At 44.9% G+C, this 288,358-nt stretch overlaps 4 protein-coding genes across 21 annotated transcripts in view; 2 read left to right on the forward strand and 2 right to left on the reverse strand.

Moving 5' to 3' along the window:
* Positions 1–29,265, forward strand: part of adgrl4 (adhesion G protein-coupled receptor L4) — a 196,090-nt gene extending 166,825 nt beyond the window's left edge. For 11 of the 13 annotated variants that reach the window (XM_052012530.1, XM_052012532.1, XM_052012528.1 and 8 more), the window contains exons 13-15: positions 15,106–15,197; positions 19,001–19,169; positions 27,899–29,265. In XM_052012530.1, the coding sequence (XP_051868490.1) occupies positions 15,106–15,197; positions 19,001–19,169; positions 27,899–27,961 (324 nt within the window). In that variant the 3' untranslated portion in view covers positions 27,962–29,265. The remainder of the gene's footprint in view (positions 1–15,105; positions 15,198–19,000; positions 19,170–27,898) is intronic. The other 2 variants (XM_052012527.1, XM_052012519.1) reach the window with 2 other exon arrangements.
* A 78,515-nt stretch (positions 29,266–107,780) lies between these two features.
* LOC127568588 (vitellogenin-like) lies at positions 107,781–204,282 on the forward strand. 2 transcript variants are annotated; one of them, XM_052012516.1, is made up of 35 exons: positions 107,781–107,886; positions 108,745–108,765; positions 108,857–109,008; positions 113,965–114,216; positions 116,508–116,669; positions 118,188–118,336; positions 127,252–127,402; positions 130,452–130,609; positions 132,662–132,827; positions 134,074–134,199; positions 136,511–136,729; positions 142,001–142,218; positions 147,070–147,167; positions 149,238–149,362; positions 149,461–149,562; positions 154,073–154,192; positions 155,500–155,689; positions 160,081–160,171; positions 160,289–160,474; positions 161,305–161,449; positions 161,530–161,749; positions 165,146–165,342; positions 167,898–168,971; positions 169,074–169,127; positions 172,351–172,461; positions 175,051–175,263; positions 179,170–179,312; positions 179,407–179,545; positions 186,002–186,131; positions 192,206–192,383; positions 192,470–192,564; positions 193,533–193,627; positions 194,850–195,009; positions 197,762–197,923; positions 203,986–204,282. In XM_052012516.1, the coding sequence occupies exons 1-35, from the start codon at positions 107,847–107,849 to the stop codon at positions 204,105–204,107; spliced, it is 5,964 nt and encodes a 1,987-aa protein (XP_051868476.1). In that variant the 5' UTR covers positions 107,781–107,846; the 3' UTR covers positions 204,108–204,282. The 2 variants fall into 2 exon arrangements, with proteins under 2 accessions (XP_051868476.1, XP_051868477.1); XM_052012517.1 differs by lacking the exon at positions 167,898–168,971 and having other exon boundaries at positions 107,782–107,886.
* Positions 204,283–209,613: 5,331 nt separating this feature from the next.
* On the reverse strand, positions 209,614–233,446 carry LOC127568590 (interferon-induced protein 44-like). 5 transcript variants are annotated; one of them, XM_052012535.1, is made up of 8 exons: positions 233,333–233,446; positions 227,626–228,122; positions 227,494–227,533; positions 222,363–222,561; positions 216,399–216,545; positions 215,175–215,331; positions 211,796–211,896; positions 209,614–210,101 (listed from the first exon to the last, which is right to left on the reverse strand). In XM_052012535.1, the coding sequence occupies exons 2-8, from the start codon at positions 228,119–228,121 to the stop codon at positions 209,922–209,924; spliced, it is 1,320 nt and encodes a 439-aa protein (XP_051868495.1). In that variant the 5' UTR covers position 228,122; positions 233,333–233,446; the 3' UTR covers positions 209,614–209,921. The 5 variants fall into 5 exon arrangements, with proteins under 5 accessions (XP_051868495.1, XP_051868494.1, XP_051868497.1 ...); XM_052012534.1 differs by having other exon boundaries at positions 233,264–233,440; XM_052012537.1 differs by having other exon boundaries at positions 222,363–222,546; positions 233,104–233,440.
* Positions 233,447–253,435: 19,989 nt separating this feature from the next.
* On the reverse strand, positions 253,436–281,859 carry LOC127568591 (prostaglandin F2-alpha receptor-like). Its single transcript, XM_052012538.1, has 4 exons — positions 281,787–281,859; positions 277,330–277,421; positions 275,758–276,615; positions 253,436–255,007 (listed from the first exon to the last, which is right to left on the reverse strand). The coding sequence occupies exons 3-4, from the start codon at positions 276,544–276,546 to the stop codon at positions 254,711–254,713; spliced, it is 1,086 nt and encodes a 361-aa protein (XP_051868498.1). The 5' UTR covers positions 276,547–276,615; positions 277,330–277,421; positions 281,787–281,859; the 3' UTR covers positions 253,436–254,710.
* Positions 281,860–288,358: the final 6,499 nt, after the last annotated feature.

Here is a 288,358-nt window from a genome sequence, read left to right on the forward strand (position 1 = left end):
TCATATTTCCTCAAGACATTTCAACCCATCAAATCTACACTGGATCACAGAGAAATAATTCTCTTCTTATTTCCTAGCAACCTATTCTCTCTCACATGCCCACTGATTCTATTACTACTCAGCAACACTGGGTGAATTTACAATGACCAGTTAACCTACCAGCGTATCTTTGGGACTTGGGAGGAAACCAAAACATCCGGGGGAAATTCACATCGTCATAGGGAGAACGTGCAAACCCCGCACAGACAGCTCTAGCTGTGAGGCAGCTGTGCTAACAGCTGCACCAGTGTGCCACTCTTCAAGAGAGAAATTCATCTTGGGCTGCTGCTAAATATGGACAAGAGAATTACCCATCAACTGGACTCACCACTTAATCAATCCCATTGAGGTCAATGGATGGACTGCAGTCAGACTCAAACCTTGCACTGCATCTATGGTGGGACTTATATTTTATGGCTCTGCTAGTCCAATCATCTTATCTCAGGTGCAGTCCATGACTCGTGACTCAGCCTCAGACGGTGGATCCTGTCACACAGCCCCTGAACCACCCTGATGGCCTTTTGACAGCTTGCCATCTGCAAAAGCCTTTGAACAGTTTTAAATGTCTTTGATCAGATGGATATAACTAATTATTTGAAGAAAGATTACTGAAAGTACTTCTAAGTACTTAATTACAAAGCAAAGAACCATAGAAATTAATTAATGAAAATTACGGTTACATAAAATACCTTTAGAGTTCAGAGTTAGCAATGGGCAAGCATGGTAGTGCAGCAGTTAGCGTAACGCTATTACAGTGCCAACGACCCAGGTTCAATTCTGGCTGCTGTCTGTAAGGAGTTTGTACGTTCTCCCTGTGTCTGTGTGGGTTTCCTCCGGGTGCTCTGGTTTCCTCCCACATTCCAAAGACGTAAGGGTTAGGAAGTTGTGGGCATGCTATGTTGGCGCTGGAAGCGTGGCGACACTTGTGGGCTGCCCCCAGAACACTCTATGCAAAAGATGCATTTCACTGTGTGTTTCGATGTACATGTGACTAAAAAAAATCTTATCTTATCTTAATACCTCTTAAATCAATCCTTTAAAATGGAGGGTTATGTGGGAGGGAAGGGTTAGGTAGATCTTAGAACAGGATAAAATGTCGGCACAACATCATGGGCCAAAGGGCCTGTACTGAGCTGTAATGTTCTATGTTCTATGAATGGGGTCCCACTAGATATGCCAACCATCCCTGCCATCAGGCTGAGGGACTGGATCTGAAGTGACGAGTCAAGTGACGAAATGGGAACACACAGGGATCTGACCTCCAGCTCGCCCCTGACTTCCACGGTACAATCTGCCAGCACCAATGGTCGGAACAAAAGAACGTTTGAATTAGAAGACCCTTGGAGCCTGCTCCACCATTCATCAAGATGAAACATGATCTATCAGTTCTCCTACACAATCCCCACACCCCTTCATTTCCTTCATGCAAGCTGATGCATGCAGTGCAGAGAAGCTGGACGTTCACCATAGAAATGCCCGCAGAAAATCAGAAAGCCCTGGCCCAATGAGTGCTTAGGAATTCATCCACTGAAATCTGGAGGCAAACAGCAATGAGCTACTATACTCATGAGTTACAGTTACCAGCTCGAGATGAATTTCAAAGTGTATGACCAGAAGCTGATACGATGAGGGGTTTAGAGTTAGCAATCAAATACAAACATTTCCCCTGAGATCAAAGACCCAAGACGGAACTACAACTGAGAACATTGACCCTTTGTAAGTTGAATCATTGGCGCTGTCTCCTCATCTCACTCTCTCTGATTTATGGACCTGTATGTGAAGAATCAATTGTGGATGATCAGGAGGTTTAATAAGAAAGTAGAAATCAAAAACAACACAAGTGATAGTAGGGTGACAATGTGTTCCTTTATTTGGCCGATAAGTAATCAGTTTATTATTGTCAAATATACCGAGAGACAGTGAAAAGCTTTTGTATATGTACCCTCCCGACAGATCATTCCATACATAAGTACATTGAGGTTGTACAGAAGGAAAAGCAATAACAGAATGCAGAATATAGAGTTACAGTTACAGGGAAAGTGCAGTGCAGGCAGACAAATAAGGTACAAGGGCCACGACGAGGTAGACTGGGAGATCAAGAGGTCATATTTATCGTACAAGAGGTCTGTTCAAGAGTCTGATAACAGCGGGATAGAAGCTGTCCTTGAGCCTGGTGGCACATGTTCTCAAGCTTTTGTATCTTTTGCCCGATGGAAGGGGCAGAAAAGAGAATGACCAGGGTGGGAGGGGTCCTTGATTACGTCGGCTGCTTTCTGGTGGTGGTGGGAGGTGTAGAGGGAGTCAGTGGAGGAGACACTGGTTTTTGTGACAGACTGGGCTGCGTTCACAACTCTCTGCAATTTCTTGCGATCTTGGGCAGAACAGTTGCCGTACCAAGCAGTAAGGCAGCCGGATAGGATGCTTTCTATGGTGCATCTGTAAAAATTGGTGAGAGTCATTGGGGACATGCCAAATTTCCCTAGTCTTCTGAGGAAGTAGAGGCACTGGTGAGCTTTCTTGGCCATAGTGTCTACGTGGTTGGACCAGGACAAGCTATTGGTGATAATTACATCTATGAACTTGAAGCTCTCAGTCATCTCCACCTCAGCACCATTGACACAGACAAGGGCATGTACCCTGCCCCGCTTCCCGAAGTCAATGACCAGCTCTTTTGTTTTGCTGATATTGAGGGAGAGGTTGTGGTCTTGGCACCATGCCACTAGGCTTTCTATCTCCTTCCTGTAGTCCATCTCGTCACTGTTGAGATCCAGCCCAATAATGGTATCATCTGCAAACTTGTAGATGGAGTTAGAGCAGAATCTGGCCACGCAAGCATGAGTGTATAGGCAGTAGAGCAGTGGGCTGAGGACGCAGCCTTGAGGGGCACCAGTGTTGAGAATAATCGTGGCAGAGGTGTTGCTGCCTATCCTCACTGATTGCAGTCTGTTGGTCAGGAAGTCAAGGCTAAAAGAGATTATGGGTGGAAACTAGACTGCATGTGCTCTGTTCGGCAAAGCCAGCCACCCTTAAAGGGTCCCAGCCACACACAGAAAGGGACAAGCAAACCTTTCAATACTTTCATTACTCATAAGAACTTAACATAAGAAATATGAGCAGGATAAGAAAGGATATCTTTATTAGTCACATGTACATCGAAACACACAGTGAAATACATCTTTTGCGTAGAATGTTCTGGGGGCAGCTCGCAATTGTCACCATACTTCCAGTGCCAACATAGCATGCCCACAACTTCCTAACACGTACATCTTTGGAATGTGGGAGGAAACCAGAGCACCCGGAGGAAACCCACATAGACATGGGGAGAACATACAATATCCTTACTGGCAGCGGCAGGAATTGAACCCAGATCACTGACACTGTAATGGCGTCACACTAACCATGATCTTTTTGCCCTCTAGCCTGCTCTACCATTCAGAAAGACTATGGCTGATCTACCTTAAACACCATTTTTCTGCCCTATCTTTATCCCTTAATTCCTTTAATATGCAGAAATCCATGGATCTGTGTTTTGAATGGCTGAACCCTCAAGGATAGAGAATTCCAAAGACTCACCACCCTCTGAAGAAATTTCTCCTCATTTTAGTCCTTACTTTGAGACATTGGCCCCTAGTTTTGACTCCTTGGCCAGTGAAACATCCTCCCCACACTGAGCCCTTTCAGGATTTTGCACATTTCAATTATGTCATCTCTCCCTCCCACTTCAGAAAAATGCAGTGAATGTCTTTCAGGCCAGGCTGAACCCTTTCTTTTTTGCCTCCTTACCAAGGCGCCCTGCTCTACTTGGACAGGTACATGGATAGGAAAGGTTCAGAGCGATATGGGCCAAACGCAGGCAAATGGGACTACCTTAGATGGGCAATTTAGTCGGCATGGACAAGTTGGGCCGAGTGGGCTTTTCCTATGCTGTAATACTCTGACTCCACTACCAATATTTTAAATATGCAAACCATGACCTCAAGCTGTCTTATGCAGCCTGTTATAATGAAGTGGAAGCCAACCAGCGCTGAATGAGGAGGCATGAGTCAACATTCAGATAATCTACATTGGTCGTGAGGCAAATAACTCAGGGGAACTTCCCTCTCTTCTCTAAAATACAATGAATCAAGAGGATTAGGTCCCTCGGACCTTTCCTGTGATTCAATACAATCAAAACTAGCATTGTGGCGCCTTTTACTTCCAAACTGTGAGGATAGAAAGGGTCATGGTTTAATGTCTTATCCAAGACATTAAACTGCACTAATGATTCAGTTTTCTCAGCAGTGTATTGGTTCTGTGATTATCTTGGTATTGGTATTGGTTTATTATTGTCACTTGTACCGAGGTACAGTGAAAAACTTGTCTTGCATACCATTCGTACAGATCAATTCATTACACAGTGCATTGAGGTAGTACAGGGTAAAAACAATAACAGAATACAGAGTAAAGTGTCACAGCTACAGGGAAGTGCATTGCAGGTGGACAATAAGGTGTGAGGTCACAACAAGGTAGATTGTGAGGTTAAGAATCCATCTTGTCGTATAAGGGAACTGTTCAATAGTCTTATCACCGTGGGGCAGAAGCTGTCCTTAAGCCTGGTGGTATGTTCCCTCAGGCTCCTGCCTGATGGGAGAGGAGAGAATAGAGAATGACCCCAGTGGGTGGGGTCTTTGATTATGCTGGCTGCTTCACCAAGGCAGTGAGAAGTATAGACAGAGTCCATGGAGGGGAGGATGGTTTCTGTGATGTGCTGGGCTGTGTCCACAACTCTCTGCAGTTTCTTGCAGCCCCAAGCAGAGCAGTTGCCATACCAAGCCGTGATGCATCCAGATAGGATGCTTTCTATGGTGCTTCGATAAAAGTTGGTGAGTGTCAAAGGGCACATGCCAAATTTCTTTAGCCTCCTGAGGAAGTAGAGGCACTGGTGAGCTTTCTTGGCCATGACATCTACGTGGTTGGACCAGGACAGGCTACTGGTGATGGTCACTCCAAGGAACTTGAAGCTCTGAATCCTCTCGACCTCAGCATCATTGATGTAGACAGGTGCATGTACACCGCCCCCCTTTCCTGAAGTCAATGACAAGCTCTTTTGTTTTGCTGACATTGAGGGAAAGGTTGTCGTCATGACATCATGTCACTAAGCTCTCTATCCCCTTCTATCTGATTCTGTGTTTATCTTCTTGCTACAATGCCAGTTGAACCACTGAGATAAAGTCTCCTCAAAGATCGAAGAAGGTTCAGCCTAGAATTTGCACTCATTTCTTTGGAGGTGAAATTCGTCCCCTGGACTTGGACCCTGAAAACTGATCAGTTCAGTGTTGGGGCAGCTGAAGTTCTTCAGGACCTGATAAGCCAAATTTCTTCAGGACCCATTTGCCTCCTGTAGCTTGCCAGTTCCCCACGGAAGAGGTCTCAACAAGCTCCCAACTGGCTGTCTGCAAGTCCGCCATTCACATAACGTGACACTGCTTGCATAGATCCAGCAGCCAGTCTGGTGAATTCCAACCCCTCCTCCTTCCTCTCCCACCCATTGTACCTTGCCCCATTAATCATCTTCAACTATTTATCTTAAGGAGAAAAAGTATATATATATATATATATATATATAAACTTTTGCTTATTAAAACTTTGCAAGGTTTGGTTTCATAGTCACTGCTCTTGTTTACTGAAAATTTATGGAAAATCTAATCCCCTGAGCAAAATTATAATTGAATCATGACTGGGCTGGATGAACCATCATTCTGGACAAAACATTTGCTGTTGAATGATCATCTCAATGCCTGCCTAGATAAATTGTGAAACAGTGAGAAACAACTCGCGCAGAATGAGTTTATGGCAAGCCATAGAACAGTATATTGCATTCCACCAAGATTATTACAGACTTACCATTGATATTAAAATTACTACTTAAAAAAAATCAGCTTCCCTTGCAAGCCAATTGAACTGTTTCAATTTAAATATGCATGACAAGTTTGAACCTTCCTTGATTTCATGTAAAGTCTTTGAGGAGACTTCATCTCCATGGTTTATCTGTTAAATTACCATCATTCAGAAGAATGCACCACAGAGGAGACCATGTGACCCATCAAATTTGTGCCATATTTTTGATAATGGTATCCATCTGCCTCTATATCCTTGCAGTTTTTCCATAGAACTGCAATATTTGCCCCCTTCAATTATTTTTTGCAATTCTCTGGGTGGAAAGACCTTGGGGTATCAGGAGGTGAATCACTTGTAGACATAGAAACAGAAAAACACAACAGGGAGACAGACCCTGTGGCCCACCCATGTAAATCATCAAACATCCATTTTTATTTACACTGGTCCTACCCAAACCCGATTTTACTCTCCCCACATTCCCATCCACTCTCTGCAGATTATATCACTCAGCTACACACTTGGGACAATTTATAGTGGCCAATTAGCCTACCGACCCACCATCTTTAGGATGTGGGAGGAAACCAGAGAACCCTTGAAAGTCCAAATGGCCACAGGGAGAAACAGCCATAGTATTTATGTGGTGGGTCCAGGTGAGTTTTTAGTCAATAGCAACCCCGAGGATATTGAAGGTGGGGGACTCGGTGATGGAAATGCTTGGGAAATAGGTTAGAACATAGAACAGTACAGCCCAGGAATAGACCCTTCGGCCTACGATATTATGCTGAACTAATTAAACTAGAAATTAACACCTAACTAAACTGGTCCCTTCTTCCTACATGGTGTCCATATCCCTCCATTCTCTGCACGTTTCTGTGCCTAAGAGTCTCTTAAATGCCTCTTTCATATTTACCTCAACTACCACCCCTGGCAGCGCATTCCAGGCACCCACCACTCTCTGTGTAAAAAAACTTGCCCCGTACATCTCCTTCAAACTTACCCCCTTTTCACCTTAAATGCATACCCTGTAATATTAGACATTTCGACCCTGGGAAAAAGATACCAACTGTCTGCTCTGTCTGTGCTTCTCATAATCTTATAAACTTCTGTCAGGTCTCCCTTCAGCCTCCTCCGCTCCAGAGAAAACAGCCCAAGTTTGTCCAACCTCCCCTCATAGCGCATGCCCTCTAATCCAGGGACCATCCTTGTAAAACTCTTCTGCACCCTCTCCAAAGCCTCCACATCCTTCCTGTAATGGGCAACCAGAATTGAATGCAATTGAATTGAGGCCTAACCAGCTGCAACGTAACGTCCCGACTCTTGGACTCAGTGCCTCGACAAATAAAGGCAAGCATGCTGTACACTACGTTAGGTTAGGGGAGAAAAATCCAAATCTTGTGGTTCAAGCAGATCCCGAGAGATCTTGTCGAGGTAGATGTGAAGAAGACGTTTCCATTTGTGGGTCACTATTTAAAAAAATTAGAGAGTTACCCAAACGAGACAGAGGTGAGGTGATTTGCTCTCTCTCTCAGAGGGGTGATAGTCTTTGGAACTCTTTCCTTTAAAGAGAAGTGGAAGCAGAGCCTTTGATTTTTATGTTGGAGCTGGATGGATAATTGATGAGCTGGATAAATAATTGATAAGCCAGGAGGTGAAAGATTACCGGGGTTGAATGGGAATGCAGGGCTGAGGTTAAATTCAGATCAGCTACGATCTTGTTTAATGTCAGAGCAGGCATGAGGGGATAAATGGTCCACCCCCTACTCCGAACCCATTTTAGGTATGTGAAGGCACAGTCAACAGTGTTGGGCCAAGAAATGAATTGGAGCTGGGCAGAGATTTTGGAAGGTTTTAAATCCAAAGAAGGTTGAACGGCCAAGGAGAGAATGAGGCCACGGAGAGATTATAAACCACTTCACCAAAAGAAAGAAAAACTTCACTCACAAGTGCGTCACTCACTGAATGAGAACTGTGGATGGATCCAGGTAAATGATGCCAGTGGAGATAATCCAACCAGGAGCAACCTGTGGTTTAGTTTGACAGCAAGAAAGTGGGAGAGAGGGGCAAGTTTTAATGGTTTGATATCACAGTTTTAACGGCACTTAAAAAGGAACTGGAGTATTTTTAGCATAATCTCGCTGTGATAATTAGCTCTCTTCGACAAAGATAAGTGACATCTTCCCATGGTACACCCAGCAAAAAAAAGCCTTGGCACTTGTGGCTCTGTCATGCGGAGCCACAATTAGTGCAAGCTCCTGACATGTTTCAGCTGCAGCCATCCATATTAATGTAGGAGAACTTATGCCTCTCGCTTTTCTGGGTTGATGTTGCAGACAGTGCTGCTTTTCCAGCTCATAAATATTATAGCCGCAGCTAAATTAATCCCCCAACAGATGGGAGAATGGCGTTCTCAAAGTTTGTTCATTCACGTCTTAGCAGAGGAAGGATCAGCGTTTAGTACGTGATTCACGAAAGGATGGCCCATAACGTTCTGGGAATAGCACAAAGAAGCCTTGTGATTGTGCCTGAGCATCGGAAATATGTTCAGCCCAATGCAATAATCAAACAAGACTAAAGATCGGGTATTCTTCCAAAGGGTGAAGTGAACTGCAAGGACTTCATGGTGTACCAGCAGTGCAGAACAGACAGTGGAGACAGAAGAGACTGCAGATGCTAGAATCTGGAGCAAAAAATAAACTGATGGAGGAACTCAGTGGGACAGGCAGCATCTGTGGAGGGAAATAGACAGTCGATGTTTCGGGTCAAGATCCTTCATTTGGACTGAGAGTGTAGAGGAGAGATAGTCAGTAATAAAGAGGTGAGGGGGAGGGGTGAGGCAAGAGCTGACAAGTCATAGATGGATCGAGGTGAGGAGGGGGTAATAGGGAAATAGAGGAGAGTGGAAATAGTGACCGAGGCTGGGAGGTGACAGGTGGAGGCGACAAAGGGCTGAAGATGATGGAATCTGATAGGAGAGGAAGGTGGGGCACGGAATCCAGTGAGGGAGGTGGGGAGGGCAGATGGGAACAGTGGGGGGAGGGGACCCAGTGGGAGGGGTGTGTGGGCAATGGGCAGATGAAGTTGGTGGAAGCGGGGATGGGGGGAAAGAACCAGGGTGATTGGGGGATGGGGGGAAAGAACCAGGGTGATTGGGGGCTGGGGGCTGGGGGCTGGGTGTGTGTAGAAGGACCTGGGTGGACCAGGAGAAAGGGATGGGGGAGCAGGTTGCCTGAAACTAAAGAACTCAATGTCCATGCCGTCGAGTTGTAGACTACCCAGGTGGAATACAAGGTGTTGTTCCTCTGGTCTGTGTTTGGCCTCACCCTGGCAGTGGAGGAGGCTGAGGACAGATAGGTCGGTGTGGGAATGGGGAGGGAATTAAAATGGCTGGCAACCAGGAGCTCTGGATGGCCATGGTGGATGGAACACTGTCACCTAGTCTGTGCTTGGCCTCACCGATACATAAAGAAGGTTGTCCTGAGTTACATAGCCATTAATCCCAAACTCTCTTCATCACCAGGACAGCTGACTCCACCTGTGTCCATGCTCTGCCTCTACTCATCTGCTGCCCAAACCCTCACTCTTGCTTCCTCTAGACTCCACCGTTGCAAAGAACATCACGGTCAGCATGGATAAGATGGGACAAAGGGCCTGTTTCTGTGCTGCACGATTCTATGACTCCAGTTTTACACGGGATGGGAAATCATGGAGACATCCACAAATCTCCTGCTGCCCAGTCCTTGGATCACACTGAGTCCCCTTCATTGCCTCCCTCCCGGGTTCATGTGATCAGTAATGCTGATGCCTGGACACATTCACAAGATTTCTTTTTGCTATTCCCAGAGCTGTATGGGCCACCCTTCCCTGTTCAAACACAAACCAACAAACTTTGAGAACACATTTGTTGGGGGATTAAAGTTTTCTCAGTCTACAGTCCTCCAGTTGTGGCTCTGTGTTCCTCTTCAGATGTCTCCAACCCATCATTGGTCTTCAACCTTCCAAGTCACATGCTCTGGAATCTAATATGCTCTACTTCACTCTCTCGACCCTTGGAAAAGACCACCCCTCTTCCCTTCTAGTCCAGATGAAGGGTCTCAACCTGCAACATCAACTGTCCATTTCCCTCCATAGATGCTGCCTGACCTGTTGAGTTCCTCTAGCACTTTTTGTGCGTTGTCCCAGTCCTAATATCTTTTAAATGTGGATCGGTGTCAGTCCTGTACTGGTGATGCTGCTTTGTTTCATTTCACTACATTCATAAAAGTTCATGAATTCAGGTTTACATGGGATGATTTCTTGATGTCCCAATGTACTTTGTCATGGCCCTTGCACCTTATTGTCTACCTGCACTGCACTTTCTCTGTAACTATAACACTATATTCTGCATTCCATTTTTTCTTTTTACTATCTCAATGCACTTATGGATGGAATGATCTCTCTGGATGGCACACAAACAAAAGCTTTTCACTGTATCTCGGTACATGTGACAATAATAAACCACTTCACTTCCAATTTGCACAGTTTGTCATTGTTTCTGCCTGAGCTCAAGAACAACCAACCCCACTCCCATTCCAGCCCCAGCCACCGAGTGCTTAAGATGAGGGACGGTTGGCCAAGAGCGACTTTGGAATTGAGAATCTTCAAAGCATCACTTTGCATCGGACTGGAGTTACCCTGTACCTGTTGCAAATCCACAGCAGCATGGGCTGCTGGAGGTAGACAATAACTGCCAGCCTCACCCACAACCTGGGAATTAATTTATGGATAAGGCAAAAATCAAATCCTGTTGAATATAATGTTTCAGTGCAGTTTGCCAAACCACATAGAAAGGGGAATAAAATGCCGATAAAATGGAGAAATGAGACAGAAAATAAGGTGGAAAAAAATCAGTCAATTAAAGTCAAATTCAATCTGTTTTCTTTACCTTTTCAGAGAGGGCATTCCTGATCACATCAGCTCCCTGACCCTTTCTATTGTGTTTGATTCTTTTGCCAATTAAATTGGTAAATTGGTTTATTATTGTCACATGTACCGAGGTACAGTGAAAAACTTTGTTTTGCATGCAATCGATGCAGATCATTTCATCACATCAGTGCATTGAGGGAGTACAAGGGAAAACAACAGAATGCAGAATAAAGTGTTACAGTTACAGAGAAAATGCAGTGCAGGCAGACAGACAATCAAATGCAAGGCCATAACAAGGTAGATTTCGAGGTCAAGAATCCATCTTATTGTACTAGGGGATGGGTCAATAGTCTTATAACAGCGGTATAGGAGTTGTCCTTGGGCCTGGTGGTACGTGCTTTCAGGCTTTTGTATCTTCTGACCGATTGGAGAGGGGGGAGAAGAGAGAATGTCCGGGGTGGGTGGGGTCTTTGATTATGTTGGCTGCTTTACCGAGGCAGCGAGAAGTGTAGACAGAGTCCATGGAGGGGAAGCTGGTTTCCGTGATGTGCTGAGCTGTGTCCACAACTCTCTGCAGTTTCTTGCGGTCACAGCAGAGCAGTTGCCGTACCAAGCCGTGATGCATCCGAATAGGATCTGGCATCCAATTACCTTTGCCTTCTGGCTCCTGACCCTCCTGTCCCTGGAAGTTGTTTCTCCCTTTTCACGTTGCCATGGCTCCTTATTGTTTAAAGCATTTCTATCAAACCTTCCTATCATCTTAGCAGAAATGGAGTAAACTTGAAGTGCTCTGTAATCCCTGTGGAAAGTCTACAGGGGTTCAAGGTGGTGGGTCACCTCTAATACCCAAGGCCAATTGGGAATATGCAATAAATGCTGGTCTTTCCAATGATGCCCAGATCCCTCCCAAAAAATGAATATATTACAAAAACAGATCAAATATTTCAGGTCAAGGATGTTTCTCTTCCAGGAACCCATGTCTCCTCATGACTGCTACTTGACCCTCTGAGTCCTCCTAATTTTCTCTTTATTTTTGGATTCCCAGCTTCTGCTGTGTTCTGCCCCCACTTTCCTCAACCTCCTCTGGTCCAAGGGGCGAAATCCCTTCGTTCTGTGTCCGCGTCCTGCATGCTTTTTACTGGAGATAAAGATGGTCAGAATCTGTTCCCCAGGGTAGAAATGTCAAGTGGTAGAGGACATGCATTTAAGGTGAAAAGAGGAATGTTTAAGGGAGACGTGCAGGGCAAGTCTTTTTATATACACAGAGAGAGGTAGGTGCCTAGAATGTGTTGCCAGAGGTAGTGGGGGAAGCAGATACCATAGCAGCATTTCAGATTCTGTTAGATAGACACATGAAAATGCAGGGGATGGAGGGATATGGATCATGAGCAGACAGAAGGGATTTAGTTTAATTAGGCATTGTGTTTGGCACAGACTTTGTGGGCCGAAGGGCCTGTTCCTGTGCTTCATGGTATAATTGGTGCATGGAATGGTCCACCATGGTGGGATATTAAGACCAGCATTACCTGCAATGTGAAGTGTTAAATATTTCAGATGGCCTGGAATCTGAATTTGTATTTAGAGTTAAAAGGCACTAAAGATGCATCAGCTCCTTGCAGTGTTAGTGATTATTCCTCTGTCACCCATTTTGTGCTATTTCAAATCATTAGATTTGTGCTTTAAAGATCCTTCAATGATTACAAGCAAGAAATGGCTGCCTTATCCCTGAAAGATCTTTAATCACTATTAAAAGTACTTTGCATTCTATGAAGAGCTATTATCACTATTACACTCGTGATTTTTTAATTACGCCGAGCAGGAGATTTATCCTGTACACCTCTGTTAAAATAATTGCCCATGAATGTGTTGAACATTTGCACAGTGCAGTCTGAGGGCCCAGGTGGTCACAAACAATTGTCCATCATTGGACTCTGCTGCAATTTATTCAGATAACTAATGAACATCTGATATTATTCCCTGTATCCTTTATAATAGATTCTGAATTCAAGGAGGATATCTGCGTGATAGGAGACAAATTACTCTGAATAATGGTTTTTATAAGGAGGATTGTGGAACTTTTTATTTGATTAGAGTCTTGTAGCTACTGCTCTGTTGGACAATTGACCCATTGGGCTTAGGCTATCTCTTCAGTTGAAGCTTGCCTGGTTGCTTCTACATTCTGCAACATTCATTGTTTTCTTTAAGTGATGTTGCTGCCTCAGTATTTGTCTGCACAAAAGCAGTCTTCTGAAATGTACCCATAACATATTCAGCTAAAAGCCAGTTACATAAGATTGCAGAAAATGTATAGCACAGAAAATGGGAGAATAGCAAAATCTCAGGAATGAGCTCATGTTGGCAAATTGGTCGGCATGGACGAGTTGGACCGAAGGGCCTGTTTCCGCCCTATGACCTGGAGATGCCGGAAATAGAGCCCTTTTTTTTATTTTTATTTACAGCGTGGTAACAGGCCCTTCCGGCCCAACAAGTCTGCGCCGCCCATTTTACCTACCCGTACGTCTTTGCAATCCCTTAGAATCATACAACACAGAAACAGGCCCTTCAGCCCACAACATCTATGCTGACCTTTGTGTTCATCTACACCAACCCCATTTGCCGGCACTAGTTTCATATGCTGCTATGCCTTGCCTATTTAAGCACCTGTCTAAATGAGATGAGATTTGAGATGAGATTTATTTATTAGTCACATGTACATTGAAACACACAGTGAAATGTGTCTTTTTGCATCACTGAGAATGTGCTGGGAGCAGCCCGCAAGTGTCACCACTCTTCCAGAGCCAACATAGCATGCCCACAGCTCCTAACCCGTATGTCTTTGGAATGTTAGAGGAAACTGGAGCACCCGGAGGAAACCCACGCAGTCACACAGAGAGAACTTACAAACTCCTTACAGACAGCGGCCAGAATTGAACCCAGGTTGCTGGCGCTGTAATAGCATTATGCTAACCACTACACTACCATGTCTCTGAAACAGTGTGATTATATCCAACTGCCATTTCTTCTGGCAACGAGTTCTAGATATCAACTACTCTCTCCATAAAATAAAACCTACCCTTCAAACCCACTTTAAAGCTCCTTCCTCTCACCTTAAACCTATGCCCTCATGTTTTGATACCCCTTCCATGAGAAAAAGATTCTGACTCCCTATCCTGTCTATGACTCTTATAGTTTCATACACCTCTCTCAGGACATGCCTCAGCCTCCTTCACTCCAGGGAAAACAAGCCCAGTCCATCTAACTCTCCCCATAACTGAAGTCCTTCATTCCAAGTAACATCCAGTGAATCTCATCTGCACTCTCTCCAGCGCAACAATGTGCTTCCTACAGTATGGTGACCAGAAATGCTCACAATACTCCAAGTGTGGTCTAAAGTGTTTGTTTTGTAAAGTTGCAATATAATGTCCCAACCTTTAGATCTGAAATAGAAACAGAAAATGCCGAGAACTTTCAGCAGATCAGGCAGCATCTGTAGAGAGATAAACAGGGTTAATGTTTCAGGTCGATGACTGTCGTCGTATCTCTGCTCCAGTACAGCTGGTCCTTAATATTGACTGAAGTTCTGTAGCAGGTGCTATCTGTAATTCTGATTTTTGGATCACAATTATTGCTTTAGCTCTTCTACCCGTTTGATGTTTATACCATATGACTAACTGCTCTTTGGGCTGCAACACTATGCAGCAAGTTCCATAGACAATTTGTGTGGAAGCCTCAGAGATGCTGCCTAAACAATGTATGACTATTTCATCAATAAAGTATCTTAATCGACAGTTTGAAATACCTTTTATTTTCCAGCATCTTGAAGAGTGAACAAGACAAATTCTAACTCTCTTTCGGTGACTTTTTAATCCAGTTTTTAAACATCTTGCCGCTTTCTGAGTCACTTCCTTGGCCTCATTTTCCTCCTGAGCTTCTGAAATTTCCTCTATCTCTTTGCCTCTTTTCTCCCTCTATGGAAGTTTCTCAGATTTTCTTATCCTGTCCCTTTTCTGTTTCTTTCTCCTTTTGATTATGTTGTTCTTGCTTCTCGTCTGGACCTGATGTCTATCACAATATTTCGCTGTTTCACTGCCACCTTGCCCTCCCTCTCAAACCCCTGTCTCTCTCTCTCTGCCTTTCACAATCTTGCTTCCTATTTACCTTTCTTGCTACAAATCCCCCTTTACTTCACTTTCCTTGTCTATCTCACTTCCTGTCTCAGTCTTTCTCTCTTACATCTTTAACCCACTCTCAATCATCTGTCTCACCTTATTCCTGCTTATTTTACAGGTCAATCTGCTGGCATTTGGAGTCATTATTTACAAGGTGTTCCGGCACACTTCCATGTTGAAACCAGAAGTGAGCTGCTATGAAAATATTAGGTAAGTTTAAAATTAGAAATTGTCCGTTTAAATTCAGTTCCAATATTTAGAAATTTGTTTATAATTAAACCTTAGAGATTATCTTAACATTAAAAAATATCTGGCTTCTTTTCCCTATCGAGTAATTTTGAAACATTTAAATGACCCAAATATAAATCAGGTCACTGTATGAAGATGTATTATAAACCAGTGTACTAAGCAGCACAGTGGATAGGGTGGCTCCATAACACAATATTTTGCTTATTCCCAAGCTTCATTAGATAGTGTAGTCTCAAAATGCAATAGGCAGGCACAGTAGTGCAGCGGTTAGCATTACACTATTATAGCGGCAGCGACCCGGGTTCAAATCCGGCTGCTGTCTGTAAGGAGTTTGTACATTCTCCCCGTGTCTGCGTGGGTTTCCTCCGGGTGTTCCAGTTTCCTCCCACATTCCAAAGACGTACAGGTTAGGAAGTTGTGGACAGGCTATGTTGGCACCGGAAGCGTGGCGACACTTGTGGGCTGCCCCCAGAACACTCTACGCAAAAGGTGCATTTCACTGTGTGTTTTGATGTACATGTGACTAATAAAGATGTCTGATCTTATCTGGTTTAATGGATAGTGTGGTTCTGTAGTACAGTGGACAGTCAATAAGATGCCTTCTAACACAGTGCACAGTGTGACTCCATGTGCAATAAAGAAGATTCACAACACAATGGTGAAGGTGGTTTTGGATTTCATCTACAAAGCAGCCCCAAGGTTCATGGATGGTGTGGATCCCCAACTGTGTCATTCTGTGATCCGTGGTTCAAGGGATAGAGTAACCCAAAACAACCAGGCAGCTGTGAAGATTCAGGGGTGGAGGGACCAACACAAAGGACAGGGCAGCTCAGCCTATGGAAAGGCTTTAGCTCCACTGATGCTTGGTTGAGATCAAACTATTGAATCTCACATAGAAGCAGCCAATCACTGCATTGGGAAGGGGTAAGTGTTGGCATTCCATGATAGTGAGTACCTAGCTTGTGTAACCCTACCTCGTTACACAAGCACTTTCTAGTTCTCACCAAAGTAATGGCAGCTCCTCGGACATTGGGATTAGGAAGGGATTGTCCCTGAAAACGTAAAGCCGACAACAGTGGGCTTTCCCCCTTCACTCCCAGTGACGTACACTGGCTTCCAAAAGGAACAGGTAAGGACACAGCTCTGCAAACACTGAAAGCTTATTATTCCCCAGTGATGAATTGCCCCTGTTCTATAAGTGACAACCGTGTAATTCAAGTAAACCCTCCTAAGTATGCAGGCAGCTGGAGAAAGGATTGAACATAGTGCCAGTTGTACTGCTTTCAAGCTTTTCCTTAATCGTTCTTGTGATTTTATGGTGAGACTGATATATTATTCCCCCTTCCTATCACCCTGCTGCTGACTGGATTATCTGAACCTCAGCCCTAAACTCAGAGGGGGGTTGTACTGGGAGCAGCCACCGTGGCCCTGGGTTGATTGGGGGGCAGTGGATTAGGTGGCACAAATTTCAAGGGTTTGACTAGCGGGAGATCCCTGGGTTTATCTGTGCGTAGCCAGTACTGCCTGGCTTATAGGGACCCCAAATGGCAGGAGGTCGCAGGTGACAGCTAATTCAATAGCTTCTAAAACAAAGGGGTTGGATACACCCTTGGTAAGGGCCGAAGATTTGCAGAGTTCCGAGGAGCTGCAAGGTGGCGCAGCTAGTTGACACGCGGCCTCACAATGTCAGAGAGCCGGGTTCAATCCTGACCTCGGGTGCTACCTATGCAGAGCTTGCACATTCTCCCCTGTGATTGCAGGGGTTTTGTCCCACATCCCAAAAATGCACTGGTTGGTCGGTTAATTGGTCATTGTAAATTGCCCCTTGTGAGTAGGTGGGGAGGAGAATTTGGGGGGAGTTGATGGGAGTGTGTGGAGAATTTAAAAAATGGGATTAATGTAGGATTAATGTAAATGGTTGATGGTCAACACAGACTCAATGGGCTAAAGGGCCTGCTTCAGTGCTGCATCTTAAGATATCTTTGTTAGACACATGTACATCGAAACACACAGTGAAATGCATCTTTTGCGTAGAGTGTTCTGGGGGCAGCCCGCAAGTGCCGCCACGCTTCTGGCGCCAACATAGCACGCCCACAACTTCCTGACCTGTACGTCTTTGGAATGTGGGAGGAAACCGGAGAACCCAGAGGAAACCCACGCAGTCACGAGGAGAACGTACAAACTCCTTACAGACAGCAGCCGGAATTGAACCTGGGTCGCTGGCGTTGTAATTGCATTACGCTAACCACTACAATACCGTGCCTGCCGTACTCTACTGTATCTTGCTAGTTCGCTATCAAATTTCCTTCACCTTCCCGGAGGAGGCTATTCAGCTCACTGCTGAATAGCCTCCTCCGGGGCAGTGAGCTGAATAGCCTCCTCCGGGAAGGTGAAGGAAATTTGATAGCGAACTAGCAAGATACAGTAGAGTACGGCAGGCACGGTATTGTAGTAAACCAGGCAGTAAACCAGGGAGAGGGGCAGTGAGCTGAATAGCCTCCTCCGGGAAGGTGAAGGAAATTTGATAGCGAACTAATTTGGAACATTGGCCAAGAGAAAAAGACAGACATACTTGAACATCTTTCGGAACTTAAGGGCATCTCAAGGCACTTAACAGCTGATGAAATATTCAGTTGTAATGGAGGGAATGTGGCAGCGACCCATGTACAGCTAGGACCAAAGAAACTGGAGCAGGAATAGGCCATATGGTTCCTTGAGCAAGCTCCCACAAGCAGTGATGAGATAAAGACATACAAACATGTGAACTGGGACCAGCAATAGACCAGTTGGCTCCTCAAACCTGCTCTGCCATTCAATGAGATCCTGGCTAATTTCATTGTAATCTCAGCTCCACATCCCTGCGGTAACCTTCAACCCTTTTACCTATCAAGAATCTATCTACCTACAGTCTTAAAATTATTTAAAACCATTTTATCATCATCCTTTGAGGAAGAGCCAAAGATTCACAGCACTCAGAGAAGAAAAAATCACCTCATTTGTCTTAAATGGTTGACCCCATATTTTTAAGCAGTGACCCCAAATCATCTTTTCTTAGTGATTTTGGTTAGGGAAAGATCAACAAAGACACTAAAGAGGAGTCAAAGTCAAAGCTGAGTTTATTGTCAAATGCACAGGAACAATGAAAAACTTACTTGCAGCAGCATCACAGGCACATAGCATCAGAGACACAACATTCACAAGAAAAACACAAATTATACAAAATTATACAAGAAAGGTCACAATTAGAACAAAAAAAGACTATTGTAATGCAAAGCAGTCATAGTGTTGCTACAGTGAGGTAGTGATTAGGGTTGTGCAGGTTGGTTCAAGAACTGAATAGTTGAAGGGAAGTAGCTGTTCTTGAACATGGTGGTGTGGGACTTCAGGTTTCTGTACCTCCTACCCGATGGTAGCTGCAAGAAGATGGCCTGGCCCAGATAGTGGGGATCCTTGATGATGGATCTTGCCTTCTTGGGGCAGTGCCTGCTGTAGATACTATCGAATGTGGGGAGGGACGTGCCCATGATGTATTGGGCTGAGTCCACTACTCCCTGCAGCTTCTTATGTTCCTGTGCATTTGAATTGCCGTACCAGACCACGATGCAACCAGTTCAGTTGTGTGAACTAGCCTTCAAAGTAGCACCCAAAGACATCCTGAAATGGGTCTGGTCCTTAGTTGTAGATCAATATGTGGCCTTTGGCCTGTTTTAGTTGCCCAGCTCTATGTGGACGGTGAACCAATGCATTCTCACCGTGTTTTCCAGGTCATGTGCTCGCGGTGCTCTTGCTCTGCTCTTCCTCCTCGGTGCTACCTGGACCTTTGGTGTGTTGCACATTATCAAGGGGTCCGTGGTGACGGCATACCTATTCACCATCTCCAATGCATTCCAAGGGATGTTCATCTTCGTATTTCTCTGCATCCTGTCAAAGAAAGTAAGTGTTACCTCAGAATGAGAGCGTAAACCACTGGGGCAGTACAGTAGTGGCGCAGTCAGCAGAGCTGCTGCCTCTTAGCTCCAGAGCATTAGGTTCAATTCTGACCTAGGGTGCTGTCCGCGTAGACTGTGCATGTTCTCCTTGTGATTGCATGGGTTTCCTGCAGGTGATTTGGTCTTCCATATCCGAAAGGCATGTGGGCTAGTGGGTTAATTGGCCCCTGTAAATTGCCTGCAGTGTACAGGTGAGTGGTAAAATCTGGCGGGAGCTGAGAGGAATTGGAGAGAATAAAAAGCAGGATCAGTGTAATTGGGTGCTTGGTCAGCATGGTGGACGAAAGTGGTCTGTTTCTGTGCTGTGTGATTCTATGACTGATAACATTCTGGAAAGAGGAGTAAATTGGAGGGCTTGAGTTATCAGGGGAGATTGGATGCTGGATTGAACATAGACATAGAACATTACAGCGCAGTACAGGCACTTCGGCCCACAATGTTGTGCCAACATTTTATCCTGCTCTAAGATCTATCTAACCCTTCCCTCCCACATAGTCCCCTATTTCTCTATCATTCATGTGTCTATCTAAGAGTCCCTTAAACGTCCCTAAAGTATCTGCCCCCACAACAACTGTCAGCAGTGCGTTCCACGCACCCACCACTCACTGAGTAAAAAAAACGTACCCCTGACACCCCCCCCCCATACCTTCCTCCAATCATCTTAAAATTATGTCCCCTCGTGTTAGCCATTGTCGCCCTGGGAAAAAGTCTCTGACTGTCCACTCGATCTATGCCTCTTATCATCTTGTACACCTCTATCAAATCACCTCTCATCCTCCTTCTCTCCAAAGAGAAAAGCCCTAGCTCACTCAACCTATCCTCATAAGACATGCTCTTCAATCCAGGGAGCATCCTGGTAAATCTCCTCTGCACCCTCTCTAAAGCTTCCACATCCTTCCTATAATGAGGTGACCAGAACTGAACACAATGGTCGAGTGGAGGTGTTAGGAAAGATTGGACAGGCTAGGTCTGTTTTCATGGAGCAAGGGAGACCGAGATGTGACATGACAGTGGTATACATAATTATGCTAGGCATAGCCAGAGTGTCTGCTTCCCAAGGTGGGGGTGTCTAAAACTAGAGAGCATAGGCTTAGAGTGAGAAGGAGGAGGTTTGAAGGGGTTCTGAGGGGTTTTTCACACAAAGAGCAGTTGGTATCTGGAATGAGCTGCCAGAGGAGGTGGTGGAGGCAGGAACAGTGACGACATTTAAGAGGCATCTGGACAGGTACATGAATGAGCAGGGAACAGAGGGAGATGGAATTAATGCAGGCAAGTGGGATTAGTATAGATCGGCATGATGGTCAGCATAGTCATGATGGGCTGAAGGGCCTGCTTCTATGCTGTATGACTCTGAGCATGGGAGCAGATATTGTCTTAATGCTGTTGTTAATCCAAGCATCAAAGAAAGGCAGAAGAGAGAAAGAACTCTATTTCTGTAGCATCTTTCCCAATTGCAGCTACATCTGCAATAGTGTACATTTCAAGTGTAACGAAGTGTGAAAACCATGGCAGCCAATTTATACACAGTAAGATCCCATAAACAGCAGTAAATTAATCCATATTGTGATGGCTGGGAGAGGAATATGGACCAGGACAGCTGAGAAAATTCCCTTGCCCCTCTTCAAACTAGTGCAATGGTACATTCACCCGAGGGTACAGACGGGATCTCTGTGTGAAGCCCCCTTCAGAGTACAACACTCCCAGAATTGTACCACTGCCTCGATGCTGCACTGGATTACATTCTTACATCTCCAATTTGGGGCTCCAATCCACAACCTTCTGACATGGAGCGGTCAAACCAAGACAATTAATTCTGCTTCACTCGAGACATGATCAAATGTGATGCATTAACCAATGTGCCAAGAGAGAAAAGAGGTAGATTTTAGGGGTTACCGCTGGTTTTATACAGGCGCAAACATACAGGTTCCTTTACAAAAATAGGAAATGAAGGATTTTCCCAGATTTACATATCCCACAGTATTTTATTTCTGGATGCCGTTTTACTTTCCTGCAGTCTGTACTATCCTTTCAGCTCCGTGGGTCAAAATGCAACCTTTGTGACGAGCTAAAGTTAAAACAGATGCAGAGTCCTACATCTGTCCTAATGCAGGGATAAGTCTCGATCCAAAACGTCGTTTGTACATTTCCCCCCCACAGATGCTGCCTGATCCACTGAGTTTTACTTCAGATCCCAGCATCTGTCTCTCCAAAGTTAAAACAGATTCTTCACAATGCTTTGGTACAAAGAAAACGAGGCTAACATGACCCAAACAATCTTGAAGCCTCATGTTGTGTAATCTCACAATTCAACCAGACAAAATAGTTCCTCCAATTCAAACCTCTTGGAATGATCATCCCTCATCCTTCCATACTTAAGGAATATAGACAAAGTTTATGAGGCCTTTTCCTCACAACTTGACCTACTGAGTTTTAAACTCTTCCAAAGTTCTATAAAGCAAGCCTCAGAAACTCCTCCACAGGACTGCCCCCACCCCATAACCCCATCCACCTTCCACTCTCTCCAAATAGGTTTTCCTAATTTTAATCAAAATTAGGAGGTTATTGCTTCTCTAAGAAAGAATGTACTCATCATAGAGGGAGTGTAGCAAGGTTCGTTGTACAGATGGCAGCACTGAAGAACTTGGATCAACGGTGCCGGTATTCACTAGAGTTTAGAAAATCTCATTGAAACATACAAAATCCTGACAGGGCTTGACAGACGAGAATGTTTCCTCTGGCTGTGGAGTTAGAACAATGGGTTACAGCCTCAAGATTTAGGAAACAATATGTAGGAATGAGGGGAAGAGATATTTCTTCACTCAGGAGATGGTGAGTTTGTGGAATTCTCCTCAGAAGTCTGTAGCTACCAATTCACTGAATATATTGTCGAGTTGATTGTCATGTGCACAAGCACGGTGAGGTACAGATACAATGAGAAACTTGCTTGCAGCAGCATCACAGGCACATAAATTCAGACAACGCACAGAACATAAATTATACATAAAACTATACCATACAGTGAAAAAAAGACTCTGCAAAAACAAGATCTTAGTGCAAATAAAAAGACAATCAGAGACAAGTCCACTGTAGTGCTAGAGGTGGTCCATAGTGTTCCGTTGCTGAGGTAGGGTTAGGGTTGTGAAGGTCGGGTCAAGAACCTGATGGCTGTAGGGAAATAGCTGTTCCTGGACCTGGTGGTGTGGGACTTCAGGCTTCTGTACCCCCCTGCCTAATGGTATTGGTATTGGTTTATTATTGTTACTTGTACTGAGGTACAGTGAAAAACTTGTCTTGCATACCAATCGTACAGGTCAATTCATTACACAGTGCAGTTACATTGAGTTAGTACAGAGTGCATTGAGGTTGTACAGGTAAAAACAATAACAGTACAGAGTAAAGTGTCACAGCTACAGAGAAAGTGCAGTGCAATAAGGTGCAAGGTCACAACAAGGTAGATCGTGAAGTCAGAGTCCATCTCATCGTATGAGGGAACCGTACAATAGTCTTATCACAGTGGGGTAGAAGCTGTCCTTAACCCTGGTGGTACGTGCCCTCAGGCTCCTGTATCCTCTACCTGATGGAAGAGGAGAGAAGAGAGAATGACCTGGGTGGGGTCTTTGATTATGCTGGCTGCTTCACCAAGGCAGCGAGAGGTAAAGACGGAGTCCAAGGAGGGGAGGCTGGTGTCTGTGATGCGCTGGACTGTGTCCACAACTCTCTGCAGTTTCTTGTGGTCCTGGGCAGAGCAGTTGCCATACCAAGCCATGATGCATCCAGATAGGATGCTTTCTATGGTGCATCAATAAAAGTTGGTGAGTGCCAAAGGGGACATGCCAAATTTCTTTAGCCTCCAGAGGAAGTAGAGGCGCTGGTGAACTTTCTTGGCCATGGCTTCTATGTGTTTGGACTAGGACAGGCGAATGGTGATGTTCACTCCCAGGAACCCTCTCGACCTCAGCACCATTGGTTTTGAGGTCTTTTGTTTTGTTGACATTGAGGGAAAGGTTGTTGTCATGACACCATGCCACTAAGCTCTCTATCTCCTTCCTGTACTCCAACTCATCATTGTTTGAGATATGGCCTACAATGGCAGTATCATCTGCAAAAGAGAAAGAGGAATGACCTGGATGGTGGGGATCCCTGATGATGGAGGGAGGAAGGAGGTGAATGGATTTCTGGATATGAAAGACATCAAGGGTCATAAGGAGAGCACAGGAACCTAGTATTGAATGGAGGATCAACCATATTCATACTGAATGGCAGAGCAGGCTCAATGCCCTGATGAAAAACACAATGATGCTGGAGGAACTCAGCAGGCCAGGCAGCATCCGTGGAGAAAAGGAGGTGGTCAACGTTTCAGGTCAGGATCTGCAGTCCTTTGTTTCTCTAGTATTACTGCTCCACTACGAAGTGTCTTCAAGGATGCCCACTTTGAAGAAGTTTCCTTCCTCTCTTCGACAGGAGTTTCGTGAGTCCCTCTCTCACTGCTCCACCTCTGTGATCTCCTCTGCTCTCCGGTTCCTCGAACACGTGCTCACCCAGACTCTGTTCCGCAGCTATATGATCTTCCTCGCTGTGTCTATGCCGCCATCTTGTTCCTCCTGACCCAAAACATTGACCGCCTGCTTTTCTCCACGGATGCTGCCTGGTCTGCTGAGTTCCTCCAGCGTCATTGTGTTTTTCATCTGGATTCCAGCATCTGCAGTCCTTTGTTTCAATGGCCTGATTCTGCTTCCATTTCAATGCAGAACAAAATCTGTCATCTAATTTTTCCCAGTTTATACAACTCCCCATGTGTCGCAGATCTTGTCTCCAAGTTAAATAGCTGGAATATTGTTAATGATCTGCATAATTAGGAATGTGAATAGTGTCATAGCAACATCTTTATTATGTGCTGCCATATTGCTTTGTATTCCAAAGACCACCTGATAATTGGAAATAAATAGCTTTCTAATTACATTGCTATTCACAGTATATACGTACATTAGCATTATTACCCCTGGAATCATGAGGCTGAGAGATAAATTGGGCTCTGATGTCGTCAATAAACAAGTGAAGTTTTAGTTGCTTGTTTCTTTGTGATATTCATTGGTGGCATGGGAAAAAGCAAGTTGTGTTCTCTCCCTCAGTCTTCTGACGTGAATTTGCAATGCTAGCATCAAACATGTTAATATCTCCGCACAATAGGCTTGAATAGCTTTGTTAAGTAGCTGCAGTTGCTAAATGTGAACAAAAGGAGAGAGGTGTCTCAGAATGAATCTGACACAATTGCAAAGTGATTGCCTTTGAGGCATTCCCTTGAGGTTCAGGATGATCTGCTTCCACTTCAGTTCTGACGAGTTGTGTCGGGACCACAGACTCTGCCACGGGACGGGCAGGTGGTGCTTGACGGGATGGGCAAGTGAGTGGTTTGGGATGTCAGACTTCTTCTGCTGTCTGTGCTGGTCCACCACAAAGGCTCTGCCGAATTCCTTCCCAGATGTTCCTTCTGAATTTCGAGTGAGAGATTTCAATGAATTGGCAGGATGTTCCCGATTTTCAAGAAAGGGTAGGGAATATCCTTGAAGTGTTTCCTCCATCTCCCCTGCAGTGATGCAGCTTGGAGCAGAATCTTTGTTGAACACAAGTACCCTTACTAAAATAGCAGAGAGCGAGGTACTCCCAAGTAATGAATCCATTCTGATGGCTGGCATCACTTGAATTCTTCCCTTTAATCTCGATCCGAATTAAGTTATTGTAACTTAATTAAAAACATCCCTAGCCCAAAGACTGCATTAAATGTGGCTTTGCTACATAGGGTCACACAGCACAGAAATAGGCCTCTTCAGCCCACTAAGTCTTTGCTGACCATCAGGCACCCACTTTCGCTCCCCACCCCCTTCCCCAAAAACACCCCCCCCCCCCACACGCTTCTTCTTTTCTTCCCTTTCCTAGCCTCCTTTATTTTTCTTTCTCTCTCCCTACCTTTGACCCATCCCCCGGTGGATCTGCTCTCCCCTCCTCCCCTGCACCTGCCAATCACTATCTCTTACCTGCATCTACCTGTCACCACCCTGTGCCCACCCCACCTCCCCTCTTTTTGTCCACCTATCACTGCTCTGCTTTTCCCTCCTATATATTGGCCTTCCCCTTTTCCTATCTTCAGTCCTGAAGAAGGGTCCTGACCCGAAACGTTGACCGCCTGCTTTTCTCCAGGGATGCTGCCTGGCCTGCTGAGTTCCTCCAGCATCAGAGTGTTTTTCATCCAGATACCAGCACCTGCAGTCCTTTGCTTCTCACCCATTTACACTAATCCCATTGTATTCTTTTCACATATACTTCAACTCCCCCCAGAGTCTACCACTCGCTGACACACTAGGGGCAATTTACAGTGGCCAATTAACCTCCCAACCTGCACACCTCTGGGATGTGGGACGAAACCAGAGCACCCATCGGAAACTCACACAGTCACAGCGAGAATGTGCAAACTCCATACAGGTAGCACCCAAGGTCAGGATTGAACCTGGGATGCCGGATCTGTGATCAAGCAGCTCTACTGGTTGTGGTACTGTGGTGCCCTCGTTTAGTTCTCCCCAAAGTTTAATTGTTGACAATTAATCTAAACTCATTGTGTATGGCAAGATTATTGAGGGAGAAAAGGCCAGAATGTAGTTAAAGAGTAAACAGATTTGAAATCATCTTTCTGGAAGCTTTCTAACCTCATTATGGCTCTTATTTAGCAAGGATTTCCTGATGGACTTAGGCACTTAATATACATTCTGCTGTTGTTTAAGGTTTTATTGATTTGGGCAAATGTGTCACTGTTAACCAAGCTTGTCAACATTTCTTTTAACGCTGCAGTGCGGAGATAACCAATTATGGTTCAGCATCCGTAGTGAGGCAAGGTCAAAGTGTAAGAGTACATGACACACTAATTCTGCAATCAATAATTTTTGATGTTATCCCTTTAATCAATGCTATCAATATTCTTTTCCGTTTATGTCCTGTTTAATTTTAAACATTGTAGACACTTCATTAAGCCATCTGTAGGTATGCCTATCATGGACTCCCAGAGAACACAACACAGAAAAAAAATTACTGCATTTCTCTGACCTTGCTTTTCAGCTGCACATTTTGGCGTAGAATTATATTACCATTGCTGGGGAATGTTGTAGAACAGAGGGGCCTAGAAGTACATAGTTCCCTGAAAGTGGTGCTACAGGGAGACGGTGGTGAAGGCGGCATTTGGCATGCTGGCCTTCATCAGTCGCAGCGTTGAGTACAGGAGCTGGGCCTCTATGTTGCAGTTGTACAAGACGTTGGTGAGAGCGCACCTATTGTGTACGGTTTTGGTTACCCTGTTACAGGAAAGACGTCATTATGCTAGAAAGAGTGCAAAGAAGATTGACCAGAATGCTGCCAGGACTTGAGGGCCTGAGTTATAGGGAGAGGTTGGGCAGGGTAGAACTTTATTCCTTGGAGCATAGGAGACTGAGGGGTAAACTTATAGAGGTGTATAAAATCATGAGGGTGAATGCACACGGTCTTTTCCCCAGGGAAAGGGAATCTTGACTCTACTCAATGAGCGAGCCTCCACATAACCATTTGTCATACCCTTCTGTGCCTCTATATCTATAATAGTTCACAGTACTCCTGGGTCAGAGTCATACAGCACAGAAACAAGTCCATCAAAACCATCCTGTCCATACTATCAAGCATTGATCTGTACCAATCCCACTTGGCCCAGAGCCGTCTATGCCTAGGATTCTCTGACCAAAGTTCTGAGCAAGTTTCACAGAATTTACCTGCATTTTAATTTTATCTGTCTTGACACGTTGTATATCTCTATGCGCTTTTGAGACAACTCTACTGCTAAGTTTCTATTTGATATGGGCTTATTTGTCTGTCTTATTACTTTTAATGGTATATATTTCTGCACTTTTTGGTCCTCAAACCATTAAGTCTGAAGGTTTGAAATCTCTATCACCTAGATGGAGGAAGGCAACACATTATTGTGTCTTGAAAATACATCACTATTCCTTCATCTAAACCCTGTGCAAGCACAGACAAAATATTGCGAAAAGATCCATGGCAGAAGACGAGTTGAATTTCCTTCTGCAGTGAGTTGTAATAAACTACAATGCACTGTCTGAAAGAAGTGGTGGAAGGAGGTTCAACGGTAACTGTCAAAAGGCAACTGGATAACCACTTGAAAAGAAACATCAAAACTGCAGGGCCCTTGGGAAAAGGAGGAGGACTGGCTCATTGAATCGTGCCTAGCAGACACAGTCATAATGGGCTGAATATCCTCCTTCTGTAAGATTCTACACTAAGGGAGGACTTAAAGAATAAAAATGGAAGGTGAAACCTAGCCACAATTTGCCTAAGGCCTTTCACAACCTCAAAGTCCCAAAGCACTTCACAACCAATGAAATACTTGAAGAGTAATCATTGTCCACAGTGTGTTACATTGGTTAGATCTTTCAAAGAGCCAGCACTTGTATAATGAAATGATTATGAAAGGCTCCACCCAGTTGCCAAATAGCAGAGCAGAGTACAACCAATGGCTAATACTCTCGGCAATCAGAGACAAAGCACTGTGCCATCGCCCTCCAACACTTGATTCAAACTTGGTGTTTCGTAAACTGAATAATTAGATGAAATTAATTTGTTTTTGTCTATTTTATCTGACAGATTCAGAAAGAGTACTACAGGTTATTGAAAAATGTTCCCTGTTGCTTTGAATACCTGAGATGAATTTGACTGAAGAATCTGGACAATCAACATGAAATGGGAGAAGGAAAACTGCCTTTCAGTAGAGCTGCACTTGACATTGATGGGTTGTGACTATAGTTTATTTAAATCTTTACTTTATGGGGTGGGCTGCATTGGGATGGAGTGGGTGCAGATGAGTGCACAAATCCCTTAAAATCCTTACAACAGGTCTTCAATTCCACTTGGATTCTCCTCTAGTTTTTAAATGTATTTCTTAATGAAGATGTTAACACAATTTCCCCTTTCGTGTAACCTTACATCCAGTAAAAACTCAACTGTAATTTCTAGGTTTGCATTTTAATATCTTTCAGAATGAAGGGGGACAACAACTGTTGGTCTCCACAAATGTTTAGAAACGTGAATATCTGAAATATGGTTTTTTTTTTGCTTGCTTCATCATAAAAATAGCACAGAAGGAGGCCATTCAGTCCAAGGCAATCCCTGCTGGCTCTCTTTTCTAAGGGTAATAAGATGCAAGATTATGGGGTCCTAAGACTTTCTGCTAAGTGAGCCCTGGTTGCTAGATTAACCTTACATGCTTGATTAGTCTCGACAGTGTGGCGGGAGTGCTTTCACGATGTGGATTGCAGTGGCTCAAGGACAAGGCTCAACATTTTCCAGAAGCTAGTCACCGACAAAATATTCTGATCTTGTGCATCCGAGAATTTATTTTCTTCAACTTCTGCTGACAAAGAAATCAGCTGATGTTACTCTGCTTGTTTACCTTCCGTGACCTCGTCATGGTGACTTTGGCCTCCACCTCTTCATTCCAAATCAAAGGTCACGTGTAGAAGTCCCCGAGAAGGACACAGCAGAAAAATAAAAAGCGTTACATTTTGGATTAGATTGTGGCTTTGGGTCCTCCAGTGAGCAACAAGGAGAGATAGTGGGAGACTCCGTGTCACAGTTAGCCCAAGGGTTGGCCATTTCTATAGGATTATCCATTTCTATAGGTGGTATTGCAGTGGGAACTCCTCTACCTTGTAGACTATTTTATTCCACAGATGTGTAATTTGATACATTTAAGTGGCAAATCTTGAGGATCATCAAAGTAGATCTTCTTATCAAGGACTTGTTTCATGATAATCTGAACTCCTGTGCTGAATACACGATAATGTCAACTAGGATGAGGGACTTGGGATGTTAGAATTTCTCATAGTGGTTCAACTGATTGGTATTTTAGTGAAGAGTTTTATCCTGTAAATAGATTTCTGTGGATACAAAAGAATTCTCTGCAAAATAAACTCGTTTACGTTTATGCTTTTTAAATAAAGGCGTGAAATTGTTTTTTTGTGTGATACTTGTAACTATATGATAGCAATAAAGCTGCTTTGCATAATGTATTCCTTTCACTACCATTGCTGAATTGTAAGGTTGAAGCAAGGTCTGAATCAGTGTTCAGCAAGAGCGATGGCTGAGAATATTTCCATTGAAACTATACTGCCTCATTTGAGTTTCATTCCTTCAGTATTGCCTGCTCAAACTCGTGGTTCTCCCTCCTTAAAAGCAACGGGGAAGAACATTCACCACACAGACCGCTAAGGTTCAAAAGGTTGACTCACCATTATCTTCTCACACAAGACCAGGACAGGGCAATAAATTCTGGAGATTAACTCCCGCAGAAGGCCAATTAAGGCAAAGGGTCTGTTGGCCAACAGGAGGGAATTGGGACACAAATGTCAATTTTGTGCTCGCAGTTGGAAATGTTGCCATTTGAAGAAATCCTGGGCATTCTGCCTCCTCTCTCCCTGTACGTGCCCTGGATGTGGAAGAGCGCAGGAGTGCACAGTGGTCAGTTAAAGTTCAAAAATGAATTTGGGGAGCCCTGTAAAATGAGGTGGACAATGGAGCTGTTTTAAATGCCAGGGCTTATGACATGTCAATGAATTAAGTCTTGCTCACAGCAGCCTTCTCTATTGTAACCTTCAGCTGATGCCAGCCTAGGAAAGTGTATGTTAGAGTCAGAGTCATGGAGCAATGCACCACGGATACAGGCCCTTTGGCCCAAAGAATTCATGCTGACCACGTTACCCACCTAGCAAGTCCCAATTTCCTGCGTTCAACCCATATCCATCCAGGTCCCGCCCCTCCATGTACCTATCCAAGTGCTTCTTAAATGATACTATTGTACCTGCCTCAACCACTTCCTCTGGCAGCACGTTCCATATACTCACCAGCCTCTGCATGAAAAAGTTGCCCCTCAGTTCCCTTTCAAATCTTTCCCCTCTCATCCTAAATCTATGCCTCCTAGTTTTGGACTCCCCTACCCTGGGGAAAACACTGTTACCATTCAACTTATCTATGCCTCTCAATTTTAAACGCTTCTCTAAATGTCGCCCTCTCATTCTCCTGCATTCCAAGGAATAAAGACCTAGCCCGGCCAACCTCTCCCTGTAACTCAGGCCCTCTAGTCCTAGCAACATCCTTGTAAATCTTTTCTGCACTCTTTCCAGTTTAACCACATCTTTCCTATAACAGGGTGACCAAAACTGTGCCCAGTACTCCAAGTGCGGCCTCACCAATGACTTACACAACTGCAATATAATGTTCCATCTCCTATTCTTTCATATTGGAAGATTGTAGATTCTAGCTCTATTCCAGATACTGGAGCACAAAGCCCAATGCTCCATTGAAGTGATGTGTTTTGCCAAAGGCATCACATCGAGGCCCCACTTAACCCTCTCAAGTGGATATGAATCACTTGACATTGTCGCAAAGGTCAGCAGGGGACTTCGCCATATCCTCAGTATTTCTAACTCAACAAGGGACACAGATTATCTGCAAGTGGGAGCTTGCTTTGCACAAGTTGTCTGCCGTCTTTACAACTGCAACCAAATCTCACAAACTATTTCATTAACTGCAAAGCCCTTTGGGACATCCTGAGCTCGATCTCATTATGAAGTTTTTTTTTGTTGCAATACAAAGATTTCAGCCAACCATGATTTGAGTTAGCTGTTGCAGGTTTAGACTACAAGTATTTTGTTTTATTCAGAACCCTGGATGTTGAGAGGCACTGCACGAATATACCTTTCAAAACCAAACCTGTCAAAATCTAGGGGCAAATTATGCCAAACTCATTTCCATTAAAAGGCTTGAATCAGAATAAGGCTGCATTGCCTTTATTTCCGCTCATGTGTCACGGGAGTTTGAGTGTTCAGGGACATTTCTCATTATGCACTAATATGAAGTAGGAGGCAACGTATTTTGAGAGGCAGCTTCCCAGCAATGCTGAAAATTGCAAAAACATTCCTGTATAAAAGCTAACAAAATCTAACAAGTTAAGAAGATTAATAACTGTTATCAATGTTGTGTATGCATAGAATAATAATATTGTAAAAGAATTACTATTTATATGTGCTTTATTGTACTTTGGAAAAAGATCAAAGTACCTTATACAGTGATCACCCTTTGCACTAACACTTGTAACAATTGTGACAGTCAGTTCATGCTCAGCAAGATCTACAAGCAGTAAATCGTCAGTTTTCTTTTTCTCTCTGTAATTGGTCCTGTTGGTTGAGGGAGAATTGTAAGCCAGGACACCAGGAGGATTCCCTGCCCTTCTGTTCAATCTTCAAGGTTCCCCTTACCTTAGAAAGTAAAGTACTTGCAGTGGGCCAACACTCACTCAGCATGCAGGACTGCCAATATGGAAGAAGATCTCAACCTTGGGCATAAACCAAATGTTGACACAACTGACTGAGCAGAACCAAAAAAGAAGCAAAATCTCAATACAAAAATGACAGCAGTCACCGTTTCTACAGTGACTTTATTAAATTATGATCACTATTACCCAGATGCTCTTTGTCAGAAATACATGATTTGATCTAAAATTTGATCTAGATTTGCTACATCCATTGAGCAGCTAAATACTGATTAAGGTAATTTCTGGGGTCATATTGGAGATTTTTTATCCTTTTTCTTCAGACTGTTCATCTCACTATCTATACAGGTTGCAGTCTCCTATTGTTTTTCCTGCTTTGTTTTCTACAGTTTGAGATTTTGCCAATAAATTTGCTCCTTCTTTCCAGCTTTATTTCAGCATTGTGAGGAGAACAATGATGGGCGGACCCTGTAACATCCAGAAATAGAGCAGAGCCCCAGCTAAACATCTAAAGAGACCATTGATAATGTAGTACTTTTCATGATCTCGTGACAATTTAAGTGCTTTACAAATAAGGACTTCTAAAGTTGTTTATATGAAATAAAGCAGCCAATAAATGTGCAGCAGGCTCTCAATCTCATAGCAATGAGAGTAATGGCAAGTGTAGTGCAGTGGTTAGCGTAACACTATTACAGCGCCAGCAACCCGGGTTCAATTCCGGCCACTGTCTGTAAGGACCTTGTACGTTCTCCCTGTGTCTGCATGGGTTTCCTCCGGGTGCTCCGGTTTCCTCCCACATCCCAAAGACGTACGGGTTAGGAAGTTGTGGGCATGCTATGTTGGCACCAGAAGCATGGTGACACTTGCAGGCTGCCCCCAGAACACTCTACACAAAAGATATATTCACTGCGTGTTTCGATGTACATGTGACTAATAAAGATAGCTATCTATCTAATGCTTATAGGAGACACAAGAGATGCTGGTATCTGGAGCAACACACAAGATGCTGGAGGAACTCAGCAGGTCAGGCAGCATCTGTGGAGGGAAATGGACGTTGATGCTTCGGGTTGAGACCCTTCATCTAGACTGAAAGATAGAGGGGAGAGGGCCAGTATAAAGAGAAGGAAAGGGGTGGAGAAAGAGCTGGCAGGTGATAGGTGGATCCAGGTGAGGAGGACGGGAGAGTGGAAGGTGATAGGTAGAGGTGACAAAGGGCTGAAGATGATGGAATCTGATAGGAGGAGTAGGTGGTGGGGCATGGAATCGTGAGGGAGGTGGGGAGGGCAGATGGGAACAGTGGGGGGCGGGGGGAGGAGCCAGTGGGAGGAGTGTATGGGTCATGGGTAGATGGAGTGGGTGGAGGAGGGGAAAGAATGTTTTTAGGAAATATTTATTGGAAAGGGCACTTGGGACAGCATCGCTGTTCAGCTTCAACATTGTGCCATAAGAAAATAGGAGTAGGCCATTCGGCCCCTCAAGCCTGCCCCACCATTCAATATAATCATAGTAGTTCTGCCCCAGGACTCTTCTCCTCTTCTGTACCCATTCCCCATAGCTCTCAGTTCCCTGATCTTTCAAAAATGTATCTACTTCCTCTGAAGTGCGACTTAAATCCATCGGCTTCTGATTCAGAAGTGGCTCATGATACCAATTATGCTAAGATCAACTGTTTAAATCTGTATCTCGCGCAGCAAAGTCACGCTCGATGAACATAAATGGAAGTAGGAGCAGTCCATTCATCCCCTTCTATCTGCTCCAGTGCTCACAATGAGATCTGGATCATCCAAAACATAAAATACTGCAGATGCCAGAAATCTGAAATAAAATCAGAAAATACCGAGAATACTCGGCAGGTCAGGCAGTATCTATCGAATGAGAAACAAAGTCAATGGTTCAGGTCTTCAGAACTTGGACCTGAAACATTAGTTTTACTTCTCTATCCACAGATGCTGCCTGACCTGCTGAGAGTTTGCAGCATTTTCTGCCTCAATAAGATCATAGCAGATCTTTTACTTCAGCACCTCCTCCACAGATGCTGCCTGACCTGCTGAGTGTTTCTGGCATTTTCTGTCTCAGTAAGATCATAGCAGATCTTTTACTTCAGCACCTCCTCCACAGATGCTGCCTGACCTGCTGAGTGTTTCTGGCATTTTCTGTCTCAGTAAGATCATAGCAGATCTTTTACTTCAGCACCTCCTCCACAGATGCTGCCTGACCTGCTGAGTGTTTCTGGCATTTTCTGTCTCAGTAAGATCATAGCAGATCTTTTACTTCAGCACCACTTTCCGTTGATTCATGTAATAGCTAGAAATCGACTGAATCTGTTACAGGAGAGCTCACAAGTAGGAGACGTTCCTTCAAATTGTCATCTTTGTTAGCGTGTAAGATAACCTTGAAATTTGTATTTTAAGGCAGCTGTTAATCAGTCCACCTTGTGATCAGCAGCGCGATGCAAGGGAAAATTATGGCTCTGTTTAAGCAAAGTTAGATCCAGACTTGGGAAAGTAACAGGGAATTGTGCTTTTAAAAAGCACTCCTTCAGTTATCATCGGCATGTTTTCCTTGTCGCTCCTGGGACTTGTCAAGCTGAAAATCCCATTAGTGGAAATGAAGAAAGAGATTTAATAAAGTGTCTCAGTCCAGAAAATGTTGCATTCCGCTGCTTGGTTACAGAGCTAGGACAAGGGTTCAGCTCCGCGATATATAACAAAAGATAAAACGCTGTGGAAGACTAGAGTTTGTTTGCTGCACAGAATTCCCTGAATCTTATAACGACGTAAATCAACAGTGTTGTGCAGCATCTCAAATAGTTTTCTTGCTTGGTTGAATCACCAGGTTGAAATCTCCATTACACACCTGTGACGACTCTTCGAGAAGTGGGAGTGGTGCAGTTGTCCTCCTAGCTGTGTTCTGCCATTGAATCAGATCGTGCTGAATGGTTCTCCATCTGCTCCATGTCCTTCCATGGTTGTGGTAACCCAAGTGTCCCTGTGATGGTTATGTAGCATGCTGAAATGGGGTGCTTTTGGTACATCAATTCCAGTAATAGAGCCATAGAGCTGAATAGCACCTAAACAGGACCTTCGGCCCTACTTGTCCATGCTGACCATGATACTATTTGCCTGTATTATACCCATTTCCCTCTGTTCCTTTCCTACCCAAGTGTCTGTCCAAATGGCTTTTAAACATTGTAATTGTATCTACCGCTATCATCTCCTCTGGAGCCCCTTCCATGTAATCACCACCCTGTGTGGAAAAACTTGCCCCTCAGATCTCCTTTAAGTTTCTCCCCTCTCACCTTCAACCTATGCCATCTAGTTTTAAACCCACCCTACCTTAAGGAAAAGGCTGACTATCTACTCCATCAATGCCCCTCAATCTTAGAAACCTCTATAAAGTCACCCCTCAGCCTCCTACACTCCAATGAGAACATAGGCAGCCTTTCCAATCTCCTTTTGTAACTAACCCCTCCATTCCAGGCAATGTCATGATGAATCTCTTCCACAATCTTTCTAATGCTATAATACCACATCCTTCCTGTCGTGCTGTGACCAGAACTGTACACAATACTCCAAGTGTGACACCTGACCAATGTTTTGCACAGCTGCAGCATGACACAAGGCTACTGCAAGAGAGCCCACACACCAGAACCACCAGTGCAACCTGACGCTAGTCTGCTTTGTACCACTTCTTGTTTGCAGATGCAGGGATTGCAAACAAGATTCCTGAGTCATGTCATGAAATGGTCTTTGTAACCTCGCTTTGGTTTAATGCAGAGACGAAAATACAGCTGGCACTGTGGACTGCAACAGAAAGAAGGCTTTGATATAGCATCACGATGGACTGAATGGCCTCCTTCAACACTGTGATGACTCCAAGGTCATTTCTAGGATCTTAACATTAGAATGAATGTCCGTAATCTGATCACACATGAGGAATTTCTCTAGGTCCCAGATCTGAGGGGCAAGTTTTTCCACACAGAGGCCAGTTACATGAAACGAGCTGGCAGGGGAGGTGAAAGGGTGAGCAGCTTCATGTTCCTGGGTGTCAATATCTCAAAGGATCTATCTTGGGCCCAACACATTGATGCAATCATGAAGAAGGCACGCCAGTGGCTCTACTTCATTCGGAGTTTGAGGAGGTTCGATATGTCACTAAAGACTCTTACAAATTTCTAAGATGTACAGTGGAGAGCATTCTGACTGGTTGCATCACCGCCTGGTACGGAGGCTCCAATGCACAGGATCGCAAGAGGCTGCAGAGGGTTGTAGACTCAGCCAGCTCCATCACGGGCACAACACTCCCCGCCATCGAGGCGGTGCCTCAAGGTGGCATCCATCACTAAGGACCCTCACCATCCGGGACATGCCCTCTTCTCATTACTACCATTGGGGAGGAGGTACAAGAGCCTGAGGACCCAAACGCAATGATTTAGAAACTGTTTCTTCCCCTCCGCCATCAGATTTCTGAAAGGTCCATGATCCCATGAACACTATCTCATTATTCCTTTTTTTGGCACTATTTATTTATTTTTGTATTTATAGTAATGTTATGTCTTTGCTCTGTACTGCTGCCACAACACAACAAATTTGGACGTCATCTCAGTCAGTGATAATAAATCTCCCGCACCTGCCGATCACTATCTCTTACCTGCATCTGCTTATCACCACCTTGTGCCCACCCCGCCTCCCCTCTTTTTGTCCACCTATCACTGCTCTGCTTTTCCCTCCCGTATATTAGGCTTCCCCTTTTCCTATCTTCAGTCCTGAAGAAGGATCCTGACCCAAAACGTTGACCGCCTGCTTTTCTCCATGGACGCTGCCTGGTCTGCTGAGTTCCTCCAGCATCATTGTGTTTTTCATCTGGATTCCAGCATCTGCAGTCCTTTGTTTCTCTCTGATAATAAACCTGATTCTGACTCTGCAGAGTTGACCAGCAGCCCCTACAGTGCAGGCAGGCAGTGACCCGAGAGAAGGCCATTCTGCCCGTCAGGCTTGAACCTATTTTTTGATAAAAGATACCCAATTTCTCTGCCAGTTCCTCAGAGCCCTGTCAATTTATTTTTCTCTTCCAAATACTTATCTAGTTCTCTTTCAACTGTTACCATCGAATCTGATTCCAGCAATGAATTCAGAATCAGTGTAACAAAACGTTTTATTGCATAGATTCTGTTTCTTACCATTCCAACAAAGCTGTGTTCTGTGGTTTTTGAAGTAGGAGAACAGCTTCAGCTTGAGTTCCTTCATCTCAGTTGTTCCCTTGGGGTTGACGATGGCTTGTTTCCACTCCAGTTCTCTGGGTCGGAAGGCGATTGACGAGCCCAGTGTGGGACCTGGAGACTATTCCACAGATGGGACAGGCACAGAAGGTGGAGGAAGCGTGGGCGAAATTTGTAACATGATGCACTCCTTCCACCGTTTATACTGGGCTTCTTTCTCCTGATGCATGGACTCAGTACCAACCCAAATGGTCCATCTCCACTTTGTCATCGTCAGAGAGTGTTTCAAGAGCTGATAGAAAACTGCAAAAGCTGGGAATCTGAAGTAAAAATAGAAGATGCTGGGAACAGTCAGAGGACAGGCAGATCTGATGAAGGGTCTTCAACTTGAAACATTAACTCATTTCTCTTTTCACAGACACGGCCTGAACTGCCGAGTGTCTCCAGCGTTTTCTGCATCAACTCCCAGGAATCAATGGGGATGGCTGCATCTTTTCAAGGAGGCCTTGAGCACATCCTTGAATCCTTTCCTCTTTTCACAATGACAGAGCCAGGAATAGAGTATCAGGCATGCAAACAACATGGCCTCCCCAATGGAGCCACCCCATTGTAATCAGGACCATAGCCAAGGAGAGGACGCTGGTATTGGCTTTCATCTTCCCAATGGATTTGAAGGGAGACAACAATAGTGGTACACCTTGCGGTATCTACTACAGGCAGTCCAAATATATAGGGGAAACAGACATCACTACTACAATTGACCACGAGCTTTGGGCCAGGTACAAAGTCTTCATCCTCCGGTGCCTCAGTCAACCAAAGACTATGCTGGCACGCAGAAGACATTGGTGAATTTCACCATGGACGTTCACCTTCATCGAGTTGTAGCTCTTGGTCCACAAGAGTCTTACCATGGACCATCATTGTGAAGTGGCAGTGTTGTGCAGGGGGAGCAGGTTGTGTCCTGCAGCTCAGTTACCAAGGTTGGGTAACTGTGGTTCTGGTAAAACCATCATAATTTGACACACACTGGTAAATTTAGGGGTCACCAGCCCCTTTTCTACAACCTCTCCACTTAAGTCTTTCACTCCTGTTACTCTCTCCAAGACAAAGTCAGAGTCATACAGTACGGAAACAGGCCCTTCGGCCCAACTAGTCCATGCCAACTGACATTCCCATCTGAGCTAGTCCCATTTGCCCGTGTTTGGCCCATATCCCTCTAAACCTTTCCTATCCATGTACCGATCCAATTACCTTTTAAATGTTGTTAATGCACCTGTCTCAACCACTTCCTCTGGCAGCTCGTTCCAAATACTGACCACTGTCTGGGTGAAAAAGTTGCCCTCAGGTTCCTGGTAAATCTCTCCCCTCTCACCTTAAACCTATGCCCTGTAGTTCTTGATTCCTCAACACTGGGAAACACTGATCATTCACCCTATGTTTCTAATAATTTTATACACCTTTCCTAAAAGCTCAAAGTAATATTCCAACTCAGTCCTAACCAGTGCTTTATAAAACTTTAGCAAAAGTTTCTTGCTTTCATAGTCTATTCTTTTATTAATGAACCCAAGGGGCCCATATAATTTTTCAGAAGTCTTTTCAACCTGTCCTGTCACATTCAAAGATTTGAATGCATATAGTTTCTGCGCCTTCTTTAAAGCTGTTTCATTTAATTTATATTGCCTCTTTATGTTTTCCCTTCCTGCCAAAATGTATTTCTGAACACTTTGCCTCATGTCACTTTGGCTATCACATGCCCTCCATTCTCTCTTCTCCTCTTCCCATCGGGAAGAAGATACAAAAGCCTGAAAGCACGTACCACCAGGCTCAAGGACAGCTTCAATCTCACTGCTATAAGACTATTGAATGGTTCCCTAGTACAATAAGATGGACTCTTGACCTCACAGTCTACTTCATTATGCCCTTGCACCTTATTGCCTACCAGCACTGTACTTTCTCTGTAGCTGCAACACTTTATTCTGTTATTGTTTTTCCCTTGTACTACTTCGATGTTTTGATGTGAAATGATCTGTATGGATGGCATGCAAAACAAAGTTTTTCACTGTACTTTGGTACATGTGACAATAATAAACCAATTACCAATTTAACATTCCAACAATCTTTCTCAACAATTCATCCGGGTTCCCATGAATTCCCATCGCCGTTCACCTTATTTCCAAGTTTTGTATCATCTGCAACCTTTGGAATTGTGCATTGTAAACACAAGTCCACGTTATAATCACATATCAAACAGAGTAGGATTTCCCTTGGGAAGACCACTGTATACCAGCCTGCATTCACCACCAATCTCTATTTTCAGCACCTCAGCCCATCTTACAGCCATGCTAACTACAGCCCCTTCAATCCCCTGGATTTGCTAACATATCCCTGGGATCTGAGTTCTTTGTTTGACTGTGAAGTGATAGTGCAAAGTTTTGAATAAAAATTGGTAAATTGGTTTATTATTGTCACATGTACCAAAGTATAGTAAAAGACTTTGTTTTGCATGCCATCCAAACAGATCACTTCATCACATCAGTACATTGAGGTAGTACAAGGGAAAAGCAATAACAGAATGCAGATTAAAGTGTTACAGTTCTAGACAAAGTGCAGTGCAGGCAGACAATAAGGTACAAGGACATGCTGAGGTAGATTGTGAGGTCAAGAGTCCATCTTATCGTAGAAGAGGTCCATTCAATAGTCGTATAACAGCGGGATGGAAGCTGTCCTTGAGCCTTGTGGAACGTGCTTTCAGGCTTTTGTGTCTTCTGCTCGACAGGAGGGAGGATAAGGGAGAATGTCCGGGGTGGGAGGGGTCTTTGATTATGTTGGCTGCTTTACCAAGGCAGCGAGGTGTAGACAGAGTCCATGGAGGGGAGGCTGTGTCCACAACTTTCTGCAGTTGCTTGTAGTCTCAGTCAGGAGCATTTGCCATACCAAGCCGTGATGCATCCAGATAGGATGCTTTCTATGGTGCATCAATACAACAAGCTTGTCAAGACTCCACCTGCAAAGAACTTGACCCTATTCCAAAGGCTCCTCCTGACTGACTCTGCAAGCAATAAGACAATGCAGAGAGCAGTCAAGTTCCTGACACTGTACTTAAGGAGGTAACAACATTGACACAGCAAATTCACTTCTACATCCTAATACTACAATGCTCTTGTTCAGTATAAAAGAACAGTTACACATATTTACATTTCGGATGGAGTAATGGTTACATTACTGAAACTGGAAGCCAGAATTCTGGACCATTAATCTAAAGACACAAGTTCTAACCTCACTATGGCAGTCGGGGAATTTAAGTTCAAGTAGTTAAATCTAATCTGCAATTAAAAAAAAGGTCAGTCTCATTCACAGTAACTAAGGATTTTTGTAAAAACCAATTTGGCTTACTTTAGGAAAGGGAATCAGCCATCCTTGCCTGCTCTGACCTATGTGGTCAACTCTTTGCTGCTTCCTCAGGACAGAGGCAATTAGGGATGGAATTGGTATTGGTTTATTATTATCACATGTGCCGAGGTACAGTGAAAAACTTGTCTTCCATACCATTCATACAGATCAATTCATTACACAGTGCATTGAGGTAGTACAGGGTAAAACAATAAAAGAATGCAGAATAATGTGTAACAGCCACAGAGAAAGTGCAGTGCAGGTCAATCAGTCCTGGTCCATCCAGTGGACAATGGTCCATCTCATGGATGGCCAATAAATGCTGGCACTGTTGGTAATGTCCAAATCCAGAGAATGAATGAACAAAAGGATTTAGTGTCAAGCCACTCTGAACTTCCCCTCTCATGTCCATGCAGTTCATTTCTCCCTGTTGTCCTCCCCCGTGTTCATTCCTCAATCAATCTGGCTAACATGCAGAAAAAAAACTGCAGAAGCTGGCAATCTAAAATAAGAGATAATACTCAAGAGGTTGAGGCAGCATCTGCGGAAAAAGAAACAGAGTTGAAGTTTCAGGTCCAAGATCCTTTGTCTACGGTAGTGTAGCGGTTAGTGTAACGTTATTACAGCACCAGCAACCGGGTTCAATTCCCACCGCTGTCTGTAAGGAGTTTGTACGTTCTCCCCGTGTCTGCGTGGGTTTCCTCCAGGTGCTCCGGTTTCCTCCCACATTCCAAAGACGTACGGGTTAGGAAGTTGTGGGCATGCTATGTTGGCACCGGAAGCGTGGTGACACTTGCAGGCTGCCCCCAGAACACTCTACGCAAAAGATGCATTTCACTGTGTGTTTCGATGTACATGTGACTAATAAAGATATCTTATCTTATTGTGTGCAGTTCTGGTTGCCCCATTACAGGAAGGATGTGGAGGCTTTGGATAGGGTAGTGAAGAGGTTTACCAGGATGCTGCCTGGATTAGAGGGTATGAGCTATAAGGCTGGACCAAATTGAGTTGTTTTCTCTGGAGCGGTGGAGGCTGAGGGGCGACCTGATAGAAGTTTATAAAATTATGAGAGGCATAGATAGGGTAGATAGAATCTTTCCCCCCCCCCCCAAGGTTGAAATGTCAAATACTGGAGGGCGTAGTTTTAAGGTGAGAGGGGGAATGTTTAAAGGAGATTTGTGAGGGATGTTCTTTTCCACAGAGAGTGGTAGGTGCCAGGCTTAAAGGTGGAAGCAGGTACGATAGTGGTGTTTGAGGCTTTTAGACAGCCACATGAATATGCAGGGAGTGGAGGGATGTGGATCATGTGCAGGCAGAAGTGATTTAGTTTAATTTGGAATCATGTTCAGTGCAGACATGGTGGGCTGAAGGGTCTGTCCCTGTGCTGTACCGCTCTGTGTTCTATGTAGAACAGAGAAAGAGAGAAAACAAGTTACAGGGAGGAGGAGTGATGGGTAGACCAAAGAGAATATCTCTGACAGAGCGAGACCAACTGGGTTATTATGGCAGATTACTTAGACATTATTTCATTACAGCTTATAGGATCCTGCCAGACACAAACTGTTTCCTACATTTCCTACAGCGGAACAATGGTCATGCTTTACAAAGTACTTCATTGGTGGCAATACACTTTTGGGACATCAACAGGTCATGGAAGGCATTATTAAATGCATGTCTCTTTCTTTCATGAAGGCAGAGCTTCATTTGGGCAGCACACGATGGAAAGGCATTATCTGCTTGGCTCTCAAACTTGTCCCAGGGTAACGGGATCAACCGTCGAGCTGCTTTATCCTCAATTACACAAGTTTCAGCTGCTTCGTCCCAGTTCCCAGCCGACACTGAGATCCATGACAGAGAAATCCTTAAAATCTGGCATTAATTGGGCAAGCCTCATTCAAAGAAGTCAAGCACATGGCAAATGGAAATGTCTGACTTGTCCCAAAATGAAAGCGTTCTTTTGAGGCTGTAGCCAAGGCAAATTGTTTGACAGATCAGCAAGGGATGTGGGAAGACTCAATCCTGTCACTGGAAGGAAGAGAACAAGAAATTCTTCATTTGCTGTCAGTGTCACCCCCACTGAGTTAGCGGATGTCAGTCGAGAGACGAAAAAAAAATTGACAGATGGAATTTAAATTCCTCCCAGGACTCAAGAACCAAAGAAGGAAAGTAAAATAAATGGAGGTCTACCAGCAAAACAAAAGGTTGAGACTGCTGTTGAGTTTGTTTCTTATTTAAAAGAATTACCTGGTCAATTTATGCAGTGGTGTCTCTTCTTTTGCACACAGCTGTCATATCGCCCGTGGCTAGGATTTGAATATGTGCTTAAGTCGTATATGTGTTATTGGTAATAACCAGGCGTTTAGGTAATCTTTTTTGACAGCAACAGTGCAATTGATTGCTTTTTCTGCATCAGTGCAAGCTTATTTTACACATGTAGAAAAACTCTGAATTTTAACTCAGGTGTACCAAAGACCAGCTTGTACAAAATTAGGGCGCAGAGGGTGGAGGCTGCTGTGTTTGGAGCACATCCTAGGTACACATAGGGAGGGACAGAGTTCACCCTGCTACTTGCAATTGCCCATCCAATCTAGCCAAGTCTACCAGAGGTGATGTCAAGCTGCTCTCTCAGACGGAGGCAAGAGATTCTGTGAGATTAGTTCAAAGAAGAGAGGAATTCCTTCCGAAACAATATTTGACCAAACCCACCAATAAAAAAGATAACCTGCTCATATCACATCACTCTTTGTGGAATGTTATGCTGCTCAAATCACTGCTGTTTCCTCTCATGACAGCACAACTTCACTTCAAAAGCAGAGCTTAATTGAATATAAAGTGTTGGGACAGCACGTCATCATTAGAGCACCATATCAGTGCAAGCTCTTCTTTGGTACTGGAGATACACACAGTGGAGGCCAGGAGTGCACTGTCAGGGAGAGGGGCCCTGGATAGCAGAGGAACCCATTCTCATTCTCCAAACTCACATCATGAGCAGCTTTTTCAGGATTGTGGTGTTCTGTTACACTGAGGGTTAAGTGTAGCCGTTAGCGTAACGCTATTACGGCGCCAGCGACCTGGGTTTAATTCCGGCCGCTCTCTGTAAGGAGTTCGTATGTTCTCCGAGTGTTTGCATGGCTTTTCTCCGGTTTCCTCCCACATTCCAAAGACGTACAGGTTAGGAAGTTGTGGGCATGCTATGTTGGTGACGGAAGTGTGGCAACACTTGCGGGCTACCCTCCAGAACACTCTACACAAAAGATGCATTTCACTGTGTGTTTTGATGTACATGTGACCAACAAAGAAATCATCTTTTAACCACGTTGAATCACACCAAGTACGTTGGCATTACAGGGGCTCCTTGGGTTATGGATGACCTGACTTACAGAAATCTGACTTTATGCAAACTTTGTCAGATATTTTTAAAGTATTTTTCAAGATAATAAAAATGTTGTGGTATATGTTGATGACAGATATGGTATATATTCTATTAGTTTAATTATGGGTAGGTATGGTGAATGTTCAATCAAATGAAAGAATTATAGCAGGTACATGTAGAGCGATAGAATATGGGTAGCTATGGAAAATGGATGTCTCTGACTTACAGAGAAGTTGGTTTATGGATAGTTCTCTGAAACAGAACCCTTACATAACCCAGGGACTGCAAGTGGTTCCAATTTCAGCTCTGCTTCAGGAAACAATGATGCCATACTAGAGTGCAAATCCTCCAGTTCCAACACCGACCGACCTTTGTTACTGTCTGTGCTTTAATTAAATCTTGGGATCTGGGCGTCGTCAGCTAGGCCAGCATTTAGTGCCCGACCCCTTGGTGGTGGGCCTCTTCCTTGACCTGCCTCAGTCCGTGTGGTGAAGGTTCTCCCACAGCACTGCTAGGTAAGGAGATCCCAAGTTCTGCCCAGTAACGATAAGGTAGCAGCATTATGTGTGCAAATCACGGTTGTGTTCCATCTGCTGTGGACATTGGAGGTGGCAGTGTTCCTCTGAGTGCAATATTTGTCAGTCCATGTGGCAAAAGTCACAGGTCTGGGAGTCATAGGGTCACAGAGCCATGGAGAACTTCAACCCACCATGTCCGCATTGATCATCAGGCACCCATCTATACTAACCCTACACTAAACTCATTTTCAGCAACACACAAAATGCTGGAGGAATTCAGCGGGTCAGGCAGCCTCCATGGAGGGAAATGAACAGTCGACCTTTCAGGACTGATGAAGGGTCTCGGCCCAAAACGTTGACTGTCCATTTTCCTCCATAGGTGCTGCCTGACCCGCTGAGTTCCTCCAGCATTTTGTGTGTGTTGCTCCAGATTTCCAGCATCTGCAGTCTCTCTTGTGTCTCCAATAAAGTCATTTTATTCTCCTCACATTCCCAACAAAATCCACTTCCCTCCATCCCCCAATTCTACCACTCACCTTCATACTAGCGACAATTAACAGTGGGCAATTAAACTACCAACCTTGTCATCATTGGGAGGAAACTAGAGCATTCGAAGGAAACCCGGGTGGTCACAGGAAGAACTCTGCACTGATAGGACCTGTGGTCAGTACTGAACCTAGATCGCAGGGTCACTGTGCCACTCATGAAGGGGGCACTTCTGTTGAAAAAGCCTTGGCAAGTTGCAGCAGTGTTCTCTGCACTTGGTAGACATACTGCGACCATAGTGCATCAGTGATGGAGGGTGTGAATGATTCAAGTAGGAATGAGCTGCCAGTCAAGTTGGCCGTTTACTCCAGGATGGGCCAAGCTCGTTCAATGTGTCTGCAGCAAGCATCCCACCAGAGCCCAACAGGTAGCCTGAGAACCTTGGGCCATGTCACCAACCAAACACTAGCTCTATTCTTGCCCAAAATTGCCAACCCAGCATGGACAATCACCTCACCAAATCTCCATCCCCTTGCCTGGGCAAACTCAATTCAACGTTGATAAACCTGCTGACCTGACAGACGTATATAAATAAATGGCATAGGAAGGGTAGATGGAGACTTTTCCCCATGGTAGGGGAATCAAAGACAAGAGGGCAAAGGTTGAAAGTAAGAGGAAGGAGTTTTAAAGGGGATCCGAGGGCAAGTGTTTTACATAGAGGGAAAGAAAGAGGGGAGATAGCCAGTATAAAATGGTGGGGGGTGGGGAAGGGTAGATGTTGCCTGACCCAGAAAGTTCCTCCAGCTTTTTGTGTGTTGTTCCAGATTTCCAGCATCTTCAGTCTCTTGTGTCTCCAGTTTGCTGCTTCACTGTGAAGTCCCTTCGAGGCATGCCAACCCTGAAGAGGTTCTCCTCCCCTCTTCAACTGGAGTTCTGAGAGACCCTCTCTCACTGCTCCCCCCTCTGTGATCTCTGCTGCTCCCCCCTTACCAGGATCCACCTATCATCTGCCAAGCCTATACTCCACCCCCTTCCCCCCCACCTTTTTATATAGGCTATCTCCCCTCTTTCTTTCCAGTCCCAATGAAAGTCTCGACACGAAACGTCAACTGTCCATTTCCCTCTGTGGATACTGCCTGACCCATTGAGTTCCTCCAGCTTTTTATGCATTGCTCCTGATATCTGGAATGCGTTGACAGAGGGTGGTGGTGGTATTGGTTTGGTATTGGTTTATTATTGTCAGTTGTACCAAGGTACAGTGAAAAACTTGTCTTGCATACCGATCATACAGTTCAATTCATTACACAGTGCAGTTACATTGAGTTAGTACAGAGGGCATTGAAGAAGTACAGGTAAAAACAATAACAGTACAGAGTAAAGTGTCACAGCTACAGAGAAAGTGCAGTGCAATAAGTTGCAAGGTCACAAGAAGGTAGATCGTGAGGTTAGAGATCACCTCATCATATAAGGGAACCGTTCAATAGTCTTATCACAGTGGGGTAGAGGCTGTCCTTAAGTCTGGTGAAATGTGCCCTCAGGCTCCTGTATCTTCTACCTGATGGAAGAGGAGAGAAGAGAGAATGACCTGGGTGGGTGGGGTCTTTGATTATGCTGGCTGCTTCACCAAGACAGCAAGAGGTAAAGACAGAGTCCAAGGAGAGGAGGCTGGTGTCCATGATACACTGGGCTGTGTCCACAACTCTCTGCAGTTTCTTGCTGTCCTAGGCAGAGCAGTTGCTGTACCAAGCCATGATGCATCCAGATAGGATGCTTTTTATGGTGCATCGATAAAAGTTGGTGAGGGTCAAAGGGGACAAACCGAATTTCTTTAGCCTCCTGAGGAAGGCTACAATTATTATGTTTAAGAGGCATTTAGACAGGCACTTAAATAGGCAAAGATTAAAGTGATATGATACCATTGCAGGCAAATGGGAAAGCATAGACAGGCAAAAAGGTTGGTGTGGATGCGGTGGGCTGAAGTGTCCATTTCTATGCTGTACAACTCTATGACTCCATGAAACTTAACCCCGTCCCAGAACAGGTACATCACCACCAATGGAACAATCAGACCTCACGCTGATTGGGTCACAGACTCTCCAGGTAAACCCATCACCAGCCTGACAATATAGTATTTTATTATAATAATCAAATAATGTGCCAAAATTTGTAAAATCTTTAATAAAGTCAGAGATTATTAAAATGGGACACATTTTACAGCACAGGGCATGTTATATTCCAACTAAAAGTGTTTGAATAGGCAATTTTAACAGTCACTTGAGATTAGGTAGTTATTAGTTCCAACTATAATGATTCATTTATCTGATCTCCACTTCTAACAGATTCAGATAATTATGCCTACAGTTTTCATCTATCATTACCACAGGAAGAGAGTGCATGCAGTCTAATATTTTACATTGTAAATAGTTCTAAAAGCTTTTTAATGGATCACTTGGCAAGTTTATATATTTTTTTTACACAATTCATTTCTTCAGACAAAAATTAATGTCAGTGCAATTATGCAGAGAATACAGAAGTAACAAGTATATCCAAGTATTCTTGTAATGCATATCTCTTCACTTCTGGCGAGTTATTTTATTGCTATCTGTGGTAGCTGGCTGTGAACAAAGTGTGTATCCTACAATGAAGCAGTGACTCCACTTTATAAGGTATTTGTACAAAATGAAGGCCAGAAATTACAAATTAGAAACAGAAAATGCTGGAAATACTTGGCAGCTCAGGTCGTATCTGTGGAGAGAGGAGTGGGTTAATGCGGCAGGACAATGGGCTGAGTCCTGAAAGAGATGTCAGAGGGTTTAGAAACAAGGAAATAGGGAGGAGAGAAACACAAGGAAAGGTCTCTGACTGTGTGGGAGACGGGAATGGTTAAAAAGGCAAAAGTAACAATGGGACAAGGCAAAAGATTGGCAAAAGTACTGGTATAGAAACAAAGACCAAGTTCAGCAGAGGTGTTAATAAGATACCTTTATTAGTCACATATACATCGAAGCACACAGTGAAATGTATCTTTTGCGTAGAGTGTTCTGGGGGCAGCCCACAAGTGTCGCCACGCTTCCAGCGCCAACATAGCATGCCCACAACTTCCTGACCCGTACATCTTTGGAATGTGGGAGAAAACCCACGCAGACGCGGGGAGAACGTACAAACTCCTTACAGACAGTGGCCGGAATTGAACCCGGGAGGATCATTACTGGCGATCATTAAATTCAGCTCTGAGTCTGTAAGATGCCTACTTGAATGATAAAATGTTGTTCCTCGATCTCCCAGCTTTGAGTTTCAGATTTTGAATCTGGAGCCAAAGCTAACATTACCGCAGAGACACAAGAGACTGCTGGAATCTGGAGCAACAAACAAATCAGTCCTGATACAGGGATTCGACCCCAAACATCATCAAATCCTTTCCCCACCCCACCCCAACAAACGTTGTTCAACCTGCTGAATTCTTCTAGCAGCTTGTTTCTTGCTGACATTACTGTTGTCCATCGAGAGAGAGAGAGAGAGTGTGTGTGTGTGAGAGAGAGTGAGAGAGAGTGAGTGAGTGAGAGAGTGAGAGTGTGAGAGAGAGAGAGAGAGAGAGAGAGAGTCACAGATAACATAATTCAGGAGATGATCGCCCCAAACATCCAGAGAGGGAGTGGGTGACCTCCAGACAGACAAAATGCAGCAGGCAGATAGTTGAGGAGAACGGTGCACTGGGAAGTGCAGCCCAAGTCAAGACCAGAGCACAATGCGTGTCCCAGCTGCACAACAGGGGGGGGAGAAAGGTCAAGAGAGCCATAGGTAGAAGAGGTTCTTTGGTTAGGGGATCAATCACGACCACAGTATTCTCAGCTTGTAAAGCCGACAGAAGGGGATGATCATAGAATTAGTCATCACAGAAACAGGCCCTTCGGCCCAACTCGTCCATGCCGACCCAGGATGCCCATCTAATCTCATCCCATTTGCCCGTGTTTGGCCCATACCCCTCTCAACCTTTCCTATCCATGTACCTGTCCAAATGTCTTTTAAATGTTATTTGTACCTGTCTCTACCACTTCCTCTGGCAGCTCGTTCCATATACACACCACCCTCTGCACAAAGAAGTTACCCCGCAGGTCCCTTTTAAATCTTTCCCCTCTCATCTTAAACCCATGCCCTTTTGTTTCTGGTTCCCTTTCCCTAGGAGAAAGACAGATAGGTGTTCACCCTATCTCTGTCCCTCATGATTTTATACACCTCTATAAGGTCACCCCTCAGTCTCCAATGCTCCAGGGAATAAAGTCCTAGCCTGCCCAACCTCTCCCTATAACTCAGGCCCTCAAGTCCTGGCAACATTTTCAAATCATCTTTCCACTCTTTCCAGCTTCTGCTCTCTCCAAACAGTCGGAGGGAGGTAAAAGAGCAAAGCTGTAACCAGTAGGACAATAATACTGGGTGATTCCAACTGGGACACAGTCAGTGTAAAAGGCGTGGATAAAGAATTTCTAAATTGCATTCAGGAGAACTTTGGCCAATATATAGCAAGCCCAACAAGAGGGGGAGAAATTTTGGATTTAGTTTATCTGAATGAAGCTGGGTAGTCTGAAGATCAGTGGGGGAGCATGTAGTAGTGATGATAATTTGTTTAGCACACCTATGGAAAAGGATAAAGATACAATGCAAACAAATGTTCTACATCAGGATAAGGCCTCTTTTACTAAATTGGGAAGTGATTTAGCAAAAGCGATCTGGAAGGAGCTACTTGAAGGTGAGTTAGTCTCAAGAGCAATAGAGACATCTGAGAATCAGATTCAGGGCGGGTTATAAGGTCAACAAGATGAGAAAGCCAAATACTGAACCCCATGAAAAACAAGTTGTATAGAGGGTAGGGTAAGCCATTAAGGGTAGATCATGTCAGGCAACTCAAAGCTCAGTTTATGGCGTGATAGTTTCACCTCCCAGGAGAGTCAGACCACTTCCCTCTGGATGATTTATTTTCTATCTCCAGTGACTCTGGGTTCAGAAGCCTTCCCCTCTACAACTAAGATAAGATAAGATAAAAGATATTTACTTATTGGTCACATGTACATCAAAACACACAATGAAATGCATCTTTTTGCGCTACTGGGAATGTGCTGGGGGCAGCCCACAGGTGTTGCCACTCTTCTGGCACCAACATAGCCTGCCCACAGCTCCTAACCCGTACGCCTTTGGAATGTGAGAGAAAACCGGAGCACTCGGAGGAAACCCACACAGACACAGGGTGAACGTACAAACTCCTTACAGGCAGCAGCAGGAATTGAACCCAGGTCACTGGCGCTGTAATAGTGTCACACTAGCCACTACACTATTGTGCCATTGGAGCACCAGCCTCCCCTGACGTGACACAAGTAGAAACTCCTTCTCTTCTTATCTTAGCCCCAATTTAGTCCCACGATTCAAACCTCAATTGATCAAACTCTACGCCATTCATCACCAGAATATGTATTACTATATTCACAGAATGTGGCTGTCACTGACAAGGTCAGTGTTTATTGTCAGTGCTTCAATGGCCCCTGAATTGAGTGGCTGGTTTACAATTCCTTTTATGCATCAACTTGATTGGTGGGTATAGAGTCACATTGAAGCTGTAGATTTCCTCTTCTCAAAGATATCAGTGAACCAGATGGGTTTTTACAACAAGAATCCAGCAGGTTTATGATCACCATTACTGATAGTAGTACTTTATGCTGGATTAATTTAATTATTTGAATTTAAGTGCCTCAGCAGCTGTAGTGGGAATCAATAGCTTGCCTCTCTGTATGTTAGTCCTGTTACTTAAGCACGAAACCCTCTAATAATGTGACAGCTATTCAGAGCTGTGAAAATGATCGTTCTCCTTTGCTTGACTCCACTTTTGTACCTGGTAGATTATTCTGAATGGTTATTACACTTTAAGCTGAGAATATTTTTCTAAGATCCCATTTTGGATTTACTTCTCATCATTTTGAATTTATGGCCCGAGGTAATATTCCAGGTTCACTTTATCTCCACTGTTTAATACTTTTTAATGCCTTCCTTAACCTTGCTGTATTCACACTAAAAATATTTTATTCATGTCTAACCTAGCAGTTACCCATTAGTTTCAACTGATAACATTACAGGACATGATTTTGGATTGTAATATGTATTGCAGCATGATGCAGATTGATGTGCATCATTTGCAGTGCCTTTTGCTGATTATCTATCATTCAATGAAGGAACAATGCACCAATTCTGCATTTGCAACAGCTTAAGGAGTGTGGGTTGCAGCACTGGAACTGCAGCACTTTAACTGCTATGGGTGCAATGCATGCATAGATCCCTAATGGGAATGGGCAAAGGGGGAACGTACCCCTGTAAATTCTATAGGGGTCTTTAGTTCACACATAGCACATAGAACAGTACGGCACAGGAGTAGGCTCTTCTGCCCATGATGTCTGTGCCAAATTAAATTAACTCCTTCTGCCTACACATGGCCCATTTCCCTTCATCCCTGATATTCATGTGCCTACCTAGAAGCCACTATCATATCTGCTTCCACTACCATCCCTAGCAGCATGTTCCAGGCACCGATAGGAAGGATGTCGAGGCTTTAGAGAGGGTGCAAAGGTGGTTTACTAGGATGCTGCCTGGACTAGAGGGCACCCAGGACATTCTCTCTTCTCTCCTCTTCCATCGGGTAGAGGATACAGGAGCTTGAGGGCACGCACCACCAGACTTAAGGACAGCTTCTACCCCACTGTGATAAGACTATTGAACGGTTCCTTTATACAATGAGATGGACTATGACCTCACGATCTACCTTGTTGTGACCTTGCACCTTATTGGACTGCACTTTCAGTGTAGCTGAGACACTTTACTCTGTACTGTTATTGTTTTTTACCTGTACTACATCAATGCACTCTGTACTGACTCAATGTAACTGCACTGTGTAATGAATTGACCTGTATGATCGGTATGCAAGACAAGTTTTTCACTGTACCTTGGTACAAGTGACAATAATAAACCAATACCAATGTGCTATCAGGAGAGGCTGGACAAACTTGGGCTCTTTTCTCTGGAGCGATGGAGACTGAGGGGTGATCTGTTGAAAGTGTATAAAATTATGAGGGGCATAGACAGGGTGGACAAGCAATATCTTTTTCCTATTATTGAGCAATCCAATACCAGAGGGCATGCATTTAAGGTGAGAGGGGGTAGTTTTAGAAGGGACGTGAGGGGTACGTTTTTTTACTGAGCGGTGGATGCCTGAAATGCATTGCCCAATACGGTGGTGGTGACAAATTCATTGGGGGCTTTTAAGAGGGGCTTGGATGGGCACATGAATGAGAGGAAAATGGAGGGATATGGGTATTCTGTAGCTATAAGGGAATAGCTATGTCGGCACAACATTGTGGGCCGGAGGGCCTGTTCTGTGCTGTACTGTTCTATGTTCTATGTTCTATGTACCACTCTTGTGTTCAAGAAAAAACTTTTCCCTCATATCCCCTTGAAACTTTTCCCCCTCTCACCCTAAAGCTATGCCCTCTAGTATTCGACATTTCTGCCCTGGGAGAAAGATTCTGACCATTTACCCTATATATCCAACTCATAATTTTTATAAATCTCTATCAATTTAAAGGGGACCTGAGGGGCAAGTTTTGCTACACAGAGGGTGGTGGGGATATGGAAGGAGTTGCCAGAGGAAGTGGCAGAGGCGGGTACAATTACAATGTTTAAAATACTTTTGGACAGGTACATGGATAGGAAAGGTTTAGAAGAATACGGGCCAAACGCAGGCAAATGGGACTAGCTCAGATAGACATCTTGGTCAGCATGGATGAGTTGGGCTGAACGGCCTGTTTCCCTGCTGTATAATTCTAATGACTCTGTGACTCCAAATTGGAAAATACACAAAGAGGAAAAAAAATCACTCGATTTGGAACCGTATCTCCACAGTATTGTAATGAATGACATCAAAGGCACACAAGATAAGATCTGATTTGATTTGATTTGATGTCTTTATTAGTCACATGTAGACCGAAACACACAGTGAAATGCATCCTTTGTGTCGAGTGTTCTGGGGGCAGCCCGCAGAATGATAAAGAACAATTACTTAAAGATAGAGGAAACACGTTCTGCCATTTGTAGGGATGAACATATGTACGTGCATTGGACTTTTGAATTTAATAATATAATGGGAGCTTGCTCATTTGTAGAAGTGTCCATAACGCGACTGTTTGTAACCCAGGGATGCCTGTATGTAAATAAAAATGTGTATTTTTTTTAAATACATTTCCTCAAGTGTGTTTAAATTTACTTCTGGATTTCAGAGATGAAATTGATATCCTTCTTTCTGTGACCTCCTTCAGCCCTGTGACACATCACAATTATCTTTGAATGGCTCCACCTTTGGTGACCCTGCCAATGGTCCTAAACTCCAGAATGCCTTCACAGTATCTCCCTACCTCTCCTTCCCTCTCCTTAAAGCGTATCTCTTTGAACCAACCAGTTCTGATACTTCCTTATGTGTTTTGGTGTTAAATTTTGTTTGATAATGCGGGAAATTTTACCCTACCTCTCAAATGCGAAGATTTGTTGTTCTTACCCACTGATGCAAACCTTGTTACTGATCACAATGACTGTCCCGCTAAATAACATATGAGCCTCTGGAGTGTGTATTGCTCCAGGCTCGCCTCTGAAGAACAAGACTCAATCAACATATTTATAGTCACACATTAAAAGTTTTATTGTGTACAACATTCAAGTAGTAATAAGATTAATTCCTTGTAGCACTTTGTTCCAAACATGGGTGACTTTAGATATCTCTAAATTTTACTCTTCACCTTCCTAAATAAAAACTAGAAAGTACTGGAAAAATTCAGCAGGTCAGACAGCACCAGTCGAAAGAGAAACAGTTAACATTTCAGGTCTGGGCTCCTTTGTCAGAACAAAGAGAATGAGAGAGAGAACGAGAGAAACAAGAGAGAGAGTGAGAGAACGAGAGAGAAAGAGAGCGAATGAGAGAGAACGAGACAGAATGAGAGAGAGAGCATGCAAATGAGAGAGAGGGAGAGGGAGAGAGAGAGAGGGAGAGAGAGGGAAAGAGAGAGGGAGAGAGAAAGAGAGGGAGAGAGGGAGAGAGAGAGAGGGAGAGAGAGAAAGAGAGAGAGAGGTAGAGAGAGAGGGAAAGAGAGAGAAAGAGGGAGAGAGAGAGGGAGGGAGAGAGAGCGAAGAGTCAGTCTGGGCAGCAGAGAAGGCGATTGAGGGCAGTGGATAGAACAAAGGGGAATTTTCTGACAGGGTGAAATACTATAGCAGTTAAAATAAGACTAAGCTTTTCCATCTACCTAATGAGTTGTTAATATTTTATGATCTCTGAATTGTTGTATAGTCCCACTTTACAAAGGTACAAAAGGACAGCAGGCAGAAATGACCAGTTCTCATCCATCCAAAAAGAGCAAGTTGTATAAAATTGGAGAATTCAATATTGAATCCCGCACTTGTCAGCTTATATTTCTCCCCTCCTGGTGTAATATTTTTTAATGTCCTTTACCTAGATTATCAAAAATTGTGTTTAACATTGGAAGATGGAACAGTCTCTGATTTCAGACATCAACGGCTGGTGTTGGCAGCTGGGTAAAAACTAGCCAAGATCATTTCACATCAGACCTTCTCCATCTCAAGTGAATCTAGGGTTGTCAGTCAAATCTAGGGCCCAGCCCGTGGCCACTATTTTCCCCTTTAAATCTTTTGCTCTGTGTGACTCAGTGAATTGAGGGCCCACCTCTGAGTCTGGCGGTTTCCCCCCCTCCAGAGATTAGCGCACAACTATCTTGGCAGGGCCTGCAGTGGAGTACTGGGGGGAGAGTTACCTTGTTGTGTTTTGGATGAGACCTTAAACCAAGGCTGGTCTCATCCATCTACAAGATCCACAGAGTCACACAGAAACCAACCTTTTGGACCACTGAGTCAGCACCAACCATCAAGCACCCAGCCACAATAATCCAACACAACCCTAATCCATAGAACATGCAAACTCCATACAGACAGCACCGGGGGTCAGGACTGAATGGGGTCGCTGAAGCTGTACAGCAGCAGTCCTACCAGCTGCACTTCTGTGCTGCCCCCGTGACACTATTTTGAGGAAGAGCGGAAAGTTGTCCCTGGTGCCCTGGCCAATAACTAAACTTCTATCAACATCACCAAAAAACAATAGATTGGTATTGGTTTATTTTGTCACTTGTACTGAAGTGCAGTGAAAAAGTTGTCTTGCATACCGTTCACACAGATCAATTCATTACACAGTGCAGTTACATTAAATTAGTACAGAGTGCATTGAGGTAGTACAGGTAAAAACAATAACAATACAGAGTAAAGTGTTACAGCTACAGAGAAAGTGCAGTGTAGGTAGACAATAAGGTGCAAGGTCACAACAAGGTCGATCGTGAGGTCAGAGTCCATCTCATCGTATAAGGGAATCCATTCAATAGTCTTATCACCATGCGATAGAAACTGTCTTTGAGCCTGGTGATATGTGCCCTCAGGTTCCTGTATCTTCTACCTGACGGAAGAGGAGAGAAGAGAGGGGACATACCGAAGTGTCAAAGGGGACAAACCAAATTTCTTTAGCCTCCTGAGGAAATAGAGGCGCTGGTGAGCTTTCTCGGCCGTGGCATCGCCGTGATTTGACCAGGACAGGCTGTTGGTGATGTTCACTCCCAGGAACTTGAAGCTCTCAACCCTCTTGACTTCAGCACTGTTGATGTAAACAGGTGCAAGGACTTGCAGTGATTATCACATTGCTGTTTCTGGAAGCTCGCTTTCAGCCACTTGGCTGTTGGATTGGTGTTTTATAGTAATTTTTATGTCTTGCACTGTACTGCTGCCGCAAAACAACAAATTTATAACATATGGAGGAATCTATTGGGTCCACGTCCACAGATCCCTCAAGGTTGCCATGCAGGTCGATAGGGTTGTTAAGAAGGTGTGTGGTGTGTTGGCCTTCATTAGCTGGGCGATTGAGTTCAAGAGTCACGAGGTAATGTTGCAGCTCTACAGAACTCTGGTCAGACCACACTTGGAGTATTATGTTCAGTTCTGGTCGCCTCATTATAGGAAGGATGTGGAAGCTTTAGAGAGGATGCAGAGGAGATTTAAACAGGATGCTGCCTGGATTGGAGAGCACGTCTTATGAGGATAGGTTGAGTGAGCGAGAGCTTTTCTCTTTGAAGAGAAGGAGGATGAGAGGTGGCTTGATAGAGGTGCACAAGATGATAAGAGGCATAGATCGAGTGGACAGTCAGAAACTTTTCACAGGGCAAAAATGGCTAACATGAGGGGGCATCATTTTAAGGTGATTGGAGGAAGGTATAAAGTGGATGTCAGAGGTACTTTTTTTTACACACAGAGAGTGGTGGGTGCGTGGAACGCACTGCCTGCAGAGATTGTGGGGAAAGGTACATTAGGGACATTTAAGAGACTCTTAGATAGACACATGAATGATAGAAAAATGGAGGGCTATGTGGGAGGGAAGGGTTAGATAGATCTTAGAGCAGGATAAAATGTCGGCACAACATCGTGGGCTGAAGGGCCCGTACTGTGCTGTAATGTTCTGTATGTCAATGACAATAAACCTGATTCCGATTATAATCGGTTTCCTGATTTGGCTGTATACTCAACCTCAAACTCCAGCAATAGCATTAAAAGTCACAAGATGTCTTCACTGGTGGATTTTATGCCGAGTATAATAAAACTCCAATAATCCATTATCCAGCTGTCTGGAAACCCTGATGGTTCAGCATCTAGGTTGTTGGTTTTGGTTTCCCACATTTCCTTTACACTCAGTTTGTTTCCTGCACTCGCTTCAAGCTCAGCGCTGTTGAGTTTCCACTCCTTTTAAGCTCACTGAGTTCACTGGAAAATTTATTAGCTTACTGTGTAACGTAGAACATTACAGCACAGTACAGGCCCTTCGGCCCACGATGTTGTGCTGACATTTTACCCTGCTCTAAGATCCATCTAACCCTTCCCTCCCACATAGCCCTCCATTTCTCTGTCATTCGTGTGCCTATCTAAGAGTCTCTTAAATGTCCCTAATGTATCTGCATGTTAAAAAATAAGCAAAAAAGTGTGATGAGTGTATTGGGATGATAACATCCAATTGTCCAGAATATCAGAATCAGGTTTATTATCACTAACATATGGTGTAAAATTTATCATTTTGCAGTACAGTGCAAAGACAGCAAATTACAAAAATATATAAATAGTGCCAGAAAACAAAGGAATAACAAGGTAGTGTTCATGGACTGTTCAGAAAACCAACGGTGGAGCTATTTCTGAATTGTTGAGTGTGGGTCTTCAGGCTCCTGTACCTCCTTCTTGATTGTAGTAATGAGAAGATGGCATGTCCTGGGTGGTGAGGGTCCTTAGTGATGGATGCCACCTTCCTGAGGCACCGCCTCTTGAAGATGTCCTCAATGGTGGGGAGGGTTGTGTCCGTGATGGAGCTGGCTGAGTCTACAACCGTCTGCAGCCTCTTTCGATCCTGTGCTTTGGAGCGTCCAATACCAAGGGTATCAGATCATTGGAGTTTTATTGTAAGCTATTTTTTTTTTCACAGAAGATTCCTCGGCACATTGCACTATCTTTCCTGCAAACACATTCGTCCAGTTTCCCCATGTTCTTACGTTAATAATCAGGACCCAAGTCCCCCTTTCTTGCCCTTTTACAAAACCTTCGAACACCTTCCTTCCCACCTCCCACAGCGTTGCACCTTTTGAAGCCGATACATCGCTTTTGCTTTGTAATTCACTCAAAATGTGGGTAGTTGTGGCAAGTCCAGCACTTAACACCCTTGAACATTTCTACAGCCATTGCAGGGGACAGATGATCATTTCAGAGGGACCATGTGCAGGCAGAAGGGATTAGTTTCATTAGATCTCATTAGCTTAATTAGTTCAGCACAGAATGGGCCGAAGAGTCTGTTCCTGTGCTGAACTGTTGTATGTTCTCGGACAGTTGCATGTCAACCACATTGCTCAGTTTGGAATCACAAATAGGCCAAACTGGCTAAAAAAAAAAGTAGATTTCTTTTCCTCAAGGACATCAATACACCAGATGGGTTTTTACGATGGGCTTTAATGGCCATTATTAGCTGTAAAAGATTTTTATTCTAGATTTATTTAATTAACTGAATTAAATTGCTCAGCTCCCATGGTGGAGCTCCAAATCTCTGCTCTAGGATCTTGGATTGCCAGCCAGTAATATAACCTCCAGACTGCTATAGCTCCTCTTGTACTTTGTTGCCGCATAATTTTGTTACCTAGTTTGTTATTTAAGGGAACACGAGCTGAGGGGATTAGATCCATAGTTTCAGCTTCTCAAATCGGCTAAAATCCAAGACATCAATGTGTGAAATGTTTAAGAACATCTCATTCCAGTCACTGAGGCATATTGATCAAGTTTTATCACACAGAGAACAGGCTCCCACAGTACAAAGAATAGGAGGATGTAGCTGGAGATGACTGGGGAGTTTTTCTACTGTTCTGGTCAACCAATATCCTTCAACCAATACAAACAACTAATGACCTTATCATTGACTTCGTTTGCTAGTACAATGGAGACACAAGAGACTGCAGATGCTGGAATCCAGAGCAATCTGCTGGAGGAACTTAGCAGGTTGAGCATCATCTGTGGGAGGAAAGGAATTGTCGACGTTTCAGGTTGAAACCCTGCATCAGGCCTGTTTGCTAGTTGTGGCATATGCATTGTTCAAATTGGTTAACAGAAGGATATCTGGTTCACTGTGTTCTGTTTCCTGTACTCCCTTTAAACACACCAGACTCCTGGTTTCTGTACAAACTGTGTACACAATTGTGAGGGACATGGAACGGTGATGGTAAGAAACTTTTCCCTCAGATGAGATATCTAAAATCAGAAGGCATGGGTTTAAGCTGAGCAGTGAGAGGGTTGGAAGGGAACTGAGGAATTCATTTCCCCCACCCAGGTGGTGGTTGCATTCTGGAACACACTGCCTGAGAAGACCATAAAGACATAGGAACAGAATTAGGCCATTTGGCCCATCAAGTCTGCTCTGCCATTCAATCATGGTTGATTTTCTTGTCAACCTTACTCTCCCACCTTCTCCCCATAACCCTTAACCCCCTTACCAATCAAGATCTTATCAATCTCTGCCTTAAATACACCCAATGACTTGACCTCCACTGCCCTCTGTGGCAACGAATTCCACAGATTCACCACCCTCTGGCTGAAGAAATTCCTCCTAATCTCAGATTTAAAGGGAGGTCCCTTTATTCCGAGGCTGTGCCCTCGGATCCTAGACTCTCCTACTAATGGAATCATCCTCTCCACGTCCACTCTATCCAGGCCTTTCAGTATCCGGTAGGTTTCAATGAGATCCCCCCTCATCTTTATGAACTCCATCGAGTACAGGCCCAGAGATATCAAACACTCCTCATTGGTTAAGCCTTTCATTCCTGGGATCATTCTTGTGAACGTCCTCTGGACCCTCTCCAGGGCCAGCACATCTTTCCTTAGATACGGGGCCCCAAAGTTGCTCACAGAAGTGGGTAGAAACTGGCATTCTCAACAATTAATATGTGGGATGAGCACTTGAATTGTCAAGGAACAGGGGGCCACAGTCCAAGTGTTGGTAAATGGGATTAAAATAGATGAGTACCTGAGGTCAGCATGGAGATGGTGGTTCGAAGGGCCTGTTTCTGTGCTGTATGACTCCATGACTATGAGTCTATGACAAAATAAGAAATAAAAAGGCCATATCTACCCTGAAGCTTTCTCCAACATTCAATAAGGTTATGGCCGATCAGATGGATACACTTTCCTGACCTCTCTCTCTCTTTTTCCCTCAGATATCTAAAAATCCATCCAAGTTAGTCCTGAATAAGCTGAATGAACAGCTCCCCCGGGTAAAAAATTCTACCCCGCTACGCAAGGAAATTTCTCTTCACGGTGATGCAGCTACTAGAACTACTTCCTCACAGTTCCAACTGCCCAGGTTCAATCCCGACCTCTGATGCAGTCTACGTGGAGTTTTCACGCTCCCTCTGTGAAAGTTTCCTCCGGGTGCTCCAGTTTCCTCCCACGTCCCAAAGACGTGTGGGTCGGGAGGATAATTGATCACTGCAAGTTGCCTCCAGTGTGTGGGTGAGTGATAGAATCAAGAGGGACATGAGGGGAATATGAGTTAAAAAAAAACAGGATTAGTGATGGATTAGTGCAAATTGGTGCTGGCTGGCTGGCACAGACTTGATGGGCTGAAGGGCCTCTTTCTGTGCAGTATGACACTATTGATTCATCTCACTTCTAAATGATTGACTCTTGAAACTATGCCTCCTAATTCGTGACTCTCCAGCTTTTCAACAACTTCCCTCTCAGTCCCTCTCATAATATTTGCCTCCACAAAGGCAAATTACTTCCATTTTAAATCATTGCATGCAAGTTTATAACATTATGAGAGGCACAGATAGGGCAGACAGCCCGATTCTTTTTCCCAGGGTAGAAATGTCAAATACTGAAGGACATTTAAAGATTTATGGTGAGAGGGGAAAAGATTAAGAGAGATTAAGAGAAACTTGCCTCCCTTAATCTTATATGTGTGTGTGTGTGTGTGTGTGTGTGTGTGTGTGTGTGTGTGTGTGTGTGTGTGTGTGTGTGTGTGTGTGTGTGTGTGTGTGTGTGTATATATAAAAAACAGAGTGGTGCATTCCTGGAATGAACTGCAAGAGATAGTGGTGGAAGCAGATACAATAGTGGTGCTTAAGAGGCTTTTAGATAGTGACACAGATATGCAGGGAATGGAGGGATATCGATCATGTGCAGGTAGAGAGATTTGGCATCGAGTTCTGCACAGACGTGGGCCGATGGGCCTGTTCACGTTCTATGTTCAAAGCACTTTGGAAGATCCTCAAGCCTTGATATGAAGCTGCATAGATCCAATTCTACTATTTCTATTGACGTTCTAAGCATTCAGGCTCCAAAAAACGTCAATTTGAAATGTCCCCCTTGCTTCTGCAAGGAGCATGCTGTCCAAAGCAGTGTGTAAGTATTTCTGTTTAACTGCTCACATTCTGTAGAAAGTGGAAGATGATTTTCCACAACAATCAATGCTGTGACCAGTGCTGTTCACCATTTACGTAGGAAATCTGAGCTCAGGAATCTTAGTATTGTTACCACACAGAAGGATTCCATCAAGCCCATCCAGTCCATGCCAACTCTGAGCGTAGTAACCCCATCGGTCCCGTTTGTTCACTCTTTCCCCACAGGCCTGCTCTTTGTTCTTTCTCAAGTGCGTGTTCAGTTCGCCTTGATTCCGTTTCCATCGTCCCTACCTATCCAATCCATTCTTTGAGTAGAGCTGTCTTCCCTCCCATTGCCCAGCACCCCTGCTGTTCTCCAAAGTAGGATTATCTGCCTGAGAAAACAGGCAAAGCCATGAATAGTGTCTCAACTGAACAATGGCTCTCAGACAGTCCAGTACTACTTCAGTATTGCACTGCAGTACTCAAGGGAATTAAACTGCTCTCATTAACAGATGGTTCAAGAGCCAGGGGACAAAGTGACAGGCAAAAGATGTGGGAGAATGTGTCAAAAGTTGCTTTTTTAAAAAAAAAGACACAGCATTGCTGAACTGGAACTCACTGCCTCTGTCGGATGGAAATTTGGCCTTTAAAATGGAAATTGGAAAAGTATGAAAGAAAATAATTTACAGGGCTGTGGGGGAAAGAGTGGGGGGAAACGGGACAGAATAGAGTACTAGTTCCACGTCTCTGCAATGAGACTTAGTCCATGACCCATGAGAGAAAGGAAGAACATAAGAAATAGATCTGAAGGACACTGTTCAGCTCCTTGTACCTTATCTGCCACTCAATAAGATTTGGCAGGTAGTTTACATTAACAACACTTTCCTGAACCAACCCATTACCCCTTGTTTTCCTCTATCTACAAAATGAGGAGGCACAGTAGTGTAGCGGTTAGCGTAACACTATTACAGCGCCAGCGACCCGGGTTCAATTCCTGCCGCTGTCTGTAAGAAGTTTGTACGTTCTCGCCATGTCTGCATGGGTTTCCTCCGGGTGCTCCAGTTTCCAAAGACATACAGGTTAGGAAGCTGTGGGCATATTATGTTGGCGCCAGAAGTGTGGCGACACCGTGGGCTGCCCCCAGAACACTCTACGCAAAAGATGCATTTCACTGTGTGTTTCGATGTACATGCGACTAATAAAGATATCTTACCTTATCTATTGATCTGTGCCTTCAATGTATTCTTTGACTGAGCTTCCTTTGTGTGACAATTTAAAAGGTTCATGACCCTCTGGGTTAAGACATCTCTATCCTGAAAGGCCATCCCTCGGTTCTAGACACCCCAGCCAGGGGAATCCTCAACATCCACCCTGTCAAGCCTTGTAAAAAATTCGGTACATTTTAATGAGATTGCCTTTCGATCTTCTAAACTCTAGAAAGTACAGACCCTGTTGGCTTAATCTCTCTTCGTACAACTAATCCGTCAACGCAGGAAACGATCCGGTGAACAGAGATGAGAGTGCAAGCAAGTCTGCTTCAGCTGACTTCGTGTTGGGTTCCCCTCCACTGCCTATCCACATGCCCTGACCCAGCTGTCAACAGAACAGAACGCAGGTTAACAAAGTGGAACGAGCCACTTAAACAATAAGACAGTTACAGCAAGTTCCTCACAGAAGTACAGCAACTCTCCCCAGTCCTGAGCACATAAGAAATAGGAGCAGGAACAGACCACTTGAAGCAACAAACGATCTGCTGGAGGAACTCAGTGGGTCGAGCAGCATCTGTAGGGGCGGGGTGGGGGGGGAGGAATTGCTGACGTTTCGGGTCAAAACCCTGCAACAGGACTGAGAGGGGAGATGGCGAGCATGAAGAGGAGAGGTGGAGTGGCGAGACAGGCAATTGGCGGACTGAGGAGGGGTGTAAGATGACAGGCAGGTTGTGCCAGGGAGGGGAGGGGAGGGGAAGGGGTCAGGGGTGGAGTTGGGAGACAGTGGCAGGTAGATCATAGATCAAGGCAGACAAAGAAAACAAATGAGAAGCAGTTGGAACGAGGTGGGGAGAGGGGAGGGTGAAGGTTGGAGACAGCTGCTGGAGAGAGATAAGCAGGAACACAAAGGGCTCCTGGTGCTGATCTCCGGTAAGTAAAGGAGTTGAGGATGGGAACCATTAGGGGAGAGGCGTGTGGCAAATGTAACCAGAACCAGATCGGGGAAGCCTGTGGGTGAACTGAGTGTCTAGTGAGTGAATGGAAAGTCGACCCCCTGATCCTTAGAGCGAAAAAAATCTCAAGGTAGAATTGGGCAATTGAATTAAGGTTAATGGAACAAAGCTGGCCATATACAATGCAAATCAACCATGGACTAGATGAATGGTGGAACAAGTTTAAGCCATTGATAGTCCTCCTACTGTACCCCAGTGCCTATGTTCCTTATTAGATAAGATATTTATTTATTTGTCACATGTACATCAAAACACACAGTGAAATGTGTCTTTTTGCATTGCTGGGAGTGTGCTGGGGGCAGCCCGCAAGTATCGCCACTCTTCCAGCGCCAAAATAGCATGCCCACAGCTCCTAACCCGGACGTCTTTGGAATGTGGGAGGAAACCCACTCAGACACGGGTAGAGCGTACAAACTCCTTACAGTATCATTACATCTGAAGCACCTTGGGAACATCTACCACAAAAGCTCAGATTCAGACGAGTTTATCGGGCAATTTTTTCCACCCAGGAGGTGGGCCATACCAGAGGAAATGGTTGAGGCAGGTACATTAACAACATTTAAAAAGGTATTCAACAGGTACATGGATAGGAAAGGCAACCAGCATAGATGGGAATCGTGGTTGGCATGGACCAGTTAGGTCAGAGGGGCTGTTTCTGTGCTGTATGTGTCTATTGTCATATACACCAGGGTGCAATGAAATTTCTTGCTCACATGAAGCTCACAGAGAAAACAGTGTATATGGTAATAATAAATACAATAAATACAGCGATGAGTGCAAAATAACGGAATGGGACAAAGGTTGTACAGCAAACTGAAATAGTTCAAAAAGAAATGCTAAAATGATAATAGCAGAATAACCAAGAGAGGTAGAGTTAAGGGTTCGAGAACACGGCAGCACCACTGAGAAGGGGATGTGAAAGAGGTGATTGGCTCAGCAGTGGGGAAGAAGCTGTTCCTGAGTCTGGACGTTCGGGCTTTCAAGCTCCTGGATCTTCTCCCAGAAGGTAGGAGAGAGAAGACAAAATGGCCAGGGTGACAGGCCTCCTTGACGATACCACTAGCCTTCCTGAAGTGTTTCCTGAGTTCTTAAATGGCCTCGTTTTAATTGGATAGTCACAATTTAATGCCAGGTAGCTGGATAGCTTGCACTGTATTCGCCTGTACGTCTCTCCAAGTTAAGATTGCTCTAAAGCTGCCAATGTTTGTGCAGGCAAATTACACGTTTTGTTATTCCTCCTATTTATGAAATATTTCAAATTGTCACTTACATTGTTAATGTCCTATTAGCCTGTTCTCAAACAAAGCTGGGTTTGTGAAACGTGTCATTAATGTTCCTGGGAGCATTTATTTATTCTTTGATGTAGCTCTTTTCTCTATTATCAGTGGCATTGTCACCATCTAGTGGGCTGGTTCTCCATTACAGCTGAGGTTCAACTTTCAATGCAGCAAGGTTTACATTTGGGTTCAGAAACATTTTATGGATTGCAAGATCTGTGTGCTGGTAAATGACACTCACCCAATCTGCCTATGATTGGCAGAAGTTCAGAGCGATAACCGTCTTCATTGCGTTAGCAGATGTAATGATCCTGCCTTCTGGAGTTGTTCTCCTTGATCAATTATCCTTGAGACTAAACCAAGGTCCCCCTCATTTGAATCCGAGAGGTCTCGGGGGCTATCTCAAGAAACATAGGAAATAGAAGATCATTCAGCCCTTCATGTCTGTTCCAACTTTCCATACAATCATGGTTGATCCTCTCAACTCAACCTAGCCTTTAATGTCGGCAAGATGAAAGAGTTGCTTGTTGACCTAAGGAAGCTGGGGTGGAGGGGTGGAGGGGTGGAGGGGCGGGGGTTGGTGGTTGGTGAATACAACCCTGCCCTCATCAACGGAGCTGCTGTAGAGATATTTGACAGCTTCAAGTTCCTTGACATCCATATCACCAGCAATCTCACCTCGCCCCTTCACGCTGATGCGGTGATCAAGAAAATACATCAGCGTATGTACTTTCTTAGGCGTCTGAGAAAATTTGGCATGCCCACGAGGTTTCTCTTGAACTTCTATGGCTGCACTATAGAGAGCATCCTGACTGGTTGCATCTCAGCCCTGGTATGGCAACTGCTCTGCTCTGGACCATCAGAACCTGCAGAGGTTGGTAAACACAGCCCAGTCCATCACAGGCTCGTCACCTCCTTCCACCCAGTCCATCTTCACGGTGCGTTGCTTCAGGAAAGCTAACAATATCGTCAAGGATGCCTGCCACCCTGGCCATTCCCTTTTCTCTCTTCTACCTTCTGGGAGAAGATACAGGAGCTTGAAAGCCCGGACGTCCAGACTCAAGAGCAGCTTCTTCCCCACTGCTGTCAGACTCCTGAACCAATCATCTCTTTCACACCTCCTTCCCTGTGGTGCTGCCAAGATCTCAGACTCTTAATTCTCCCTCTCTTGTTTATTGCTTAATTGTCACTTTAGCATTTCTTTTTGCACTACTTCAGTTTGCACTACAATCTTTGCACCGTCCTGTTCTGCACTCGCTGTATTTATTATTAACATGTATTCTGTTTACCCTGTGAGCTTCATGCAAACAAGGAATTTCATTGCAGCCTGGTGTATATGACAATAAACTAATCTAATCTATTCCCATTCTTTCCCTATATCCCTTCATACATTGTGTCTAGAGATCCAGTTAACTGCTTCTTAAATATAGTCAGAAACTTGGCCTCCATGGCCTTCTGTAGTAGAGAGTTCCACAGGTTCCTCACCCTCTGAGCGAAGACCCCTCACCTCACTTCTGTCATCCATGTCTTACCCTACATCTTGAGACCATGGATCTTGGTTCTAGATCACCCCCTGTTCACAGGCAGAGGAAACATCCTCCTTGCATCAAGTCTGCCAAGCCCTCGAGAATTTTATACATTACAAAGGAGATTTCTCATTCTTCCAAACTCTGGTTGACCCATTCTCTCCTGTATGACAATACTGCCATCCCAGGACTCCAGTCTCGTGAACCTTCATTCCATTCCCTCAATGGTATATATTATCCTTTCTTTGGTAAGATGATCAAAACAGCACACAGTCCTCTAGGTGTGGTCTCACCAAGGCTCTGTACTATTGTAGTGAGACTTTCTTGCTCCAGTACTCTCCAAGGGAGTGCAGGGGAGTTCTGCTCGTCTATCTTTGTAATATTGCCTGGTTATCAGCCAATATTACAAAGATAGATGAGCAGAATTAAGCTGACTGATAGTCAGAGTCATACAGCATGGAAACAGGCCCTTTGGCCCAACTGGTCTATGCTGACCTAGATTCCTACCTAAACTAATCCCATTTGCCTGCATTTGGCCCATATCCCTCTAAACCCTTCTTATCCATGTGTCTAAGTACCTTTTAAATGTTGTTAGTGTACCTGCCTTACCACTTCCTCTCGCAGCTCGTTCTATAAACTGACCACTCTCTGGGTGAAAAAGTTAGTCCTCAGGTTCCTATTAAATCTCTCCCCTCTCATCTTAAACCGATGCCCTCTAGTTCTTGATTCCCCAACCCTGGGAAAAAGATTGTGTGCATTCACCTGATCTATGCCCCTCATGATTTTATACACCTCCATAAGGTCACCCCTCATTCTCCTACACTCCAATGAAAAAAGTCCCAACCTGCTCAACCTCTCCTTAACTCAGTCCCTCGAGTCCAGGCAACATCCTCGTAAATCATCTCGGCACTCTTTGCAACTTAATGGCATTTTTCCTATAACAGGGTGACCAAAACCAAACACAATAATCCAAGTGCGGCCTCACCGGTCTTGTACAACTTGTACCAACGTCTTTGCCCAAAAATCAATGACCAAAGCACGGCAGCGTAGCGGTTAGTGTAACACTTTACAGCACCGGAGTCCGGGGTTCAATTCCAGCCACTGTCTGTAAGAAGTTTGTACGTTCTCCCCGTGTCTGTGTGGGTTTCCTCCGGGTGCTCCGGTTTCCTCCCACATTCCAAAACGTACGGGTTAGGAAGTTGTGGGCATGCTATGTTGGCGCCGGAAGCGTGGCGACACTTGCGGGCTGCCCCCAGAACACTCTATGCAAAAGGTGCATTTCATTGTGTGTTTCGATGCACATGTGACTAATAAAGATCTTATCTTTACAAAAAAGAGGAATCCATTGACTGTGAAGATCTTTGGGACCAGAATCCATGATTGCTGACGTGAGACTATCTTCATTCTTTTTGCATCGCACGCTCAACCACCTGAGCCTGACCTGCGGATTAATGTACTGAGCTTTTGCTTCACAATTCTGCTTTGAATGCATTCCAAGCAAGATAAAGTTCCAGCAAAGACTCTCCATCAGGAATCTGGCCTCAAATTGGTGTTAAGCTGATAACTGCATTAGCAAGCTGTTTATTGACGCAGGGAAAGATAAATTGAAATTAAGATGTAAAATGCAAGTGGGTTGATAAGTGGTTTGACAGTCATACCACAGCAGTGCCAGGCAATGGCCGTTTCCACAAGAGAGAGTCTAACCACCTATTCTTGATATTAGGTAGCATTGCTGTAACCGATTCTCCCAATATTAACCTCCTGGGAGTCACCAGTTATTCTTAATTGGAGCAGCCACATAAGTGCTTCGGCTAAGTGATCAGATCAAAGATTGGGTATCTTGCAGCGAGTGACTCACTTCCTTAGACCCCTAAAGCCTTTAATCCATCCACAAATCAAGACCGTGATGGAATACTTCCCACTTTCCTGGGTAAATGCAGCTCCAACAACACTCATGGTGCTCAGTACCATCCAGGACAATCTCTTGTACCACCTAGACATTCTGTTATTGCTTTTCCCCTGTACTAGCTCAATGTACTGATGTGGTAAAATGATCTGTACAGATGGCATGCAAAACAAAGTTTTTCCACTGTACCTTGGTACACGTGACAATAATAAACCAATTACCAATGCAATTCAATCTAAGCATAATTCCTGCACAATGGCACGCCATAGCTGCAGAATATACCCATCAGGCAGAAGATACAAAAGCCTGAAAGCACGTACTACCAGGCTCAAGGGCAGCTTCTATCCCGCTGTTATAAGACTATTGAATGGTCCCCTAGTACGATAAGATGGACTCTTGACCTCACAATCTACCTCGGCATGTCCTTGTACCTTATTGTCTGCCTGCACTGCACTTTCTCTGTTGCTGTTACACTTTATTCTGCATTCTGTTATTGCTTTTACCCTGTACTACCTCAACACACTGTGCAATGAATTGATCTGTATGAACGGTATGCAAGATAAGTTCTTCACTGTACCTCGGTACACATGACACTAATAAACCAATACCAATTCCAAACCTGAGGGATTGCCAAAGAAGGGATAAGTGCTGGAAATATTCAGCAGGTCAGGCAGCATTTCTGGAGAGAGAAGCAACCATGACATGACCTGAAACATTGACTCAGTTCCTCTGTCTCCATAGATGTTGCCTGACCTGCTGAATATTTCTAATGAGCAGAATAGATTAGCACAGGAACAGGCCTTTCAGCCCACCATGTCTGTGCTGACCATGATGGCAACCGAAACTAATCCCATCTGCCTGCACATTTTCCATATCCCTCCATTCAGTGCATGTTCATGTGCCCATCTAAATGCCTCTTAAGTGTTGCTGTTGCATCTGCTTCGACCACCTCCCCTGGCAGCGTGTTCTAGGTACCTGCCACTCTCCGTGTAAAAAAAAATGCCACCCTAATCTCCTTTAAACTTTCCCCCTCTCACCTTAACTATGTCCTCCAGTATTTGACATTTCCACCCTGGGAAAGAGACTCTATCTACCCTATCTTCTCCTCAAAGATCTGTACTGCGATCAGGTCACCCTCAAACTCCGACGCGCCAGAGAAGACGATCCAAATTTGTCCAATAGCTAATTGTTCCCTTATTTCAGATTTCCAAGTTTCCTTCTGGTTGGACTGGATCAAAGAAAGACTTGGACTGCTGTCATGTTGTGCCTTTATTGGGTCCACCTTCTGTGCCATACTATTTCCAAGGACTTCTTTGTGCCGTATTGCGATGAAATCCACTTGATCATTTGGGTTCACCACCTTCAAAGAGCATCTTGCAGCAGACTTCAGTGTAGTCTTGTACATTGACAGCACGTGGCTCATTGGTTTCAATGGATCACCAGAGATTAATGACTTGCTGCTGGAGAACGTTACACAAATCTGATGTTGAAACATCGTTAATTGTCCATGCACCAACAGCTTGGAGCAGATACATTCATGGTGTTCCACTGAATTGCTCCGCCAGGCACATTGTGTTCAAGTGGTGCTTTGAGCCAGATCCTGCCTCTGTCCATGTGTGGCTTATCTCATCCACTCAGTTCTTATCGCCCCATTACAGGGAGGACGTGGAGGCTTTGGAGAGGGTGAAGAAAAGTTTTAACAGAATGCTGCCTGGATTAGAGGGCATGTGCTACAAGGAGAGGTTCCACAAATGTATTTTCTCTGGAGCAGCAGTGGATGAGGCATAGATAGAGTAGACAGCCAGTATCTTTTTTCCCCAGGGTCAAAATGTCTAATACTACAGAGAATGCATTTAAGGTGAGAGGGGGTAACTTCAAAGGAGATGCACGGGGCAAGTATTATTTTTAAAAACACAGTGTGGTGGTAACCCCCTCATCTCTGGAATCAACCTGGTGAACGTCCTCTGCACCACCTCCAAAGCCAGTATATCTTTCCTCAAGTAAGGAGACCAGAACTGCACCCGGTACTCCAGGTGCGGCCTCACCAGTACCCTGTACAGTTGCAACATAACCTCCCTGCTCTTAAGTTCAATCCCTCTCGCAATGAAGGCCAACATTCCATTCGCCTTGTTGATAACATTGTGCAGGCAAAAGGGAATAGTCCAGATAGGCATTTAATTACTTGTTTAATTAGTTCGGCACAACATTGTGGGCCACAGGGCCTGTTCCTGTGCTGTTATGTTATGTTCTATGTTCACTCCATAGATTTTCAATGTTGCATTATTATGCACTGCTCCTACAGATGATTTTACGATCGACGTCAAACACATTTTTTTCCTGCATGCACCCATACATTATCAGCCACTCAAGTTGCCATCCACAATACAACATGTATTGGTATTGGTTTATTATTGTCGCTTGTACCGAGATACAGTGAAAAACTTGTCTTGCGTACTGATTGTACATGTCAATTCATTACACAGTGCAGTTACATTGAGTTAGTACAGTGTACATTGAGGTAGTACAGGTAAAAACAATAACAGTACAGAGTAAAGTTGTCCACCTTGGTTACGCTTTCCCCTGTCCTGCCTTTTGTCTTGCATCTCACCACATGTACTTCCTTTTTTTGGCCATCCAACATTATTCTTAAACCTGGCTTTGGAAGCTCTGCAGCTTTGCAAGTCTGTCTGAACTGTCTGTCCAAACCCCTTCCCGCAACCATTCCCTACGGCTACACTCCCAGCTTTCTCAAATAACCCAAATTTCTCATCAGTCACTGCTTCAGCTCTGCAAAAATCCAATTATCTGCCAACAATCCTCACTCCATTAAGGAACAATGAAAGGTTTATCCCTGTTCTTGGGTGCCGGGAAAGAAAAGTCAAAGTCGAGTTTATCATCTGCACAAGTATACATATGCACGGGCGCAATAAAAATCTTACTTGCAGCAGCGTCACAGGCACATAGCATCAGATACACAAGAAAAGCAAATTAACAAAATAAAATACACAAAAGTTATACAAGAAAGACCACAATTAGAACAAAAAACGAAGTCCATTGCAGTGCAAAGTGGTCATCATGTTACTATAGTGAGGTAGCGATTAGGGTTGTGCAGGTCGGTTCAAGAACCAAATGGTTGAAGGGAAGTAGCTGTTCTTGAACCTGGTGGTGAAGGACTTCAGGTTTCTGTACCTCCTGCCCGACAGTAGCTGCGAGAAGACAGTGTGGCCTGGATGGCGGGGATCTTGGATGATGGATGTTGCCCGAGGCAGCACTTCCTATAGATACTACTAGTGCTGGTCAACTGGTTGGTTATTGGGAAGGTTGCAATGTGCTTGTAATACACCTAATGCATTCTCCAAGGTCTCATTTGAGGGCTTTATGGTCTGGTGCAATTCTCTCCCCTGTGACCAATGAGATACAGTGACATCCATACATTGATCTGCTCCTATCAATCTGCCGGAGGCAGTTCAATCTACAATGTGAACTCCTCCTTCAACTCCCACCAGTCCTTACAGAGGTTATTGGCCTGGAAATCCAGTAAATCGAACAGTTTTATTTGTTCCAACACTGACAGAACTCAGTAGCTCTCAGCACAATTGGAGCAGATGATGCCTGATATTTTCAGGATTCCAATTCAGGCACAGAGTCTCAATTTCACGGGGGAAAAACGCAAATAAAATTGGAGGAGGTGCTGGAATCAATTTCATTGTCTCATCAACCAGCATTTCTGGCACCAGGAGCTTTCTGAAACCCACTTCGCAAGAGACAGTTAGAAAGCCAGTAAATCAATTGAACAAAGTGCTTTATCTAATGGAACCAGATGGAAGCCAAGCATGAGCCACAGGAGGAACAAACAACATTCGGAACAAGTGATGCACCCACCTCGTCAGTCTTCACCCGTGGATCCCTTGAAGGACTCAGTCATCTCAGGAGACACTGAATGGGAATGGAAGTAGAGTTGTCCTCTTCCCCAAAGTACTGCCCAAGAGACACCAAAGGACTCTGGCAAAAAAAGCAAATGCCCTGCTGATCATCTGACATCATGGACCACTATCTCGATGGTTACTTAGTGATGTCACGCATCTCAGATCAAAAGGCAGTGTCTTTGACAATGTAGCAATCCCTCAGTGCCCCAAACAGATATTTTGTGCCCAAGTTACTAGAGCAGTACTTGAACTCAGCACTTGGAATTGGTTTATTATTGTCACTTGTACCAAGGTACAGTGAAAAACTTGCCTTGCAAACCATTCATACAGATCAATTCATTTACACAGTGCATTTCTGACACTACATCAAGAGTTTTTATTATGCTTATTTTTGTCAGGGTCTGGCATAACAGGCAAGGGCTGCATTTATTGCTCATCCATAGACTACCTTGAGCAGGCAGTCATGAACCAGCTCACTGAACCTATGGAGTCCTTCAGGTGAAGGTGGTCCCAGTGTTGTAGGGAAGGAGAGTTCCAGGATTGGGACCCAGTGACAACAAAGGTCTGGTGATATACTTCCAAGTCAGGATTGTGCATGATTTGGAGGGAAACTGCAGTCGGTGGTAGAGGTTGTGTGTTTGGGAGATGCTGTTGCAGTAACCTGGGCAAGTGACTACAGTGCATTCTGTAGATGGCGCACACTGCAGCCACTGTAATGCAGTGGAGGAGGGAATGGATGTTTAGGAAGGTGGGTGTGATGTCAGTCAGGTGAGCTACACTCATCCAGGCAAGTGGAGAGTATTCCATCACACTCCCAATTTGTCTCTTTCTCTGTAACTGTTACATTTTATTCTGCACTCTGTTATCTTTCTCTCTTGTATGTACTACCTCAGTGCACCGATGTGATGAAATGATCTGTATGGCTGGCATGCAAAACAGTTTTTCACTGTACCTCAGTACGTGTGACAATAATAAACCAATTTACCAATAGTGTTAACTTAATTTTTTTAAACCATAGCGCCATTACCACTTTATTTTTAATTTCAAAAATAAACTTTATTTATAGTGAAAAAATATACATAAAAGGAAGAAACAGTGCACAAAATATTTACATTCATGGTCGTTACATTCAATAGTGTAAACTTTTAAAGAAAAAAAAACAAATAAATATATCACCATGTCACTCATGTGGCTTCGAGGTGATACCCCTCTCATTGTTTGAGGGATTTCCCCACCCAACTCTGCCCCTCCATGTGCGGTAGCGGAAGGAACCCAGATTGTGGCCCTTTCCCACAGAGAATTAGCACTGGCTGCACCGAGCTTCAGTGCGCCCCTCAGCAAGTACTCCTGCAGCCTGGACTGTGTCAGTCTGCACTGTGTCAGTCGGCAGCATTCCCTCATGGACATCTCGCTGTGCTGGAGGGCCAATAAGTTTCCGGCAGACCAAAGGGAATCTTTCACCGAGTTGATAATCTTCCATCAGCACTTGATGTCTGTCTCAGTGTGTGTCCCTAGGATCAGCCCACAGATCAGAGAGTCCTCTGTTACGCAGCTGCTGGGGATGAACCAGGGACCCTTGCATCCGTCTCCACACCCTCTCTGCAGATCCACACTCTGCAAAGAAGTGGGTGACTGTCTCCTCCTCACCACAGCCGTCCCAAGGGCAGTGTGCGTTGGGGATGATATGTCATCCATGCAGGAAGGATCTGACTGCGTGGGTCTCTTTCACCGCCAGCCAAGAGAGGTCTTGGTGCTTGTTGGTGAGATCTGGCGATGAAGTGTTCTGCCAGATGGTCTGGACAGTCTGCACAGGGAACCACCCCATCATATCCATAGCATCCCTGCCCTGCAGTATCTGCAGGACATTCCCCACTGACCAAGGACACTGCCCTGAGGAACTCCCGCAACAGTGTCCTGGGACTGAGACGATTGATCCTGGACAACCAGATATTAAGATCTTTAGTATTCATCACATGTACATCAAAACACACAGTGAAATGCATCTTTTTTGCATAGAGAGTTCTGGGGGGCAGCCCGCAAGTGTCGCCACTCTTCTGGCGCCAACATAGCACGCCCACAACTTCCTAACCCGTACGTCTTTGCAATGTGGGAGGAAACCGGAGCACCCGGAGGAAACCCACACAGACACGGGGAGAACGTACAAACTCCTCACAGACAGTGGCCGGAATTGAACCCAGGTCGCTGGCGCTGTAACTGCGGATTGCTAACTGCTACACTACCGGGCCTGCCCATAATTCTCATTTTATCACAGACAACAGAACAGGGGCAGCAGAAAGAAAGCTACTTGTATTTATAATCTTCAACACCGGTCTTGTCTCCAGCTCAAAAAAAACATGCTCATAAACTTCTGATTTATAACAAATTTTGCTATGTAATATACTGCTCATTGACATATGCAAATTGTGCGGACAAATTAATCTGTAATATTGTGGACCAAGAGCTGGAAAGTTGGATGATCCTAGAGTCTATTTTTGGCTGGTTTGGTTTGGAGTCTCTTAGGAGTTGGGAGTCATTTGCATGCTCACTTTGGGCTCACAGTCATCTGAGAGGTCACGGACACACACACTCCCAATTGAGCTTAGACACTGCAGTATATAACAGAAAAGACAAATAGATACTTGAGCAGAAAACCTATGGAGAGTTGCTCTAATAACCTACATAATGGGTTTAATTAAAGAGTGTTATTGAACTGAATTAGCTTGGTTTGTTCCTGCAACAGCAGTAAAACAAGACCAATGCAATGATTAGTATCTCTTGTAAAACCCAGTAAAGTAAGTGGGTCAACATTGGTTCACAAATCTGTTGGTAGTTGAAAGAAGCAGCAAGTACACAGAAAATCAAAAATCAAAACACATTGATATTTTGTCAATATGAAATTGATTTACAATCTTTCATCAAAATCTATCTTGCATATCTGTAACAGCTTTCATGATCTCATTATGTCCCAAAGTACATTTATGCCAGCAAAGTGTAGTTAGTGCTGTAATATACAGAGTGTAGTAGCCTATCAGTGCACATTGAGCTCCCACAATGCCATAATCAGCAGGCACAAAAACTGCTCTCCTGATGTCCAGATCTGATGCAGGGTTTCGACCCAAAACGTCAATTCCTTTCCTCTGCACAGATGCTGCTCGACCCACTGAGTTCCTCCAGCACATTGTGTATTGCTCCAGACTCCAGCATCTGCCTGCTCTGGTCTCTGCCCAAAATACTGCCGATGCTGCTTTTCAAGGACTTTCCTGTTTTTTTCATTTATGTTGTTTTAAAATGAGAACTTTGGCCAGTTTTACTGTGGATAAGTCACCTACTTGAGGGGTGAACACATGGAGGTATACAAAACCATGAGGGGCATAGATAGGGTGAGCGGTCTTTTTTCCAGGGTTGGGGAAATCAAAAACTAGAAGCCATAGTTTTAAAGTTAGAGGTGGAAGGTTTTACTAAGAACCTGAGGTGCAACTTTTTTGTTAAAAAAACAGCGGGTGTTGGATATATGGAACCAGCTGCCAGAGGAAGTGGGTGAGGCAGGTACAGTGGATACATTTAAGAAGTATATGGACAGGTATATGGATGACAAGAGTTTAGAGGGATATGGGCCAAGTGCTGGGAAATGGGATTGGCTTTTAATATGTATATTTATATTTATTTATTAGTCACATGTACATTGAAATACACAGTGAACATTCTTTTTGCTGGGGACAGCCCACAAGGGTCATCACGCTTCCGAAGCCAACACAGCATGCCCACAACTTCCTAACCCGTACGTCTTTGGAATGTGGGAGGAAACCGGAGCACCCGGAGGAAACCCACGCAGACACACAGGGAGAACATACAAACTCCTTATAGACAGCGGCTGGAATTGAACCCAGGTCGCTGGCGCTGTAATAGCTAACCGTGCCACTGGTAATCAAGCCAATCAGGTGTTTGTGACCCCAACATGATTCGAACACGCAGCCTTCTGACCTGGAGTCAGACGCGCTACCGTTGCACCACAAGGTCTTGCGTATACAGCTTGGATATACATCTTGGTCGGCATGGACATGTACGGGACAAAGGGCCTTTTTCCAGTGTTGTACAACTCAGAATCAGATTCAGGTTTATTATCACCGACTTATACATCATGAAATTTTTAGTCCTACTGCAGCAGTACAGTCAAAGATGTACAATTTACTACAAATTAGAAAATAAATAAGTAGTGCAAAAAAAAACGAGCTAATATTCATGGACCGTTCAGAAATCTGATGGTGGAGGGGAAGAAGCTGCTGCTGAATCATTGAGTCTGGGTCTTCAGGCTCCTGTACCTCCTCCCCAAAACTTTTTTTCAAAATAGCACAATAGGATCATACCTGCAAGGACAGACAACAGCACCACCCTCAGCTCATCTACCTCAAATTTATGCTTGAGTTAGGGAGAGTGGGATCCAGTCCACAGACCCTCCTGACTTCAAGGCAATATGCTGTCTTTGACAGATAGCTTAAATGGGCTTAAATGGTGTGTACAGTTGCAGCTATGATACAACTTGCTTTCAAAAAATTCCTGGGATGGTAATCCAAACTATATTGAAAACAGAATTCCAAGTATTTATTACGTCAATTGCAGAAAGTGCTCTGAGACAATGTATGTGATATAAATGGCAGGCTGTCTGTACTTTCTTTGCTGAGCGCACTGAGCAGGAGCATAGAACAGTACAGCACAGAACAGGTCCTTCGGCCCACAATGTTGTGCCGACATAGCTAATCCCTCCTACCTACAGAATGCCCATATCCCTCTATTTTCCTCTCATTCATGTGCCCATCCAAGCCCCTCTTAAAAGCCCCCAATGAATTTGCCTCCACCACCCGATCAGGCAACGCATTCCAGACCTCCACCACTCTCTCAGTAAAAAAAACTTACCCCTCACGTCTCTTCTGAACCTATCCCCTCTCATCTTAAATGCATGCCCTCTGGTATTGGATATCTCAATAATGAGAAAAAGATATTGCTTGTCCAACCTATCTCTGGCCTTCATAATTTTATACACTTCCAACAGATCACCCCTCAGCCTCCGCTGCTCCAGGGAAAAGAGCCCAAGTTTGTCCAGCCTCCCCTAGTAGCACATGCCCTCTAATCCAGGCAGCATCCTGGTAAACCTCCTCTGCACCCTCTCTAAAGCCTCGACATCCTTCCTATAGTAAGGTGACCAGAATTGCACGCAATACTCTAAACGCGGCCGAACCAGAGTTCTATAGAGATGCATCATAACTTCTTGACTCCTATACTCAATACCTCGATTAATGAAAGCAAGCATTCCACAAGCCTTCTTAACCACCCTATATACCTATGTAGCCACTTTCAATGAGCCATGGACTTGCACCTCAAGGTGTCTCTGCTCTTCAACACTGTTAAGGGTCTTGCCCTTTAGAGTGTACTGCCTCTTGACATCAGTCCTACCAAGGGACAACACCTCACATTTATCCAGGTTAAACTCCATCTGCCATTTCTCTGCCCACATCTGCAACAGAGTGACAAGTGATCAGTTCAATGGCTGCTCAATCCTTACCAAAGACTAACAGAATCGGATCCATTGCTAGGCACAGGCAGCTGATCCTAATCTGACAATAAGGTTTTCTACAGATGGTGGCAAAATATTTAGTACTCTTCCTCACCTTACAATCAATGCAATGTAAGACGGCACCAGAATGTGGTGACTCATTGCAAGTCCTCTCTGCAGACCTATTCTTACTTGCATTCTCATTCTACTCTTTTAAATCTAAATTCTAAGACTCTAAGAATTCTGTAACTGTAATACTATATTCTGCATTCTGTTATTGCTTTTCCCTTTGCACTACCTCAATGTACTAATGTGATGAAATTATCTGCATGGATGGCAGGCAAAACAAAGTTTTTCACAGTATCTCAGTACATGTAGCAATAATAAACCAATTTACCAATGCTATGATCAAGTGTTAATTTTAAATGTGAGCTTGATAAGTCTTTGTTCTGGTTCTTGAATGTGGTTGGAACAACATTTTTAAATTGAGTTTGGAGTTTGTTAAGGCACTGTGTGGCTTTTTCAGAGACAGAGTTTAGCTGAAAAATATCTCTAATGAACTTGTGCCAATGTGGTGGGGTGGTCCATTATGTGATCTGTGTTACCGAACTCCCAGATTTGGCAGTTATGCATAAAGTAACCACATTGCCCATGTCCCATTGGGTTCTTGATTAATCCTGTGTTTTTATTCTCCCCACATTCCCATCAACTCCCCCCAGATTCTACCTCTCACCTACACCATGAACTCTGGACTCTTGTCTATACCTCTCGCTGCCTTGGTGAAGCAGCCAGCATAATCAAAGCCCCCACCCACCCAGGTCATTCTCTCTTCTCCCCTCTCTCATCAGGCAGAAGATACAGGAACCTGAGGGCACATACCACCAGGCTCAAGGACAGCTTCTATCCCACTGTGATAAGACTATTGAATAGTTCCCTTGTACGATGAGATGGACTCTTGACCTCACAATCTACCTTGTTATGACCTTGCACCTTATTGTCTACCTGCAATGCACTTCCCTGTAGCTGTGACACTTTACTCTGTATTCTGTTATTGTTTTTACCCTGTACTACTAATGCACTGTGTAATGAATTGATCTGTATGAACGGTATGCAAGTTTTTCAATGTAGCTCAGTACAAGTGACAATAATAAACCAATACCAATACCCTAGGGGCAATTTACAGCAGCCAATTAACCTACTAGCTTGCACATTTTTGGCAAATGGGAGGAAACCAAAGCACCCAGAGGAAACCCACGGTCACAGGGAGAACGTATGAACTCCACACAGAGAGCACCCAAAGTCAGGATTGCACCCGGGTCACTGGCACTAGAAGGCAGCAATTCTACTCGCTGCACCACTGTTTTGAAATGCTCCAGACATTCCAAGTGGGGGGAAGCAAGTTTCTCTGCAGCTACTTAACCAACATGTACCAGTGACAGAGCTGAAACTCCTTCAAAAGGAAGGGAAAGTAAATAACATAATGCAAAGTACCTAAACACAGCAGGGGATTTTTGATCAAAGCAATGAAAAGGAGTGTTACTGGTCCGTTTTCTCTTTGAATGTTCTTTAAATCCTCAAGCCTATTTTGTTCCTCACTTATCAATTCACATTTTAATCCACATTTTGTTTCATCCTTCATGTCCCTATTTCCTGCTGATCTCCCTGCTACTTCTCTGTGAGGAAGGTCTCTCTTTGTCCCTGCTTCTTTGAGGCTTCTTTCAACCTCAAACACCAACTACAGGCACGTTGAGAATAAAGCAGAGGTGATTGGGCATGGTCCGAGCTTGGGATGGCAACTGCTCTGCCCAGGACCACAAGAAACTGCAGAGGGTTGTGGACACGGCCCAGCGCATCACGGACACCAGCCTCCCCTCCTTGGACTCTGTCTTTACCTCTCACTGTCTTGGAGAAGCAGCCAGCGTAATCAAATACCCCACCCACCTGGGTCATTCTCTCTTCTCTCCTCTTCCATCAGGTAGAAGATACAGGAACCTGAGGGCACGTACCACCAGGCTCAAGGACAGCTTCTACCCCACTGTGATAGAACTATTGAACAGTTCCCTTATACGATGAGTTGGACTCTGACCTTACAATCTACCTTGTGACCTTGCACCTTATTGCACTGCACTTTCTCTGTAGCTGTGATGCTTTACTCTGTACTGTTATTGTTTTTACCTGTACTACATCAATGGACTCTGTACTACATCAATGTAACTGCACTGTGTAATGAATTGACCTGTGCGATCGGTATGCAAGACAAGTTTTTCACTGTACTTCGGTACAAGTGACAATAATAAACCAATACCTCCTTTTCTACAGTGTAAAAAATATCATGGAAATAACAGAACAATTCTGATGATAGGTCATCAACCTGAAGCACAAATTCTGTATCACTCCCCATGGATGCTGTCTGTCCTGGTGAGTATTTCCAACATTTCTGCTTTTATTTCAGATTTACAGTGTCTCTAGCTTTTTACTTCTCAATTCCATTTATACAATGTTGCTTCTCAAAGAGCATTGTCAAGCAGAGAAGACTCAATGGGACGAATGGCCTAATTCTGCTCCAATGTCTTACAGTCGAAAGTTGGTGCTGAGTACATAATGATAAGATTATGTTATTAGTCACATGTTCATCGAAACACAGTGAAATGCATCTTTTGCGTAGAGTGCTCTGGGGGCAGCCCGCAAGTGTCGTCAAGCTTCCAGTGCCAACATAGCATGCCCACAACTTCCTAACCTATACGTCTTTGGAATGTGGGAGGAAACCGGAGCACTCAGAGGAAACCCACACAGACACGGGGAGAATGTACAAACTCCTTACAGACAGCGGCCGAAATTGAACCTGAATCGTTGGTGCTGTAATAGCGTTATGCTAACCGCTACACAGATGGCCTCCTGATTAGTCAAACAAATTGATTTGAGAAGCAGCTCAAAAAGGAGGAAGGAGAGGTAGAGAGTTTTAGAGGGGTAATTGCTGAGCACTACTGTTGTGCCAAAGTTAAACAGGATTGTTGGTAGATCCGACAGAAATAAGCCTTGCACATGCAATGCTGCACACAACACACTTTATTGCCAAGTTACAACAAGTGGTACTTATCTTGGAAGCGCGACTGAGCCCGCTTAACTGCAGCGCCCCATTCCAATCGGTCCACAGTGTCAGTCGCAACCTAACCTGTGGTGAGCCCAAATCCAAGACACCTCACCACCGGTGTGCTCACTCCCTTATACCCTGGTCACTTCTCTCTACCCCTACCTCGGTCGATCCTTGGTCCAGGTCATCCCATCACGTGACCATTGCCTTGGGCTCATGTCTGCAGAGACAATACCTTGGTTACCCAGCACCCAGGTCACCCTCCCCCCGTGCATGTGCACGCGCGCGCGCACACACACACACACACACACACACACACACACACACACACACACACACACACACACACACACACACACACACACACACACACACACACACTTGATCCCAGCAATTGTTCTGTGCGCTTTCCAGCCCACATTTCAGGATTCTTACTACAACCACCCAGGCAGTCACAGGGAGACCATGCAAACTCCACACCGAGGTCAGGAATGAACCCGGACCACTGGAGCTGTGAGGCAGCAGCTCTACCAGCAGTACCACTGTGTTGGTAGTCAGGGAAAGGAGATGTTGGTGGGGTCTTGGCAGAATTTGATTTTCCCAGCAGTAAATTGGGAGGAAATTTCTGCACAGCTGTTACCAGATGTTGGGCAAGTAGGTTTGTAAAGGAGAATTAAGGAGAAGCAATATGGACTAAAAGAAGCCACAGCAAAAGGGATGTGGAATTGTCGGTGACCAATTCCATAATGTCTGTCACAATCTCAGTCAATTTACAGCCAATAAAGTCCTCCCACATACCACCAGGCTCAAGACCAGCTCTTATCCCACTGTTATAAGTCTCCTGAACAGACCTCTCATACAATGATGATATACAAAGGTTGGTGGTGTTGTGGATAGTGTAGAAGGTTGCTGGAGATTACAACAGGATATTGATAGGGTGCAGAGCTGGGCTGAGAAGAGGCAGATGGAGTTCAAACTGGATTAGTGTGAAGTGATGCACTTCGGGAGATTGAATTTGAAGGCAGAATACAAGGTTAATGGCAGGAATCTTAGCAGTGTGGAGGAACAGAGGGATCTTGGGGTCCACGTCCATAGATCCCTCAAGGATGCCGCACAGGTCTATACGGTTGTTAAGAAGCCATATGATGTGTTGGTCTTCTTTAGTTGGGGTATTGAGTTCAAGAGCCACAAGGTAATGTTGCAGCTCTATAGAACTCTGGTTAGACCACACTTGGAGTGTTGTGTTCATTTCTGGTCGCCTCATTATAGGAAGGATGTGGAAGCTTCAGAGAGGGTGCAGAGGAGATTTACCAGGATGCTGCCTGGATTGGAGAGCATGTTTTATGAGGATAGGTTGAGTGAGCTAGGGCTTTTCTCTTTGGAGAGGAGGAGGATGAGAGGTGACTTAATAGAGGTGTGCAAGATGATAAGAGGCATAGATCAAGTGGACAGTCAGAGACTTTTTCCCAGGGCGACAATGGCTAACATGAGGGGTGTCACGAACCAGCAACAAAAGAAACACATTGAGCATGATTTAGTGTTAAAAACTATTTTATTAATCACTACTTATGATAATACGTAAAATAAAAGTAAAAATGTTATTATGTTAGAATTCAAAAATGTTAAACCTCAAACGTTAACCCCAGAACTAAACTCGTTGTGTGTGTGTGTGACAAAGTCCAAAACTCCCAGTTCCGGAATGGTTCTTAAAGTTCAGTTCCACAAGCCATAAGGTGAAACATGAGCAAGGGCTTCTTCAACAACCACCATTGTCTGAAGATAAGACGTAGACGTAGAGAAATATAGAGAGAGTAAATACGAAATCCAAATGTTCCACGATGGAACCCAAACGACACTTCAGTGTTTACTCGGTAGTGACTTCCTCACCCCGAAAAGCATCCGAATCGTGGTCGTCCACACACAAATACCTGTTTCCTTCTACAGGTCAGCAACAAAGTGAACTCCACCGGATTACTTCCAACTTCCATACATGGATTTCAGTGGCAAACACAGTTATTGTTTCTCATCCATCGATAGAGAAAACAAGCAGGCTGGTGTCTCTCTCCCTTCTCTATCTCTTTCCTTCTTCTTCTGACTTCTTCAACAACGTCATTACATCCTTTATCTTCTATTGACATAAGCACGCCCCACACACACATACACACACACTCTCTATCTTAAAGGGACTTTCACTGAGTCCGTAACAGGGGGCATAATTTTAAGGTGATTGGAGGAAGGTATAGGGGGGATGTAAGAGGCAAGTTTTTTATTATTAGACAGTGAGTGGTGGGTGCATGGAACGCACTGCCTGCAGAGGTTGTGGGGGCAGATATATTAGGGACATTTAAGAGACTCTTAGATAGCCACATTAATGATAGAGAAATGGGGGGCTATGTGGGAGGAAAGGGTTAGATACGTCGGCACAACATTGTGGGCCGAAGTGCCTGTACTGTGCTGTAATGTTCTATGTTCTAATAATGATGAACTCTTGATCTCTCAATCTACCTCCTTGTGGCCCTTGCACGTTAGTTGTCTACCTGCACTGCACTCTCTCTGTTACTATATTTCGCACTTTGGTTTCTTTCAATCTCAATGTCATTATATTTGGAATGACCCATGTGGATGGTATGCAAACAGAAGCTTTTCACTGCATCTCAGTACATGTGACAATATTAAACCAATTACCCTTGTGGTGTGGTCACACTCTTGTAATGTGGTTAATCTGGCAACTAAATTTTTGGCAGCCAACAACTCCCCAAACATCAACATAACGTTTAGATCTGGGTTTGTGTGATGCTGTTTGGACAATACATTTTTAGGGAGAACTCCCTTGATCTTGAATCCTTGAAGTAATGCCATGGGTTCTGGTCTCCAGAGAGAGAACTTAGTTCAGTAAAAGAGCTCAAAAGTTGGGGTATTAAGATTTCTTGTGCTCCCTGGAGAGTAGGTTTTCAACCCACAGGCTGTTGTCAGAGGCAACAGAACTATAACTGACGCCATGAAGCAAGCTGTGAAGACAGAGGAATAGTGGCTTAAAGCACACAGTCACTTAAACCAGAGGTCCATTGAAATGTGAGCCTTAACATCACACTCAAAGCCAAACATCAGCCCATTTATATACGACTACCAGCTCATCAGTAGGTGTATCGATGAGCACTGTTAATAAGATAAGACAAGATATCTTTATTAGTCACATGTACATCGAAACACACAGTGAAATGCGTTACTTGCATAGAGTGTTCTGGGGGCAGCCTGCAAGTGTCGCCACTCTTCCAGCGCCAACATAGCATGCCCACAACTTCCTAACCCGTACGTCTTTGGAATGTGGGAGGAAACCAGAGCACCCAGAGGAAACCCACGCAGACACACGGGAAGAATGTACAAATTCCTTGCAGATAGCGGCTGGAATTGAACCCAGGTCACTAGTGCTGTGAAAGCGTTATGCTAACCGCTACACTATCGTGCCCGTACCTCCAATCCAGCAAAGAATTATCACCTCCACAGGTGTAGGAGACTGAGGGATGACCTTATAGAGGTGTACAAAACCGTGAGGGGCTCAGATAGGGTGAATGCACACAGTCTTTTCCCCCCAGAGAAAGGGAATGAAAAAATAGAGGGCATAAGTTTAAGGTGAGAGGGGGAAAAATTTCAAAGGGACCCGAGGGGCAACTTCTTCATGCAGAGGGTAGTGCGTATCCGGAGTGAGCTGCCAGAGGGAGTGGTTGAGGCAGGTACAATAACAACATTTAAAAGACATTTGGACAGGAAACATGAACAGCAAAGGTTTCAAGGGATATGGGCCAAACGCAGGCAGATGGGACTAGCTTAGATGGAAATCTTGGTCGGCATGGATGAGTTGAGCTGAAGGACCTGCTTCCGTGCTGTAGTACTCTGTGACACAGATGCCAATGTGTTTCAGAATAACCTCCATAGCAAGATTCGTTAATGGCAGTAGCGAAGAATAAGGCCTGAAGTGTATAATCACAAGATCTATAACCCTCAAGTTATAATAAGCTTATCTGGAAGCTCTCAGAAAATTAGCTGCCGATTTGAGCTAAGGGATTTAAAATGAAATTCTTAGTGGTTAACTGCCTCGGGCGTGGGAATTGTGAAAGTGTTTCATTCATGATCATGGAAGTTAGGCCCTAACTAAAATTCAGCACAGCTTGCCTGAGGAAAGCCTTTAAGTCCATCCAACTCAGCTAAGCCATAGAATCCTACAATTTACCATCAGAGCAATAAAGAGCTCCGTTAATGGTACAAGGACGTTTGACTCTTTCATCCTATCCACATGACATTGCGCTTAATAATCAAAAAGCAATAAACAATAGATGGTGGAACTTGGGAATCGTGAATCTTCGAAAGGTTACAGTACAGCAGACTGATCAGCCCATCACATCTGTACTATCACGCTGTCAGAGCAACTCACTAGCTCCAACTACAGGCCTGTTCTCCGTAGCTTTATAAACTTTTTCTTTACTATTTATCCAATTCCTTCTCGAAGGGAATTTGGTCCTGATGTAGGGTTTTGACCCAAAACATGGACAATTCCTTTGCTCCCACAGATGCTGCTCGACCCGCTGAGTTTGTCCAGCAGGTTGTTTGTTGCTCCAGATTCCAACATCTGCAGTCTCTTGTGTCTCTCTCTTGAAGGCCTCTGTGGGGTCTAACCACACCTTAACTACATCCCCTGCTCCTTCCACCACATCTGCAGGCAGATTCCAACCGAGCACTGCATTAACAAAGTTTTACCTCATGTCATTCTTGGTTCTCTTCTCCGTGACCTTCCACCCATGACCTCTGGTCCTTGACCCTACCACCGATGGGGAACAGCTTCCCTCTGGCCACTGCCTTCATTATTTGATCTACTTCTATCAAACCTCCTCTTGGCTTTCCCTTCTCTGAAGAAGACTGCCCTAGACTCTTTAAATGAGAATGAGAAAGAAAGGCAACTGCTTTGCCCAAGACCGCAAGAAACTGAAGAGAGTTGTGAATACAGCCCAGTCCATCGTGAGAACCAGCCTCCCCTCCATGGACTCTGTCTACACTCCTTGCTGCCTTTGCAAGGCAGCCAGCATAATCAAAGACCTCACCCACCCCAGACATTCTCTTTTCTCCCCCCTCCCACCAGGCAGAAGATACAAAAGCCTGAAAGCACGTACCACCGGGCTCAAGGACAGCTTCTATCCTGCTGTTAGAAGACACTTGAACAGACCTCTTACAATGATACAGATGAACTCGTGATGTCTCAGTCTATCTCGTCATGGTCCTTACACCTTATTGTCTGCCTGCACTGCACTCTGTAACTATAACACTATATTCTGCATTCTCTTGTTGCTTTTCCCTTGTACTACCTCAATGCACTGATGTTTGGAATGATCTGTCTGAATAGCATGGAAAACAAAAGCTTTTTGATTGAAAGTTGTTTTTGATTGGCTTGTGTGTGTGGAAACCAGCAGCAATGGATATTGATGCATTTTTGGAGTCACCAACCCTAGAGGGACTGGAGGTGGTGAAAAAGGATGATTTGGTAAAAATTGCTACAAAGCTGAACCTTAAAGCAGTAAAGCAGTCTATGAAAAAGCAGTTATTCATAGAATGATAGCTGACTATTATTTGGAGAAGGAAGTGTTTGAGGTGAGTGAGGTAACCGAGTTTCCTGAGATTAAACCAGTGGTTTCTGATGTGACTTCTCAATCAGTGGAGTTGGAGGAGGAAGAGTTAGAACAGGTTCCTTGGAGGGTACCAGAGCTTACAGAGGCCCAGGTGCAGTTAGCACCTGTGGGCCAGGTACAGTTAGTCACCATTCCTGGACTTGGAGTTTGGGAGTTTGCCACACACACTTTGAGTTTAGTTTTGGGCTTAATGTTTAAGATTTAACATTTTTACTTCTAACATTCTAACATTTTTACTTTTATTTTTCTTATTATCTTAAGTAGCTATTAATAAAGTAGTTTTTAACACTGAATCATGACTCGGTGTGTTTCTTTTGTTGCTGGTTCATAACAAAATTGGGGGCTCGTCTGGGATTTGAACCCGGGACCTCTCGGTACCGGTAATATCTCGGTACATGTGACAATAATAAACCAATTAAAAACAGAAAATGCTGGAAAAAACTCAGTAAGTCAGATAGTATCTGTGTAAAAGAAAACAGTCAACAATATTCATTACACAGACATGAGTGTAATTCATTACACAGTGCGTTGAGGTAGTACAAGGTAAAACAATAACAGAACGCAGAAAAAAGTGTAACAGTTACAGAGAAAGTGCAGTGCAGGTAGACAATAAGGGGCAAGGTCATAGCAAGGTAGATTGTGAGGTCAAGAGTCCAACTTATCATACTAGAGGAATGTTCAATAGTCTTATATCAACAGGGTAGAAGCTGTCCTTGAGCCTGGTGGTACGTGCTTTCAGGCTTTTGTATCTTCTGCCTGATGATAGGAGGACGGAGAAGAGAGAACGTCCGGGGTGAGTGGGGTCTTTGATTATGCTGTCTGCTTTAGCGAGGCAGGGACAAGTATAGACAGAATCCATGGAGGGGAGGCTGGTTTCCTTGATGTGCTGAGCTGTGTCCACAACTCACTGCAGTTTTCTGCGGTCACAACTGACTTGCGGAACTGACTGAGTTTGACGATCCATAATAGATTGCAACAAACATCCTCCGTTTAATCTACTAAGTAATTCAGTCAAATTAGTCAGACACAAACTGCTCTTAAAGTCAATCATACATCACAGAAACAGGCCCTTCGGCCCATCACATCCAATGCTGACATTTTTACCCATCTATACAGGGTAAAATGTTGGCACAACATCGTGGGCCGAAGGACCTGTACTATGCTATAATGTTCTATGTTCTATGGTTAAGAGACACTGAGGCAAGCACTTAAATATGAAAAACAGAGAGATATGGACCTACTGAAGGCACATTGGATTAGTATAGAACATAGGTCCATATCTCTCTATGTTTTTCATATTTAAGTGCTTGCCTCAGTGTCTCTTAACCATAGTGATTGTATCTGACTCCACCACCTCCTCTGGCAGTGAGTTCCAGATATCAACCACTGTGTAAAAAACTTTCCCCTCAAATCCCCTTTAAAACTCCTTCCTCTCACCTTAAACCTATGCCCTTTTGTTTTTGATACCCCCATAATGAGAAAAAAGATTCCAACTTTCCAACCCATATCTCGTATAATTTCATATACCTCTGTCAGGTCACCCCTCAATCTCTTTTTCATGCCAGGCTATTCCTTAGATGGCAAATTTATATTTTAAGTTGTTTTAAAAAGCATGATAAAATATCTGCAAGATTTTCAACTTTAAACTCTAGACTCTCGATCTCTAGCTTCTCTACTTCATCAGGAATTTGAGGAGATTTGGTATGTCACCAAAGACTCTTACAAATTTCTACAGATGTAAAGCGGAGGGCATTCTGACTGGTTGCATCACCGCCTGGTATGGAAGCTCCAATGCACAGGATCGCAAGAGGTTGCAGAGGGTTGACGACTCAGCCAGCTCCATCACAGTCACAACCCTCCACACCATCGAGGACATCTACAAGAGGTGGTGCCTCAAGCAGGTAGCATCTATCACTAAGGACGCTCACCATCCAGGACACACCCTCTTCTCGTTACTACCACTGGGGAGAAGGTACAGGAACCTGAAGACCCACACTCAACAATTCAGAAACAGTTTCTTCCCCTCCGCCATCAGATTTCTGAACGGTCCACGAACACTACCTCATTGTTCCTTTTTTTGAACTATTTATTTCTGTAATTTATAGATTTTATGTCTTTTCACTGTACTGCTGCTGAAAAGCAACAAATTTCACATCATATGTGAGCGAGAATAAATCTGACTGATTCTGAAAACTGGGAAACATCGATTGTGTTTCCTGCTATTACTTCTGCCACCAGGAGATGGTGCCACAACCTCCCCGGCCAGGATTACAGGGCACCTGCAACTTTCATCGATCTGCACTTGTTCGGTCTGTTCTCCTGGGATCCTCCTCATTTTTAGATCTGGTCTTGGTTGTATTTAGCAGACGATTAGAGGATCACCTAATTTGGTTGCCAATCCCTGCAGTATTGCCATAGAAATTAAAAATAATTTTCAGATCTGTGCCACAAGCAAAACTGGGAGAAAATCCTGAAGAGTGCATTAAAATCTGTTTTTTTTGGGAGGTGGCAGGGTAAAATATCAGACTGGGTAATAGGATGTCAGAAGTCATCCAAACAAGTAAAGAAGAGATTCTGACTGTCTCTGAGCTGAGACCTTAATCTTGTTTCTCTCTCCAGTTGCGATTAGCGTAGCACTATTACAGCGCCAGTGACTGGGGTTCAAATCCCGCCTCTGTCTGTAAGGAGTTCATATGTTCTCCCCGTGTCTGCGTGGGTTTCCTCCGGGTGCTCCGGTTTCCTCCCACATTCCAAAGACGTACGGGCTAGGAAGTTGTGGGCATGCTATGTTGGCACCGGAAGTCTGGCGACACTTGGGGGCTGCCCCCCAGAACTCTCTATGCAAAAGATGCATTTCACTGTGTGTTTCGATGTACATGTGACTAATAAAGAAATCTCATCTTATCTCAGACGCTGACTGGCCTGTTAAGTGATTCCAGCATTTTCTGTTTTTATTTCAGATAATCAGCATCTGCAGCATTTTGCTTTTGAAAAACTTAAAGGCGCTGCCGACTTCTAAATGTCTTAAAATTACTGCTTAACGATCTCCCCGTCCCCAAATAATTAGTTTTATGTATAGAATCTAATTTTTCCAATATGATTATTTCAAAATTCCATTGATTTTAAAGCAATATTTTGATTGTTAATCCCTTAAACTTGTCCAATTTTTGTTCTTCATCTTATGGTTAAGTTACAAATATCAGAATCCCTGACTTGAGTGATGTGAAATTTTTTTGCTTTGCATCAGCAGTACAATACAAAGATATAAAATCACCATAAATTACAAAAAAAAATCTTGCAAAAGGAATAGAGTTTTACAAAGAGTGCCAGAGCAGCAAAAAAAAACAGAAAAAGGTCCTACAACCTCAGGTTTAGTCTACCATTCAGTAAGATCAAGGTTGATCCCCAACTTCCACTTTTCTGCTCAATCCCAAGATCCACATTTCCTTAGTGTCCCTCTTGGCCTTATGTGCACTCAATGCCTGAGTGTCCACAGCCATCTTGGTTTGGTGGCTTCACTCTTGCTGAACACTCAGAGCCTGCAGGGGTATTAGCAATTACGGTTGGGAACAGGAAAAGTAATCCCACAAAATCAATGAAAGCTTTGCTGGTAGCTTCATTTGGAGGTTAGTGGTGGTGGGCACTGTTTCCTGTTGAAGAGAATTTGCTCATGAAAATTGGCTGCACTATTTCCTGCATTTATATAGAGACTGCATCTCAAAAGTACTTAGAACATAGAACAGTGTAGCACAGAACAGGCCCTTCAGCCCACAATGTTGTGCCGACATAGCTAATCCCTCTTACCTACAGAATGTCCATATCCCTCCATTTTCCTCTCATTCATGTGCCCACCTCTTAAAAGCCCCCAATGAACTTGCCTCCACCACCCTATCAGGCAACACATTCCAGGAATGCGCCACTTACCCCTCACGTCTGTTCTGAAACTACCCCCTCTCACTTTAAATGCATGCCCTCTGGTATTGGATCGCTCAATAATGGGAAAAAGATATTGCTTGTCCAACCTATCTCTGGCCTTCATAATTTTATACACTTCCAACAGATCACCCCTCAGCCTCCGCTGCTCCAGGGAAAAGAGCCCAAGTTTGTCCAGCCTCTCCTGATAGCACGTGCCCTCTAATCCAGGCAACATCTTGGTAAACCTCCTCTGCACCCTCACTAAAGCCTCGACATCCTTCCTGTAGTGAGGTGACCAGAACTGCACGCAATACTCTAAATGCGGCCTAACCAGAGTTCTATAGAGATGCATCATAACCTCTTGACTCTGATACTCAGTACCTCGATTAATAAATGCAAGCATTCCACAAGCCTTCTTCACCACCCTGTCTACCTGTGTAGCCACTTTCATTGACTATTAAGTGCATTGGGAGATTTTGAAGGAGCTGTATTAATGGAAGGCTAATTCTTTAACACGATTGGACTAATTCCCATTGGTGCTGCCTCCCTTCAGCTATTGCTCCACCCTCCTGCCATTTGTCACTTGACAAGCCCATCTCCAGTGCCCCGCCCCCCCCCCTTCAGCCAATCAGAAAACTCTGAACCGAAACAGAAAATGGTGGAAGACTCAGCACTGGCACGAGCCAGCTGCAACATGGTGGTAAAGGCTGGTGAATAATAAAGATCTGACTGGGGTGTGAGATGCAAATGAAAATCCAAAATTAACAGCAAAAAAGGACTGTTTGTGACATACTAATGATCTGGAACTCACTCCTATAAAGGTAGTGAAAATAGTTAGGGCTTTCATTGCCTTCATTAGGCAGGGTACTGAGTTCAAGAGCCGCAAGGTAATGTTGCAGCTCTGTAGAACTCTGGTTAGACCACACTTGGAGTATTGTATTCAGTTCTGGTCGCCTCATTATAGGAAGGATGTGGAGGCTTTAGAGAGGGTGCAGAGGAGATTTACCAGGATGCTGCCTGGATTGGAGAGCATGTCTTATGAGGATAGGTTGAGTGAGCTAGGGCTTTTCTCTTTGGAGAGGAGGAGGATGAGAGGTGACTTGATAGAGGTGTACAAGATGATAAGAGGCACAGATCGAGTGGACAGTCAGAGACTTTTTCCCAGGGCGACAATGGCTAACACGAGGGGCATAATTTTAAGGTGATTGGAGGAAGGTATAGGGGGGATGTAAGAGGCAAGTTTTTTATTATTGCACAGTGAGTGGTGGGTGCATGGAATGCACTGCTGGCAGAGGTTGTGGGGGCAGATACATTAGGGACATTTAAGAGACTGTTAGATAGGCACATGAATGATAGAGAAATGGGGGGCTATGTGGGAGGGAAGGGTTAGATAGATCTTAGAGCAGGATAAAATGTCGGCACAACATTGTGGGCCAAAGGGCCTATATTGTGCTGTAATGTTCTATGCTCTATGCTCTAACTAGGGTATGGTGATGTCATGGCAGTTAAATTATTAGATTAGTTTAGAAGACAGTGGGACAGGTACATGGAAAGGAAAGTTTCAGAGGGATATGGGCAAATGGGACTGGCTTAAATCAGCATCTTAGCCCACATGGACAAGTTGGGCTGAAGGGCCCGTTTCCACATTCCATAACTATGAATCTATAATCCAGAGCCCTGAACTAGCAATCCAAAGACCAGAGTTCAAATTCCATCACAGGAGCTGTGAAATCCAAATTCAATTGATAATTTGGAGCAAGACCTAGCCATTAGTAACGGTAACTGGTCTGGTTCTGAAGGAGGGCCCCTGACCTGAAATAATAACTTTCTTTTTCCACAGTGTTGCCTGACCATAAGGTATAGGAGCAGAATTAGGCCATACAGCCCATTAAGTCTGGCTGATTTGTTTTTCAACCCCATTCTCCCAGTAACCCTTAACCCCCTGACCAATCAAGAGCCTATCAATCTCTGCCTTAAATACACCCAATGACTTGGCCTCCACAGTCCTCCATGACAACGAATTCCACAGATTCACCACCTTCTGGCTGAAGAAATTCCTCCTCATCTCAGTTTTAAAGGGACCTCCCTTTATTCTGAGGCTGTGCCCTCAGATCCTAGACTCTCCTAGTAATGGAAACATCCTCTCCACATCCACTCTATCCAGGTATGTTTCAATGAGATTCCCCCCCCCCCCCCCCCATCCTTCTGAACTCCATTGAGTACATCAAGTGCTCCTCATAAGTTAAGCCTTTCTTCTGAACCTTCTCTGAACCCTCTCCAGGGCCAACACTTCCATCCTTAGATACGGGGCCCAAAATTGTTCCAACCTGCTGACCTCTTCCAGCATTTTTGTTTTTATTTAAGAAAACCTTTCTAATGTACTTCAGGAACGAGCCTACCACTCTCACTCAATTTAGCCTATATATGACTCCACCCCTTGCAGTGGACTCCTAAAATGCCCTCTGAAATGGCCTTGCAAACCACTTAGTCATCATCATCTTCTTAACTGGCAACGAGGGACGAATCTTACCAACCACACCCAGCTGAGATAGACATCAGAGAAAGGGGAGAGAGATCCAGACAGAAAGTGATGGCATGAGACAGAGTGTGAAAGATTAAAAAAAAAGTATGCTTTGCAGGTAATTGGATTGCTTCAGCCCATCATTGACTCAATGAAGCAAATAGTCTCCTTCTGTGCAATAGGAAACCCATGAAACCAGACTCCTTGTTGTCCAGTGATTTTTTGTACCAATAAGCTTGGATCTCCCCAAGAAAGGGAAATATAAGGCTGGGGGTGGGGTGCGTGAAGGAGGAGAGTGTATTTGACAAAAATATATGAGGAGAACAAAGGGCACAAACTATCACTGGCAGTCAAAATGAAGGAAAATCCCGAAACATATTATGACAAGAGAAAGAGCGACCAAAAGGGCAATCTATACGTGCAGCCAGAGGATGTGAGTGAGATTTTAAATTCATATTTCTCATCCAGACACATAAATATGTTGTCGTTGGAGAGTTCAGGGAGGGGGACAGTGAAGTTCAAGAACGTCATTAAATGGAGGAAGTATTAGATATTTTAACAGGCCTAAAAGGTGGACGAAGGCCTGACGAGATGTGTCCCAGGCTGCTACAGGAGGAGATTGCTGGGAACTTGATAGAGATTTTTAGATCTTCACTGGCCACAAGTGATAGAACATAGAACACTAGAGCACAATATAGGCCCTTCGGCCCACAGTGTAGTGCCAATATTTTATCCTGCTCTAAGATATATCTAACCCTTCCCTCCCACATAGCCCCCTATTTTTCTATCATTCACGTGTCTATCTAAATGTCCCTAATGTATCTGCCCCCACAACCTCTGCCGGCAGTGCGTTCCACACACCCACCACTCTGTGTAATAAACTTACCCCTGACATCCCCCTTATACCTTCCTCCAATCACCTTAAAATTATGTCCCCTCATGTTAGACACTGTCACACTGGGAAAAAGTCTCTGACTGTGCCAGATAATTAGAGGACAGCAAATGTGATACTTTTATTTAAGGGCAGCAAGGATAAGGCAGATTATGGGACTGAGAGTTTAATATCAATGGAATGAAAAAACTCTGAAGGACAGGATTAACCTACCCTTGGAAAACCAGGGGTTTATCAAAAACAGTCAACATGACTTTAAAATGGGAAAGATTCTGTCAGACCAATTTGACTGAATTTTTCAGAAGAGATAATAAAATGCGTTGGTGAGGACAGTGACGTCTACATGGACTTCAGCAGAGCCTTTGACAAAGTCCCACATGAGAGATTGGTCCAAATGATTAGATAAGGTAAGATAAGGTAAGATATCTTTGTCAGTCACATGTGCATCGAAACACACAGTGAAACGCATCTTTTGCATCGAGTGTTCTGGGGGCAGCCCGCAAGTGTCGCCACACTTCTGGTGCCAACATAGCATGCCCACAACTTCCTAGCCCGTGCATTTTTGGAATGTGGGAGGAAACCGGAGCACCCAGAGGAAACCCACACAGACACGGGGAGAACGTACAAACTCCTTACAGACAGTGGCCGGAATTGAACCGGGGTCGCTGGCGCTGTAAAGCATTACACTAACTGCTACACTACCGTGCCTGCAATTAGAGCCAAGAACCAAGACAAGTTGGCAAATTGGATCAAAAATCGGCTTGGTAATGGGTGACAGAGAATAATGGTGGAGAGTTGTGTTGGAGACTGGAAGCCTGTAACCAGTGGTGTACCACAGGGATTAGTGCTGGGCCCCTTACTGTTTGTTATATCAATGAATGCGTTTTATACAAATGTAGGTGTGATTAGAAAGCTTGTTGATGATACAAAAATTGATGGTATTGTTGCCAGTGAGGAGGGTCGTCTTAGGTTACAGGATGATACTGATCAGTTGGTTCTTGGGCAGCGGATGGAATTTAAAGCTAAGTGCATTTTGAAAGGACTAATAAGGGTTGGACATACACAGTGATGGTAGGGTCCAAGGGAGAATTGAAGAATAGAGGGACCTTGGTGACAACCCAAGGATCCCCGATGGTGGCAGAACAGGTAGACAAGATGGTGAAAAATGTTTATAGGATATTTGTCTTTATTAGCTGGCGTATAGGATAAAAGAGCAGGGAGGTCATGGTAGAACTTTATTAAACTTTTGTAGGACACATCTAAGATAAGATCTTTATTAGCCACATGTACATTGAAACACACAGTGAAATACATCTTTTGCGTAGTGTTCTGGGGGCAGTGCGCAAGTGTCGCCACGCTTCCAGTGCCGAAATAGCATGCCCACAGCTTCCTAACCCGTACGTCTTCGGAATGCGGGAGGAAACCAGAGCACCTGGAGGAAACCCACGCAGACACGGGGAGAACGTACAAATTCCTTACAGGCAGCGGCCGGAATTGAACCCTGGTCTCTAGCGCTGTAATAGTGTTACGCTAACCGCTACACTACCACACTTGCCCATATTCATATCCATCGGTACACTGTTGAGCACTTGATTGCACTGGAGAGGGTGCAGAGGAAACTAAACTAGATGAATTGGTAAATTGATTTATTATCATCACATATACCAAGGTACAGTGAAAAATGTGTCTTGCCTACGATCCATACAGGTCAATTCTTTACAACAGTGCATTGAGGTAGTACAAGGTAAAATAATAACAGAATGAAGTGTCACAGCTACAGAGAAAGTGCAGAGCAGGTAGACAATAAGGTCATAACTACATAGTTTGTGAGGTCAAGAATCCATCTTATCATACTAGGGGACCGTTCAATAGTCTTATAACAGCAGGATAGAAGCTGTCCTTGAGTCTGGTGGTACGTGCTTTCAGGCCTTTGTATCTTCTGCCCGATTGGCCAGGTGGGAAGGGAAGAAGAAGAGAGAATGTCCAGGGTGGGTGGGGTCTTTTATTACGTTGGCTGCTTCACATGGAATGGATGCTTTAGTTACAAGGGGACTAGATAGGCTGCAGTTGTTTTCTTGGAGAGGAGATGGCTAAGGGGATACCTGATAGAGGTATACAACATTATGAGGGGCATAGGTAGGATAGGATAGTAGGTAACATTTTCCCCATATCAGAGATATTTAAAACTAGTGGGCATAGGTTTTGGCTCACAATGGGTTAAAAGGTTCAGAGGCGATCTAAGGAAGAACTTCTTCATCTAGAGGGTGGTTGGAATCTAGGGATATACTGTCTGAGGGAGTAGTGCAGGCAGGAATCTCACAACATTTAAAAAGTTGAATTTCTCTGGAACCTGAGCAGTCACAGTCTGGAGTGGGGACACACATCACCCCTCACACACATGGAAGGCAGAACCAAACAAAGGCCCAGTTCAGCACCAAAGATTTACCATTCTCCATGGAAATTCCCAGCTACTAAACTGCTGCCAAGTATCAGAACAGCAAACAGCTCCAGCCAAATCAGAGGGGCCAACCCCTTCACCAAACAACCCCATTATACAAACTACTGCAACTCAAGAGCTCAGGAGCACAATGGCTCCCTTTAATACACACAGACCAGTAACACCTGAAACTCACTGGACCAGGGAGGAGAAACTAAACCACCTGATGATGTCATGGCCATCCAATGATCTCAATGATTGGCTGATTGAGAGGAACCTTCCACTCACAGGCTGGGTTAGTCATCAGGAGCTGGTCCAATACGAATTGGATTAATTAAGATTTTGTGCCTTAATTTCAGAGAATTTGGAAACTTAAACCAAAATGTTGTCCTGCACCTTCTGCACCTGACTAAATAAGATATAACCCATAGGCTTGAGTATTTGGAGCAAAGATACCTTACTGCAATTCCATAGATGTGAGTGAGAACACAGCTGGAGTGTTGTGTGCAAATTTGGTTTCCTTACCTAATGAGGATATACTTTACGTGAAGGAAGTGAGGTGAAGATTCAGATGGTAAGTTTGTCACATGAGGGAAGATTAAGTGTGTAGGTGATCTCATTGCAAAATTCTTTCAGGTTTTAAGCACAGAGGATGTTTCCTCAGCTGAGGAGTCTAGAACCAGAAGTCACAGTCTCAGAAAAAGGGGTAGGCTAGTTAACACTGAGATGAGGAGAAATTTCTTCACACGGAAGATGGTGAATCTTTGGAACTCTCTACCCCTGAAGGCGTGGAGGTTCAGTCACTGAGTTCACTGGAATTTAGCTCAGGCAGGTGCGAGGTGATGCATTTTGGGAAGTTAAGCCAGGACAAGGTGTACACATAGAACAGTACAGCACAGAACAGGCCCTTCGGCCCACAATGTTGTGCCGACATAGCTAATCCCTCCAACTTACAGAATGCCCATATCCCTCTATTTTCCTCTCATTCATGTGCCCATCCAAGCCCCTCTTAAAAGCCCCCGATGAATTTGCCTCCACCACCCTATCAGGCAACACATTCCAGGCATCCACAACTCTCTCAGTTAAAAAAAACTTACCCCTCACATCTGTTCTGAACCTACCCCCTCTCATCTTAAATGCATGCCCTCTGGTATTGGATCGCTCAATAATGGGAAAAAGATATTGCTTGTCCACCCTATCTATGCCCCTCATAATTTTAACCACTTCCAACAGATCACCCCTCAGCCTCTGCTGCTCCAGAAAAAAGAGCCCAAGTTTGTCCAGCCTCTCCTGATAGCACATGCCCTCTAATCCAGGCAGCATCCTGGTAAACCTCCTCTGCACCCTCTCTAAAGTCTTGACATCCTTCCTATAATGAGGTGACCAGAACTGCACACAATACTCTAAATGCGGCCTAACCAGAGTTCTATAGAAATGCATCATAACCTCTTGACTCCTATACTCCATATCTCAATTAATGAAAGCAAGCATTCCATGAGCCATCTCAACCAGCCTATCTACCTGTTTAGCCACTTTCAATGAGCCATGGACTTGCACCCCAAGGTCTCTCTGCTCTTCAACATTGTTAAGGGTCTTGCCTTTTAGAGTGCACTACCTCTTGACATTAGTGAGTGCAGGACCCTGGGGAGTGTTATTGAACAGAGGGACCTTGGAGTAGAAGTATATGGTTCTCTGAAGGTGGCGACACAGGTGAAGTAGATGTATGGTACGCTTGCCTTCAGCGGCTGAGGCATTGAGTATAGGAGTTGAGATATCATGTTATAGTTGTACAGATTGTGTGCAGTTCTGGTCACCAGACTACAGGACGGATGTGATTAAACTGGAGAAGATGAAGAAAATATTGACAGGAATGGAGTGGAGGGCTTGGATTATCAGGAAAGATGAGGTAGGCTGCGACTGTTTGCCTTGCAGCAAAGAAGGACAAAGGGTGACCTTATAGGGGTTTATAAAATCACAAGGGGGCTAGATAGGGTAGATAGCTACAGTTTTTTTTCCCCAGGGTAGGGGTGTCCAAAACTAAAGGGTGCAGGTGTAAGATGAGAGGGAAAGATTTAAAGGGGATTTGAGGGGCAAGTTTGTCACAGAGGGTGCTGGGTATATGGAACGAGCTGCCAGAGGAGGTGTTAAAGGCAGTTACCATTACAGTGTTTAAGAGACATTTGGAAAGATACATGGATAGGAAAGGTTTGAAGGGATATGGGCCAAATGCAAGTAAATGGGATTAGTGTTGATAGACATCTTGGTCAGCATGGATAAATTGGGCTGAAGGACCTTCCTGTGCTGTATAACTCTATGACTCTAAGAATACAGTCCTAATGCGGGCGAATAGAATAGATTAGAATAGATAGGCGGCATGGTAGCGTAGCGGTTAGCATAACATTATTACAGCGCCAGCGACCCGGGTTCAATTCCGGCTGCTGTCTGTAAGGAGTTTGTGTGTCTGCGTGGGTTTCCTCTGGGTGCTCCCGTTTCCTCCCACATTCCAAAGACGTACGGGTTAGGAAGTTGTGGGCATGCTATGTTGGTGCCGGAAGCGTGGCAACACTTGCGGACTGCCCCCAGAACACTCTACGCAAAAGACGCATTTCACTGTGTGTTTCGATGTACATGTGACTAATAAATAAATATCAAATATCAAAGAGGTCAGCATGGACATGGTGGACCGAAGGGTTTGTTTCTGTTCTGTGCATCACTCTGATTCTATGACTCTATAATTTAATCCTTTAACCTGATCCCCATTTGGGCTCTTGCGTCCAGCTTCCAAAAGGTCCTTTCACCTTTTGTTTGCCTGCAGTTACACAACAGTTGTAACAGCCAATCATTTCAGCTAATTTTGTCCTTTTAACCCCCACCCAACCAACATGAAGAACAAACACAGTACAAGGGTCTTACTGACCTGAATCTTTCATTGATAAGGTAAAACAATAAAACATACTGAGTTCACAAGTCAGGGACCAGAGCTGGCTGTTAATGTGTAGATGTTAACTTGGAACTGGTCACTTGGAGATGTGTAGATCCACACTATATTCTGCATTCTGTTTTCTAGTACTATTGATGTACTTATGTCTGGCATGATCTGCCCGGATTACACACAAACGAAGATTTGCACTATTCTTACATGTGATGATAAACCGATACCAATAAGGTTCACTTCGAAGCATTCTTGCAGTGGTGCTGAGTCAAAAGGAGCAAGTCGCATTCCAGAGATTTGAGCAGAGTCCTGGCCTTGACCTTTCAGTGTAAAACTGAGGGAACGCTGCACTCTTGGAAGTGCCATCTTTTAGAATATACATTATACTGCTCCCATACCCACTCTGTCATTATAACAAGAAGCCAAGCCACTATTTTGATAAGGAGCATCAAAGTTTGCCCTGGTGTGTTGGCTAATATTTACCCCTCGGTCAACAGGACTATTGGTCATTATCATATTCCTGTATAGTCGGAGCTTGCAATGCGCACATCCACTGCTGCGTACAAACCCGCTACTGTGTTTCTTACTGAATTCATTCCCAACGTTCTTCATTGACTTTAACAGAAACTGCAAATTCAGCCCGCTACCCTGTCGGTCAGAGGTGATGATGTTCACATTGTGTCAGGCTGGCACTAACTATGAGAACACAGCACAGGTCGTTATGATTAAATATGGAAATACTGCACTTGCTGAAAGTCTGAGAGAATTGCAAATGCCGCTTTGATTTAATCTGCAGACTAAACCTCTGAGGCTCTGCGAGGGAAGAAGATAATTGACAGAGCATTTCTTACTCACCCACTGCTACTGTGTCCAAGTGTCAAGAACACATGAGCAGGAGTAGGCCACTCAGCCCCTCAAGCCTGCTCTACCACTCAAGACAATCATGGCTGATCTATGCTGGCCTCAACTCCTCTTCTGTGCCAGTTCCCCATCACCCTCAATACCTCAATTTTTCAAAATAGTTATCTATCTCCACCTTAAATATATCTAATGATCTGGCTTCCACCACCCTCAGGGGGCAGAAAATTCCAGAGATTCACTCCCCCCTAAGAGAAGAAGTCTCTGCACATTGCAGTTGCAGGTTAAGATAATATGTTTATTAGTCACATGTACATCGAAACACACAGTGAAATGCGTCTTTTTGCGTTACTGAGAATGTGCTGGGGGCAGCCCGCAAGTGTCGCCACGCTTCCAGCACCAACATAGCATGCCCACAACTTCCTAACCCATACGTCTTTGGAATGTGGGAGGAAACCAGAGCACCCGGAGGAAACCCACGCAGACACGGGGAGAACGTACAAACTCCTTACAGACAGTGGCAGGAATTGAACCCAGGTCGCTGGCGCTGTAATAGAGTTACACTAACCACTACACTACCGTGGTAAAACAGCAATTTTCACGACATATGTCAGTGATAATAAACCTGGTTCTGATTCTGAAGTGATCAGCCAGTTATTTTGTGGCTATGTTTTCTTGTATGTGACTCTCCCACTAGTGCAAACATCCCATCATCTGCTCTGTGAAGCTCCCAGCTTGCCCCTCATTCTTCTAAACTCCAAGGAATACTTAGCCAAACTAGCCAGCCTCTCTTGATAGGACAAGGGGTGCCCAGTATCTTTATCACTTGCACATATATGCTCATCCACTTATATAAGTTAGTCATACGTGGAACATAGTGGGGTTGTGGATAGTGGGGAAGGTTGTCAAAGGATTCAGCAGGATATAGAGCAGTTGGAGATATGGACAGAGAAATGGCAGATGGAGTTTAATCCAGACAAGTGTGAGGTGTTGCACTTTGGGAGTTCAAAGATAATAGAAAAGTATATGTACGAGTTGGACATCCCCCAGCAGTCCTCTGGAAGCCGAACTTCCTATAGCTTCGTGACTTGCAACGTGAAGGCAGTGAGACAGATGTTGATTGCTTCCTTAAACAGAGGGCTTGGGAAGACATTGACAAGTCAGAACGAGCTAGGGTGTTGAATTTGTCCCAGATTAATACCACGGATTTGGAAAGGCAGGATAGTTGAAGGAAAGGATAATAATGGGATCTGACAATCCTTTGATTTACTTATGTTTTGGTTTGTGAGCATCACCAACAAAAGCAGCAATTATTGTTCATCTCCAACTGCCCTTGAGTAGGTGGTGGCGAGCCACTTTCTTGATACTTCAGTCCTTCTGGTGAAGGCACTCTGATAGTATTGTTGGGAATGGAGATCGGGATTTAGACCCCATGACGACAAAGGGCCGACAATTTAGAATGATGTATGACGTGGAGGAGAAGCTCTCAGTGTTCCCCTGCGCACACTGCCCTGGTCATGCTGAAGGAGCCTGGGTGAGTACATTTTGTAGACGGCACATGCTGAATCCACAATGTGATGTGCAGTGATGTGGGAAGAACAAGGATAAGTTTTAATGTGGATAACTGACACCAACACCGACTGGTACATCGCAACACTTTCAAAACCCACTCATCCGGAGCACTCATTGATGCATTTCCAATAACTCCACCTCCTATTAGTTGGCAAGAAGCTGTCTAGTTCCTTCCTGAAACACTTTGAAGTTTCTTGTCCAACCACCCATGCTAGTAACCTGTTTCACATGTTTACCACTCCTGAATCTTAGTGCAGCGGTTAGTGTAACGCTATTACAGTGCCAGCAACCCGGGTTCAATTCCGGCCGCTGTCTGTAAGGAGTTTGTATGTTCGCCCGGTGACTGCGTGGGTTTCCTCCGGGTGCTCCGGCTTCCTCCCACGTTCCGAAGACATACAGGTTAGGAAGTTGCGGGCATGCTATGTTGGTGTCGGAAACATGGCGACACTTGCGGGTTGTCCCCAGAACACTCTACGTAAAAGATGCATTTCACTGTGTGCTTCAATGTACATGTGACTAATAAAGATATCTTATCTTATAAAAGGCAGACCCATCACTGAAGGTCAATCCTTCATGCATTGGGAATTCTGGAATTCTGTCTCAATGATCTCAACTAATAATTTAATCTTTCTAGCTGTATGAGCAGTACAAATGTCCTGTCTGCTTTTTTGTATTTGTTTTATTGTCTTCATTCTTTAAATATGATCTCTTGCGCTTACACCTCACACCAGCCTTAGAGCTAGTGTGTTCAAGTTTTCCAAAATCTCCTTCAGCAGTGACCATGGTGATTTCTGTGATTCATGGCAATGTGTTTAGGGTTGGAAGGTTAGAGTGTGACTCTCACCAACTTTTATTGATGCACCATAGAAAGCATCCTACCTGGATGCATCACAGCTTGGGACGGCAACTGCTCTGCCCAGGACCGCAAGAAACTGCAGAGAGTTGTGGACACAGCCCAGCGCATCACGGAAACCAGCCACCCCTCCATGGACTCTGTCTGTAGCTCTCACTGTCTTAGTGAAGCAGCCGGCATAATCAAAGACCCCACCCACCCGGGTCATTGTTTCTTCTCTCCTCTTCCATCGGTGGAAGATACAGGAGCCTGAGTGCACGTAGCACCAGGCCTAAGGACAGCTTCTATCCCACTGTGATAAGACTATCGAATGGTTCCCTTATACAATGAGATGGACTCTTGACCTCACGATCTACCTTGTTGTGACCTCGCACCTTATTGCACTGTACTCTCTCTGTAGCTGTGACACGTTACTCTGTACTGTTATTGTTTTTACCTGTACTACCTCAATGCACTCTGTACTAACTCATTGTAACTGCACTGTGTAATGAATTGACCTGCACGATCGGTATGCAAGACAAGTTTTTCACTGTGCCTCAGTACAAGTGACAATAATAAACCAATACCAATGAGGGATGCATCTCCCCTTTCCCTCTACCCTAACCCCCTCCATCCTAAAAACCCCAGGTATCTGTATCCAGGACATCTTCAAACATACACAACCTGGCCTTGACGTACATTGTGGCAACCACACACTGAACAGCAATTCATTCCAAAGAATCTCAAACTCACTGCAAAATTATTGACTGTTTTACCATCCCTATCTGGGCTATCGTCCAGTGTAATTATTTACTTTATTGAGTAAACCTCTCCATGGTTTGCAATCTGAGTGAACCAGATATGACAGAAGGTTTCCATGACCTGAAACTGCAGGATTGCGTAACACAAACCCTAAGTTAGTCCAAGCAAATGTTCATTTGTCTCGATGGATGGCACTTTCACTGCAAGTCAATAGGACAAAGGTTTGAATCCCACACGTAATATGTAGAACAATTAAGACGGAGACCAGTTTCGGTGGGGAGCGAACTCTCAAGTCATGTGTCCTGTACTTCTGGTTGAGGAATCAATTGAAGCTCCTCAGGAGTCCCTGTGGACATTTCTCCCTCAGAGAAGGTAGCCAAACATAGCTTCATCGGTCATTCATCTGGTTTTAATCATTGTTGCTTGTGCTGGGGAGATGTGGAGGTTTTAGCTCAATGGGAAGCATTCACACCTTTAAGTTGGAAGGTTGTGGGTTCAAGCCCCACTCCAGACACCAGAGCACAAAACCCCTTCCGGCTGACCCTTTCTCAAGTCTCCAATGCTCCCCTTCATCTTGGACACCCCCTTCAGGCCTTTGACCCTCTCTTAACCCTTTCATCTCCTATTGCCACAGTGATGTTGACCACCTCGACTTCTCCACTCCCCTGATCCGCTCCAATCTCACACCCTCCAAACGTGCAGCATTCCATTCACTTTGCACCGAAATGTCAACAGTTCCTTCCCCCAACAGACACCACTTGACCTGCTGAGTTCCTCCAGCAGATTGTTTGTTGCTCCATAGCACAAAATCCAAAGCAGAAAGTGAGTCCAGATGAAGGGTCTCGACTCGAAACATTGACTGTTCGTTTCCCTCCATAGATGCTGCCTGACCAGCACCTTTGTGTTACCACAAAATCCACACTGACTTTCCAGAGCAGTGCCAAGGGAATGCTGCACTGCTGGAGATGTCGTCCTCTGAATGAGACAGTAAACTGAGGTCCCGTCTTGCCTCCCAGTGCTACAAGTTCTGAATTTCACGCCAGTGACCTGGCCAATAGCTATAGCCCGACTAACATGACTACAATGTTCCATCTGCTATCAGCTTAATAAGGATCTTACTGTGCACAAATTGCCTGCCAGGTTCCCAACAATGGCTCAGTGACCATGCTTCACTAATACTTCTTGGGCTATAAATGGGTTCAGGAAGTTTGAACTTTTAGTTAAGTGTAATCTAGTTCCTTCTTCCAATTTAGTAAGAACATCGACACTTTTAAAATGTTCTGTGACATTTCAGGATGACAATAACTAATAACTTTTATCGATGCACCATAGAAAGCATCCTATCTGGATGCATCACGGCTTGGTATGGCAACTGCTCTGCCCAGGACCGCAAAAAGCTGCAGAGAGTTGTGGACACAGCCCAGCGCGTCATGGAAACCAGCCTCCCCTCCATGGACTCTGTCTTTACCTCTCGCTGCCTTGGTGAAGCAGCCAGCATAATCAAAGACCCCACCCACTCGGATCATTCTCTCTTCTCTCCTCTTCCATAGAAACCATAGAAAACAACAGCACAGAAAACAGGCCATTTGGCCCTTCTAGTCTGTGCCGAAACATTATTCTGTTAGTCCCATTTACCTGCCCCCGGCCCATACCCCTCCAGACCTCTCTCGTCCATGTATCTTTTTTTGTAGTTTTAAGAATAAATTGGATAGATACATGGAATTGGATAGATACATGGATTCCATCAGGTAGAAGATGCAGAAGCCTGAGGGCACGTACCACCAGCCTTAAGGACAGCTTCTACCCCACTGTGATAAGACTATTGAATGGTTTCCTTATACGATGAGATAGACTCTGACCTCACAATCTACCTTGTTGTGACCTTGCACCTTACTGTCTGCCTGCACTGCACTTCCTCTGTAGCTGTGACACTTTACTCTGTACTGTTATTGTTTTTACCTGTACTACCTCAATGCACTCTGTACTAACTCAATGTAACTGCACTGTGTAATGAATTGATCTGTACGAGTGGTATGTAAGACAAGTTTTTCACTGTACCCCGGTACAAGTGACAATAATAAACTAATACCAATACAAGTACATTGCAGAAATTAAAAAAGTAATTGCAGAGCAAAGGAAGGACTTATTTCTTGCTGAATGGTTGAGAAATTCTGCCTGGAAAATTGGAAAAAACCTGTACCAACATACATATATCAGGGGATATATCAAGTTTCCGCTGTCCTACCTAGCAGTTCCTGGGAACATAGAGAGTTAAGGATTGTTTACTGGGATATGGGGGATGACATTTATTAGCCATCACTTGAGAGAAGGCAGTGAACTCTGTTTTTGGTCAGGTAGGGAACTTGGGTTGATCCAGTGATGATAACAGATGGAAATATGTGCCCAAGTCAAGATGTGGTCTAACATGGAAGGGGTTAGAGTTATCATGTGTCTGTTGTTGTAGAGTCATACAGCATGGAAACAGGCCCTACTTCCCAACCAATCCATGCTAACCAAGATGCCCATCTAAGCTAGTCCCATCTGCCCACATTTGGTCCATATCCCTCTACACCTTTCCTATCCATGTACTTATCCAAGTGCCTTTTAAATGTTGTTATTGTACCTGCTTCAACCACTTCCTCTGGCAGCTCATTCCATGTATGGACCACCCTCTGGGTGAAAATGTTACCCCTCAGGTTCCTACTAAATCTCTCCCCTCTCACCTTCAACCTGTGCGCTCTTGTTCTTGATTCCCCTACCCTTAGAAAAACACTGACTATGGGGACGTTCACCCTATCTCTGCCCCTCAAGAGTTTATACGCCTCTATAAGGCCACCCCTCATTCCTTACCTATCTTCCAAGTCCTCCAGAAAAATGAAACTCGTGATGAGAGTGTGAGGACACTGATTGCACCTCATCCTTCAAAGGTCAGCCTGGAGCTATGCAAGTGCTGGAGGTTCAGACTTTACTCAGTGAATCAACGTATGTAAAAGGTTGTTGTCTAAGTCCAAGTCTACTGATCAGCAGCCAAACAAACCTCAGTGGAGATCAAAAACAACTTTGTTTACCATAGCCCCTTTATTGGTATTGGTTTATTATTGTCACTTGTACTGAGGTACAGTGAAAAACTTGTCTTGCATACCGATCATACAGGTCAATTCATTACACGGTGCAGTTACGTTGAGTTAGTACAGAGTGCATTGAGGTAGTACAGGTAAAAACAATAACAGTGCAGAGTAAAGTGTCACAGCTACAGAGAAAGTGCAGTGCAATAAGGTGCAAGGTCACAACAAGGTAGATCGTGAGGTCAGAGTCCATCTCATTGTATAAGGGAACCGTTCAATAGTCTTATCACAGTGGAATAGAAGCTGTCCTTAAGTCTGGTGGTACGTGCCCTGAGGCTCCTGTATCTTCTACCTGATGGAAGAGGAGAGATGAAAGAATGACCAGGGTGGGTGGGGTCTTTGAATAAGCTGGCTGCTTCGCCAAGGCAGTGAGAGATAAAGGCAGAGTCCAAGGAGGGGAGGCTGGTGTCCGTGATGCGCTAGGCTGTGTCCACAACTTTAACTAGGTCGACAAACAGTCTGCTGAAGGAATTTAGCGGGTCAAGCAGCATCTATGGGGGGGGGGGGGGGGGGGGGGGGGGGGAGGGGGGGAAGGGAGTATTGATATTTTGGGTCGAAACCCTGCATTAGGACAATACCAGATGCTGCTCGACCCAACGAGTTCCTCCAGCAGATTGTAGCTCCAGATTCCAGCATCTGCAGTCTCTTGTGCTTCCTTTTAATGAGGTGCTTTGTTGGAATCTTATTAAATAAAGGTCAATACCAAGCCACATTACTGGGGATGCAGGCCAAAAGCTTGATCTAAGATATGGATCAGTACCATCTTAAAAGAAGGGGGAATTCTGGTCTCGGGCAGAATGAGAGAAAGAGAAGATGAGGCTCATGGATGGCAATAGGAGGGAGAATCGGAGAGGGGTAGTGATCCATTGGCAGACACTATGGAGCGGTACTGAGGGGGTTGAGTTGGGGGGAGGGGGATTGACACGATCACATCTAATAGGGCCTACTAGAGGTGACATCTTGGGAACGTAGTTGGCAACTGCAGTGCCCCATAATTGGAATAGTCCCCAGTTATATTGGGTCCTCAGTCTCCTCTGTCTCTCTTGTGGTGGTGGGTTTAGCAACTCTTCTGATTCATTGCTTAGTTGAATAAATAACTAATTTACCCTTAATTTGTTCAGCCTATTGCTCAGCAATCAAAACCTGCACTAACCTCCCCCATGGACTAGGTATTGAGCATTTCATTAGCTTAATTTTGGATTACGCAACCCTCTTTGAAACACACCACTGATTAATGGGTTAAATTGCAAGCAGCTGATTATATTTCACAGACATGAGAGACCACAGATGCTGGAACCTGGAGCAAAAAAAAACCAAGCAAACTGCTGGAGGAACTCAGCTGGTCGAGCAGCAGCTGTGGAGGGAGAGAACTTGTTGACTTTCAGGGTCATAACCCAAAACAATGGCGACAATGGCTAACACGAGGGGACATAATTTTAAGGTGATTGGAGGAAGGTATAAGGGGGATGTCAGGGGTAAGTGTTTTAGACAGAGAGTGGTGGGTGTGTGGAACACACTGCCGGCAGAGGTTGTGGGGGCAGATACATTAGGGACATTTAAGAGTCTCTTAGATAGACACATGACTGATAGAAAAATGGGGGGGGGGCTATGTGGGAGGGAAGGGTTAGATAGATCTTAGAGCAGAATAAAATGTTGGCACAACATTGTGGGCCGAAGGGCCTGTACTGTGCTGTAATGTTCTATGTTCTATGAAACATCAATTCACCTACCTCCATAGATGCTGCTCGACCCGCTGAGTTCCTCCAGCTGTTTATTTTTTGCTGATTATATTTCAGTAAGTAGAGCACAAAAGCACTTTAAAAAAAAGACACTCAGCAAATGCAGTGGGAAAAAGGATGGAATATTTTGAATATTAAAAGAAGATATAACAAGAGTATTCTGAGGTGGTGAGTTGTGCAAAATCGAGGTCACCCTAACCCACACAGGCCAATGTTGCCAAGTGTGGCAGAGAGAGACTGCAAATAAACTTTTAAAACAGACAGGCCAATCTCCCTTCACGATCACTACAATGACAGGCATCAAAGACCTTGATAACAGGCTGACTTCTGCCACTTTGAAAAAAGTTTAATACCTTGCTTTTCATCGGTGTACAATTATAGAGGAAAGGGATTGGTTACAGAGGAGGGTGAATGTGGTCACATGCACCTGAGAACTTGCTATAAAGGGGCACACAGAGAGAGCCATCAGGTGCCTTGCTGTTTATAACAATGGGGTGGATTATCTTAGCACTCACCTTTGGTCTTGTGGGTAAGTTTATTCTAGTACATCTTCCGGGTCTTGGAGAGAGTGCCGAGGAGATTTACTGGTATCAGGGATGAGGGACCTCAGTTAAGTGGGGAGACGGGGAAGATTTAATAAGTGTGCAGGATATTCTGAAGGGTTTTGTTGGAGGAGATCAGGAAAATGTGAATGATTGGTTGACAAAGGATTCTGGATAAATGGCAAGAAAGAGAAAGTAGATGAGGAGATTTTTATCTTACTCTTATGACTTTTTTGCAGTCGAAGTATACTACTAAAAGAATGGAAGCAAATTCCACAGTAAATTATAAAATGGAATTGGATAGATGCTTCTCCTAAAAGTCTTGTAGGATAGTGAGGAGAAAATAGGGGATTGAGATCAATTGGGCACAGCATAAACCTGCTGGGCCAAATGGCCTCTTTCTACACTGATAGATTGAAGTTTAATCATATACAGCGACAGCACAGTGGCACAGCTAGTAGGGCCGCTGCCTCACAGCACCAGCGACCCAGGTTCAATCCTGACCTCAGGTGCTGTCAAGGTGGAGTTTGCACGTTCTACCTGTGACCGTGTGGGTTTCCGCCGGGTGCTCCGGTTTCCTCCCACATCCCAACGACGTGCGCATTGGGGTCAGTTAATTCCCAACTCTAAGTTGCCTCTGGTGTGTAGGTGAGCAGGAAGAACTGACAGAATGCAGAGAGCGTAAATAAGTCGGATTAATGTAGGAATAGTGTAAATGGGTGGTTAATGGTCTGCGCAGATTTGACTCAAGTGAAATATTAAGTAAAAACTAACAGTAAGTTTGCAAATTGTTTTGTGAACTTCCCCTTCATTTTAAGATTTTTCTTATTCTTTTGACCCCACAGGAAGCCAGAAACTGCAGTATGGTAAGGATTTCTTCTCTTAAGAATGCCAATTTTTATTAACTTACAGGCCCTGTTGGTAGTTAATAGATCACTGACTGCTTTTCACTTGCAGAGCCTGTTTTCAATATAAAGAACACTTATCTTTACCAGTATAGCGGGGTCGTGTTGACGGGCCTTCCAGAAAATGGCTTGGCTAAGGGAGGACTTAAGATCACCAGCAAAGTGCAAATTACTTCGATAGACCACAAAAAACATCTTCTCAAGGTAAGGAGCTTTTACCTTCTGGGACTGCAGCTACCCAGCATAAGTTAAGTTATTCTGATGTCCTTCCATCCAGTCCATCTTCATGGTGCTTTACATCAGGAAGGCTAACAGTATTGTCAAGGATGCCTGCCACCCTGGCCATTGCCTTTTCTCTCTTGGTATTGGTATTGGTTTATTATTGTCACTTGTACCGAGCTACAGTGGAAAAACTTGTCCTGCATATTGATGGTACAGGTCAATTCATTACACAGTGCAGTTACATTGAGTTAGTACAGAGTGCATTGAGGTTGTACAGGTGAAAACAATAACAGAATACGGAGAAAAGTGTCACAGCTACAAAGTGCATTGCAGGTAGACAATAAGGTGCAAGGTAGATCGTGAGGTCAGAGTCCATCTCATCATATAAGGGAACCGTTCAATAGTCTTACCACAGTGGGATAGAAGCTGTCCTTAAGCTTGGTGGTACATGCCCTCAGGCTCCTGTATCTTCTGTCTGATGGGAGAGAAGAGAAGAGAGAATGACCCAGGTGGGTGGGGTCTTTGATTATGCTGGCTGCTTCACCAAGGCAGCGAGAGGTAAAGACAGAGTCCATGGAGGGGAGGCTGGTTTCCGTGATACGCTGGGCTGTGTCCACAACTCTCTGCAGTTTCTTGTGGTCCTGGGCAGAGCAGTTGCCGTACCAAGCCGCGATGCATCCAGATACCTTCTGGGAGAAGATACAGGAGCTTGAAAGCTCAGATGACCAGAATCAAGAGCAGCTTCTTCCCCACTGCTGTCAGACTCCTGAACCAGTCACCTCTTCCACATCCCCTTCCCGATGGTGCTGCCACGTTCTCAAACCCTTAACTCTACCTCTTCCTCTACGGTTATTTTAGCTTTTTCTTTTGCACTCCTCAGTTTGCACCACTATACTATCGGTTTTGCACTCATCGCTGTACTTATCGTTGTGTTTATCATGATCACGTACCCTGTTTACTCTGTGAGCTTCATGCGATCAAGGAATTTCATTGCATCATGGTGTGCATGATAATAAACTGAACTAAACTACATCAGAAGGTATGCTTTCTGTTTGTGGCCTTGCAAAATCTCGTTGGAAACCAGATCACAGATGCCTGATTTCGTGAGCTGTGCCCCTGAGCCAGAAATTAATGTTCAGTTTTCTGTTTACTTTTCAGCTAAATAAAAAAAACACTGAAAACCTGAAGCACTGTAGTAGAGGCAGAAAGATGGTTAATGTTTTGGTTGAGACACTACATCAGGTCCTAATGCAGAGTCTTGACCCGGAATGTCGACCATCCCACTGCCTCCACAGATGCTGCCGGACCCGTTGGGTCTCTCTAGCAGTTTGTTTCGTGCTCCAGATCCCAGCAACATTGTGTCTCCTCATGGACCCTTGTTGACCAATGGAAAACTCAGAGACAAAACACTGTCGGATCCAGTTATTTTCGAGTCCACAGGTTCTTTCAGGAGTCCAGGAATGAGTTGAAAACAACTTGGTGCTCCACAAAGTTTTATTGGAAAAGTTTAAGACAAAGAAACAGTCACAGAGCACATGGCACTAGCTTTACTACTGGGAGATGAGCCGAGACAAAAGGAAATAAAAATGAGCTCGGGCTGGGAGGGGGTGGGGAAGGGAGCAAGAAATAGAGAGAGAGAGAGAGAGAGAGAGAGAGAGAGAGAGAGAAAGAGAGAGGCGAGAGAGAGAGAGAGATAAGCAAGAGAGTGATTAACAAAAAGCAACACCTTTCATACTTGAGATAAAGGGTACTCCTTAGCTAACAATAGTCCAATCAGAAAACCTATTAGATACCTGTGGCCAAACCAAACAATGAGAACACACATATTCACCTGATGGACGAACCAATAAGCTAGGAAGTGGCCATTCCTTGTGCAGCCACTTGTGGTGTATTAACCACTAGACATGTTAAAAAAAACTATATAAACAGTAGAATCCAACACACGATTAAGATTTGGATTGAAAACAGAAAATGTAGGAAACACTCAGAAGGTCAAGCAGCGTGGAAAGAGAAGCAGTGTTAACAATTGCACGTTACCAAGGGGAATCTCCATCCACGGATGCTGTCTCACCTGTTGAGTGTTTCTAGCATCATATGTCCTTATTTCAGGTTTCCAGCATCTGTAGATTTTTAATATTCAGGTTAAGACTTAGGTTGGTGAAACCGTGCCAGAACTGAATGGGAACAAGAAAATGGGAGAGGGAGGATCAGGAGCTATTACAGATCAACGATTCTAGTCAGATTCTGTTGTTCTCCAGTCGTTAGTTAGATGTTGTGTGCTGTCCACAATGACAACATCTCCCTTTTAGGCAGTTCTTTCCTTTGCCATAGAGCTAGTCCCTGACTTATTAAAGCTCTGAACCTTCCCTAGGTAATGCTGTGAATCCTTTGCTTAGAATATAGAACAGTACAGCACATGAACAGGCCCTTCAGCCCAAAATGTCTGTGCTGACCATGATGCCAATTTAACCTAATCCCATCTGCCTGCATATGGTCTATATCCCTCCATTCCCTACCTGTTCATGTGTCTGTCTAAATGCCTCTTAAACGTTGCTACTGTATCTGATTCTATCACCACCACCCCTGGCAGCCCATTCCAGGCACCCACCACTCTCTGTGTAAAAAAACCTTGCCCCGCACATCTCCTTTGAACTTTCCCCCTCTCACCTTTAACCTATGCCCTCTAGTAATTGACATTTCCACGCTGAGAAAAGTACTAGCTACCCAATCTATGCCTCTCGTAATTTTATATACTTCCATCAGAATCAGATTTATTATCACTGATAATAAACTTTGTTGTTTTGTGGCAGCAGTACGGTGCAAAGACATAAAGTTACCATAAATTACAAATAAAAATAAATAGTGCAAAAAAAAAGGAATAACGAAGTAGTGTTTATGGGTTCATGGACTGTTCAGAGATCTGACGGCGAAGGGGAAGAAGCTGTTTCTGAATCGTTGAGTTTGGGTCTTCAGGCTCCTGCACCTCCTCCCCGATGGTAGTGACGAGAAGAGGGCATGTCTTGGATGGTGACGGTCCTTAGTGACGGATGCTGCCTTCTTGAGGCACCGCCTCTTGAAGATGTCCTCGATATTGCCCCTCAGACTCCAATGCTAGACTGTGATCTCCATTGTCTGATCTGCTTCAAATGTCTTCTATAGTCATAGAATCATACGGCAGACAAACAGGCCCTTCAGCCCACAGAGTCTATGCTGACAGTCAAGCACCCATTTACACTAATCCTGCTCTAATCGCATTTTATCCTCCCCACATTCCCATCAACTCCCCCCAGATTCTACCACTCACCTATACACTGGGGGCAATTTACAGCGGCCAATTATCCCACCAACCCACATGCCTTTGGGATGAGAGAGGAAACCAGAACACCCAGAGGAAAGCCACTGGATCACAGGGAGAATGTGCAGGCTCCACACAAGCAGTACCAGAGGTCAGGACTGAACATGCATCACTGGAGCTGTGAGGTAGTAGCTCTACCAGCTAGATAGTGTAAGGGCAGGCATGGTAGTGTTGCAGTTAGCGTAACGCTATTACAGCGCCAGCAACCAGGGTTCAATTCCCACCACCGTCTGTAAAGAGTTTGTACATTCTCCCTGTGTGTCTGCATGGGTTTCCTCCGGGTGCTCCAGTTTCCTCCCACATTCCAAAGGTGTACAGGTTAGGAAGTTGTGGGCATGCTACATTGGCACCAGAAGCATGGCAACACTTGCAGGCTGCCCCCAGAACACTCTACACAAAGATGCATTTCACTGTGTGTTTCGATGTACATGTGACTAATGAAGATATCTTATCTTATCTTAAATTGGTTTATTATTGTCACATATACCTAGGTACAATGAAGAACTTGTCTTGCATACTGTCCATACGGATCAATCCATTACACCGTTCATTGAGGTAGTACAAGGGAAAACAATAACAGAATGCAGAATAAAGTGTAACAGTTACAGAGAAAGTGCAGTGCAGACAGACAATAAGGTGCAAAGCCATAACGAAGTAGATTGTGAGGTCAAGAGTCCATCTTATCGTAGCTGCTGTGTACTGTGTTGCTCTCTAATTCGATTTCTTCTCACTGAGCAGCTTCCGTTGAGTACATACATCTTGGATACCATCATGTAATCTCGCAATATCTCCTCCAAACCTGAACCACAGTCCCACCAGACTGTTGGCCAGTGAGTTCCACAATTTATACCCATCAACGATGAAGGAACTGTGATATATTTCCAAGTCACGATGGTCTAGACTATATCCTTAAATGTAATCAATGAATGGTAGAAAAATGATAACTCAAAGATCAGTCTTGGTGATTGGTTTATTATTGTCACATGTACCGAGACACAGTGAAAAGCTTTTGTTTGTGTGCCATCCAGGCAGATCATTCCATACTTAAGTACATCAAGGTAGTAAAAAGGAAAACAGAATGCAGAATATAATGACAAAGAGAGACACAAAAGATTGCAGATGCTGGAATCTGGAGCAACGCACAAAGTGCTGGAGGAACTCAGCAGGTCAGGCAGCATCTATGGAGGGAAATCGACAGTCGACGTTTCGAGCTGAGACCCTTCATCAGGACTGGTGCAGAATATATTGTTGCAGTTACAGAGAAAGTGCAGTGCAGGTATACAAATGAAGTGCAAGGGCCACGATGATGTAGATTGGAAGATGAAGAGCTCATCTTTTAGCACGAGAGGTCCGTTCAAGAGTCTGATAACAGCAGGATTGAAGCTGTCCTTGAACCTGGTGGTACGTGCTTTCAAGCTTTTATATCTTCTGCCTGACAAGAGAGGGGAGAAGAGAGAATGTCTGGGGTGGGAGGGGACCTTGATTATGTTGGCTGCCTTCCCGTGGCAGCGGGAGGTGTAGCTGGTACTCACTGAAGGCACGTAATATATTTTTAAAGCACCTTATTCTTTTCTATCCTCAAGGTCAGCTCACCTCAAATCTATGAGTACATTGGAATTTGGCCGGATGAGGATTTTATTCCATCTCCGAAGTTGACTCGGAAACTGAGTCCCCAACTGAGCCAGCCTGTAATATTTGAGTACAACCGGGGGCGAGTTGGAAATATCATCGCCCATTCAAACATTCCCGAAAACATCCTCAATATCCTCCGGGGCATTCTCAACATCCTGCAGATCAGCATTAAGAGGAATCAAAACATCTATGATTTGCAAGAGGTATTTTGTTTTCGATTGCAATCATTTACAGGGTACAGCCTTGGTGGTGAGGGACATTAATTGCCCAAACCTAATTTTCTGTAAAAGAGTAATGGTGAGCAGCATACCACATGGTGAAGGGATTCCCACTGGCAGGGAATTCCAGGATATTCATGGAATCATCGAGCGATAGAGCTCGGAAAAAGGTCCATCAGTCTACCGAGTCTTCGCTGATAGGCGAGTACCCACCTTTACACTCTTGACCAGCTAGGAAAATCGGCTGAAAAATGGCTGATGGAGTTTAATGCAATCGCGTGTGAGGTGATGCACTTTGGGAGGACAAACCAGGGTAGAACTTGCACAGTGAATGGCAGGGCTCTGAGGTGTGCGGTACCTGGGAATACAGGTCCATAGTTCCTTGACAGTGGTGTCACAGGTAGAGAGGGTTGCAAAGAGAGCTTTTGGCACTTTGGCCTTCATAAATCAGGGCACTGAGTACTGGAGTTGGGAAGTTATGTTGAAATTGTGCAAGACGTTGGTGAGGCTGAATTTAGTGTGCAGTTCTGGTCACCTACTTACAGGAAAGATATCAATAAGCTTGAAAGAGTGCAGAGCAAATTTACAAGGATGTTGCTGGGACTTGAGGACCTGAGTTATAAGGAAAGGTTGAATAGGTTAGGACTTTGAACACAAGAGAATGAAGGGAGATCTTATAGAGGTATACAAAATTATGAAGGGTATAGATAGGGTGAATGCATGCAGGCTTTTTCCCCTCAGGTTGGGTGAGACTAGAACTAGAGGTCATGGGTTTAGAGTGAAAGGGTGAAATATTTAAGGGGAATCTGAGGGGAAACTTCTTCACTCAGAGGGAGGTGCGAGTGTGGAACGAGCTGCCAGTGGAAGTGGTAGATGTGAGTTCAATTGTAACATTTAAGAGATGTTTGGATAGGTACATGGATGGGAGGGGTTTGGAGGGATATGGTCCGGGTGCAGGTAGATGGGACTAGGCAGAAGACCAGGTCGGCATGGACTAGATGGGCCAAAGGGCCTGTTTCTGTGCTGTAGTGCTCTATGACGCTACACTGATCCTATCCTAGCCCTATTTATTCTCCCTACATTCCCATCAAACCCTCCCCAGATTCTACCAGTCACTCTACACACTAGGGGCAACATACAGCAATCAAACCTAACAACCTGCAGATGTGGGAGGAAACCGGAGTACCCGGGGGAACCCCACATGGTCACAAGAAGAAGTCCACACAGACAGGACCAGAGGTCAGGATTGAACCCGGGTCTCTGGAGCCGTGAGGCAGCGGCTCTACAAGTTGTGCCACTGAGCCGTCCACTGCTAATGAAGGAAAGGTGATCAATGTTCACATCAGAACATAGAACATAGAACATTACAGCACAGTACTGGCCCTTCGGCCCACAATGTTGTGCTGACATTTTATCTTGCTCTAATATCTTTTTTTTTCTTTTTATTTCTTTTTCTTTTTACCAGCCCCCCGACCCCCTCCCCTCCCCATCCCCCTCCCCTCCTCCCTTCCCCTTCCCCTCCTATCCTGCTCTAATATCTATCTAACCCTTTCCTCCCACATAGCACTCCATTGGCATTCTCATGTACCTCATGGCTTCTAGCTGCTAGAGATAGATGAAACCTTGGTGATTTGTTGCAGTGTATTATATAGCTGGTAAATTGGTTTATTATTGTCACGTGTACCGAGGTACACGTGACAAAAATTTGGTTTTGCATGTCATCCATACAGATCATTTCATCACATCAGTGCATAGCTGGTACTCACTACAGGTACAAGTTGGCAGTGGTGATGAGAGTCAATGTTCAAGATAGTGATTTGGTTAACAGATAAGCCAACTGATTTGACCTAAATTGTATTGAGTTTGCTGTGTGTTGTTACAACTACATTATCCCTGCTGATAAGGTTTGTGGCAGTCATGAGATGATCCACTGACCATAGAAGACCCAGCTTCTGACTTGTTCTGGTCACCACTGAGAAGGGGGCAGTGAGCAGCTGGCTTGAACTGCTATAGTCCTTGTAGTGAAGGTACTCCCACTGTGCTATTGGGAAAGATGTTCCAGGATTTTGGTCCAATGACAATGAAGGGAGGGCAATACAGTTCCAGGTCAAACTGCAAACGTTGGACAGTTATTTGTTGGTGATCATGTTTTCACACCACCTTCATTCCCTTATACTTTCAAGTGTTGGGGATTATAAGGAACATACAACAGCTGAGAGTTGATGTCTTTTCCTTGTTGAATTGTGCGTGCACTGACCAACTGTTGTTCTGCCTAGAATGGGTTGGAAGGCGTCTGTCATGCGAGCTACACGATCCAGGAAGACAAGAAAGCCAGGCACATCATCGTCACAAAGTCCAAGGATCTGAATGACTGTCAGGAAAAGATCTCAGAGACCAAGAGCAGTGCTTACTTCAAGCAGTGTAAAACCTGCCAAATGGTAAATGCACGGGGCTACTTAATCAAAAAGAAACACATAGCGCTTGCCAATGTCCAAGCTCATCTCAGTGAGCAGCTTCCTCTTCCCCTAAGTCTGATGCTCATCAGTCATAGAATTGTACAGCACAGAAACAGGCCCTTCGGCCCACCTTGTCTCTGCTGACCTTTTTGCCCATCGACACCAACCCCATTTGCTCACGTATTCCTCGATGTCTCTATTGCCAAACGCTGGCAAATGGGACTAGCTTGGATGGGCATCTTGGTCAGTATGGACCAGTTGGGCTGAAGGGCCTGTTTCCATGCTGTATGACTCTATAACCCTATGTCTTGCTGGTCTAAATGCCTCCTAAACATAGTAATTATATCTGATTCCACCTCCTCCTCTGGCAGCATGCTCCAGATATCAACCACTCTCTGTGTAAAAAAACTTACCCCTCAGATCCCCTTAAAATCTCCTCCTTTTCACCATAAACCTATGCCGTCTTGTCTTTGATACCCCAACCTTGGGGGAAAAGAATTTGACTATCTACCCTTTTAATCTTGTATGCTCCTTTCAGGTCACCCCTCAGCCTCCTTCACTCCGGGGAAAACAACCCCAGCCTATCGTGATTCAATCCCTACTCCAGAGGCTTGAGCACAAAATGCAAACTGACCACCCAATCCCATGCCTCTCCTTCCCCCACTCCTCACCTGCCCCCATACAATACAGAGGGAATAATTCCACTGTTCACTGAAGGCAAAAGTCACTACTCCGAGAAGAGTGCTGTCCTGGTCTCGTCATCAATATTAGTCTTCAACCAACACCACCAATTACTAGGTGATTTGGTCATCCATTTTAATGTTTTGTTTGTGGGAGCTTCCTGTGCACAAATTGGCCACTCTCTTTTTTGCAAAGTTACAACAGTGACTTTATTTCAAAAGCATTTTCATTAGGAGATTACTGGATGTCCCGAGATTGTGTAAAATGCATTATGGATGCAAATCAATTCCTGAAGCAGAATCTTCAACCAAGCTAACAACACAGGAGCAGGCCCTTTGGCCCACAAAGCCTGTGCCAACCGTGATGCTAGTCCAAACTAATCCCATCTGCCTGCACACGACCCACATCCCTCCATTCCCTGCCAGTTCACGTGTCTGTTTAAATGCCTCTTCAACATAACTATCGACCTTCTTACCCTGGAAGTGTGTTCCAGGCATCAACCCTTCTCTGTGTAAACATTTTGCCTTGTAAATCTCCTTTAAATTCTCCCCCCTCTAACCTTAAAGCTATACCCTAAAGAATGCGTTGAAGTTGCTCATTCTAAGAAGTCAAACCATGCAATAATATCCTCCCTTTACCATAGCTGACTGTAGAACTCTGCCAATTTTTACTTTCATTAACCTCAACTACCAGAAAATTATCTAGGATCCCATTTTGATTCATGACGTCAGACCACCATAAAACAGTCAGTAGCACAGGCAGAGAGAGAGTGATCTAAGTGAAGCTAAAGTTAAGCAACACTCATCTCTTTTTATGTAGAAAGGCAAGAATCTCCGAAGTGTTTCCACGTACACCTACATCTTGAAAAGTACAGATGAGGGAGCAGAGATTTCTGAAGTTGTCAGCCACGAATCCCACCAGTTCACACCGTCTAATGAACTCGATGGTGCTGCTAGCACTGAGTCAAGGTAAACATAAAAAAAGGAATTTCCTGCATCAGGATGTGAAGTTCCGAATCCTGTTGACACCTTCTTTGCAGGCTATTTATTTCTTGCCAGATCTTTTCTCGCTCTTTGCTTCCATATGACATTGGCTCCATCCTGCCGCATTTCGAACAAGGCACAACCTTTTCCAATCATCTCCGCCGATTCCATGCATTGGAAGCAGTCATATAAATGGTTACCAGACCCATACCTGGAATGGGTAGGTTGTGTTACAAGGAGATGGCAGAAAGTTTAGGTTTGTATCCATTGGAGTTAGAAAAGCGTTAGGAGATGTTTGAAACATATAAGATCCTGAGGGGCCCTGGCAGGGTGGGTATGGAGATGATTTTTCATCTTGTGGGAGAGCATAGAGATAAGGGTCCACCTATAAAAATAAGGTGTCATCCACTGAAGACAGAGATGAGGTGAAATGTTTTCTCTCAGAGAGTCTTTAGAAGTCTTTCCCTCGAAGGATAATGGAAGAAGAGAATATTTTTGAGAAAGAGGTAGATATATTCTTGATAGGCAAGGGAACAAAAGGTTACCAAGGATAAGCGGGATTGTGTATTTGAGGTCACAATCAGATCAGTTATGATCTCATTGAATGGTGAGTGGGCTTGTGTTCCTAAATCATATGTGTGAAGCCAGAAGGTTTAGTTCGTCTCTTTGTCCTCACAGTTAAACCTAGTTTTGAATCGGCCTGACCAGTGTTGTTTCTGTGCCATTGAGTTGTGTATCCTTCAGGGTAAATGAGTCGTTTGTTTTCTTATGCAAAGGTCCAGCAGTAAAAGCCCTTCACTTCTCTTCAAAGTGTGAGCACCAACCTCCAGTTCTAACACTTTCAGCTAGAAATTATCTTGCTGAGATGAACTGGGAAATTATGCTAACCCTTTATAAATCATGGATTAGGTGATGGTGGGATTGTTGCTTCCATTTCAAAGCAATGTCAAGCCCTTAGAGAGGATGCAGAGGAGGTTGACTAGACTGGACCAAAACCAAAACCCTGCAGATGCTGGAAATCTGAAATAAAAACAGAAGAGGCTGCAAATACTCACCAAGTCAGGACAGCATTTGTAGGGAAAGTTAACATTTCACGTTGACAGCTCAATACTGGAAAGGTTGCTAGTTATGACAAAGAATGGGAGTCCTTCGGTACATGTGTAAGAAAGACTGGAGATCTTCTTGAGGACAAATAATGTTACAAAAGTACAGGGTGAGGGGGAAAACATGTAGAATACAGTTCTATGTAAACTCAAGAAACCAACCTCAGTAGAACAAATGGAGTTAGACATACACACAGCTTTGACAGACACTCCACTGCACAAGACAATGTCTCATTTGATAAAGTATTAAAAGAATCACTAAACCACTCAACTAAGAACAACAGAATTGTGCTAAGTTAGACCCCAAAGTAGAAAACAGGGAATAATCAGCAATTATTAGAAAGATAAGATAAGATATCTTTATTAGTTACATTAACATCGAAACACACAGTGAAATGCATCTTTTGCATAGAGTGTTCTGGGGGCAGCCCGCAAGTGTCGCCACGCTTCCGGCGCCAACATAGCATGCCCACAACTTCCTAACCTGTACGTCTTTGGAATGTGAGAGGAAACCGGAGCACCTGGAGGAAACCCACGCAGACACAGGGAGAACGTACAAACTCCTTACAGACAGCGGCTGGAATTGAATCCGGGTCGCTGGCACCGTAATAGAATTACACTAACTGCTACACTACAGCGCCTGCCCAGATGCAGGGACCTGACCTGAAACATCAAGCATTCCTTTGTCACCACAGATGTTGCTTGACCCACTGAGTTCCTCCAGCAGTTTGTTTGTTGCTCCAGATCCCAGCATCTGCGGTCTCTTGTGTCTCCATTAGAAAGAATCCACTGTTGCATTGTAACTTTGGTGCATTCCTGGACTAAAATCCTTCAACTACATTCGTGTGTGGACTAACTAGTAAGCACACCCATTCCATTAAAGACAAAAGCTCTAACATTTGAACAGGCATGCAAGATAGCTACATCAATGGAAATAACTTCTGGAAATGTAAAAGAATGTTGACTAGCATTAGAGTTAACAGAGAATTTGGGCAAACAGGTTGGCAATTGGCAAGAGCTCAGACATTGAACCCAAGCCAAGTAAGCAATTTTAACAGGGAAGGCCAGAGAAAAAGCTGATGTAATAGGAATCATTTGGCAAAAGTATGTTAGTTCAGAGCACCCGGATTCTTTGGTTGCAGAAAGCAAACGACACAAGTTTCAATATCTAAGGTTAAAACGAAGATTGTAAGTCATAATGCTGCAGTCAAGAGGAAAAATAACTCCAGCAGAAAGGGAGACTTACATAATATCAAAGTCGATGAGTGTTTGAGGAAGACACTTTAAACATCTTTGTCACTGGATGTGAGAATAAAAATTGCAGCAATTTCAAAATTAAGGCAAAGATCAATAGTAGACACATCAACGTAAATGTTGATATAGCCGCCAACTGTTCAATCATGTCATAATGAAGTGCCATTGGCAAAAACCACACTGAGGTTGAGAAGATATTGCAGCAAAACCCTGAAAACATGACATCAAATGGAATTTGTAGTCTTCTCTAATGAGCAAAAATCTAAGTTACTGACCGTTGTGGCTGACTACACAAAAAGATCATCTCTACTGGGAAAAGCTTTGGCTGAAGAAATTGCAATAGATTAGAAAAATGTATTTGGAGAGGCGAGAGATTGCATATGTTGGAATCTGGAGCAAAAAATGTACTTAATGTGAATGCATCATGAACCTGTTTAATGAGGCAGCTGGAGCAATGTAAAGACATGCTTGAGGATTCATAGATGGGCATTAAGAGACACAATGTTCACAGATGCATTAAGCTGCATGCCAAGCAATATATGTCACTGAAACCTCACCTAGAGGAGGAGCTGAACAAACCTGAATGGCATTGTGCAACACAAACTAACAGTTAACAAACACACATGGTTGTATTCCTAAGCCAAGCCACTCTATGATGTAAAGTCGTCGCAAGACGTTTCAGGCAACCACGGCTAAGGTACTGTGCGGAGTCCAACACTGTTTATGCAATGTTCATTGTTCATTGTTTATGCCTGGAATGGGCTGCCGGAGATGGTGATGGTGGAAGCAGACACAACAGTGGCTTTTAAGAGGCTTTTAGACAGACACATGAGCGTGCTGGTAATGGAGGGATATGGAGCATGTGCAGGCAGACAGATCTACTTTAATTTGGCATCAGGGTTGGCACAGACATGATGGGCTGAAGGGCTTGTTCCTGTGCTGCACTGTTCGATGTTTAACCAGGATGGCAGACTAATTGCAGTGGCCACAGAAGAGGAAAGTTTCGGATACTTGAGGAATTATTCAGAAGGTTACATTGGCATAACATCAAGCTTAAAAAGTGTAAATGTGGGATTGATGAATTTGAACCTTCAAGTGGATCCAGAAAATATGTAGCCAAAAGGTTGCAGCTATCACCAAACCCAGGGAAAATATTACTAAACATCAGCTGTTTCCAGGTCTATCCAATATTATGTCAGGTTCTACCAGATTTTGCCTGGATATTGTCACCACATTGCCGGTTGTTATGAAGCATCGACCATGACAAGACCAGCAGAAGGACTACCACCTTCATAAGCAACACACAAAAGGCTGGTGGAACTCAACGGGTCAGGCAGCATCCATGGATGGAAATGGAGAGTTGATGTTTCGGCTCGAGACCCTTCATCAGATCTGCAAGGAAATATAGCCAGTACAAAGAGGTGAGGGGAAGGGGTGGAGCAAGAGCTGGCAGGTGATAGGTGGATCCCAGTGAGGGGGCGGGTGATAGGCAAGTGAGGGAGGGAGGTCTTTCCTCACCTGGATCCACCTATCACCTGCCAGCTCTTTCTCTGCCCCTTCGCCCCTACCCTTCTTGTACTGGCTGTCTGCCCTCTTTCTTTCCAGTCCCGAGGGAAATGGATAGTCGATGTTTTGGGATGAGACCCTTCAACATCGACTATCCATTTCCCTCCATGGATAGGGCCTGACCCGCTGAGTTCCTCCAGTGGTTTTGTGTGGTGCTCCCAGGTTTCTAGCATCTTCAGTCTCTTGTGTCTACCACCTTCATGTTGGGCCTTGACAGGGAATCCTGTTTGATGTATTATGACACTCATCATATGCTAAACCTACTTGGAGTGTATCCAACTATGGAGCTGGGTACTAATAAGCCATGTCATGAACAGTAGCCAATGCAAACCCATTGCTTTATGTGTCCTGCACACTAGCCTGCAGTGAAAAGAATTACTTTGTCCAGTTCGAGAAGGAGGCATTTCCAACTGTACTTGGTCACAAATTTTCAGCAGTTCTTGCTGGACACACCATTCGTGTTGGCTACTAACCACAAACCACATTAGCCACTCTTCGATCTTTCTGATATCCCCACAATGGAGATCTCAAGGATTTGAGGTGAGCCAGCCTCGTGACTCCATGTGACAATAGACGTCCACACAAAATGCCACAGCAGATGCCTTATTGAGATTCGAAACACATGAGACTGCAGATGCTGGAATCTAGAGCAACAAACAATTTACTGGAGGAACTCAGTGGGTCAAATAGCAACTGTGAGGGTCCTGATGCAGTGTTTCATCCTGAAACGTTGACAATTCCTTTCAAAGTTAAAGTCGTTTATTGTCATCTGCACAAGTACCTGTGTGCACATGTACAATGAAAAACTTACTTGCAGCAGTATCACAGGCACATAGCATCAGAGAAGCAGCATTCACAGGAAAAAAACATGAATTAAACATAAATCACGCACAATTTTTACATGAAACTACAATTAGAACAAAACACAAACAAAGTCCATTTTAGTGCAAAGTGGTCATATTGTGTGATCTCCCCACAGATGCTGTTTGACCTGCTGAGTTCCTTCAGCAGATTGTTTTTTGCACCTTATTGAGATTGCTTCATGACAAAGATGCCACTGGCATAGAAAACCTGATTTATCTCCTGAGCCAGTAGGACAATTTCCCTGTCATAACAGTGGAAGTAGCAAGGGCAACACAAAAAGATGTCGTTTTGAAGCAATTGATGGCTGGTTTTATTCAGAGGCATGTTTGGGCAATAATATAAAGCCTTTCCATTACAGATGCTAAAATCAGAGTCACATTAAATGGGGATCACAGAGTATGTATACCCAAAGAACCACAAAGCAAGATAATGGAAGTTCTTATGATGGACATGTAAGCATTTTGAATAATGAGGTAGTAGCTCTTGGTTTTGTCTATGGGTCTGTTTAGCTCTGGAAGCTGGTAAGTGTGAGGTCTGTTCAGGACCACAGAGCACGGCAGGGCAGTCCATTAGATTACTGGGAAAAAGGCAGTGATGACTTTCTAGAGTTAGATGATAGCCTTCCAAATGGTCTGAGGTAAAGCATGCAGATTCATGCATCTCCAAAGAGTTCACAATAGGCCCAATGAGTCTGCTCTGCCATTCAATCACGGCTGATTTTTTTTCCAACCCCATTCTCCTGCCATCTCTCAGTAACCTTTAACCTCCTTACCAATCAAGAACCTATCAATCTCTGCCTTAAATACACCCAATGACTTGGCCTCCACAGCCTTCCATGGCAACGAATTCCAGAGATTCACCACCATCTGGCTGAAGAAATTCCTCCTCATCTCAGTTCTAAAGAGACGTCCCTTTATTCTGAGGCTGTGCCCTAGGATCCTAGACTCTCCTACTGATGGAAACATCCTCTTTTTGTCCACTCTATCCAGTCCTTTCAGTATTTGGTAGGTTTCAATGTGACCCCCCAACTCCCCACCCCCCCCCCCATCCTTCTGAACTCCATCGAGTACAGGCCCAAAGACATCAAACACTCCTCATACGTTAAGCCTTTCATTCTCAGAATCATTCTTGTGAACCTCCTCTGGACCCTCTCCAGGACCAGCATGTCCTTCCTTAGATACGGGGACCAAAATTGCTCACAGTATTATCAGGGATATGGAGAAAATCCAAATACTGGCAATTCAACGTAAAAGGGTATATGCGAGAAAAATCTTACAGTGACACAACAAGTGGTGTTATAACATACGTGAAAATGCCCTTCAATCTATTGCAAGCTGTGCTAGAGTCAAACTCAATACCAACAATGGGGAAAGGATACCCTCAACACCATGGTCCGGAGAATATGAGGTAAAGTATGAGGTTTGCTCAATTATGATGGAAGAATCAGGAACCTCTGTGTTTAATTAAACGTCTGAGCTGATTGTGTTTTGTGTTTTCATGGAAAGTTCAAGAGATTGTTAGATAAGCATATGGAGGAATTTAAGATAGAGGGATGTGTGGGAGGAAGAGGTTAGATAGTCTTAGGTATGGTTTGAAGGGCGGCACAACATGGTGGGCCGAAGGGCCTGTATTGTGCTGTATTGTTCTATGGTTCTGTGGTAGTGGATTTATTATTCAGAGTTATATTGACTTTGGCTCTCTTGCATCAGTCACCACTGTATCAGTTCCCACTCTCATTCAACTGCTGGTTGAGTCACTCAGTGAGTCACTCAGTAACCCACACCCCACCCCTACCTGGTGCCCCGCTCATGCCGCCAGTCCACACCACAACAGTTAGCAGTGCTCTGTCTGAGCTTCTCAACACTTGCTCCACATGCGTTGCTGCACCCTATGGCGTGTCCACGCGACAACCTCCTCCCCCTTACACTCTCAGCTCTGGCTGGAGGTCTCACAGTGGGCTGATTTCCAGCATTAACATCAAGAGAGCCCCTGACCCCACATTTTCAGGTGGTTCGACATTCTCTGGCTACCCAGGAAGTTGCCACTCACAGAAGGTGCTCTCAGTAAGTCAATAATTATATTTTTTCTTTGTACGTCAATGTTTCTTGAAATATGTTACAATTGTACAAGATGTTGGTGAGACTGCAACTGGAGTATTATGTACAGCTTTGGTCACCCTGTTATAGGAAAGATATCATTAAACTGGAAAGAGTGCAGAGAAGATTTCTGAGGATGTTGCCAGGACTCGAGGGCCTGAGTTATAGGGAGAGGTTAGGCAGAATCAGAATCAGGTTTATTATCACTGACGTGTGTCATGAAATTTCTTGTTTTGCGACAGCAGTACAGTGCAAGATATAAAGACATAAAAATCTACTATAAGTTACAAAAATAAATAAATAATGTGGAAGGGGAATAATGAGATTGTGTTCATGGACTGTTCAGAAATCTGATGGCGGAGGGAAAGAAACTGTTCCTGAAACGCTGAGTGTGGGTCTTCAGGCTGAACAAGATAGTGTTCATGGGTTCATGGACCATACAGCAATCTGATGGCGGAGGGGAAGAAGCTGTTCCTGAATCATTGAGTGTGGCTCCTGTGTCTCCTCCCCAATAGTAGTAACATGAAGAGGGCATGTACCGGTTGGTGAGGGTTCTTAATGATAGATGCCGCCTTCTTGATGCACCACCTCTCAAAGATGTCCTCGATGCGGGGAGGGTTGTACCCGTGATGGAGCTGGCTGAGTCTACAACCCTCTGCAGCCTCTTTCAATCTTGCACATTGGAGCCTCCATACCAGGCGGTGATGCAACCAGTCAGAATGCTCTCCACTGCACATCTGTAGAAATTTGCAAGAATCTTTGGAATGCAGGAGATTGAGGGGTGACCTAACAGAGGTGTATAAAATCATGAGGGACAGATATAGGGTGAACACACATAGTCTTTTTCCTAGGGAAAGGGAACCAAACACTAGAGGGGAACACAAGAGATTCTGCAGATACTGGAATCTGGAACAGCACACACAAAATGCTGGAGGAACTCAGCAGGTCAGGCAGCATCTGTGCAGGGAAATAAACATAGAACATAGAACAATTACAGCACAGTTCAGGCCCTTCGGCCCACAAAGCTGTGCCAAACGTGTCCCTACCCTAGAAATTACTAGGCTTACCCATAGCCCTCTATTTTACTCAGCTCCATATACCTATCTAACAGTCTCTTGAAAGACCCTATCGTATCAGCCTCCACCACCGTTTCCGGCAGCCCATTCCACGCACTCACCACTCTCTGAGTAAAAAACTTACCCCTGACATCTCCTCTATATCTACTCCCCAGCACCTTAAACCTATGTCCTCTTGTGGCCACCAATTCAGCCCTGGGGAAAAGCCTCTGACTATCTACCCTATCAATACCTCTCATCATCTTATACACCTCTATCAGGTCCCCCCTCATCCTCCGTCTCTCCAAGGAGAAAAGGCCGAGTTCTGTCAACCTGCTTTCATAAGGCATGCTCCGCATTCCAGGCAGAATCCTTGTAGATCTCCTCTGCACCCTCTCTATGGCTTCCACATCTTTCCTGTAGTGAGGCGACCAGAACTGAGCACAATACTCCAAGTGGGGTCTGACCAGGGACCTATATAGCTGTGACAATACCTCACGGCTCCTAAATTCAATTCCCCGACTGATGAAGGACAATACACCATATGCCTTCTTAACCACAGAGCCAACCTGCGCAGAGTCAAATAGTCAATGTTTGAAGAGCCTTCAGGCGTGTGTAAAAACTAGAGGCCATCGGTTTAAAGTGAGAGGTGAAAGATTTAAAAGGGACATGAGGGGCAACTTCTTCACACAGAGGGTGGAATGTATCTGGAATGAGCTGCCAGAGAAAGTGTTGAAGCAGGTACAATAACAACATCGAAAAAACCTTTGGACAGGTACATAGTTAGGGAAGGTTTAGAGGGATATGGGCCAAATGCAGGCAAATGAGACTAGCTTGGTTGGCGCCATGGTCAGCATGGATGTGTTGGGCCAAAGGGCCTGTTTCCAGGCTGTATTACTCTATGACATTATGACTTTATTTCCAGTTTTCGCTAAGAAACTTCTCTTTTGTTTTGGAAACAGGCAGCATCTATACTTGTTGAATATCAATGATAAGCCAATGCCCATACAAAGAATGCCCACGGAGAAGAGGGGAAGTCTGAGATATCAGTTTTCCAATGAGCTAATGCAAATGCCAATGCAGTTGGTCAAACCCTCACATAACGAAACCGAGGTACGTGAGACCGTGGCATAGTTATAACGTTGGAAATTTCTACTTTCATCACCTTTAAGATTTTGCCTCACTCAATATCAGGAAGCTCCTCCAGCCCAAGACCTCTGCAATTCTGACCTCTTGGAGGTTTTGGTCTCCACCAGTAGCAGCCATGCCCTCAGCAGCCTGACCCCTCAGCTCCCAACACATCACGGACTCTCTCCCTCTCTCACCCTTAAGAACTACTTGCTTCCCAAACTATTTGTCACCTATCTCAAAGTCCTCAAAAGTTTATTTTTTCTGGAAAGGTTCCTTCAAAGTGCCTTGGGACAGTTTACCATTTTAGAGGTGCTGTATAAATGCAAGTTGTTATTGCTATTGCGTTCATGGAAATGTGGAAAAGAGTAGAAAGAGTTCGCTATGCAATTAAACTTGAAAGTGCTGTGCACACCTCCAGGGAGCATAGGTATAGTGTTAATGGTTGTTTCCAAGATAAAATGTTTAAATATTCACATACTAGGGGCAGGCACGGTAGTGCAGCGGTTAGCATAACGTTTTACAGCGCCAGTGACCCGGGTTCAAATTCGGCCACTGTCTGTAAGGGAGTTTGTACGTTCTCCCCATGTCTGCATGGGTTTCCTCCTGGTGCTCCGGTTTCCTCCCACATTCCAAAGACGTACGGGTTAGGAAGTTGTAGGCATGCTATATTGCGCTGGAAGCATGGCGACACTTGTGGGCTGCCCCCTATTTTATGCAAAGGATGCAGTTCACTGTGTGTTTCGATGTACATGTGACTAAGAAAGATATCTTAGTGACATGAAGAAGATAGTACTAAAAAGCCTGGATAAGTGACTTAGTTATTATATGAGAAGGCTCCAATGAAACATCTCTGCCGCAGTCAAAATACAGTAGCGTTTATAGAGTTATAGACTCATGGAGCGATACAGCACAGAAACAAGTCCTTCGCCCCACTAAGTCTATGCCAATCATCAACCACCCATTTACACTATTCCTGCATGACTCCCATTATTTTCTTCTCCCTACATTCCCATCAACTCCTCCCAGATTCTCCCGCTCACCTGACATTAAGGGCAATGAATCTACCAACCCACACGTCTTTGGAATAGAACACATAGAACAGTACAACACAGAACAGGCCCTTCGGGCCACAATGTTGTGCCGACATAGCTATTCCCTCCTCCCTACAGAATGCCCATATCCCTCTATTTTCCTCTCATTCATGTGCCCATCCAAGCCCCTCTTAAAAGCCCCCAATGAATTTGCCTCCACCACCCTATCAGGCAATGCATTCCAGGCATCCACCGCTCTCTCAGTAAAAAACTTACCCCTCACTTCTGTTCTGAACCTACCCCCTCTCATCTTAAGTGCATGCCCTCTGGTATTGGATCACTCAATAATGGGAAAAAATATTGCTTGTCCACCCTATCTATGCCCCTCATAATTTTATACACTTCCAACAGATCACCCCTCGGCCTTCGCCGCTCCAGAGAAAAGAGCCCAAGTTTGTCGAGCCTCTCCTGATAGCACAATGCCCTCAAATCCAGGCAGCATTCTAATAAACCTCCTCTGCACCCTCTCTAAAGCCTCAATATCCTTCCCATAGTGAGGAATGTGGGAGGAAACTGGAGCACCCAAGAAAAACACATGCAGTCACAGGGAGGACGTGTAAACTCCATACAGACTGCACCGGAGGTCAGGATTGAACCATGCTGTATCTCTCCATGGCTTTATGAGATCCTGAGTGGCCTTGATAGAGTGGATGCAATGCTTCCTCCTGTGGGGGTATCAATGGTCAGGGAACACTGTTTAAAAATCAGGTGTTTTCAATTTAAAACAAGATGGGGAGCATTTTTACCCCCAATGTTCATGAACGTTTGTAATTCCCTTCCTTATGTTAACAGAGTGATCTATTGTTTCCTTATCCTGAATATTTTTAGGGCAGAGATTGATAGATTCTTGAGAAGCAAAAGGGTAGGAAGGACTGTGGATTTGAGGTTGCAATCAGATCAACCATGACATTATTAAAGGACGGAACAGGTTCAGGGAGGCAAATAGCCAAATCCTGCTCCTCATAAGCATGATCGTGTGTTGATATGTTCCATTGTTTTTGCTTTTGTGGGTGGGACCTCAGCTTTTGATCAAGGTTATAATTCCTGGGTGTCTCTTACTCTGATACTAGTTCTAGTTCCAGTGCATTCTGTGGTACCTACAGTGTACAAGAAAAGTCTGGGGATTTTCCATCAATTCCAAATCTGTCGGAATCAGAATCATATTTATTATCACTGACGTATAACGTGAAATGTGTTGTTTTGCAGCAGCAGTACAGTGCAAGGCATAAAATGTATAAATTATGAAAATAAGTAAACAGTGTAAAAAAAAGGAATAATGAGGATGGGTTCATGGATCGTTCAGAAATCTGATGGTGGAGGGAAAGAACCTGTTCCTGAATTGTTGAGTTTGGGTCTTCAGGCACCTGTACCTCCTCCCCGATGGTAGTAATGAGAAGAGGGCATGTCCCGGATGGTGAGGGTCCTTAATGATAGATGCTGTCTTCTTGAGGCACCGCCTCTCGAAGATGTCCTCGATGGTGGGGAAGGATGTGCCCGTGATGAAGCTAGCTGAGTCTACAACCCTCTGTAGCCCCTTTCGATTCTGCGCATTAGAGCCTCCATATCAGGCGGTGATGCAACCAGCCAGAATGCTCTCCACTATGTATCTATAGAAATTTGTAAGAGCCTTTGGTAACATACCAAATCTCCTCAAACTCCTAATGAAGTAGAGATGCTGGTGTGACTTCTTCGTGATTGCATCAATGTGTTGGGCCCAGGATAGATCCTCTGAGATGTTGATGCCCAGGAACTTGAAGCTGCTCACCCTTTCCACCACTGACCCCTCAATGAGGACTGACATGTGTTCTCCCAACTTCCCCTTCAGTTCCTTCGTCTTCTTGTTTGCTTGGTCCCATTGGTTCCAAACATTATTGTGGGAATGGAGATGCTAGCCTCACATTCACAGTATGGAACTCATGCTCTCTCCAATTGTTTAACAGATTGCCAACGTGCTGGAAGAGTTGGTGAAAAACAGCCAGAGCAAGGCTCATCCTGATGCTCCCCAGATGTTCCTGCAGCTGATTCAGCTCCTGCAATCAGCAGACTTGGCCGGCCTTCAAAGTGTTTGGGGAAAAAACGCAAACAAACAGAACCACAGGTGAAAATGGAGGATGGAAAGGGGTAAGATTGGTGCAACGGTAGTGGAGACAACAGGCAATCTGCTGGAGGAACTCAGGAGGCAGGGTTTCAACCTGAAACATCGACAATTCCTTCCCCTCCCCCACCCCCACTGATACTGTTCAACCCGCTGAGTTCCTCCAATAGGTTGTGTGTTGCTCCAGATTCCAGCATCTGCAGTCTCTTGTGTGACTGAAGACCATGAATGTCCTTCTTCAAGCATTCTGATGATGCTGGAGTTGTGCAGCCAGTGTTGTAAAGTGATGGTGAATCACACATCATGGCTCATTCATGCTTGGAAGCCAGGTGACCGTACTCTGTGCAGAGTTTGCATGTTCTCTCCGTGACCCTATGAGTTTCCTCCGGGTACTCTCACATCCCAAAGGCGTGAAGGTTGGTAGGTTAATTGTCTTCTGTAAATTGTCCCTCTTGTGTGGGTGAGTCATAGAGTCTTGGGGGAGTTGAGAGGAATATGGGGGGAATAAAATGGGATTCATGTAAATGGGTGCTTGGTGTTTGGCACGGACTCTGTGTAGACATGCCAGTTTCCATGCTGTGACTCAGTGGTTTATTAAAAAATAATTTCATCATGACCTCCCTGTTCTGTACTCTATACCTTTATTTATGAAGCCCAAGATTCTCTATGCTTTATTAACCACTTTCTCAACATGCCCTGCCACCTTCAACAAACTATGCACATGTACCTCCAGATCTCGCTGTTCTGTACCCTTTTTAGAATTGTGTCCTCTCGTTCATATTGCCTCTTCTCATTCCTTCTATCAAATCATAATATCACACTTTCCACTCGTTAAGTTTCATCTGCCACTTATCTGCTTTATCTCCTATCTACTATCCCCTTCACACTTCACTGCACCTTTAAGTTTCATGTCATCTTCAAATTTGGAAATGGTGCTCTGTACACCAAGTCGTTAACATATATTAAGGAAAGCAGTGTCCTAGTGTACACTTTCCTCTAGTCCAAAGAACAACTTCTCTGTGTTCCGTCACTTAACAAATTTTCTATCCGTGCCACCACAGAACCTGTCATTCCATGCCCATCAATCTCGAAGACAAGTCTATTATGTAACATCTTATCAAATCTCTTTTGGAAGTCCAGATATACCATTTCAACCACTCTTCCCTCGCTGACACTCTTTGTTCCTTCAACAAAAAACTCTGTGCAGTTGCTATGACCTGATTTGCCTTTAACAAGTGCATACTAGCTTTCCTTGATTTACATTTGTCCAAGCGACCACTAATTCGGTCCCTAATGATTGCTTCTCAAAAACTCCCCACCACTGAGGTTAATCCAACTGGCCTGTATTTACTGAGATTATCCAAACATCCTTTTTACTTGAACAAGGATGTAATATTTGCAATTTTGCAACCCTCAGGCACCACAGCTGAATCTATGAAAGGACTTTCGATTAATTGCATTTTCCAATTCTTGGGACCCAGTTACAGCTCTTTGCGTTCATCCAAGTATGTTCTAAATGCAGTGAGGGTTTCTACAGCATCACCCCTTCAAGCATCAAGGTCCTGACCTTCATTACCTGTTGAGAGAAAAAAATGTTTCACCAAATCGCCTCTAATCCTTCAACCAACCAAACGTGCCTCCTAATTATTGTCATCTCTCTGCAGAGAAGCAGATCTTGTGTAGCCTCTCATACTTTTATGCACCTCATTCAAATCTCCCCTTACGCCAGGCCTGATCTAACTGTCTGCTGCAGCATCAGCAGTCTCTTGTGTCTCCTCTGGTCTAATTGAACGGGTTCGAGGGTCAGAATGTTCCCCAAAAATGTGCAGGTCAGTCGGTTAATTGACTGCTGTAAATTGCCCCAAACATGTAGGTGAATTGTATAATCTGGGGGGAGTCGATGGGAATGTGGGGAGAATGAAATGGGTAGGTTAAATGTAAAGATGCGTGGTCAATGGTTGGCATGGACTCGATGGGCCGAAGGGCCTGTTTCCATGCTGCACCTCTCTATGACTCCATGTTCTCAGTTTTGAACCTTTCTCGCCGTGAATATAGGCAGTGGATTCTGGATACCATCCCAGTGGCAGCAACACACGAAGCTATTCAATTCATCCAAACCAGAATCGAACAGGAAGAACTCTCGCAGCTCGAAGCAGCCCAGGCTCTGGTTTTTGTGCTACACTCCATCAAACCCGACTGCCATGGTGTCGACAATGCTACGGTACGCCTTCACTTCTCTGTTCTTAGAAGACCGAGTGCCCAGAGAGACCCAAGTCTGAGTTTACTACCCACTGTTCACACTGAATTTCCCCTCTGCTGTTCCATCCGCACCTCTTTCCAGTTGTGATACCTCATCGCCACCTTCTCAAGGGCTATTAGGGATGGGCAATAAATGTTGATTGGTCCCAAAAAATGAATATGGAAAGAAAGTTCCTTTCAAAGCCATCGTACAGATTCAGAAAGGCGTTTGCCACTGTCATACAGGAAACTGCTGTGTCCAATTCACACACACAGCAAGAGCCCAGAAGCAGCAACACCATCTTGCACAAAACTCTGGAATTTCCTGTCTGAACTTGTCTCTCAGTCCTCGTTTCAAGGTCAAAATCAAAATCGAGTTTATTGTCCTATGCACAAGTACCTGTGTGCACAGGTGCAGTGAAAAACTTATTTGCAGCAGCATCACAGGCACATAACATCAGATAAGCAGCATTCACAAGATAAGCATAATTTAAACATAAATTATACACAAATTTTATTGGTATTGGTTTATTATTGTCACTTGTACTGAGGTACAGTGAAAAATTTGTCTTGCATACTGATCGTACAGGTCAATTCATTACCCAGTGCAGTTACATTGAGTTAGTACAAAGTGCACTGAGGTAGTACAGCTAAAACAATAACAGTGCAGGGTAAAGTGTCACAGCTACAGAGGAAGTGCAGTGCAGGTAGACAATAAGGTGCAAGGCCTCAACAAGGTAGATTGTGAGGTCAGAGTCCATCTCATCGTATAAGGGAACCGTTCAATAGTCTTATCACAGTGGGGTAGAAGCTGTCCTTGAGCCTGGTGGTAATTTTACAAGAAAACACAATTAGAACAAACAAAAAACAAAGTCCATTTTAGTGCAAAGTGGTCAGATTGGTCATAACATTGCTAAACTGCAGTGTTTAGGGTTTTGTCTGTTGGTTCAAGAACTGAATGATTGAAGGGAAGTAGCTGTTGCTGAACCTGGTGATGTGGGACTTCAGGCTTCTGTACCTCCTGCCCAATGGTAGCTGCGAGAAGATGACATGGCCCGGATGGTGGGGATCTTTGATGATAGATGTTGCTTTCTCCATTAAACTGAGGAACCAAGAGTTTTCAAGGCAAAGAGATCCACTTACTCTGTGATACTCTCGTCAGAAGCGTGAAACTTGCCTCCTGGTTGTTTAGTACTAAAGTGACAGAGAATATTTCTGCTTTTCCCAAGGTGCTTCTGTCCAGCCCTTACATGTCCAAGAACCCCTTCCTTCGCAAAATCACCTTGCTCTCTTATGGATCATTGATTCACAAATACTGTGCGACAGTCCAAACCTGTCCTGATAAGGGTATCCAGGTACGTAAGTATTGGAAGCCTGGCCTGGGTGATTGCATGAGAGTTTGGATCAGTAGGGATGGTTTCCATAACGGGCCTTGTAGAAGTCCTGGTCCTGATCTCTTAGATATCAGTGAATTTTCTGCTTCATCTAGAATGTGCAGTTACCTACACTGTTCAGAACGTGTCAAGCATTTTACATGTGTGTCAAAATGAAAAACACGATGATGCTGGAGGAACTCAGCAGGCCAGGCAGCATCCGTGGAGAAAAGCAGGCGGTCAACGTTTCGGGTCAGGACCCTTCTTCAGGACTGAAGATAGGAAAAGGGGAAGCCTCATATATAGGAGGGAAAAGCAGAGCAGCGATAGGTGGACAAAAGAGGGGAGGCAGGGCAGGCACAAGGTGGTGATAGGTAGATGCAGGTAAGAGATAGTGATAGGCAGGTGTGGGGGAGGAGGGGAGAGCAGATCCGCTGGGGGATGGGTCACAGGTATGGAGAGAGAGGAACAAAAAGGCTGGGAAAAGGAAGAAGAGGAGAAGCGTGGTGGGGCGGGGGTGTAGTGGGAAAGGGGGGTGGGGATTTCCTAAAGTGGGAGAGTTCAATTTTCACGTCATTAGGCTGCAAGGAAAATGAGGTGCTGTTCCTCCAGTTTGCGCTTGGAATTCTCCTGGCAGTGGAGGAGGCCGAGGACTGACATATCAGTGATAGTGTGGGAGGGGGAGTTGAAGTGACCGGCAACGGGGAAATGCAGGTCGCGATTACGGACGGAGCGCAGCTGTTCTGCAAAATGGCCACCCAGTCTGCGTTTGGTCTCGCCGATGTAGAGGAGGCCACACGTGGAGCACCGAATACAGTAAGTGATATTAAGGGAGGTGCAGGTGAATCTTTGTCTCACCTGAAAGGACTGTTTGGGTCCCTGGATGGAGGTGATGGAGGTGGTGTAGGGGCAGGCATTGCACCTATGGTGGGGGCAGTGGAAAGTACCCAGGGTTGGAGCGAGGTGGGTAGGGGGGAGGAGTGAACAAGTGAGTCACGGAGAGAGCGGTCCCTGCGAAAGGGAAGGGAAGATATGTTTGGTAGTGGGGTCCCATTGGAGATGACAGAAGTGGCAGAGAATGATGTGTTGGATAGGTAGGCTGGTGGGATCAAATGTGAGAACAAGGGGGACTCTCTCCCTTTCGGGTCTGGGAGGGGTGGGGGTGAGAGCAGAGGTGCGGGAAATGGCAGAGATATGGGTGCAAGCTCTCTTGACCACAGCTGGGGGGAAACCCTGGTTAGAAAATAAGTTGGACATCTCGGATGTCCTGAAGTGGAAAGCTTCATCGTGGGAGCCGATGTGGCGGAGCAGATGCTGTCCTTGAGCCTGGTGGTATGAATCACATTTCAGAAACAAGACCACATTGCTCTGCATGAGTTCCAAATTTTCACTCCCCTCTCCATGAATAAGTCCTTCGTCACATCAACCAGGAGTGATGTGGCTCTAACTGCAATAGTTCTGGAGCAGGAGAAAATAGTTCCTCTTGGTATTGGTATTAGTTTATTATTGTCACTAGTACCGAGGTACAGTGAAAAGCTTGTCTTACAAACTGATTGTATAGGTCAATTCATTACACAACGCAGTTACATTGAGTTAGTACAGAGTGCATTGATGTAGTACAGAGTGCATTGATGTAGTACAGGTAAAAACAATAACAGTACAGAGTAAAGTGTCACAGCTACAGAGAAAGTGCAGTGCAATAAGGTGCAAGGTCACAACAAGGTAGATCGTGAGGTCAGAGTCCATCTCATTGTATAAAGGAACCGTGGGGTAGAAGCTGTCCTTAAGTCTGGTGGTACATTGATACTTGTAGCAATATGGTTGATATCTTTAATCATCATAGTCATCTATTAGATCACCTCTTAATCTTCTGTAGTCAGGGAACTGAACAGATCGTGCACCTTGGTCCGAAACAGCACTGGTCCCAGTTTCCCAGCTGCTGACATTGAAGCTTACAAAATTCTTACAGGCTCAACAGTGAGGATGCTTCCCCTGGCAAAAAGTCTGGAGCCAGAGGTCACAGTCTCATAATAAAGGATGGGCCGTTTCGGATTAAGAATAAGAGAAACTCCTTCACACAGAGAGTGGTGAATCTTTGGAATTCCTGGAGGGGTGTGGAAGCTCAGTCACTGAGTTCATTGAAAATAGGGATTGATAGAGTCCCGGATATAAAGGGAATCAAGGTATTTGGAGATGGTGCAGGTAGATCAGCCACGATCTTGATGAATGGTAGGGCAGCTGGCCAACTCCTGCTATTGATTCTCACGTTATTGAGCTCTTATTTTCTCTGTAGCCGATCCATGACCTTGTGGTCGAAGCTGGCAGCAAGGGTCACGAAGAAGAAACAATCCTTGGCCTCAAAACGATTGGCAACGCAGGGCAGCCCACCAGCCTGAAGCGCATCCAGAAGCTCCTACCGGGATTCAGCAACTCCGCCCAGAGCATCTCGAACAGAATCCAATTGGAGGCCGTGATGGCCTTGCGCAATATTGGCAAGAAGGAGCCACGCAAGGTGAGATGGCCTGGAAGACTGGGTCTTGAGGATGGCACCGTTGGTTGGGGGGGTAGTGATTTCCAGCTGCCTTCGATAAGTGTGAGGTGATACATTTTGGGCTGTCAAACCAGGGTAGGGCTCATACAGTGAATGGCAGGGTACCAACGAGTGTTGTAGAACAGAGGGATCTGGGAGTACAAGTGCACAGTTCACTAAAAGTGGCCGCGCAAGTAGACAGGGTGGTGAAGAAGGCGTTTAGCATGCTGGCCTTCATCAGTCAGGACATTGAGTTTAGGAGTAGGGACATTATGTTGCAGTTATGTAAGTCACTGGTGAGGCTGCACTTGGAGTATTGAGTACAGTTTTGGTCACCCTGTTATAGGAAACACATTGTCAAGCTGGAGGGGGTGCAGAAGAGATCTACCAGGAAGCTGCCTGGACTAGAGGGCCTGAGTTACAGAGCGAGGTTGGCCATGCTGGATCTTTATTCCTTGGAGCATAGAAGAATGAGGGGCGAACTCAGAGAAGTTTATAAAATCATGAGGGGTATGGATAAGGTAGACAGTCATCATCTTTTCCCCAGGGTTGGGGAGTCCATAACTAGAGGGCACAGGTACAAGATAAGAGAGGAGAAATTTAAAAGAGACCTGACAGGTAACTTCTTTACACAGAGGGTGGTGAGTATCTGGAATGAGCCGCCAGAGAAAGTGGTTGCAACATTTAAGAGGCATTTGGAGGGGATTGAACCAAGAGGATGCTGTGGTCATCATGGAACAGTTGGGCAGAAGGGCCTGTTTCGCTGCTGTATTATTCTATGACACTATGATGCTTCCAATGTTAACATTCAGGGTGAGGTTGAATCGTGAATTACACAGGAGTGACATCACAGAATGAAGCCATTTGAGCCAACTAGAATGTGCTGGTGTGTACACTCCATATGACCCCACCTCTTCAATGTATCTTCATTTCCCATTAAATACATCCATACCTCAATCTACCCCATCTCCCATTCGATGCAGAGCAGTAAAAAGGTTCTCGTTTTTTGATTTATGGTTGAGCTTTTCTGATGAAAAATCAAGGACGGGAAAAGTTAACTGCTTCTCTTTCTACAGATGCTGCCTGATTTGCTGAGTGTGTCCAACATTTTCTCCAGATTTCCTGCACTTTTTGTTACTTCCTGTGTTTAAGCCCCCTGCTTTTGTTCTCCCCACCTGTAAAAGAAGAGGATGATGGTATTTAGCAATAGGGCCAGTAAATGCCATTCAGTTTATTCATTCATGAGCAGGGCAACCATCACTGTGAACTTGCTGGGCTGAATGGTCTGTGTTGCATCCTCCATTACCAAGAGGCAGGAACTGGCCTTTCACTATTGAGCACAATACGCCCAGTCTGATCACAAGATCATACAATATCTCCACTTGAGGAAGGTCATTCGATCCCTTACAATTCAACCATACCTAGGAATACCCATCTCCCCACCACAGGGGCACCCAGCCACTCTCAACTGATTCTAAGTTATCAATTACTAGCGGCTTGGTAATCTACTGACTGGTATTCGGAGGACCAGAGATCCAGAGACACAAGTTTGAATCCTACAGTAGCACCTTGGAAATTTAAATTCAGGTATTTAAGTAAATATGGAATTAAAAGATAGTCTCACCAATGATGACCATGAAACTGGATTGTCACAAAACCCCATCTGGTTCACTAATGTTCTTCAGGAATAGAAATCTGCCATATTTACCCAGTCTGGTTTAGATTCATAGACCAATATAGCACGGATACAAGCCCTTCGGCCCAACCAGTCCATGCCGACCCCAGTGCCCACCCAGCTAGTCCCAATTTCCTGCGTTCAGCTCATATCACCCAAGCCCCTCCCCTCCATGTACCTCTCCAAGTACTTCTTAAATGATACTATTTACCTGCCTCAACCACTTCCTCTGGCAGCTCGTTCCGTATACTCACCACCTTCTGCATGAAAAAGTTGCCCCTCAGGTCCCTTTTAAATCTTTCCTCTCTCACCCTAAACCTATGCCCCCCTAGTTTTGGATTCCCCTACACTGGGGAAAAGACCATCCACTTTATCTATGCCTCTCACAATTTTAAACATTTCTACAAGATCGCCCCTCATTCTCCTACATTCCAAAGTAGAGCGACCTAGACTGCCCAACCTCTCCCTATTGCTCAGGCCATCTGGTCCTGGCAACATCCTCGTAAATCTTCTCTTCACTCTTTCCAATTTAACCACATCATTCCTATAACAGGGTGACCAAAACTGTACACAGTACTCCAAGTGCAGCCTCACCAACGACCTATACAATTACAACATAATGTGACTCCAGTGCAGTTGATTATGAAATGGTCTCAGGAGCTATAAATGCCAGCAACATCACATGCCACAAATTAATAAATTTATAGAAATTCACCCAAGTGCCTGTTTCCCAGATAGGTCACTATGAACTCCCCAGTTTAAACAGGTTAACACAGTAAATAAAAGGCTGACATTGAAATGCATGGTGGGGGAGATCAAGAGAATCATTGTTTCACACCTCATTGTTCTAACCTGGATTCAGTGATAACTTTTATTGTTATTGAACAGTAGATACTTGAAAAAGAAAGGTAGTAAAGAAAACCATGCGGGATTCTGGAGCAAGAGGATAGGACTGGAACTAATTTAATTGCTCTTTTCAAAGGTTGCAACCAAGCACGATGGACTGACTCTCCTCTGTGCAGAATCAGAATCAGAATCAGGTTTATTATCACTGACATATGCCATGAAATTTGTTGTTTTGCAGTAGCAGTGCAGTGCAAGACATAAAGACATAAAGATTGCAATAAGTTACAAAAATAAATAAATAGCGCAAAAGAGGAATAGCGAGGAAGTGTTCATGGGTTCATGGACCGTTCAGAAATCTGATGGTGGAGGGGAAGAAGCTGTTCCTAAATGACTGAGTGTGGGTCTTCGGGCTCCTGTACCTCCTCCCCGATGGTAGTAACGAGAAGAGGGCATGTCCCGGGTGGTGAAGGTCCATAGTGATGGATGTTGCCTTCTTGAGGCACCGCCTCTTGAAGATGTCCTCAATGGTGGGGAGGGTTGTGCCCGTGATGGAGCTGGCTGAGTCTACAACCCTCTGCAGCCTCTTTCGATCCTGCACATTGGAGCCTCCATACCAGGCTGTGACACAACCAGTCAGAATGATCTCCACCATACAATTGTAAGCTGGCAGTCTATCTCACTCAGAGAGACTATCAGATTGACAGGTGACAATGCTCAGCAGGTGATGTCTGGTTTGATGCTTTAAGCTCTATCGACCAAGCTGTGCTTGGTGTGGGAGCCCCAGTACTCAAACAAATGTTTAAGTTCTGCAAGTAGCTGCGCGAGGAGGAGCGCGGAACAGTGGTGCAGCTGGTAGGAGCCGCTGCCTCACAGCTCACGTGACCCAGGTTCAATCCTGGCTTCCGGTGTTGTCCATGTGGGGAACAAGTTCTTGATGTGACCTTCTGAGTGCTCAGTTCCCTCCACATTCAAAAGGCATGCAATAGTAAACTTTCACTGTAAATTACGTATAGTGAGTGGGCAGCTGAGTTGTAACATTGGGGAAAAGTTGGTGTGAATCTTAGGAGAATAAAATACATGAAGAGTGTAAATGGGTGCTTGATAGTTGGCATGGACTCGATGGGTCGAAAGGCCTGTTTCCATGCTGTTTAACACCAAGGACCTTCTAAGTCAATGAAGACCAAAAATTCCCAGCTCTATATTACAAAACTGCACCAACTGGAAGTTGGAAGTAAGAAGAACTTCATTCTCCATGATGTTGAAATCAAGATCAGACCTTTGACTATGTAAATTGGGTTGTGCTGGCAATGGGCCTGTTCATTTTAGGATTCCTCTGTAGCTGCTGACAAAATTTGAGCCTTCTGAACTTTTCTTCCCAAAGGAGGACTTTACATGGAGCTAGAAGTCTCAACTTCAAGATAATCACAATTCTAGAACCTTTCCCCAAACTGCAGCCTCATCATCCCCACCCCACCAGCACCTACACTAACCTACCTCCATTCCCTCTACTCACCTTGGGACTTGGCTGAGAAGGCAGCCAGCCCAGGCCTCTCCTTTTGGTTGAGCTACCATGGCAAGCAGCTGCCTCTGAGTACAGAGACTGGGCCTGAGACCTTATTTCTATCAATCCTCTTGCCTCAAGAACACTTGGTGTCTCCGTAGAGACCAGTCAGTCCCAAAGACTGCAAGGTCCATAGTTTGTAATCAATAAACCATGTCCTCTGTTGCTGGGGCACATCTTTTAGACTTTTCTCTGTACGGAGAGAGTGCTGAGCTGTCTGAAGTGCCATCTTTCTGATGAGATATTATGCTCTCTCTCATGAGACCTTTTCAAAGAAGTATGGGGGCATTCTTATCAAGCTTCCTGGCCAATATTTATTACTCAACAAGCGCTATTACAAGGTAATTATCATCTAATTGAGTATAAAAGTTTGTTCTACACATAACATTGAGCATAGAAGTTGAGATGTTATGCACAAGGCATTGGTGAGGCCACATTTGGAATATTGTGTTTAGTTTTGGTCACCCTGCTATAGGAAAAATGCCATTAAGCTGGAAAGAGTGCAGAGGAGACTTATGAGATGTTGCCAGGACTTGAGGGGCTGAGTTAAGGAGAGAGATTGAGCATATTGGGACTTTTTCATTAGAGCTGAGGAGAATGTGGGGTTTATAAAAACATGAAGGGCATAGATAGGGTCAATGTACACAGACTTTTTCCTAGCACTGGGGAATCTAGAACTAGAGGACATCAGTTTAAGGTGAGAGGGGAGAGATTTACTAGGAACCTGAGGAGCAACTTTTTCACCCAGAGGGTGGCCAATATATGGGACGAGCTGCCAGAGGAAGTGGTTGAGGCAGGTACATTAACAACATTTAAAAGGCACTTGGATAGGTACATGGAGGGGCGGAGCTTGAGGGGATATGGACAAACACGGGCAAATGGGACGAGCTTATATGGGAATCTTGGTCGGCATGGGCCAGTTGGGCTGAAGGGCCTATTTCTAAGCTGTATGACTCTATGACTCTACTTGGTTGAGCGATCTTGCTCTGCAAGAAGCAGTTGTCATATTTCCTACAGTACACCAATAACCACATTTTAATGGTGACTTATTGGCCTTAAAGCCCTCTGATGTGTCCAGTGATTGTGAAAGCCACGATAGAGAAGTAGGTTTTACCACATGTGACCAAAATCTTGCCCCTGCATCTCAGAGCTGCTGTGATCTCTTGTACAGGTGCAAAACATCGTCATGCAGTTATTTATGAACAAAAAGAACCGTAATGAAATGCGAATAAGGGCCTTTATTGTGCTGCTAGAAACCAAACCATCCCTGGCCTTAGTTGCAACAGTGACTGACTTAGTGGTCAGAGAGACCAATTTACAACTGACCAGCTTTATATATTCCTACATGAGATCGCTGACGGGAACATTAGTGCCAGAGCTCCAGTCACTGTGAGTATAAAACAATCTTGCATCTGTGAGCAGTTATGCTTCTAAACTACAGCTTATAATATAGGTGTATTTGCATAACCACATCTATTCAATGAGTGGTTCATGTAGCTGATGATTCCACACTCAAGATATCCTACACAAGCATGATTGTATAAGAATATTAGAGGATAATGGTCGTGGTTCGTTTGCTTTTAAAACCTACCTCCTCATTAGCCTACAGTATACCTCTGTAACCTCTCCAAACTAGGTTAGGGCTTTCAAAGTGTAGAAAGACTGTGAGGTGTAGGCAGTTGAAAGGGCAAAATTGCAATCAGTTGGATGGGCTGAAGTGTGTGTACTTTAATGCAAGCAGTTTCAGGAACAAGGCTGATGAACTTAGAGCGCGGGTAAGTACGTGGAACGATGACGTGGTGGCCATTACAGAGACTTGGCTGTCGCAAGGGCAGGAATGGTTGCTGGATATTCCGGGGTTCAGATGTTTCAAAGGGGACAGGGACGGAGGTGAAAGAGGTGAGGGAGTGGCTTTGCTGATCAGGGACGGTGTCACAGCTGTAGAAAGGGAGGACGTCCTGGAGGGATCGTCCACTGAGTCAGTGTGGGTGGAAGTCAGAAACAGGAAGGGAGCGATCACTCTATTGGGAGTATTCTACAGACCCCGCCCCCCCCCCCCCCCCCCCCCAGTATCAGCAGAGATGCTGAGGAGCAGATCAGGAGGCAGATCTTGGAGAGGTGCAAAAATAACAGGGTTGTAGTCATGGGTGATTTCAGCTTCCCTAATATTGATTGGCACCTCCTTAGTGTAAAGGGGATCGATGGAGCGGAGTTTGTTACGTGTGTACAGGAAGGATTCCTGACACAGTATATGGACAGGCCGACTAGAGGAGAGGCCATACTGGACCTGGTACTAGGCAATGAACCTGATCAGGTTTCAGATCTCTCAGTGGGAGAGCTTTTTGGAGACAGTGACCATAACTCCTTGACCTTTACCATAGCCTTGGAGAGGGATAGGAGCAGACGATATGGGAAAGTATTTAATTGGGGGAGGGGGAATCATGATGCTATTAGGCAGGAACTTGGGAGCGTACATTGGGAACAGATGTTCTTGGCGAAGTGCACAGTGGAAATGTGGAGGTTGTTTAAGGAATACTCGCATGGGGTTCTGGACAGGTTTGTCCCATTGAGGCAAGGTAAGGATGGTAGAGTGAAGGAACCGTGGTTGACGTGAGATGTAGAATATCTTGTCCGGAGGTAGAAGAAGCTTACCTGAGGTTTAGAAAGCATGGATCAGACAGGGCTCTGTAGAGTTACAAGGTAGCCAGGAGGGAGCTAAAGAATGGACTTAGGAGAGCTAGAAAGGTGCATGAGAGGTCCTTGGTGAGTAGGATCAAGGAAAACTCCAATGCGTTCCACACATATATGAAGAATAAGAGGATGACTAGAGTGAGGGTAGGACCGATCAGGGATAAAAGAGGAAACGTGTCGGGAGTCGGAAGAGGTAGGGGAGGTCCTCAATGAATACTTTGTTTCAGTATTCACCACAGAGAGAGAGACCTTGACATTTGTGAGGATGGCTTATGACAGGCTGATACACTAGGGCATGTCGACGTGAGGAAAGAGGATGTGCTGGAACTTTTGAAAAACATTAGGATAGATAAATCGCCGGGGCCAGACGGAATATACCCAAGATTATAACAGGAAGCAAGGGAAGAGATTGCTGTGCCTTTGGCGATGATCTTTGCGCCCTCAATGGTCACAGGAGTAATGCCAGATGATTGGAGGGTGGCAAATGGTGTTCCTTTGTTTAAGAAAGGGAGCAGGGGTAACCCTGGGAATTACAGACCAGTGAGTCTTACGTCAGTGGTGGGAAAATTACTGGAGAAGATTCTTAGAGACAGGATTTATGGGCATTTGGAGAAGCATAGGCTGATTAGGGACAGTCAGCATGGCTTTGCGTTGGGCAGGTTGTGCCTCACGAGCCTGATTGAATTCTATGAGGATGTGACAAAGCACATTGATGAAGGTAGAGCAGTGGATGTGGTGTACATGGATTTTAGTAAGGCATTCGATAAGGTTCCTCATTGAAGGCTCATTCAGAAAGTCAGGAGTCATGGGATCCAGAAAAACTTGGCTGTGTGGATTCAGAATTGGCTCGCCCATAGAAGACAGAAGGTGGTGGTAGATGGAGCGTATTCTGCCAGGAGGTCGGTAACCAGTGGTGTTCCACAGGGATCTGTCCTGGGACCCCTGCTCTTTGTGATTTTTAAAAATGACTTGGATGAGGAGGTGGAAGGGTGGGTTAGTAAGTTTGCAGATGACATGAAGGTTGGTGATGTTGTGGATAATTTAGAAGGTTGTTGTAGGTTACAACAGGATATTGATAGAATGCACAGCTGGGCTGATAAATGGCAGATGGAGTTCAACCCAGAAAAGTGTGAAGTGATACACTTCGGGAGGTCAAACTTGAAGACAGAATACAAGGTTAATGGCAGGACTCTTAGAAGTGTGGAGGAACAGAGGGATCTTGGGGTCCACACCCATAGATCCCTCAAGGTTGCCACGCAGGTCGATAGGGTTGTTAAGAAGGCCTAAGGTGTGTTGGCCTTCATTAGTTGGGGTATTGAATTCAAGAGCCGCAAGGTGACGTTGCAGCTCTATAGAACTTTGGTCAGACCACACTTGGAGTATTGTGTTCAGTTCTGGTCGCCTCATTATAGGAAGGATGTGGAAGCTTTAGAGAGGGTGCAGAGGAGATTTACCAGGATGTTGCCTGGATTGGAGAGCATGTCTTATGAGGATAGGTTGAGTGAGCTAAGGCTTTTCTCTTTGGAGAGAAGGAGGGTGAGAGGTGATTTGATAGAGGTGTACAAGATGATAAGAGGCATAGATCGAGTGGACAGTCAGAGACTTTTTCCCAGGGCGACAATGGCTAACACCAGGGGACGTAATTTTAAAGTAATTGGAGGAAGGTATAAGGGGGATGTCAAGGGTAAGTTTTTTACACAGAGAGTGGTGGGTGCGTGGAACGCACTGCCTGCAGAGGTTGTGGGGCAGATACATTAGGGACATTTAAGAGGATCTTAGATAGACACATGAATGATAGAAAAATAGGGGGCTATGTGGGAAAGAAGGGTTAGATAGATCTTAGAGCAGGATAAAATGTCGGCACAACATTGTGGGCTTAAGGGCCTGTACTGTGCTGTAGTATTCTATGTTGTATGTTCTATGCTAAAGTGGATGGCAGGGTCCTGGAGATTGTTGTAGGACAGAGAGACCTAGGAGTACAAGTACATAGTTCCCTGTAAGTGGTGTCACAAGTAAACAGGGTGGCAAAGAAGGCATTTGGCACGCTGGCCTTCCTCAGTCAGGGCATAGAGTATAGAAGATGGGATATTATGTTCTAGTTGTACAAGACATTGATGAGGCTGCAACTGGAGTATTGTGCACGGTTTTGGTCCCCTGTTATAGGAAGGATGTCATTAAACTGGAAAGAGCACAAAGAAGATTTATGAGAAGGTTGCCAGGACTTGAGGGCCTGAGTTATAGGGAGAGGTTGGGCAGGCTCAGACTTTATTCCTTGGAGTGTAGGAGACTGAGGGGTGACCTTATCAAGGTGTATAACATCATGAGGGGAATTGATAGGGTGAATACGCACGGTCTTTGTATCCCATGGTTGGGGAATCAAAAACTAGAGGGCATAGGTTTAAAGTGAGAGGGGAGAGATTTAAAAGGGTCCTGAAGGGCAATTTCTTCACACAGAGGGTGGTACATATATGGAATGAGCTGCTAGAGGAAGTGGTTGAGGCAAGTACAATAACCACATTTGAAAGACATTTGGACAGGTACATGGATGGGAAAGGTTCAGAGGGATATGGGTCAAACACAGGCAAATGAGACGAGCTTAGATGAGCATCTTGATCAGCATGGACAGGTTGGGCCAAATGGCCTATTTCTGTACTGTATTGCTCTACGACTCCGAGCTGTAGCTAACACTAATAGAAAAGTTGCTGAATGTACTTAAGAAGGTGATAGATAGATATCTCGACACAGGAAACAACCAGCAGTAAGGGAAGAGAGCAAGCATTTGAGACAGAGGATCAGTCATGATATTGAATGGTGGAACAGTCTGCTCCTTCTATCTTCTGTATTTCTATTTTAACTGCAATGACTGGACTCGACAGCGTAGATGGCAAGACCTTCCCCTCTCAGTGAAGACTGAAAAGTCAGTCGAAGCGTCAGAGGAAATCTGAGATCTTTTTCAGCCAGTGAATGACGGGTGTGGAACTCACAGGAGAGAGTGTTGGAGACTCAAACCATCAGAATCAAAATCAGTTTATTATCACTGACTTGTTTGATGTGAAATTTGTTGTTTTGCAGCAGCAGTACAGTGCAAAGACATAAAATTACTACAAATTGCAGAAATAAATAAATAGTGCAAAGAAAAAGGAATAATGAGGTAGTATTCATGGGTTCATGGACCATTTGGGAATCTGATGGCAGAGGGGAAGAAGCTGTTCCTGAAACGTTGAGTGTGGGTCTTCAGGCTCCTGTACCTCCTCCCCAATGGTAGTAATAAGAAGATGGCATGTCCTGGGTGGTGAGGGTCCTCAGTGATGGATCATATTGATGAGCTGACAATTAGATAAGAAAAACTTGAGACAGAGAAATGGGAAGTGGGATTATGGTACACAATTCTTTTCCAACCAACACTGTCACAATAGACTGTAACTCTCCTGTGCTGTAAATTTTTATGATTCTGCCAATACCCTTTTTCCGTGATATATGACTCCATGACTCTGTGACCCTATAACCTGCAGCTGAATTAAATACTTCTCACCACATCGGCTTTCACAGGGCTGCTATTTGCAACATCGCAATGAAACGATTGAACCGGAAGTGCGACACACTCAGTTACCGATACAGCAAAGGCATTCATTTTGGGCTGTTTAGAGGTAAGTGTGAGTGAGAATCTGTTCTTTCTGTTGTTTTTTTGCTTTATCAATGTTCCTTTCTTGCACCTTTTCACGAATGAACAATGGGAATAATTTTCCACAGTGAACATGGTTGAGATTTATTCACCAACTTTTATCAATGCACCATAGAAAGCATCCTACCTGGATGCATCACGGCTTGGTATGGCAACTGCTCTGCCCAAGACCACAAGAAACTGCAGAGAGTTGTGGACACAGCCCAGCGCATCACAGAAACCAACCTCTGCTCCATGGACTCTCACTGCCTTGGTGAAGCAGCCAGCATAATCAAAGACCCCACCCACCTGGGTCATTCTCTCTTCTCTCCTCTCCCATCAGGCAGAAGATACAGGAACCTGAGGGCACATACCACCAGGCTCAAGGACAGCTTATACCCCACTGTGATAAGACTATTGAATGGTTCCTTTATACAGTGAGATGGACTCTTGACCTCACAATCTACCTTGTTAGGACCTTGCACCTTATTGTCTAACTGTACTGCACTTCCTCTGTAATTGTGACACTTTACTCTGTATTCTGTTATTGTTTTTACCCTGTACAACCTCAATACACTGTGTAATGAATTGATCTGTACAGATGGTATGCAAGACAAGTTTTTCACTGTACCTCAGTACCTGTGACAATAATAAACCAATACCAATACCCCCCAATCAATGTCACAATAAACAAATTACCACTTTGCTCTCTGTGGGAGTGTGTTGTGCCCACACGTTGCCTATACTAAACAAAGGACAACTCTTCAAAAAATCTGCTTCACTGCCCATAAGACCCTCCAGGATGTTCTATAGTCATCAAAGGTGATTTATTAAAGCACATCTTTCTAACCATTTAACGTTCTTCCTCCTCATAGATTGACATAGTGTGGAAACAGGCACTTTGGCCCAATTCATTCATGCCAACCAAGATGCCTACCCAAGCTAGCGCCATTTGCCCTCGTTTGGCCCATATCCCTCTAAATCTTACCTATCCATGTACCTGTCCAAATGTCTTTTAAATGTTGTTAATGTACCTGCTTCAACCACTTCCTCTGGCAGCTCATTCCGTATACCCACCACCCTCTGTAAAATCTGCCCCTCAGGTCCCTTTTAAATCTTTCCCATCTCACTGTAAACCCATTCCCTTTAGTTTTAGACCCCCCTACCCTGGGAAATAACTGTGATCATTCACCCTATCTATGTCCCTCATGATTTTATAAACCTCTATAAAGTCCCTCTCAGCCTCCTATGCCCCAGGGAAAAAAAAGCCCCAGTCTCTCCAGTCTCTCCTTATAACTCAAGCCCTCCAGTCCTGGCAACATCTTGGTGAATCTTTTCTGCACCCTCTCCAGCTTAATGACATCCTTCCTGTAGTTCAAGTGACCAGAAATGCACCCAGTACTCCAAGTGTGGTCTCACCGATGTCCTGTCCCATGGTAAGATAAGGTCCCAACTCCTGAAGCAGGGTTTTGACCCGAAACGTCAACAATTCCTTCTTCCCCCACAGATGCTGCTCAACCCACTAGGCTCCTCCAGCAGATTGTTTGCTGCTCCAGATTCCAGCATCTGCAGTCTCTTGGGTGTACCATTACAATGTTGTCGTCCTAGGCCAGCAGGCTTCAAGTTATTAGTTTGAATCTGGATACTGACAATCCTGAAACTGTGTTCAGTAAATCTGAGACCTGAAGAGCAAGGAACCAGGAAATAAACATAAAATCTACCGGATTGTCCTCACCACCCACAGCACATCTAACCTGGTCCTCCCACAGGCTGGGAGACCTTCCTCTCACTGACTCCATACGACCCCAAAACAACCTCTATATGATTGACATTTAATTGTCCCAAGAAGAAACAACAGATGAGAAACAAAAATTGCCCAAATCCCAACAACTTCATCATCCATTGCACTGTGAGCTGCTTTGAGAATTCTCTCTGCAGACAAGTAGCCCCACAGAATAGGTCTATTATTAAGACAGAGAGGGCTGCTTATTTAATGAGAGTTTTAATTGTGATATTAATAACAGAACCATTTTAATGTTGAGAACTATTCTTGCAGATAGGTTTTTGGCTGGAATCGATACCAACCTTTATTTAATAAAGAAATCGGAGGGTATTCTTCCAAGTACCGCCATAGCCAACATCAAGCTTTATGGCCTTGGAGTCTCCACGGACCTTCTGGAGGTAATTATACCACAAAGTGTCTGTCAACATAAGTGTCACCTGCTTCTGACTCTCCATCTGTCAAGGATACTGATAACCATGTGATTGTATTTATAAAGGTTGGTATCCAGGCCGAAGGAATACAACAAGCCTTGTCGAAGAGCAATGAAGGTTACTGGAGGGGACCGAGGAAAAATAGCACTGAACACATTGTGGAAAAGGTAAGGAGGGTGCTTCTTCATTCCATAGGCTTCCCTCCTGGTCTGAAGATATTGGTAACCTGCCTTCTTCAAGTACTGGCCACTCTGACACCTGAGCCAGGTGTCCTATATTTGAGAGGAATGTACAACATACGGGTTCCAAAGAGTTTTCAACTGAGAAAGGACAGATGTACAGTTATTGATAAAAGAAACTTGTCGATGGTCAATAACTCTTCTGTTGCTCACACAGCCCTTGCACACCAAGGGATGAGAGAATTGCAGTACAGGTATTCAATGTGCTTCATAATTAGGCAAGGGTACTCTAATGTACTGATTATCTTGTTGGACATTTAATTCAGAGGCCTGGATAAATAAGAAAACATGAGTTAAAATCTCACCATCCCCATTTGTGAATTTGAATTCAGTTCTTCAAAACTCTTGAAATAAGAAACTAAAATAAATTCATTGAAAAATCCACAAGTTTTCTCTAATCTGTATTAGGTTCTTCTCCTGTGTGATCTCATTGAAGTCACATATACACATGCTTGACTCTTAACTGTCCTCTGCTATGACCCAGCCAAGTCCTCAGTTGCATTAAAACTGCAATGAAAAACATATTCTTCTGTGGAGACACGAGAGTCTGCAGATGCTGGAACCTGGAGCAACACACAATCTGCTGGAGGAACTCAGCAGGTCAAGCAGCATCAGTGAGAGGAAAGGAGTTATCGATGCTTCAATGCAGGGTTTCGATCTGAAACGTTGACAGTTCCTTTCCTCCCACAGATGCTGCTCAACCCGTTGAGTTCCTCCAGCAGATAGTTTGTTGTATGCTTCTGTGGGTTCAGAAAAACTCTTGAGAAACACTCTCAAGCCTGCTTGATTTAAAAGCAATTCGATTTTTAAAGGGTTGTGCAAGGTCCCCTTTGTTAGAAGACTGAGCCTAAGCACTGCCAACTTACCAAGTGTTCCTGTTCCTTATAAACCTTCTGGTTTGTATAAATCCAGCAAAATAATGACAGGATTGTCCCAGGTCTATACATGTGGATGAAGAGAAAATCAGAGATAGTCACCAAATCAAAGCAATAAACAAACTGCTGGAGGAACTCAGTGGGTCAGGCAGCATCTGTGGAGAGAAATGGAGAGTAAACATTTCAGGTAAAAATCCTTCATATGGATTGAAAGAGAGGGGAGAAAGCCAATATAAAGAAGTGAGGTGAGAATATATACTGGCCATCTCCCCCTATCTCTCAGTCCAAATGAAGGGTTTTAACCCAAAACATCAACTCTCCATTTCCTTCCACAGATCCTGCCTGACCCGCTGAGTTCCTGCAGCAGATATTATTTTGCACCAGATTCCAACATCTGCAGTCTCTTATGTCTCCAAATCAAAGCTGTTGGTCCTTGATAGCTTTGGTTTTACCTAAGAACACAAGAAATGAGTGTGTTATACAGCCCTTTGAACCTGCTCTGCCACCCAGTAAGATCGCAGCTAAACTGATCTTGGTCTCAGTTCCACTTTGCTGCCTGTTTTCTGTAATTCTTGATCCTAAAATCTCACTCAGCAGTGAAATTATTCAATGACTCATCCTCCACTGCTCTTTGAGAAGAGAATTCCAAAAATTCACAACTCTCTGAGAGAAGAAATTCCTGTTTATCTTCATTTTAGGTAACTCCTTATGCTTTTGTCTCAGCACCTAATTTATCAAGCCCCTCACAATCTTATTTGTTCAATAAGATCATCTCTCATTGTTCTGAACTCCAATGTATACAGATCCACTCTACATTGGCAGGTAAATTCACCAAGTCTCAGTGTGGAGTCATGTACAGCAGCAGATTGGTAGTTGGTTTACTATTGTCACATATACCAAGATACAGTGAAAAGCTTTTTTCTTGCATGCCATCCAGACAGATTATTCCATACATCAGTACATTGAAGAAGTACAAAAGGAAAGCACTAACAGAATGCGGAGTGCAGTGTTACAGTTACATGGAAAGTGCAGGTAGACAAGAAGGAGCAAGGGCCACTACGAGGTAGATTGAGAGATCTAGAGTTTACCTTTAACATATAACAGAATATAATCAGAATCAGGTTTATTATCACTGACTTATATGTCATGAAATTTGTGGTTTTGCAGCAGCAGTACAGTGCAAAGACATAAAATTACTATAAATTACAAAAACAAATGAACAGTGTAAAAAAAGGAATAATGGGGTAGTGTTGATGGGTTCATGGACCATTCAGAAATCTAATGGCGGAGGGGAAGAAGCTGTTCCTGAAACATTGAGTGTGGGTCTTCAGACTCCTGCACCTCCTCCCCGAGGGTAGTAATGAGAAGAGGGCGCGTTCTGGATGGTGAGGGTCCTTAGTGAAGGATGCCGCCTTCACCAAGGACCCTCACCAAATGCCACCATCACCAAAGACGAAAGAAAAATGGTGCCAGAGAGGGGCAAAATTTTGCATGCAGCTCCCGAGGGAATCATCAAATACTCCTGTTTGGAACTATTACAGCTGAATATAGCATGTAAGCGTATTAGATGTCAAAATTACAGCCACAGTATGGTAATGTGATTCTCCAATCCATGCTTTCTTTGATGTTATAACATACAATGATGGAAATAAATGGTTAATACATTTGTACCTTCTCATATTTCTCACCACCATTCAGCCCACCGTCTATGCCAGTTCAGAGCAGTCCCAACCGTTCTCAGTCACCTTCGTATTCCCCCATAACCTATCTTCTCTTACATGCCCATCAACTCTCCCCAGTTCTCCTGCCACCCACCTACTTGAGGGGTAATTAACAGTCGCCAATTAAGCTACCAAACCACGTATCTATGGACGAGTTTGGAGCGCCAGGGGAAACACACGCAGTCCCATTAAAAACATGCAAACTCCACAAAGGCAGCACCCTGAAAGTCAGGATTGGACCCAGGCTGTTGAACCTATGAAGCAGTAGCACTAACTAGTACGCTGTGTGGCTCTGTTGATCCCTGCGATTAGGACATCCCAAGGACAGGATATGACTTGGAATAAAAACAGAAAATGCTGGAAACACTCAGCAGGTCAAGCAGCATCACTGGAGAGAGAAACAGATATAAAATTTCAGGTCAATGACCTTCCCCCATCTGCCTATCACCCCTCCCCCTCAGCTGGATCCACCTATCACCCACCAGCTCTTGCTCCGACCCCTCCCTTCAGCTTTTTATAAGGGCTTTCTCCCCTCCCCCTTTCAGTCTAATGAAGGGTCTCGACCCAAAATGTCGGCTGTCTATTTCCCTCCACAGATGCTGCCTGACCCACTGAGTTCCTCCAGCTTTTTCTGTGTTGCTCCAGATTCCAGCATCTGCAGTCTCTTGTGTCTCCACCTTATTCTTTAGTGTTTTGAGGAGATTAGGAAGGCAAACACAGTTCATTAAACCCCAGATGAACTTGTGACAATTTTCCTCATCTCTCCTCTGGTTTTGACAATTATCCCAAAAGCCTATGTTCTGGTGATGTATCTTCCTGACCCTGGACTCAGCTTCTTCTCATTCCCTTTGTTGGAGTCTTAGAACATAGAACATAGAACTCTACAGCACGGTACAGGCCCTTCGGCCCACAATGTTGTGCCGACATTTTATCCTGCTCCAAGACCTAGCTAACCTTTCCCTCCCACATAGACCCCTATTTTTCTATCATTCATGTGTCTATCTAAGAGTCTCTTAAATGTCCCTAATGTATCTGCCCCCATAACCTCTGCAGGCAGTGCGTTCCACGCACCCACCACTCTCTGTGTAAAAAACGTACCCCTGACATCCCCCTTATGCTTTCCTCCAATCACCTGAAAATTATGTTCCCTCATGTTAGCCATTGTCACACTGGGAAAAAGTCTCTGACTGTCCACTCAATCTATGCCTCTTATCATCTTGTACACCTCTATCAATTCACCTCTCATCCTCCTTCTCTCCAAAGAGAAAAGCCCCAGCTCACTCAACCTATCCTCATAAGACTTGCTCTCCAATCCAGGCAACATCCTTGTAAATCTCCTCTGCACCCTCCCTCAAGCTTCCTCTCTAAAGGAAGTTGAGCTGAAAAAGTCTTTGTGAGTTGGAGACACAAGAGACTGCGGAGGCTGGAATCTGGAGCAACATACAAGATGCTGGAGGAACTCAATGGGTCAGGCAGCATCAATGGAGGAAATGGACAGCCAAGATCCTTCATCTGGACTTCAATTTTTAACCTCAGCCCTCCAGCCCACTGCCCTCCTCTGATTCCATGCCTGACCCCAGCTCTAATCCCTGCCATGTCTTCACTATCCCCTCAAGCCTTTGTGAATTGTTCAATTGCATCTTGTAAATGGTACACACTGCAGCTCTGGTGTTGAGAAAGATCAGATCGATGGCTCAGATGTAGTCCTTCCTCAAAGCTCCACCTGACACGTGAACACTTCATTCCCCTTCATAGTGTGTATAACGTCTCCATTCTCAGTTTTTGTTATAGACTTCCAACTGTTCAACATTGATTCTTCCTCTGATCTTTGTTCCTCTTTAGGTGTCTGACTGGAAACCGATGCCCACGATTAAACCATTGCTAAACGTTTACATCAAAGCGCTTGGTCAAGAGCTTGTTTATGTCGAGTTCAACCAGAATGATATTCCAGAGGTCCTGAAGGTATGAATTGAGGAAATGGGATTTTTTTTTGGATCTAAGAAGGTTAAGAGCCGATTTATTTGATGTTTCTAACATGGAATACATTACAGAATTTGAAAACCTGATAGAAGTTTATAAAATGATGAAAGGCATAGATAGGAGAGACAGCCAGATTCTTTTTCCCGGGGTAGAAATGTTGAATACTAAAGTGTAACACACAGAAAGCTGGAGGAACTCAATGGGTCAGGCAGCATCTATGGAGGGAAGTGGACAGCTGAGGTTTCAGGTCAAGACCCTTCATCGGGACTGGAAGGAAAAGGGGAGATAGCCAGTATAAAAAGTTAGGGGAAGGGGTATAGCAAGAGCTGGTGTGTGATAGGTGGATCCAGGTGAGGAGGGGTGATAAGCAGGGAAGTGTATAGCTTTAAGGTGAGGGGGGGAAGTTTAAAGGAGATGTGCGGGGCAAGTTTTTTTAAACAGAGTGTGGAGGGTGCCAGGGTGGTAGTATAAGCAGATACAATAGTGGCGTTAAAGAGGCTTTTAAACAGGCATATAGATATGCAGGGAATGGAGGGATGTGGATCATGTGCAGGCAGAAGGGATTAATTTAATTTGGAATTATGCTCAGGACAGACATGGTGGGCTGAAGGGCCTGCTCCTGTGCTGTACCGTACTATGGTGAGAAAGATCACTTCCTTTGAAGACAGCTTTGAGGGTCATCATCTTAAAATTGTCACTTGAGAGAGAGGAAAGGCATTATGAGAAATTTCATCAGATCTAGATAATGATCAAAGCATCATGTAAAGTAAATTTAAATATATATGTAATGTCAAATAGGCAATGTTTATAAGGATACAATAAGAGGAAGTTAGTTTTTAATTGCCCAAGAAAGAGCTGTCACAATCACAATGGGCTGAATGGCCTTCTTTGCATTGTATATCTCAATGTAGGTTTTGGATAATGACATTAGAGTGTGCTTCATTTATTTAAGGCCGCTGGACAGCTGATTGTTATTTCCTGGACATAAGTTTCCCAAGTGGTTACAAAATCTGACAACTCCCACCTTGAGAGTTGCTCAGGCAATAACCCACCAAATCCCCTAGGTAAGGATCCTGATCTAAAATTCCTTAGCACTCCTGGAGTCTGGATTCTCAGTGTAGAACCTCTTGTATCTACCTGGACCTTTATTCACTCAATCCATTTGTTTCTAGTTACAACTGAGGCAAGAAGCAAGGATTCCCCAACTAGGGAGCCCTACCCTCACATCATTGACTGTACAAGGATTGACAGAGGTCACTTGTTATTTTTTTCTTTCCTTCATTGCACAGATAATGAGTAACCAAGCAAAAATGGATGGACTTATAAGGAAATTCATGAATCATCTCCAGCGTGGAACTTCGATAAAATGGACCAAATCGCTGTTGGCATCTGAGGTTCGACAAATGGTGCCAACATCACTTGGTCTGCCCTTGGAGCTGGCATTCTATTACACCATTGTGTCCGCAGTCAAAGGACAGGGTAATTATTCCTTGGGCAGTTATGGCAAAGTCTCTGAGATAAATGTTGGAGATACATGCTGCAGAATATTGGAGATACAAAAGACCACATGTGCTGGAATCTAGAGCAACAAACAATCTGCTGGAGGAACTCAACAGGTTGAGCGGTGTCAGTGGGAGAAAAGGAATTGTCGATGTTTCCCGTAGGGTTTCGACCCGAAACGTCGACAGTTCCTTTCCCCCTCCACGGATGTTGCTCGACCTGTTTAGCTCCTCCAGCAGATTGTACCTCCAGACAATATTGGAATTACTCAGCAGGTCAGGCAGCATCACCGGAGAAAGGAACAATCGACACTTCAAGTCAATGATGTTGAGTTATTCATGATTAACCTGAAACATTAACTTTTCCTCTCTCCCCACAGATGCTGCCTGACCTGCTGTGCAAGGCCAGCATTTTCTGCCTTTATTTCATACTTCCAGCATCTGCAGTATTTTGCTTTTTAAAGAAAGAGACAGACTTGCATTCACCTTGTGATAAAGGCACACTGAAACAGGCGTTTGTTCCCGTTCTACCGGTTACTCTTACTGTCCTCATCCAATAAGAATCTATCCATTTCAGCCAGAAATTCCAACTGTAGCTCCAGTATCCATAACCTTTTTACTGGGGAGAATCTCACCGAATCTTCCACCCTGGTCTGAAAAAAAATTCTAATGCACAACGCAAAGATAACTTGGCGTACATGACTGAATTTGTTAAATAGTTTAAGATAAGATTAAGATATCTTTATTAGTCACATGTACATCGAAACACACAGTGAAATGCATCTTTTGCGTAGAATGTTCTGGGGACAGCCCGCAAGTGTCGCCACGCTTCCTAACCCGTACGTCTTTTGGAATGTGGGAGGAAACCGGAGCACCCGGAGGAAACCCACGCAGACACGGGGAGAACGTACAAGCACCTTACAGACAGTGGCCAGAACTGAACCCGGGCCACTGGCGCTGTAAAGCGTTGCGCTAACCGCTACACTACTGTGTTTACCGCATGGATAGGAAAAGCCAAGATTTTCCTTTGGGATCCCCATGCATTTGATACACCAACACACGGAGATACCTGGTTAAGCCTAACGATAAGTGACTCACATTTGGGCTCCTTTCCGTGACCTTTATTTACGCACGCTTGGTGTGCTGGTGGGTGTGGGGCAGAGGCAGGTCTCCATAGCACGAGTGGAACCTGCCTTGTGATTGGTTAAATGACAACCAGTTGAGTAGGTCCCAGGTTGCAGAGTTGGAAGGTGCTTCAAGTAGTTCTTTCCCAACTTAAAAACGTGCTTCTCCCTCGGGCTGACCCACTCCCAGCACAGTTATAATGACAACATCCCCAACAACCACCACCACCCTGCCCCCCCACCCCCCACTGCGCGGAAACCAAGCGTGAACACCCTCCATAACCCACCCGCACCCCCCCACCACAACTGCTGCTTCAACCCCACCCTTCAGGTCCCAAGCACCACCCATGCATCATCATCCCCAAATTGAGACCATAACTACAACCCCCTTAACACCCAAACGCTCTCCCTCACAACCACTCTTCCCACAGCCCACATACTGGACCTATCTGTCCTGATGAAGGGTCTCGACCTGAAATGTCGACTGTTTATTTCCCTCCATAGATGCTGCCTGACCTGCTGAGTTCCTCCAGCATTTTGTGTGTGTCGTTCCAGATTCCAGCATCAGCAGAATCTCTTGTGCCTCTGAGACCTATCTGTTTGCCCTTCCATGTTCTGTCCATTGGATGCATAAGACCTAATCTTTAGCATGGTACCGCCTTGGCCTCCTGAACTTTGGTTTCTTCCATTGGTGTTCCCAAAACAATTCACTCATTGGACAGCCCTGCTCCCCCTTTTTAAGATGCTTTTCCTGGAGCCGAAGAATATTTAAGTCAATGCCCCCTCTTTCCTGATCCGCTCACTAGAGTAACTCTCAATAACCCTATTTACTACAACAGAGAAGGAGATCATTCAGCCCATCGGGTCCATGCTACCTTCCAGGAGAGGCATCCCATCAGTCCCATTTCCTCCTTCCTTATTTCCCTGCAGTCCTGTGAATTATTCCCACTCACAATCCATCCTCGTGATTCGTCTCGCACTTAACTACACTAAGGGGGAATTTACAGTCACTAATTCATCTGCCAGATGTGGGAGGAGACCAGAGCATCTGGGGGAAGCCCACGCAGTCACAGGGAGAACTCCACACGGACAATACCTGAAGTCAGCATTGAACCTGGTCACTGGCAGCTGTGATATCACTGCTCTGACTACTGTCCCAGCCCAACATATACTTCCAACATTTTTAACACATCTCTGAAGGCTCCAGAAAATGAAATTAAATTGAGCAACACACAAAATGCTGGAGGAACTCAGCGGTCAGGCAGCATCTATGGAGGGAAATGGACAGTCGATGCTTCAGGTCGAGACCCTTCTTCAGGAGTCCTATTTCATGATATTGAAATGAAATTATATTACACTGTTCAACGCCTCAGTCACAATGAAGGATCACCATCGCAATGTAAGAAAACAACACCCGGTTGCCCACAGCAAGTTCCCATTAATGTCCAAATAATAGTAGCCAGTTGCTCTGTTTTTGTGTTGTTGATTCAGGAATAAATATTTATTATAGCAGCAGGTACCGCTCCCACCACATGTTCAAATAGAGCCATGGGATCTTTGCAGCAATGTAAATGAACAGGAGGACCTCAGTGAACCAGTTAACTGGAAGACAGTGTACAGCACTACAGTGAACCTTGATTTTACATAGAGCATAGAACATAGAACATTACAGCACAGTACAGGCCTTTCGGCCCACAATGTTGTGCCGACATTTTATCCTGCTCCAAGATCTATTTCACCCTTCCCTCCCACATAGCCCTCCCTTTCTCTATCATTGATGTATCTAAGAGTTTCTTAAATGTCCCTAATGTATCTGCCCCCACAACCTCTGCCGGCAGTGCGTTCCACGCACCCACCACTCTCTGTGTGAAAAACTTACCTCTGACATCCCCCTTATACCTTCCTCCAATCACCTTAAAATTATGCCCCCTTGTGTTAGCCATTTTCACCCTGGGAAAAGGTCTCTGACTGTCCACTCGATCTATGCCTCTTATCATCTTGTACACCTCTATCAAGTCACCTCTCATCCTCCTTCTCTCCAAAGAGAAAAGCCCTAGCTCGCTCAACCTATCCTCATAAGACATGCTCTCCAATGCAGACAACATCCTGGTAAATCTCCTCTGCACCCTCTCTAAAGCTTCCACATCCTTCCTATATTGAGACGACCAGAAATGAACACAATACTTCAAGTGTGGTCTAACCAGAGTTCCATAGAGCTGCAACATCACCTCGCAGCTCTTGAACTCAATACCCCGACTAATGAAGGCCAACACACCATACATCTGGTTTTGATGCATAAATCCTGGACAGGGATTTGAACCCACACTTTGACTTGGACTGATTTTTCATATTTATTCGCCTCCTGCGATTTGGGCATCAATGGCAAGGGCAATATTTCTTGCCCCTCCCTAGTTGCCCTTGAGAAAGTGGTGGTGAGCCACATCTTTGAGCCACCATGGGATTTTCAACCACTGAAACTGTTACCAATCATGTTGCTAGCTCACGTTTACTGAATTACCGTTAGGTGCAGTTGCGATTACTATGTAGACTAATGGGGGCAGCCATTTCAAACACGGCAAGATCTCATTGTAATAAACTGACAGACCAGTGACTCAACATTTTCCCTGGTCATTCTCTCCTCTCCCCCACCTCCCCTCCCCCATCAGGCAGAAGATACAAAAGCTTGAGAACACATACCACCAGGCTCAAGGACAGCTTCTATCCCAGAGTTATAAGACTCACAAATGGACCTCTTAAACGATATAGATGAACTCTTGATCTTTCAATCTACCTTATCATGGCCCTTAACACTTTATTTATCTACTGCTCTATACTTTCTCTGTAATAGTAACACTATATTCTGCATTCTGTTTTTTTTCCTTTTGTACTACCTCGATGTACTTACATATGGAATGAAGCAAAAGATTTTCACTGTATCTTGGTATATGTGACATAAATTGACCAATTACCCATTAGCCACAATATTGACAGAAATTATTTCTCTTTTTTAAATAATGCTAAGAGCTCCTTTTTCATTCAAAAACCTTCTTTGACCAATCAAATGAGGAATATTTGATCTGTGTCCCCTGCCAAAGGCCTTTCATGCAAAACATTTGCAAATCTTTCCTGTTTCTGATATTGCCTGGACAACATTCCCTTTGTTTGCTTCAGAATTCAAAAATTTAACATTTATTTGATCAAGTGGGAAAAAAAAGCTTATGAACTGAATGTCTTATTCTTCCAACAGCCAAGGTGAAGACGAATCCAGCCCTTTCCAACTTAACATTGCCTCACATCCTCAACAGCACCATTCAGATTGAATCTCAGCTCGCTGCCAGGTAATTATTTCACACAATAGATGGTAAATACAATTAAACGATCCAGGCCATGCGAAGCACTTTTAGGTGGGTGATATCAATCTGCTTTCGTGTGACTGCTGTTTTTCGTCTCCCCAGTTCTGTGAAAGATGTCATTGGTATCATGGGAATAAACAGCCCTATGATCCAGGCTGGAGTGGAAGTTCAGCTGAAGACGAGCACCCTCATCCCTCTGAACTTCACTGTAAGATTAAACTACAAGAAGAGAAACGTTAAACTTGAAACACCCCCTTGGCAACGGGAAAGTCAGCTGTTCTTTGCCAGGTAACTGCAATGTAGAGTCTTTAGAATCAGATTTTTATCACTGACTTTCTGACGTGAAATTTGTTGTTTTGTGGCAGCAGTACAGTGCAAAGACATAAAATTACAATAAATTACAAAAGTAAATAAATAGTGAAAAATAAAGGAATAACGAGGTAGTGTTCATGGGTTCATGGACTCTTCAGAAATCTGATGCTGGAGGGGAAGAAGCTGTTCCTGAATCATTGAGTGTGGGTCTTCAGGCTCCTGTACCTCCTCCCCAATGGTAGTAACAAGAAGAGGGCATGTCCTGGATAGTGAGGGTCCTTAATGATGGATGCCGCCTTCTTGAAGATGTCCTCGATGGTGGGGAGAGTTGTGTCCATGATGGAGTTGGCTGAGTCTAGAACCCTCTGCAGCCTCTTGCGATCCTGTGCATTGGAGCCGCTCATACTCAAGGGGGCGGTGCATATATGGAACAAACTTTCAGAGAAAGTGGTAGAGGCAGGTATAATTATAATGTTTAAAAGGCATTTGGACAGGTAAGGTTGAGAGGGATATGGGACAAACACAGGCAATTGGGACTAGCTTACTTTGGTGACTTGGTTGGCACAGACCAGTGGGGCCGAAGGGCCTGTTTCCATGCAAGATAGTTTGATGGCTCTATAACTATGACTTTAGCCTAGAGAAGTAGCCACAATACATTGTGTAGCCAGCACACACTGTAGCCATAGCTCAACAGCAGGACCAACAAAGGTACTACTGAGTCACAGCTTACACAAGGTGAATGACACAGGGATGTAGATGGAGAGAACTCATTGACAGCAATGGCCTTTAATTGTGTTGTCATGCAGCACACAGGGTTTTGCATTCTCAAGAAACATCGAAGAACTAGCTGCGGAAAAAGTCACCCCACTGCTTCCAGGTGAGGAGTCTGGAGTGAGGATGAAAGCATTGAGATTGGCAAAGAATTCAACCACAGATCACAAAGAAGTGATGGTAAATAAAAGCTCTTGTTACTTGCTCTTTGGGCTATGTTCAGAGCCCGTCAACTGGTTTCAACTGTGACTGTGTTGCAGGACAGAGTGTTGCCTCTTTCCATTCCCGGGGGATCTGTGTGCTCTGCTGAAGAGCCCCCGGATGACTCCAGTTGGACAATCCAGCAGAGATGCATGTCGGCCGACACCTTTGGATTTGAAGTTTGTTTCAAGACCAGTGTGGAAAAAACTGACTTCACCACCAACTCTCCCTTGTACAAAATGGTTGGGGAGAAATCAGTGGAAATCGCAATCAAACCAGGTAAAGACAATGATGAGATAAATGATCCTTTACCAACCACAGCAGTGTTTGTAACCCCTGGATTTTGCACATTGGTTTTCAAACGTAATTGTGGTTTTGAAGTGCAGTGTCCACTGTTAACTTTCATCTTTCTCTAGTTTACAAAACAGCGTTTCAACTAAGTATATGCAGAATATAAGGAACATACTCTCTTGACACCTAAGGTGAAGGATTATCCAACCTAGATCAAAACGTGGCTTTTCAACTCAGATCTTTGTTGTGTATTATTATCCAATATTTATATATTATACATACACAATATGTATATATTACACAACAGAAGGTGCATGTGATACCAAGACATGATGATACTGATAATCTCAAATCCATTGCAGATATGTAAACAGTTGTGGTTTCATCTCTGGAAGGATAAAAAGGGTCAATGTTTCTGGTCAAAGGGCCAACAACTCAAAAAACAAAACTCCAAAATAAAAACCTGGCCCCCATCACCCTGTCTCTTTCTCCTCTCCCACCCCCTCCATCTGCCCATCACCTGCACGCTCCTCCCACTGGTTCCCCTCCCTTTACTCCACGCTCCACCTTCCCCTCCTGTCAGATTCCATCTTCAGCCTCTTATCACTTCCACCTATCACCTCCCAGCTTCTGACATCATTCCCACTCTCCCCCACTCCCTCATCTGCCTATCACCCTCCACACGTGGATCCACCTGTCACTTGCCAGCTCTTGCTCCACACCCTTCCCTCCACCTCTTAATACCAGCTATCTCTCCTCCATCTCTCAGTACAGATGAAGGGTCTCGACCCAAAATGTCAACCATCCACTTCTCTCTGTAGATGCTGCCTGACCCACTGAGTACCTCCAGCATTTTGTGGGTTGTGTCTAAAAGCAGATCATTTGGTCACTTATCTGATTGCTATTTCTGCGAGGCTTGCTGTGCGCAACATGGTTACTGCATTTGCTACCCTACGTTGTACAGTAACACAGTGGTGCAGCCAGTAGAACAGTTGTGTCACAGTTCCTGCAACACAGGTTCAATGTGCGGACTTCCTGCATTCTCCCTGCGTCCGTGTGGGTTTCCTCTGGCTGCTCCGGTTTCCCCCCCATCCAAAAGACGTGCAGGTTAGTAGGTTAATTGCCCGCTGTAAATTACTCCTCTGGTGACAAAAAAGAAACAAAGGGCAGTTGATTGGGATGTGATGAAAGTATGTGTTGAAGGTAGAAGGAGAATGGGGCTGATGGGATTACACCACTGGGAGCAGGCATGGTCCACGAGGACTGAATGGTCTTCATCCATGTTCTAATAAGTAAGTAACTGCTAAAAATTGATGAGAACAATCTCAGCTTCTCCAGACTCTCCATAGAACTGATGTTCCACAGCAGAAGTTGCACTTGTCACACGTTAAAGAATAAAAATTGTTGTCTGATCCAGGGAAATTCTAGGTTGCAAGGGTTGGCAGTATCATTAAAGCACTCGTGGTATTCCCAGTACTGCTAGACTACTTGGAGCTTTCAAGGCTGTGACCTGTAACCTTGAGTTAGTTCAGGATATCAAGGGGATGTGGGACAGAGACAGAAAATCGGAGTTAAGGTATAGATTGTCCGTGATCTGATTGAATGGTAGGATAAGTTATAAGATATTTATTTATCAGTCACCTGTACATCAAAACACACAGTGAAATGCATCCTTTTGTGTTACTGAGAATGTGCTGGGGGCAGCCCGCAAGTGTCGCCACTCTTCCAGCGCCAACATAGCATGCCCACAACTTCCTAACCCGTACGTCTTCGGAATGTGGGAGGAAACCAGAGCACCCGGAGGAAATCCATGCAGATACGGGGAGAACGTACAAACTCCTTACAGACAGTGGCCGGAATTGAACCCGGGTCGCTGGTGCTGTAATGGCATTATGCTAACCAGGTTGGGCCTCAATTCCAAAACTGTACCACACTTGAAGCAGGAAATCTTTGGCAGTGACACACGAGTGAGGTTATAGGAGCACAAGAACTGTAGGCTTAACACCAGGACTGCTTCTCAAAACTACTCCACCGGTCAAAGAGATTTATGATTAATACTTTATCTTCTCATCTTCCTAATCTGATCCCTATTTCCCTTGATCTCTGTCAATCTCATCCTTGAATATACTCCAGGACTAAGCATCCACGGCCGTCTGGAATGGAAAATTCCAAAGATTCATCAAACTCTGAGCGAGAAATCCTCAGTCCACAATGAACATCTCCTATCCCCAACACAATCTGCCTTCTCCTAAACTGTCCAGCCAGATGAAACTTCAAGAATAAGATTTGCATGTTTTAATGAGGTTACCTCTTAAATTTCTGAACTCTGGGGATTGTAGCCCACCCTGTTCAGTTCCTCCTCATTGGACCCCCTTCATCCTAAAAATTCATAGTGAATCTACAACGTGTAGATTCAAGGCAATTATGCCCTTCCTTAATCCTTAATAATCAGGGAGAAGGTGAATGGGGCTGATGGGATTACATCACTGGCAGCAGGCATGGTCCAGAAGGACTGAATGATCTTCCTCCTTTTTCTAGCCGCTGAAAATTTGCAGCCCCATTCACCTTCTCCCTTCCTTAATCCTTAATAATCAAGGCAATTATGCCCTTCCTCAGATGCAGAGACCAAAATTGGTCATGGAGGAGAGCTCCAGAGTGTCTAGACTTGAGAGACAGAGACATACAACACAGAGACAGTGGATTCAGCCCACTGAGTCCACACTAGCGAACAAACATCCATTTACACCAGACAGTTAATCCCATTTTATCCTTCCCACATTGCAATCAGCTCCTCTCAGATTCTACCATTCACCTGCACACTGAGGGCAATTCACAGTGGCCAGTTAACCTGCCAACCTGCACACCATTACAATGTGGCAGGCAACCGGAGCATCCAGAGGAAACCCACGTGGTCACAGGGAGAACATGCAAACTCCACATAGACAGCACCCGAGGTCAGGATTGAACCCGGTTCTCTGGAGCTGTGAGGCAGTGACTCCACTTGCTGTGCCACTGTGCCCCACAGGTTTAATAGAACATAGAACAGTCCAGCACAATACAGGCCCTTTGGCCCACAATGTTGTGCCGACCTTTAAACCTCACCTAAGACTATCTAACCCCTTCCTCCCACATATCCCTCTATTTTAAATTCCTCCATATGCTTATCTAGTGATCTCTTAAATTTGACCAATGTACCTGCCTCCACCACCACCCAAGGCAGTGCATTCCATGCCCCAACCACTCTCCGGGTAAAAAAAATCTTCCTCTGATATCTCCCTTAAGTTCAAGTCCCACCCATTACTTTAAAGCCATGCCCCCCTTTTGCTTTTAAATCATCTGATTGTTGCACAATTTAACAGAGATTTGTTTTTGATTTGCTTTCAGTTGTTACCCCAATTCCAGTCAAAAAGTTGCAAATCGAGTTACAGATGCAGACAGATGACCAATCCTTTACAAGAGGAAATCTCCTGATAAAGACAAGCAACTGGACTGATACAGATTCCTCCGAAACAGTGCAAGAGGAGGGCAAACCAGTCCTTCTCACACTGAAGAAAATCCTCCATGCTAAAAAGCAGAATCAGGTAAATATTCTTTTCCAACTGGAAGAAAGAGGTGTTGGATCCGGTTATTTTCGAATCTGCAGGTCCAAGAGTGAGTTGAAAACAACTTGGTGCTTCACAAGGTATTATTGGAAAAGTTTAAAACAAAGAAACAGTCACAGAGCACATGGCACTAGCTTTACTACTAGGAGATGAGCCGAGAAAAAAGGAACTAAAATGAGCTAGAGCCAGAGGGGAAGCGAGCAAGAGAGAGATTAACAAAAAATGATACCTTTTATACCTGAGATAAGAGGTACTCCTTAGCTAACAATAGTCCATTCAGGAAACCTATTAGATACCTGTGGCAGACCAACCAATGAAAAAACATGTATTCACCTGATGGATGAACCAATAAGCCAGGAAGTGGCCATTCCTTGTGCAGCCACTTGAGGTGTAGTAAACACTATACATGTTAAAAAACTACTTAAAACAGTCGAATCCAACAGAGGCTTCTGCTCTTTTCCATCTCCATTGCCCTTCTTTCCAATGAATGTCAGGATTTAATTCAAACGGCGTGGATTAAATCATAATTATCAAGAAAGGCATTTAAAACACCACTATTCCAATATCACACTTAAGATCCTCAGTGTTCTTATCAGGGTAGATGTGGAGAGAATGTTTCCTTTTCTGGATGAGGAAGAGATGTTTTATTTCTGTCGGGAGGTCATGAGTCTTTGGAGCTCAATTCCTCAAAGGACAATCTTTTCCCAGGGTTGAGGATTCAAGAACCAGAGGGCATAAGTTCAAGGTGAGGGGGGAGAGATTTATTAGGAACCTGAGGGGTAGCTCGTTCACTCAGAGGGTGATCAGTATGTGGCTGAGGAAGTGGTTGAGGCAGGTACGCTAACAACATTTAAAAGGTCTTTGGACAGGTACATGGATAGGAAAGGTTTACAGGGATATGGGCCAAATGCAGGCAAATGGGACTGGCTTAGAAGGGAATCTTGGTCGGCGTGGACCAGTTGGGCCCATTTCCATGCTGTATTACTCCCTGACTCCATTTGACTCATTCTACTACTTAATAACACACTAGGGCCCACACAGCAGCCAATTAACCTACCAACCCTCCTGTGGACATGGTGATTTTGAATGTATTTAAGGCAGAGGTGGACATATACTTGATAAGCAAGGGGGTGAAAGATTACTGCAAGTAGACAGGAATGTGGAGTTGAGATTGACTCTGGGCAGTAAAGCTGCTGCCTCACGGTATCAGAAGCCCCTAGTTCAATTCTGGCCTCTGGTGCTATCAGTATGGAGTTTGCACATTCTCCCTGTGACCACATGAGTTTCCCCTGAGTGCTCCAGTTTCCTCCCATATCCCAAAGACAGAAAGCCAGAGAAAGTAGTTGAGGCAGGTACAATGACAACACTTAGAAGTACACAGATAGGAAAGGTTTAGTGGGATATGGCCCCAGTGTGGGCAAATGGGACTAGCTTAGGTGGGCACCTTGGATGAGTTGGGCTGAAGGGCCTGATTCCATGCCGTATTACTCTATGACTTAATGACAGGCAGGTTGGTAGGTTAATTGGCTGCTGTGTTGGCCCTAGTGTGTCATTAAGTAGTAGAATCAGGGAGGAGTTGATGGGAATGTGGACTGAATAAACAATGGGTTTAGTGTAGGTTCAGTGTAAATAGGTAGTTGATGGTCAGCATGGACTCAGAGGGCCGAAGGGCCTGTTTCTATGCTGTATGACTATGACAGAGGGGTGGAGAGACAAAGCAAATGGACTCAAATGGAAGAAGGACTATCCACAGAGAGAGATGAGAAGCCACAACTGGTTTATTGGTTTATTATTATTATTATTGTCACTTGTACCGAGGTGCAGTGAAAAACTTGTCTTGCATGCCATTCATACAGGTCCATTCATTACACAATGCACTGAGGTAGTACAAGGCAAAACAATACAGAATGCAGAATAAATTGTAACTGTTAAAGAGAAAGTGCAATGCAGGTAGACAATAAGGTGCAAGGTCATAACGAGGTAGATTGTGAAGTCAAGAGTCCTTCTCATCTTAACAGGAAACTTTTCAGTAGTCTTATAACAGCAGGATAGAAGCTGTCCTTGAACCTGGTGGTTTATGCTTTCAGGCTTCTGTATCTTCTGTCCAGTGGGAGGTAGGGAGGAGAGAGGATGTCCGGGATGAGTGGGGTCTTTGATTATGCTGGCTGCTTTACTGAGGCACCGAGAAGTGTAGACAGAGTCCGCAGAGGGGAGGCTGGTTTCCGTGATGTGCTGAGCTGCGTCCACAACTCTCTTCAGACAACTCGACAATAGGGTGTAGTAATGCAAAAGGAGGCAGAGTTAAGAAAAGCCCTTGAAACTGGGGGATTTGAATACTAGGACAAGAATTTTAAAATGCAAGTGGATCAGGACTAATGGGAAATGGGTGAGCAGGACTTGGTGTGAATAAGGATACCGGTAACAGTGTCTAGTGGTTCTCAGATTTGATGGAGCCATGTGGACAGTTTTGTTTTTAACATTGGGAACGTTTTTTACGAGCCGCCAAAATAATTGTCACAAACATGTCACATCAGGGAAGACGAGAGCACAAATATACCATGAGCAGTTCGACATCGAGCTCCCAGATGTCAAGCAGAGAGTCAATGAGAAGATCAGAGGAGAAGGGAGAGCAGTCAGGAACTCGTGGTATGCACTCACTAACATCAGAGAGCAATGAGTACAAACATGGTGATCATGGTAAGCATGGTAAACACCAGCTGGAGGAACGCATTTGGCACGATAGCCATTCAACATCAAGCAGAAGGTCAATGAGAAGATCAGAGGAAAGTGATAAAGAACGCTCAAGAACTCATAGTATGCACTCATCAGTGGACAGAGAACCCAAACATAGCAAAGATGGAAAACACCAAGTACTCCATCAACAAGGTGGACGTAACAAGGCTGGTCGACGTGTGGCATCAGAAGGTGAGCGCAGTGCATCTGCTCAGCCTGAATTACCAGGGTCAATGACTCATCAATCGCTCTCCTCCAGCTCATCGCGCAGCCTATCAAAGCCTCATCGCAGCTCTTTGAGGGACTTCAGGAGCAGGCGGGTCTTCAGCAGTTCATCCTCATCTCAGTCAAAGCGCAGGAGAACGAGCACCCATTCACACCGAGCTGACACTAAAAAGTGCCACAGCACCAGATGCAAGGAGAAGCTGCTCAACCGATCTGCCCAGAGGTCCTCGGTTAGAAATAGATCATTGTCTTCCACTGCCTCCCTCAGTCTTTCAAGTTCTGTTTCATCTTCAGCGCAGACAGAGGAGGAGTACAGTGACCAGCCCAAGGGCTCGGCATCCAGCTTGTCAGCTTCAAGTGAGTCCAGCTCCAGTGTCACATCATCCGCTGAGTCAAGGCGACGGGAGAGCAAGGACGCCTCACGCAGGCAACCCAGTTCTTCAGTGCAGGGAGATACCTCCACTGACACATCTTCTTCGCACCACGAGATGGTGGACATGCGGCCAGCCACAACGAGTCAAACTGGCACCGACAGAATGTGTAAAAATGGTGTATGCATCCATACCCAAACCAAAAAATATTCAGCCACAATTCACCAATCCAAGAAGCAGAAACATACCTGGATTTCAGGTTCAAACACACCAATACAGGTAAAGTATTTCAGTCACTGGTTATCTTCATCTAATCTCAGTGTTTTGTTTATTGCAGTGCAAGGTGAATTTAACAGTGTTTTGTTTTGTTCACTATTATAGAGAACAGATAGAAATGTCTTCCAACTTCAGTTCAAACCAACTTCTATTAACATGGTATGTATATGCGAGGAGAGACAGATATCCAAAAATGGGTATCTGGTGCGGTGTAATACGAACCATTGAAATAAGGGAAATCCCTTATAATAAGGGATTGTTGGTAACTTTATTGGCCTTCCTCTTTTATCCTATCTCTAAAATTCAGACTGCCTTCAGAGGCATGAGGGTTTGGGTTCTGTATGTGGGCTAATGCCTCGAAGCAACACTTACCTCAGTCCCTTCACAACCACAGACAATCCTGTCTGTGTGATCTGCAACCAGTCAAACACTAGGAGAGAAAGTTACACTGTCAACATCTTCTGAAACTCTTTTTTTAAAATTTATTCATCTTTGGGGATCTGGACTTTGCCAGCAAGTCCACCATTTATTACCAATCTCTAATTGACCTTGAGAAGGGGTGTTGATGAGCTACCTCCTTGAATGACTGCGGTCCTTCTGGTGAAGGTGCTCTCACAGTGTTTTGGATTGGAGTTCCAGGATGTAGACCCAGCGACAATGATGGACTGGCGATAAATTTCCAACTCAGGACGGTGTGTGATTTGGAGGAGAGGCTGCGGTTCAGTGTGGTGCCTAATGAGTTGGGGCTTCAGGTTTTGGGAGGTAGTTAAACCTCAGGGAAATGTTTGTTCAGGTGGATATAAAATACTTCATGGCAACATTTAAAGCAGGAGGTTCTAGCAGCAAGCTGAGCAACCTTTCCTCCTCGACAAGCCCCACCAAGACAGATCACCTTGTTGTCCATCTCATTTCCCATCTGTCAGACCAAACTGTATCCAAGCAGAGCGCCGAATGATGAGGTTGAAGATGATGTGGGTCTTGTGCCTGGGCTCAAGACATACAACTGATTGTGCGGCGAACAAAGTTCGTTTGTTTGAATGGCAGTGCAGCTTGAACAACCCTCAAGAAGCTCGACACTATTCAGGACATAGCAGCCCACATGATAGGCACCCCACCCACAACCATTCACTCACTCCACCACCGATGCACAGCAGTAGCAGTTTGCACCATCTACAGGATGCACTGCAGCAACTCACCAAGGCTCCTTAGACAGCACCTTCCAAACCCACCACCTCTACCAGCTGAAAGGACAAGGGCAGCAGAAGCACGGGGAACACTACCCCCTGGAAGTTGCCCTCCAAGCCACGCACCATCCCGACTTGGAAATATATCGCCGTTCCTCCACCGTCGCTGGGTCAGAATCCTGGGACTCACTCCCTCACACCCACACCTCAAGGACAGCAGTGGTTCAAGAAGGCAGCTCACCACCTCAAGGGCAACTAGGGATGGGCAATTCACTGTTAACTCAGCCTGCGAAGTGCTCATCCCTGAAATGAATATTTTTAACAAACACAGAATTCTTGGCTAAAGCTGCAGTAACTTCTCCCAGAATTGTACCAGAGCAGTCAGCACAGTAACACTGCGGGTACATAGAACATAGAACATTACAGCACAGTACAGGCCCTTCGGCCCACGATGTTGTGCCGACATTTTACCCTGCTCTAAGATCTATCTAACCCTTCCCTCCCACATAGCTCTTGATTTCTCTATCATTCATGTGGCTATCTAAGAGTCTCTTAAATGTCCCTAATGTATCTGTCCCCACAACCTCTGCCGGCAGTGCGTTCCACGCACCCACCACTCTCTGTGTAAAAAAAACTTACCCCTGACATCCCCCCTATACCTTCCTCCAATCACCTTAAAATTATGTCCCCTCATGTTAGCCATTTTCATCCTGGGAAAAATTCTCTGACTGTCCACTCGATCTATGCCTCTTATCATCTTGTACACCTCTATCAAGTCACCTCTCATCCTCCTTCTCTCTAAGGAGAAAAGGCCTAGCTCGCTCAACCTATCCTCATAAGACCTGCTCTCCAATCCAGGCAGCATCCTGGTAAGTCTCCTCTGCAGCCTCTCTAAAGCTTCCACATCCTTCCTATAATGAGGCGACCAGAACCAAACACAATACACCAAGTGTGGTCTAACCAGAGTTCTATAGAGCTGCAACATCACCTCGTGGCTCTTGAACTCAGTACCCCGACTAATGAAGGCCAACACACCATACGCCTTCTTAACAACCCTATCGACCTGCACAGCAACCTTGAGGGATCTATGGACATGGACCCCAAGATCCCTCTGTTCCTCCACACTTCTAAGAATCCTGCCATTAACCTGCCTTCTGCCTTCAAATTCGATCTCCCAAAGTGTATCACTTAGTGTAGTGCAGATGTCCCACATCTCCAGCAGCCTGGGCTCAACTCTGACCTCCAATGTAGGTTGTCGGAGCTTGTAAGTCCTCCCTGTGATCACGCAGATCGCTCCCAGGTGCTCTGGTTTCCTCCCACATCCCAAAAACAAGTAGGTTGGTAGCTTAATTGTTTACTGTAAATTCTCCCAAGTGCCGGGGGGGGGGGGGGTGGGGGGGGTGGTGCGGTGGCAGGAGAATCAGGGCAGTGTTAACGTCCATGTGGGAGATGATATTACAGAGGAATAAATTGGGGAATTGTATTGATTGATTGGTTTGTAAACTGGCATAGATTCAATGGACTAAATGGGCTCCTTCGACATCCTAAGGAAATATGAAATAATGTGAAAATATAAATATGAAATAAAAGCAAGGAACTCTCTGCAGAAAAATTCAAAATGTGAAGGTTGGGAGCAGATACAATAGTTCTGTTTAAGAGGCTTTTAGATGGACACATTAATATACGGGGGATGGAGGGACATGGATCACGTGCAGGCAAAAGGGATTAGTGTAATTTGGCATCATGGTCAGCACAGACGTTGTGGGCTGAAGGGCCTGTTCCTGTGCTGTACTGTTCTATGTTCTATATAAATGTGGTACATAAAATCAGCCTGACATTTACAACAGGGTGATTAACGCAGAAATTCCACCGTCACCTCCTCAACCGGGGAACAGCATTGACAGGACAAGTCGCCTTGACAAATTGCTTGTGCAATAGCCAACATGATAGAAATGGCTATGCTTCTGAAATAGCAATTCATTGGTTATTTCTGCTCATCCTCAGAACATATGAGTTTCCAGGCCGTAAGTAAGAACAGAAAATGCAGCAGGCCAACAGAGTCTACAGAGAGAGAAATTTTAATGCTCTGTCTGATGAACCTCCATTTTATGACATAATCAAGGCTGACAGTTCAGTACTAAATGAGTCAGGGCATCTGGAAGTTTTAATTTATTAATGCAGGTGATCTCTTATTCCAGTCACAATACAAAGAGCGATTAAGTTCCTGGTCATCGTTTGAAACCAGTTTGGACACCAAGAGTGGTTCAACCTCTTCATCTTCATCTTCATCTTCATCTTCATCAGAGCAGGTAATCATCCAAGCTAGATGATCAAGGAGATCAACCTTAGACCTTGAATGAGTTGCAAAGAATCGGAGCTTGGAAATATCTCACAGTTCCCCTCCCCTCACACTGAAGGATACTGCTCGTAGACATTGATCTATACAAGGTATTGGTGAAGCTACTGGTCCAGCAGCTGGAGGTATGAGTTAGAATTTCACCGCAGCAGCTGGGGAACTTAAGTTCAAGTAACTAAATGAATCTGAAATTAAAAGTTAGACTTAGTAATGGTGAGCATGGAATTACTGGATTGTCATAAAAGTCTACCTGGGTACACTAATGCCCCTTGGGGAAGGAACTCTGCTCACCTTACCACTCTGGTCTCTTTGTGACTCCAGATCCACCAAAGCCTTAAATATCCTCATCCTCTGAACAAATAAATAAAAATGGGACTTGGGCATTGAACTCACCAGCTCCCAGAAGGATGAAGCTGATCATGAACTGGTGTTCAGGACATCAGGATTAACTTTGGGCTCAACACAAGGGTTGGCCTAACACTATTAAGGAAGTCATTTGGTGAAATCACATTGCCGATTGATGATTGTTGTTGTACTTGTTGTAAGTGTCAATGAGCCACAGTGGTGTAAGCTGAATGCTCTGACCCATCTTCAACACCAGCAAGACTTCAGGGACCCCAGGCATCACCTAGAGTATCACTCTGCTGGTGGCTATGAAGTCTGAATAGAAATTGTTCACAAGGTCTTGATAGAAATTCCTGATAGACGTCCTGATACAGGGTTTCGACCTGAAACATTGACAATAGACAATAGACAATAGACAATAGGAGCAGAAGTAGACCATTCAGCCCTTCGAGTCTGCACCGCCATTTTGAGATCATGGCTGATCCTCAACAATCAATATCCTGTTCCTGCCTTGTCCCCATATCCCTTGATTCCCCTATCTATAATTCCTTCCCCCCCACAGATGCTGCTCAACCCACTGAGTTCCTTCAGCAGGTTGTTTGTATCTTCCCAGCTGGTCAGTATTGTAGTGACTCATATTTCAATGGGCCATCCTATCATCCATCCAGTGTAGAGGTTAAGTTGAATTCATGTGAATACTGAAAATTACGTCAAGTTTGAAGTGAGGGGTTTCTTTCATACATCAAATCTGACAATATTCCCCACCACCACCCCATGAGTCAAGTGCCTGTTTCCACATCCAAATCCCAGATGGAGAACCAAGTAGTGCTGGGAATGGGCTCATGTCAGTCACGTGTCCCAGGCTGGGAAAATCCTAGCACTCCATTGCTTTCATACTTGCAACATATCTACAGCGTATGAAGGGAGACCCAACGGGAAAATCTGCCCAGTGACTTTTAGAGATACGTGCATACATCATTGCCTCAGAAAAAAACATTATTTTGTAGAGTCTTCTGGTAGTCTCCAACCTCACCCTTCATAAACCTGAACTCACCCAAAACTGCATCCTTCACCAGCTGCACCAAGCCCTTAAGCACCCATTCCTGATTTGCTCATTGGTAATTGGTGATTGGTTTGCTGTTGTCACATGTACCAAGATACAGTGAAAAGCTTTTGTTTGCATTCCATTAGACAGATCGTTGCATCCAGGTAGGGTAAAAGGAAAAAAATATAATAATAAAAGATATTTATGTGTTAGTTACATGTACATTGAAACACACAGTGAAATGCCTTTTTTTATGTTAACAACCCACACAGTCTGAGAATGTGCTGGGGGCAGCCCGCAAGCGTCGCCACGCTTCCGGCGCCAACATAGCACGCCCACAACTTCCCAACCTGTACGTCTTTGGAATGTGCAACAGAATGCAGAACACAGCATTACGGTTGCAGAGAAAGTGCAGTGCAGGGCAGACAAACAATGTGCAAGGGATGCGATAAGATAGATTGGGAGATCTAACTGGTTCCTGCTCAATTTTCAAATCTCACGTCTGCATCCGGATGTCTCCATCTGTGATTTCCAACATTCCCACCACTGGCAGCCGTGTCTTGAGCTGCCAAGTACCCAAGCTTTGGAATTCCTTCCCTAAGCTTCCCTTCCTCTCTCCGCTTACCACTAAGATGCTTCTTAAAATTTACCTTGTTGAAAAAAACTTGTTCGTGGAGTGTGGCGTCATTGTCAATGCCCATCTTTGTTATTGCTTCTCAGTTGAGACTATTAAGGGTCACAACATCAGTGGGTCTGGAGTCACATACAGTCCAGACTGGGGAAGGATAGCAGATTTCCTCCTGGAGAATGGGTTTTTGCCAGTACTAGCTTTTAATTTCAGATTTATTTAATTAATTGAGTTTCGATTCTCCAGCTACCATGATGAGATGTCAGCCAATGTCTTTGGATCCAAGCTTCTTGTTAATAGTCTAACAGCTGAACCACGATGCCACCATATTGCACTTTGAGCAAATTTTTGGTGACTTGTCCTAATAATTCCTTTTATATGTCCTGCAAAGGGCCTTACAATAATTTTACTATGTTAGAGGCACAAATTGTTATTGTAAAATAAGTCTGAAATTATAAACTGTTGACCATTTGCAATTCTGAATAAAAATGCAAATGTCCTTGGGTATCTTCTTCTTTCTCCAGTCCTTGTTCCTTGGAGATTTAATGGTGCCCATATTCTCTATATTCACTCGAGCCATTACCACTGATAATAAAGAGAAAGGCTACAAGACAGAGACTTACGGGGCCAATTTAATCGACAGGCGACTTATCCAAGTTCTTGTGGATGAACTTCAAGAAGTCGGCAGCTGGAAAGCTTGTCTCAATGCTGAGATGCCCATTGATCACAAAGTAACGGTAAAGTACAGTTAAATACTTCTCAGCTTGTTAAAGGCTCTATTTCATTCAATGTTTTAGTCAGATAGAGTCATGGAGTCATACAACATGGAAGCAGGCCCTTCGGCCCAACTGGTCCATGCTGACCAAGATTACCATCTAAGCTAGTCCCATTTGCCTGTGTTTGGCCCATATTCCTCTAAACCTTTCCTATCCATGGACCTGTCCAGTACCTTCTAAATATTGTTAACACACCTACGTCAACCACTTCCTCTGGCAGTTCATTACATATACTGACCACCCTCTGTATAGTACAGTTCTGGTAGAACTCAATATAACACCCTTGAAAACCAGCCAGCATTCAACACAACCTTCTTGGCTTTGTGCGCAATGCCTTCATTTATTATCCTGAGGATCCTATATGCGTTTTTATCACGTTCTCAACATGCTTAGTTATCTTTAAAGATTTGGGAAATGCCATTTCTAAACCTCTGTTTCTGCACCTTCCTTAGAATTGTCCTTTCTGTGGAATATCATCATAACTTTATTATACAACATTCCAGCATCTTTAATGTAATCTTTAAAGCCTATGGAATGTCAATTGGATAGGAACTATTTCTTCTGTAGGGTGAATCAATAACCGTGGGTCATAATCCTAAAATCAAAGCTGGTTATTCAGGAGTGAAATCATGAGGAACTTCTCGAAAACCTGGGAGTTCCTTCCCTAAAAGGCTATAGATGTCGTGAACCATTTGCTGTTTCCAAGCCAGATATTGATCGACTTCTGCTGCATTGGGCTATCAAGGAATTTGGAGCAAATCCCTGCACATGACTGAACAGTAGAGTGGGCCAATGGGCCGAATGGACTTCTCCAGTTCTTTTCCAAGTAGCTTCAGCAGAAATTAGCTGCTTTTCGTAATGACAAGGTCCAAATAGGGGTAATTTTACAAGGCCACATTGCAACGGCCACGATTTGGAACAATGGGCAGCAATAACATTCTTCTTCTAAGGTAGTCCCTCAGGATCGAGAATGACTTAATGCCACTCCAGTTTGTGGGTTCCAAGGTAACTGGTGTGGGAGCAACAGTCCTTCCCTCAACTGCGGCAGGAGGTGCATGATGGGGTGGGTCGAAGGGTTGTATGTGCATCCCTTCTGTCTGCTCCTGATGCACGGGCTTGAGGCTCTCAATGCTGCCCTGCATTATCCTGCTCTGCTCTGAGCAGCCATAGGCCAGGGATTCCCAGGAGTCGGTGGGGATATCTCATTTCTTCAGGGACTTTAGTCACATCCTTGAATCTTCTCCTCCATCTGCCTGGATGGTGTAATCGTTCTCCAATTCACACCCCCATGTCGCCGGGTTCCATAGCACGAGCAGAGCCCCACAGCAGGATGAAGGGCAGTACAGAGGCACAGCAGTCACAGCCTCGCAGCACCAAAGACCCAGGTTCAATCCTGACCTCGGGTGCTGTCCGTATGGAGTTTGCATTTCCTCCAGTTTCCTCCCACATCCCAAAGACGCACAGGTTTTTCATAGAATCATAGAATCATAGAACAGTACAGCACAATACAGGCCCTTTGGCCCACAATGTCGTGCCAACCTCTCAACCTCACCTAAGACTATCTAACCTCTACCTCCCCCATATCCCTCTATTTTAAATTCCTCCATATGCTTATCTAGCAATCTCTTGAATTTGACCAATGTACCTGCCTCCACCACCACCCCAGGCAGCACATTCCATGCCCCAAACACTCTCTAGGTAAAAAATCCTCCTCTGATATCTCCCTTGAACTCCCCACCCATCACTTTAAAGCCATGCCCTCTTGTACTGAACATTGGTGCACTGGGAAAGAGGCGCTGGCTGTCCACTCTATCTATTCCTCTTAATATTTTGTACACCTCTATCATGTCTCCTCTCATCCTCCTTCTCTCCAAAGAGTAAAGCCCTAGCTCCCTTAGTCTCTCCTCATATTGCATACTCTCTAAATCAGGCAGCATCCTGGTAAATCTCCTCTGCACCCTTTCCAACGCCTCCACATCCTTCTTATAATGAGGTGACCAGAACTGGACACAGTACTCTAAGTGTTGTCTAACCAGAGTTTTGTAGAGTTGCATCATTACTTCGCAGCTCCTAAACTCGATCCCACAACTTATGAAAGCTAACATCCCATAAGCTTTCCTAACTACCCTATCCATCTGTGAGGCAACTTTCAGGGATCTGTGGATATGAACCCGCAGATCCCTCTGTTCCTCCACACTACCCAGAATCCTGCCATTAACTTTGTACTCTGCCTTGGAGTTTATCTTTCCAAAGTGTACCACCTCACACTTCTCCGGATTGAAATCCACCTGCCACTTCTCAGCCCACCTCTGCATCCTATCAATGTCCCTCTGCAATCTTCGACAGTCCTCCACACTATCCACAAAACCACCAACCTTTGTGTCGTCTGCAAACTTGCCAACCCACCCTTCCACCCCCTCATCCAAGTCATTAATAAAATAAAAGTTATTAATACTTGGCCATTGGAAACTGACTTGAGTGGGTAGAAAACATTGGGGTAATATAGGATTCATGTACGTGGGTGGTTGGTGCAGACTCAGTGGGCTGGATGGCCTGGTTCTGTGCTGTACCTCTCCATAACTCTTCCAAGTTTTCTTCCTGTCCCCCCTGAGCCAGTCCCTTGAGAAGACTAATTACACATCTATCTACTCAATGTTTGTTGGAGCTTGGGTTTGATGCAGTCATTTCAGCATACAGCTGTCCCCAGGTTACAAACACCCAACTTGTGGACACCCTAATGGACACCCTTATATATAAGACCATAAGACATAGGAGCAGAAGTCGGCCATTTGGCCCATTGAGTCTGCTCTGCCATTCTATCATGAGCTGATCCATTCTCCCATTCAGCCCCACTCCCTCACCTTCTCACCATAACCTTTGATGCCCTGGCTACTCAGATACCTATCAATCTCTGCCTTAAAGACACCCAATGACTTTGCCTCCACAGCTGCCCGTTGCAACATTTTCCACAGATTCACCACTCTCTGGCTAAAGAAATTTCTCCACCTCTCTGTTCTGAATGGGCGCCCTTCAATCCTGAAGCCGAGCCCTCTCGAACTCGACTCCCCTACGTATGAACAACCTCCCACAATATTATTAGATTCAGAAGTCCGACGTTCCTGTGAACGGCAGAACTAGTTTCCTCTCTCTTTCTCCACTTTTATGTGTCTTTGATGTCATTCGTTACAACACCACAGAGGTCTGGTTACCACATCGAGTAAATTTTGTGTATTTTCCGACTTACAAAGTTGACTTACGGAACCTGTTCATTCCCCAGGGACGGCCTGTAGTTTACAGAACAAACGTAGAACAGTCAGCACAGAAAAAGGCCCTTCGGCCCACGATGTCTGTGCCGAACACAATGCCAAATTAAACTAAATCTCTTCTGCCCGCACATGATCCACATCCCTCCACTCCCTGCATATTCATGTGTCTGTCTACAAGCCTCTTAAATCCCACTATCGTACCTGCTTCCACCACTTCCCCCTCTCACTTTAAATGCATGTCCTCTAGTATTCTACCCTGAGGAAGATGATTCTGACTCTCCACCCTATCCATGCCTCTCATAATTTTATAAACTTCTATCAGGTCTCCCCTCGGCCTCTGACGCTCCAGAGAAAGCAATCCAAGTTTGTCCAACCTCTCATAGCTCATACCCTCTAATCCAGGCAGCGTCCTGGTAAACCTTTTCTGCATCTTTTCCAAAGCCTCCACGTCCTTCCTGTAATGGGATGACCAGAATTGTATACAATTGCACAAAGCAGATATTTCTGGAGAAGGTAATGGAATATTCTATAAAGGAAAGTCCTTTTCAATGAATCCTAAGAATAAAAATAATATTTTTTATTTTCCTGTGTAAAATTTCAGGGAGTGCTGAGGTGGGGCAATGATTGCCTGGACTACAAGATTGCAGCAAAAGCAGCCACTGGTTACTTTCAACATCACCCAGCTGCATTGCTCAAAGCAAAGTGGGACAGGATTCCTCAATCCATGAAAGAGGCTGCGCAAGTGTAGGCGTCATTCTACATCACTCGCATCTTTCGCTAGATTGCAGTGGATTCGGTGTGTGAAGGGGAAATTTAATTCCTGTCAAATGTATTTCAGGATTGCCGACCATCTGGCCAACTTTGCCTTCTTGCTGGGATTCTCCGAAAGGCACATGAAGAGCATACCTCATCAACTATCTTTCATTGTGGCTGCAACATCTCAACGAACCTTTGACATCGTAGTTAGAACTTATAAGGTATTTCTCTTTTTACCCTCCTCAGACCTCCAAACCTCATCTCTGACTGGGCAGTCCTGACTGGGGAATGGTGCCATAGCAACAGCGCACTAACAGGAGCCTCCTGGGTAGCTGCTTCCGGCCGTGTTTTTGGCAGGCACTAGGACCATGAGGGGGTGTGTAAAAGAAGCACAATCTTTCCCTCGGCTGAAGTGGTGAATGCAGTTCTGCTAGGGCAGCACAGTGGCACAGCTGGTAGATCAGCTGCCTCACGGTACCAGAGACCTGGGTTCGATCCTGACCTCTGGCGCTGTCTGTGTGGAGTTTGCACATTCTCCCTGTGACTGTGTGGGTTGCCTCCGGGTGCTCTGGTTTTCCTACCACAGGTTAATTGGCCACTATAAATTGCCCCTAGCATGTTGGTGGAATCTAGTGGGAGTTGAAGGGAGTGTAGGGAGAATAAAATAGGATTAGTGTAAGTGGGTCCTTGATGGTCAGTGTGAACTTGGTGGGTCTGTCTCCCTATGCTCTGGCTCTATGACTCCATAACTGAGCATCAGGAAGTCTTGGGTAGAATTGAGTAATTGCAGTCACATCTACTGTGTTCAACATAAAGATACAAGCCTGCAACAAAAGCATGCACTGGTCACTATAGGCAGCATCCTGCCATTATTGTTCTTGCATTCCTTTCTTGAAGCTGCAGTTCTGATCTTAATCCTCGTATTTTGTAGATTAGGATTAACACCAACCTAGCAGCACACCTTAGACCTGGGACTCTGCAAGGATCAGGCACCTGTGGTGTTTCAATCAATAGTGATAGAGTCATAGAACACAGAAACAGACCCTTCGGCCCAACTTGTCCATGCCAACCAAGATGCCCACCTAAGCTAGTGCCAATTGGCCCCTATCCCTCTAAACCTTTCCTATCCATGGACCCGTCCAGATAGTCTTTGCATCAAGACCCCATTGGTTCAAGTCCCACTCCAAAGATCTGAATGCAAGTTGCATGCACTTGGTCCAGTCCCAAAAGACTGCTCTACTGTTTTCTCAATGAGAAATGAAACAGGGATCCCTCTGCTCTCAAGCGAGCAGGAAAGGTCCTGTGGAATTTTTGAAAGATCTCCCCAATAAATTGGCCGATATTTAGTTTCAACAAACAAAACTCACAACACAGAGTAGCTGCTCATTAATGCATTGGTGTTTGTGGGAGCTCGCTGCGTGGAAATGGTCGCCGCATCCTTGCGTTCCAACAGCGACTGCATCTTAAAAGTTGTTCAATGGAGACACTAGATGCTGGAATCCGGAGCAACAAACAATGTGCGGGAGGAACTCAGCGGGCCAGGCAGCATCTGTGGGGGATGGGGGAAGGAATTGTTGATGCTTCAGGTCGAAACCCTCCTGATGCAGGGTTTCACAATTCATTCTCCCCCCCTCCCCCCGCCCCCCCCCCCCCCCACAGGTGTTGCTCAACCCTCTGAGTTCCTCCAGCAGATTGTTTGTTGCCTAAAAGTTGCATTAGAATATAGAACAGTACAGCACAGAACAGGCCCTTCAGCCCACAATGTTGTGCCGACCTAGCTACTCCCTCCTACCTACAGAATGCCCATATCCCTCTATTTTCCTCTCATTCATGTGCCCATCCAAGCCTCTCTCAAAACCCCCCAATGAGTTTGCCTCCACCACCCTATCAGGCAACGCATTCCAGGCACCCACCACTCTCTCAGTAAAAAAAAAGTACCCCTCATGTCTGTTCTGAACCTACCCCCTCTCACTTAAATTCATGCCCTCTGGATCACTCAATAATAGGAAAAAGATATTGCTTGTCCACCCTATCTATGCCCCACATAATTTTATACACTTCCAACAGATCACCCCTCAGCCTCCACCGCTCCAGGGAAAAGAGCCCAAGTTTGTCCAGCCCCTCCTGATAGCACATGCCCTCTAATCCAGGCAACATCCTAGTAAACCTCCTCTGCACCCTCTTGAAAGCCTCAACACCCTTCCTATAGTGAGGTAACCAGAACTGCACACAATACTCTAAATGCAGCCTAACCAGAGTTCTATAGAGATGCATCAGAACTTCTTGACTCCTATACTCAATACCTCAATTAATAACTGCAAGCATTCCACGTGCTAGTGAGGCTAGAAATAGGAGGATCATGCAGCTAAATACGTGGCTAAGGAATTGGTGCAGGAGGGAGGGCTTCAGGTTTCTGGATAATTGGGCTTTGTTCCAGGGAAGGTGGGATCTGTTCCAAAGGGACGGTTTACACCTGAACTGGAAGGGGACTAACATACTTGTGGGTAGGTTTGCTAGTGCTGCTCCGGTGGGTTTAAACTAGATTTGCAAGGGGAGGGGAACCAGAGTGTTAGGAAGAAAGTGAGGAGGAAAATGATCGTGCGAGGTCTGCAGGTATGGACAGAAATCAAAGGTTTGTACATGATGGTAATGCTCTCAGGTGCATCTATTTCAATGCAAGGAGTATTGTAGGTAAAGCGGATGAGCTTAGGGTGTGGATTGGTACGTGGGATTACGACATTATTGCTATTAGTGAGACCTGGTTGCAGGAGGGGCAGGACTGGCAGCTTAATGTTCCGGGGTTCTGTTGTTTCAGACGTGATGGAGGGGGAGGGATGAAAGGGGGAGGAGTGGCATTACTGGTCAGGGAACAGATCATGGCTGTGCGTAGACAGGACAGTCCAGGGGGCTCGTCTACAGAGGACATATTGGTGGAGCTGAGGAACAGGAAAGGTGTGGCCACACTAATAGGGTTGTATTATGGACCGCCCAATAGTCAGAGAGAATTGGAGGAACAAATCTGTCGTGAGATAGCAGACCGATGTAAGAAACAGAAAGTTGTAATAGTTGGGGATTTTAACTTTCCACATATTGACTGGGACTCCCACACTGTGAAAGGGCTGGATGGCTTAGAATTTGTCAAATGTGTTCAGGAAAGTTTTCTAAATCAATATATAGAGGTAGCAACGAGAGAGAATGCAATACTTGATCTCCTATTAGGGAACCAGGCAGGTCAGGTGACAGAAGTATGTGTAGGTGAACATTTTGGGTCCAGTGACCATAATGCAATTAGTTTCAAGATAATTATGGATAAGGATAGGTCTGGTCCTCGAGTGGAGGTTCTGAATTGGAGAAAGGCCAATTTTGTGGAAATGAGAAAGGATCTAGGTAGGGTGGATTGGGATAAGTTACTTTCTGGCAAGGACGTGCTCAGTAAATGGAAAGCCTTCAAAGACGAAATTTTGAGAGTGCAGAGTTTGTATGTTCCTGTCAGGATTAAAGGCAAGGGTAACAAGCATAGGGAACCTTGGTTTTCAAGGGATATTGGTGAGCTGGTTAAGAAAAAGAGAGAGGTGTATAGCAGGTATAGGCAACTAGGAACAGATGAGGTACTTGAAGAGTATAGGAAATGTAAGAAAATACTAAAAAAGGAAATCAGGAAGGCAAAAAGAAGACATGAAGCTGCCAAAGGGTTTCTACAGGTATATTAAGAGCAAAAGGATAGTAAGAGACAGAATTGATCCCCTAGAAGATCAGAGTGGTCGTATATGTGTGGAACGTCAGGAGATGGGGGAGATCTTAAACAGTTTTTTTGCATCAGTATTTACTCAGGAAACTGGCATCGTGGATATGGAAGGAAGGGAAACAAGCACTAGTGTCATGGAACATATAGAGATTAAAAAGGAGGAGGTACTTGATGCTTTACAGCGAATGAAGGTAGATAAATCCCCAGGGCCTGACAAGATATTTTCTCGGACCTTGAGAGAGACTAGTGTAGAAATTGCAGGGGCCCTGGCAGATATATTTAAAATGTCCTTAGCCACGGGTGCAGTGCCAGAGGACTGGAGGATAGCTTATGTTATTCCATTGTTTAAGAAAGGCTCAAAGAGTAAACCAGGTAATTACAGGCCAGTGAGCCTGACATCAGTAGTGGGTAAATTATTGGAAGGTGTTCTGAGAGATAGGACATATAAGTATTTGGACAGCCAAGGGTTGATTAAGGATAGTCAGCATGGCTTTGTGCGTGGTAGATCGTGTTTAACGAATCTTGTGGAGTTTTTTGAGGAGGTCACTATGAAAGTAGATGAAGGTAAGGCTGTGGATGTTGTCTACATGGACTTTAGTAAGGCCTTTGACAAGGTCCCACATGGGAGATTAGTTCAGAAGGTTCAGTCAATGGGTATCCATGGTAAGGTTGTAAACTGGATTTGAAATTGGCTGAGTGGGAGAAGATGGTTGAGGATGGTTGTTTCTCAGATTGGAGGCCTGTGACTAGTGGTGTGCCTCAGGGATCTGTGTTGGGGCCATTGTTGTTTGTTGTCTATATCAATGATCTAGAAGATAATGTGGTAAATTTACAAGAATGCTGCCAGGTCTTCAGGAGTTGAGTTACAGGGAAAGATTGAGCATGTTAGGACTTTATTCCTTGGAGCGTAGAAAAATGAGGGGAGACATGATAGAGGTTTACAAAATGATGAGGGGCATAGACAGGGTTAATGCAAGTAGGCTCCTTCCACCTGGATTAGGAGAGATAAGTACGAGAGGACATGGCTTTAGGGTGAAAGGGCAAAGGTTTAGGGGGAACATTAGAGGGAACTTCTTCACTCAAAGAGTGGTGGGAGTGTGGAATGGGCTGCCATCTGATGTGGTAAATGCGGGCTCACTCTTAACTTTTAAGCGTAAATTGGATAGATACATGGACGAGAGAGGTCTGGAGGGGTATGGACTGAGAGCAGGTAAATGGGACTAGCAGAATAATGTTTCGGTACAGACTAGAAGAGCCAAATGGCTTGTTTTCTGTGCTGTAGTTTTCTATGGTTCTATGGTTCTATAAGCCTTCTTAACCACCCTGTCTACCTGTGTAGCCACTTTCATTGACTATTAAATACATTGGGAGATTTTGAAGGAGCTATATTCATGGAAGTCTAATTCTTTAACACAATTGGACTAAGTGGCACTTAAATGCATTGATTTATTCTGAGACCATGAAAACTAAGATTTATTTTATCACTGACCACACTGATACAATTCCACTGGTGATTAGATTTCGAAGACAAAAGAGATTCTGCAGATCCTGGAATCTGGAGCAACACACAAAATGCTGGAGGAACTCAGCAGGTCAGGCAGCATCTATGGAGGGAAATGGACAGTCGACATTTTGGGTCATCTCTGATGAAGGGTCTCGACTTGAAAGGTCGACTGTTTATTTCCCTCCATAGATACTGCCTGACCTGCTGAGTACGTCCAGCATTTTGTGGGTGATTAGATCATGCTGGGCAGGAAATCAATAGCATTGCCACAATTCTTTGAAGGTGCCCCACCTCATGGACAGACGCAATAAACAAGGCAGAGATCCAATAGATCACTTGAGGTGCAAGACTCCCGCCAGGGAATTGCCTTTGAGGAATGGTAAATCCTTTTCAAGAGACCAGGCTTGAGATTCATGTACCATTTGACATAGCTGGTAGGAATGAGGGACTGCCGCACTGTCCAAGGTGCCTCCTTTCAGATGAGATGTTGTATCAACATCCAAGCTGCTCTCTCGGATAGATGTGAAAAAAACAAGGCAATACTATTTCAAAGACGAGCAAGGGAGTTATCTCCATGTCCCGACCAATATTTACCCCTCATTCAAGATCTGCCTCAGTCAGAGATCTTACCACTGATGGATACAATGTGAAGCTCATATTGACCTCGGCAATATCCCAAAGAGTACGTGAACTGCCTCTTCCCACCATCACAGGTCCCAGATACTGTAGTGAAGCCCTATTTCACCACATTGGGTTTTGACCAGCTCACTTGGGTACAGAGTGGCCCACTTCTCTCCTGTCCCTACACAAGGCTGCTCAGTCACTCTAATGCCCACTCTGAACCCATTGTCACAGCAGAAATATCCAAGTCATGGCCCTGGGAGCCTTCCAGGTCGCCAATGCTGCCATCGCCATTCACAGAGCGAGCCAGCACTTATAAAAGCAGACTATCTGGTCACCTTGCAGCTTGTGGGATCCTGAGCCACACAAAATGCCTGCCTTGTTTCCTACATAACAGCAGCAGTAATACTTCACAGGTACGTTATGGTGCAGCAGTGCTGCTGCACAGCTCCAGTGAGCCAGGTTCAATCCTGACCTCGGGGATTGACTGTATGGCGTTTGCACATTCTCCCTGTGATCACATTTCCCCTAGGTGCTCCAGTTTCCTCCGCGCTGATAGGTTAATTGCCTCCCATAAATTACCCCTAGCGTAGACAGGGTAGTTGGAGAATTGGGAGAATTGATGGACGTGAGAGAATAGATTACAGAGAAATGTAGCAGAATGTGATCAATGGGATTGCTCTAAGTGCCAGCATAGATTCACTGGGTCCAATGGCCTCCTTCTGTGTTGTGTGAAAACCTATAGAAAGTTGTGACAGGATATACCCAGGCTCCAGTCTATCACTGTGCTCTTTCTTTATCATCCAGCATGTATACAGCCGACAAGCCCTCCTCATCCCAGCAGCTCTCCCATTTGATGTCAGCTCTCCTTCAATCCAACCAAGAGGTCTGCACATCCTTACTTACTTATCTGCCATGTTCTCAGCAGCTTCCACAGGTATGTCCTTCTGTTTGCACTGCTTTTGAGCCCAACTTCTTTGAGTACAGCAGAGAGCACTGCATTCAGTTTTGATCCCTGCACCTAGGAAGGTCTTGGGAAGGATGCCGAGGATAAGGAACGTCAGCTCTGTGAAGAGACTATTGGAGTTGGAATTGGTTTATTATTGTCACATGAACTGAGATATAGTGAAAGGCTTTTGTTTGTGTGCCATGCAGGCAGATCATTCCATACATCAAAGTAGTGAAAAGGAAAACAGAATGCAGAATATAGTGCTACAGTTACAGAGACTGTGCAGTGCAGGTAGACAAATAAAGTGTATGGGCCATAATGAGGTAGCTTAGGAGATCAAGAGTTCATCAGTTAGTGCACGAGAGTTCTGTTCAAGAGTCTGATAACAGCAGGGTAGAAGCTGTCTTTGAGTCTGGTGGTACCTGTTCTCAGGCTTTTGTATCTTCTGCCCAATGGGAGAGGGGTGAAGAGAGAATGACCGGGGTGCGAGGGGTTTTTGATTATGTTGGCTGCTTTCCTGAGGCAGTGGGAAGTGCAGACAGAGTCAGTGGAGGGGAGGCTGGTTTGTGTGATGAACTGGGCTGCAATTTCTTGCAGTCTTGGGCAGAGCAATTGCCATACCAAGCATCCAGATAGCAATACACAAAAAGTGCTGGAGGAACTCAGCAGGTCAGGCAGCATCCATGGAGGGAAATAAACAGTCGATGTTTCGGGCCGAGACCCTTCATCAGGACTGGAAAGGAAGAGGGCAGAAGCCAGAATAAGAAGGTGGGGGGAAGGCCTCTTCTACCTCTCACCTCTCAGCTTATTACATCTTCTCCCCTTCACCCACCCACCTACCTTCCCCCTCTCACCTGGACTCACCTATCACCTGAACTCACCTGATCCCCTGCCTACGTGTGCTCCTCCCACTCCCCCCGATGACAATCTTTGCATCCTCACTGGCCACAGGAGTAGTGCCAGATAATTGGAGGGTGGCAAATGGTGTTCCTTTGTTAAGGAAAGGGAGTAGGGGTAACCCTGGGAATTATAGACCAGTGAGTCTTACTTCAGTGGTGGGCAAATTACTGGAGAAGGTTCTTAGAGACAGGATTTATGGGCATTTGAAGAAGCATAGGCTGATGAGGGACAGTCAGCATGGCTTTGTGAGGGGCAGATCGTGGCTCACGAGCCTGATTGAATTCTTTGAGGATGTGACAAAGCACATTGATGAAGGTAGAGCAGTGGATGTGGTGTACATGGATTTTAGTAAGGTGTTTGATAAGGTTCCTCATGGAAGACTTATTCAGAAAGTCAGGAGGCATGGGATCCAGGGTAACTTGGCTGTGTGGATTCAGAATTGGCTCGCCCATAGAAGACAGAGGGTGGTGGTAAATGGAGCGTATTCTGCCTGGAGGTCAGTGACCATTGGTGTTCTGCAGGGATCTGTCCTGGGACCCCTGCCCTTTGTGATTTTTATAAATGACTTGGATGAGGAAGTGGAAGGGTGGGTTAGTAAGTTTGCTGATGATACAAGGGTTGGTGGTGTTGTGGAAGGTGTAGAAGGTTGCTGTAGAATACAACAGGATATTGATGGAATGCAGACCTGGACTGAGAAGTGGCAGGTGGAGTTCAACCCGGATAAATGTCAACCCGGATACACTTCGGGAGATCGAATTTGAAGGCAGAATACAAGGTTAATGGCAGTACTCTTAGCAGTGTGGAGGAACAGAGGGATCTTGGGATCCACATCCACAGATCCCTCAAGGTTGTCATGCAGGTTGATAGGGTTGTTAAGAAGGCGTATGGAGTGTTGGCCTTCATTAGTCGGGGTACTGAGTTCAAGAACCACGAGGTGATGTTGCAGCTCTATAGAACTCCAGTCAGACCACACTTGGAGTAATGTGTTCAGTTCTGGTTGCCTCATTATAGGGAGGATGTGGAAGCTTTAGAGAGGGTGCAGAGGAGATTTACCAGGATGCTGACTGGATTGGAGAGCATGTCTCATGAGGATAGGTTGAGTGAGCTAGGGCTTTTCTCTTTGGAGAGGAGGATGAGAGGTGACTCGATAGAGGTGTACAAGATGATAAGAGGCATAGATCGAGTGGACAGTCAGAGACTTTTTCCCAGGGCGACTATAGCTAATACGAGGGGACATAATTTTAAGGTGATTGGAGGAAGGTACCAGGGGTCAGGGATACGTTTTTTTACACAGAGAATGGTGGGTGCATGGAACACACTGCCTGCAGAGGTTGTGGGGGCAGATACATTAGGGACATTTGAGAGACTCTTAGATAGACACATGAATGATAGAGAAATGGGGGGCTATGTGGGAGGGAAGGGTTAGATAGATCTTAGAGCAGGATAAAATGTCAGCACAACATTGTGGGCCGAAGGGCCTGTACAGTGCTGTAGAGTTCTATGTTCTATGTTCTAAGACTCCAGCAAAGGAAATGAGAAGAAGCTGAGTCCAGGGTCAGGAAGATACATCACCAGAACATAGGCTTTTGGAATAATTGTCAAAACCAGAGGAGAGATGAGGAAAATTGTCACAAATTTATTTGGGGTTTAATGAACTGTGTTTGCCTTCCTAATCTCCTCAAAACACTAAAGAATAAGGTGGAGACACAAGAGACTGCAGATGCTGGAATCTGGAGCAACACACAAAGTGCTGGAGGAACTCAGCGGGTCAGGCAGCATCTGTGGAGGGAAATAGACAGCCGACATTTTGGGTCAAGATCCTTCATTTGGACTGAAAGATAGATAAGATATATTTATTAGTCTCATGTACATGGAAACACACAGTGAAATGCATCTTTTGCGTAGAGTGTTCTGGGGGCAGCCCGCAAGTGTTGCCATGCTTCTGGCGCTGACACAGCATGCCCTCAACTTCCTAACCCGTACGTCTTTGGAATGTGGGAGGAAACCGGAGCACCCGGAGGAAACCCACGCAGACACGGGGAGAACGTACAAACTCCTTACAACAGTGGCCGGAATTGAACCTGGACTGCTGGCGCTGTAATAGCGTTATGCTAACTGCTACCAAGATAGCCAGTCTAAGAAGGTGGAGGGAGGGGTGGAACAAGACCTGGCTCCACGTCGGCGTGGGGGGGGGGGGGGTGGGTGGTGACAGACAGATGAGGGAGGGTGAGGGTGGGAATTATGTCAAAAGCTGGGAGGTGAGAGGTGGAATTAATGAGGTTTAAATAGTAAGGTGACCTTAATGTACAATGTCCACCAAAATTCAGCAAAGATGAGTACTCGAATGGAGTTTCAGACACAAATAGCTTTTATTTCAAGATTCCAAAATGGGCCCCTGTACCAGGGACAGTGCATTATTAAGTCAGAAAGACCAAGATTCTTCATTCTGCACTGTTGGTGGATCTAAGTTAGGCTGTTACTGGGGTTTGGGTAATACTGACTTATTCAGCCCCCTCTTGTCCCAGAACCTTGCTCCTCACTGCACTCCTGTAACCCCTGCCTGCAGCCCAGTGCATGTATGGGTGACACATGGAAACAAATCTGGCCTTGGCCACCACACTCTCCCCATCCCCCTTCCTGTCCCCTAAATCACCAGCAATACAAGACATCAAAGGTTCACAGTGGAACTGCTACTGGGTGGGCAATATGCGACAGGAATCTTCCCCTCGCCTGTTTTACAAGGTGTCAGTAATGTCCAGAAGTCTTGTGTAGGGACTGTTCTGTCCAGGTGTCCTGTCTAGGGACCTCTCTGTAAATGACACAAACTAGAATTCCATATTCTGTAGTGAAATGCCCTTATCCGATGTTGAGATACTTCAGGAATCTTCATGCAACTGCAGGAACAAGGCTCCCATTGCTGAATGTCTACCCCTTCCTTGCTACAAGCTAAACCCTGTGTCCCACTCACAACCTTTTCAGTAGCCAATCGAGCAACAAGCCCTTGAGATATGACTTCCTGTGAATCGCCAGTCCTAACTGCAGCATTTGTCAACAGCAAACATCTTTTTGTTTTGATTCCTTTATTCACAGAAACTATACACAGGAAATGCAATATGAACAGTACATGTCACTCTTTACATTCATTGTGCTTTCAAATCAATTGGAATCCCAGGGAATTCGGACTAGCTGGGCAGGCACTGTGGTCGGCATGGACTGATTGGGCCGAAGGACCTGTGTCCGTGCTGTATTGCTCTCTGACTCCTCTATGACTATTTTATTTACAATGCATCATTGCCACTCTTTAAACAATACACATGAAGTGTTAGGTCACAGAGCGCAATGGGACAAGACCCAAAGTGAAAGGAATTAATTTCACTATGAAATGTACAATGATACAGTTAGAATGGTAACTACACATTCCAGCTAAGAGCAGATCATATCTGTTTTTTTTAAATAGACATCTGCCAATATCTTTCTTAAAGTGATTAGTTCCCATCTCCCTGGTTGCTGTAAATCTTCAACGGAGAAATCTCTCTGTTATATTAAAATTTTATTGTAGCGGTTAACGCAACACTATTACAGCGCCAGCGACCCAGGTTCAATTCCGGCCACTGTCTGCAAGGAGTTTGTATGTTCTCCCGGTGATTGTGTGGGTTTCCTCCGGGTGCTCCGGTTTCCTCCCACATTCCAAAGACGTACAGGTTAGGAAGTTGTGGACGTGCCATGTTGGTGCTGGAAGTGTGGAGACACTTGTGGGCTGTCCCCAGAACACACTATGTAAAAGATGCATTTCACTGTGTGTTTCGATGTACATGTGACTAATAAAGATACCTTATCTTAATATTTTATCTCAAATCTGCTCTGACCGAGAACTTAGAACATAGAACAGCACTGCGCAGGAAAAGGCCCTTCGGCCCACCACGTCTGTGCCGACCGTGACACCAAACTCAACTAATCCCATCTGCCTGCACATGGTCCATATCTCTCCATTCCCTGCCTGTTCATGTGTCTGAAACATGTATGGTTTCAGTGCCCCTGCCCTTGGGTTGTTTACTCTGGAACGTTGGAGGCTGAAGGGAGACCTGATAGAAAATTATGAGAGACATAGATAGGGTAGACAGAATCTTTCTCCCAGGGTAGAAGTGTCAAATACCAGAGGACATACATTTAAGGTGAGAGGGGGAAAGTTTAAAGGTGATGTGCGGGGCAAGTTTTCTACACAGAGAGCGGTGGGTGCCTGGAACAGACTGCCAGGGATGGTGGTGGAGGCAGGTACGACAGTGCTGTTAAGAGACTTTTAGAAAGACACATCAATATGCAGGGAATGGAGGGATGCGGATCATGTGCAGGCAGATTAGTTTGGTTTGGCAGCATGTCTGGTGCAAACATCATGGGTCAAAGGGCCTGTTCCTGTGCTGTACTATTCTATGACGTTCTATTCACTGGACCACAAAGTCCACGTGCTGGGACGGACAGATGGACTAGTTTCCAGATGCAGGAGAAAATAACGAAAGGACAAACTGGGATAAAGGACAGGAGTGATTAAGTGACAAAAGGTGGAAGAGAAAGGTAATTGGACAAGTCAAACAAACAGAAGGTGGGTCTTTTGAGGCACCTTTGGGGGAAGGAGGATCTTCATCTGAACCCGTTGAACTTCAGCTGTTGACACTCAAAGACTGCAACATGGCTGGCCATAAAATGAGATTGTATTCATTGCCCAGCACGCAGTACTTTAGGAAGGACACACTTACAACCCATTGGTGGTTCTCCTGAGAAGATGACAGAGGTCTTTGTGCTGAAGTGATGTTAGGGGGGATTACCCCTTGGACAGTGGAGACAGGATAGTGTATACCCACATCAGGATGGGTGACGGTATGGAGGAGAACTTGTTACCGAGGGTTTTTCCAGGGCAATATTCCACTTGACCTGTTGTTCAGTAAAGCTCAAAGGGAAGAAAGATGTTGTCAAAGTGCAATGAAATTATGCATTATACCTTGTAAATTATGGACACTGAAACGAGTATATACCATTGGCAAAGATGAGGAGGTATTGAGTCTGGTGACGGCTCTGCAACCCTTCAAGCCTCGTCTTCGATCTGAGGCCACTGTCCAATCAGTACTTGGTTTTCCACATGCTAACGGTGAAGTCCTTTCTTTCTACAGCTGAATGCACTGTTACGCAAGACATGTTCAGTCCATTTAGTGAGAACAGTTTTAAGTATCAAATGCCTGAAGGTTGTACTCACGTGTTGGCCCAGGACTGTACCACTGAGCTGAAATTCATAGTACTGATAACGCGTCATGCAGAATTGCTGACCTTACAGCTGAATTTGCCTTTTAGGTAAGGAACGCCCAAATATTCAGCGCGCGAGAGGCATTCAACCAGCTGATACTTTTGATAATACATTGTTTTTCCTTTTGATGAAGTGAAATAATAGTAGAGTCCAAGATGACAGGAAACCTCCAACTGACAATCAACGGAACCAAGATGTCAATGGCAAGCCTTCCTTTCACAAGTTCAAGTGAGTAACTTCATTTCTTCAATGTAAGGAATGCATATATGGGAGTTTTACTTTAACACAATCACTGGAAGTGGTGCAAGGAAGAAATGTAAGGTTGATCCCAGATGTGAAAGGACTAAAATCCAAGGAAAAGATGGAAGTAGAATAATAGAGTCATACAGCACAGAAACAGGCCCTTCGGCCCAACTGGTCCATGCTGACCAAGATGCCCATTAAGCTACTATGACTCTATCTACCAAATAGCTTTACACATAAATTTCCAAAATACCTTCATTGAAGAATTTGGACTGACATCTCAGGATTTGTTTTACAATTTTATTATACAAAACCTTTCCTCTTTATAAAAACACTATGACACTGGAGGAACTCAGCAGGCCAGGCAGCATCCATGGAGAAAAGCAGGCGGTCAACGTTTCGGGTCAGGACGGTCCTGACCGGAAATGTTGACCACCTGCTTTTCTCTGCGGATGCTGCCTGGCCTGCTGATTTCCTCCAGCATCATAGTGTTTTTCATCTGGATTCCAGCATCTGCAGTCTTTTTTTTCTCTTTCCTCTTTATATAGTTCCTCCCCTCTTCCCAGCACTGTGGTCTTGGTCACATTCACTACAACGTGACACCATGCTGTTGGTTACCTACACACCATATAGCACTATTGTGCAGGTCACTTTCACAACATATGTTACTGTGGTGTTTGTTACTCCTGGATTATCTCTTTTTCTCTCTCCACAGATACTGAATATTTCCAGCATTTTCTGCCTTTATTAATGGGTCCATAAAAACGTTTCAAAACAAATTTAAATTTCCATTTTGAAATGTGCCTGCTATGAATTCCTATAACTGTCACACGTCAACAGCAATGATTCGTTTCAAAATCAAATTTGCTTCCACAAATTCAGAGCTCCTGCTCTCTGGACGCAACCTGGAAAATCCGACACTGTTTGTCTAATATTGATCTTGTTATTTGCAGAGACCTTGTCCATTGAGCGGAGTGAGAAAGGGCTGAAGATAGAAGCCCCCAGACTTGGCCTTGAAAGTCTCTTCTTCGATGGCAAAGTGATTAAGGTGCAAAATATTTCATGGGGTTAACTTAATAATAGATAAACACAAAATCCATCTGTTTCTGCATGGGAAATAGTAACATGCTGGTTACACCAATAGTGTGTTGGTTATGGTACTGCACAAGTGGGCAAACGTTGTAATGAGCTGACTTCATGAGGTAGTTTTATTTAATTACTTAAACAATGGTAACCCCCTTTTTATTCATTTTCTTTCTTGTTTTCTTTCATTGCACCTCTCTTTTATTTTCCTTTCCTCCCCCAGAAGACTCTGAAAGAACGTAGAACATAGTACAGTACAGCACAGGAACAGGCCCTTCGGCCCACGATGTCTGTGTTGACCATAATGCCAAATGAAACTAATCTCATCTGCCTGCACATGATCCATATCCCTCCACTCCCTTCATGTTCATGTGTCTGTCTAAATGCCTCTTAGACACCACTATCATCTCTGCTTCCACCACCAATCTTAGCAGCCTGTTCCAGGGACCTACCACTCTCTGTAAAACAAACTTGACCGGCACCTCACCTTTAAATTTTCCCTCCCTCACCATAAAGATATGCCCTCTGGTATTTGACATTTCCACCCTGAGATAGACTCTGACTATCCAGATGTTGACGAGATTCCAATCCAAGTCGAATCTGCCCCCCTCTGTCTGCAACGGACAGACAAATGGCTGGACTTTGAGTCCTACTGTGACGAAGGGAGTCAAAATCACCTTCTCTTGTGCCTCAGGAGATTTAAGAAGCATTTAGTCAAGCACCGTAGAAGGTTATGGATCAAATGTGGGTAAATGGCACTAGTATAGATAGAACACTATGGACCACCTCTTGCACTACTGTGGACTTGTCTTGGATTGTGTCTTTGTTTTCTTTCTTTTGCACTAAGGTCTTGCCTTTGCACACTTTGTTTTCACTGTGTGGTATAATTTTATGTACAACCTATGTCTGATTTACATTCAGTGTGTTGTCCATACCTGTGATGATACCATAGCTGTGTCCATACAGTACCATACCTGAGATGCTGCTGCAAGCAAATTGTTCTTTTGCACATGACAATAAACTCCACTTGACTTGAAGCACAATGGCCAGCATGGGCATGTTGGGCCGAAGGGCCTGTTTCTGTGCTGTATGACAAAATGACTGGGAACACCATGACTGGACAAGAATGAAGGGAGATGAAACTGTTTGATTGAGCTTCTCTTTTCTTTGTACCTGCCTTAAACCAGGTTTCCACAGTGCCATGGACATTTGGGACCACATGTGGATTGTGTGGGCAAGGCATCTCCCAAGGGAGTAATGAATATCAGCAACCAAATAGGCGCAAAACCAAGGAGGTTCTCAAATTCGCACACTCATGGTTACTACCCGGAGAAAACTGCAAAGACAGTAAGAAGTTCACTTATGTAATTCAGTTCTGATGAAGGATCAACCCTGCTTCTCTCTCCACAGATCTGCTATCTCCCATATTTAAAAACAATTTAAATATCCTTTAAGTAGAAACAGCTTATGAGAATTCTGGCATGCTGGGATCTTTTTTTGGGATTCTGGGATCACAGTCTTCTTCCCAGGGCGAAAAGGGTAGGGCAGTCTAAAATGAGAGGGAATAGATTTAAGGTGAGAGGAGAACTGCGGAGCAAGTGTTTCACTCAGAGGATGGTGGGGATATGGAACGAGCCGCCAGAGGAAGTGACAGAGGTGGGTACAGTTACAATGTTTAAAAAAAATTAGACAGGTTCACGGACAGGAAAGGTTTAGAGGGATATAGGCCAAAAGCGGGCAAATGGGACTAGCTCAGGTGGTGACTTGGCATAGATGAGTTGGGCCGAAGGGCCTGTTTCTGTGCTGTATAACTCTGTGAACCCATGACTCTATCTACCAAATGGCCTCACATGTACATTTCCAAAATACCCTCATTGAAGAATTTGGACTGAGATTTCAGGATTTGTTTTACAATTTTATTTTACAAAACCTTTCCCCTTTATATACAGTATTTCCTCCCCTCTTTCCGCCACTGTTTGGCACGGTGGTCTTGGTCACTCACTGGAATATCACACCATGCTGTTGGTTACTTACACACCATAAAGCACTGTCACTTTCACAACATATGTTACTGTGGTGTTTGTTACTCCTGGATTATCTCTGTTTCTCTCTTCACAGATGCTGAATATTTCCAGCATGTTCTGCCTTTATTAACTTTTTTTAATGGGTCGGCAAAAATTATGGAGAAAGTTGTATAACATAGATAACATAGAACACTACAGCACAGTACAGGCCCTTCGGCCCACAATGTTGTGCCGACATTTTATCCTGCTCTAAGATCTATCTAACCCTTCCCTCCCACATAGCCCTCCATTTTTCTATCATTCATGTGTCTATCTAAGAGTCTCTTGAATGTCCCTAATGTACCTGCCCTCGTAGCCTCTGCCGGCAGTGCGTTCCATCTCAGGAATGCATCACCCTTTAACAGTTCCACCAAGCACGTTGAGGTTTGTGCCTGATTCGGCCCTCTCTGCCCAATGCCCTGTAGGAACTGAATTAATCCTGCCCAAATCCACACTGCACCACCATTCCTAGACCCACCCGAGATGGCCAGGTCACCAGAATTATAGCAGTGTAGGTCTTTGTCCACCCACTCGAGTGGTGACGGATTGACTTGAAACCCATTGGATGGAGACTCAAGGTCCAAAGTACCAATGGAAGGCAGGAAAGTGGCAGTGGGGATTATGGGATATCTACCACAGAATGACATCCAAGTTAGATGGCTTTGTGAGTACCTAACTTGTTCTCAAGGCACTGTAATAATGAATTGATCTGTATGATCTGTATGAATCACTGTGCCTTGGTACATGTGACAATAATAAACCAATTTACCACTGTAATCTTGACATGACTAGGTGGCTGTTAAATAGTTAACCTTCTCCAACCAGGTGTTACCCATTGTTCTGCCATATTGGTAAACAGAATGCACAAAGGTTCTCAAGACACACCAGACGTTGCCTGGGATGGAATGTTTTAGTTATGAGGAGAGACAGGGAGAGGCTGTTTTCCCTGGGCAGAAGAGTTTAAGAGGGGGCATGATTGAGGTGCATAAAATTATGAAGGGTGCAGATAAGGTGGACTACAGAAATCTTTTCCACATATCAGATAAAACTAGAGGACATGGATTTAGGGAAAGGGATAAGGGATTTTGAGGGTATCAGAGCGGGACCTTTCTCACCCAGAGAGTGGTGAGTACCTGGAATGTACTGCCAGAGAGAGTGGTGGAAGCAGAGTCTTTGACTCTCTACGTCTAGATGAGCACTTGAATCACATGGGCATAGAAGGATATGGGCCAAGTGCCGGAAGATGGAATTAATACGGATAGGAACCCACTGGTGGGCACAGAGTCATAAAGCATGGAAGCAGGCCCTTCAGCCCAACTGGTCCATGCTGACAAAGATTCCCATCTAAGCTAGTCCCATTTGCCCACGTTTGGCCCATATCCCTCTAAACCTTTCCTATCCATGTGCCTGTCCAAGAGTCTTTTAAATATCATTAATGTACCTGCCTCAACCACTTCCTCTGGCAGCTCATTCCATATACAGGCCACCCTCTGGTTGAAAAAGTTGCCCATCAGGTTCCAAGTAAATCTCTCACCTCTCACCTTAAACCTATGCCCTCTCGTTCTTGATTCCCCAACCCTGGGAAAAAGACTGTGAACCTTCATCTTATCAATGCCCCTCATGATTTTATACACCTCTATAAGATCACCCCTCATTCTCCTACACTCCAATGAAAACAGTCCCCACCTGCTCAACCCCTCTCCAGAACTCAGTGCCTCGAGTCCCGGCAACATTCTGGTGAATCTCCTCTGCACTCTTTCTAGTTAAGGACGTAATGGACTGAATGACCTGTTTCCATGGTCTATGATTCAATGACTCTCCGAAACACATTACTATCTGACATCTTCTGTCATGCCACACATCCCCTCGTTTGTATCTCCTTTCACCACACCTCAGCCAAGTTTGAGAAGTCCAAGGAAAAGTAACAAAATGGCTTCCTGCACAAACTCCCAAATTCACAGCCTACCGCACAACCATCAGAAGTAATCTTCCACCGCTGTGGTCATGATCTAACTCTCGCTTTACCGTTTTTGCAGCCTGCAAACTAACAAAAAGGACCGTGAAACTCAATAGATCAGTCAAACTACACGGGCAGGATTCCAAATGCTACTCAACTGAACCAGTGTTGCGCTGCCACATTGGATGTTCACCGGTTAAGACTGTCCCCGTGGTCTATGGTTTCCACTGCCTACCAACAGGTATGATTCCAAGACGTGCCTTGTGTTATTTTGTTGAGATTACTCCACCTCATTACTACCCCCAATGGGTCCACTCTCAATCATCGCCAAAGAGAAGGAGGGTGTCATTGACAGTACTGTCAAGCAGCACTTATTCGCCTAAAGCCTGTAACCTATGCCTAGTTTGATGTACCACCATGAATATCCCACTCCGCATCTTGTTCAAAACACCAACATAAGAGCTAAATTCCAGGGGCGAAGTGAAAGTGACTGGCTTCTCGCTGCTACAGTCAGGCAGGAGGTAGAGAAGCCTGAAGTCCCACACCACCAGGTTCAGGAACAGCTACTTTCCTACAGCTATCAGGTTCTTGTACCAACCTGCACAACCCTAACCCTACCTCAGCAACGGGACACTATAGACCACCTCTTGCACTAGCATGGACTTGTCTCCGATTGTGTCTTTTTTTTTGCACTGATGTCCTCTTTTTGCACCGTCCTTTCTCCTCTCACTCACCACTATCTTGTACAATTTATGTAAAATTTATATTCTGTGTGTTGTCTGTACCTACGTGCCTGTGATGCAGCTGCAAGCAAGTTTTTCATTGTACCTGTACCCCACCGTACTTCTGCAATGCAATAAACTTGACTTGATTTAATTTGACTGGCCCTGAAGTCAAGGCAGCATTTCACTGTGTGGCATCAAGAAGCCCCAGTAAAACTAAAGTACAGGTTCTCCCCACTTTACAAAAGCTCAACTGATGTACAACCCTTACACATGAACGAACGCTGACAAAGCCAGCGGGATGTCATTCTGAGGTCCCTTAGTTGGATGAGACTTAAACTTACAAAGGTGTCTCTGTATTCATTTTCCTAGATTACTAATTTGAGGCATAAATTTATGACCTGGAGATACAACTACATGAGGTCCTGAAGAGGGAACATAGGGAGCTAGGTAGGAAGCTGAAAAAAGCAGGACCTCAAGGGTAATAATAGAACATAGAACAATACAGCACAGAACAGGCCCTTCGGCCTACAATGTTGTGCTGACATAGCTATTTCCTCCTACCTACAGAATGCCCATATCCCTCCATTCTCCTCATTCATGTGCCCATCCAAGCCCCTCTTAAAAACCCCCAATGAATTTGCCTCCACCACCCTATCAGGCAACGCATTCCAGGCATCCACCACTCTCTCAGTAAAAAACGTACTCCTCACGTCTCTTCTGAACCTACCCCCTCTCACCTTAAATGCATGCCCTCTGGTATTGGATCATTCAAAAACGGGAAAAAGATATTGTTTGTCCACCCTATCTATGCCCCTCATAATTTCATACACTTCTAACAGATCACCCCTCAGCCTCCATCGCTCCAGAGAAAAGAGCCCAAGTTTGTCCAGCCTCTCCTGGTAGCACATGCCCTCTAATCCAGGCAGCATCCTGGTAAAACTCCTCTGCACCCTCTCTAAAGCCTCAATATCCTTCCTATAGTGAGGTGACCAGAATTGCACGCAATACTCTAAATGCAGCCTAACCAGAGTTCTATAGAGATGCATCATAACTTCGACTCATACTCAGTGCCTCGATTAATAACTGCAAGCATTCCATAAGCCTTCTTAACCACCCTATCTACCTGTGTAGCCACTTTCAATGACTTGCACCCCAAGGTCTCTCTGCTATTCAACATTGTCAAGGGCCTTGCCTTAACATGGGCTGAAGTAATCTCTGGATTGCTGCCTGTGCCACGTGCCAGTGAGGGTAAGAATAGCTTGATTTGGCAGATGAATGCATGGCTGAGGAGTTGGTGCAGAGGGCAAGGTTTAAGATTTGTGGATCATTGAGATCTCTTCTGGGGAAGGTACGACCTGTACAAAAGGGGTGTGTTATACCTGAACTTGAGGGGGATCAATATTCTTGAGGGCAGGTTTGCTTGAGCTGTTGCAGAGGGTTTAAACTCATTTGGCAGGGGGATGGGAACCCAAGTGATAGGTTACATTTAGTATACAAGTAGATGCAAAATGTAGAAAGATTGTGAGGAAGGATAGGCTGTTGAAAGGGCAAAATTGCAGTCAGTTGGATGGGCTGAAGTGTGTCTACTTTAATGCAATAAGTATCAGGAACAAAGGTGATGAACTTAGAGCATGGGTATGTACATGGAACTATAACGTTGTGGCCATTACAGAGACTTGGCTGTCACAAGGGCAGGAATGGCTGCTGGATATTCCGGGGTTTAGGTGTTTCAAAAGGGACAGGGACGGAGGTGAAAGAGGTGGGGGAGTGACTTTGCTGATCAGGGACAGTACCACAGCTGTAGAAGAGGAGGATGTCCTGGAGGAATTATCTACTGAGTTAGTGTGGGTAGAAATCAGAAACAGGAAGGGAGCGATCACTCTATTGGGAGTATTCTGCAGACCCTCCAATAGCAGCAGAGATGCTGAAGAGCAGATCAGGAGGCAGAATTTGGAGAGGTGCAAAAATAACAGGGTTGTTGTCATGGGTGATTTCAACTTGCCTAATATTGATTTGCATCTTCTTAGAGTAAAGGGGATAGATGGGGTAGAGTTTGTTAGGAGTGTCCAGGAAGGATTCCTGACACAGTATGTGGACAGGCTGACTAGAGGAGAGGCCATACTGAACCTGGTATGAGGCAATGAGCCTGATCAGGTTTCAGATCTCTCGGTGGGAGAGCATTTTGGAGACAGTGACCATAACTCCTTGACCTTTACCAGAGCCTTGGAGAGGGGTAGGAGCAGACGATATGGGAAAGTATTTAATTGGGTGAGGGGGAATTATGATGCTATTAGGCATGATAATAGAGTGAAGGAACCATGGTTAACAAGAGACGTAGAATATCTTGTCAAGAAGAAAGAAGAATACCTGAGGTTTAGAAAGCATGGATCAGAAAGGGCTCTGGAGATTTACAAGGTAGCCGGGAGGGAGCTTAAGAATGGACTTAGGGGAGGTAGAAAAGGGCATGAGAAGGCCTTGGCAAGTAGGATTAAGGAAAACCCCAAAGCATTCTACACATTTGTGAAGAATAGGAGGATGACTAGAGTGAGGGTAGGACCGATCAGGGATAAAAGAGGAAACATGAGCCTGGAGTTGGAAGAGGTAGGGGAGGTCCCCATGAATACTTTGCTTCAGTATTCACCAGTGAGAGAGACCTTGACGTTTGTGAGGATAGCATACGACAGGCTGATATGCCAAAGCATGGCGACGTGAAGAAAGAGGATGTGCTGGAACTTTTGAAAAACATTAGGATAGATAAGTCACCAGGGCCGGACGGGATATATCCAAGGTTTTTACGGGACGCGAGGAAAGAGATTACTGTGCCTTTGGCGATGATTGTTGAGTCTTCACTGGCCACAGGAGTGGTGCCAGATGATTGGAGGGTGGCAAATTGGTATTGGTATTGGTATTGGTTTATTATTGTGACTTGTACCGAGGTACGGTGAAGAACTTGTCTTACAAACCGATCATACAGGTCAATTCATTACACAGTGCAGTCACGTTGAGTTAGTACAGAGTGCATTGATGTAGTACAGGTAAAAACAATAACAGTACAGAGTAAAGTGTCACAGCTACAGAGAAAGTGCAGTGCAATAAGGTGCAAGGTCACAACAAGGTAGATCGTGAGGTCAGAGTCCATCTCATCGTATAAGGGAACCGTTCAATGGTCTTATCACAGTGGGGTAGAAGCTGTCCTTAAGTCTGGTGGTACATGCCCTCAGGCTCCTGTATCTTCTACCCGATGGAAGAGGAAATGTTGTTCCTTGGTTCAAGAAAGGAAGCAGGGATAACCCTGAGAATTACAGACCAGTGAGTCTTACCTGAGTGGTAGGCAAATTACCGGAGAAGATTCTTGGAGATAGTGTTTATGAGCATTTGGAGAAGCAATGGCTGATTAGGGACAGTCAGCATGGCTTTGTGAGGGGCAGATCGTGCCTCACGAGCCTGATTGAATTTTTTGAGATGTGACAAAGCACATTGATGAAGGTAGAGCAGTAGATGTGGTGTGCATAGATTTTAGTAAGGCATTTGATAAGGTTCTTCATGGAAGGCCCATTCAGAAAGTCAGAAGGCATGGGATAGTGGGAAACTTGGCTGTGTGGATTCAGAATTGGCTCACCCATAGAAGACAGAGGGTGGTTGCAGATGGAGAGTATTCTGTCTGGAGGTCGGTGACCAGTGGTGTTCCACAGGGATCTGTTCTGGGACCCCTGCTCTTTGTGATTTTTACAAATGACTTGGATGAGGAAGTGGAAGGGTGGGTTAATAAGTTTGCAGATGATACAAAGGGTGGTGGTATTGTGAGTAGTGTAGCAGGTTGCTGTAGGATGCGACAGGACATTGATAGGATGCAGAGCTGGCTGAGAAGTGGCAGATGGAGTTCAACCCTGAAAAGTGTGAAGTGATGCTCTTTGGAAGATTAAATTTGAAGGCAGAATGCAAGGTTAATGACAGGAGTCTTAGACTCTTTGGACTCTTAGTCCATATCCATAGATCCCTCAAGGTTGCCACGCGGGTTGATAGGGTTGTTAAGAAGGCGTATGGTGTGTTGGCCTTCATTAGTCAGGGTACTGAGTTCAAGAGCCGCAAGGTAACATAGCAGCTCTATAAAACTCTGGTTCGACAACACTTGGAGTATTGTGTTCAGTTCTGATCACCTCATTATAGGAAGGATGTGGAAGTTTTAGAGAGAGTGCAGAGGAGATTTACTAGGATGCTGCCTGGATTGGAGAGCATGTCTTATGAGGATAGGTTGAGTGAGCTAGGGCTTTTTTCTTTGGAGAGGAGGATGAGACGTGACTTGATAGAGGTGTACAAGATGATAAGAGGCATAGATCGAGTAGACAGTCAGAGACTTCTTCCCAGGGCAAAAATGGCTAACATGAGGGGACATAATTTTAAGGTGATTGGAGGAAGGTATAAGGGGGATGTCAGAAGTAAGTTTTTTACACAGAGTGGTGGGTGCATGGAACAAACTGCCGGCAGAGGTTGTGGGGGCAGATACGTTAGGGACATTTAAGAGACTCTTAGACAGACACATGAATGACAGAGAAATGGAGGGCTAAGTGAGAGGGAAGGGTTAGATAGATCTTAGAGCAGGATAAAATGTCGGCACAACACCATGAACCAAAGGGACTGTACAGTGCTGTAATGTTCTGAATTCTATGTTCAAATTCCCACTGTAGGCAATTATGTATGTGAATTCTATCATTTAAAAAGATTGCTTTCAGATGACCACCAACTTTTTGAAGGCATTAAGGATGAGCAATAAGTGTTAGATTTACTGTGATAGCCACATCATGCAAATGAATTTTAAATACTGCACTCTGTTTGACTCTTCACTGCCCTCTGAAGTGACCTACCAAGCTAGCTGGTTTAAGATCTCTTGCCAGTGAGGAAAACACCAATGAATTCTTAATAAGCTTCCTCAAAACCTGATAACATGCTACATTCATCTCTTGTTGGAAATGGTATTGGAATTGGTTTATTATTGTCACGTGTACCGAGATACACTGAAAAACTTAGTTTTGCAAACCATCCATATAGATCCTTTCAAAACATACATACATTGAGGTAGTACAAGGGAAAAGCAATGAAAGAATGCAGAATATAGTGTTACAGTTACAGAGAAAGTGCAGTGCAGGTCGACAATAAGGTGCAAGGGCCATAACTAGAGAGATTGTGAGGTCTAGAATCCATCTTATTGTACTAGGGAACCGTTCAATAGTCTTTTAACAGTGGAATAGAACCTGTCCTTGAGCCCGGTGGTACATGCTTTTAGGCTTTTGTATCTTGTGCCCGATGGGAGAGTGGGGAGAAGAGAGAATGTCTGGGGTGGGTGAGGTCTTCAATTATGTTGGCTGCTTTTCCGAGGCAGTGAGAAGTGTAAACAGAGTCCATGGAGGGGAGGCTGGTTTCTGTGATGTGCTGGGCTGTGTCCACAACTCTCTGCAATTTCTTGCAGTCTTGGGCAGAGCAGCTGCCATATCAAGCTCAATAACAGCGGTGTCACTTTGACACAATAGGAGACTGCCTAATTTCCTTCAAGGTGAATTAAACATGACTTAATATTTTGCAGATTCAAACACAAACCCTGCAGATGAACAGCTGAAATCCACCAACTTTGGTCAGAAGAGTGAAGACATGACAAGCCCCATTGATGCCCATGTTGCCTGTTCATGCTCTTCTGAATGTAAATGAGCAGAGAACTGGGAATTTCTGTCTAATTGTTACAAAGCCCATGACTAAACATGTGCCTTAGGTGCAATTATAGAGATGAAAATATGTAATGAAACAAAAACACACCTAATAATTTTTTTAATGAATTAGTTTTAGATATGTTGAACCGTCATTTGTTGAATTCAATAAATCAGCATTTAGCAAGCAAAATAATCATTATGAATACAATTTGAATGTTGTTCACAACCGGCCTTAAAGTAGCAGAGAACAAACTGCTGGAGAAACTGAATGCATCGAGCCGCAACAGTCGGGGAAAAGGAATTGCTGACGTTTCAGGTTGAGGTTCTGCATCAGACCCTACATCAAAAATTCCTTTCTTCCCACAGATGCTGCTCGACCCACTGAGTTCCTCCTGCAGTTTGTTTTTTGCTCTGAATTCCAGCATCTGCAGTTTTTTGTGTCTGTCTTAAAGTAGATCTTGATCTTTATTTATTTGTAGTGGACAGTAAAAGCAGGGGTGTACTTGCATCTCCAAGCCTCCTGACAGCTCTATTGAAAGGGACGTGCATGTCCCTGGACATGAAAGACACAATTGACACAGACCTACTGTGGGTAATGAGGAGAAAATCTGTTACTTGTGGCTATTCACCGACCCTGGGCTTGTTCCTTGCACAGATGGAGGAACGGTATAACTATGTCTCTGCCCAATATTATGATAACGTTTCAGTGGCAGAGAGCTGCAAGTCCCTTTGAGTGAAGAGATTTGTCCTCATTTTAATGCTTATTCTGAGACTGTGCCCCCAGTTCTACACTACTCATCGAGTAGTACAGCATGGAAGCAGGCCCTTCGGCCCAATTCATCCATGCTTAGCATGGTACCCACCACACTGGTTCCACGTGCATGTGTTTGGCCCATATCACTCTAAACCCCTCCAATCCATGTACTTATCCAAATACCCTTTGAATGTTGTTATTGTACCTGCCTCAACCACTTTCTCTGGCAGCTCGTTCCATATACCCACCACCCTCTGCATGAAGAAGTTTCCCCCTGGGGTCCCTTTTAAAACTTCCACCTCTCAGCTGTGCCTCCTAGTTTTTAATTCCCTTTCCCTAGGAAAAAGACCACATGCATTCACCCTATCTATTCCGCTCATGATTTTATACACCTCTATAAGGTGACCTCCTCAGTCTCCTGTGCTCCAAGGAATAAAGTCCTAGCCTACCCAACCTCTCCCAATAACTCAGGCCCTTGAGTCCTGGCAGCATTCTCGTAAATCTTCTCTGCACTCCTTCCAGTTTAATGGTGTCTTTCCTATAACAGGGCGATAAAAACTGTGCACAATGCTCCCAAGTGCCGTCTCACCAACATCTTGTCCAACAGCAACATAACGTCACAAGTCCTATACTCAATGCCCTGTATCTACCCTGTCAAGCCCGCTAAAAATGAGGGCTACAGAATACAAGTCCAGCCTTTTCAATCTCTTATGACAGATCTGCCTTGTCAGGAACCACACAAAAGGCACTGGAGGAACTCAGCGGGTCAGGCAGCATCTATGTAGGGAAATGGACAGTGGACGTTTCGTGTCAAGACCCTTCATCTGGACCGGAAAGAAAGGGGGAGACGGCCGGTATAAAAATGTGGAGGGAAGGGGTGGAGCAAGAGCTGGCAGGTGATAGGTGGATCCAGGTAAGGGGGGCGGTTTGGGATGATGGGCAGATGAGGGCAGGAATGATGTCAGAGGCTGGAAGGTGATAGGTGGAAGTGACAAAGAGCCGAGGATGATGGAACCTGATAGGGGAGGAAGGTGGAGCTTGGAGTAAAGAGGGGGGAACTGGTGGGACGAGTTCGTGGGTGACGAGCAGATGGAGTGTGGGGGAAGGGAAAGACAAAGGGTGATGGGGGCCGGTTGGATCAGGAGGAGAGAGAGAAAAGAAACAAAAGGAAAAAGAGGGGAAGAGGGACAGAGGAGGAGCAGTTACTGGAAGTTTGAGAACTCGATGTTCATTCCGCCAGGTTGGAGACTGCCCAGGTGGAACATGAGGCGTTGTTCCTTTAGTTTTCATTTGGCCATGACTTGGCCTTGGACAGATATGTCAGTGTGGGAATGGGAAGTGGAATTGAAATGGCCGGCCACCAGGAGATCCCAGCTGGCATGGCGGACGGAGTCAGGAACCATCCTTGCATTCCTCTATAGGGAGTCAATGCTTTTTGTTTAGGAAAGGAGACCAAAATTGTACACAGCACTCCAGGTATGGTTTCACCAAGGCCCCTTGTAATCGTGGTAAGATATCTTTACCCTTGTGATCAAATCCCCTGGCAATAAGATCAGCATAATAGTTGGAGCCACAAAAGACTGCAGATGCTGGAAACTGGGGCAAAAAACTGCTGGAGTAACTCAGTGGGTCAGGCAGCATCTGTGGAGGGAAATGGACAGTCGACGTTTCAGGTCGAGACCCTTCATCTGGAAGAGAGGAGGAAAACTCCTTCAAAGTGGGCATACCTTGAAGAGAATTTGCAGTGGAGCAGTAAAAGGGAGACGGAAGAGACTGCTGATGCTGGAATCTGGAGCAACACACAAACTGCTGGAGGAATAGATAAAGGGTCTCGACCCAAAACAGCGACTGTCCATTTCCCTCCACAGATGCTGCCTGACCCGCTGAGTCTTTCCAGCATTTTGTGTTTTGCTCAATATATTATTTGCCTTCCTGACTTGCATGTTAGCTTTCACTGCCTTGTGTACCAGGATACCTCCCTCCCTTTGAACGTCAACACTTCCCATTCCCTCAACACTTAAGGATCATATTATTATTTTCTAACCTTATCGATACCACATTCTTAGTTATAGATTCCAGCATTTTCCAACTAACAACATAAGACTGAGGTTGGTCGTTTCCTGTTTTGCACAGTGAGGCCATGTTTTCTTCCCTCCAACCATTCCGGAAGCAATAGAATTTTGGAAGATGATACCAAATCATCCATTATCTCTACAGCCATCTCATTCAAAACTCTGGGATATAGATCATTAGATCCTTGGAAATTTATTAGTTTTCTGACTCATTAATTACTCTTGTAATATTTATTTATAAATACCAATTTATTTTATTATTTGCAATGGACTCTTAAATCCACCCAAATTGATTATAATTCAATGTAATTCCATGATCTACCAAGTCAAGATCCTTCCTAACTTTTGAGGTCATGCCATCTTTAGAATATTGAACAATTGGCCCTTCAGCCCACAAAGTCTGAGCCTCAGAACAAAGGGACGTCCCTTAAAGCTGAGGTGTGGAGAAGTTTCTCCAGCCAGGGGGTGGTGAATCTGCAGGAAATGTTGCCACAGAGGGCTGTGGAGACCAAGTCATTGGGTGTATTTGAGGCAGAGGTTGATAGGTTCTTGATTGGTTTAGGGGTTACGGGGAGAAGGCAGGAGAATGGGGTTGACAAGAAAATCAGCCATGATTGAATGGCGGAGGAGACTCAATGGGCCGAATGGCCTAATTCTGCTCCTATATGATATCTTTATTAATCACATGTACATTGACACACACAGTGAAATGCATCTTTTGCATAGAGTGTTCTGGGGACAGCCCACAAGTGTCGCCACACTTCTGGCACCAACATGGGATGCCCACAACTCCTAACCAGTACGTCTTTGGAATGTGGAAGGAAACCAGAGCACCCGGAGGAAACCCATATAGACACGAGAAGAACATACAAACTCCTTACAGACAGCGGCCGGAATTGAACCCAGGTCGCTGGCGCTGTAATAGCATTATGCTAACCGCTACACTACCGTGCCTGCCCATATCTTATGGTCTTATGGAACACGATGTTGAATTGAACTAGTTCTCTTCTGCCTGCACATGATCCATATCCCTCCATTCCCTGCATATTCCTGTGTCTAACAGTCTCTTAAACACCACAGCAGGCAAGGTAGTGTAGCTGAAGAAGATGTAATCAGATGGTGATGATTCAAGATTACCAGCGGGAATGAGAAGAAATAAAAAGCAGGTAAGAAACGATGGATTTCAAAGATCTGTTTTACAAAAGGCTGATTACCTCCAAGTGTTGAATTCAAGTTCAGAAGACCGCAGTGTGCCTGGTCGGAAGATGAGTTGTTGTCCCTTGAGTTTACTTCAGGCTTTGTTGGAACGGTGTAAGAGACTGGACAGATTGGTCAGAGTGGGAGTGAGATGGGGAGCTGTTGCAACAGGCTACTGGAAATTCAGGGCCATGAGAGCAGTAGTTCATGACCTCGAGCTCTGCTGGAGATGTGAGCCTTTATAGAATCCTGTAAACTTTAACACCACCAGTTCTGTACTCCTTTTGTAATAGAGGGGCCAGAACGATGCACAGTATCCTGTGTCACATCTATCCAAGGTTTCATACCAGCTTAACATTACTTCTCTGCTTTTTAATTCTATTCCTCTGGAATTAACATTGATGCTTTATTGCATTTTATAGCACTGTTGCTATTTTGTTAACTTGTGGATGTATTCCCAGTATCAAACTTTCCATATCTTCGCAAACTTCAGTGTAAAAGAATTCTTCTGAAGTGTTAGCCTCATTGGTACCTTCTTAAATCGAAGGAGATATACATTCCTGATTCACATTATCAAATCTTGGCACAGCTTAGCCACTTAGACTCTTATTTACCAAGGAGCAGGTGATTCAGAACCAACGGTCAATGTTTAACAATAAGGGGCCACATATTTGAGAGGTGAGGTAAAATTTTTTGATCAGGGATTAATGAATGTTGAAACTCTTCTTCAAAAGGCAGTGGAAACAGAGATTTTAAGGCTGAGATTGATGGATATCTGATAAGCAAGGGATGGAAAGTTTCAATGGATAGGCAGGAATCATCAAAGATCTTGTTCAATGGAAGGGCGAGGCTTGAGTGGCCAAGTGGCAACTCTTGCTCCTAATTCCTACTCCAACATACTCCACCTCATACCGCATTGGTTTGACACACATCACTTCTGCAAATTTACTAACATCCTTGTCAATCCAATGACAATTTAGTATTGGCTGCTTCTCTGCCTGTTCAACAGGCCAAACGTTTAGACCAATTATTTTGGTTAGGTGCTCTGGTGCATGGTCTTGTCCTTCCAGAACCCTGCATGGGTGTGTGGTAGATGTCTTCTCAAGTATGTACACATATGTACGGACTAAAGACATTTGAAGGTACAACGGACAGGCCAAACAAATCCATGTTGATAACACAAGAGACTGCAGATGCTGGAATCTGGAGAAACAAACAATGTGCTGGAGGAACTCAGCGGGTCAGGCAGCATCTGTGGAGGGAAATGAACAGTTGATGTTTCGGGTTGAGATCCTTCATTTGGACTTCATCTTGAGCCCAGACGAAGTGTCTCGACCCGAAATGTCGACAGTCCATTTCCCTCCACAGATGCTGCCTGATCCGCTGAGTTCCTCCGACAGCCTGTTTGTAAATACATGTTGGTGTCCATTATGCAGACAAGCAGGATCCCTAATTCCTGAAGTCATAAAAGACACAACAAAAAATTGTTTCAAGCTTTTTATTTTAGTTTCTGCATTGCTTTAAGTTCAGTCCTCATTCAAAGGTTCAATGGTCACAGTAGATAAATTGACAAAAATTCTTTACAGGCAAAGTCTATACTAACTGTAACATATAAAAGAAAGCTCTATGACATTTGCAGTCAGTTTAACACTTCCCCAACATTACAAACTTTGGCTTTAAGCTTTTATTTCATTATTTTAAACAGGGTAATAGCATTGCAGAGTTGCAAGAGGTTATTAGGAGCATTTAAACCAAGCTGAAACTATTCAGTGACCATCACCCAAAAAAACCATCACTCTAAAAATAAGTTTGCCTTATTCTCAAAGTAGGTATCAACAGAATGCAGCATCAGCACCAGTGCAGACAGTATTAAAATATCTGTAGAGCAATCCAGCTCGTGAGATAACCAATAGTTTTTTATAGGAGCTACGCAGGTAATTGGGATCTTGAGTTGTTCTCCAACTTCTATTATCTAAGAATAAGAGCACACAATTTATTCAGGACATGTGAAAAGACCAAGACAATTTGCTCATCAAGTTCTGGTTTCCCTAAGGTGTGTTCAATATCTCTTTAATGTCTTTAATCTCATTAATGCCATTACACACCTTTTCCATACATCATTTCAGAACCTCATTCATCATGCATGCATTTATCTCCCTGAGATACCTGAAATTAACAGGGAACAAGAACACATAAGGGTATTCATGAGCCATAGAACCATAAGAGTTATATAGCAAGGGAAACAGGCCCTTCAGCCCATCTCGTCCAAGCCGACCGAGTTGCCTACCTGAGCTCGTCCCATTTGCCTGCATTTGGCCCCTATCCTTCTAAACCTTTCCTATCCATGGACCTGTCCAAATGTTTGTTAAATGTTGTAATTGTACCTGCCTCAACCACTTCCTCTGGCAGCTCGTTCCACATACCCACCACCCTCTCTGTGAAAAAGTTGCCCCTCATGTCCCTTTTAAATCATTCCCCTTTCACCTTAAACCTATGCCCTCTAGTTTTAGACTCCCCTACCCTGGGGAAAAGACTGTGACCATTCAACTTATCTATGCCCTTCATGATTATATATAAGTCAGCCTCCTACACTCCAGGGAGAACAGTCCCAGCCTATCCGGCCACTCCTTATAACTCAAGCCCTCCAGTCCTGGTAACATCCTCGTGAATCTTTTCTGCGCCTATTCCAGCTTAATGACATCTTAATGACTAGGAGAACTGCGCACAGTACTCCTAGTGCGGTCTCACCAATGACTTGTACAGCTGTAACACGACATCCCAACTCCTGCACTGAATGCCCTGACCAATGACAGCAGGCGTGCCAAACACCTTCTTCACCACCTGTGTGCTGGTTTACTCTACCACAGGGACAAGCCATTCCCAACACCCTTTCAATTACCTTTTTTACTTTAAACAGCTCATTTCAAATCACACCAAGGAATGTAAATTTTGTCCAACCCATAGTGATAACTCAAGGCTTCCACCCCAAGCATTATCCTATAGAATCATCACTACATATTTCATGAAGCAAATAGAATTACAGAATTGCAGAGGCTTTGTGGCACAACGGAAGGCATTCAACACATTGAGTCCATACCAACTCTCTGCAGAGAAATTCGATCAGTCCCATTCCCCAGTTTTCCTCCCTAGCTCTGCAAATAAATTTCTTTCAAGTGCCTATCCACAGGATCACAATATCATTTACTAAAAACAAATTCTGCATGGAAGTAGTGCCCAAAATGTAGGAGGAACTCAGCAAGTCAGGTAACACCCATGGAGGGAAACAGACAGTCGACGTTTCGAGTCAAGACCCTTCATCTGGTCTTGATGATCTAGATGAAGGGTCTCGACCCCAAACGTTGACTGTCCACTTCCCTCCACAGAAGCTGCCTGACCTGCTGAGCTCCTCCTGTTTTTTGTGTGTTGCTCCAGATTCCAGCATCTGCAGTCTCTTGTGACTTTATATAAAAGTACCTTGACACATGTTGAAGTTTAAAGAAAGGTCATAGAGTCATAGAGCAATACAGCACAGATACAGGCCCTTCAGCCCAACCAGTTAGGCCCAATTTCCTGCATTCGGCCCTGATCCAAGTCCCACCGATCCAAATGCTTCTTAAATAATACTATTGTAGCTATATTATAAAGGGATTGAAATAAAACAAGTACCTTTCTTGTAATGTGTTCACTCCGATAAACATATTCCAAATCGTCTGCAACTAGAAAGCATGCTTTATCCACTTTTGTTAGTAAAACGATCTGCGGTATGCCTAAAAAGTGAAATAAGTCATTTATTAGCACATCCACCATATCCACAGCATTTCACATCAAAAAGATATTCAAAAATGTTTCACAGTCTATAAAGTACTTCTGAAGCAAAGCCACTGTTGATATGGCAACCAAGTAGTACACAGCAAGCTCCCATAAACAATAATGATCTTTCACTGCATCTGAAATATTCTTCTTCCGCAAACATTGTTTCCACCCGCCAAAGCTGAAGGAGCCCTTGGTCGCATTTCCTCCATTTCCCACACTTCTGCTCTCGTCCCCCTCCCCCTCTCGGCAGACGGAAGAGAGATAAGAGTTCCCCTGGACCTCCCTTCTCACCTCCTCCGCATCCAGCATATCGTCCTTTGCCACTTCTGCCAGTTCCAATGGGACCCCAACACCAATGAAGTCTTCAGCTCTCCCCCCTGCCCCTTTACTGCATTCCGCAGGAAGCACTCTCTCCGTGACTCCCTGATCCACTCATCCCTCACCGTCCCCTAGCAACCGTAGGAGGTGAAGCACCTGTCCCTACACCTCCTCCCTCACCACCATCCAGATGGGGCAGAGGCCCACGTGCACCTCACCTTACCTTGTCTACTGCATTCAATGCTCATGAGCTGGCCTCCTCTACATTGGTGAGACCAAGCGCAGATGAGGCAGATGCTTTGGCGAGCAATCTTGGGTTTCCGGTTGCATGTCATTTCTGCTCACCTCGCCCATTCTCACACCGACCTATCTGTCCTCGGCCTTCTCCACTGCCAAGGAGGCCAAACACAAACTAGAAGAACAGCACCTCATTTTCCTGGCAATTAATACCAGATATTTAATTTTTTGGATACAAGATTCAGATGTAATTCAATGCCCCAAATCAGAGCACCAATCAGTACTTGAATTTTCATTAGTTTCTATTTTAGGAGCTTCACTCCCTTTTGCATTTACCAAATTAAGTAAACATATGATTAACCCAATTGTTAAACATACAATACGAATATGGCTTCAATTTCGTAAATTTTTTGGATTGAATAAATTTAACTTGTCAAGTCCCATTCAACCTAATTTTTTCTGTCATCCATCCAGGGTTGACTCAGCTTTTTCCATATGGAAGAGGAAGGGAATACTATGCTTTCCTGATTTATTCATTGATAACTGTTTTTCATCTTTTGAACAATTGTCTAACAAATACAATTTGCCTAGATCACACTTCTTTCGATATTTGCAAATTAGAAATTTTTTAAGAGCTACTATACCCTCTTTTCCAACACCTTACAAAACTGAAACTACGGAAAAAAATTTAGGTCTTAATCCTTATCAGAAGGGCTTGATAGCAATAATCTATGATTTAATTATGAAAATACGTCCAGAATCACTGGACAAAATTAAGAATGAATGGAAAAATGAACTCCAGACATCTATACCTACAGATACTTGGAAGAAAATTCTTCATTTAGTTAATACATCTTCAATGTGTGCCAGACACTTGTTGATACAGTTTAAGGTAGTCCACAGGACCTGTATGTCCAAAGATAAGTTAGCTCATTTTTATCACCATATAAATCCTATATGTGACAGATGTAAATCAAATGTGGCTTCTTTGACACATATGTTTTGGTCCTGTACTCCTTTGGAAAAATATTGGAAACACATTTTTAACATTATTTCAAATGTATTGAAGATTGATTTACAACCTCACCCTATCACTGCAATTTTTGAATCACCAAGGATAGAGTCTGGCCATCTATCTGCTTCCGCTAACCGTACAATTGCCTTTGTTACATTAATGGCCAAATGATCCATTTTGCTTAAATGGAAGGATCCAATACCCCCTACTACTTTTCAATGGTTCTCTCAAACTATATCATGTTTAAACTTGGAAAAAATTAGGGGTGGTACTGTTGATCCTTTGCTTAAATTTGAAGATATTTGGAGTCCATTTATTCAATATTTTCCCATGATATAGATCCCCATTCAATAACTTTCCAACTTAGAGGAACGGAGTTGACGACATAATATTACTCTGTTTCTACTGAGAAATTTTAGTCCAGTCTTTTTTTTTTCTTTTTTTTGTTTGGTTTTTTTTTTGAAATTTTTCTGTTTAGTTTAGTTTGGTTTGATATATTGTTTATAATTTTTCTTATTGATTTGGGTTTTTTTTTTCCTTTTTCTTTTTTTAAATTTATATAATAAATTTTTTTCTTTCTTTTATACTATATTCATTTACTAAGAGATCGTTGGATCTACAGATTTTTTTACATTTTATTGTTCTTTATGATCATCCATGCCGTGATTGTCCTCCTGATCTCTTTGTATTACATGTACAAACATCGATGTTATATATTAATCTGTATTAATTTGAAAACTAATAAAAAGATTGAAAAAGAAAGAAAGCACCTCATTTTCCACTTGGGTAACCTCCAGCCCAATGGCATGAGCATTCAATTTTCAATTTCAGGTAACCCACGCCCCCTGTGTTCCTCTCACACTCCCACCACTCCACCTGAGGTCTCTCTCCCTTTGTCCATGTTGTTCAACCCTCCCTTGTTACCTGGACTCATCACCCTTCCCCACCTCATTCGTTCTGCCCATCATCCCTCTCTTATCTGGTTCTACCTATCACCTACCAGCCTCTGTCTCACCCTTCCCTCTCGGCTATCTTCCCTCTACACTCTCCGTCCTAATGCAGGGTTTCGACCCGAAACGTCGACCATCTCTTTGCCTCCACTGCTGTTCAACTCGTTGAGCTCCTCCAGCAGTTTGTTCCTCGATCTTTCTTATAATTCTGATTGAGGAATAAATGGGTTGTTCTCCTTAAAGCGTCGGAGGCTGAGGGGAGACCTGATAGAGGTGAGAGGCATAGATATGGTAGACAGTCAGAATCTTTTCCCCAGGGTAGAAATGTCAAACACCAGAAGACATGCTTTTAAGGTTAGAGGTGGGAAGTTTAAAGGCGTTGTGAGGGGCAAGTTTTTTTATGCAGAGCGTGGTACGTGCCTGTAGTGGGTTCCCAGGGGTAGTAGTGGAAGCAGGCAGTTAGGTGGAACTTAAGAGGCTTTTAGATAGACACAGGAACATGAAGGGAGTAATGGATGATACACAGGAAGAGGACATCAAGAACTGCACAACATCGTGGGCCGAATGGCCTGTCCAGTGCTGTACTGTTCTATGTTCTATGTTCTTAAATGTTCACCAGAACTCACGGGACCCATCTGAACTTAGTCCGTAGATCATAGGTCGTGTTTGGGACTATAATCCACCATGGCTAGTTGAAGCCTATGACACTCACCTAACAGGTTAAGTTGTGATTGAATGCCAAGCATTTTCTTTACCATGCGACTGGAAAGGATGGGATTTTGGCTTGCATCGACAACATATGCAACACAATGCACAGTTGAATCAGTGGAGCTGTTTTGATCAACTCCAACTGGTAAAGCTGTATTAAACTGCAAGAGAAAGAAAATGATGTTTAAAGAATGCATTATCAAAGCATTAATTCATCGGCTGGCATCTATTACCTTCCACTACATGGTAAGCAGACCTAAAGGGCTGAGAGACCTACTGTGATGGCATTGCTGCCTATTGGATTTGGTATGACGTCTGGCTACTATTGTGGTCAGTCCACCCAATCAGCATGGGATTCCACTGGCTGGAGTATACCACTGGAAGGTGTTTGTGGCTGGTGGAATGTGACTTCCCACGCACAAAGCCGTGCTGACAATCCTTAATCAGTCCTTGCCTTTCCAAATGCTGGTAGATCCTGTCCTTCAGAATCCCCTCCAATAACTTACCCACCACTGACATTAGGCTCACTGGTCTGTAGTTCCCTGGCTTTTCATTGCGACCTTTCTGAAATGAAAGCACAACATTAGCCACCCTCCAGTCTTCCGGCACTTCTCCTGTGGCTATCGATGATACAAATATCTCTGCTATGGGCCCCACAATTTCATGCTTAGCTTCCCATATTGTCCTGGGATACACATGATCAATTCCTGGGGATTTACCGACCTTTATCCATTTTAAGACCTCCAGCACCTCCTCCTCTGTAATGTGAACTCTCTTTATGACATCATTATTAACATCCCTGAGTTTCCTTAACATCCATATCTTTCTCCATGGTAAATACGAACAAGAAATATTCCTTTAGGATCTCGCTCCTCTCTTGTAACTTCATACATAGACAACCTCGCTGATCTTTAAGGGGCCCTATGCTCTCCCTAGATACCCCTTCACCCTTAATATACCTGTAGAATGTCCTTGGATTCTCCTATACTTTATCTGCCAAAGCTATTTCATGCCCTCCTGACTTCCCTCAAACTGAAATGAGCTGAACCCACAGTAATATGCAGGAAGGAATGCTGGAGAAATTGTTATTCCAATCCAGCGTGTGAAGACCATGAAATCCATTCCAGTATTCCTGTAAATCCAGCATCCAAGACTTTAGGAAGGAGATAACAATCCCTCAAAACAAACTTCACCCATAACCTAATATGGCACTGTTAACTGCAGATACCTGATATTGGTTAGGAATTAATCCATTGATAATGTTGACAATATCTTCACTGGAAATCCCATATTCTCTATCTTCTGCAAGTCCCATTGTATCACAGAGGACTAGGCTTGGTGATATTCTGCCTGCTTGGAAGGAGTACTTTGAAAACTATAATGAAGCAAAGACATCAGAGTGCACTGTCAACATGACATCACTTGAAGACACATTGGACAAACCTACCAACGTCTAGAATGGGAATGCGGACAGATAAAAATTTCACCAGTTGTACTTTCCAACATCCCACTTGCCCCATGGTTTAACGATGATCGCTAGTACTGAATACACAGTCACCATTCATGGGTCTGCCCGACAGCAGGGAGCTGGGAGCAGGAGGGTGGGCACTCAGAATCTCTAAACTTACTTCCTACCTGGACCTTCATTATGTGGCTACATTAGGTCTTTCCTGCTGGATCTTAATTAAGTTCCTCCCTGTTTTTAGCTGAAGTCTTCTCAAGGAGTTCAGGTGCTACCATTAAGATAACAGTAGATGGTGCTTTAGAATTGAGGGATCTTTCTAAAGATTTTAATCCCCTGACGCTTTCCTGCCTTTAGTAATTGGCAATTGGTTTATTATTGTCACATGTACCGAGATGCAGCGAAAAACTTTGTTTTGCTGGGAATCCAGACAGATCATTGTAAAACAAAAGTACATCGAGGTAGTACATAAGGAAAAACCAGAACAGGATACAGAATAAAGTGAAGTGCAGGTAGACAAATATGGTTTAAGGACGACAAGAGGGTAGATTGAGAGACTAAAAGTTCACCTTTGAAATTGGCTCAGAGGTGGGAAGCAGACGCTGGTGATTGAAGGTTGTTTCTCAGAATGGAGGTTGGTGACTAGTGGTGTGCCACAGGGGTCGATGTTAGGACCCTTGTTATTCATTATTTATGTCAATAACTTGGACGCAAATGCACAAGGCTTGATCAGTAAGTTTGCAGATGACACAAACTTAAGAGGTGTTGACGGTGAAGAAGGTTATCGCAGATTACAGGGGGATCTTGATCAGTTCGGGAAGTGTGCCGAGGAGTGGCAAATGGATATCAATACAGATAAGTGTGAAGTGATGCATTTTGGAAAGTCAAACCAGCGTAGGACTTGTACTATGAATGGTAGGGCACTAGGGAGTGCAATGGAACTGAGGGACCGAGGAGTACAAGCTCGTTGAAAGCGGCATCACAGGTAGACAGGATGGTGAAAAAGGTGTTGAGCACGCTGGTCTTCATCAGTCAGGGCACTGAGTATAGGAGTTGGGACATTATGTTGCAGTTGTATGTCATTGGTGAGGCCACACTTAGAGTATCGTATAAAGTTTTGGTCACCCTATTATAGAAAAGATGTGGTTAAACTAGAAAGAGTGCAGAGAAGATTTACGAGGATGTTGCCAGGACCAGAGGGCTTGAGTTATGGGGAGAGTTTGACCAGGCTAGGTCTTTATTGCTTGGAATGTTGGAGAATGAGGGGTGACCTTATATAGAAGTGTTAAAATTATGAGAGGCATTTATGAGGTGGATGGTAGCAGTCCTTTCCCCAGGTAATGGTATTGGTATTGGTTTATTATTGTCACTTGTACCGAGGTACAGTGAAAAACTTGTCTTGCATACCGATCGTACAGGTCAATTCATTACACAGTGCAGTTACATTGAGTTAGTACAGAGTGCATTGATGTAGTACAGGTAAAAACAATAACAGTACAGAGTAAAGTGTCACAGCTACAGAGAAAGTGCAGTGCAATAAGGTGCAAGGTCACAACAAGGTAGATTGTGAGGTCAGAGTCCATCTCATCGTATAAGGGAACCGTTCAATAGTCTTATCACAGTGGGGTAGAAGCTGTCCTTAATCTGGTGGTACATGCCCTCAGGCTCCTGTATCTTTTACCCGATAGAAGAGGAGAGAAGAGAGAATGTCCCGGGTGAGTGGGGTCTTTGATTATGCTGGCTGCTTCACCAAGACAGCGAGTGGTAAAGACAGAGTCCATGGAGGGGAGGCTGGTGTCCGTAATGCGTTGGGCTGTGTCCACAACTCCCTGCAGCGTCTTGTGGTCCTGGGCAGAGCAGTTGCCGTACCAAGCCATGGGAGTCCAAAACTAGGGGGCACGGGTTTAGGGTGAGAGGGGGAAAGATTTAAAAGGGACCCAAGGGGCAACTTTTTCTTGCAGAGGGTGATGATTATATGGAACGAGCTGCCAGAGGAAGTGGGTGAAGCAGGTACAATAGTGTCATTTAAGAAGCATTTGGATAGGTACACGGAGGGGTGGGGGCGGAGTGATATGGGCCAAATGCAGGAAATTGGGACTAGCTGGGTAAGCACCATGGTCGGCATAGACTAGTTGAGCCGAAGAGCCTCTCTCCGTGTTGTCTTGCTCTCTGACTCTATGATTCTATCTTTATCATACAACAGGTCCATTCAAGTCTTATAACAGCAGGACAGAAGATATCCTTGAGCTTGGTGATACATGTTTTTAAATTTCAACCTGATGGAAGGGGGGAGAAGAGAAAATGACCAGGCTGGGAGGGGACTTTGATTGTGTTGGCTGCCTTCCCAAGGCAGTGGGATTTCATGTGCAATTTAAATCCAAGGCTATTTGCTGCAGCTTTATTTTGATTCTATACCTGTCTTGTACTGATGAAATCAATCTTCATAGCCAATGTGTTCCACTGCTATTTAGACAGCAAATAGCTGAAACTCATTGCTTTAACCTCTCTTTTCCAATCAGGACATGCACATCCTACAGAATGACTCCCTCCTCTCAATTATTCTTGTTGGTCTTGCTCTCAAGAGCAACAATATTCTTTTAGCTCTGTGACAAAACAAATTGATGAAGGTAGAGCAGTGGATGTGGTGTATATGGATTTGAGAAAGGTGTTTGACAAGGTTCCCCATGGTAGGCTCATCCAGAAAGTCATGAGACTTGGGATCCATGGAGACTTGGCTGCATTGATTCAGAATTGGCTTGCCCACAGAAGGGAGAGGGCAGTAGTGATGGAGATTATTCTGCCTGGAGGTCAGCGACCAGTGGTGTTCCGCGGGGTTCTGTTCTGGGACCCCTGTGCTTTGTGATTTTTACAAATGACTTGGATGAGGAAGCAGGTAAGTCTGTAGGTGATGTTGGAGGTGTTGTGGATAGTACAGAAGGTTGTTGTAGGTTACAACAGGATATAGACAGGATGCAGAGTTGGGCAGAGAAGTGGCAGATGGAGTTCAATCCGGAAAAGTGTGAAGTGATACATTTTGGAAGATTGAACTTGAAGGCATAGTACAAGGTTAATGGTAGGATTCTTAGCAGTGTGGAGGAACAGAGGGATCTTGGGGTCCATAGATCCCACAAAGTTGCCGCACATTGATAGGGTAGTTAAGAAGGCATATGGTGTGCTGGCCTTCAAAAGTCGGGAGATTGAGCTCAAGGGCTGTGAGGTAATGTTGCAGCCCTATAAAACTCTGGTTAGACCACACTTAGAGTACTGTGTTCAGTTCTGGTCACCTCATTATTGGAAGGATGTGGAAGCTTTAGAGAGGCTGCAGAGGAGATTTACCAGGATGGTGCCTGTCTTACGAGGAAAGGTTGGGCAAGCTAGGGCTTTTCTCTTTGGAGTGACCGAGGATGAGATGCAACTTGATAGAGGTGTATAAGGTTAGGAGAGGCACAGATAGAGTGGACAGCCAGCACCTTTTCCCCAGGGCGGCAATGACCAAAACCAGGGGACATTTGTTTAAGGTGAATGGAGGAAAGTTTAGGGGAGATTTCAGAGTAGGTTTTTTTTTACAGAGAGTGGTGGGTGCCTGGAATGCACTGCCAGGGATGGTGGCAGAGGCTGATACAATAGGGACATTTAAAATACTCTTTGATAGGCACGTGGACGAAAGAAATAAGGGTTGTGTAGGAGGGTAGGTTTAGACTGATTGTGGGGTAGGTTCATATAGGTCGGCACAACATTGTGGGCTGAAGGGCCTGTACTGTGCTGTGCTGTTCTATGTTCTATGTCCTCTGTTCTGTGATCAGAACTGTACCAGTTCTCATTTGCCATTCCTCATTCCATAAAATGACATAAATTCACAGCGCCCTCATGAGCAAAAACTCTACAGTAATAATCAGAACAGAGTGTAAGCCATGCAATAGTTTTACTGCCTAAAGTGTGAGGTGTTGCATTTTGGGCGTCAAATGTAAGGGGAAAGTATACGTTAATGGCCGGACCATGAGCAGCATTGATGTACAGAGGGAACTTGGCATCCAAGACCATACCTCAATGAAAGTGGCAGCACAAGTAGATAGAGTGGTAAAGAAGGCGTACGGCACGTTTGCCTTCCTCGCTAGGGTCCATAGCGTATAAGAGTCAGGAAGTCATGATACAGTTGCATAAAACTTTGGTTAAGCTGCACTTGGAGTATTGTGTGCAGTTCTAGTCTCCCCATTACAGGAAGGATGTGGAGGCTTTGGAAAGGGTGCAGAAGAGGTTCGCCTGGACACTGCCTGGATTAGAGGGTATGAGCTATAAGGAGAGGTTGAACAAACCTGGATTGTTTTCTCTGGAGTGTTGGAGGCTGAGGGGAGACCTGATAGAAGCTTATGAAATTATGAGAAGCACGGATAGGGTAGACAGTCAGAATCTTTTTCCCGGGGTAGAAATGTCGGATTCTAGAGGGCATAGCTTTAGACGAGAGGGGGGAAGTTTAAAGGGGATGTGCAGAACAAGTTTTTTTTACACAGAGAGAGGTGGGTGCCTGGAACGTACTGTCAAGGCTGGTAGTGGAAGCAGATACAATAGTGGCGTTCAAGAGGCACATGAATACGCAGGGAATGGAGGGATAGGGGCCATGTGCAGGCAGAAGGGACTAGCTTAATTTGGCATCATGCTCGGCACAGACATCGTGGGCTGAAGGGCCTGTTCCTGTGCTGTACTGTGCTATGTTCTATGTTCTATGCACTGGGCCATGAAGTCCATCTGCTGGGAAGGACAGAGGTCCAGCATCATCCACATCAATCCACCATCCAAATGAAGGCAGGACTCTTAGCAGTGTGGAGGAACAGAGGGATCTTGGGGTCCACATCCATAGATCCCTCATGGTTGCCATACGATGTGTTGGCCTTCATTAGTTGGGGTATTCAGTTCAAAAGCCTCCAGGTAATGTTGCAGCTCTATAGAACTCTGGTCAGACCACACTTGGAGTATTGTGTTTAGTTCTGGTCGCCTCATTACAGAAAGGATGCGGAAGTTTAAGAGAGGGTGCAGAGGAGATTTACCAAGATGCTGCCTGGATTGGAGAGCATGTCTTATAAGGACAGGTTGAGCGAGCTGGGGCTTTTCTCTTTGGAGAGAAGGAGGATGAGAGGTGATTTGATAGAGGTGTACAAGATGATAAGAGGCATAGATCGAGTGGACAGTCAGAGACTTTTTCCCAGGGTGACAATGGCTAACACAAGGGGGCATAATTTTAAGGTGCTCGGAGGAAGATATAAGGGGGATGTCAGGGGTAAGTTTTTTTACACAGAGAGTGGTGGGTGCGTGGAACGTACTGTCAGCAGAGGTTGTGGGGGCAGATACATTAGGAACATTTAAGAGACTCTTAGATAGACACAAGAGTGATACAAAAATGGAGGGCTATGTGGGAGTGAAGGGTTAGATAGATCTTAGAGCAGGATAAAACGTCGGCACAACATTGTGGGCTGAAGGGCCTGTACTCTGCTGCAATGTTCTATGTTCAATGTTCTATGTAATGTTAAGTGCAGGTATTGTAACCATCGATGTTGGCCGCTTGTCAGCATGCATGAGTTGGGCTGATGGGCTTGTCTCCCTGCTGTATAACTCCATGACTCGATATAATTAACAGTGGGTCAGAGGATGCATGTGCACTTGGAATCAGTGCCTTTACCGGTAGAAGTACATGGGACAAAATGTGAGGGCTCCTACTAAGTACATTTGTAGTCTTACCTTGGTTGTAACATTTCCAGCCAAAGCCCGATTAGTGATGAACTCACGAAAAATAGCGTCTGTGGAGTTGATGAAACTGGATTTTCCTGCTCCAAGGGGTCCAATTAGTAAAATCGTGGGCCGAGTAGCACTGTTTTGAAATGGTTTATGTGTCTTGACGAAGTCCATCAGCTCAGTTCTTTTCCTGTTAGCAAGCACACTTATAAAGGAAGTTCAGACTTTTTAGGACTCCTTTTGGTTTTGGAGGGGTGCAGAAATGATGACTGGTGTGGAAGAACAGAGGGACCTTGGAGCATACATCCACAGATCTTTAACGGTAGCAGGTAAGGCAAACTATGGTAGTTAAAAAGGTGTACTGGCTGAAGCACAGAATGCAGGGGTGTTATGCTAGAACCATATACAACACTGATAAAACTAAGAGTTGCAAATTAGCCTCTCCTGACTTCAGCAGAAAATAGTTTGGACACACAAGAGAGACTGCAGATGCTGGAAATCTGGAGCAACATACAGAAGGCTGGAGGAACTCAACAGGTCAGGCAGCATCTATGGAGGGAAATGAACAGTCGACATTTTGGGTCAAGACAGGACTGGAAAGGAAGAGGGTTCGGGTCGAGACCCTTCATCAGAACTGGGAAGAGGGGAGGTAGCCAGTATAAAAGGGTAGGGTGGGGGGTGGAGCAAGAGCCAGCAGGTGGATCCAGGTGAGGGGGGGGGGGGGGGCCAAAGATAGGCGGGTGAGGGAGGGGGAGAGTGGGAATGATGTAAGAAGCTGGGAGGTGATAGGTGGAAGGGGCAAAGGGTTGAAGAAGATGGAATCTGATAGGAGAGGACAGTGGACCATGGAATAGAGGGAAGGAGGTGAGGAGGGGAACCGGAGGGAGAAATGTGTGGGTGATGGGCAGATCGAGAGGGAGGGGGAGGGGAAAGAAGTGGTGATGGGATCGGTGGGATAAGGGAAAACAAAGTGGGGAACAGAGGGGAGTGGTTACCAGACGTTGGAGAAATCGATGTTCACGCCGTCAGGTTGGAGACGACCAAGGCGGAATATGAGGTGCTGCTCCTCTAATCTGCGTCTGGCCTCAACTTGGCAGTAGAGGAGGCCGTGAACAGACATGTTGGTGTGGGAATGGGAAGTGGAATTAAAATGGCTGGCCACCGGGAGATCCTGGCTGTTGCGGCAGACGGAGTGAAGGTGCTTGACCCCCCCGATCTGCATCAGGTCTCACTGATGTAGAGGAGGCCTCACTGGGAGCACCAGATGCAATAAATGACACTGATGGATACACATGTGAAGGATTGCCTCACCCAGAAGGACTGTCTAGGGCCCTGAATGGTGGTGAGGGAGGAGGTGTAGGGGCAGGTGTAATACTTAGCGTGGTTGCAGGGATAAATGCCTGGAGAGAGATCTATGGGGAGGAACGAATGGACAAGGGAGTCGTGGGGAGAGTGATTCCTGCGGAAAGCGGAGAGGGGAGGTGAGGTGAGGGGAAGATGTGCCTAATGGTGGGATCCCGTTGGAGGTGGTGGAAGTTGCGGAGAATGACGTGTGGGATGCAGAGGCTCGTGGAGTGGTAGGTGAGGACAAGGGGAACCCTGTCCCTGTTATGTTGGTGGGGGGGGGTGGGGGGAAATGGGTTGAGGGCAGACGTGCAGGAAATAAAAGAGGTGCGGGTGAGGGGTGAGGGGTGAGGGCTCCATTGCTAGCAGTTGGGGGGGGGGGGGGGGGGGGGGGGGGGGGGGGAATGTCCTGGAATGGAAAGCCACCTCATGAGAACAGATCTGGCAGAGACGGAGGAACTGGGAGACGGAGATAGCATCCTTGCAAGTGGCAGGATGGGAAGAGGTGTAGTCGAGGTAACCATGGGAGTCAGTGGGTTTGAAACATAGAAACATAGAAAAACTACAGCACAATTCAGGCCTTTCGGCCCACAAAGCTGTGCTGAACATGTCCCTACCCTAGAAATTACTAGGCTTACCCAGAGCCCTCTATTTTATTCAGCTCCTCGTACCTATCTAACAGTCTCTTGGAAGACCCTATCGTATCCGCATCCACCACCGTTGCCGGCAGCCCATTCCACACACTCACCACTCTCTGAGTAAAAAACTTACCCCTGACATCTCCTCTATATCTACTCCCCAGCACCTTAAACCTATGTCCTATTGTGGCCACCATTTCAGCCCTGGGGAAAAGCCTCTATCTATCCGATCAATACCTCTCATCATCTTATACACCTCAATCAGGTCTCCCCTCATCCTCCGTCTCTCCAAGGAGAAAAGGCCATGTTCCCTCAACCTGCTTTCATAAGGCATGCTCCGCATTCCAGGCAGCATCCATGTAAATCTCCTCTGCACCCTCTCTATGGCTTCCACATCTTTCCTGTAGTGAGGTGACCAGAACTGAGCACAGTAATCCAAGTAGGGTCTGACCAGGGACCCATACAGCTGCAACAATACCTCTCGACTCCTAAATTCAATTCCCCGATTGATGAAGGACAATACACCATATGCCTTCTTAACCACAGAGTCAACCTGTGCAGCCGCTTTGAGAGTCCTATGGACTCGGACCCCAAGATCCCTCTGATCCTCCACACTGCCAAGAGTCCTACCATTAATACTATATTCCGCCAACATATTTGACCTACCAAAATGAACCACTTCACACTTATCTGGGTTGAACTGCATCTGCCACTTCTCAGCCCAATTTTGCATCCTATGTCCCTCTGTAACCTCTAACAGCCCCCCAAGCTATCCACAACACCCCCAACCTTCATGTCATCCGCAAACTTACTAACCCACCCCTCCACTTCCTCATCCAGGTCGTTTATAAAAATCACAAAGAGTAAGGGTCCCAGTACAGACCCGAGGTACACCACTGGTCACCGATCTCCATTCAGAATATGACCCTTCAACAACCACTCTTTGCCTTCTGTGGGCCAGCCAGTTCTGGATCCACATTGCAATGTCCCTTGGATCCCATGTCTCCTCATCTTCTCCATAAGCCTTGCATAGGGTACCTTATCAAATGCCTTGCTGAAATCCATATACACTACATCTACTGCTCTCCCTTCATCGATGTGCTTAGTCACATCCTCAAAAAATTCAATCAGGCTCGTAAGGCAGGACCTGCCCTTGACAAAGCCATGCTGACTATTCCTAATCATATTATACCTCTCCAAATGTTCATAAATCCTGCCTCTCAGGATCTTCTCCATCAGCTTACCAACCACTGAGGTAAGACTCACCGGTCTATAACTCCCTGGGCTATCCCTACTCCCCTTCTTGAATAAGGGAACAACATCCGCAACCCTCCAATCTTCCGGAACCTCTCCCGTCTCCATGGACGATGCAAAGATCATCGTCAGAGGCTCCGCAATCTCCTCCCTCACCTCCCACAGCAACCTGGGATACATCCCATCAAGTCCCGGCGACTTATCTAACTTGATGCTTTCCAAAAGTTTCAGCACCACCTCTTTTCTAATATCTACATGCTCAAGCTTTTCAGGCCGCTGCATGTCCCCACTACAATCCCCTAGATCCTTTTCCGTAGTGAATACTGACGTATTCATTAAGTACCTCCGCTATCTCTTCCGGATCCATACACACTTTCTCACTGCTGCACTTGATAGGCCCTATCCTTTTGCATCTCATCCTCTTGCTCTTCACATACTTGTAGAACGCCTTGGGGTTTTACTTAATCCTGCCCGCCAAGGTCTTCTCATGTCCCCTTCTGGCTCTCCTAATCTCTTTCTTAAGTTCCTTCCTTTTAGCCTTGTACTCTTCCAGATCTCTAACATTACCTAGCTCTCCGTACGTTTTGTATGCTTTTCCTTTTGACTAGATTTATTATAGCCTTTGTACACCACGGTTCCTGTATCCCCTCGTGACTCCCCTGTCTCACTGGAACATGTTTATGCAGAACTCCACACAAATATCCCCTGAATATTTGCCACATATCTTCCATACTTTTCCCAGAGAACATGTAGAAGATGTCAGTGGATAATCTGTCTCCTGAGATGGAGACAGAGAGATCAAGAGGTCACAATTGAACCCTGAACTGTGAGGCAGCAGCACTAACTGCTGCACCACTGTGCTGATTGCCTCTGGCGTTCCCTGTTTCTCCAGATTTTCAGCAGCTGCATGATTTTGCTTTTGTACCTTTGTTTTCATTCAGTTGCTCCGGGTGTGGTGACATTGTCTACCTGTATCGCCACTTTCAGGCAGGCACGGTAGTGGGCAGGCACAGTAGTGTAGCGGTTAGCATAGCGCTTTTCCAGTGCCAGCGTCCCGGGTTCAATTCCCGCTGCTGTCTGTAAGGAGTTTGTACGTTTTCCCCATGACCGCGTGGGTTTCCTCCGGGTGCTCTGGTTTCCTCCTACATTCCAAAGGGTTAGGAAGTTGTGGGCATGCTGTCTTGGCGCCGCAAGCGTGGCGACACTTGCAGGCTGCCCCCAGAACACTCTACACAAAAGATGCATTTCACTGTGTGTTTCGATGTACGTGTGACTAATAAAGATATCTTATCTTGTGTAGTTGTACCCTAGGCCCCTCTGTTAAACAACATTCCCCAAGGCCCCATCATTCACCCTGTCAGTCCTGCCCGATTTAACTTCCCAAAATCCATCACTGCACATTTGCCTGAGTTAAATTCCTTCTGCCATTCCTCGACCCCCTTTCCCAGTTGATCTCACACCCCCTCTTGTATCTTTTACCCCAAAAAATTAAACCTTTGTTCTGTGGTTCTTCAACCATTCAATAGTGGAAAACAGCTCCCTTCTATTGACTCTACCTAAATGCTTCATGATCTTGTTCACCTCAGTCAACCTTCTCTGCTGCAAGGAGAACTCCCTTATACCTTGATCTTTGCATTCATTAGTAGTCAAACCCAGAACCTGCAAACACAGGTGAGAGTCCTACTGCCTGAGCCACACCTGAATCAGAAAATGACCGCATTCAATCCAAATATCTTTCACTTTTTAATCTTTGCTACATCAAAATAGGTTCTGAGCCTGTGCATTGAAGAAGAACAAACGGTTAGTCTTCGTAGTAACCACTAATGATTTATTTTACCTCAGTTTTTCTCAGTTTACCTTTCCACACGTTATTTAAGAAGTAATTTGCATTAAAAACTTACCTTGGTGACCAATCTATTTTCCTCAAGGGAGTTTTTAACTCTGGAAAAGACGAGAAAGTTAATCAAATTTAGCTTCATTTGTGGACCTGCACCTTAGTTCCGAGCCATTCTGAATGAAATGAGAGTCCTTACCTTCCACCCTGTAAGTTTCCAATTCGATGAGATCTATTGGTACATTGCAGTCAAATGGATCAGTATCATCCAAGTTGTAGGACTGACCAGGCCTGATGTTGACATTAGCCTTCTCATCGGCCATGAACACAAGGCTGTCCCCAAAATTGAGACCAGTCTTTGAATAGCAAGAAAAAGCCGAGGCTTCTAGTTTCACATCAAACTTTGTAATCACTCTTTCTGCCCCTGTGTTGGCTATTCGGAAGAGAAAGGCTCTGTTGTCTATTCGATTTTCATAATTGCTAAGGTCTCGGCTTATGTAACTTCCAAAAATGCAATTTGACCCCATGTAGCCAACAGTTAATGTTGGTCCTTGTTTGGTGCATTTTTCAAAGAAATATCTGGTATGAAACCCATGGATGCTGGCTTTATAGAGAAAATGCAACTTGACTTTACCAAGAGTTTCAAACACTAGTTTCAGGTCTTCTTCTGTAAGCCGCGATGTTATCACAGACATGCTGAAAGTGGAAAAACAGTTGGTTAAAATCTATTTTCAGTAACCTATCATAACACAATTTACGAGAATGTTGTCAAGATTTATTAAACTTTATAACACATGGGGACATAATTTTAATGTATAAGGGGGACATCAGGGGTAAGTTTTTTTACACAGAGAGCAGTGGGTGCATGGAACGCACTGCCGGCAGAGGTTGTGGAGGCAGATACATTAGGAACATTTAAGAAACTCTTAGATAGATAGATGAATGATAGAGAAATGTGCGTGGAGGTCGGTGACCAGTGGTGTGCGTCAGGGATCTGTTCTGGGACCCTTACTCTTTGTGATTTTTATAAACGACCTGGATGAGGAAGTGGAGGGGTGGGTTAGTAAGTTTGCGGATGACATGAAGGTTGGGGGTGTTGTGGATAGCTTGGGGGGCTGTCAGAGGTTACAGAGGGACATAGATAGGATGCAAAGTTGGGCCGAGAAGTGGCAGGTGCAGTTCAACCCAGATAAGTGTGAAGTGGTTCATTTTGGTAGGTCAAATATGATGGCAGAATATAGTATCAATGGTAAGACTCTTGGCAGTGTGGAGGATCAGAGGGATCTTGGGGTCCAAGCCCATAGGACGCTCAAAGCAGCTGCACAGGTTGACTCTGTGGTTAAGAAGGCATATGGTGTATTGTCCTTCATCAATTGGGGAATTGAATTTAGGAGTCGAGAGGTATTGTTGCAGCTATATAGATCCCTGGTCAGACCCCACTTGGAGCACTGTGCTCAGTTCTGGTCACCTCACTACAGGAAGGATGTGGAAGCCATAGAATGGGTGCAGAGGGGATTTACAAGGATGCTGCCTGGAATGCGGAGCGTGCCTTATGAAAGCAGGTTGAGGGAACTCAGCCTTTTCTCCTTGGAGCAACGGAGGATGGGGGGGGACCTGATAGAGGTGTATAAGATCATGAGAGGTATTGATCAGGTAGGTAGTCAGAGGCTTTTCCCCAGGGCTGAAATGGTGGCCACAATAGGACATAGGTTTAAGGTGCTGGGGAGTAGGTATAGAGGAGATGTCAGGGGTAAGTTTTTTACTCAGAGAGTGGTGAGTGTGTGGAATGGGCTGCCGGCAACGGTGGTGGAGGCTGATACGATAGGGTCTTTTAAGAGACTGTTGGATAGGTACATGGAGCTGTGAAAAATAGAGGGCTATGGGTAAGCCTAGTAATTTCTAAGGTAGGGACATGTTTGGCACAGCTTTGTGGGCTGAATGGCCTGAATTGTGCAGTAGGGTTTCTACGTTTCTATGTTTCTAAATGGGGGCTATGTGGGAGGGAAGGGTTAGATAGATCTTAGAGCAGGATAAAATGTCAGCACAACATTGTGGGCCGAAGGGCCTGTACTGTGCTGTAATGTTCTATGAACACTGTTTCCAGGACTCGGGGGCCTGAGTTTATAGGGAGAGGTTGGGCAGGCTAGGACTTTATTCCTTGGAGCACAGGAGAATGAGGGGTGACCTTGTGGAGGTGTATAAAATCACGAGGGGTATAGATAGGGTGAATGCACACAGTCTTTTTCCCAGGGAAGGGGAATCAAAAACTAGAGGGCACATGTTTGAGGTGAAAAGGGAAAGATTTAAAAGGGACCTGAGGGATAACTTCTTCACACAAAGGGTGGTGCGTGTCTGAAACAAGTTGCCAAAGAACATGGTTGGGGCATTTAAAACCTAGGTATAACTACATTTAAAACTCTAGGTATAACAACATTTTAAAGTTATTTGGGCAAGTACATAGAGAGGAAAGGCTTAGAGGCATATGGAGCAAATGTAGGCAAATGGGACTGGCTTAGATGGGCATCTGGTTGGCATGGACGAGTTGGGCCGAAGGGCCTGTTTCCATGCTGTATGACTCTATGACTCCATAACAACATTCTCTGTGTCAGTTATGGCACAGCTGGTGACACTCTTGAGTCTGAGACAGAAATTTAAAAGGAGCAAACTTTGGGTGACCAGTTGCCCTGAGTCCAGACACTTTGCTCTGCCTGATGTTCCAACAAACAATGAAAAGCAGGGCTTAACACAGACCCAATGATAGTATTAACCTGACAGCGTGCAATCAAAGTATGAAACCAGGAAAGCTATAACATTCTGCTTATACAGCTACAACATAACTTCCCAACTTTTATACTCAGTGCCCCAACCTACGAAGGCAAGCACACTGTACAATTACCTACCATCCTATCGACTTCAGCTGCCACTTTCAGGGACCTATGGACTTGCACCCCAAGATCCCTCTGTACATTAATGCTCCTAAGGGTCCTGCCATTTACAGTATACTTTCCTCTTACATTTGACCTCCCAAAGTGCACCATCTTACACTTAACATCGAACAGTACAGCACAAGAACAGGCCCTTTGGCCCACGATGTCTGTGCCGAGCATGAAGTCAAATTAAACTAATGCCATCTGCCTGCACATCCCTCCATTCCCTGCATATTCATGTGTCTCTTAAGTGCCACTATCATATCCATGGCAACCCATTCCAGGAGCCCACCACTCTCTGTGTAAAAAAACTTGCCCCGCATATCCCCCTTTCAGCTTTCCTCCTCTCACCCTAAAGCTGTGCCCTCTAATATTTCTACCCTGAAAAAAAGATTCTGACTTTCTACTCTAGCTATGCCTCTCATAATTTTATAAACTTTTATCAGGTCTGCCCTCAGCCTCCAACACTCCAGAGAAATCAACCCAACCTCTGCTTATAGCTAATACTTGTCTGGATTAAACTCCACCTGCCATTTCTCTGCCTATATCACCAACTGATTTATATCCTGGTGTACCTTTTGACAACCTTCCTCTCTACACACAACTCTGATTTTTCGTGTTGTCTGCAAACTTATTGATCAGACCGCCTACATTTTCATAGATCACAAACAACTGAGGTCCCAACTTCAAAACTATTTAATTAACATTGGATCTGGTGAAAAGTATTAAAAGGGCAAATGAAAGTAAAAGAAACTGCGGATGCTGGAAATTTGAAACAAATAAAATACAAAATGCTGGAAACACTCGTACAGTCATCGCTTTATCAAGTCATACGGCATGGAAACAGGCCCTTCGGCCCAGCTAGTCCATGCTGACCAAGCTGCCCCATCCAAGCTTGTCCCATTGGCCAGCGTTTGGCCCTTAACCTTCGAAACCTTTCCAATCCATGTACCTGTCCAACTGTCTTTTAAAAGCTGCTATTGTACCTGCCTCAACAACTTCTTCTGACAGCTCATTCCAATGGATACCACCCTTTGTGTAAAAAGTTACCCCTAAAGTTCCTAATAAACCTTTCCCCTCTCACCTTAAACCTATGCCCTCTCGTTCTTGATTCCCCAACCTTGGGAAAAAGGCTGAGTGCATTCTCCCTACCTATGCCCTTCATCATTTTATACACGTCTATAAGATCTGTCAGTCTCCTACGCTCTGAGGAATAAAGACCCAGCCTGTCCAACCTCTCCCTACAACTCAGTCCCTCAAGTCCTGGCACCATCCTTGTGAATCTTTCAAGTTTAATAACATTGTTCCATTCAGATTGGAGGGCTGTGACTAGTGGTGTCCCACAAGGATCGGTTCTGGGACCTCTGCTTTTCATGATTTTTATTAATAACTTGGATGAGGGGGTGGAAGAGTGGGTTGGCAAGTTTGCAGACGACACAAAGGTTGGTGATGTGGGGGATACTGGGGAGGACTGTCGAAGATTGCAGAGGGACATTGATAGGATGCAGAGCTGGGCTGAGAAGTGGCAGATGGAGTTCAATCCAGAGAAGTGTGAGGTGGTACACTTTGGAAGGACAAACTCCAATGCAGAGTACAAAGTTAATGGCAGGATTCTTGGCAGTGTGGACGAGCAGAGGGACCTAGGGGTCCATATCCACAGATCACTGAAAGTTGCCTCTCAGGTGGATAGGGTAGTTAAGAAAGCTTATAGGGTGTTAGCTGTCATAAGTCGAGGGATCAAGTTTAAGAGCCGCGAGGTAACGATGCAGCTCTATAAAGCTCCAGTTAGACCACAATTAGAGTACTGTGTCCAGTTCTGGTCGCCTCATTATAGGAAGGATGTGGAAGCATTGGAAAGGGTGCAGAGGAGATTTACCAGGATGCTGCCTGGTTTAGAGAGTATGCATTATGAGGAGAGACTAAGGGAGCTAGGGCTTTACTCTTTGGAGAGAAGGAGGATGAGAGGAGACATGATAGAGGTGTACAAAATATTAAGAGGAATAGATAGAGTGGACAGCCAGCACCTCTTTCCGAGGGCACCAATGCTCAATACAAGAGGGCATGGCTTTAAAGTAATGGGTGGGAAGTTCAAGGGAGGTATCAGAGGAGGGTTTTTTTACCCAGAGTGGTTGGGGCATGGAATGCGCTGCCTGGGGTGGTGGTGGAGGCAGGTACATTGGTCAAATTCAAGAGATTACTAGATAAGCATATGGAGGAATTTAAAATAGAGGGATATGTGGGAGGAAGGGGTTAGTTAGTCTTAGGCAAGGTTTAAAGGTCAGCACAACATCGTGGGCCAAAGGGCCTGTATTATGGTGTACTGTTCTATGTTCCTCCAGCAGGGCTACCAAGACTGATCACAACACTCCAAGTGTGGCCCCACTAGCGTCCTGTACAACAGCACCATGCCCCCTCCAACCTTTCTCAATGCCCCGACTTACCAAGGCCAACGTGCCAAAAGCCTTCTTCACTACCCTGTCTACCTACCACTCAGTAGGTCCTCAGCAAGGATCACAGACCCGCACGGTTAACTGCTCCCCTTTTCACAGTTCCAAACAGACTTTTGTCGGAAGCACTCAGCCTGACCTACTGATTGCTTCCAACAAAATTCTCTTTGCAAGGTTCTGGGGATTGGACACAGAAGTGACTCAGCACTGCTGCGCAAGATTCACTCTGCCAGTTTCTCCGACGATCACACCGCTTCAGTGCCGAACACAGACAATATACCGATAATATAAATCACGTCTAACCTGTCTTCTCACAACCAGCGCTCAATCGGATCACAGCCGAGCCTCAAAGGTTGGAAGAGAAGGTGTAACCGCCTGCCTGCGTTGGGGAGTCAGAATATTCAGGCGAGAAGCTAAACCGAAACTAAGTTTGCTTCCGCGGAAAATGAAACCGACACTAAACCTGAGATTGATGGAGCTTTCCTAACGCCGATATATTGCTGGATGTGCAATGTTGAGCGGAGAAGAGCACCTCTGAGGTTGATGTCCCTGAAGTAAACTCCACAGAAAGCAACTGCGACTCAGTCCAGAGAAGCTGAACTTTCCATCAGTCTACTGTGCATCCAAACACTTCACTCGACGTGGCATTCACCCCCTCCCTCCCTCCCCGTGAATGTTCACACCCCCTCCCTCCCCGTGAATGTTCACACCCCCTCCCTCCCTCCCCGTGAATGTTCACACCCCCTCCCTCCCTCCCCGTGAATGTTCACACCCCCTCCCTCCCTCCCCGTGAATGTTCACACCCCCTCCCTCCCCGTGAATATTCATCCCCCTCCCTCCCCATGAATATTCACCCCCTCCCCGTGAATATTTACCCCCTCCCTCCCCGTGAATATTCACCCCCCCGTGAATATTCACCCCGCTGCGAGAATATTCCCCCTACCTCCCCGTGAATATTCACCCCCACCATAGCACCATAGAACAATACAGCACAATACTGGCCCTTCGGCCCACCATGTTATGCCACCCTTCAAATCACACCTAAGACTATCTAACCCCTTCCTTCCACATATCCCTCTATCTTAAATTCCTCCATATGCTTATCTAACAATCCCTTGAACTTGTCCAATGTACCTCCCTCCACCACCGCCCAGGCAGTGCATTTCATGCACCAACCACTCTCTGGGTGAAAAACCTCCCTCTGACATGTCCCTTGAACTTCCCACCCAATACCTTAAAGCCATGTCCTCTTGTTTTGAGCATTGGTGCCCTGGGAAAGAGGCACTGGCTGCCCACTCTATCTATTCCTCTCAATATCTTGTAGACCTCTATCATGTCTCCCCTCATCCTCCTTCTCTCCAATGAGTAAAGCCCAAGCTCCCTTAGTCTCTCCTCATAATCCATACTTTCTAATCCAGGCAGCATCCTGGTAAATCTCCTCTGCACCCTTTCCAATGCCTCCACATCCTTCCCATAATGAGGCAACCAGAACTGGACACAGTACTCTAAGTGTGGTCTAACCAGAATTTTGTAAAGCTGCATCATTACTTCGCGGCTCTTAAACTCAATCCCATGATTTATGAAAGCTAACATCCCATAAGCTTTCTCAACTACCCTATCTACCTGTGAGGCGACTTTCAGTGATCTGTGGATATGAACCCCCAGATCCCTCTGCTCCTCTACACTGCCCAGAATCCTGCCATTTACCATGTACTCTGCCTTGGAGTTTGTCCTTCCAAAGTGTACCACCTCACACTTCTCTGGATTGAACTCCATCTGCCACTTGTTAGCCCAGCTCTGCGTCCTATCAATATCCCTCTGTAAGCTTCGACAGCCCTCCACACTATCCACAACATCACCGATCTTTGTGTCATCTGCAAACTTGCTAACCCACCCTTGCACCCCCTCATCTAAGTCATTAATAACTATCACAAAAAGTAGAGGAACCAGAACCGATCCCTGTGGGACACCACTAGTCACAGCCCTCCAACTCGAATGCACTCCCTCCACCACAACCCTCTGCTTTATACAGACAAGCCAATTCTGAATCCACACGGCCAAGCCTCCCTGGATCCCTTGGCCTCTGACCTTCTGAGGAAGCCTACCATGTGGAACCTTGTCAAACGCCTTACTAAAATCCATGTAGACCACATCCACTGCACTACCCTCATCAATCTTCCTGGTCACCTCCTCAAGGAACCCTATCAGGATTGTGAGGCAAGATCTTCCTTTCACAAATCAATGCTGGCTGTCTGTAATCAGTCCATGATTCTCTAAATGCTCATAGATCCTATCTCTTAGAATCCTTTCTAACAGCTTACCCACCACAGACGTAAGGCTCACTGGTCTGTAATTCCCTGGACTATCCCTACTACCTTTTTTGAATAAGGGGACAACATTCGCCACCCTCTAATCCTCCGGTATCATCCCCGTGGACAACGAAGACTCAAAGATCCTAACCAATGGTTCAGCAATCTCCTCCCTCACCTCACGAAGCAGCCTGAGAAATATTCCGTCAGGCCCCAGGGACTTATCTGTCCTAATATTTTCTAACAATTCCAACACATCCTCTCTCTTGATATCTACATACTCTAGAGCATTACCCTTACCAACACTGTCCTCAGCATCATCAAGACCCCTCTCCTTGGTGAATACTGAAGAGAAGTATTCATTGAGAGCCTCACCCACTTCCACAGCTTCCAGGCACATCCTCCCACCTTTGTCTTTAATCAGATCTACCTTTACTCTAGCCATCCTTCTGCTCTTTACATACGAGAAAAAAGCCTTGGGATTCTCCTTAACCCTACTCGCCAAAGCCTTTTCATGCCCCCTTCTCGCTCTCCTCAGCCCCTTCTTAAGTTCCTTCCTTGCTACTCTATATTCCTCATGAGCCCTGTCTGATCCTTGCTGCTTACACCTTATGTATGCTGCCTTCTTCCTAACTAGTTGTTCCACGTCTCTCGTCACCCACTGTTCCTTCACCCTGCCATTCCTTCTCTGCCTTACCGGGACAAATTTATCCCTAACATCCTGCAAAAATCCCTGAACATTGACCATATCTCCATAGTACATTTCCCTTCAAACATGTCATCCCAATTTACACTTACAAGTTACACACTTAACAAACTGTGCCCCGTCTAAGCCTTTGGCACTAAGTAGGTACCAATCAATATTGGGATAGTTGAAGTCTCCCATTATTATAACCCTGTTATTTTCGCATCTTTCCAGAAACTGCCTCTCAAGCTGCTCCTCAGTACCCCTACTGCTACCGGGGGGCCTATAGAATACTCCCAGGAGGGTAACTGCCCCTTTCTTGTTCCTAACTTCCACCCATATTGACTCTAGAGAGGATCCTTCTACATTATCTACCCTTTCTGCAGCTGTAACAGTGTCCCTGACCAGTATCGCCACCCCTCATCCTCTTCTCCCCCCCTCCCTATCCCTTTTAAAACACTGAAAACCAGGAATATTCGATATTCATTCCTGCTCTGATGTCAGCCATGTCTCTGTAATAGCCACAATATCGTAGTCCCATGTACTTATCCAAGCTCTCAGTTCACCTCCCTTATTCCTGATGCTTCTTGCATTTAAGTAAATGCACTTTAGCCCATCCACCTTACTACTTTTATAGCCTGTACTCTGCTTCTCCTTCCTCAAAGCCTCTCTACCTGTCAGATCTGACTTTTCCCCATTCCCTTCTTCCTCTGACCTACTCCTCCGGTTCCCTTCCCCCTTGCAATCTAGTTTAAACCCTCCTGAACCATGCTAGCAAACCTGCCTGCAAGGATATTGGCCCCCCCTCAGGTTCGGGTGTAACCCGTCCTCTCTTTACAGGTCCCACCTTCCCCAGAAGAGATCCCAATGATCCAATAATCTAAAAACCCTCCTTCCTGCACCAACTTCTCAGCCATGCATTTATTTGCCATCTCCTCCTATTCCCACCTTCACTATCGCGTGGCACTGGCAGCAATCCCGAGATCGCTACCTTTGAGGTCCTGTTCTTCAGCCTTCTGCCTAGCTTGCTAAATTCACTTTTCAGGACCTCATCCCTTTTCTTACCTACGTCGTTGGTACCAACATGAACCACGACTTCTGGCTGTTCTTCCGGCTCTAGAATCCTGTGGACCCGATCAGTGACATCCCAGACCCTGGCATCTGGGAAGCAACATACTGTCCGGGATTCATGCTCACTGCCACAGAACCTCCTATCTGTTTCCTTGTCTATCGAGTCCCCTATCACTACTGCCTTCCTCTCCTCCTCCCTTCCCTTCTGACCCTTCACGGGAAGGGAGGGGGTGAATATTCACCCCCTCACTCCCCGTGAATATTCACCCCCTCCCTCGCCGTGAATATTCACCCCCCTTCCTCCCAGTGAATATTTCCCCTTCCCTCCCTGTGAATATTCAGCTCCCTCACTCCCTGTAAATATTCACCCCCCTGCTGTGAATATTCACCTCTCCCTCTGCGTGAATATTCACCCCCTCCCTTCCCGTGAATATTCACCCTCCTCCCCGTGAATATTCACCCCCTCCCTTCCCGTGAATATTCACCCACTCCCCATGAATATTCACCCACTCCCTGTGAGTGATGCAACCAGTCAGAATCCTCTCCACCGTACATCCGTAGAAATTTGTAGGAGTGTTTGCTGACATACCAAATCTCCTCAAACTCCTAACGAATTGGAGCCACTGGCATGCCTCCTTCATGAATGCATCAATGTATTGGGCCTAGGATAGATCCTCTGAGATGTTGATGCCCAGGAACTCGAAACTGCTCACCCTTTCCACCGCTGACCCCTCACTGAGGACTGGTGTGTGTTCCCCACCCCCCAACTTCCCCTTCCTGAAGTCCACAATCAATTCCTTGGTCTTTCCAACGTTGAATGTGAGGTTGTTTTTGCGACACCACTCAACCAGCCGATCTACCTCACTCCTGTACGCCTCCTCGTCGCCATCTGAGATTCTACCAACAACAGTGGTGTCATTAGTGAATTGAAAGATGGTGTTTGAGCTGTGCTTAGCCACACAGTGATGAGTGTAGAGAGACTAGATCAGTGGGCTAAGCCCACATCCTTGAAGTGCGTTTGTGTTGATTGTCAGTGAGGAGGATGTGGCCCATATCCCTCTAAACTTTTCCTGTCCATGTACTTGTTCAAGTGTTTTTTAATTGTTGTTCATGTACCTGCCTCAACTACTTCCTCACTTCAGATACGTAACATCCCCAGGTGAGAAAGTTGCCCCTCATAAATATTAAATTTTTCCCCTCTCACCTTAAACCTATGCCCTCTATTTCTTGACTCCCCAACCCTGGGAAAAAGACTGTGTGCATTCACCCTATCCATGCCCCTCATGATCTTATACACCTCTATGAGATCATCCGCTCATTCTACACCCAAATGAATGAAGTCCCAGCCTGCTCAACGTCTCCCTATAACTCAGTCCCTCAAGTCCCGGCAACATCCTCGTAAACAACACACACAAAATGCTGGAGAAACTCAGCAGGTCATCCTCGTAAATCTCCACTGCACTCTTTCCAGCTTAATGGCATCTTTCCTATAGCAGGGTGAGCAAAACGGAACACAATGTTCCAAATACGGCCTCACTAACATCTTGTACAACTCCCCTGTGAATATTCACCCACCTCACTGCTCTGTGGAATATTCACCTGCCCTGCTCAATGTGAATATTCCTGTCCTACTGTTCCACCAGTGTCCACGTCTGCATGTAGCACAACCAAGACAGTATTCAGGCAGCTGCTGACATGGTAACATTTGCACCATTAAGGTCCACCCCCAACAACAGAGGTCTAACCACCTACCCTTGATATTCAATGGAATTACCATTGCCAGGTCCCCCACCACCAATACTGTGATTATCACCATTGACCAGAATCTCAATTAGTCCCATAAACACTGTGGCTACAAGAGAAGGTCAGAGGCTCTGTATTCTGCAGGAAATGACTCACCTCCTGAAACCCCAAAACCTTTCCACCATCTGTAACACACCCAAGTTGGGACCATGAAGAAATATTCTCCATTTGCATGGATAGATGAAATTCCAACAACTCTCAAGAAGCTCAGTGCCATCCAGGACAAAGCAAGCCACGATGACACTCCATTCACCATCCTAAACGCTCAGCACATACACCAGCCAGGTACAATGGCTGCAGTGTATACCATCTCTAAAATGCACCGTAGTTACTTGCCCAGGCTACTCCAACAGTACCTCCCAAACCCACAACCTCAACCGTCAAAAAGGACAAGAGCAGCAAGTGCATGGGAACACCACTACCTGCACGCTCCACACCAAGTCACGCACCATCTTGATTTGAAAACGTTTCATCGTTCCTTTAGCATCTCTGGGTCCAAATCCTGGAACTCCCTACCCAGCAAACCATGGGATCACCTTCTCCAGAAGGACTACAGCGGTTCGAGAAGGCAAGAAGGCATCTCACACCACCTTCTCGAGCATTTAGGGGTTGGCACTAGTTAGTTAAGATAAGATAGATAAGATATCTTAATTAGTCACATGTACATTGAAACACACAGTGAAATGCATCTTTTGCGTGTCGCCATGCTTCTGGCGCCAACACAGCATGCCCACGACTTCCTAACCTGTACGTCTTTGGAAGGTGGGAGGAAACCGGAGCACCTGGAGGAAACCCACGCAGACACGGGGAGAACGTACAAACTCCTTACAGACAGCAGCCGGAACTGAACCCGGGTCACTGGTGCTGTAATAGCGTTACGCTAACCGCTACACTACCGTGCCTTATACACCAGGGTGCAATGAAATTCCTTGCTCATGTGAAGCTCAAAGATTAATAAGCAAGCACAGAATGGCAAAATGGGGCAAACTGAGGAGTGCAAAAAGAAATGCTAAAGTGACAATACCAGAAGAGGTAGAGTTAAGAGTCCGATAACGTGGCAGCACCACCGGGAAGGGGGTGTGAAAGAGGTGTCTGACAGCAGTGGGGAAGAAGCTGTTCTTGAGTCTGGGTGTCCGGGCTTTTCAAGCTCCTGTATCTTCTCCCAGAAGGTAGAATAGAGGAAAAAGGAATGGCCAGGGTGGCAGGCATCCTTGACGACACTGTTAACCTTCCTGATGCTAATTGTTACTTGGCCAGAAATCAGAAGCAGAATCAGGTTTATTATCACTGACTTATGTCGTGAAATGTGTTGTTTTGCAGCAGCAGTACAGTGCAAAGACATAAAGACATAAAAATGACTATAAGTTACAAAAATAAATAAATAGTGCAAAAGAGGAATAACGGGGTAGTGTTCACGGGTTCAGGGACCTTTCAGAAATCTGATGGCGGAGGGGAAGAAGCTGTTCCTGAACCATTGAGTGTGGGTCTCCAGGCTCCTGTACCTCCTCGCCGATATCCCATATCCCAGAAAATAAATAAAGATTTTGAAATCCTTCAGGAAGTGAAACCTGCCATCCTTCCTCGCTCAGGACTAAGTGTGACTTCACTTCCACAATTGTGGATAACTCTTACCTGCTTCCGTGTTTAAGATGCAATAACGAACAAGGTGTCATATTGGCACAGCTAGTAGGTCCACTGCCTCACAGTTACAGTAACCCGGTTCAATCCTGACCTGCGCTGCTGCCTGTGTGGAGTTTGCACGTTCTCCCTTTGACCCTGTGGGTTTCCTTCAGGTGCTCTGGTTTCTTCCAACATCCCAAAAACACACAGGTCGGTGGGTTAATTGGCTGCTGCAAATTGCCCCTAGTGTGTAGATGAGGGGTAGAACCTGGGGGGGAGTTGATGAGATTTGGGGAGAATAAAATGGGATTAGTGTAGGATTAGTGTAAATGGGTGCTTGATGGTTGGTGCAGACTCAGTGGGCTGAAGGGCCTGTTTCTGTGCTGTATCGGTCTATGAGGTTAATCCAGCATTGTCCACATTAGTGCAGCACTGAGCCAATGTTGCACCTTAGAGGTGCCATCAGCTGGCTGAGGCAAGAGGTGAGGATTGTCTATACCCTTGCCATTAGAGTCACAGAGTCATACAGCACGGAAACAGGCCCTTCAGCCCAAACGGTCCATGCTGACTAAGGTTTCCATCTAAGCTAGTCCCATTTGTCCATGTTTGGCCCATATCCCTCTAAACCTTTCCTACACATGTTCCAGTCCAAGATGTCTTTTAAATGCTGTTAATGTACCTGGCTCAACCACTTCCTCTGGCAGCTCGTTCCATTTTTGCAGCACCCTCTGTCATGCTGTTCCAAAGTTTTACATGAAGACATAATATTCAGGATATTCAGCTACACTGTCATTCCACAGAGTGACCAGCAGATGGAGAAACCTGCTTTGATAATGAAGCAAATCCCTGTTGGATAGTTGCACAGAACCTGCTCGTAAATTCTCTGTAACTTTCTCTTTCACAGCACTTTCTCTGCAACTGTAACAGAAAAGTTCCTCTGGTATTGCAACCTACAATGCTGCGGCTCGAGGAGAGGTGAGATTGGATAGAATAAATCCTTTATGGTCAACATGAAGTGCTTCAAGAGGTTGGTCATGGCACACATTAACTCCAGTCTCCCAGACAACCTTGACCACTGAAATTCACCTACCACCGAAAGAGGTCCACAGCGGACGCCATCTCCCTGGCCCTACGTTCATCTCTGGAGCATCTGGACAGTAAAGACACCTACGTCTGACTATTGTTTATTGACCATAGCTCTGCCTTCAATACTATAATTCCAAGCAAACTCATCACCAAACTCCAAGACCTGGGACTCAACACTTCCCTCTGCAACTGGATCCTTGACTTTCTGACCAACAGACCGCAATCAGTGAGGATAGGCAGCAACACCTCCAGCACGATTATTCTCAACACTGGTGCCCCACAAGGCTGCGTCCTCAGCCCTCTACTGTACTCCCTATGTACTCATGACTGTGTGGCCAGATTCTGCTCTAACTCCACCTACAAGTTTGCAGATGATACCACTGTAGTGGGCTGTATCACAAATAACAATGAGACAGAGTTTAAGAGATAGAGAGTTCAGTGACGTAGTGTCATGACAACAACCTTTCCCTCAATGTCAGCAAAACAAAAGAGCTTCAAGAAAGGGGGGCAGTGCAGATGCACCTGTCTACATCAACGGGTTGAGAGAGTTGAGAGCTTCAAGTTCCTAGGAGTGAACATCACCAATAGCCTGTCCTGGTCCAACCACGCAGACGCCACAGCCAAGAAAGCTCACCAGCGCCTCTGCTTCCTCAGGGGGCTAAAGGCATTTGGCATGTCCCCTTTGACCCTCACCAATTTTTACCAATGCACCATAGAAAGCATCCTATCTGGATGCATCACAGCTTGGTCTGGCAACTGTTCTGCCCATGACTCCAAGAAACTGCAGAGAGTTGTGGACACAGCCCAGGGCATCACAGAAACCAGCCTCCCCTCCATGGACTCTGTCTACATATCTCATTGCCTTGGTAAAGCAGCCAGCATAATCAAACACCCCACCCACCCCGGACATTCTCTCTTCTCCCCCCTCCCATCGGGCAGAAGATACAAAAGCCTGAAAGCACATCCCACCAGGTTCAAGGACTGCTTCTATTCCGCTGTTATAAGACTATTGAAGAGTCCCCTAGTACGATAAAATGGACTCTTGACCTCACAATCTACCTCGTTATGGACTTGCACATATTGTCTGCCTGCACTGCACTTTCTCTATAACTGTAACACTTTATTCTGCATTCTGTTATTGTTTTACCTTGTACTGCCTCAATGCACTGTGTAATAAATTGATCTGTATGAACAGTATGCAAGACGAGTTTTTCACTGTAACTCTGTACATGTTACAATAATAAACCAATTCCAATTCCATAGGCGTAATGGACTAAATCATCTCATGGAGTCATACACCACAGAAACAGGCCCTTCGGCCCACCATGTCTGTGCCTACTGTCAGGTACACATTTATACCAATCTCGTTCACCAACACTTGGCCTGGAGCCAACTATACATTGATGATTCAAGTTCTCATCTTGAAACTTATACGTGAGAGTCTCCGTCTCCACCACCCTTTCAGGCAATGTGCTCCCAATTCCAACCATCCACTGAAAAAAGTTCTCATCTAATCCTCTCACTCTTTACCCTAGACCCATGCTTTCTGGTTAAAGACACCTCTGCTTTGGGGAAAGGTTCCTTACTACTTACCCTATCTATGCCTCTGATAATTTTGGATCCCCTTAGCCTTCTTCGCTCCAAAATTCAGTCTCTCCTCATAACTGAATCGTTCCACCCCAGGCAAAGAACTGGTGAATCTTCTTTGCACCCTCTCCAGTGCAGTCCTTTTGTGCCAAATAATTCTAACACTTTGATAATCCTTCTTTATTTCTTCCATTTAAATAAAGTCCATTTGACCCAACTGGATGATAATGAGGAACAGCACCTATAACCTAACATCATTATCATTGAATTCTCCAACTTCCGGAAAGTGTTCCTCCTCTTTCCCTTTCTCTATCCTCCTGATCCACCTGGCCCCATCACCTCCCCCACACCACTCCATCTGTCCATCACCCACACACTCCTCCCACTGGGTCCCCTCCCCCCCCCCCACTGCTCCCATCTGCCTTCCCCACCCCCCTCGCTCGATTCCACGCTCCACCTTCTTCTCCAATCAGATTCCTTCATCTTCAGCCCTTTGTCAGCTCCACCTGTCACCTCCCAACCTCTGTCACCACCCCCACTCTCGCCTCCTCCATCTGCCGATCACCCCTCTTCACCTGGATCCACCCATCACCTGCCAGCTCTTGCTCCACCCCTTCCCCCCACCTTTTTACACTGGCTATCTCCCCTCTACTCTTTCAGTCAAGAGGAAGGGTCTCGACCTGAAATGTCAACTGTCCATTTCCCTCCATAGAAGCTGCCTGACCTGCTGAGTTCCTCCAACATTTGGTATGTTGCTTCAGATTCCAATATCTGCAGTCTCCTATGTCTCCATTGATCTGGGTCACTACTTGGATTGAACATGAGCCTACCTCTTGCATCTCTTCATCTTTCCTCCCCCTCATTCCTGCCCCCCTTCCCTATGTACAAAGACATCCTTAAGAATAGCGGGTTGTTTTGACAACTTAAGGTGTGACATAACTGTAAGTTGTTGTTGTTGAATGTACCCACTCCCTTGGAGCAAAGTCAGTGGCTCCACCTCAGAATCAATTGTTTTAGGTCTCAGGATTTTTTACAAATGAACCACAGAAAGCATCCTATCTGGATGCATCACAGCTTGGTACGGCGACTGCTCTGCCCAAGACCACAAAATATTGCAGAGAGTTGTGGACACAGCCCAGTCTACCATGCAAACCAGCCTCCCCTCCATGGACTCCGTCTACACTTCCCGCTGCCTCGGGAAAGCAACCAACATAATCAAGGACACCTCCCACCCTGGTCATTCTCTCTTCTCCCCCCTTCCATCGGGCAAAGATACAAAAGCTTGAGAACACGTACCACCAGGGTTCAGGACAGCTTCTATCCCGCTGTTTTAAGACTCTTGAACAGATCCCTTGTATGGTAATGATAAACTCTTGACCTCACGATCTACCTCATCATAACCCTTGCACCTTATCATATACCTGCACTGCACTTTCTCTGTAACTGTAACACCACATTCTGCATTCTGTTATTGTTTTTCCTTTTGTACTACTTCGATTTACTTACATATATATGGAATGATCTGTCTGGATGGCACGCAAACAAAGCTTTTTACTGTATCTCGGTACACGTGACAATAATAGACCAGTTACCAATTATCACAATAGCCTCAAGTAAGGAAAGAGGGTTATTGCCAACAAAGACACTTGTTCTAACAAGATTAGCCTGTTTGAGAATCTGAGCACAGTCTTGGTGCTGACTATTAATTATCACAATTTGTATTTGCCTGAAGACACTGAACCAGAAGCATGGAGGTTTTGATGCAATTTTCACTGATACTGTCTCTGGGTCCATAGACGTTTGGAGTGGTCTGGTCTGCAGGTAGCTTGTTGTAGGGCAAAGATGAGGTGAGATCTCCTGTACCCTCCGGAGTTAGGGACACAACTTTGCCTTTCTCTCCCTGTCTTCCATAGCAGTTGGAATCACTCTAGTATCTCCGGTCTCTCTTATGTGCAGTTCTGGTCGCCCCATTACAGGAAGGCTGTGGAGACTTTGAAGAGGGTGCATAAGAGTGTTACCAAGATGCTGGCCGGATTAAAGGGTATGATCTGTAAGAAGAGGTTGGACAAACTTGGGTTGTTTCCTCTGGAGCATCGGAGGCTGAGGGGAGACCTGATAGAACTTCATTAAATTATGAGAGTCATAGAAAGGGTAGACAGGGTAGAAAGATCAAATACTAGAGGGCGTAGCTTTAAGGTGAGAAGGGAAAAGTTTAAAGGAGATGCGTGGGGCAAGTTTTTTACACAGAGAGTGGTGGGTGCCTGGAATGTGCTGCCAGGGGTGGTGGTGAGAGCAGATACAATAGTGGCATTCAAGTGGCTTTTATATAGGTACATGAATATGCTGAGAATGGAAGGATAAGTGCCATGTACTGACAGAAGAAATTAGTTTAATGTGACATCATGTTCGGCATAGAGATCATGGGCCAAACGGCCTGTTCCTGTGCTGTACTGTTCCGTATTCTGTGTTCTATGCCACCCTTCCATTGCTCATCCAGATCAAGGGATCCTCTTGAAAGTTCTCAATGACAAACTTTTTTCATGATAATTCCTGGAGGTTGAGTGTAAGTGATCCTCCCTTCATTCCGTTTTAGGAGAAGTCCTCAGAGATTCCCTGGAATAAATGCATCAGGAGTATTGGTGAAGTCGTAATAATATGTACCTGAAAGTCTCCAGTGTGTATCAATACCTTTTTAATGGCTCCAGCAATAATGAAGAGGAATAATGAACAGTCTGGCCCAGGGGATTGGTGCTGGGCCCATTGTTATTTGTCATCTATATTACAAGGAATAGTTAGTAAGTTTGCAGATGACACCAAAATAGGTGGTGTCATAGGCAGTAATGAGGAGTGTCAGAAACTGCAGCAGCATCTTGATCGACTGGGTAGGTGGGCTGAGGAATGGCAAATGGAATTGAATTCAGAGAAGTGCAAAGTGTTACTTTTTGGAAGGACAAATCAAGGTAGGACTTTTACTGTGAACAGAAGGGCTCTGGCTACTGTTGCAGAACAGAAGGACCTTGGAGTACAGGTACATAGTTCCCTTAAATTGGAGTCACAGGTAGACAGGGCAGTGAAGAAGGCTTTTGGCATGCTGGGAGTTGAATATAGAAATTGGGAGGTTATGTCGCGATCATACAAGACGGTGGTGTGGTCACACTTGGAATATTGTGTTCCGTTTTGGTCACCCTGTTACAGGAAGGATGCGATTAAACTGGAAAGAGTGCAAAAAAGATTTATGTTGTCAGGACTAGAGAGAGACTGAGTTATAGGAAGAAGTTATACAGCCTGGGTCTTTACTCCTTGGAGCATAGGAGACTGAGGTGTGATCTCATAGACGTATATAACATCATGAGGGGCATAGATAGGGTGAGCGGTCTTTTTTTCAGGGTTGAAGAATTGGAAACCAGAGGACATAATTTCAAGGTTAGATGTGAAAGGTTTGATAAGAACTTGAAGGGAAACTTCTTTTATCCCGAGGGTGGTAGATATATGTAACCAGCTGCCAGAGGAAGTGGGTGAGGCAGGTACATTAGATATATTTAAGAAGTATGTGGACAGGGATATGGTTGACAAGAGTTTAGAGGGATATGGGCCAAGTGCTGGGAAATGGGATTAGCTTGAATATACATCTTGGTCGTCATGGATACATATGGTCCTAAGGGTTTTTTTCTGCGCTGTACAGCTATATGACTCTATGACTCTGAATAGAGAATATTTAAATGGTGAATAATCCTTTAAATATGTTTGACATCAACATCCACCCCATATTTACTCACACTTATACTCAAAGAGGGACATGGAGTCTCGTCTCACAAAGACAGGTTCTTCAGGCCACAGGTATCTAGTCAGCCACCAAGTACTTTCGACACTAATCCCATTTCCCACCACTTGACTTAAGGCCTTCTATGCCTTGGCATTTCAAGTGTTCATCTAAGTACTTCTGAAATGTTCTGAGAGTGCCAACCTCTACCACCCCTTACCTTAAATTGAAGCCTTCTGGTTTTCGACATTGCTGCTAACGGGGAAAGTTTCTCAACCTCCCCCCACCTACAATTTTTTTATGTCTCTATTATGAATCCCCTCAGCCTCCTCCACTCCAAGGAGAGCAAACCCAGCCAATCCTCCTTCACAACTAACTTCCACTGCGCTCTCAAGTTCACTTGGACCATTTCTGACACTTCCTTTCCTTTTCTAGATCGCATGTTCTCCATCTCAGGAGACAAACAGAAAAGCCTCCTGTCCATGGACTCTGTCTACACTTCTCGCTGCCTCAGGAAAGCAGCCAACATAATCAAAGACCCCACCTACCCCGGACATTCTCTCTTCTCCCCCCTCCCTTCAGACATGAGAGCATCTACCACCAGCACCTACCACAGCTCCTATCCCTCTGTTATCAAACTCCTGAACTGACCTCTCATACACTAAATCTACCTCGTCATGGCCCTTACACTTTAATTATCTACCTCCACTGCACTCTCTCTGCAGCTGCAACACTACGTTCTGCATTCTGTTTTCCTTTTACTACCTCGATCTACTTCTGTATGGCATCATCTGCCTCTGTCATCCACCTGCCTCTATCTCCCAGTTCCACCCTGCCTGCCTACACTACCTGGTTCAATCTGCCCGTTAACCTTCACCCCTCCTCAGTCCACCAATTACCTCTGGTTCCTGCCTCACCCCTCCCCCTCACACCTTTATACCAGCCATCTCCCCTCTCCACTCCCTGTCCTGATGCAGGGTCCTGAGGTTGGCCGTCACGACAACAACGACGATATCTTTATTAGTCACGTGTACATCGAAACACACAGTGAAATATATCTTTTGCGTAGTGTTCTGGGGGCAGCCCGCAAGTGTCGCCACGCTTCCGGTGCCAACATAGCATGCCCACAACTTCCTAACTCGTACGTCTTTGGAATGTGGGAGGAAACCGGAGCACCCGGAGGAAACCCACGCAGACACGGGGAAAACGTACAAACTCGTTACAGACAGCGGCCAGAATTGAGCCCGGGTCTCTGGTGCTGTAATAGTGTTACGCTAACCGCTACACTACCCTGCCTGCTGCATTGACCTGGCTCAGGACTCAAGGCTGTTCACATGCACGTGGCACTGGTGGTTGCTCTCAGACAAGTGTTGGAATAGGGTCTATATTGTTTTTTTCCTTGTAGTTATAGCTTTCTTTATGCTTGCTTGTATGTTTGTATAATCACCTGTTTGTCTGTAAACTTTTAGTAACGTCATAATGGCCTTGTCATAACGTAGTATAGTTAGCTCTGTACCACTGTAGTTTCCTTGTCTGTAAGACTGAAGTGTAACTGAGACAGTACTTTTCCACTGTCTGCCTTATCAGAAGACTCCCTTACCTTTACAGTATAAAGGGAGAGCCTGAGGACAAGTTCTTTGTTACTTCGTTTTACTTGCTGACACTGATTGACCTGTACTTTGATGAACATCTAATAAAACGGCTGTAACCATAAGGTTTTTGCCTCATCCTTGACTTCTGAAGAAGCTTCTGGAGAACATCATCTCCAGATCTACCACAGGGTTACCCCCTCCAGCTGCTGTGAGTTGCTGGTCAAGGCCAACTACTGTTCAGGAAGCCAAACCCCAACAAGAGCCAAGGGGAGAGAGAAAAACTGGTCCAAATAAACAGTGGCCCCCAGCTCATTCCATAATCTTCTTCCTCAGATACCGCACTTTTATAAAGAAATGGTCAGTTCGATCTGCATTACAGAACCAAAAGTAAGGCAATCTTACATTTCCAAGTTATTTAGGAATATATTTCCCTTTTATGCACAGACTGGTAGAGGATTATAACCAGAAATATCAAATTCAAAACAATAATAGCATCAGCAACTTTATTTAAAGAACAATTTCTCATTAGCATTCTGCACAGAAACATTAGGGGAACATTACTTGACTTCAGTGGTGAGATGACTGGCCATTTTACACTGTGTTCAGTTCCTGCAATGGTTCAATGACATCACTTGTACCTCTGCTGTGGATTCCAGCCCACTCCTGAGGCTTAAGACTGACACTGAAGAAATGAAGCACTGATAGAGAAGTCATCTTCTAGATAAGACATAGGACGGAGCTAACATCGGCCCTCTGAACCTGATGTGAAATATTCCATAGCATTATTTTGAAGAGGAACTAGGGAGTTCCCTCCGATATCTTCACCAACAGATGATCTGGTCATCATCACTGCCTTGTGGGAGCTTGCTGTGCGCCAAATTGTCTGCCACAATTCCTACATTGCAACAACACCTGCAATTCAGAAAATACTTCAAAGGCTGTAAAGGGCACTATAGATATGCAAGTAAAGTGATGGAACAAACTGCAGAGAGTTGTGGACACAGCTCAGCACATCACGGAAACCAGCCTCCCCTCCATAGACTTTGTCTACACTTCTCGCTGCCTCGGTAAAGCAGCCAGCATAATCAGAGACCCCTCTCACCCCGAACATTCCCTCTTCTCCCCCCTTCCATCGGGCAGAACATACAAAAGCCTCAAATCATGTACTACCATGGTCAAGGACAGCTTCTGTCCCACTGTTATAAGACTATTGAATGGTCCCCTGGTACGATAAGATGGACTCTTGCCCTCACAATCTACCTCATTTATTGTCTTATTGTCTACCTGCACTGCACTTTCTCTGTAACTGTAACACTTTATTCTGCATTCTGTTATTGTTTTCCCTTGTACTACCTCGATGCACTGATGTGATGAAATGATCTGCATGGATGGCATGCAAAACACAGTTTTTCACTGTACCTCAGTACATGTGACAATAATAAACCAATTTACCAATTCTAAAATTTGGCACAGGATAGAATGAGCAGCCATCTCATTTTGGACTACCGACACCAATCAGCTTCAACACATTATTCAATTCAACTCAGCTTTTATACTTACAGAAAACTAAATAAATGAATGAAATAACAAAAGGAGGACACTGAGCGTGCTGTCAAAATTTACAGAGAGAAAACTGTTGCAATCTGAGCCAGAATCCAATGGGACCGATTTTACAAGCAGAAAGCTTCACTCACTATTGGAAAGTCTTACGTAATCTGCAGAGAGCCTGGAGTTGCTGCCCAGAATTGTTTGTAAAGTTGTCTTTCAGGCTCCTCACCTTCACAATTTATCCAAATCTCTTTAATGTTTCATCTCCTTTTTTTTTCTGCGCATTGGCCTTTCCAGAAATCTTTGGCATTCTGATAAGATATCGGAGAAGCTGAGATGGTTCTCCTTAGAGAAAAGAAAGTTGAACATAGAACGTTACAGCACAGTACAGGCTGTGAATTGAGAGGAGACTTTCTGGAGGTGGACAAGATCATGAGGACTAAAGAAACTTCAGCTGCTAGAATCTGGAACAACAAACAGAACACTGGAAGAACTCAGCAGGTCAAGCAGCATCTGTGGAGGCAAAAGGTATGACATCATGACTGATGAACAGAGGGTAAATGGAGGGATCATTGAAGGACCAGAGCCACAGACTTAAAATTCTGGTTAGAAGATACAAGAGCGATGTAACGGAAACCTTTTTTAATATGTGAGAGTTGTTACAATCTATAAAATGGTGAAATCAGCACCAATCAGCACCTTCTGAAGGAAATTGGATTGGCACTTGAGAGAGAATAATTTTCATGGATTCGGAGTAACAGCAGGAGAATGAAACTGATGGGATTTCTCTACTAACAGTCTGCATTGATTCTAGAGGCGGAATGATGTTCATCTGCATTGTATCAATTCAAGGATCATATGGTACAAGCCCTGGCCTCTGGACTGGAAGCCTACGTGTTCTTAACTTGCAGTACCCATGGGCACTGTTCTTCGATGGGAAGGACAGATCATAGTATCACCTAACAGGGAATCGCATGGGTATATTGCAGCAAGTCAATGGCAGCTTTGTGGATCAGGCATTGTCAATGAAGTGGGATAATCAGGGCCTGAACTTGTCCTTCTTTAGTTCCAGTTTTTATAATTCAGCAAAAGTTTCAGTCATTGTAAAGACTCCAATCAAGAAATGCATCGTCTTTCAGACCCCATAAAGTGCAATTAAATTGAAATTGGTGAAAATAAAACATACATGCATTCAAAGACATTATCTTATTAAAACTTGCTGCCATTTACCAGGTCTGCACCATCAAGCTGCTGACCAGCACACCCTACTAACAAACGGAATTCTTCAGTGGTCGACACAGAAAGGAATATGAAGGAAAGTGTTAATTCCACATGGCTGACAAATATCACTGGAACTTTGTCAGTGAGAAAGAAAAGTTCCAAGTAAATCTTTGGGTTTTGTTTTTTTGAACGTTTATCAATTAAAACTAGAACATTAAATACTAGATGTGGCACTAAGTATATAAGAACACAGCTACACCATGGATCATCGAGAGCTGTAGGAAGTGACTGTTTTCCTCCAGTAAGTAGATGTCAGAAGAGATTATGATCCACTATGAAGTGCATTCAGTTCTACTGCTCCAGGATGAAGTTCTAGACATATGGTACCAGACCCCTGGTACCCAGTACTCCAACACCTCATCTCATGTTTCCCTCAAGCTAGCCAACAGAAATTGATTGCTGTGATCAGTGAAGAATTTTAATGTCACAACATGCAACGGCCATCATGATATAAAATGAACTCAGTGGGATTGCCTTCTTCTAAGAATTCCTGCTTCGGGTGTTGAAACCCCACTCCTGGACATGAGCATATGAAACTCATCGACTGCGTAGTAGCTACAGCAGGTCATATAGTCATGGACTGATACAGCACAGAAACAGGCCATTCGGCCCAACTGGTCCATGACGACCAAGATGCCTGATCCAAGCTAGTCCCATTTGCCAGCATTTGGCCCATAACCTACTTTTCCTATCCACAGACCAGCTCTGTTCTACGAACCTCACCCTCAATGATCTACCTGTTGCAGATGCGTCTGTCCATGGGAGAAGTGACCACGGTACAGCACTTGTGGAGAAAACACCCCATGTTCACACCTGGAGCACCAGTCATTGTGCTGTGTGGCACCATGATATGGATCCAGAGCTGGAAACCAGACGTTCCCGAGGTGCTGCGGACCATCAGCAGCAGCAGAATTTGATTCCACCATAATCAGTGGGCCAGCATCGCCCTTACTCTGCCATTAAAATTCAGCCAGTGACCAGCACTGGTTCAATAAGGACTGCAAAAAGACACTGGCAGCAGGCATTCCGAAAAATAAGGTGCCAACCTGGAGAAGCATGCTAATAAATAGCAAAAACTGGATAGACAGAGCCAAGCAGTCCTTCATCCAACAGATCCGGTCAAAGCTCTATGGTCCTACAACATTTGGCCATGACTGGTGATAGACAGGAGGAGGGAGCTCCAAGGATGTCCCCATTCTCAACAAAGGCACGGCCCAGCATGTGAATGCTAAAGACAAGGCTAAAGCATCTGCATCCCTGCTCAGCCAGAGGTGTGGTGTAGATAACCTACCTTGTCTTTCTTAGAGTCATAGAGTCATACAACACAGAAACAAGCCCTTTGGTCCAACTCATCCATGACGACCAAGATGTCAATCCAAGCTGGTCCCATTTGCCTGGGTTTGGCCCATACCTTGAAACCCATCCTATCCATGAGCCTGTCCATACGTCCTTTAAACACTGTAATTGTACCTGCCTATCGCACACCCTCTAGGAGCTTGTTCCATAAACCCACCGCCCTCTGTGCGAAAAAGTTGCCCTTCAGGTCCATTTTAAATCTTTCACCTCTCACCTTAAATCTATGTACTCTAGTTTTAGACTCCCCTACTCTAGGAGAAAGACTGTGACCATTCAACTTATCTATGTCCCTCATGATTTTATATACCTGATAATGTCATCCCTCAGCCTTCTGCACTCCAGGGAAAACAGCCCCAGTCCCATCACTCCTTCTAGCTCAAGCCCTCCAAACCCGGTAACATCCTCATGAATGTTTTTTCTGCACCCTTTCCAGTCTAATGACATCCTTCCAATAGCTGGGTGACCTGAATTGCACAGAATACTCCAAGTGCGGTCTCACCAACAACATATTTAAATTTTATTTACAGCATGGTAACAGGCCCTTCCGGCCCAACGAGTCCGCGCCGCCCATTTTAAACCCCAAATTAAACTACCCGTACATCTTTGGAATGTGGGAGGAAACCAGAGCACCCGGCGGAAACCCACGCAGACACGGGAGAACGTACAAACTCCTTACAGACGGCGACGGGAATCGAACCCCAATCGCTGGCACTGTAATAGCGTTGCGCTAACCGCTACATTACCGTGCCATCCATGTTATCACAGAGGCCATTCTTGAGCTATGGAGTGCTGTGTTGCCAGAGATACACCTTTTTTGCATGACAAATTATACCCTCAAGGGTAGTTGATGAGCTTGGCAGGGTAGATGTTGTAATATTTTCAGCAGTGGCAGAGTCACAAACGAGGGAACATAGTTACAGAATAAGCTGCTGCTCATTTAAAACTGAGGTGCACAGAAATTTCTTCTGGCAGAGAGTAGTGAATCTGTGGAATTCTCCACCACCAACCGCCCCCCACCCCCAGGGTGGTGAAGGTCAGATAATTAGATGTATTTAAGTACTTAGTAATTAGTTCATTATTGTCACATGCTCTGAGACACAGTGAAAAACTTTGTTTTGCAAGACATCCATACAGATCATTCCAAACGTAAGTACATCGAGGTAGTACAAAGGGAAAAGCAATAACAGAATGCAGAATATATTGTTACAGTTACAGAGAAAGTGCAGCGCAGGCAAACAAATAAAGTGCAAGGGCCATGACGAGGTCGATTAAGAGATCAAGAGTTCGTCTTTATCGAACAAGGGGACCATTCAAGAGTCTAAGGTGGAGATAGACAAATATTTGAAAGACTGAAGAATTGAGGGCTATGAGGAACTGGCACAGAAGAGGAATTGAGGGCGTGGAGATGGTGTGCATGCAGGTAAGGTATACTGGGTCTGTTTTTGCACTTTATAACTCTATGGCTCTATAACACTCCCGCTAATCAGACAAATGGGATAGATCCCTTGGTGCTAAATGAAGAAGAGGAGGCTGTTCTCTGGGTGTGATGGTCAATGTTTCTCCTCGAACTAGTACTACTTAAACAGACTCATCATCTGGTCACTCTTTCAATCCCTCTCCAGAGTTCCCGAGTCCATCCAAGGAACATAGCCACGCATCAGAAGTATTCAGTTGGTTGAGGAGGAGGTTTCATGGCCTGAGAAGGTTTTCTACACATGCAATTATTTTTTCTTCTAACAGGAACCAACAATGATACCCCAAGGTTTCTGGCACCAGGACAAAAGTGCTTAAGTGTTAATACAAAACATAACAACCAAAGAAAGCCCTTATATGTGTCAATATATATAGGTCCTAATCATGCAATTTCATTAACAAATTAAAATCATGGTGTGTCCAGCCTTGCAATCTTCATGGATTCCGTCTCGGCACATGTCCTATACATGATGTGGACCGCTTCTAAAACAGGAATCAGCATTCCTGCTATCTCACTGCTAATGGATACTGTTATTCTGGTTTCTGATCCATCCACCGAATTCAGGCCGTGGATGCCCATGGATTTCAAGTAGGACAAACCGTCAAAGAAATCTTAGTGCAAAGGAGGGTATGTCATCTGGGCTTTGAGGGTTGCATTGGACTAGTTCATGTGTCCCATAGGGCCTACTAGCTGGGGCTTACAAAGCCTTGATACAACTCAAGCATAAACCAATCAGCATCATTGGTTTGCTCGGGATATCTGTGACTGTTTTCTTGCAGTGGTCAGTGAACTTTCCATTGCGGCTATCTTAATGGAGGCTTCGAAGGAGCTGCAGTCCCACCTGTGCAACTGGATGTCTTGCTTTCCCAAGCACAGCTGCACCACCTTGCACACCCTCCTCAGAACTGCTTTCCGAAGCAGGATGTAAACCCAGGGATCCAAGATCTGATTCCAAGCTGCCATCCGAACGCCCAGGAGAAGTGATGTGACGGATTGAGGGCCCGCATATAAACTGCCTATCATCGCCATGGTTACCTGAATGAAAGAGGGAAAAAAGGCACGAAAATAAAGTTACTTACCAAGGTCATTAATTTTCAACTGAGTGTCTCAAAGCCAGTATTAGACATCTATAATTCTGCAATGTTTAATCTAATTTAAAGGCCCTTAAAATGAAAATTTGGAACATCAGGATACAAATGTGTGAAGGGCTTCAAACTTCCACTTTGCCTAAGGCCTTAACACCTTCGCTGAAATGGAAGGGAGAGGAACAATGCAACCTGCTGTCCTTCTTATTCCTGGGTTTTACAGTTTTCCTGGAGTTACAGCAGGAGACCAGGAAAATCCTTGCAGAATTTCAGCAGGCAATTCAACATCAGTTTTCATCCACAATACATAGAACATGGAACAGTACAGCACAGGAACAGCACTTCAGCCCACAGTGTTGTGCTGAACCAAGTAAGATAATGACACCTAATCCCTTCTGCCTGCACATGGTCCATATCCCTCCATTTCTTGCATATTCAAGAGCCTCTTAAACACCTCTATCGTATCTGCCTCCACCACCCCTGGCGGCGCATTCCAGGCACCCAGCACTCTCTGTGTAAAAACACTTACCCCGTAAATCTCCTTTGAACTTTCCCTCTCTTGCCTTAAATGCATGCCCTCAAGTATTAGACATTTTGACCCTGGGAAAAAGATACTGGCTGTCTATCTAAGATAAGATAGCTTTATTAGTCATCTGGAGGAAACCCACGCAGACACAGGGAGAACGTACAAACTCCTTACAGACAGCGGCCGGAATTGAACCCGGGTTGCTGGCGCTGTAATAGCGTTACGCTAACCGCTACACTACCGTGCCTGCCTATCTGTGTCTCCCATAATTGTATAAACTTCTGTCAGATCTCCCCTCAGCCTCTACCACTCCAGAGAGAACAATCCTAGCTTGTCCAACCTCTCCTTATAGCTCATACCCTCTAATCCAGGCAACATCCTGGTAAACCTCTTCTGCACCTTCTCCAAAGCCTCCACATCCTTCCTATAATGGGACGACCAGAATTGAATGCAATACTCCAGATGCGGCCTAACCAGTTTTATAAAACTGCAACATAACTTCCTGACTCTTGAACTCAATGCTTCGACTCAATAATGGGAAATGTTTGGAACTAGAAACCCTCCCTCTGTACTTAATAGCTGAATGTAACATCTAAGGAATTCATAAGTATAGTCAGAGGTGGTATTTTGGCAAAAAACGTGGCAAAAGTGTAACAGGCAATCAATGATGTGAATGCCAAACCAAAATACAGGTAGTTCTGTTGTAACACATGTTACCATAACACAAATTGGTTATGAGACGATTGATGGATTAGGGAACATTTTTTGCATTTCATGGGCTGTATTGGTTATAACGCGATCACAACCAGGAAAAGTTATTTAAATCTGTGCTTTAGAGGCAACTACAACTTGTTCTGCTGTAACACGACTTTCTCTAACACGAGGTTTCTGAGGAATGTAACTGTCATATTATAGCAGAATTACTTGCACTGGAGTTGCTACGGTTCTAAAGTGATAAAAGTTCTGATGACAGATCATCGACCCAGAACATTGTTTCTGCTGCTCTCTCCACTGTTGCTGCCTGACTTTTTCAAGAGTTTCTGTTTTTATTGCAGGCACCCCAAACCTCTTTATCATCTCCAACAAGTTGGTGATTCATCTCTAAAGTATTTATGATGCATCTTCGACACCGGGTAAATTCTGTCAAATTCTGAGCTCCAAAAACAAATCATTGGCACCTTGTCCAAATTTCAATTGCAGACTGGGAACCTGGAAGGGGTTCCTCCCTGGCAACCTCCTCCTCCTCCCACAAATCCTGGATTGGCCTGGGGCAGGCAGCTGCAAGAAGCAACTCGGAGACAGTGGGGTGGAAAGGAGGGATAATTGTGGCCTTCTCCTGCACTATGTCACATGCATCTCCATGAGGGAACTGCCCGTTATCTCCTGATGTCCAAAGTAAGGAGGTCAGAGGCAGGAAGAAGAAGGGGACGATCCACAGTCTAATGTGCATTCTTTGTAAATACCTCTGTTCCTCTGCCCGAGTTCAACTGTCTATGACTTTTAAGCAAGACCCTAAAAGTTGACAGCTAAGAAAAAGCCATTGAGCTGGTGCCAAGTGATGAGTCACTCATCACAGTATACCCAGCCTTCTACCTACTCTTGTAGCCATAGTATTTGCATGGATGGTCCAGTTGAGTTTCTAGTGAATGGTGACCTCCCCCCCCCAGGTCTTTGAATGCCAAGGATAGGTGATTAGATTCCCTCTTGTTGGAGATGATCATTGCCTGGAACTTTGATGGCTCCAATGTTCTTGCCACTTACTAGCCCATGCCCGAAGGTTGTCTAAGTCTTGCTACATGCAGGAATGGGTTGCTTTTCCTGATGAGGAATAGAAGATGAGGATAGCATCCTATCCGAATGCATCATGGCTTGGTATGGCAACTGCTCTGCCCAAGACCGTAAGAAATTGCAGAAAGTTGTGGGCACAGCTCAGTCCATCATGAAAACCAGTCTCCCCTCCCATGGACCCTGTCTACACTTCCCATTACCTCAGGAAAACAGTCAACGTAATCAAAGACACCCCCTGCCCACCCCAGACATTCTGTCTTCTCCACCCTTCCATTCAGCAGAAGATATAAAAGCTTGAAAATATGCACCACCAGGCCCAAAGGGCAGCTTCTATCCCATTGTTATAAGACGTCTCAGTGGACCTCTTGTATGTTAAAGGTGAACTCTTGACCTCACAATCTACCTCGTCATGGCCCTTGCACCTTATTGTCTGCCTGCACTGTACCTTCTCTGGAACTGTAACACTGTATTCTGTATTCTGTTATTGCTTTTTCCTTGTACTACTTTGATGTACTTATATTTTGAAATGATTTGTATGGATGGCAGCAAAACTAAGTTTTTCAATGTAAGATAAGATAAAAATTCTTTATTAGTCACATTTACATCGAAACACACAGTGAAATACATCTTTTTGCATAGAGTGTTCTGGGGGGCAGCCCGCAAGTGTCGCCACGCTTCTGGCACTAACACAGCATGCCCACAACTTCCTAACCCATACGTCTTTGGAATGTGGGAGGAGACCGGAACACCCGGAGGAAACCCACGCAGACACGGGGAGAACGTACAAACTCCTTACAGGCAGCGGCAGGAATTGAACCCAGGTCGCTGGTGCTGTAATAGCGTTACGCTAACCGCTATACTACCGCGCCTGCCCACCATGTACCTCGGTGCATGTGACGATAATAAACCAATTCCAATTCTAATTCCAAATGGAACTTGGCGTCGTCATCAGCAAACTTTCCTGCTTCATTGCTGGACACTGGACAGTGCCCTGAAGAACAACCACAGTGACATCCTTGGGGCTGTGATGAATGAGTTCCGACAACCACAACCATCTTCCTTTGAGCGAGGTTTGATCCCAAGCAGTGGAAGATTTTCCTCTTTGATATCCGCTGACCTCAGTTTTACCGGGGTGGCTTGATGCCTTACTCTGCAAAATGCTGCCATTTTGACAAGGGCAGGCACTCTCACCTTGCCTCTGGAACTAGCTCATTGGTCCCAAGTTGTGATATGGTCTTAACCCAGGTGATCCTGTCAAAACCCATACTGGGCATCAGTGTGTAGGTTACTGGTGAATAAAGTGCCTCTTGATAGCAACAACAGCTTCCGTTGCCTTGCTTATGATTGAGGGACCACTGATTGGCCAGTAATCACCCAGATTGGATTTGACCTGGGTTGTTGTGAACAGGACGTACCTGGGCAACCTCCCACTGCAAGCAGCAAGATTTTGCATGAGCTCAAGTATACATAGGAGTCAGGATGAGAGAACATTGCAGCAGTAAGTTCCGGAGTAACAAAGGCACAGACAGTTTTAACTGACGGAGACACAAAGAGACTGCAGACACTGGAATCTGGAGCAACACACAACCTGCTGGAGGAACTCAGCGGGTCGAGCAGCATCTGTGGGGGGAATGGAATTGTCGATGTTTCGGGTTGAAACCCTGCACCGGGACTAGGTCGACAATTCCTTCCCTTCCTTCCCCCTTCCCCTCCTCCTTCCTCTGCCCTCTTGTCCCTTCTTCCCTCCGATGCTGCTCGACCCACTGAGTTCCTTCCAGCAGTCAGTCTGGTTGTTCCTCCGAGTTCAGCTGATGGCACATTGAGACAAACAGGCAGGTCTTGTTATCCAATCGGATCATTTGCAACTCATCCAATTCATTGATCTGATTGGATCGAACCAATGCAGAGTGAGTTATCTCTAATATGAAAACAAATATTCCATCAAATACTTGAGGCAACACTAAGAAGCCACAGACTTGGCTTAAAGATGTCGAGCCATAAAGCTTTAAAAGATTCCCTTCTGAGATTAAATAATGAAGGATTGTCTCATAGGTTGTAGAACAGGACCAACCTGTACTTAAAAATACGCAGTTAAGCATAATATAGGCGTTGGCACCCTTTGTAACCTACCCCACCCCCCACAACACTCCATAAGTTCAACAATCCTACAACTCGGGCCTCGCGTGCAACCACAACATACTTTGGTCGACCACTGACACTCAGGCTCTGGAACTCCCACCGTAAAGTGCTCGTTAAAACCTCTCTCTTTGGCCATACTGCTGGATACCTCCCTGAATATCTCCTGGTGGGACTCAGTGAGAAATGATACATCAGGAGGTTTTATGTCACAAAGACATCCACCACAGAAATAGGCCCTTCAGCCCAACACATCCATGCCCACCTTTGCCCATCTACACCAATCCCATTTGCCCACACTATGACCTTATCCTTCTACACCGTACCTATTTAAATAGATTCATAGAGTCATACAGCACTGAGACCCAACCGGTCCATGCCAACCAAGGCACCCGTCTAAGCTAGTTCCATTTCCCTGCATTTGGACCATATCCTTCTAAACCTTACCTGTCCATGGACTGGTCCAAGGGTCTTTTGAATGTTGTTAACGTGCCTGCCTCAACCACTTCTTCTGGCAGCTCATTTTATATACTGACTACCAGCCCCCCTCCCCCTTCCAGGTGAAAATGTTGTCCCTCAGGTTCCTTTTAAATCTCTCCCCTATCACCCCAAACCTATGCCCTCTAGTTCTTGAATCGCCAACCCTGGGAAAAAGACTGTGTGCATTCACCCTATCTATGCCCCTCATGATTTTATACAGTCCTATAGGATTACGTCTCAATCTCCCACGCTCCAATGAATTAAGTCCCAGCTTGCTCAACCTCTCTCCATAACTCTGTCCCTCAAGTCCCGGCAACATCCTTGTAAATTTCCTCTGCACTCTTTCCAGCTTAATGGCATCTTTCCTATAGCAGGGTGACCAAAAATGAACACAATATTCCAAGTGCGGCCTCACCAACATCTTGTACAGCTTGTCTGTCTAAATGCCTCTTGAGCGTAGTGATTGTATCTGATTCCCCCACCTCCTTTAGCATTGAGTCCCAGATAGCAACCACTCTCTGCGAAAGGGATGATATAAATGTGATTTTTTGATAATGCAGTAAGGAACAAGCTCCGAATTTTAGTGCATTATTAAACTGCATTAAAAGCGGATAAAATATGAGAAATACAGATACAGTATAGTCAACAACATACTTCAGAAGTCATGTTTGTAAATGCATCATGAAGCCCTCAGGCAAAAGCAAACAGAGACAAATGCAATAAGAATCTAAACCTGCCAAATACTGGAGGATCAGATTCCTCTCTATCATTAGTAAAGTGGTGGAACAAGTCAACAACCAAGCCATCTTGCACCATCTTTTGCCAATAACTTGCGCACTGATATTCAGTTTGGGTTCCACCATAAGCACTAAAGCAGTATCAGATAGAGAGAGTAGATTTGCCACTCTACTGCCAAGTTGAGGCTAGATGCAGATTAGAGGAACAGTACCTCATGTTCCACCTTAGTCATCTCTAACCTGAAGGTATCAACCTCGATTTCTCTAACCAATCCCCTCTTCCCTCTTTTTTTCCCTTATCCCACCAGCCCCCATCACCCCATCTCTTTCCCCTCCCCTGCCCTCTCGATCTGCCCATCACCCACACCTTCCTCCCTCCGGTTCCCCTCCTCACCTCCTTCCCTCTATTCCATGGTCCACTGTCCTCTCCTATCAGATTCCATCTTCTTCAGCCCTTTGTCACTTCCACCTATCACCTCCCAGCTTCTTACATCATTCCTACTCTCCCCCTCCCTCACCAGCCTATCTCCCCACCTCACCTGGACCCACCTATCACCTGCCAGCTCTTGGTCCACCTCTTCACCCTACCTTTTCATACTGGCCTCTTTCAGTCCAGTCCAGATGAAGGGACTCGATCCGAAACGTCGGCTGTCCATTCCCTCCGCAGATGCTTCCTGACCCACTGAGTTCCTCCAGCTCCTTTGTGTGTTGCTTCAGGTAGAGAGAGTGACTGTTCTCAACACAATGGCAGCAACTAATCCACATGGCAACCAAGAAGCCCCAACACAATGGAAATGAAAGGGTCAAGAGCACAGTCTCTGGCCCACTTCTGTGCTCGACTCAAGGTGGCCAAGCAATGTGACCTTGCCCAAATGACCCACACTCTGCAAGAAAATAGAAACAATACCTGCCAGAAGCAAACTTACCAGATACTGCAAGGCCTAGATAGAGCGGATGTGGAGAGGATGTTTCCATTAGTAGGAGAGTCATTCGCCTCCATAGATCTGCCATTCCTGCACCAGCTAAGAGGTTCCTAACATTGAAGCGCAGTTGGGAAAACACTAGTAAACACAATGGTCCAGCTGATACAACTGCTGCCACACAGCACCAGAGACTCGGGTTCAATCCTGACCTCAGGTGCTGCCCGTGTGGAGTTTGCACATTCTCCCTGTGACCGTGTGGGTTTCCTCTGGGTGCCCCTGTTTCCTCCCACGTCCCAAAGACATCCAAGTCAGCAGGGTAATTAGGTGAATTGCCCCTGGAGTCTAGGTGAATGGTGGAAGCTTGGGGGAGTTGATGAGAATGTGGGCTTAGTATAAATAGGTGGTTGCTGACTGATACACTCATGGGCTGAAGGGCTGGTCTCCACACTGTGTAACACTGTGACCCTATAACATTCATTCATACACTGCCAACTTCATTTATTGTCATGCTTACTTGCCTTTTTCTTGAACCACTGGCAAGGGATTTATGCAAATAATTGAGTTCTGGGCTAATTAACAGATGATTAAGCATCAACCATGTTGATGAGGAATTAGAGCAGATAACAGGAGATTGCCAAGGCCTCTTCCATAGCATCTGTCAAATGCACAACCTCTACTACTCAGAAGGGCAATGTAGTGAGCAAAAGGAAAGTCCATCAACTCTTGGTTCCCCACCAAGTTGCGTACCATCCTGATGTAGTAAAATATCACTGGTCCTTCACCATCAGGGGTTTTAAGTCCCAGAACTTCCTATCTATCCAGGACATGCCCTCTTCTCGTTACTACCGTCGGGAGAAGAGGTATAGGAGCCTGAAGACCCACACGCAACGATTTAGGAACAGCTTCTTCCCCTCCGCCATTAGATTCCTGAACGGTCCATGAACCCATGAACACTACCTCGTTATTCCTTTCATTTCCATTATCGATTTATTTTGTAATTTATAGTAACTTTATGTCCTTGCACTGTACTGCTGCCGCAAAACAACAAATTTCACATCATATAAGACAGTGATAATAAACCTGTTTCTGATTCTTCTGACTCCGGGAGATTAAAAGTACAGCGGGCTATTAATTTTCATTAAATGACAATCCGTTTTCAACAAGTTAATGAATGCTATTCCCTGACAAAAAGGCAGGTTACACTTCTTTACCTCTGTTACACTCTGTACATAATCTGAAATCTCAAATTTGTTTCCTCCTGGGATTTGACACACTATGAATGCACTGTTCATTAAACACTAAGAACCACAAAAATCACACATCGACAAGCTCTGCAACTGAAGCTGTCTATCTTAATCACCCTGTCACAGGCATGAATTGTGCATTGACTACCAAGAGCTTTCATGGTTAACTGATTAATGACACATCATCACTGACCTTAAAGAGGAGTGCAACATTTCAAGATGATTAGGCTTATGTTTTGTCAATGTGATGTAGTATTTTGTGGACAGAAATAAGACAGATGTTCTGCATTCAATCCCCATTCTGGGAATTGAGCCCACATAGCTGGCTACCCATTGGTATGATCCAAAGGGAGATTTTTACACAGTTGTTCACAGGATATTGGCATTGCAGGCAAGACCAGCATTTACTGAGTATTAACAATCACCATTAAACAAATTGGCTTGCTTCCAGGAGCAGTCAAGAGGCGGATATTGTCCTGATGCAGGGTTTTGACCTGAAACGTCCTCAGTTCCTCTCCCCACACAGATGCTGCTCGACCCGCTGAGTTCCTTCAGCAGATTGTTTGTTGCAGGAGAAGACCACAGAGGTGGGTCGGGAGTCACATATAAGCAAGAGTGGGTTAAGGATAGCGGACTACCTTCCCTAAATAACATGAGTAAACCAGACTGAGCTTTACAGTACAGTCGAGACAGAAGAGACTGCAGATGCTGGAACCTGGAGCAATACACAAGATGCAGGAGGAACTCAGCAGGTCAGGCAGCATCTATAGAAAGAATTGGGCAGTCACTGTTTTGAGTCGAGACCCTGCATTTGGACTAAAAGATAGAGGTGAGAGAGCCAGTATTAAAAGGTGGAGGGAAGGGGTGTAGAAAGTGCTGCCAAGTCCAGACGGAGGGTCTCAACCTAAAACATCAACAGTCCATTTCCCTCCATAGATGCTACCCGACCCACTGAGTTCCTCCAGCATCTTGTGTTGTTTACAGCACGGTAGATTCATACTCACCATTAGCTTTTTATTTAATGGACTAGATCTAAATTCCCATCTGTCATGGGGACAGTTTCCATAGAACCATAGAACAATACAGCATAAAACAGGCCCTTCGGCCCACCATGTTGTGCCGTCCATCAGACCACCCTCACACTATCTAACCCTTTCCTCCCGCATATCCCTCTATCTCACATTCCTCCATGTGCCTATCCAACAAACTCTTGAACCTGTCCAATGTATCTGCCTCCACCACCACCCCAGGCAGTGCATTCCACCCACCAACCACTCTCTGGGTGAAAAACCTCCCCCTGACGTCTCCCCTGAACCTCCCACCCATAACCTTAAAGCCATGTCCCCTCATCTTGAGTATTGGTGCCCTGGGAAGGAGGCACTGGCTGTCTACTCTATCTATTCCTCTCAATATTTTATATACCTCTATCATGTCTCCTCTCATCCTCCTCCTTTCCAGTGAATAAAGCCCTAGCACATTAAGCCTGTGATCATATTCCGTACGCTCCAATCCAGGCAGCATCCTGGTAAGTCTCCTCTGCACCCTCTCCAACGCCTCCACATCCTTCCTATATGCGGCGACCAAAACTGAACACAGTACTCTAAATGTGGCCTAACTAGAGTTTTGTAAAGCTGCATCATCACCTCGCGGCTCTTAAACTCAATCCCGCGACTTATGAAAGCTAACATCCCATTGGCCTTCTTAACTGCTCTATCCACCTGTGAGGCAACTTTCAGTGAACTGTGAATATGAACCCCCAGATCCCTCTGCTCCTCCACACTGCCAAGTACCTTGCCATTTACCTTGTACTCTGCCCTGGAGTTTGTCCTTCCAAAGTGTACCACCTCACACTTCTCTGGATTGAACTCCATCTGCCACTTGTCAGCCCAGCTCTGCATCCTATCAATATCCCTCTGTAAGCTCCGACAGCCCTCCACACTATCCACAACACCGCCGATCTTAGTGTCGTCCACAAACTTACTAACCCAGCCCTCCACCCCCTCATCTAAGTCATCTATAAATATCACAAAAAGTAGAGGTCCCAGAACTGATCCCTGCGGGACACCACTAGTCATTGCCCTCCAATCCGAGGGCACTCCTTCCACCACAACCCTCTGCTTTCTACAGGCAAGCCAATTCCTAATCCACACAGCCAAGCTTCTCTGGATCCTTTGGCCTCTGACCTTCTGAAGAAGCCTATCATGAGGAACCTTATCAAACGCCTTACTAAAATCCATATAGACCACATCCACCACACTACCCTCATCAATCTTCCTCATCACCTCCTCAAAGAACTCTGTCAGGCTTGTGAGGCAAGATCTTCCCTTCACAAAGCCATGCTGGCTGTCCCTAATCAGTCTATGATTCTCCAGGTGTTCATAGATCCTATCCCTTAGAATCCTTTCTAACAGCTTACCCACCACAGACGTAAGGCTCACTGGTCTGTAATTCCCTGGACTATCCCTACTACCTTTTTTGAACAAGGGGACAACATTCGCCACCCTCCAATCTTCCGGCACCATCCCCGTGGACAACGAGGACTCAAAGATCCTTACCAGCGGTTCAACAATCTCCTCCCTCGCTTCTCAAAGCAGCCTAGGGAAAATCCTGTCAGGCCCCGGAGATTTATCTGTCTTGTGTTTCCCACCTCATTGAATTCTGGATCTGGTATCCATCTAGTTACATACGCAGCAACTAACCAAGCATGCAACCACTCCTAGTTCGGTACAGTGTAGAGTGCTAAATTGGAAACAGCGCTGCTTTCAGATGAAATATAAAGGGTACAGATGGACAGAAGGAGCAAAAATGATTTGCAAGGAAAATTTCAGATCTGAAAGGTAACCATCAGGAAAACAGCAAATTGAGAGGCCATAAATAAAAGATGGTCGCTAATAAATCCAGTGAAAAATCCCTTACACAGAGGAGAGGATGAGGAACTCACTACATGTGAGATGGCTGAGGCAAAATGCCTCGATCCATTTTGGGGAAGGTTGATAGATATGTAAGGAAAGACAAGGATTATGCTGATAAGGTTATCCACCCTAAACATTCTCTCTTTTCCCCCCTCCCATCAGGAGGCTAAAGAAATTCTGTTGTCCCTTTTGACACTCACCAACTTTTATCGATGCACCACAGAGAACATCCTATCTGGATGCATCACAGCTTGGTATGGCAACTGCTTTGCCCAGGACCGCAAGAAACTACAGAGAGCTGTGGACACAGCCCAGCGCATCATGGAAACCAGCCTCCCCTCCATGGACTCTGTCTATACGTCTCGCTGCCTTGGTGAAGCAGCCAGCATAATCAAAGACCCCACCCACCCGGGTCATTCTCTCTTCTCTCCTCTCCCATTAGTCAGAGGATACAGGAGCCTGAGGGCACGTACCACCAGGCTCAAGGACAGTTTCTAGCCCACGGTGATAAAACTATTGAACAGTTCTCTTATATGATGAGATGGACTCTTGACCTCACAATCTATCTTGTTATCACCTTGCACCTTATTGCCTACCTGCACTGCACTTCCCTGTAGCTGTGACACTTTACTCTGTATTCTGTTTTGTTTTCACCCTGTACTACATCAATACACTCTGTATTAACTCAACACATCTGCACTGTGTAATGAATTGATCTGTACGAACGGTATGCAAGACAAGTTTTTCACTGTACCTCGGTACAAGTGACCACAATAAACAAATACCAATACCATTGGGCAGAAGATACAAAAGCCTAAAAGCACGTACCACCAGGCTCAAGGACAGCTTCTATCCTGTTGTTATAAGACTATTGAATAGTCCCCTAGTACGATAAGATAGACACTTGACTTCACTATCTACCTCATTATCGTTTTGCACCTTATTGTCTGCCTGCACTGCACTTTCTCTGTAACTGTAACACTTTATTCTGCATTCTGTTATTGTTTTCCCTTGTACTACCTCAGTGCACTGTTGTAATGAAATGATCTGCATGGATGGCATGCAAAACAAAGTTTTTCACTGTACCTCAGTACATGTGACAATAATAAACCAATTTACCAAAAATTTACCAAAGTTAAAACAAAGAGGAAGGAGGCCAGTGTAGGGCATGGATTAAAGGGGTTGAGTGGTCTGTTTCTGTGCCATTGGTGTAATCCTATGATTCACCAGGATGTTGCCTGGATTAGAGAGGTTGGACAAACTTGGGTTGCTTTCTCTGGAGCTTCCAAGGCTGAGGGGAGACCTGATAGAAGTAGATAGCATTATGAGAGGTATAGAACATAGACCATTACAGCACAGTACAGGCCCTTCGGCCCACAATGTTGTGCCGACATTTTATCCTGCTCTAAGATCTATCTAACCCTTCCCTCCCACATAGCCTTCCATTTCTCTATCATTCATGTGTCTATCTAAGAGTTTCTTAAATGTCCCCAATGTATCTGCCCCCACAACCTCTGCCGGCAGTGCGTTCCATGCACCCACCACTCTCTGTGTAAAAAACTTACCCCTGACATCCCCCTTATACCTTCCTCCAATCACCTTAAAATTACATCCCCTCATGTTAGCCATTGTCGCCCTGGGAAAAAGTCTCTGACTGTCCACTCGATCTATGCCTCTTATCATCTTGTACACCTCTATCAAGTCACCTCTCATCCTCCTCCTCTCCAAAGAGAAAAGCCCTAGCTCACTCAACCTATCTAGATAGAGTAGGTAGTTAGAGTCTTTTTTTCCAGAGTGAAAATGTCAAATGCTAGAGGGCATAGGTTTAAGGTGAGAGGCGGACAGTATAAAGGAGATTTACAAGGCAAGTTGTAACTGGTAGAGAATGACAGGTGCCTGAAACATGGTACCACGGGAGAAGGTGGATGCAGATATAATACTGGCGTTTAAGAGGCATTTAGACAGGTACATGAACAGGCAGGGGATGGAGGGATATGGACCATGTGCAGGCAGATGGGGTTCATTTAATTTGGCATTATGGTCGGCACAGACATTGTGGGCTGAAGGGCCTGTTCCTGTGCTGTACTGTTCTATGTTCTATGAGGCATTAAGCCAAGTGGATGTGAACTGGTCCAGCATCCTAACTCAGTGAAAAGGAGGGAATGATCTATGTTTTCTGTTTATTATCATTTAACAGGCACGGTAGTGTAGCGGTTAGTGTAACGCTATTACAGCGCCAGCGACCCGGGTTCAATTCCGGCCGCTGTCTGTAAGGAGTTTGTACATTCTCCCTGTGTCTGCGTGGGTTCCCTCCAGGTGCTCCGGTTTGCTCCCACATTCCAAAGACGTACAGGTTAGGAAGTTGTGGCCATGCTATGTTGGCGTCGGAAGAATGGTGACACTAGCGGGCTGCCCCCAGAACATTCTCAGTAATGCAAACAAATGCATTCACTGTGTGTTTCAATGTTACATGTGACTAATAAATAAATATCTTAAATATCCTACATATCTTAAACCAACACTCCAGAACCGTTTGGCTTTGAAAATTATGAGAATTTAGAGAATCTTTTAGAGAATGTTATTTTGCAATTGTTACAAAAAAAAATCATTGACTGTAGGCCCTCCAGACATCGGAGAATTACTTGGAATACGGAATTTCTTTTCTCATTGAATATGAGATAATATCAATATTCTGTTCATTAAATTTGGAGAACTACAAAAATAACTGCTTTTTGGGTGTATCCCTAATTTAGTTCAGGAGAATCAGAGATGATCTCATTGAAATGTTCAGAATTCCAACAGGACTCATCAGGACAGATGGTGGGGTTTTGCTTTCACCAACTGGAATGTCTAGAGCCAAGGGTCAAAATAAGGGGTCAGCATTTCGGGAAGGAATACACAGGATACAGAAACACAGGAAAAAGCATTCTTCACCCAAGATGGATGTGGAGGCCCAGTTAGTAGGTTTTAGGGTATTAAGGGGATCAAGTGAAAGAGATTTAGTGCACCAAAGTGGCGCTGAGGAGTTTGGGTTGGGCTTGATTTCCCTGGAGCGAAGGAGACAGAGGGGTGACCTGATAGAGGTTTATAAGATTATGAGAGGCATAGATAAGGTAGATAGTCAAAATCTTTGTCCCATGGTGGAAATATCAAAAACAAGAGGGCATAGGTTCAAGGTGAGAGGGAAGAGTTTTAAAGGGGATCTGAGGGTTAACATTTTTTACAGCGAAGGGTTGATATCTGGAACGCACTGCCAGAGGAGGTGGCGGAATCAACTAAGAGACATTTAGACAGATACTTAAATAGGCAAGACATAGAAAGACATGGGCCTAATGCAGGCAAATGGGATTAGTGTAGATGAGCAAAAGGGTCAGCATGTATGTGATGGACTGAAGGGCCTCTTTCTATGCTGTACAACTCTATGACTCTATGATAGCAAATCCCACATTCCCACAATTCTGTGTTTCTCCCTGAATTTATCACTATGACTACCTTGCATCACTAGTTCTGGACTATGGCACCAATTGAAAGCCTGAATATATCTGGCCACTCATACTTAGCAGGTATGTTAATGGATTAGTAGCATAACTGCCTTGACTGATAACCCAGAGAGTGCAAGTGCAAATTCCACCTTCTCAGTTTAACCATTGGAAGTTAGTTTAAAATATCTCTACAAATTAAGAAATGTCCCCCAGAGAAGTGGTTGTAATCCTGATGGTTTCTTGAAAAGACTTTGGCTGTGGTTCAATAGGCAGTTACTGAGCTTCCATATCAGAGAGGCTATGGGTTTGCATTCTATTCCAGAAGGAAATACATCATAGAACATCGAACAGTACAGCCCAGGAACAGGCCTTTCAGCCTGTCGTCCCTGTGCCAACCATATGCCAATCTAAACTAAGCCTGCACATGGTCCGTATCCATCTATCCCATGGAGATGCAAGAGACTGCAGATGCTATAATCTAGAGCAAGGAGCGAACTGCTGGAGCAGCGCAAGTGAATCAGGCCGCACAGCCTCCACAGATGCTGCCTGACCCACTGAGTTCCTCCTGCAGTTTGTTTCTTGCTCCATCTATTCCCTGCCTGTTCTTGTGTCTGTCTAAATGCCTCTTAAACATTGCTACTTCTGCCACCTCCACAGCAGGTTCATTCCAGGCACCTAGCGGTCTCTGTGTAAAAAATTTGCCTCATAACTCTTCTTTAAACTTTCCCCTTCTCACCTCAAAGCTATATCTTCTAGTATTTGACATTTCCACCCTGGGAATAAGACAATCTACCTCATCTATGCCTCTCATAATTTTATAAACTTCTTTCTAATCACCCCCTCATCCTCTGAAGCTAAAGCAAAAACAATCCAAGTTTGTCCAACTTCTCCTAACAGCTAACACACTCCAATCCACACAACAGCCTGGTGAACCTCTTCTACACCCTCTCCACAGCCTCCACATCCTTCCTGTAATGTGGTGACCAGAACTGCACACAATATTCCAAACGTGGCCGAACCAAAGGTTTATACAGCTTGTGACATAACTTGCCAACTTTTATAATCAATGCCCCGACCAATGAAGGCAGGAATGTCGTACGCCTTCTTTACCACCCTATCCACTTGTGTTGTCACTTTCGGGGAGCTATGGACTTAGACCCAAGATCCCTCTGGACATCAATGCTCCTAAGGGTCCTGCCGTTTACTGTATACTCTCCTCCATTTGATCTTCCAAAATGCAACACCTCACACATTTTCAGATTAAGCATCATCTGCCATTTCTCCATCCATATTTCCAACTGATATATGTCCTGCTGTATCCTTTGACAACATTCCTCATTATCCACAACTCCACCTATTTTTGTGGAGTCTGCAAACTTACCATTGTCCACATCCTTCTCCTTGGTGAATACCAATGCAAAGTACTCATTTAGGACTTCATCCACTGCCTCTGGCTCCAGGGAGAGATTCTAAACTGCCAATCCTGCCCTTCTTTCAACTAAGTCTCTGTGATGGCTACAACATTGTCATTTCATGTGCTAATCTAGGCTCTAGGCTTGAAAAATGTCTGCAGTCTACCACATTTGTACCCCTCATAACTCAAACATATCCACTCTTACCCTCCTCTGCTCTAAGGAAAACAGAACCAGCCTCTCCTGTATCTCCTCCGAGAGAGGGATGGACAGAACAAAGGGAATATCTTTGATAGGTTGAGACTAAATAAGTACTTTGGCTCAGCCACGTTTTGGAGTACTGTGTGAAAGTTTTTTGCACCTTATTGTCCACCTGCACTTCCTCTGTAGCTGTTACACTTTATTCTGCATTCTGTTATTGCTTAACCTTGTGCTACCTCAATGCACTGTTGTAATGAAATGATCTGTATCATCGGTATGATCTGTATCATCAAGTTCTTCACTGTACCTCGCTACACGTGACCATAATAAACCAATTCCAATTCCAATTCTGGTCACCGCATTACAGGAAGGATGTGAAGGCTTTGGAGAGGGAGAAGATGTTCACTGCAATGTTGCCTGCAGTGGAGAGTATTAGCTATAAAGGAAGGTTGCACAAACTTGGATTGTCTTTTTACTGGAGCATTGGAGGCTAAGGAGAGACTGATAGAGGTTTATAAAATTATGAGAGGTATAGACAGGGTAAAGAGTCAGCGTCTTTTACCCAGGGTGAAAATGTCAAATACTCGACGGCATAGCTTTAAGCTGAGAGGGGGAAAGTTTAAAAGAGATTTACAAGGAAAATTTTTTCACACAGGGAGTGGCAGGTACTTGGAACCTGCTGCCCAGGGAGATGGTGGAGGCAGATGCAACAGAAATGTTTAAGACACATGTAGACAGTCCATGAACAAGCAGGGAATGGAGGGATGTAGACCGTGTGCAGGCAGATGTGCAGTTTAAATTGGCAGCATGGTCGGCAGAGACATGGTGGGCCAAAGGGCCTGTTCCTGTGCAGTACTGTTCCAGAATCAGGTTTATTATCACTGACATATGTCATGAAATTTGTTGTTTTGCGGCAGCAGTACAGTGCAAGACATAAAGACATAAAAATTACTGTTCTATGTTCTACAACTAAATGTTGGAGCTCAGTTGCAGCTTGGATCAAATTTCGCTTTGTTTGTCTGTGTAATGTGTTGCTAATAATAATGTTCTGGGACTTGCCCAGCAGACAAATTATACAAATAGAGAAAGAGAAGCCAAGCCAAAACGATGCAAGGCGGAAATGGCCAATTCTGTGAAAGACAGAAAGAAAGAGTGAGTTACCCAAAGTTGGAGGATTCAACATTGAGTCCTGAAGGTTGAAACGTGCCCAGACAGAAGATGTGGTGTTGAAAATTAAACAAAACAGTTGATGAAACAAAACCGGGAAACGCTGGAAGAGCTCAGCCAGTCAGGCAGCATCTGTGTAAAGAGAAACCGGTTAATGTTTTGGGTTGAAGACCCTTCATCAGAACTGAGAAAGAGAGAAAGCAAGTTTGTCTAAGTAGCAGGGAAGGTGGGGGACATTAATGGGTGGATCAAGGGGTAATGTGGGGAAATGATGATGTTAAACATACAATTAAGCTCCTTTGTCTGTGTAATGTGTTGCGAATGTTGTGAAGTCAGGGTGATGTGAAGTCTGACTTACTGGGGGTGTGCTGAGCAGACCAGAATATTCAAATGAAAGAATACGTAGGCAGTGGGGTGGCAGGTACAAATGGCCAGTCCTAGTACAAATAGAAAGAAAGATGTACCCATATAAAAAGGTATGCCAATGACCCGGGTTCAATTCCGGCCACTGTCTGTAAGGGGCTTGTATGTTCTCCCCGTGTCTGCGTGGGTTTCCTCCGGGTGCTCCGGTTTCCTCCCACATTCCAATGACATACGGGTTAGGAAGTTGTGGGCATGCTATGCTGGCACCGGAAGAGTGGCGACACTTGTGGGCTGCCCCCAGGACACTCGACGCAAAAGATGCATTTCACTGTGTGTTTCGATGTACATGTGACTAATACAGATATCTTATCTTATTGTTCCTGGGGACTAGTGTTCACTACATGGCCACCTCTGTACTGGAGAAACCAAACACAGCTTGGGTGGTCACTTTGTGGAGCACCTGCACTCAGTCCATTGGAATGACCCTGAGTTCTTAGTTGTCCAGATAGAGGGCCTCGACCCGAAATGTTGACTGTTTCTCTCCAGAGATGCTGCCTGACCTGCTGAGTTCCTCCAGCATTTTGTGTGTTGCCGAGTTTCTTAGCTTTTTTTTCACCATCTCACTCCTACTCTGACCTCTCTGTCTGTGGCCTCCTGTGGAGTTACAACGAGGCCCACAGTAAGCTCGAGGAACTACCTCATTTTTCCTCTGGCACTTTGCAGCTTGTAGAATTCACCACTGAGTTCTCCAGCTTCAGATAACTTTCTTTCTGTTTGTATCAGGACATGCCATTTCTGCCCGTCATTCCTTTTCTCCTCCCTATTCTTTCATTTGTATATTCTGGCCTGCTACATCCTGCTACAGTCGGACTATGCAACATCAACCTGACTTCACAACATTAGCAACACATTACACAAAGGAGTTTAACTGCCCATTCAACACCTCATCATTTCACCCTATTAGAGACACCCCCCTTTGATCCATCCATTACCCTCCTCCATGTTCCCTGCTACTTGGACCAACCTGCTTCTCTCTTTCTCAGTTCTGATGAAGGGTTTTGGACCTGAATTATTGACTACTTTCTCTTTCCACAGATGCTGCTTGACTGGAACGGTCTTCCAGCAGTCTTTTGTTTTTGCTGGGGGGTTTTGTGTGGTATTCTGCTCCTATTCTCTGCCCTGGGGTTGAGCACCCTTGGCAAAAGGTGTTGCTCCTCAAGCTTGCAAGCTTGGGGTTCTCACTGATGTCCTTGTGAAATACGTGAAATACCTATCCCTCAACACATCACAACAAACAGATTGTCAGGTCATTATTATACTGTTATTTGTGCGAGCTTGGTATATGCAAATAGATCACTGTATTTCTTCAATTAGGCAAGGAATCTAGGATATTTTATTGCCAGTAAAGCACTTTCGAAAGTCCCAAGGTTGTGGAAGGCACAACAGAGGTCTTTTTTTCCTTTCAGCTTATTCACTAAGATCGCACTAAATACTATTGCATCCACATAAATATCTGAGGAAGTGAAGGCCTGAGAAAGTGAAGGACTATGTTTAGTCTGCACACATTAAAGGTTCTTCACAGAGTAGTTAAGAATGAACCAGAGAACATAGAACATAGAACACTACAGCCAACATTTTATCCTGCTCTAAGATCGATCTAACCCTTCCCTCCTACATAGGCCTCCATTTCTGTATCATTCACGTGTCTATCTAAAAGTTTCTTAAATGTCCCAAATGTATCTGCCCCCACGCACCCACCACTCTCTGTGTAAAATCTTACCCCTGACATCCCCCTTATATCTTCCTCTAATCACCTTAAAGATATGTCCCCTCGTGTTAGCCATTGTCGCCCTGGAAAAAAGTCTCTGACTGTCCACTCGATCTATGCCTCTTATCATCTTGTACACCTCTATCAAGTCACCTCTCATCCTCCTTCTCTCCAAAGAGAAAAGCCCAAGATAACTCAACCTATCCTCATAAGACATGGTCTCCAATCCAGGCAGCATCCTGGTAAATCTCCTCTGCGCCCTCTCTATTGCTTCCACATCCTTCCTATAATGAGGCGACCAGAACGGAACACAATACTCCAAGTGTGGTCTGACCAGAGTTTAAGATTGGCACAAACTCCAGAACCAGGTGACACCGCACAAAGCTAGAAGTTGGAGGTTTAGATAGAGCTGCTTTATGCGGAGCACGGTGAATACATGGAAGAGACTGGCTCAGGGAATCAGTCGGAACTGTGTGCAGTCACTGCCAATTCAGTGATTTTTCTGTACGAGTGTAGAGGCAGGAACAATGACAATGTTTAAAAGACATTTGGACAGGTTCATGGATAAGAAAGGTTTAAAGGGATAGCAGGCAAGTGGGACTAGCTCAGGGAGGCACCTTGGTCGGCATAGACCAGTTGGGCCGAAGGGCTTGATTCTGTGCTGTATAACTCTACGTACTAAAAAAAATTGAATTGCATATTATTTCGTTTTTCACAATGGCACAGAAGGAGGCTATTCAGCTCTTGGAATCCATGCTAACTCTCAGAGCAATCCCATTAATCTCATTTCCCTTGTTCTCTCTCCCCTACCCTGAAAGCTGACTCTGATAGAGAATTTGAATAAAGAATATTATTTTCTGCTATCAACAAGGCAATCTGCAACCCACCCCTCCACTCTCCAGTGTTTTGGGACATGCTGTGCTTCCAATAGTCATGAAGTATCAGCTCTAATGTGTAATAATAACCATTTAAAGTCCTTGAGATATGAATTTCTGTCCATTTCAGCACATTATTATAATGGATTGCTAATCCATTTACCAGCCCTTATTGATGTAGTTGCATAAACAAAGTAAACAGGTAATTTTAAGCAAAGAGAGGTGGACAGGCTCCTTGGAGTGTAGGAGACTGAGGGGTGATATCATCGAGCTGTATAATATCATGAGGGCCATAGATAGAGTGAGCAGTCTTTTTTTCCAGGGTTGGGGAACCGAAACCAGAGGACATAGTTTTGAGGTTAGAGGTGAAAGGTTTAATACGAACCTGAGGGGCAACTTTTTTACACAGCGGGTGGTAGAGGATTGGAACCAGCTGCCAGAGGAAGTGGGTGAGGCAGGTACAGCAGATACATTTACGAAGTATGTGGACAGGTATATGGCTGATAAGAGTTCAGAGGGATATGGGCCAAGTGCTGGGAAGTGGGATTAGCTTGAATATACACCTTGGTCGGCATGGATACGTATGTGTTGTATGTCCTTTTTCTGTGCTGTACAGCTCTATGACTCCAAAGGTGCTAACCAACCTTTTGGAGTCAAGTATTTGGTGCATTAAAAGATTACCTTACCAAGAACGGACCCCAACAGATGCAGGAGACGCACATGATGGTCACCAGCTGTACCAACATCTCCACGTGCTGAGACTTCCCTTTCCTGTGGGGTTTGCTCTTGACTCGTGCTCTCATCAAGGCTATGCCACTAATCGTATTGCATAGCAGGGAAATGCCAAGGGCGCTCAACCCCAGTGCGGAGAACAGGAGGAGAATGCCACTGTCTTTCCCAAAGGTAACGTTCTGTGTTTTTATAAAGCACCAGGTCTGGGTGCACTGAACTGTATATTCTCCAACGTGTAGGTTGGGCAGCAGCGCGATGCATAGTGCGAACAACCACGTGAAGCCCAGGATAAACTTGGTGCATCGAGCTGTCATCCTGGTAGAGTGAAGAAAAGGATGCGTGATGCCCAGGCACCGCTCGACTGCCATGACACTGCCCAGGAACAACGCAGAGAGACCAAAGAAAACCATGCAGGTCCCTAAAATCGAACAGAGGTACCCACTGGGGTCAAGGTACTGCCAGTCCTTCTCCAGTGCATACACTCTGACTGTTAGTGCCCCATTGATGAGATGTCCCAAGCAATCTGTGAAGACTAGTCCACTGGCAAACAGCAGGAATGAAGCTCTCCATTTTTGCCTAAATCTTTTGTAGGCCTTCACCAGAATCACAAGGGCAATGCTGTTGGACAGAATCCCGATAGTCATGAATATAATTGGGAAGCTGACTGAAACTGGGTATTTGGTACACGCATCGCTGGTTCCATTGCTGGTGGATTCTGTAGAACTAATGTTGGTGCCAGGCATTGTCCAGAGAAGATCCGTTTATGATGGCTTATCAAAATCCATCCTGCAGCATTCTTCCAGCCCAGAGCTCTGCAAATGAGACATAATGTTAACAAGGTCACCTTCAGCACAGACTGACAGAGGCTGACATTGGACAGGGGCAAGGACAGGTAACCAGTCACAATGCATTGGTTATTGACTTCGGCAACACACCAAGTGCTGGAGGAACTCAGCAGGTCTTTAAGCTTTATTTATACAGCACGGTAACAGGCCCTTCCGGCCCAATGAGCCCGCGCCACCCAATTACATCCATGTTAACCTACCAACCCCTACGTCTTTGGAATGTGGGAGGAAACCAGAGCACCCGGAGGAAACCCACGCAGACACAGGGAGAACGTACAAACTCCTTACAGAGAGCGGCCGGAATCGAACCCCGATCGCTGCCGCTGTAATTGCGTTACGCTAACCACTACACTATCATGCCGTCAGGCAGCATCAATGGACAGTCGACATTTCGAGTTGAGACCCTTCATCTGGACTGAAAGATCGAGGGAAGATAGCCATAAAAAGGTCCAGGGAAGGAGTGGAGCAAGAGCTGGCAGGTGATAGGTGGATCCAGGTGAGGAGGGGTGATAGGCAGATGAGGGAGGGTTATTAACTTGCCTGGTATTCAGATCCGCTAACTGTGTGGACACACAACAGATTGCAATGAAAAAGAGCTGCAGATGCTGTAAGTCTGAGCTGTGATGAAGACCCACAGACCTGAAACGTTAACTGTTTCTCTTTCCACAGGTGTTGCCTTACCTGCAGAGATTTTACAGCATTTTCTGTTTCTAGTACGAGTGGCAGATGTGATTCCAATGGCTTCGCGAACTTACTCAAGGCACTTTTCACTCCTGTAATGTTTCAAAATAAAGTTGTTTTCAGGTTACCAGTATTTACTAGTCAGGAACCACAAGGATCAGTGCTGGGCTCTCGGCTACTGACAACTTATTCTAACAACGTAGATGGAAAGTGCAGGGTGTAGAAGTCAGGTTTGCTGTGGCAGATGGTGAGGTAGTAGAGGCAAATACAACAGAGGCGTTTCAAGTGCCCTTAGATGGGCACATGAATATGCAGAGAATGGAGGAATATGGACGTGTAGGCAAAAGGGGCAAGTTTAGAAGGCTTTTGGTTACTAGTTTAATTAGCTCAGCACAACATCATGGGCTGAAGGGCCTGTTCCTGTGCTGTACTGTTCTATGTTCTAGGCGAGCAGGCTGCAAAGGGACAAAGGCAGGATCAGTGCATGGGGGAGAAGGTGGGAGATGAAATGGGAAGTGGAACAAAGTGAGAATGTGCACTTCAGGAGGATGAAGAGAAATCGAGAATACTGTTAAAATAGTGGGAATGCTGATGTACAGAGAGACCTTGCTGTGAGATTCAGAAAGGAAACCAATCCAGCAGGAGAGTAGGACAACGAACCGCATGTTGACCTTTATTGCAAGGGCAGCTGGAGTACTGAAGTTGGGCACTCCTGCTGGGATTGTACAGGGCTTTAATTAAGCCACATCTGGAGCACAAAGGGCTATTTTAGTCCCTATGCCTAGGAGAGGTAATACTTGTCTTGGGGCCGGTGTAGGACAGGTTCACCAGACTGGCATGCATGAGCTGGTGTTGAGAAGAATGAGAGGCAAACTCAGTTAGATATAGGAGGATGAGAGGCTACATCTTCAGCTGGAGAGAAGTTACCGAGTCAAACAGCATTGAAACAGGCTCTTTGGCCCACAATGTCCATGCCAACCATCAAGTACCCATCCATGCTAATGGTATTTACCTGCATTAGGTCTTTACGTACCAATACCTGAGCAACTTAAACACTCATCTAAATACTTAACATGGAACATAGAACAGTTCAGCACCGGACAGGCCATTCAATATTGTGCCAATCTTGATGCCAATTTATACCAAGAGTCCTCTCTCTATGTACCTTCCATATCCCTGCATTCTCTTCGTATTCATGCGTCTGTCTAAAAGCCTCTTAAACTCCACCAAACTACCTGTTTCCACTACTAACCCTGCTGACTCATTCCAGGCACCTACCGCTCTCCATGTAAAAACCTTGCCCCTGACATTGCCATTAAACTTCCCCCCTCTAAGCTCCACTTCCAGATCTCATAAACTATTTTTAATCACATATATACCATGGACCTTAAAAGACAGCACTTAAGGTGAGCATGTTCTCTGGTGTTTGACATTTCTACCCTGGGAAAAAGATTCTGACTGTCTACCCTATCTATGCCTCTCATAATTTTAAAAACCTCTATCAGGTCTCCCCTCAGCCTCCAATGCTCTAGAGAGAACAACCCAAGTTTCTCCAACCTCTCCTTATAGCTCATACCCTCTAATCTGGGCAGCATCCTGGTAAATACTTTTTAAATGTCGTGAGAGCAACTGCCTTTAGCACTCCCCTTGGGCAGTACATTTCAGTTTTTGTGACCACCCTCTAGGGTGAAAAAGATCCTTAGATCCCCTCTAAAGACTACTGAAGTGAGTCCCTGTCCGTTAAGATGGACTCTTGACCTCACAATCTACCTCATTATGACCTTGCACCTTATTGTCTGCCTGCACTGCACTTTCTCTGTAACTGTAACACTTTATTCTGCATTCTGTATTGGTTTTCCCTTGTACTACCTCAATGCAACTGATGTGGTGAAATGATCTGTATGGATGGCATGCAAAACAAAGTTTTTCACTGTACTTCAGGACATGTGACAATAATAAACCAATTACCAATTTACCGATTTGCTGACTCTCGTCCTCCTTGGCTTAAAACTCCACCCTTTGGTTTTGGATATCTCCTTTATGGGGAAACTATTCATCCTTTCTACACCCGTCCTAGTTTTCTCTACCTCTATCAGGATTCCCCACCCCTCAGACCCTCCACTCCAAGGAAAACAAGCCAAGTCCATCCACTCCCTCCCCATAACTGAAACCTTCCATCCCAGGCAACAAAACATCCAGCCGCTAAGGTCTGGGACCAGGACGTTTCTGCACACAGAGGGTTGTAAACCCTGCAACTCCGACAGTTCTGCCCAGCCAGAGATCCAAGACTGAGGGGTGTGGACCTGAAGGTGATCAGGGGGTGTGGAAGGCCCTGAAGAGTGGATGTTGGAGAAGATGTTTCCCACAGCGGGAGAGTCTAGGACCAGAGGTGCACAGACTCAGAATAGAAGGGTGTTCCTTTAGAACCGAGATGAGGAGGAATTTCTTTAGCCAGAACAGTGGTGAATCTGTGGAATTCATTGCCACCAGACGGCTGTGGAGGGCCAAGTCATTGAGTATATTTATAGCGGAGGTTGATAGGTTCTTGATTAGTAAGTGTGTCAAAGGTTACAGGGAGAAGGCAGGAGAATGGGGTTGAGAGGGAAAAATAAATCAGCCATGATCGAATGGTGGAGCTGGCTCAATGGGCCGAATGGCCTAATTCTGCTCCTATGTCTTATGGGATCAGGCAGGAATGTGGATAAGGCAGTGGACCAGTCCGATATTGATTAGCAGAGCAGGCTTGGGAGGTTACAGAGATACTACATTATCGGCTCCACTTCCAGATTTCATAAACTATTTTTAATCACATATATACCATAGACCTTAAAAGACTGCACTTAAGGTAGCTTGTCTGTGCAACTAGCCCATAACCCTTAAAAGACATTAGTGAATCAGATGACTGTACAACTAGCTTTCAGCTCCAATTCCAAATTAATTATATTAGAACATAGAACATTACAGCACAGTACAGGCCCTTTGGCCCACAATGTTGTGCCGACTTTTTATCCTGCTCTAAGATCTATCTAACCCTTCCCTCCCACATAGCCCTCCATTTCTCTATCATTCATGTGTCTATCTAAGCCTCTTAAATGTCCCTAATGTATCTGCTCCCACAACCTCTGCCGGCAGTGCGTTCCACGCACCCACCAATCTCTGTGTAAAAAAACTTACCCCTGACATCCCCCTTATACCTTCCTCTAATCACCTTAACATTATGTCCCCTGGTGTTAGCCATTGTCGCGCTGGGAAAAAGTCTCTGACTGTCCACTCGATCTATGCCTCTTATCATCTTGTACACCTCTATCAAATCACCTCTCACCCTCCTTCTCTCCAACCTCTCCATGTTAACCTGAATTTAAATTCCTTCCCGGCTTTCTGCCCTGTCCTCTGCCAGTCCTGATGAACGGTCTGGACCCCAGACGTCGACTGTTTAGTTCCCTCCACAGACGCTGCCTGACCTGCTGAGTTCTTCCAGCATTTTGCCTGTGTTGCTTTAAATCCCTGAGGCTGGGTGTTGACCCCAAACGTCGACCAGCCCTCTGCCTCCAGACGGTGATCGACCCGCTGAGTTCCTCCAGGAGTATGTTTTGGCTCCAGATTCCAGCATCTGCAGTCTTCCCGTGCCTCTCTCCAATCCTACCCCGATGCTCAAGTGAAATCTTCACACATAATCTCCGGACTACTTACACCGCCCCACCATGCAAACCTCCTCCTTTCTGCAGAGGGATAGATGCATCGGAACAGGCGGCTTAAAATACTAGAAAACAGTCCAGCAAATGCATAGCCCTGCCTTTCTAACAACACAAAGATTTCTCCAAAATACACGCGTCAAATTCCTCGGTGCAGATGCCAGATTTTAAAAATATCAAGCTAATTTGCCAGAATAAAATGTATAAGCAGGTGAAATGCTGAAAGTTTAGTTTAAGACTTGGTTCTGGTGATTTTTGGGTGTAGCAGAATCTGTCTGCCGGTGCCCGGGACCTCTGGATCTGGTCAAAGGAACTGCGGAGACCCGGGTTTGCAACTGAAAGATTCTGCCCCGCTAACATTGTCCACCTCTCCTCGGGTGTTTAACAGGGGAAGGTGCTCCCCGGGGTTGCACTGATCTGAGTGTCTGTCGCCAATGACAGTGTGTGGGTTGGAGGGGAAATCGCTCTGATGTGAGGGAGATCTCGCCGAAGTGATAAATGACTCCAGTCTTATCCCTTCGCGACCTCGGGAGAGATTCCAAGGTCGGGTATCCGGTGTCCGTTTTAAATCTGAAGTCCATATGTGGCTTTACAGATTGAAATATATCAAATTGAAGGTTTAAATTGAAGGTTCAAAGCCTCCCAAAAGGGGTGTTTTCACAATCTCACTTAAATCAGAATTCTCACCAGCTTTCTGAAGATTGTGTCTATACAAACTAATTCAGCTTTCTAAAACGTTAACGCAGTGAAAGATTGAATGCTTACTTGTATAGTCCGCGGTGTCTGGCTCCCAGTGCAGTGCTAGCGAGTGCAGGCTCCCAGCATGAGTTGAACTTAACTCTAGTGCCTTCCTTGGTAGGCGATTGAACTGGTTTCACACAACGCCCCGTGACACTGCGAAGTTGAGCGCCACCTCTCCCGGTGCCTCGATTACTCTCAGAACACAAGCTGGCCTTGGTGGATATACAGTTGTCTCCAAACAAAAAAAAATGACCTCCAGCCAACCGCTGATTTTATGATAGGCTCTGTGCTGGAGGTTGTAAGGGGTGCCTTAAAGGAGGAGAGAGGTTCAGCGGAATTAATTCCAGGCAATCAAAGGGTTTCAGCTCAGGGTTGTTTAAGATTCAGGTTATTGTGATATACACGAGGATGCAATGAAATTCCCTGCTTGCTTGAAGCTGACAAAGTAGTATATATGAACATAGAACAGTGCAGCACAGGAACAGGCCCTTCGGCCCACGATGTTGTGCTGAACTAATTAAACTAGTAATTAAATGCCTAACTAAACTAATCCCTTCTGCCTACACAATGTCCATACCCCTCCATTCTCTGCACATTCACGTACCTATCTAAGACCCTCTTGAACACCTCTCTCGTATCTGCCTCCACCACCACCCCTGGGAGCACATTCCAGGCACCCACCACTCTCTGTGTAAAAAACACTTGCCCCGCAAATCTCCTTTGAACTTACCCCCCTTACCTTACCATGCCCTCTACTATTAGACATTTCGACCCTTGGAGAAAGATACCAGCTGTCTATCTATGCCTCTCACGATCTTATGAACTTCTATTAGATCTCCCCTCAGCCTCCACTCCTCCACAGAAAACAGCACTAGTTAGTTCAACGTCTCCTTATAGCTCATACACTCTAATGCAGGCAGCATCCTGGTAAACCTCTTCTGCACCCTCTCCAAAGCCTCCACATCCTTCCTATAATGGGCCGACCAGAACTGAATGCAATACTCCAGATGCCACCCAACCAGAGTTTAATAAAGCTGCAACATAACTTCCTGACTCTTGAATTCAATGTTTTGACTAATAAAGGCAAGCATGCCATACGCCTTCTTTAAAACCCTATTGACCCGTGCAGCCACTTTCAGGGAACAATGGACTTGGACCCCAAGATCCCTCTGTACATCTACACTGTTAAAGGTCTTGCCATTAACTGTGTACTGTCCCTTTACATTTGATCTCCCAAAGTGTCACACCTCACACTTGCCTAGATTAAACTCCATTTTCCATTTCTCCACACATATCTGCACCTGATCTGCAGTATATCCCATTGTATCCTTTGGCAATCTTCTACACTACCACAACAACCACCAATCTTTGTATCGTCTGTAAATACAAAGGTACCACTACATGATAATAATATGTACAATAATAAATACAGCCGGAATTAGAGGAGTGCAGAAATCTCAAAAGATTGTCGGGATGGAAGATCCAGAGGTGGAAGGGAAACTTTGAAAGCGAAAGTAAAATCACTGAAATAAAACCAGATAATGGCTGAAATACTCAGCAAATCAGGCAGCATCTGTGGAGAGAGAAACAGAGTTAATATTTCAGGTGAAAGACCCTTCATTAGAAGTCATCTGAAATTCGTCAGACTGAATCATTAACTCAGTTCCTCTCTCCGCAGATGCTGCCCGACCACTTGAGTATTTTCAGTATTCTCTGTTTTTATTGCATCTGCGGGATTTTACTTTTCAAGAACAGCAACAAGTATTCCCCAGCGAGCACAGGGCTGATGGGTCAATAAGAGTTAAGGCACAAGCAGCGGGGTTATGGATGACCTCAAGTACATGGGAAAGCACACAAGAAGATAGAACATAGAACAGTACAGTGCAGGAACAGGCCCTTCGGCCCATAATGTCTGTGCCGAACACAATGCTGAATTAAACTAAATCTCTACTGCCTGCATATGATGCATATCTTTCCATTCCCTGTATATTCATGTGTCTGTCTAAAAGCTTCTTAAATACCACTATCGTATCTGCCTCCACCACCAGCCTTGGCAGCGTGCCCCAGGCACTCACCGCTCTCTGTGTAAAAAACTTGCCCCGCACATCTCCTTTAAACTTTCCCCCTCTCACCTTAGATGCATGTCCTGTAGTATTACACATTTCTACCCTGAGAAAAGATTCTGCTTGTCCACCCTATCTCTACCTCTCATAATTTTATAAACTTCTATCAGGTCTCCCCTCAGCCTCCACCGCTCCAGGAGAAAACAACGTAAAAATTTGTCCAACCTCTCCTTATCGCTCAGACCCTGTAATCCAGGCAGCATCCTGGTGAACCTCTTCTGCACCCTCTCCAAAGCCTCCACATCCTTTTTTTTAATATAAACGTTTATTAACTAAAAGCACTACAAAAGGACAACCAGTGTCAATACCCTACAACTAATACAGAAAGAGAAGAAAACAAACTAAGCAGCTACATAACTACAGCAAAATAACACTAACTAAACACCCGCTAAACACACACACAACATTCAGAGAAGAATCGCATTCTCACCGTCCGCGACACACACGATCCCCTGAGGGGCCCACCGAGCGCGGAACTCGGCCAGGGTGCCCGTGGAGACCACGTGCTCCCTCTCCAAGGACACCCGCGAACGGACGTAAGCACAGAAGACGGGCAGGCAGGCAAACTAGCCAGAACCCTTGGCCACCCGCTGCCTCCACATCGTTCCTGTAACGGGGCGACCAGAACTGCACACAATACTCCAAGTGTGGCCTAACCAATGTTTTATACAGCAGCAACATCACTTCCTTACTCGTATACTCAACGCCCTGACCAATGAAGGCAAGCATGCCGTACGCCTTCTTCACTGCCCTATCTACTTACCTGGTAGGAGCAGGAGGAGATCACTCGGCCCCTCAAGTCTGCTCCACCATTCAATGTGATCATGGCTGATCCATGCTGGCCTCAACTCCTCTTCTGTGCCAGTTCCCCATTACCCTCAATTTCTCGATCCTTCAAATACTTACCTATCTCCACCTTAATGTTAATGGCAGGATTCTGGGCAGTGTGGAGGAGCAGAGGGATCTGGGGATCCATATCCACAGATCCCTGAAAGTTGCCTCTCAGGTGGATAGGGTAGTTAGGAAAGTTTATGGGATGTTAGCTTTCATAAATCGAGGGATCCAGTTGAAGAGCCGCAGGGTAATGATGCAGCTCTATATAAAACTCTGGCTAGACCATACTTAGAGTACTGTGTCCAGTTCTGGTTGCCTCATTATAGGAAGGATGTGGAAGCTTTAGAGAGGGTGCAGAGGAGATTTACCAGGATGCTGCCTGGTTTAGACATTATGCATTATGAGGAGAGACTAAGGGAGCTAGGGCTTTACTCTTTGGAGAGAAGGAGGATGAGAGGAAACATAACAGAGGTGTACAAAATATTAAGAGGAATAGATAGAGTGGACAGCCAGCGCCTCTTTCCCAGGGCACCAATGCTCAATGCAAAAGGGCATGGCTTAAGGTAATGGGTGGGAAGTTCAAGGGAGATATCAGATGAAGGTTTTTTCACCCAGAGAGTGGTTGGGGTATGGAATGTGCTGCCTGGGGTGGTGGTGGAGGCAGGGTACATTGGTCAAATTCAAGAGATTGTTAGATAAGCATATGGAGGAATTAAAATACAGGGATATATGGGAGGAAGGGGGTTAGATAGTCTTAGGCAAGGTTTAAAGGTCGGCACAACATAGTGGGCCGAAGGGCCTGTATTGTGCTGTACTGTTCTATGTTCTATGATTCTAAATATATCTAATGATCTGGCCTCCACCACCCCTGGGGCAGAGAACTCCAGAGACTCACTACCCTCTGAGAAAAGAAATTTTGAGCACCATTGTTTTATAAGATAGTATATCTAATAAACGACATAACTATAAGACAGTTTTTTATTAGCTCCTGCAATGAAAAGATGGTTGATTGCCTACAGATGACTAAAGAGAAACCTTATTTAAAGATGCCAATGTGTGAAATGATGGGCAGGAAATGAGGAGGTGGTCTAACAATCTTGCCCCACACCATCAGTAGGTCTAAAGGCCAAAGCTGGCCCACCAGCATCAGGGTCTTTAAAGGGGAATTGGTTAGGCTCTTGAAAGTAAATAATTTACAGTGTTCTGTGGAAAGAGCAGGGGAGTGGGACTAATGGAATTGCTCTACAGGTAGCTAGTCTGTGCCATAATGATGTGATTTGTCATCCTGAATATCGCTTAATCTGACCTAGTTTCCATTCGCGTATAACAATGCCCTGTCCTGCCAATGCCCTACCACCTTCAAGATGCTGTGCAAATGGAGGTAGTTCTTGTTTCTGATCAAGATCGGTCACATCAGGCCAAATAGACCGAAGCAGAAGAAACTGCACTTCTGTTCCATTGTGTGGGATGCCAGAAAAATTATGCCATCCCCATGAACATCTGGTTTCAATTTCTCCAGCTAATCTTAAAGCAAAGAAGTCTGACGGAAAAGAATTTCGCCAGACTCTTGGCAGAAGTTTACGTTAATCCTCAAATGTAGAATTTATTGATTTATGAGAGGATGCATACCAATTGATGCCTAAAAGTCCAAACATTTTCAGAGAACTATAGCCCTCTTTTCCTTTACACTGTCTGCATTAATCCCATTTACCTGACCTTCTAAAAATACTTTTATATTTTTCAGAAGAAATCTAAGATGAAAACCAAAAAAAATGCTGGAAATACACAACAGGTCGGGGAAACAAAATTAACATCCCAGATCAATGCCCTTTCACCAGAACATTCCCAACAGAAGGTCATCAACCTGCTCTGCACTAACCCTGTCTCTTGATCCACAGACGTAGCCTGACCCGTAGTGTTTCCGGCATTTTCCCATCAGATACTTTTCCCCATTTCCCAGAAGCGTACCTACCCAAGAATGCAAAGGAATCCAGGACATGTTTTGAAAGAAATGCCTGACAAGGAAAGATTTATGAGTGCTATGTATTTTGAAAAAACTTGGAAAGTAATCTTTTTCCAAGATGAACCACAATATTTTTATTATTCACTGCATATAGGCATGGTTAACAAGGCTGCCATTTATTGACCATGCCCAATTGCCCCTGAACAGTGGAGACTGGTCTGACGAACTTCTACAGATGAACAGTGGAAAGCATTCTGACTGGTTGCATCACATCCTGGAATGGAAAGTCCAGTGCATAGGAATGAAAGGGGCTACAGAGAGTGGTTGACTCAGCCAGTTTCCTCACTGGTACAGCTCTCCCCACCATGGAGGACACCTAGAAGAAGCGATATCTCAGGAAGGCAACATCCTTCATTAAGCACCCCCACCATCCAGGCCGTGCCCTCTTTTCGATGCTGCCATCAGGCAGGAGGTACAGGAGCCTGAAGACCCACACTTCAAGATTCAACAGCAGCTTCTTCCCCACTGCCATCAGGTTCTTGAACCAACCTGGAATACTTAACACTACCTCGGCCTATATTTCTTCTCCCTCTCAACTTGTACAAATGTCGTTAAGTTTAGTTTATTTTTGTTGTGTAAGTTATATATAGTTTATGTTAATTTAAGCCTATGTTAACTTGTCATGCTTGTAATGTTCTGTGCTGCTGCTGCAAAAAGCTCATTTCCATGGCATTTATACCCTGTGTCTGTCCGCCTGTGAGAATAAACTTGAACTTAAGAACAGGAAAGCATGGCAAGTTTCCTTTCATAAAGGACCAGTGTTTAAACCCCACAGCCCCTACCAGTCTAGAATCATGCAACCACAGAGTCATACAGCATGAAAACAGGCCCTTAGTCCCAACTCGTCCATGGTGACCAAGATTCCCATCTAAGCTATTCCCATTTGCCCGCATTTGGGAACAGACTCAATGGGCTGAATGGCCTACTTCTTCTCCCTTCTCTTGTGATCTTGTGGTCCACATCCCTCTAAACTTTTCTTATCCACATACCTGTCTGAATGTTGTTAATGTACCTGCCTCAACCACTTTCTCTAGCAGCTTGTTCCATATACTGAACACTCTCTGGATGAAAAAGTTGCCCCTCAGGTTCCTATTAAATCTCTCCCCTCTCACCTTAAACCTACATCCTTTGGTTCTTGATTCTCCAACCCTGGGAGAAAGACTGTGCGCATTCACCCTATCTATGTCCCTCATGATTTTATACACTTCTATAAGATTGTCTCTCATTCTCCTACACTTCAAGGAATAAAGTCCTAACCTTCCCTACAATCCAGTCCCTCAAATCCTGGCAACATCCTCATAAATCTTTTCTACATTCCATCCAGCTTAATGGCATCTTTCCTATAGCACGGTGACCAAAACTGAACACAGTACTCCAAGGGCAGCCTCATCAATGTCTTGTAGAACTTGTCTAATTGCCTCTTGTCCCCCCGCACCACTCTCTCACCTCCTCCCCACCACCCACCACACCTTAATATTCCCTTGCCCTTTTTAACTCTTAAACTCTTGCCTCTTAAACACATTAAATCCATCTGCTTTTATCCCAGTGAATTCTACATTCTTTGTGAAAAGAAGTTCCCCAAATATTCCCCCTTCTCCCCTCTCCCATCAGGCAGA

The sequence above is a fragment of the Pristis pectinata genome, chromosome 3 (assembly GCF_009764475.1).
Source record: "Pristis pectinata isolate sPriPec2 chromosome 3, sPriPec2.1.pri, whole genome shotgun sequence".
Taxonomy (NCBI): Eukaryota; Metazoa; Chordata; class Chondrichthyes; order Rhinopristiformes; family Pristidae; genus Pristis; species Pristis pectinata.

Bases quoted from the DNA above. Each gene is read 5' to 3' on its own strand.
- LOC127568588 (XM_052012516.1), top strand. From the start codon at position 107,847: ATGGGGTGGATTATCTTAGCACTCACCTTTGGTCTTGTGG. The intron at 108,766-108,856 runs GTAAGGATTTCT...TTTCACTTGCAG, and splicing joins AAGCCAGAAACTGCAGTATG to AGCCTGTTTTCAATATAAAG. The intron at 168,972-169,073 runs GTAAAGTATTTC...TCACTATTATAG, and splicing joins GTTCAAACACACCAATACAG to AGAACAGATAGAAATGTCTT.
- LOC127568590 (XM_052012535.1), bottom strand. From the start codon at position 228,121: ATGTCTGTGATAACATCGCGGCTTACAGAAGAAGACCTGAAACTAGTG. The intron at 227,534-227,625 runs GTAAGGACTCTC...CGTCTTTTCCAG, and splicing joins GGAAACTTACAGGGTGGAAG to AGTTAAAAACTCCCTTGAGG. The intron at 216,546-222,362 runs GTAAGACTACAA...GCTTCATTATAG, and splicing joins CTGGAAATGTTACAACCAAG to TTTTCAAAGTACTCCTTCCA.
- LOC127568591 (XM_052012538.1), bottom strand. From the start codon at position 276,546: ATGCCTGGCACCAACATTAGTTCTACAGAATCCACCAGCAATGGAACC. The intron at 255,008-275,757 runs GTAAGGTAATCT...TCTTTCATTCAG, and splicing joins TCTGTTGGGGTCCGTTCTTG to GTAACCATGGCGATGATAGG.